This window comes from Mustela erminea, chromosome 5, assembly GCF_009829155.1.
Source record: "Mustela erminea isolate mMusErm1 chromosome 5, mMusErm1.Pri, whole genome shotgun sequence".
Classification (NCBI taxonomy): Eukaryota; Metazoa; Chordata; class Mammalia; order Carnivora; family Mustelidae; genus Mustela; species Mustela erminea.
The window spans coordinates 97,937,148-98,225,505 of NC_045618.1; positions in this window are offsets into that span (position 1 = coordinate 97,937,148).

Here is a 288,358-nt window from a genome sequence, read left to right on the forward strand (position 1 = left end):
GGACAAGTATGATGATAGGAAAAAAATGTTCCTGGTAAATATGGATATCTGTGGGTACAACTGACCCTTGAACAATGCAGTCTTAGGGGCACAGTCAAAAATCCACATGAAACTTTTTAACCACCCCCCAAACTTAATTACTAATAGTCTACTATTGACTAGAAGATTTACTGACATAAACAATTGGTTAACATATGTTTTGTATGTTATATGTATCATATACTGCCAAGTAAAGAAAATGTTATTCTATCAAAACCATAAAGAAAATGCCTTTACAGTGCTATATTGTACTGATGCAAGTAATACAGTAATACAATAAAGTAAGTTTGTCATTTGTTCACAAGATGAATCATCTGTCAGTACCTGCACCAGTATTGTCTTATGTGATACAAAACATTGTAGCTGTTATGTATGACTAACACTAAACCTCAAAAATGGAAAGATTATGTCAAAAAGAAACTGGTACAATGATTCATGCATTGATAACAAAGAAGCAGCAATATTAATGCTTTATGATTGCTTAATGTAATTTATGTGATTGCTTCATGGTGACCTACCATGTACCATAAATGAATTATTATAAAAATTTTATGGCATACAGTATTACAGCTATATTCATACTATAGTACAGGAAACAATGTTAATTTGTTTTTTGCAAAACTACTTACCTGTCATGGTAGGCTTATACCATTTCTTTAATTGGGGGAGAGACAGAGGCATACCATATGGCACTATAACTCTTCAAACAAAGCCATAAAGTCATAAGATAACACATTATTAATCTTATATTAAATATCACTCACCTTATGCCTTTGTAAGGATAGGTAAGCCACTTCCACTCAAGTCTTACACTGGATGTTCTACATGATAAATACCCAGGCCATGAAGATGATAACACAAAAACGTCTCCTACGGTTCTTGCCATACACTTATTAGATTTTTTTATAAAGATTTTATTTATTTATTTGACAGAGAGAGATCACAGGTAGGTAGAAAGGCTGGCAGAGAGAGAGAGGGAAGCAGGCTCCCTCCTGAGCAGAGAGCCCGATGCGGGACTCGATCCCAGGACCCTGAGATCATGACCCGAGCCGAAGGCAGCGGCTTAACCCACTGAGCCACCCAGGCGCCCCCACTTATTAGATTTTTAATTGAAGACACACATACTTCTACAAAATATAAGGTTATGAACTGTAATGCACATTGTTGTTCACTAAGTGGAAGTGATCATCATAAGTCTTCATCCTCATCAACTTCACATGAAATAGACTGAGGAGGGGGTGTTCTTGCTGGCTTGAGATGGAAGAGGTCGGAGGGGAGGGAGAAGAGGCTGACATACCCAGCTTAATTTCATGGAAATAGCTCATAAAAATTTTGTCTAACTTTTTAGCCTTTTCATTTCTCTGAAAAAGTTTCTCTATGGTATCAAGCCTTCTTCCACTGTTTGCTTTAGTTTCAGTGCTCATAACCTAGAAGTGTCCATGTCATAAGGAAGTCAAAAGCAGCCTTGACTAAGTGGCACCCGCCCGATTGACCTGTCAATTTGTTGTCTGACACTGCTGCTTCTACGTCTTCCTCCTCCTTATCAGGCACTGGGCTCAGGAGTACTCCCCTCCATCAAGTCATCTTCTGGTAAGTAGCTCTTGAATTTCTTCAAGCCCATATATGAAACTCTTCACCCCCCACTCTTTTTCTTTTTTTTAACAATATTTACAAACTCTTTTATGATTTCCTTGGTTGGCTCTGTCATAAATCCCGTGAAGTTATGTACAACATCTGGAAACTGTTTTCTCTAGTAGGTATTGGCTTCAGGCTCTATGGTTTTCATGGCCTTTTCTATAGCCGCAGTGAATCTTTGATGGTATAATCCTTCCATATTTTCATGATGCTGTATCAGGGTTCTCTTCCATAGCATTTTCGATCCTTTCCATAGAGTATGGTGTGTACTGAGCTTCAAAGGTCCTTATGACCCCCTGGTCCAGAGACTGAATTAGAGGTTGAACTGGGGGCAAGTAAACCACTTCATTAACTTCCTATTCAGAAAAAAAAAAAAAAAAAAAAAAAAAAAAAAAAAAAAAAGAGGACACAGATTAGTAAGGAAAAGTAGCGAGTGCTGGGATTTAAGGCAGGAATGGATAAGCTAACTGCTTTGTGCAAATGTAGTTGGGTTTATGATCAGGACTGCCCTTATCTCTAAAGATGCTAACCCCTGAGCTTTAAAGGAAAAAGATAAATACCAGCTGCCAGTCTTTTAGTTGTACAGCAAGAAGGCCTGGACAACAAGAACCCCTTTTCTGGATTGGTCTTTGTCCCTGAAGGCAAGAAGTACCTTGCAGTAAGGGATGGCCTTTTAAAGGCCAATATCTTTTGATATTGGACCATGCTCCTGGCTACCCAGGACCCCATGAGTCCAATGTGACTTTTCATCTGCAATAAAAACATGCTCAAGCACATATCCTTTCTCCTCAGTGATTTTCTTAATGGTGTCTAGAAACTTGTCTACTATCTCTCTTGGTTGACAGAATCTGCTTCTCCTATTATCTTGACATTCTTTTAAGTCAAACGTTTTTCTGAAATTAAACCACTCTTAGCTGGTTTTAAATTCTCCAGCTTTAGATCCTTCACTTTCCTGTTGCTTTTAATTGTCATATGAGGACTTCCCTTTTTCTTGAATTATGTTTGTGTCTATAGGCATGCCTTCCTTATAGCAATCCTGCTCCCACATAAAATCTATATTTTTGAAACAAGATAAAAAGGTATTTTGTAAAAAGTGCAAAGTTTTTGCTCCTGCTGGCATAGCTGCAGCAATGACTTTATGATTTCCTTTTTTTTTTTAAATTTTTCTAATAATGGTCCTTACCTTGAATTCATTTTATCTTGAGATGGTGGGCAACAGCAGCTGCAGACCTCAATCTATGGTACATAGCAAGCAATTTGGCTTTTCCTTGTAATGTCATGACTTCTCTGTGCTTCCTGGGAGCACTCCCAGCATCACTAGTGGCACTTTGTATGGCTCCACTGGTGTTATTCAAGGTTTATGGTACTGCACTAAACACAATGAGAAATACCCAAGAACCATGAGAGATTGCTTTTCACTGCCATTTATTGAAGAGACAAACTGCTCATGCAGTGATAATTAGTGTCACATAGCATTTTAAGTGGATCCCTGCAATACTTGAGCTCACCACAATAGCACCAGGAGGAGGCTGGGAAATTAGTCCAAGAGTACAATATATACTACATTTAATTTTGTGCAGTTATGATTTAATCCTCATCTTTAACATTTGTTTCCATTTCTCTTGACTGTGAATGGCACCATGTTAGGGTAAGTGTGTATCTGCCTAAGTTTTGAGACATTTTAAAAGTTAATAAAATATTTATGTATATTTTATGGCAGCAAATAACGTAGACCAGTATCAACATGTATTTTATGTATACCTCATATATCCTTTTCTTAGTTTTGGTATTTCTAGGCTATTGGCTTATCTGCAAGCTTTTTCTCTTCCACTGAATCTCTGTAGTTGTTTTTAATATCCAAAGTTTAAACTATTAAGAACTTCTCTAATTTTAATTCACTGTTGATATCTTCTGGACATATTATAATTTTCCTTATTATATTAAGGGTGAGTTACAAATATTTTTGCCTTTAGAAATAACAGATTTGCTGACTTTGCTAGATATTGCATAGTGTATTTCTAAATAAAATATCATAACGTCTCATTTTTGGAAGTTTAATTGCATCTTGATTTGTCATGGATTGAGTAAAATGTTTCCTATTACAGTGATAGGAGCCAACAGTTCTATAGTCCTGAAAAGTTCTATTGATTGTTCCTAAGATGACAAGGTTGATAAATTTATTATAGACCAAGCTTGAGCTCTCTTTCATAGGGACGAGTGGAACAAAACTCTAAAAGAAGTGCCAAGACCCTAGATTTCCTGAATAATACTAACCTGAGGCTGGTGCGTTCCATGCTAAGCCCTTTTCCTATACCCCTGCAGTATTTACTCCATTTTATTCTTTTTTATCTTCTTATTTTGACATAATTTCAGACTTAATGAAGAGGTGAAAAGAACAGTGTAGAGATTTCCCTATAATCTTTGTCTAAATTCCTCAGATGTTAACATGTTACCACATTTGCTTTTGCTTCTCTCCTCTCCCCATTTCTCTGCTATTGAAGAAATAAATTTACAAACAAAATCTCTCAACCCAGAAAACCTCTCCACAAAGGTACAAGAGAAAGTTTTATTGAATAAGCATTAATCTAGAATGTGATGCTCTTCATAGGCAATCTGCTAAGAAATTACCTAGGCAAAAAGAAATATCACCCTTTTATATGGCCCAGCAGGGACAGTGCCTTTGCAATTGGGAGTAAGGGACCCACTCAAGTTAGACTCCTACCCTTCCACAGAAAATGGGAGATCTCTTTACCTAGATGATTCCATTTCAGAGGTGGTTCCCAGGTCTTTAAGAAAGAACATTGCTGGGTCTTAAAGCTGACAAGAGGCTTCCTTATCTTCTAAAAAATTTAACATACCTTTCAAAGATACTGAGAATACAGAGAAGTTGTCTAAAGTTCATACTCACTGACTTTCAGTGGGGAGAATATTTGTATTTGCCCTTCCAACACACACGGACAGTTTTTACTCAGCACATTTGGAGAGTAAATTCAGACATTTGTATTTTCTAATTTGCTTAATCCTTGAGTACACAGAAAATAGCTCTTAAGAACTGCTAGCCTATACCACTAGAAGTGTACCTACAAACCAGAGTTCTATATTTGTTTGAGCCCAAAACTATTATTTACAAAAGTTAATTTCTTTTTCTTCCCCCTTCAATGACAATTCATGTGAAACCTAGTTCATTTCTTTTTGTGTTTCTACGGATTTGACCCACTCAAGTGCAGGAAACATGAACAGAAACAAAGTCAGAACTGCACCAAAGGTAGCTTTAGAGAAGTGTCTTCACCAAACCCCCACACATTTCTTCTTTTCACTTTGTTCTCTCCCTGGAAGGTACTGATTTTTCTAGTCCCCAGTTTTTTCCTCATGCATTTATTGGCACAAAAATGTGCAGGTATCTATATATTTTCCTATTTCCTCTTATTTCTTACAAAAAGCATGCTAAAGACACTCTTACTTAATTTGCTTTTTCACCTGACAGTTTATCCTAGACATCATTCTTTATTTGCTTCATAGAATCTTTGGGGGTTTTGGGGTTTCCTTTTTTTTTTTTTTTTTTTTTTTTTTTACAAAATGTAGTACTGCATTGTGTGAATGTATGTTTTTTCTCAGCCATTACCCAAATAAAGTCATTTAGGAAATCACAATTTCAAAACAATGCTCTAATGAATAATTATGCTTATATATTTTTGTATTACTTGGCTTTTTTTTTTTCCTAAAGGAAAGCTCTGATTGCATGTGTGTTTGTATGTAACCTCTATGCCCCATGTGGAGCTTGAACTCATGACCCTGACATCAAGGGTCACATGCTCTATGGACTGAGCAGCCAGCCACCCTTTGTTGGGCATATCTAGAAAAGGGTTGCTGGATAAAAAATATATTGTACAAATTTGATTTCTCACCAGTAGGGTATGGGAGTGCTTGCTCCCTTACAGCTTTGTCTTGCCAATGTGATTAGTAAAAGGAAAACTTTAGTTAGGATAATTTCAATGTTTACTTCTCGAGTACATTACCAAAATTCAGATATTTTCAGACATTAAATGTGTAAAATATAATATTTAAGCAATGACTTACTTAAAAAAACTTTACCAATATTTATGTATTATTTTCTACTTTTAAAAATCAAACCACATGCCCACTGTTCTGTCCTCCTAGGTTCCACCTGGAGAGCATCTCATTTCCTGTATATGGCAATGTCTTTGGGTTTGCTAACGATTTCTGTTTGTCACCTATATACTTGTCTAAATGTCTTCAATCTAGAAAAAAATAATCATTAAATTTTCATACTTCATTGCTAGGTATTTGGCTAAATTCTTGATGTTCACGATCTCATTTAAATCCTCACCATAATTCTATAGTTTATTTTTAAACATGTGAAGTATGTTTCTCTAAGATCAGAAAAAATTAAAATACACCCCTTGGGTCACACAGCTGTTAAGAATCAGATCTGAGATTCCAGCAAAACTCTTCTCACCTGAGAATGAGGGATTAATAACTGACTATCCCATTACGCAGTCTTATAAACCCACAGCTGTTGGTTGGGTATAAACCCCGAGGTTAGACGAAGATGAACCTTTGTTTAAAAATCACATTGTCAATGATAGTAACCTCTTGAGGGATGAAAAAGTCAGTAAACCCCAGTCTCCCGTTTTTGAGTGATGGGATAAACCAAATTATAGGAAATGAAAGCCCAACTAAGAAAAACTCAAAAAATTCTCTGGTATAACATTGGGTGGGACAGAACTCTTCTCTCCATGCTATCCACATGTTAACCAATTGTAAGATGTATCTAAATTAGGCTTCATATTTACAGACAGATGATAAAAAATTCATAAAGCAAGTATTACAAGCGTGAAATTATAAACCTTAGGAATAATTTTATTAGCAAATAAATGGCTCCTGTGTGACAATAATATCACAGTGAAATAAATATGCCTCTGAATCATCCTCCGTGACTGATTCTGCTACTCTTCAATGGAGCTGAAATCAGAGTGGGCTATTTTAATCTTTCACATGGCTGCCTTCCCAGGCATGTCAAGTGCTCTCAAATTTTAGATTCATCAGTCCAAATCTCTTTGCAGTAGTTATTCATTTTAGGCCTTATAAGCTAACAGAGATGTGCCTGTCACAAAATATGAATGGAAGCTCCTTTTCCTTTCTACCTACCATTTTTTTTTTCTCCTATTGCAGCTGTTATTTCTAGAACCTTGATGCATTCAGGATATCAATTGCACTGATTTGCCTCCTACATAAGCTGGTTTCATGCATGAAAAACCAAAAGGTTAAAATATTGTAAGTGGAATGAACTTACAGTAAGTATTAAATGCTTTCATTATAGATAAGGTATATATACCAGTCTTGAATCTTAAAAAAAAAAAAAAAAAAGCTCTAATCTTCTGTTCTTATCTTTAAATAATACAAATTGCTCATGAAACACAACAGGCAAGAGAAGAATACAATCTCAGTTCTACAGAATAAATTGAATAGCAAATATTTATAGAGTGGATTTTACATCCACAGTAGGTGACTAGCCACCTCTTGGGAGTTTAAGTTTTCATTCTCATTGTTTTTAAGCTTCTTTATGTAGAAAATGATAACCTTGAAAATCCTGCAAAAAGACAGATTACTGACGCCTATGTAAGAAAATTCAGACTACTCACTCTCAAGTATAGTTGGAATTCTGTGTTATCTAAATGTTAAATACCATTAAATTTACATGACTGAGAATCAAGTAACTTTGAATTCAAATTTCCTTAATATCTCTTATTAAAAATTTACTTAGTATAAGGAATGGTTGCATAATGATTTTATACAGACTGTACACAGACTTATTTTATATAAGCATTATTTTATCTATTTTTAATTTAAATTCAATTAGCCAGCATATAGAACTTCATGAATTTCAGATGTAGTGTTCAGTGTTATTTTAGAAACATGCAAACTCTTCTTTAAAGCCATACCTCCCATGTCTTGTCGTAGGTAAGCAAAACATACAGATTTCTGGTTTCTCCCCCATAAGTGAAAAACTGTTGGGCAGATTTCTATGAGGTATGACTTAGTGATTAAAACATTGATATGGGAAATAAAAAGAAGAAAATACAAATTAATTAGAAGTAGTTATTTTTGGTTTTCAATGGAATACCAAAGGGAAAATTAGGTGTTCAACTCATTTTATCAACTCATGTCTCTTATTACTTTTAGACATCTGTTCCCTTTGAATTCCTATAGTTGTATGTGATAGTTATTGTTAAATTCTAAAGAAATATACTCCCATTTTAGTTTCTTCCCTGACTTATTTTGCCAACCTCCTACAATGTCAAATGCTGACAAGAAAAATGTGATTATTTCCAACTCCCCATGCCAGAGGCCCCAGATCACCACCAAATATTAGGCATTGTGAAATGCACCTTCATTTCCTTTTCAAAAGCAATTTTACTTAGTCCATTCTTTGAAGCAAATGAAATTTTAATAAATATCTATGACATTGTTGAGTTCAGTTCTCTGGAACTCATATATATAGTATATATAAAGTCTTGATATATATTTTTATAGAGATTTTTATAAATGCTTATTAAGAGGTTAGAAATTCTCTCTAATAGGCAATAAAAACATAATTGCTTGATTTTCTGTTGCTTCTAAATTATTGTATTAGCCTCCAACCTTTAGGGTTGGGACAGAAAGGATAAAGATGTCCTAAAAAGCAATATTAATTGGGTTTCTTTGGTAGAAACCTTTTACATTTCTGAATCCATTCCTTTTACTTCTCCAAGACTGACCTTCATATTTGGAGTAGAACTTTGTTTTATGGAGTCTCATTGCCTAAGAAAGGGATCCCTGGATCCATTTAGTGCCTTTTGCGTTTTCTCTCATCTCTATTTTGAATTAATAGTTGGACTGGTGGGTGCTGATGTGCTTGGTTCACCTGAGTGTTGGGGATAACTTCAAATTCTAAAATGCAACTGGTTCTACCTGAGTGTTAGCTATAGATGGGCTAGTTTTCATCACTGAAGTCCATGCCTCCCGCCATTTCTTACAAGCTCAAAGTTCCTGACCCACCTCTATCTAAGCTACCAATCCTCTCACATAGATATTCAGGGTCTCCACAATGGGGCATGTTGGGACCTGTTGTTTCCTTACCTATGGTGCAGAGTAACCAAAGACAAATAGCCAACACCTACCCAAAGGAAACTGAATTACTATCATTTCATGCCATTCTGGCAAGGCCCAATGAATAAAGCCCCAAACTAAAGTGTACCATAAGTAGAATGTTGTCACCCTCTACTTCCACACTAATATGGATAATCGGGATAGTTCTTTGGTATCCCCAAAAACTTAAGGCTTGGATCCTAGAGAGAGTGGCATCCTATCCATTGGCTGTCCTTTCTCTTTTTTACCAGTTCACTTCTCCCTACAACCCACTAGAAACTAGTAGATCAAGCATTAGGTTTTTATACCCTCTGCATGATTTCCTTCTTTAGTCTAATGCAGAAAATTTAGTTTTCTGAACAAAGAGATATCGTTTCAACACTTCGAGGAATTCAAATCAGAGTTTTTTAGTCTTAATGATCTATTAAATGAAAACGAAGAGAATTTAGGAAATCCTTTCTCCATTAATTTCAGTTTCAAGATGAGTTTCTTACTGCAAAATTCTGTTTTAAATGTCAAAACTGAATATTTACACCTTTTTTTAAAAATTTTCTCATATCTATTTTCCACTTCAACCTCTAATATTCAACCAACCCCAAGGCAGAAAATTTAATTACATAAAATGTCAAAGGAAAACACGTTGGCATAGTTAGATGTGGAAGGGACCAACATTCATTTTTCAGAATTATAACAATCATGCATCATAGCTTCATAGAGAAGTCTCTTGTCAAATCCAGAAATGGGATTTTACAAAAATCATAGAATCAATAATAGTCATAATTAATATTTAAAATCTTTATCCCAGTAAAAGACAACACAATTATCAACTAACTGCCCATGCTTTGGAAGTTTGCAGAAGAAATTTAATGTTTCCTCTGGATATGACTATTAACCAATTCCAATGAAAACAGAGTCTAGCACCATACGTAGAACACAGTAACTACTCAAAAATATTTATTTTATGAATGAACTAAAACATTTCTTTACCCCTGAAAGAACTATTGTTTGACAAGCTTGAGTATCTGATGGAACCACATGTCCTTGTTACACAGGATTCTTCCATGTGGGCTACAATAATTATTCTAATGGTAAGTGCCCCTCAGAGCAATACTAAAATATTGTTTTCAGTAATTTAATTTTTTCTATTTCTTTATGGATATAAGATTTTCACAAAATTTGAACTTGAACAATTTCATCACAGCCAATAAATAATGATATTTCTGTAGATAATAGTCAAGTCATCTCTCATCTAGGGGAATCAAAGAAAAACTTTATTTGGAGTGTTTAAGACATCTTACTCTTGATTTTGGCTCAGGTCATGATCCCAGGGTCATGAGATCAAGTCCCGTGTCTGGCTCTTTACTCAGTGGGGGAGTCTGCTTGAGATTATCTTTATCCTTCTGTCAAGAATTAACTATTCACTGGAAAAGATTAGCTAAAACTACATCTGATTGTATAGACTTATGATATACAAAATAACAAACTTTATTTAGAAATTATTAACATATTTATCATGGCCTATTAAAGTCATCAACTTTCTCAAAGAATATGAATTTAAAAACCTTATAAAAGTTGGTAGGGAATTTGTAAGACTATTTTAACATATGGTTATGATAGGCTAATGGTTTAAGGGGCTTCTAGTTCAATCTAATTCAAAGTTTCAAGTAAAGGGTTGATGTACATAACTCAGCTCATTATAAAGAAATTTTCAATATACTTGAGCGAGCATTTATAGTGAAAATTTTCAGCAGATCACCAAAGATATCTTGAAGCCGAATACCAGAGAAGAATGACCCATAAGGCTTTTGAGTTTGCTTATTGTTCAACATGTCACACTGTAGTCAACACAAATAGTAATGTTGAATTAAGAAAGGAGGGTCTGCTGGACCAGATGGACTTCAGATATGTTCAGAGAATTTCATGCTAAAGCAACAGAATACAAATTCTTCTACAGTCCACATGAAACATTTTCCAGAATAGATCACATACTGGGTCACAAATCAGATCTAAATGGGTACCAAAAGACTGGGATTATTCCTTGCATAGTCTCAGACCACAGTGATTTAAAATTTGAACTAAATAACAAGGGAAATTTTAGAAGGAACACGGATACATGTAAGGTAAAGAGCATCCTACTAAAAGAAGAATTACAGGGGGAGGAGTCAAGATGGTGGAGAAGTAGCAGGCTGAGACTACTTCAGCTAGCCGGAGATCAGCTAGATAGCTTATCTAAAGATTGCAAATACCTGAAAATCCATCGGCAGATCGAAGAGAAGAAGAACAGCAATTCTGGAAATAGAAAAACAACAACTTTCTGAAAGGTAGGACCCGCGGAGAAGTGAATCCAAAGCGACGGGAAGATAGACCCCGGGGGGAGGGGCCGGCTCCAGGCAAGTGGCAGAGCAACGGAGCACAAAATCAGGACTTTTAAAAGTCTGTTCCGCTGAGGGACATCGCTCCAGAGGCTAAACCGGGGCGAAGTCCACGCGGGATCAGCGTGGCCTCAGGTCCTGCAGGGTCACAGAAGGATCGGGGGTGTCTGAGTGTTGCGGAGCTTGTGGGTATTGGAACGGGAAAGCCGGCTACAGAGACAGAGCTGACAGTAAGCTCACAGCTCGGTGTTACCTCGAACTGGTCGCAGGCTCGGTAAGCTCGGAGTGCGGCCAGAGGTCAGGCAGACGGGAGTAACTGGGCACTGTTCTCTGAGGGCGCACTGAGGAGTGGGGCCCTGGGCTCTCGGCTCCTCTGGGCCGGAGACCAGGAGGCCGCCATTTGTATTCCCTGTCCTCCGGAACTCTACAGAAAGGGCTCAGGGAACAAAAGCTCCTGAAAGCAAACCTGAGCGGATTACTCACCCCGGCCCCTGATAAGGGCGTTGCAATTCCGCCTGGGGCAAAGACACTTGAGATTCACTACAACAGGCCCCTCCCCCAGAAGATCAACAAGAAATCCAGCCAAGACCAAGTTCACCTACCAAGGAGTGCGGTTTCAATACCAAGCAGAGCAGCAGAATTCCAGAGGAGGAGAAAGCAAAGCACGGAACTCATGGCTTTTTCCCTGTGATTTTTTTTTAGTCTTGCAGTTAATTTAATTTTCTATTTCATTTTTTGTTTTTTTTCTCGCCTTCTAGAAAAAATTTTTTTTAACTTTTACCTTTTTCTTTTTTAACGTTTTTTAACTAGTTTATCTAATATATATATTTTTTCTCTTTTATATTTTTCTTATTTTTCTTTTTTTTAAATTCTTTTTTTTTTCTTTTTTCTTTTTTTTTTTTTTTTCCTTCCTTTTTGAAACTCGTTTTATCCCCTTTCTCCCCCCCTCACGATTTGGGATCTCTTCTAATTTGGTTAAAGCATATTTTCCTGGCGTTGTTGCCACCCTTTTAGTATTTTACTTGCTCCTTCATATACTCTTATCTGGACAAAATGATAGGACGGAAAAATTCAACACAAAAAAAAGAACAAGAGGCAGTACCGAAGGCTAGGGACCTAATCAGTATATACATTGGTAATATGTCAGATATAGAGTTCAGAATGACAATTCTCAAGGTTCTAGCCGGGCTCGAAAAAGGCATGGAAGATATTAGAGAAACCCTCTCGAGAGATATAAAAGCCCTTTCTGGAGAAATAAAAGAACTAAAATCTAACCAAGTTGAAATCAAAAAAGCTATTAATGAGGTGCAATCAAAAATGGAGGTTCTCACTGCTAGGATAAATGAGGCAGAAGAAAGAATTAGTGATATAGAAGACCAAATGACAGAGAATAAAGAAGCTGAGCAAAAGAGGGACAAACAGCTACTGGACCACGAGGGGAGAATTCGAGAGATAAGTGACACCATAAGACGAAACAACAATAGGATAATTGGGATTCCAGAAGACGAAGAAAGAGAGAGGGGAGCAGAAGGTATACTGGAGAGAATTATTGGGGAGAATTTCCCCAATATGGCAAAGGGAACGAGCATCAAATTCAGGAGGTTCAGAGAACGCCCCTCAAAATCAATAAGCATAGGCCCACACTCCGTCACCTAATAGTAAAATTTACAAGTCTCAGTGACAAAGAGAAAATCCTGAAAGCAGCCCGGGAAAAGAAGTCTGTAACATACAATAGTAAAAATATTAGATTGGCAGCTGACTTATCTACAGAGACCTGGCAGGCCAGAAAGAGCTGGCATGATATTTTCAGAGCACTAAACGAGAAAAACATGCAGCCAAGAATACTATATCCAGCTAGGCTATCATTGAAAATAGAAGGAGAGATTAAAAGCTTCCAGGACAAACAAAAACTGAAAGAATTTGCAAACACCAAACCAGCTCTACGGGAAATATTGAAAGGGGTCCTCTAAGCAAAGAGAGAGCCTACAACTGGTAGATCAGAAAGGAACAGAGACCATATACAGTAATGGTCACCTTACAGGCAATACAAGGGCACTAAATTCATATCTCTCAATAGTTACCCTGAATGTTAATGGACTAAATGCCCCTGTCAAAAGACACAGGGTATCAGAATGGATAAAAAAACAAAACCCATCTATATGTTGCCTCCAAGAAACTCATTTTAAGCCCGAAGACACCTCCAGATTTAAAGTGAGGGGGTGGAAAAGAATTTACCATGCTAATGGACATCAAAAGAAAGCAGGAGTGGCAATCCTTATATCAGATCAATTAGATTTTAAGCCAAAGACTATATAAGAGATGAGGAAGGACACTATATCATACTCAAAGGGTCTGTCCGACAAGAAGATTTAACAATTTTAAATATCTATGCCTCCAACGTGGGAGCAGCCAACTATATAAACCAATTAATAACAAAATCAAAGAAACACATCAACAATAATACAATAATAGTAGGGGACTTTAACACTCCCCTCACTGAAATGGACAGATCATCCAAGCAAAAGATCAGCAAGGAAATAAAGGCCTTAAACGACACACTGGACCAGATGGACATCACAGATATATTCAGAACATTTCATCCCAAAGCAACAGAATACACATTCTTCTCTAGTGCACATGGAACATTCTCCAGAATAGATCACATCCTCGGTCCTAAATCAGGACTCAACCGGTATCAAAAGATTGGGATCATTCCCTGCATATTTTCAGACCACAATGCTCTAAAGCTAGAACTCAACCACAAAAGGAAGTTTGGAAAGAACCCAAATACATGGAGACTAAACAGCATCCTTCTAAAGAATGAATGGGTCAACCGGGAAATTAAAGAAGAATTGAAAAAAATCATGGAAACAAATGATAATGAAAATACAACGGTTCAAAATCTGTGGGACACAACAAAGGCAGTCCTGAGAGGAAAATATATAGCGGTACAAGCCTTTCTCAAGAAACAAGAAAGGTCTCAGGTACACAACCTAACCCTACACCTAAAGGAGCTGGAGAAAGAACAAGAAAGAAACCCTAAGCCCAGCAGGAGAAGAGAAATCATAAAGATCAGAGCAGAAATCAATGAAATAGAAACCAAAAATACAATAGAACAAATCAACGAAACTAGGATCTGGTTCTTTGAAAGAATTAATAAAATTGATAAACCCCTGGCCCGACCTATCAAAAAGAAAAGAGAAAGGACCCAAATAAATAAAATCATGAACGAAAGAGGAGAGATCACAACTAACACCAAAGAAATACAAACTATTATAAGAACATACTATGAGCAACTCTACGCCAATAAATTTGACAATCTGGAAGAAATGGATGCATTCCTAGAAACATATAAACTACCACAACTGAACCAGGAAGAAATAGAAAGCCTGAACAGACCCATAACCAGTAAGGAGATTGAAACAGTCATTAAAAATCTCCAAACAAATAAAAGACCAGGGCCAAACGGCTTCCCAGGGGAATTCCCAAACATTTAAAGAAGAACTAATTCCTATTCTCCTGAAGCTGTTCCAAAAAATAGAAATGGAAGGAAAACTTCCAAACTCATTTTATGAGGCCAGCATCACCTTGATCCCAAAACCAGACAAGGATCCCATCAAAAAAGAGAGCTATAGACCAATATCCTTGATGAACACAGATGCGAAAATACTCACCAAAATACTAGCCAATAGGATACAACAGTACATTAAAAGGATTATTCACCACGACCAAGTGGGATTTATTCCAGGGCTGCAAGGTTGGTTCAACATCCGCAAATCAGTCAATGTGATACAACACATCAATAAAAGAAAGAACAAGAGCCATATGATACTCTCAATAGATGCTGAAAAAGCATTTGACAAAGTACAGCATCCCTTCCTGATCAAAACTCATCAAAGTGTAGGGATAGAGGGCACATACCTCAATATCATCAAAGCCATCTATGAAAAACCCACTGCAAATATCATTCTCAATGGAGAAAAACTGAACGCTTTTCCGCTAAGGTCAGGAACACGGCAGGGATGTCCATTATCACCACTGCTATTCAACATAGTACTAGAGGTCCTAGCCTCAGCAATCAGACAACAAAAGGAAATTAAAGGCATCCAAATTGGCAAAGAAGAAGTCAAATTATCACTCTTCGCAGATGATATGATACTATATGTGGAAAACCCAAAAGACTCCACTCCAAAACTGCTAGAACTTATACAGGAATTCAGTAAAGTGTCAGGATATAAAATCAATGCACAGAAATCAGTTGCATTTCTCTACCAACAGCAAGACAGAAGAAAGAGAAATTAAGGAGTCCATCCCATTTACAATTGCACCCAAAACCATAAGATACCTAGGAATAAACCTAACCAAAGAGGCACAGAATCTATACTCAGAAAACTATAAAGTACTCATGAAAGAAATTGAGGCAGACACAAAGAAATGGAAAAATATTCCATGCTCCTGGATTAGAAGAATAAATATTGTGAAAATGTCTATGCTACCTAAAGCAATCTACACATTTAATGCAATTCCTATCAAAGTACCATCCATCTTTTTCAAAGAAATGGAACAAATAATTCTAAAATTTATATGGAACCAGAAAAGACCTCGAATAGCCAAAGGGATATTGAAAAAGAAAGCCAACGTTGGTGGCATCACAATTCCGGACTTCAAGCTCTATTACAAAGCTGTCATAATCAAGACAGCATGGTACTGGCACAAAAACAGACACATAGATCAATGGAACAGAATAGAGAGCCCAGAAATAGACCCTCAACTCTACGGTCAACTAATCTTCGACAAAGCAGGAAAGAATGTCCAATGGAAAAAAGACAGCCTCTTCAATAAATGGTGCTGGGAAAATTGGACAGCCACATGCAGAAAAATGAAATTGGACCATTTCCTTACACCACACACAAAAATAGACTCAAAATGGATGAAGGACCTCAATGTGCGAAAGGAATCCATCAAAATCCTTGAGGAGAACACAGGCAGCAACCTCTTCGACCTCAGCCGCAGCAACATCTTCCTAGGAACAACGCCAAAGCCAAGGGAAGCAAGGGCAAAAATGAACTATTGGGATTTCATCAAGATCAGAAGCTTTTGCACAGCAAAGGAAACAGTTAACAAAATCAAAAGACAACTGACAGAATGGGAGAAGATATTTGCAAACGACATATCAGATAAAGGACTAGTGTCCAGAATCTATAAAGAACTTAGCAAACTCAACACCCAAAGAACAAATAATCCAATCAAGAAATGGGCAGAGGACATGAACAGACATTTCTGCAAAGAAAACATCCAGATGGCCAACAGACACATGAAAAAGTGCTCCATATCACTCGGCATCAGGGAAATACAAATCAAAACCACAATGAGATATCACCTCACACCAGTCAGAATGGCTAAAATCAACAAGTCAGGAAATGACAGATGCTGGTGAGGATGCGGAGAAAGGGGAACCCTCCTACACTGTTGGTGGGAATGCAAGCTGGTGCAGCCACTCTGGAAAACAGCATGGAGGTTCCTCAAAATGTTGAAAATAGAACTGCCCTATGACCCAGCAATTGCACTATTGGGTATTTACCCTAAAGATACAAACGTAGTGATCCAAAGGGGCACGTGCACCCGAATGTTTATAGCAGCAATGTCCACAATAGCCAAACTATGGAAAGAACCTAGATGTCCATCAAGATGAAAGGATCAAGAAGATGTGGTATATATACACAATGGAATACTATGCAGCCATCAAAAGAAATGAAATCTTGCCATTTGCGACAACGTGGATGGAACTAGAGCATATCATGCTTAGCGAAATAAGTCAAGCAGAGAAAGACAACTATCATATGATCTCCCTGATATGAGGAAGTGGTGATGCAACATGGGGGCTTAAGTGGGTAGGAGAAGAATCAATGAAACAAGATGGGATTGGGAGGGAGACAAACCATAAGTGACTCTTAATCTCACAAAACAAACTGAGGGTTGCTGGGGGGAGGGGGTTTGGGAGAAGGGGGTGGGATTATGGACATTGGGGAGGGTATGTGCTTTGGTGAGTGCTGTGAAGTGTGTAAACCTGGTGATTCACAGACCTGTACCCCTGGGGATAAAAATATATGTTTATAAAAAATAAAAAAATTATTAAAAATAAATAAATAAATAAATAAATAAAAAGAAGAAGAATTACAAATAATTCATGGAAACAAATGAAAATCAAACAACAGTTCAGAACCCTGGGATACAGAAAAAGAAAGTCGTAAGAGGGAAGTATATAGCAAAATGGGCCTTTCTCAAGAAAAAAGAAAGTTCTCAAATACACAAGGTAAGCTTACACCTGAAGGAGCAGGAGAAAAAACAACATATAAAGCCTAAACCCAGCAGGAAAAGAGAATAATGAAGATTTAAGCAGAAATCAATGAAACAGAATCCAAAAGAACAGCATATATCAATAAAACTATAAGTTCTTTCTTTGAAAAGAAATAATAAAATTGATAAAGCCCTGCCCATGCTTACCAAAAAGAAAAAAGGACCCAAAGAAATAAATCATGAATGAAAGAGAAGAAATTACAATGAACACTGAAGAAATACAAACAAATCTAAGAACATACTATAAGCAACTATATGCCAACAAATTAGGCAAGCTGGTAGAAATGAACGCATTCCTAGAAACATAGAAACTACCAAAACTGAAACAGGAAGAAATAGAAAGCATGAACAGACCCATCACCAGTGAGGAGATTGAAGCAGCCAACAAAAATCTCCCAACAAACAGCCCAGGGCCAGATGGCTTCTTAGGGGAATGCTACCAAATGTTTAAAGAATTAATACTATTCTCCTGAAACTGTTCCAAAAACTAGAAATGGAAGGCAAACTTCCAAACTCATTTTATGAGGCGAGTATTACCTTGATCCCAAACCCAAAAACACCACCAAAAAAAGAGAACTAGAGACCAATATCCCTGGTGAACATGGATGCAAAATTCTCATCAAAATACTAGCCAATAAGATCCAAGAGTATATTAAAGGAAATGATTATTCATCACGACCAAATGGAATTTATTCCTGGACTGCAAGTGTGGTTCAACATCTACAAATCAATCAATGTGATACATCACATTAATAAAAGAAAGGGCAAGAACCATATGATCCCCTCAATTGATACAGAAAAAGTATTTGCAAAATATAGCATCCTTTCTTGATTCAAAGTGTCCACAGTGTGAGGACAAAGGGAGCATACCTCAATATCATAAAAGAAATATACAGAAAGCCCACAGCAAATATCATTCACAACAGGGAAAAACTGAGAGCTTTACCTCTAAGATCAGAAACACAGCAAGGATGTCCACTATCACCATTGTTGTTCAACATACCACTAGAGAGTCTTAGCCTCAGCAATCAGACAACAACAACAAAAAAGGCATCTGAATTGTTGAAGAAGAACTCAAACTTTCCCTCTTTGCAGATGACATGATAGTCTATATGGAAAATTCAGAAGACTCTACTAGAATTCATACAGGAATTCAGCAATGTGGCAGGATATAAAATCAGTGGACAGAAGTCTGTTGCATTTCTGTACACCAACAATGAGAGAAATTAAGGAGTGGACCCCATTTATAATTGCAACCAAAACTATAAGATGCCTAGAAATAACCCTAAACAAAAAGGTAAAGGATCTATATTCAGAAACTATATAATACTCATGAAAGAAATTGAGGAAGACATAAAGAAATGGAAAAATGTTCCATGCTCATGGATTGGAAGAACAAATATTGTGAAAATCTCTATGCTACCCAGAGAAATCTATACATTCAAGGCAGTACCTATCAAAATGCCATTATCACTTTTCACAGAGCTGGAACAAATAATCCCAAAATTTGTATGGAACCATAAAAGACCCCAAATAGCCAGAGGAATGTTGCAAAAGAAAAACAAAGCTGGTGGCATCACAATGCTAGACTTCAAGCTCTATTACAAAGCGGTCATCATCAAGACAGTATGGTACTGACACAAAAACAGACACATAGATCAATGGAGCAGAATAGAGAACCCAGAAATGGACCCTCAACTCTGTGGTCAACTGATCTTCAACAAAGCAGGAAAGGGTATCCAATGGAAAAAAGTCCTTCAACAAATGGTGCTGGGAAAATTGGACAGCCACATGTAGAAAAATGAAACTGGAGCATTTTCTTACACCATACACAAAGACAAACTCAAATGGATGAAATACCTAAATGTGAGACAGGAATCCATCAAAATCCTAGAGGAGAACACAGGCAGCAATCTTTTCAACCCCAGCCATGGCAACTTCTTGCTAGATATCTCTCCAAAGGCAAAGGAAACAAAAGCAAAAATGAACTCTTGGGACTTCATTAAGATAAAAAGTTTTTGCACAGCAACGGAAACAGAAAACCTACAGAATGGAAGATATTTGCAAATGCCTTATCACATAAGGGGCTAATATCTAAGATCTATTAAGAACTTATCAAACTCAACACCCAAAAAACAAACAATCCAGTCACAAAATGGGCATAAGACATGAACAGTCCTTTCTCCAAGAAAGACATACAAACGGCCAACAGACACATGATAAAATGCTCAACATCACTTGGCATCAGGGAAAAAACATATTAAAACCACAATGAGATACCACCTCACACCTGTCAGAATGGCTAAAATTAACAAGTTGGGAAACAACAAATGTTGGCAAAGATATAAAGAAAGGGGAACCTTCTTATACTCTTGTTGGGAATGCAACCTAGTACAGCCACTCTGGAAAGCAGTATGGAGGTTCCTTAAAAAGTTAACAACATACCCTACAGCCAAGCAGTTGCACTACTTGGTATTCACTCAAAGGATACAAATGTAGTGATCCAAAGGGTACCTGCACCCCAGTAATTCTAGCAGCAATGTCCACAATAGCCAAACTATGGAAAGAGCTCCAGATGTCCATTGACAGATGAATGGATAAAGAAGATTATGTGTAATATATATATATATATATATATAACATATATATGTATGTATATACATACACACACATATACACACACACATACACACACAATGGAATATTACTCAGCCCTCAAAAAATGAAATCTTACCTTTTACAACAAGATGGATGGAACTAGAAGGTCTTATGCTAAGTGAAACAAGTCAATCAGAGGAAGACAACCATCATATGATTTTACTCATGTGTGGAATTTAAGAAACAAAACAGAGGATCATAGGGGAAGGGAGGGAAAATAAGATTAAATCAGGGAGGTAGATAAATGATAAGAGACTCTAAATCATAAGAAACAAACTCATGGAGGGGAGGTAACTGGGTGATGGGCTTTAAGAAGAGCAGATGATGTAATGAGCACTGGGTATTATATGCAACTGATGAATCACTGAACTCTACCTCTGAAACTAATGATATGATACATATTAATTGAATTTAAATAAAATTTTTAAAAAACTGTCTATTCAAACAACTGCAAACTTAAATATACAAATAAGAATATGTTATAGGTGATGTTCCATTTCACATCTTCATGTTACTTTCCTCTAAAATGTTCAGTATTTCCTGAGTTTCATGAAACAACAGAAAATATTTTACCTTTAATTAATATGAAAGTTTTTAGATTATTAAAGTACAAAACAATCCATAGAAAAATAAGGTGGTATGTATTGCTATCTTTGAGACTATTTCTTTGGAAACATGTATCAAATTAACAGATTTTTTTTTTATCTTTACTTTTTGAAAACCAGAATCGTAATTAGGTATGTGGTAAAGACATAGCTGACCTTTTTATATCTGTTAATAAAAAGAGACCTTGTGAGGCTGGCTGCATTTTTATGTAAGATCATACAAGTCGGGGTAGCTGATCTAGAAAGACCTGAACCTAGAATTTTTGGCTCCAAAGTCTCTATAAACTATCACATCCATCTCACTAGGTCACCTTCAATTCTGTTGTTTCCATCTCCACTACCAGGAAATAAACACAAATCTCATGCAATTGTGTCAGGTCTTTCCTAATAAATACTAACATGTTTTATGTTATTATGTTATATAGATTTTAATAGCTACTGGTACATGAGAATCTCTCTTAGCAAACAACAATACTGTATATAAAGCCTGTGCCTGTTCCTTCTTTGTGTCGTCCATAATACCTGGTATGTGCCTTGTGAATAAGACACACAAACACATTTGCTGAATGAATTGATCATTTACTGAATATCCTAACAAACTTGTTTTTTAAATGTGTCAAATGGGACCATGTTTTTTTCTGAGACAAGCTACTCTTCCATATGCAAGTATTTCCTTAGTAAAACTTGGACACAGGAGGGTTGACCACATATTAAGCCTCTATGGTGGTGAGGCTTATTTACTTTCATGAAAGGATATCAGCACTTTTCTCTGTTTCGTTGCACACCGAACACATGGATGCCCTTCCCTGGCAACACAGCATAACTGTACTTCATATTTCTGACATAAAATATAGCCTTGATCTTTCTGATGGCCATTTTTTCTTAAACCTTGATTGCAAGAAATGATATATATGACAGACACAGCTGGTTGCCAACAAATACCTTTTTTCCCCTTATTAAGAGAATTCTACTTTTTCTATGGTGCAGCCATGTGCTTTGTTTAAAAAGCCCACCATCTCAGATTTTCTACCTTCTAACAGTAGCCATGTGACTTAGTTTAAATGACTGAAATGTAACACAAATTATAAGATATAACAAGGTGGGACTCTTGGAATTTTTTTTTTCCCAAAGAACAGAATAGGACTGTATCTTGCTTCATTTCTTTGTGTTTCCCTTTTCTTCCTGCTTAAATAGAATACATTGAAGGTACAGGAAAATTTTGTGACTGAATGGATGAAAGCCACATGCTAAAGACTGGACAACAAGAAGATAGGAAGCCTGGGTCCTTGGTGATGCTGAGGAACTTCCCTTTCTTGCTTCCTTCACACTTTATGACATGAGTGGTACCCCTTGTCTAAGCCTATGATGCTAGGTGTTTCACACTTCCAGCTGATTATAATCCTCATTCATACAATATTCATGAAAGACTGCTTAATGCCATGTTTAAGGTGATGTGTGGTCCATGGAATACCTTTAAATAAAGTACTGGGATCTGCAAGTTATCAAAGACCTTATATGACTGATACAGAAAATCTAGAGCTAAGAGATAGACATTTTTGTGGGATTTTATCCTTAAATCAAACTAGATAATCATAAAGCTGCCTACATAGGTAACACTGTTTTCATACCTTGTAGAATTTTACTCACTGATTTGTTTCATATTTGGCTCACATTCTGCATCCATACAAGAATTACTCAGTTGAAACTTAATACCAGGTTTTTCATAGGGATGTTGGTGACATCATTTATTGACTGTTTTCTCTCAGTTTTCAATTCTAACAGTAGTTATGTCTATTCTTATGAACTGTGTGATTTTATTTCTTGGACACTATAATTCACTCTCCTTTGTTTTTGCCATCAGGAAGAATGATACCAATCTGTTGCTCACTTCTAATGACTATGGACTCTAGGACTTGATAAGGCATGTTTTATATACTAATCTTAAAATAAAACTAAAATGACTGTAGAAAGTTAATTTTGGTCATATTTTCTCAGCTTTTATGTCAGTCTGTTGTTAGGCTGTTTATATAGAACAAAGCATCCTCTATACCACAGGTGAAGTGACCAAAATTCTTTATTACTTCCAGAAGAGGGCTGGTATTTAGATAGGAAAACAATTCTCTTGAAATAGTCCCACAAATTGCACAAATAATAGCATTCTTTTTCTTTCTGTTCTATCACTCGTCTCCTTGAGTCGGTTTCCTACTGATAAAAAGGATAGTGAAGTACACACTTCCTACTAATTCGCTAAATAAATGGTCTTTGTGGACACTCCCTCTTCATGTTAAAGACCTCAACAATATCTCAGAAAAAGTGTTCATTTTTTCCCGTATACAGCATCCTAATAATTGTATTTACAACTTAGGAAATCCAAACTAACAATTCTTTTTGCCTTTAAGCCAGCTTATTGAATTGCCTAGACAATAGTCTCCAAATGTTTCAGGCATTTCTCCATGACTAAGCTAAAAATAATCAAGTTATCAATCCATGTTATTGCAAGGGATCTCCCTCTAGGCCACAGGTAATCAAAATAATCCATAATTTACTTGAAAGCAACAATAGCATTTCTTAACACCCTTGAATTAATTCACCAGACTTTTCCAGAATATACCAGATTATGGTCAAAACTTGAAATAAGTTTTGTGCAAAATTGATGGTAATCTACCTTTTTATTCAAGAAAGTTCTATAATTATTAAAACCTTCCGTTAAATTTATTATAAGAAGTTGACATTTTATGGGTGCCTGGGTGGCTCAGTGGGTTCAAGCCTCTGCCTTCAGCTCAGGTCATGATCCCAGCATCCTGGGATCGAGCCCAGCTCAAGGCCCTCTGCTTGGCAGGAAGCCTGCTTTCCTTCCTCTCTCTCTGACTGCCTCTCTGCCTACTTGTGATCTCTATCTGTCAAATAAATAAATAAAATCTTAGAAAAAGAGAGAGAGAAGTTGATATTTTATTTTTTAACAATTATTTTTTAGATTTTATTTATTTATTTGACACAGACAGAGATCACAAGTAGGCAGAGAGACAGGCAGAGAGAGAGAGGAGGAAGCAGGCTCCCTGCCGAGCAGAGAGCCTGATGTGGGGCTCGATCCTAGAACCCTGGAATCATGACCTGAACCAAAGGCAGAGGCTTTAACCTACTGAGCCACCCAGGCACCCCAGAAGTTGACATTTTAAAGCTAAGCCACAAATATATCAATTTTTCAAAAACTCACTAATACACAAAAACAAATATATCAGCTATTACCATTTTAAAAAGCAATATTAAAAAACAATATTTTAAAATAAAATCAAAGTGCCTGAATAATTATGAATAGGGAAATGGTGAATATCATGTGCCTTTTAACTCTGTACCAGTTTCCAGAATATTTCTTCATTGAAAAATGACAAAATTCAGGAAAACACAAATATATAGATAAAATATCCCATAAAAATGGCAGTGGCAAATTTGAAACTTAATAATTCTTTAATTTCAAGCATATTATTTTTTTCATTCACCAATTATGTAATTTCAGTACTATTTTTACAAGTTTTCTTTTTTAAAGACCCTCAATCCCTCTTAACTTGTCTATGTTCAGCAAAATGTTAGGTTCAAAATAGCGTATTTTGTTTTTTTCCTCAAATCAATTCAGAACTTGGAGCAAAGAGGTAAATCCATAGATGTATTAATAAAAGACATCAGTTTCAACTACAGAAGTTCACTAAATACTCTTAGAATAATTGTTAAGTTTATCCATTTGGTAAACACGGTGCTATATTGATGTGGTACTGCTTGCCAGGGTAGGGCACCCTGCTCTCACCACTCTTAATTCAATATAGTACTGGAAGTTCTAGACAGAACAATTAGGCAAGACAAAGATATAAAAGACATATAAATCAAAAAGGAAGAACTAAAATTTTGCTTTTTGCAGATTATATGATTTTGTATACAAAAAAATCACAACGACTCAACCAAAAAACTATTGGAACTAATCAACAAGTTCAGTAAAGTTGTAAGACATAAAATCAATATACAGAAATCAGCTGCATTTCTATATACTAATAATGAAACATCTGAAAAAGAAATAATGACAACTATCCCATTCACAATATCATCAAAAATAATATCTAGACTTAAATTTAAGGAAGTGAAAGATCTGTACAAAAAAAAGAAATGCAAGCTTTGCTAAAAGAAATCAAAGAACACACGAATGAAAAGATATCTTGTGTTTATGGATCGGAAGATTATTGTTAATATGCCCATACTTCTCACAGCCAGCTATAGATTCAGTACAATTCCTGTAAAAATACCAATGGCATTCTTCACACAAAAACAAAAACAAAACAAAAAACAAAACAGGAAAAAACTCCTGAAATTTAAATGGAAATACCAAAGACCTCAAATAGCAAAACTAAACCAGAAGTAGCATATGTCCTGATTTTAAAATATACTACAAAGCTGTATTAATAAAAAGAGTACGGTATTGGCATAAAAAATAGATAGACCAATGGAACAGAATAGAGAGATCAGAATTCAACACTATATATACAGCCAACTAATATTTGACCAGAGAGCTAAGAACACCCAATGGGAAAATGATAGTCTCTTCAACAAATGGTGTTGAAAAAATTGGATAAACATGCAGAACAATTAAGTTGGAGCTTTATATTACACTATCCATGAAAACTAATTCAAAATGTAATACTTATCAGGTAATACCCGATACCAAGTTTTTAACTATAAAACTTGCAGAAGAAAATGTAGAGAAGAGACTTCTTGACTTTGGTATTGACAGTGTGTTTCTGGATGGAACATCAAAATCACAAACAACAAAGGAAAAATAAAAGTTTTGGCACAGCAAAGGAAATAAGTAACAAAATGAAAAGGCAACTTGGGAGAAAAGTTGTGCAAACCATATATCAGATAAGAATTAATACCCAAATCTGTAAAGAACTCCTTCATACATCTTACTAGAAAAGACACAATCTAATCTTAAAAAATGGACAGGGGAACTACGTAGACATTATTCCAAAGAAGACATCCAAATGGCCAACAAGTACATGAAAAGTTGTTCAGCATCACTAATCAGGAAAATGCAAATCAAAACCACAATGAGCTATCACTGCAATTGTTAGAATATCTATAATCAAGAAGACAGGAAATAAGTGTTGGCAAGGATGTGGACAAAGGGGAACACTTATATGTTGTTGGTGGGAATGTAAACTGGTTTAACTGCTATGAAAAACAATATGGAGATTCCTAAATATTAAAAATCATCTGCCACATGATCCAGCAATTCCACTTCTGGATATGCAAACAAAGGGAATGAAAAAGAATATTGAAGAGAGAGATGCTCCCACTTTATTGCAATGTTATTCATAATAGCAAGATCTAGAAACAATGTAAATTCCATATATGAATGAATGGATAAAGAAGATGGTGTGTGTGTGTGTATGTGTATAATATTCAGTCAGGAGAGAGGAAGATAGGAAGACAGACTTCCATTTGTGTCAACATTAATGGACCTTGAGCATTATTATGCTCAGTGAGATAAGATCGTAAAAGACAAGTACTAGATGATATCACTTAAATGTAGAATCTAAAAGAAAGCCAAACTATAAAAATAGAAGGTAAAATGGTTATAATAGGGGATAGGACACATGTTGTTTAAGGGTACAAACTTGTAAAAATAGTAAATAAGTCCTAGAAATCTAAGGTACATTGTAGTGAATATAGACAATATTGTATTATAATCATTAAACTTGAGAAGAGACTGGATCTTAATGATCTCACCACTAAAATTAAAGAACAATTATGTAATTTGATAGAGGTGCTAATTATCTCTACAATAGCAATCATAACAATCTATAAATATATCAAATTAACATGTACACTTTAAATTTATACACTGTTATATGTCAACATATTTCAGTAGTAAAGTTATTTGTCTTATCTGAATTTTTTAAAAACATTGAGTTCTGAATTTCTGTGTGTAAATTTCATTTTTTAAAAGAGTTTATTTATTTATTTTATGGAAAGCACAAGCAGGGGGAACATCAGGGAGAGGGAGAAGCAGACCCACTGCAGAGCAGGGAGCCCAATGTGGAGCTCTATCCCAGACCCCTGGGCTCATGACCTGAGCCAGAGATGGATCTTTAACTGACTGAGCCACCCAAGCACTCCTTAACTTTTAATTTTTAACAAGTATGAAGGAGCAGAGTTATTCAAACATTATCATCCCGCAGATTCTGTAATGTACAGAATTTTAGATCATTTTTTCTTTAACATTTAGCATGAGTAGTCACAGAGAACTAATATTTTTAATGTTGCATAATCTTTCTTCATGTTGTTTCTTATTTAACTACATGGCCTCAGATTTTTTAATATTTAGAAGTAGAACTATTTCAGGCTAATCTTTTATTTTACAATAAGAATTTTGAGAATAGTAATTCCTAATGATATATCAAGTGCTTTTTTTACTCCTTTAGGTAAGACTGAGAATATTGGAATACCTCAGTACTACCCTGGACAAACACATCATAACTTTTGATTTGAGACAATTAATTAAATTTGATAAAAATTAGTTTTGGGATTTGTGTGGATTAAAAGGTTGCTGACAATTGATTACTTCTCTAAGTAATAACTGATATAGTTTGGTTTAAGTTGGCCATTTTGCTATTTGTTTTCTATTTGTTCCATATTTTTTACTTTTTTTTTCATTTATCCTACCTTCTTCTAGTATTATTATTCTTTTCATTTTTTCTGCTGGACTGTATCTTTTATATTGGCCTTAAGTATTTTTAATTATACCACTTAACAAAGAGAAAAGTTTCTTGCAATAGTATATTCATATTGTTTTTTACTCATTGCCCTTTGAGCTTTTATTTTCATAGTTTTTAGTTTTCCCAATCAAAGCAGAAAGAAAAAAAAAAGGTGAAGATAGTTTAAGGGACTAATGGGACATCATCAAGCACACCATCATTGACATTATAGGTGTCATAGAAGGAGAACAGTGTCAGAAAGGGACAGAAAACTTATTTAAATAGTTAAAAATTCCTCTAATTTGAAGAAGGAAACAGACATCAAAATCCAGATAGTCCACAGAGTTCCAAAAAAAGATGAAACAAAGAGACCCGTACCATCAAAACACATTATAGTCTAAAGTTAAAGAGAGAATCTTAAATACGACAAGAGAATAACAAAGTTTGTTTTTTTGTGTTTTTTTTTTTTTTCAGCAGGAAATTTGTAGGCAGGGAGGAATGGCATGATTTATTCAAAATGCTGAAAGAAAAGCACTGCCAACCAAGAATAGTCTACTTGGCAAAGCTGTCCTTCAGAATTGAAGGAGAGATAAAGAGATTTCTAGGTAAGCAAAAATTAAAAGAAGTCATTAGTAGAATGGGTTTAAAATAAATGTTAAAGAGAATTCTTTAAGTAGATACTAAAGGGCACTTATTAGTAACAGGAAAATATATGAAAATATAAATCTTATGGGTAAAGGGAAAGATATACTAAAATTTGAAATAATGTAATGTTTTAAAGGTAGTAGTCCCTTATAAAGATAATATAAGGTTAGATGACCAAAGTAGTAAAAATAAGTAAAACCACAGTAATTTGTTAAGGGATACACAAGATGATGTAAATTGTGACATAGATGACAAAAATCTTGGGATTAGGTGGTTAAAAAAGGAAGAACTTTTGAATGCATTCAAACTTAAGTTGTTATGAACTTAAAATAGTTTATTATAATTATGTTCTTTTATGTCAGCCTTATGGTAACCACACAAAAGAATTTAAGGATAACACTAAAGAAATTAATCAAATCACAAGAGAAGGTATGAGGAAGAAATGCCCAGAACTACAAAACAGCCAGAACATCATGAACAAAATGACAACAAATATATACCTACCAAAAATCATTTTACATGCAAATGGACTAAATTATCCAATAAAAATGGTTGAATGGATTTAAAAAAAAAAAAAACAAAAAAGACATACACTGCCTAAACTAGATTCAGTTTAGATGTAAGGAATTCTACAGACTGAATGTGAAGGGGTAGAAAGAGATACTCCATACAAATGTAAACCAATAGAAAGCTGGGTAGCTATTCTTATATCAGAAAAAATAGAATGAAATGAGAGACAAAGGCAATTATGTAATTAAAAGAGAGACCAATTATCCTAATTACATGTACATCAAAAAGAATGATACCTCAGAATAAATTTAATCAAGTATCTCTTTGATAAAGGATCTGTACTCGAGGAACTACAAAACATTCATGAAAGAAATTAAAGAAGACACAAAAAGAAGGAAGACCATTCCATGCTCTTGGATTGGAAGAATAAGCATTGTTAAAATGTCTATACTGCCTAGAGCAATCTATACTTTTAATACCATTCCGATCAAAATTCCACTGGTATTTTTCAAAGAGCTGGAGCAAATAATCCTAAAATTTGTATGGAATCAGAAGAGACCCCAAATTGCTAAGGAAATGTTGAAAAAGAAAAACAAAACTGGCAGCATCATGTTATCTGATTTCAAGCTTTACTACAAAGCTGTGATCACCAAGACAGCATGGTACTGGCATAAAAGCAGACACATAGACCAGTGGAACAGATTAGAGAGCCCAGATATGGACCCTCAACTCTATGGTCAAATACTCTTCAACAAAGGACGAAAAAATATACAGCGGAAAAAACAGTCTCTTCAATAAATGGTGCTGGGAAAATTGGACAGCTATGTGTAGAAGAATGAAACTCAACCATTCTCTTATAGCGTACACAAAGATAAACTCAAAATGGATAAAAGATCTCAACATGAGACAGGAATCCATCAGAATCCTAGAGGAAAACATAAGCAGTAGCCTCTTCGATTCAGCCACAGCAACTTTTTTCAAGTTATGTCTCCAAAGGCAAAGAAAACAAAAGTGAAAACGAACTTTTGGGACTTCGTCAAGATCAAAAGCTTCTGCACAGCAAAGGAAACAGTCAACAAAACAATGAGGCAACCCACAGAATGAGGGAAGATATTTGCAAATGACAGTACAGATCAAAGGCTGATATCCAGGATCTATAAAGAACTTCTCAAACTTAAAACACACAAAACAGATAATCATGTCAAAAAATGGGCAGAAGACATGAACAGACACTTCTCCAATGAAGACATACAAATGGCTATCAGACACATGAAAAAATGTTCATTGTCACTAGCCATCAGGGAGTTTCAAATTAAACCCACATTGAGATACCACCTTACACCAGTTAGAATGGCCAAAATTAGCAAGACAGGAAACAACATGTGTTGGAGAAGATGTAGAGAAAGGGGAACCCTCTTCCACTGTTGGTGGGAATGCAAGTTGGTGCAGCCACTTTGGAAAACAGTGTGGAGATTCCTCAAGAAATTAAAAATAGAGCTTCGCTATGATCCTGCAATTACACTACTGGGTATTTACCCCAAAGATACAGATGTAGTGAAAAGAAGGGCCATCTGTACCCCAATGTTCATAGCAGCAATAGCCATGATCGTCAAACTGTGGATAGAACCAAGATGTCCTTCGATGGACGAATGGATAAGGAAGATGTGGTTGATATACACAATGAAGTATCATGCCTCCATCAGAAAGCATGAATACCCAGCTTTTGTAGCAACATGGACTGGACTAGAAGAGATTATGCTGAGTGAAATAAACCAAGCAGAGAGAGTCAATTATCATATGGTTCACTTATTTGTAGAGCATAACAAATAACACGGAGGACATGGGGAGATGGAGAGGAGAAGGGAGTTGAGGGAAATTGGAGGGGGAGATGAACCATGAGAGACTATGGACTCTGAAAAACAATCTGAGGGTTTTGAAAGGGCAGGGGGTGGGAGGGTTTGGGAGCCCAGTGGTGGGTATTATGGAGGGTACATATTGCATGGAGCACTGGGTGTGGTGCATAAACAATTAATTCTGTTACACTGAAAAGAAATTTTAAAACAATTAATCAAGTAGGTGAATGACCTGTACATGGAAAACTATAAGAAACATGATAAAAATTGAAGATACAAATAAGTAGAAAGATTTTCCATGCTTATATATGGTAAGAATTAGAATTGCTTTGGGTAGGATGGACATTTTATCAAGCTATAGATTTAATGCAACTCTTATCAAAATGCCAATGGCATTTTTCACAGAAATAGAAAAATCAAGGAAGGAAAACAGTATAACACGCAAAGACCACAAAGAACTTTGCATGTTTACGTAAAAGAAAGCAAGCCCTGGTAACTGGAACTCAGAAAAAGAAAAGATGACCTATATAATGGAGCAGGGAGAAATCAGAATATGTAGTCTTACAAGCCAAGATCAAAAGTTTGGCTTTGATCCTAAATATAATAATAAGTCATTACAGGATATTTTGTTTATGTTTTTGTTTTGTTTAACAGAGAGTTACAATCTGATTTCAGTTTTTAAAAGATAAAGTCAGTTGCAGTGTGCAAACAAGGTCTTGTAAGGAAATAAGTGTGGGAATGGAGATAACAATTAGCTCAGTTTAAGATGATATGGATTTGGACTAGCATATGACAGTGGAGATGGAGAGAGGTGAGCCAATTTAAGAAATTTTAGAGATAGAAAAAACATGATCTATTGGAAAATTAAATATGGACATGCAGTCAGGAAAAATAAAGAAAAATCCAGGGTCTTTGACTTGGGAAATAAGTCCTAGAATATTATGGTACACTGCAATATAGTTGTCAAGATGCTAAATTTCTTTCCACTAATTATATCATACAGATATTTTCCTGACAGTACAGAGACAATAAGATACAATGTAAGGAGCAATTAATTATGAAACAGAAGACTTCGGTAACTTACTTTCTGTACAAGGCTTTCTCTCAAACCAAAAGCTATAAAAATAACTACCAAATGATTGGGAGAATTAAATGAGGTAACACAGACAAAAGTAATCAGTGTAATACCTAGCACATAGTATCTATTCAGTGTGTGCTGGTTAAATCTGAATACAGATACATTCTAAAAAACTTAATGAATGATGGAAGGTATGCTGGTGCCCTTGGATTAACTTTTTAACCTTTCTTTTTTTTTTTTTTAACGTCAGAAATAGAGACTGAGAAACACCTATTCTGAGAAGTCATACATTTACCTTATTTATTTATTTATTTATTTTGTTTGCTTGTTTTTGATTAGTTCTTTTTTAAAAAAAAATTTTTAATTTATTTTTTATTTATTTGCAGCATAACAGTATTCATTATTTTTGCACCACACCCAGTGCTCCATGCAATCTGTGCCCTAAATAATACCCACCACCTGGTACCCCGACCTCTCACCCCCAGCCCCTTCAAAACCCTCAGATTGTTTTTCAGTGTCCATAGTCTCTCATGGTTTTCACCTCCCCTTTGAATTTCCGCAAACTCCCTTCTCCTCTCTATCTCCCCATGTCCTCCATGCTATTTGTTATGCTCCACAAATAAGTGAAACCATATGATAATTGACTCTCTCTACTTGACTTATTTCACTCAGCATAATCTCTTCAGTCCCGTCCATGTTGCTACAAAAGTTGGGTATTCGTCCTTTTTTGATGGAGGCATAAAAAGTAGGAGGAGGCACCCTTTCAACCTTTTTTATTTTTTCAAAAGCATTCTTCAGTAAGAAATTCATTGAATAATTTGACATTATATTTTTAGGGGTAAACTCCATCTCAACTCTTGCTTATGATTTATGTAAAACAATTAAATCTCTCCACACTGAGGTTTTCATAATGGTAGCAGATGAGCAGAAAATACTACATTCCTTGCTGATATTAGTCAATCAGATAATAAGTTTATAGTCAAAAAAAATTCTTTTTCAATTCTAAAGCATTAATTCCTTCTGCAAATGTTTATTGAACATGTGTTATATCCCTAACTAAGCACGTACATTCTTAGAGCTAATAGTCTAGTTGTAGGTAAACAGGAAATAACTGAATTAATCAATCAATCAATAACACAAGTAATAAATGAATTAATGAATGACTCAATAAAAACACAAAACAATTATTAAGAGCCAAAGGGGAAATAAAAACAGGAAGATGTAAGAAATGGATAGTAACTTGGACTAAGTGGGTTACTTTAGTCCATGCAGACCCTACTAAGTAAGAAAATATCATTGCAACTGAAATGTGAAAGATTAAAGTAATTTAACATTGCTATGATATGAGAAGGAGGAGTTCTAGAGCTACATAACAGCAAATACAAATGTCTAAACAAAGAATATAGTTTGACTGTTGGAGGAAAAGAAAAAAACTAAAATGGACAGAGAAAAGGAAACAGGGTAGAGAGTAATGTAAGAAGAGGTTAAAGAGTAGGCAGAGGCCAGATTACTTAAGACTGGATAGGATATGGAAAGCAGTTTGAATTTTCTTAAAGCATGACAGAACATGATTAGAGTATTTTAAACAATAAAGCTACATATTTCAAAGTAACCATTCGGTCAAAGACAAGACTAGAGACAAAGAGATCATTTGCAAGGTTGGTAATCATGGCTAGAGCAATCATAGAGAAGATGAAAAATAATAAAGTTTGGGATATACATTGCAAGTAGGGTTGACAGAAATTGATGACAGATTAGATGTACAGAAAAGGGAAGTCAATAGTGATGCCTGTGTGTGTGTGTATGTATATACATACACACACACGTAAGGAACTGGATCAACATTGACATCATTTACTGAGATGTAGAAGAAAGCTGGGACAGGAGCAAGATGAGAAGAGGTGGCACCATAACAGGGTTCTATTTGAGACAAATGAAGTTTAGAATGCCTACTACACATTTGTAGGGAGATGTTGAAAAAGTAAGACAGTCGAGTATGTTATTTTAAGACCCACAACACGAAATGTCAAATAAATTACTGTTATCAGTGCTAATAGTATGGAATTGTTATCTTACTATATCCAGTATTCTAGATTGCCACTTGGATGTCTAGATTTCTACCCACCCAGCACCTCGAGAACCACATGTGTACAATTAAATATGTAAGATCCTAAACTTGTTAAGGCCAAGCCATAAGAGTATTCCTGAAGCAGATCCTAGGTTATGGTTGAATGTATTCCCTTTTTCTTTTCTATTGTCTTTAAATTTCATCAGCAGTAATAAATGTTATACTTCTAAATTGTATTTTAAAATTTGAGATATATTTTTTAAAATTATTTAAGTTAAATGTGTTGTGAAAATACAAAGCAATAATCAAGTGAGAAAACAATAAGCAATTGAGAAAAACTTTTTCCCATCTATATTCATATCAAACATCCTAATTATCTTCCAAACACACTTTCAGTTTTATCAAAAGTAGGTTTATGTTTCATGTTTTGGCACCAAAGTCATCTTCTAAATGATAAACCTACATTAAAATCAGTCAATTTTGAATTATTCTAATTGATTGTATTGGAAATTATTTTTCAATATTTAGTAGGAAATGTTCTAAGTTTTCTCTTAGCTTTCAGAACATAAATTGATTTTTAATTTCCTCCTCTTCAATGAAATATAATTAAAATAGTAATATTCCCAACTGAGGGAGGAAAACATTCAATTAAAAAACAATCCACTTTAGTAAGTTAGAATTTAATTTCAGGTGTCATTACATGCAGATGCATTAAAACACACTTCAGCATTTATATCTATTTTCAAGATATGTGCAGAAATACTTCAGTTTGTCAAGGATGTCACATTGTTTTAGGAAAGGCATGAGTAGTATTAGGAAATGAAATGTTACCACCAAAATTGTGAAATATAATAATCCCTGTAATGACCTGTAACCAAAATGTACATATAAAAGAATCAAACCTTATAATGAAATACTCTTTAGGGAGAATATTAGAAAAATGTACTTAGAGGATATTAAAGTCAGTATTTAATTGGGTAGTTACTGTTCCATATAAATTTGTATCTCTTTTTAAAAACTGCCTGCTGGAAAAGTAGCTTCCCTGTATTTGTCTTTTAATAAAAAAAGCAGGTAGAATCAAGTGGTTTATATACAGTAAGCATACCAAACAATGCATTCCACAGAATCCTAAAACAACGTTTTTGCACATTTAAATTACTGAGTATCATACTGAGTCTTGGAAATAGTGTCTCAAATATATTTAGTCCATATATTTCTTATATTGGCAACACTAGAGGGTAGAAAAGTGTATTTTCTTTCCTTATCATTGACACTAACCCCTTTTTATTTGATAAGCTTTTGAGGAAACCAAGTAAAAACAATTTTAAAATACTTTTAAATCTAAGGATATTACACCCATGTTGTCTAACAGCCTTTGTACTCTCCATCAAGAAGGACCATGTCTTTGACAAAAAAAGAAAAGAAAATAGAAACAAATATTTATATTAGGTTGAGCTATATGAAATTCCCAATAATCTGATCATTTCTTATTTGCAAAACTATTTTTCTGATTCAACATAATATATGATAAGAGAACAGTAAAGATATTAATCAGTCTTATCTGTTTCAGACACCTACAAGGAGTTACTTTTCCAGTTGTGGTGAAGAGTATATATAAGTTTTGTAAATAACTCAAACTTTTAAATAACTAAAAGCTCCATATGCATCAAACTTTTAACTTTATTAATTAACTTTTATGTCATGTGCAAAAAAGAGTAAAGAATTTTTTATTAAGATGAACTTGAGCATTCAATTTTAGTCTCACTAAAGAAACCATGTAAGAAACAATAGTTTATTACTACTTAAATTTTGTGTCTATGTTAAAGGGCACTTATTTTTTTCTCCACTTTCACCTAATCATATCCTCAGAACTTTCCAAAATCCATGTGCCACCTTAGCAGCTTCTCATCAAATGTCAGATCATCTACTGCCTACCACATTGGCTTTTTAATACAAGCTTGATATTATCTAATTAGTGAGAACTTTATCTTATGGGAAATGAAATGGTGTGAAAGCTCAGTTATTATAAAACTGCTGCCTCAGTCTCAAGGAACTTGTTAAGGAAGCCACCACTCTAGTGTTTCATTTTATCTTGTAACTTTTCCCAGTTCCCATCCATGGTCGTGGGAAATCAAAGGAAACTCTGTACAGTGAGACCAGCAATTGTGCTTTAACAAGAATCCATGAAAGATCAGCTGCTTCAGTCTGATCTTTTAGACTTGAATACATTAAATACAAAATCCAGTAGTCTGCAGATTCAATACTCAAGCCTTAGCAGCAGAAAGAAGAGAGTTGGAGAGTATTTAACAATGCTACTCCACAAATTCCTTATATATACTTAAATAGCTCTGGTGACAGTTCTTACCTGTTCTTTACTTACCACACACACAGAAAAATCCTTGACCCCAGCTTCATAAAAAACGTGCCAACCACGAATGGAAGGGGTAGTTTTTGTTCACTAAAATTAAGTCAGAAAAATCTGAGAATAATTCTACAATTAATATATACCTGAAATGAAGACTCCATTATCATCTCAAAAGCAAAGCGGGGCCTCTTCACAAGTAGATAATGTTTTCTGTTTATAAAATGTTTTTTTTTTTTTTAAGATTTTATTTATTTATTTGAGAGCGAGACAGTGAGAGAGAGCATGAGCGAGGAGAAGGTCAGAGAGCGAGCAGACTCCCCATGGAGCTGGGAGCCCTAGGCGGGACTCAATCCCGGGACTCCGGGATCATGACCTGAGCCGAAGGCAGTCATCCAACCAACTGAGCCACCCAGGCGTCCCATCTGTTTATAAAAATGCTTTTACCTGTGATTTTATTTTGCCATTAGTAACATCTAAGGTATAAGAAAATCCCACTTTACTGTTGAGGAAAAGTAAGCCTAAGTGAATTAGATTTGCTCAAGATGACACAGCAAGTAGCAGAAATAAAACTAAAATAAAATAAAAACTAAAATAAAACTAAAATTCTTACTAGACGTGTAGTCATACACGTCTCTCTTTTTAATCATGGAAATTCCTTTCTATACAATGCTCTATTAGTCTGAGATGGGCAGCACAGTGATTGACAGTTCTAGACCTCACTCACGGCTCATGACGGGTGTAGTCACCATCTGTCACCATACAACCTTATTACAATATTACTGACTATATTTCCTGTGCCATACTTTTCATCTCCATGATTTACTGATAACTAGAAGTTTGTACCTCTTAATCCTTTTCACCTATTTCACTATTATATTGTGGAATATTTGCTAAATATATTATGGGATATACGAATAATGCTAAACATATTATGGGATATACAAAGACAGCCTCACTAAAGCTTAAATATTTGTATTTTGCTGTCTTTTATTCCCTGATCTGGAGACCTGGCCACAGCCAATTCCTGTCATTACATGATGTTTTATTGCTTATAATCATTGTCACTAAAGAATCAATGATAACCCTGAATTCGATATTGGTCCAGTAGTTGTTAACTATATTTAAGTCCTAAGAAAGAATCTAGGAGAGGACTCTGAGTGGAACAAAAAAACAAAATCAACAAAACAATAAATCAAAATAAGACAAAAAATTAACAATTTATAACAAAACACAAATAATCAAAAGAAAAAACAAATTGTTCAAGAAATTCAGGTTTTGCACAGCTATTTTAATCTCTAGTAAAAAATATATGTATTTTTTTTCTTCATTCTTTTGTGCTATTCCAATTAATGAATTTGGAGAAAGGAAAGATAACACAGCATATTTAGTTTTTTCGTTACATGGTTCTCTTCTACCAGTTTAAGCATGAATAAATCTTTACCTCTAAAAGTTTTTTAAAAAAGACTAAAAATCTTGGATGTTTGTGTCTTCTTCATATACTTCTGCACTGCCTTCTTATATTTGATACTTAGAAAACTAAGCCACAGAAACACTAATTTTTTTTATGATTTCTTTAAAGCATTACCAGTATTTACTATTCTGTATAAGCATGTGGGTTTTTTTAGTCTTTTTGTTTGTTTGTTTGTTTGTTTGTTTTATTTATTCGACACAGAGAGTGAGAGCACAACCAGGGAGAATAGTAGGAGGAGAGAGAAAAGCAGACTCCCTGCTGAGCAGAGAGCCTGATACGGGCCTTGATCCCAGGACCTTGGGATCATGACCTGAGTTGAAGGCAGACACTTAACTATCTGAGATGCCCAGACACCCTACATAAGCATGTTTTAAAAAAAACGATTACTATTGATGACTTAGCTGATTTTGCTAAACTTGTTTTGGTTTTCTATAGCAATATAGTGGTTAACATTAGGAATTCAATGCACTTTTACAACATCTTTGGGTAGGAAAAAGATGAGATTGCCATCAAATTGTTGTTGGGATGTGTGTGCATAATGGCATTACCAAATTAAGATATGTCCATGCATGGAATAAATAAAAGGATGAAATTGGCCAGGTATAATGTGTAAGGTCAATTAATTTGGTCTTTCTAACTCATAAGACACTTGTAGACAATACCAATAATATTAAAACTTTAGGTCTCAGAAAAATATGCAGTGCTAAAAATGTAAACATTGATACTCCTGAAGCAATGTACAATTTAGCCTTCATTGGAAAGACAAGAATATAGTTGTGCAGTGGACTGGAGGGAACTTGAATTAGCTCAGTCAATTAAGTCATGATTAATTTATGTTAGATCCTGCTCTCCTGAGTCTATAAAAGCCAAGACTTTAACCGGCAGTATTTAGTTTAATAAAAGTAAAGTCTTTAAAAATGAATTCTAGAGAGAAGGAGAGAGAAAAATCTACTACTGACACAATCAATAGACAGCAAGATTCCCATTTTAATTTGTGTCAATGGAAGTTAAAATAAATTTAGAAACTAAGAAGAACAGGGTTGCTCCCTTCACATGGATAACCAGATTTCCCAGATAGTTATTAGCATGGCCTATACGACAGCTCTGCCCGGACGTGTGACAAACCTTAAGTATGTGCACGAGAGCAAAGGCTTTCTTTGCAGCAACTGCCGCCACTAGTGAGAGCTCATGTTCTCTCTGGGTCTAACAAGAAACATTCAATTGTTAGTACCTTTGGTCAAAAATGATTCTACAGGGGCTGTGAGTAGATTTGGATTACTCTAATTATCCATCTGAACTTACTGCATGAGCCTAATGGGCCTTTGTGCATTTAGGGTATATTGAGAGAGGGTATATGTGGTTACAGACCTAGCTGGGTTCTTAAGCCGCAGAGAAAATTACAGAGACTCGTTCAATCTGTTCAAGGAAAAAAGCGAAACTGAGCCTTAAGGAAAATGTCTAAGCTCCATTCACACAGTGGCTCAGAGAGTCTAAATATTGTGCAAAACATGTGATTGAAGACAGGATTAGTAAATGGGACAGGTCTTTCTTTGCAAGAATCCTGTGATGGAGGTATACACCTTTAGGAATATCTCCTTGGCTCATGAAGAAAAATGATGTATTTGACTCACTGCATTTTTCTGAAACATTTGAGTAAATGTGACCTATGTAATCTGAGTTCTAGAAAAGTCATGAATAATGTCATCATATGGGATTGACAATGATAAATAAATTATTGTGTGCGATGCAGTGAATGCATTCTACAAGTTCATATATTATGTTCCCATACATGAACCTTGTATGGCTATGGCTAGACCAAATAGCAAAGCAGTTGGGAACTCAAGATCTGGAGTCAGACTGCTGGGGTTTCACATCCAGTCCTGTCATCTACTAGTTGTGCAGTTTGAACGACTTAATTTCTCTGACCTCAATTTTTTGATATAATAGAGATAACAAAGGACTCCACTCTATAAGTTATCGTGAGAATGAAATAAAATATGTATTTAAGGGCGCCTGGGTGGCTCAGTGGGTTAAGCCGCTGCCTTCGGCTCAGGTCATGATCTCAGGGTCCTGGGATTGAGTCCCGCATCGGGCTCTCTGCTCAGCAGGGAGCCTGCTTCCTCCTCTCTCTCTGCCTGCCTCTCTGCCTACTTGTGATCTCTCTCTGTCAAATAAATAAATAAAATCTTTAAAAAAATATGTATTTAACATCCTTAGCACATTATCTGACATGTAGTAGAAGCTCAGGAAACATAAGGTTTAATTTTTATTTGTTGTTTTCATGTCACTTACCACCTTACTTACAGAATATATGAGGTGGTGTTGGTGGGGAGCATTATCAGTTTCTGGCTAGAACATACCGTTGCATGGTTCTAAGCCATTTGTTTTGTGCTCAGAAAGAAAAAAAGAGCAGAATAGGGTGAATTAGAACCATCTGTTTACTTAATAGTTATTTTCTGTCCTTATTTTTAATATGTCAACACAACACGGTTGTATGCATTATAGTATAAATCTTAAAAATCACAACGTGTCATACAAAATGTTGAAATCACATTTATTTTTTTACATTAAAATGCATTACATTTTTTAAATTTTTTTTAATTTATTTTTTATTTTCAGTATAACAGTATTCATTATTTTTGCACCACACCCAGTGCTCCATGCAATCCGTGCACTCTATAATACCCACCACCTGGTACCCTGACCTCCCACCCCCTGCCCCTTCAAAACCTTCAGATCACATTTAATTTGCTTTTCACTTATTTATACTTCTATTTATGTTTATTTATACTTATACTATTGATTTTTAACATAGATTTACAAGGGAGAGAACCATACCTCAGATTTTCATTTCAAAAATGTTAAGTTTGAGATGAAAATCTGAGGTATGATTTAACATTTTTTTATGTCCCTAGGAATTCTGGCTAAAGGAACCATGTCAGATATGAAGTAGCTGCTCAAAAAAAATGACAATGAGAAAGACACCCTTGCCATGATTGTAAATGCCTAAGTGCTCACATTATCCTTCATGAACCACGTTTCAAGTAGTGATCAAGCACAGCCATCCGTCCTTCTCACAGGCAATGTGGCATAAACTAAGGAGTCCCATCTTTGTGACGTGCCATGTTTCACTGCTGCCAGCACGAGAGTTTTTTGGCTTTTTTTTCTGCAAAAGTCAGTGAGTAGATAATGATATAGTAGCTCAAATGTGTCATTTTTCCAGCAGTAACTATCATGGTTTCTATTGGTCTAGAAAAATCAACAATGTCTTGTTCACACTGAAGCACGAAAACTGTCAATGAAAAGAAGGTGTTTTTGACAACAATGACACTTGTTGTAGTAGGGTCTTGAAAACAAAACCAGAAGAGAAAGATGTGCTGTTCTCTGCAGCAAGTAGGACAATGCCCTTGTGTAATGATAGACTGATGTCTCCATAGGGGAAAATAACAAAAATGAACTGCTTTCTAGGTCTGACAAAAGATGTATCACTAGAAATAAATTTTAAAAATTGGTTAGAAAACACACACACACACACACACACACACACACACACAGACATACACACAGAGAAAGAGAGAGAGAGAGAGAGAGAGAGAGAGAGAGAAACATGGAGACCTTGTATGCCCGTACCAAAGTCAGGGACCCTTTTGGAAAGTGAGGAAAATGGTAAGAATTATTACCCCATGTGCCTATTACCTAAAACCTTCATTTGCAAAATTAACAAGTTAATTTTCTTATACAGGAATACCTACCTGTCTATTGCTAGCAACTTGGGAAATACAGATGGACAAAAAGAGGATCATTTAAATAATTCATTATCCCATTACCTACTTTTGCACCAGCACAACACATTTTATACAGAGAAACTACTGTGATCTTTCCAAATTGTTCATCTACGCAGAGCCCCCAAATGGCTTCTTGCATACCTAAAATTAAGTATACATTTCCATGCCTACACTGTCCAAAATGACCTGATCTTGGATACTCTCACTTTCTTTCAAATTTCCCACCATTCTTCCACAGTTCCTTTTGCTCCAGCCAAGAATTTGAACTGAGATTTATCAAACAAGCCAAGCACATTCCTAGCCCAGGACATTCTCTCTGCTGCTTCTTGATTGGAATATTCCTCACCCAGATCCTCAGGCTATGTTGTGCACTGCATTCACATCTCTGCTCAGACATCATCCCTTCAGTGGCCCACCTAAAGCAACCCCCCCTCCCATGACACCCTCTCCTTTACCTCGCCATTTCTTTACCTCTGTACTGCTGATCACTGCTTTAGTTTATATTGCTATGCATTCGTTGATCTCCATGTGGTGCAAATCCACTAACATGTAAGCTGCTTAAGGATGGGAACTTGGTCTGTTTTGTTCATCAGAGCACCCACAGTGCTGGTAAAGTTCTTGACCCATAGTGTGCTCTCAACAAATAGTTGTTGAATAGGGGTGGGCTGGGTGGGTGGGTGACTGTCTGATTCTTGGTTTTGGCTCAGGTCATGATCTCAGAGGCATGCCTTGGGCTCCATACTCAGCATGGAGGCTGCTTCTCACTCTCTCTCTGCCCCTCTCCCTACTCTCTCTCTCTAATAAATAAATAAATCTTTAAAAATAAATAGTAGCAACATGGACAGTATTGGAAGAGATTATGCTGAGTGAAACAAGTCAAGCAGAGAGAGTCAATTATTATATGGTTTCACTTATTTGTGGAGCATAACAAATAGCATGGAGGACAAGGGGAGATGGAGAAGAGAAGGGAGTTGAGGGAAATTGGAAGCGGAGGTGAACCATGAGAGACTATGGACTCTGAAAAACAATCTGAGGGTTTTGAAGGGGCGGGGGGTGGGAGGTTGGGGGAACCAGATGGTGGGTATTGGAGAGGGCACAGATTGCATGGAGCACTGGGTATGGTGCAAAAACAATGAATACTGTTACGCTGAAAATAAATTAAAAATTTTTTTAAAAAATAAAATAAATAGCTGTTGAATAAATTAATACTCGAGGTTAATATTTTGGTTATTAAAGTTAAAAAAATGATGTTTGAGGGTGTTTGTTTGTACCAGTCATTCTTCTAAATGCTTTACATCTGTGAACTTATGAATGAGGAAATTGAGGCACAGGGATGTTAAATAACTTGCCCAAGATGGAGTTAGGAAATGATGGGACTAGACTATGAACACAAACAGTCTGGCCACAGAGCCAAACTCTCAATCTCTAGTTCTTCCTCTCCTTCCTCTCTCTCACACACATATACTCACATGCATGGTATACACACACAGTCATACCAGACAGAGTGCTTGGTCCCACATAATTAATTATCCTTTGGCAGTATCATTTTATGCCTGTGCCATATTCCACCTGTGAGTTTGCCAGAAGGGATTTTTTTCGGGGGGGGGGGTGCGTAATTCAATTTGATTTTTTTACTTGGATTCAATTAGCCTATGTGTAGTACATCATCGCTTTTTATATAATGTTCAACGTTTCATTAGTTGCGTATAACACTTTATGCTCATCATGTGCCCTCCTTATTGCCCATCACCCAATTACCCCATGGCCCCACTCACCTCCCTTTTCACAACCCTCAGCATGTTTCCCAGAGTCAAGAGTCTCTTATGGTTTGTCTCTCTCTCTGATGTCTTCCCAGTTTTCCCTCTCTTCCCCCTGTGGTCCTCTGCACTATTCCTTATGTTCCACATATGAATGAAAACTGTCTTTCTCTGATTGATTTATTTCATTAAACATAATACCCTCCAGTTCCATCCACGTAAATAGTAGGTATTCATCCTTTTTGATGGCTGAGTAATGGTCCATTACATATATGAACCACATCATCTTTATCTATTCTTCTGTTGAAGGACATCTTGGTTCTTTCCATAGTTTGGCTATTGTGGACATAGCTGCTATGAACATTGAGGAGCACATGCCCTTTCTTTTCGCTACACCGATATCTTTGGGGTAAATACCGAAGCCATTATCATATCATGGACACTGAGAACTGTTTTTCCTTCACCACTGTTATGATTAATGTTATTTTCTATAAATCAAATTACCAGAATAAAATTATGTATGTCTCCAGGATTTAAAAAATTATATTAACAAGTTGTTCTCTAAAAAATTAATGTAATATCTATTTTTTATGTCCTTGCAAATCTAAGTGCATATATATATATATTCAATTTTAATCATTTTAATAAAAATTTTATATTTGAATTTTAATTATTCCTTAATCATTGCTTTTTAATGGGGTTGAACTTCTTTTATGACTTCATTTCTTCATTTTGGACTTCCCATTTTCATTGAGTAAAATTTTAAAATTTAGTCTTATACTTGGTATTATATTTTGATATCCTTTTTTGTTTATAATCTCCTTGAAATTTTTCTTATGTCAAAAAGAAATTTCAGTTATATAATTATGTGTGTGAACATGTGTATCTTTTATTCTGTGGTTACCAATTAGTTTTCCATATTAATAAACAAATGTCCTAATACCTACCATATTCAAAGTCCTTGGTTTTATTTACATGCTTTTATTCTAGAATGGAAACCAGGTTTGCAAGCACAGTGTTTTTTGGTAAATTACTATCTTTGATCCTAAACCATTGGACACACCTTGTATTTCCTCTAAAAGTGAAGAATTACTCAAAAGAAAGCAAATAAAAAGAAACTAACATTTTGTTCTACATTTCACCCATCTATTAACTTGGCCTCCTGTCTGTCTGAGACTATCAAAGAGAAGCAAGGATGTAGATAATGGTATGTGTACAAAAGAGGTAAAGTGCCAGAGTCATTTTATGATTTTACATTTTATCTTCACCTAGGTGGTTACTGAGTAATTTACTGCAAAACTGTGCCAGGCCAAAAAAGAAACATTTACTTTTTGACAGTGGGATGGTGAGCTCAGAATGAACTTTGAGCTAGGTGCTAAGTGGTTCCTTGCACACACATATTTATATATATATATATTACATATAATATATATTTCACAGTATCTATATGTCAATTACAAATATATTAATGGATAGCTGTAACAAAACTATTCTTTCTCATCTCATTCCATGGAAGTTTTTTTTTTTTTTTAAGACTTTATTTATTTATTTGCCAGAGAGTGAGAGAGCAAGTGAGCCCAAGCAGGGAGAGCATCAGGTAGAGGGAGAAGAGGTTTCTTACCAAGCAAGGAGCCCAATGCGGGGATCAATTCCAGGACCTTGGGATCATGACCCGAGCCCAAGGCAGATGTTTAATGCACTGAGCCACCCAGGTGCCCCCATGGGGGTTTTCTATATAAATGCTGGTACTTCTGGGGGACATTTTGATAAAAGGCCTCACAAACATTTTTTTTTTTTTTTTAGTGCATTTCATCAGTGTCCAATAGTAAATAAGAGAAATAATTTAGGAGAAGAAATTCAATGGAAATATTCCAAGGACTGAGCTTTGAGCACTTGTAAGAGTTTCAGAATCCTTTGTACCACAGAGATATAAAGAAGTCAGCAAGGTGTCAATCAATACAACATTGACTGTCATAGGTCACTGGAGTAGCCTCAAGAGACAGAATTGGATGACAAAAGAAAAGGACATCTAAAAGAGAACAAGAACAGAATCTTTTGAGAACCTCTCTTGAAGAAGGGTATCCCCAGTTTCTAGAAAAAAGAGATAAAGCCAAACTAGAATAACAAAAATAGGGGTGTATACTACACTGTGGGTAAACACTTTTCAAATAAACTTTTGGTAAAATGTGGGCAATTTGTCCCAAAGAGTAATTTAACACTTCTCAATAAATAATGATACTGTATTAAGTCTCATGTTAAAAGAACCCCTTTAGATGCTGAAACTACTATTTCCAAATGACACTAGAATAAATCACATTGCTTCCAGGCCTTTTAAAGTGTCACTTTACCCTACCCCAAGCCACCATCATCTCTGACCCCGAACACTGCAATGGCTTCCTAATGGGTTTCCCTGAGTCCGCATTTAGTGGCCTCTACACTTTAATTTCCATATAACAGCCAAAGTGTAAGTAGGATTGCCTTCTATCAAGCAGTGCCATGCTACTATTTATACTAATGCCTTTGTACTGAATGATTCAGGCAACTTAAGAGGAAAGTGAAGAAACAAACACCATCCCTCTCCATCTGCTCATGAACCCTGGACACAAAGTTTAGGCATACAAAAATATTAGGTACCTTCTGCTTCTGTGAGTAAAGCATCTTTTCCAATGACTTAGTGCGACATTACTCCAGGAAGAGATTATTACACCAACCAGTAATAATCACATGATTTCAGGTTAAAATTCTGAAACTTAGTGTTTCAGATCTCCCTGGCCAATCCTAAATAACTATTGATGATTTCCTCTTCATAAATTTTTGGATTAGCTGTGTCCATTCTCTCCTCTTCTATTCTGAAATTATTGTATGGCTGAACTCATAGCATGGGTGCACTAACAAACCGGAAATAGGTATGTGGCCTTGATCTCTTCCTTCAGTGAGTATTTCATAAATGCAGCCACATTCAACATCTCTTCTTGAATATCCAATGGACAGTTCAAATTTAACAAGTGCAAAACAGAACTCTTAAAAATTATTTTTCTGATTCTTGACGTATCTGCATTTCAGAAAGTAGGCAGCAAAATCCACTCTGTTGTGCTGCTCTAAAACTGCAGTCATTCTTAACTCTTGCCTTTCCCTTTACCTATTCACCCACTACCGTCTCTATCAGCAAACTTTATCTCCACAATCAAAATACAAAAAAATAAAATTCAGAACCCAAATCAAGTTCAGTCATCTCTAGTGAGTGCTACCACACTGGCTCCCACACCAGCTTCACTTTTGTGGACTACAGCAACAATCTCCTAGGTGGTTTTGCTGTTTCCACCCTCACTCCAAATACTCTGTTTTTCACACTGCACCTAGACTGGCGTGTTTAAAATGCAAATCTGATCATTTCACTCTCTGGCTCAAAGTTACCCCAACTATATTTAGAATGAAATCAATTTTTCTTACTATTTTCTTCTTGCCCTGGCCCCATGCTCTGATCTCTGTATGACTCTTATAACCTTCAATTCTTCTGCTCTAGTATTGTCATCTTTGTGGTTTCTCCAAGCCAGGAACAATCTCAACTCCTAGCCTTTCCCATGACTCAAAATCTTTTTCCAAATCCCACCACCTTGCCCCGGCCGACACACACACACAAACCTTCACAGGATGAACTTTTAGTACATTTAGTTTCTGCTCAAACATCATCCTCTCAGAGAGGTAGTCACTGTTCATACCACTGTTCATACACATTTCTCATTGTTGTAGATCTTTTTGTGTTGCTTCATTCATCATCTTAGTCTCTTATATTGGCAGCTGTTCATATTGTCTATCCTCCTTACTAGAATGTAAACTCCATGAGGTCAGGGATATCACTGGTTTAGTTCCTCTACATCCCAAGTGTCTATACCCCCAGTATCTAGAATTACACCCAGCACATAACAAATGCCCTACATGTTTTTTAGATAAATTATTATATCAGCTAGCAGTCAAAATTGTCACCTAACATTGCATTGTTTTGCAATAGACTTGAACTATTAAAACACATGGCAAAACTAATGCAAAAATTATCAACATGAATTTAAAAAGAAATTGGCAGATAAAAACATATAGAAATGCTACCAATTTCTGGGTATTGATTTTGTATCCTGTCACTTTACTAAATTTATTACTTCTAGCAGTTTTTTAGTAGAGCTTTTAGGATTTTCTATGCATAGTATTATGTAGTCTACAAATAGTGACAGTTTAACTTCTTTCTCTGACATTGACCATAGCAACATTTTTCTAGATATGTCTCCCAAGTCAAGCAAAACAAAAGCAAAAATTTAACTACTGGAACTCCATCAAAATAAAAGCTTTTGCACAGCAAAGGAAACCATCAATGAAACGAAAAGACAACCTACTGAATGGAAGAAGATAATTGCAAATGAAATATCCAATAAGGGGTTAATATACAAAATAGATTAAAGAACTTATACAACTCAACACCAAAAAAAAATCTGATTTAAAAATGGGCAGAAGGCCTGAATAGACTTCTTTTCCAAAGAAGCCATACAGATGGCCAACAGACATGTGAAAAGATGCTCAACATTACTAATCATCATAGAAATGAAAATCAAAACCACAATGACATATCACCTTATACGCGTTAGAATAGCTAAAATCAAAATGCCAGGAAATAACAAGTTTTATTTTTTTTTCCTTTTATGGAGAAAAGGAACTTTCATGCACTATTGGGTGGGAAGGTAAATTGGTATAGCCACTGTGGAAAATAGTATGGAAGTTCCTTAAAAAATTAAAAATAGAAATCCCATAGGAGTCCACTACTGGGTATTTACCCCAAGAAAATGAAAACACTAATTTGAAAAGATGTATGCACCCCTGTGCTTATTGCAGCATTATTTACAAAATTCAAGATATAGAAACAATCTAAATGCCCATCAGTAGATGAACTGGGTAAAGAAAATGTAGTGTAAATACACGGTGGAATATTATAGATCTGTTAAAAAAAAAAAAAGATTCCATTTGAGAGAGCATAGATGGACCCTAGAGGGTATTATGCTAAGTAAATAAGTTAAACTGAGAAAGACAACTACTATATATTTCCACGCATAAGTAGCATCTTAAAAATAAGTAAGCAAACTAAAAGCAGAATCAGACTTGTAATAGATATAACAAACTGATGGTTGCCAGAAGGGAGAGGATAAGTTTTGGACAAAAATTGGTGAAGGGAAAAGAGATACAGACTTCTAATTGTGGAAAAAGTCATTGGTATAAAAGGCATGACATAAGGAAGATAGTCAATGATATTATAATAGCAATGTAATGGGACAGATGGTAGCTACACTTGTGAAGAACATCGCATGATGTATAAACTTGTCAAATCACGCAGTTGTACCCTGAAACTAATGTAACATCATATATCAACTATCATAAATAAAAATTTTAAAAATGTAAAAATTTGGTTGAATGCAAAAAGAGAGATCTTATATTTGTATTTACCTTAAATAAATCATCGGTAGAAGGGGGGAGGAAGTCATTACACCAAATTTTTAAACATATAATGCAACTTGTTAATCCCCTATCACCGCTCCAACCTAAAATATTTCTGTCTCTAAGAAAGTATTATTTCCTCTGTAGATTACTAAAGACTACTTACTCTCAATATGTGATTGCTTAAATTATATTCTAAATTCTTTTTTTTTTCTTTTTTTCTTTTTTTTTTTTTTTATTTCCAGCATAACAGTATTCATTATTTTTGCACCACACCCCGTGCTCCATGCAATCCGTGCCCTCTATAATACCCACCACCTGGTACCCCAACCTCCCACCCCCCGTCCCTTCAAAACCCTCAGATTGTTTTTCAGAGTCCATAGTCTCTCATGGTTCACCTCCCCTTCCAATTTCCCCCAACTCCCTTCTCCACTCTAAGTCCCCATGTCCTCCATGCTATTTGTTATGCTCCACAAATAAGTGAAACCATATGATAATTGACTCTCTCTGCTTGACTTATTTCACTCAGCATACTCTCTTCCAGTCCCGTCCATGTTGCTACAAAAGTTGGGTATTCATCCTTTCTGATGGAGGCATAATACTCTATCCCCAGGGGTACAGGTCTGTGAATCACCAGGTTTACACACTTCACAGCACTCACCAAAGCACGTACCCTCCCCAATGTCCATAATCCCACCCCCTTCTCCCAAACCCCCTCCCCCCAGCAACCCTCGTCTAAATTCTTTTTTTTCCTGTATTTTTTTGTCTACCCTTTTTTACTATATAGTACATTGATTAATGACAAACCTATATTTGGGCATATGCCTAAAAATCTCTATTTCTATATTAGCTTATGATAAAGAATTGATAGTGAGAACTCTCCTTCACCTAGATTAACTCTAAAACAGAGGAAAGAAAATTACTTATATATAATAAAAAAGATTTTTTAATACAAATGACTTGCTTAAAAAATGTCTAAAATTCCATTTAAACTCAATATTTATTGATAATAAAAATGTTCTTTTAAATTAGGCTTTTATTAAGGTTTAAGAATACTCAGGGATTTAAAAAGTAATTAAAATGTCCAAAATTAAAAGTTCAAATTGTTTTTCCAGACTCATATGTACTTACTGTCTTTTTTTGTTTTATTATCCATTAAGGCAAAATCTCCAGTTTCAAAGGTCATAATGTTTGTAACTGATCATATATATTTTTTAGAATTCTTTATTCCAGTTTCAAGTTGCCTGTATGTTTTAGGTAGATAACTTGTTTTCTTTATGCATGAGTTATCAGAAATATACTATTTTTAATTTAAATATTTTCTGATGATTACTTTTTGGTGTATCTCTAAAATTTAACTGAGTTTGCTTTTTCTGTGAATTTCTGAGATACATTACGTATATAGCTAGATACCAAAGATGTGGCAAATGCCCTCCTTCTTCCCAAGCTGGAGCCTTTATCATAACACAGAGCCAATCTAAATGAGATTTAAAAGTTTATGCCCAAGGGAAGTGTTCCCTATTAACTATCAATGTATACAATTAAATCTAAAGCATAGTCACAGTGTTTTAATCAGGAAAGCTAAGAGTCATTTCTGTCCTGTGGGGTAATAAATGAAGGCAAAAGCAATTGAACATGCTTTTGGATGTGCTAAGTGATATATGGGCTCTCTTGAGTCACCAAATTGGAAGGGCCACATGCTTAGTTAATCAACACTGCACAGTCATATTGGGGGAGAGGTGATAAATTTCACAGATGTTACATTCACAGGGGTCGGGGTAAAATAGACTTGATCAACCACCTCAGTAATTAAAAGGATGTCTTTAAATGCCTATTATCAAAAGCTTTACTATAAAAGAGAATGAATTTTTATTCTCAGTCATTCACTGTAAATGAATTTAGTAATACTATCAACCACAATGGCCAAATCTGGCTACTGACTAATATGTATTGACTAATATGTTGACGGGTAAGGTAGAAAATCAGATCCTGGGAGACCAGTTAATGCACTTCTTTCCAGAATTTTCAGGGCTGATTAGAACAAAACCACATCCAGAGACCGATTAAGACTACACTCAGGAGATAAATTGCTATTCCTATAGGCTTTTCTCCTTCAAGGATAAGCCATGTACTCTCTGTCTAGAACACTGTGTCTCTTGCACACAATCTAAGTGCAAAAGAACAAAAGGGATTCTTAGCCAAAACTTAGTCACCTTCCATTTCAATTATGTATGTCACAACTTATGTTTGTATATGTGTTAGAATGGGCAAGTAATATTTCTGAGTTAAAAGACTGATGCCTATTTTCTGATAAACTCTTTTCCTTTTTTTTTTTTTTTTAAGATTTTGTATTTGTTTGGGAGAGAGTGAGGGAGAAAGAGAGAGAAATAGAGAGAGCATAAGTGGGGTGGGGGTGGGGGGGAGAAGCAGAGGGAGAGGGAGAAGCCAACTCCTTGCTGAGCAGAGAAACTGATGTGGGGCTGGATCCCAGATCCCAGGACTCCGGACTCTGGGATCAGGACCTGAGCTATAGGCAGACACTTAACCATCTGAGGCACCCAGGCATCCCTGATAAAATCTTTTCTGTTCTGAAATTCCAGTAGCATGGACATGGAATTAAATAGCATATATGAATTTTTCCTATCAGGGAAAGAACAGGGTTTCCCAAGTCTTTATAAGTCAACCAATTTAAGTTTTTCCTCTAATTCCGTCATCTCTATTCACTGCCCTCATACCTTACCCTTGTAATGTTGCTATTGGTTTGGTTGGTTGTAGTTTAGGCAGAAAAGAATGGGGTCTTGGAAAATGGCCATTTCCCTTCTTTCCATAACTCTTTAAGAATAGAGAAAGGGCACCTGGGTGGCTCAGTTGGTTAACCAACCGCCTTTGGCTCAGGTCATGATCCCAGAATTCCTGAATTAAGTTCTGCATCAGGCTCCTGGCTCTACAGGGAGTCTGCTTCTCCCTCTGACCTTCTCCCATCTCATGTTCTCTCTCTCAAATAAACAAAATCTTAAAAAAAAAAATAGAGAAGAAATCCATCTTTCTTTCTCCCCTTCTGCATGCTCAGTTTGGCCCAAAATATCCACTCAGAAATAAGCCTAAGTAAAGGAAAGAAAGAGGCATCTCCCTTTTCATCCCATGGCACGCCACAGGCAGCCTATTCAATTCTAAAGTTGTGCTTGATCAACCACTACTTAGTTTGAACTTCAAGTCTAAGAGTGATTAGAATTAAAAACCAGGGCTACATTTTATTGATGATAGTGTTCACAAAGTAAATTATTCCTGCAACAAATTAGTTTGAAGAGGTTATTTTAAACATTCCCATCCGCTCATCTTACCTGGCCTCTTTCCTATCGCTGTCTCACACAAGTAAGCCTAAACCCTCTGAGCCTCAGTTGGCTCAATAGTGAAATGAAAATGAGAACTATCTCCATTCCATCTCCTTTCACATGCTATTCTTATTATGATGATTACCAATAAATTAATGAATGTTCCATGTAAAAAATATATATGGGTAGATGCAGAGTATTAAAAACCTCCATTCCACCTGGAACATTCTCTCTTGAAAATTCACCTGCACCGTTTCCTTCTTTTAAATATCATCTATTCTAAAATAAAACAAAACAAAACAAACAAACAAAAAAGCCATGCTTGAGTCAAAACTGAGTCAGAGACAATGGAAAAATATGTAACATAGGCAATCTTAGAGTAATATTCTAGGGTGGTGAAAATGGAAAGAAATATATGTAGTATGATTTCACATGCACTGTTCGAAGCTTGGTCTCTGCTTTTTTATTTAGTTTTACACTTTATGATATATAGTCATCCTATTTCAATATCTCAATATGGGACGCAGCCACATAATACTTCATTGTATGAAAGCGCCAAAATGTATTTAACCACCTGTTAGATGGTCGTCAGGATAGTTTAAATGTTGTTAGATACTAAGGCTTCCATAAAGATGTTAATCTATGCTTTTACTCAAGACTCCCTTAGGGCTGGGTGACAATGACCCCATCCTAAGCCATACTTTAGGAGTTCCTCTGGTCCTTTCCAACCATGGCCTTATGAAGAATGGGGGAAAACCCTAGAATTAGGGAATGTCCACTCAGGACTTACGTGCTTTACTTTAGATCATAATCAGAATGTCTGACCTGGGAAAATGATCTTTCCAAAAAGCCCCAAGCCTGCTTCCAGAGACTAGAATGGTATCTTCACTGGACATGTTCTTCTCAGAGTAGGTTGCAAGTGCACACTCTGAGGTTTAAGAGGTGGACAACCAGGGTGGTGAGAAGATGGGTGTGGGTGAATAGAACTTGAGTGTACAGATTAAACTGTCCACACACATGTTGTGAGGCCCCAAGTGGTAAATAATGACACTGGTACATAAACAAGGGCAGACTACAAGCTGGAAAGCTTCTATTTGTACTCTTGTCTTGGGCCATGTAAATTAAAAGTTCATCTACTTGCACTAACAGGATCTAACAGTTTTGCTTACTGAACCCTTGCCATCTCTTAGTATTTTATTTTTTCTTTTTTGGCCAGTCTAAGAACTTAAAAAATCATGTTTTCTTCTTATTTAAATTTATATTTATTCAATAGTTTATATTTTCATACACTGATTCACAATTTCAATTTTTTTCCAGTATCCTGCCTGTTGTATTATCTATTTCAAAAATCAAAATACAGTTAATAGGTTCCAAATCAAGATGGTGTCATATGAGGATCCTGATCTCCATTCCTTCCACAGACATACTGAATCTAAAGCCATCTATGGAAATATTTCCTCTGAAAACAAAACAAAAGCTAGCTGAGCAACTTCTATACATTGGGCAAATAAACAAACATACCAAAGTGGGTAGGAGGGGCTGAGAGAGGAGTTCCAAGTCATCTGGCTTTGGGATTCAATGAGGCTGGCATCCATGAGTTCCACAAGGCTGTAACAAACTGAGAAATGACTCCTAGAGGACTCATACTTGTGGACTCACCTACCACAGAGCCCACCACAGAAGAAGCTGGCTTGCAAAGTGCCCAGAATTTCAGAGAAAGAAGCTTATTTGATTGTCTGAGACATATGCCCTGAGTAGCAGGCATCTAATTTAACACTGAATACTCTCCTAGAGGTCCTGAAGTACTCTCTAAAGATAGGGGCCAGCAGGTTCCATCTTTACAGCCTCCTATACCTTCCTTCAGTTCAAAGGTATCCCCTTAAAAAGGACTTGTACCTTTATCACTCTCCCTGATTTTTGTGACTACCACCCAAGGGACACTTCTACATCACCTGGCTCTGGTGGCCAGGAGGAGTTATTCTTAGAGGTCCTATAGGACTGTAATGAAGATACTTGTTTGTTTGTTTGCTTGTTTTTAATTTTTTTAACATATTTATTTTTTTGGAGAGAGAGAAAGTGTACACAGTGCAAGGGACAGAGGGAGAGGGACAGAATTTCATGTAGACTCTCCACACTGAGTGTGGGGCTCAATTCCAGGACCCTGAGATCATGACCCAACCCAAATTCAAGAGTCAGATCGTAAACCAACTGAGCCAGCCAGGCACCCTCAGCAGAGATTTAGCCAGCTACTATCTTAAGGGCAGAGCAGAGAAGCAATAATTACGAACCCCAGTCTTTCTGTGAAATAGGCCTATTCTCTTCAGAAGGACCGCTTGAGGGACAGGCTTCTAATTATACATAGATCTAAGGGCTAACTGTTATCATCTCCAAAGTCCTTGAAGTGTAGGCAATATCTGCTTATTCTCCCTCTGCCAATACATTCTGAAAGGGAACTCATATACACATTTGCTTCCCTGGTTTTATAGCTGCTTCCAGGGTATCCCCATTGATTACCTCGCTGTAGTGGACAAAGACACTTGAGTTCCTGGGTCCCATGGGACTATAACAAATGGGGAGGCAGTATTTGGCTGACTGCCACACCTAGAGCACAGTGGACTGAAACATACCCCCAGTCTTTCTGTGAAACAGGCCTGTTTGGTTATCCTGGGGCTTTGCCCGGAAGGGCAGGCTTCTAGTTTGGCACACATTTAGGAGCTTACCGAGTTGCTCTCTGGGAATATAAAGGCCAGTGAATACCCTCTGTGCCTTTGCTTCATTCCAGGTTGCTGGTAGCTCCCATAGAGAAGCTTGAATACTCATCTGGCTCTCTGATTTTGGCAACTGCTGTCCAAGGAAACATTTCAAGTCCACCTCATTCTGGGGGTCATAAGGGTTACACTCATGGTCCCATGAGATGGTATATATTTGCATTCTTTAAAAACTGCCTAAGCATTTGGTTTTCAGTCAGCCTGAATCTAGGTGCTGACTGAGATCCTTCCCTTTGGAACACTGAAAGGTGTTAGCATACCCTCAATTACTGGGAGTTGTTGAAAATAAAGTAGGCTGCTTGGACAACCACAGAGGTTTGAAAGATAACCAAGACCTAGGACAAGGTTGAATGAGAAGTTTTATCTTCTACACAAGAACACTCCTTTAATACTGAAATCATATCAAGCATCTTTTTCAATCACAGTGGCATAAAACTAGAAATCAGGGTGCCTGGGTGGCTCAGTCAGTTAAATGTCTGCCTTCTACTCATGTCATGATCTCAGGGTCCTGGAATCGAACCAGGTATTGGGTTCCTTGCTCAGTGGGGAGCCTGCTTCTCCCTTTCCCTTTGTTGTTCCCCATACTTGTGCTTACTCTTTCTCTGTCTGTCAAATAAATAAATAAATAAAATCTAAAAAAAAAAAAAACTAGAAATCAATTATAAGAAGAAAACTGGAAAATTCATAACTACATGCAGACTTAACAACATTCTATTAAACAAACAGTGGGTCAAAGAATAACTCAAAAGAGAAATCAAAAGATACCTTGAGAGAAATTAATATGGAATTACAACATACCAAATTTACAAGATTGAGCAAAAGCAGTTCTATGAGGAAATTTTATGGTGATAAATGCCTACAACAAGAAACAGAAATATCTCAAATAAACAACCTAACTTTACACATCAGAGAACTAGAGATAATAGAACAAACAAAGTCTGAAGTTGGAAAAAAGTAACAAAGATCAGAGTGGAAACTAAAATAAAGACTAAAAAAATAGTAAAAAAAAAGATCAAGGAAAAAAATAGTAAAAAAAAAGATCAAGGAAAAGATCAAGAGGTAGTTATTTTGAAAAGAAAGTAGACTATATTTTAGTTAGATTCACTGAAGTGAGAGGACCCAAAATCAGAAATGAAAGTAGAGTTACAACTGATACCACAGAAATATAAAAAAAAAAATCATAAGACATGAATATGACTGCTTTTTGCCTTTTTCACTAAAGTCAAGTGAAGACACTACTATGAACAAGTATATACCAGCAAATTGGACTACCTTGAAAAAAAATGGATAAATTCCTAGAAACCTACTTGAATCCACTAAGATTAAATCATGAATAAAGAGAAAATCTGAACACACTGAATACTAATGAAGTGATTTGAATCAGTACTCAAACCCTCCCAACAAACAAAAGTCCCAAACCAGATGGTTTCACTGGTGAATTCTACCAAACATTTAAAGAAGAACTAATACCAATTTTTCTCAAATTCTTCAAAAAAAAAAAAAAAGAAGTAAAAGAAGAAGAAAAGGAGAAAATAATTCCAAACTTATGTATGGGGCCCCATTGCCCTTATATCAACAATTTCCAAGAATGCCCCAAGAGAAGAAAATTACAGGCCAATATTTCTGATGGACATAGATGCAAAAATCTTCAACAATATACTAGCAAACTGAATTCGGCAACATAACAAAAGCATCATATACTATGATAAGGTAGGATTTATTCAGGGATACAAGGGTTGTTCAACATCCACAAGTCAATCAACATGATACACCATGGTAAGCAAATGAGGAAAAAATCATATGATCATCTGAATAGATGTATAAAAAACATTTGACAAAATTCAACATCCATTTATGATAAAATCTCTGAACATTTGGATATAGAGGGAACATACCTAAACAAATTAAAGGTAAAATATGACAAATCCACAGTTAACATGATAGTCAACGATGAAAAGCTGAAAGCTCTCTTCTAAAATCATTAACAAGACAAATATTCCCACTTTTGCCACTTTAACGCAGCATAGTACTGGAAGTCACTAGTAAGAAAGTATCAAAAAGAAAAAAGTTAAGAAAACAATCTCATTTACAATTTAATCAAAAAAAAAAGTATCGAGGAATAAATTTAACTAAAGAGGTGAAAGACCTGTACACTGAAAATTGTAAGACAACGATGAAAGAAACTGAAAAGACACATAGAAATGGAAAGCTATTCCATGATCATGAACTGGAAGAATATAGTGTGAATGCCCATATGACCTGAAGTCATCTATAGACTTACTGTCACCCCTATTAAAATGCAAATGGTGCTTCTCAGAGAAAGATAAGAAATAATCTTAATATTTGTATGGAACCTCAGAAAAAAAAAAGAGCCAAAGCCATCTTGAGAAGAAAAGAACAAAAGAAGCATCACACTTTCTAATTTCAAACTATATTACAAAGCAGTAATGACCCAAACAGTATCAGCAACATGCAGAAGATTGAAACTGGACCACTTTCTTACACCACACACAAAAATCAACTCAAAATGGATTAAAGACTTGAATGTAAGGCCTGAAACCATAAAACTTGTAGAAGAAAACATAGGCAGTAAGCTCCTTGACTTTGGCCCAGGTGATATTTTTGACACCAAAAATAAAAATAACAAAAGCAAAAACAAACAAGTGAGACTACTTAAAATATGTGCAAATCCTATATCTGATAAAGGACTAATATCTTAAAATATATAAAGAACTCAAGAGAAAAAAAAAAAGACAACCACTAAAAAATGGGTAGGAGATCTAACAGACATTTTTCTTTTCCTGTACTTAATGACCTCACTTATGTGTGGAATCTATAACAAAACAAAAGACAGATCTCACAGACACAGAAAACAGATTGGTTGTCAGGGGCAGGGGAGTGGAGGGTAAGCAAAATGGGTAAATGGGTCAAACTTATAAAATAAGTAATAAAAGGGACGTAATGTATAGCATGGTAACTATAGTTAATAATAACATATTTTATATTTGAAATTTGCTCAGAGAGTAAATATTAAAAATTCTTATCATGAGAAAAAATAAATTTATACCCATGTGGTGATGGATGTTAATTAGGCTTATTATGGTGATTATTTCACTAAAGATACAAATTTTGAATCATTATGTTGTATACCTGAAACTAATATGCTATATGTCAGTTCTCCCTCATTTAAAAAAATCTACGTCATTAATCTGTTCTCCTATACAATTTATGTTGAGAATGTTATATAAATATTTGATTCTACTATATAGACCATAGCACAGTATTCATTATTTTTATTAAATCCCATAGCCTTTTACCTTTTTATTGGTATGTTTGTTTCATTTATATGTATGTGATAATATATCTGATCTTCAGTCTACATACTGTTTGTTTTTTTTTTAAGGGAAAGCAGTCCATTTTTTTTAAAGATTTTATTTATTCATTTGACAGATCACAAGTAGGCAGAGAGGCAGGCAGAGAGAGAGAAAGGGAAGCAGGCTCCCTGCTGAGCAGAGAACCCGATATAGGGCTCAATCCCAGGACCCTGAGATCATGACCTGAGCCAAAGGCAGAGGCTTTAACCCACTAAGCCACCCAGGCGCCCCTACATACTATGTTTTATTGTCAGCTTTAATTACTCATGTTCTTGTTACCTATTCTTTGTGATGTAGTCTGTATCTTTTTTTTTCTCCTTCTGATACTTGTGAACATTTAAAATCTATTCTTAATTTTCAACTAACTTACCTTCATAATTTTAAGTAATGTGCTTAAAATGTAATTTTCCAAGTCATAAAGTTTAGAAAGTATCTATTGTTTCCACACAATATGAAAGATTAGATATACTTCTACTTACTTTATCAACTCTTCTCCCTAGCTTATTATGTTAATATTTTGATCTTTGAGCTTATCTTCTTATTTCTAAACATAATAAACCTACACATTTTTACTCTTTATTGTGTATGTGAATTCAAATGTGCACAGGCAGTTCTTGATGTTATCCTTGTTTCATAGTGTTGCTATTTTGTTTTAATTTTAACTCCTCAGTTGTGTGACAGATGGCAAAATGGTCCCCGCACTTTTTAACATCTCCCATAAGAGATGAATCTATGCCCTTATCCCTTAGGACATGCTTTGATCAGTGGGATGCTGCAGCATGATGCCATGTGGATCCTGAGCCCAAACCTCAGGGGGCCTTGCAATTTCAGCTATTATGGTACTTTTGCTTTCGGGATATTGTCACCTCCACCTGCCAAAAATTCTGATATATTCTTGCAGCTAATGAAAGATACGCGATCCAGTTTAATTTTATTGCCCTAGCCAACAGCCTGCCAACCGTCAGACACTGGAATGAGGCCATGCTGGATTATGCAACTGCACTTCATATAAAAAAGATGTAGGAGAATCCAGAGAGATGGATCAAGTTGTCCAGATCAGAAAAACTTCTCAGCCCACTCACAGAATCATGAGCTAAATAAAGGGTTTTGGCTTTAAGCCACTAAATTTGGGGGTCATTTGTTTCATAGCAAAAGCTAACTGATACAGCTTGGTTGACAGAATTCATAACTAAGATTCTTCCCCCCCAGTCTCTTATGGGTAGTATATTCTGAGTCCTTTCTTATTTAAGAATTATTTCCTTTTGGGGCACCTGGGTGGCTGAGTGGGTTAAAGCCGCTGCCTTCAGCTCAGGTCATGAACCCAGGGTCCTGGGATTGAGCCCCACATTGGGCTCTCTGCTCAGCAGGGAGCCTGCTTCCTCCTCTCTCTCTGCCTGCCTCTCTGCCTACTTGTGATCTCTGCCTGTCAAATAAATAAATAAAATCTTAAAAAAAAAAGAATTATTTCCTTTTGCCTTTATTCATGGTTAAAGAGCTGGTTATTAAATTTTTGCATCACAATTTTTTAAACTCAAAATTCTGCAGACATGCTCCACCATGTCTTGACATTGCATACTGTTATGAAGAATGTGAGTTTAACCTGATTTTCCCTTCTGAAGGTAACTGCTTTTTCTAGTGGATGACTGTAATACTCCAGTTAATCTTGAATATTAATATTTATACCATAGTGCTCCTCGGGGTTGATAGTTCTCCTTTTGCTTGGAACATGGTATTCAGCTTACATTTGTAAACTCAGTTCTTTTATATAAAGTTTTATTGCTTTTTTGTATTTATTTCAGGCTCTAATACAAAAACAATTATGCCAATGTATCTCCACCTCTCTAGGCTTTAAATTGTTTTCATGGCTTTGTCTGTGTAATTTCCTCAAACACATCCTTGCTTCCACATTGTCTAGCACTGAGAGTAAAGAGCTGAAAAGATTTTACATGTATGTAATTTAATTTTATACAATCTGGACTCATAAGAAAGAGATATAGCTAGAGCATGCGGAGTCTCAATTTCTCCAACTATAGAACATACATAATAGTAGCACTAACTAATGGAAGTCTTCTGAATATTCAATGAGTACATAAAAGTAAGGTCCTCAGAAGAGTTCCTGTGTTAAATCAATATTAGTTTTAATTAGCATTATAAGTTATCACTGGCAATTTTTTCATCATGTATTTTACCTACTGCTTTTAATATGCTTCTAATTTTTGTAATGACTTCCTTACTATCTTAAATTCTTTCCTTAGCCCACTTTTTAAATTTCTCCTATTTTTACGTTCTCTGTAAACTCTTTCATTTTGTTACTTTTTTCTTGTTTTCTTAGAGTGCCTGTTCTCTTTTATTTCTATATACTATTTAGAGTCAAACTCTACTTTTCTAATGTAATCTAAATTATCCCATGGGCATTAATCACTACAGACCATTCCAGCTAGCACTCTGGTGATCCCCTTGCTATGAAGAGAGAAATTCTAAAACACAAAGTGAGACAGCCACTCAGTGATTTAGAATTTATGTATTGCTCAAAACTTACAAACCTAGTTTCTGTTTCCCTTCTCTTCTCCCTTCTACCCCATCCTCAACTCTATTACACTTTATTGTGTTAGAACTACAGGTCTCATGAGGTAATACTCTCGTTTTGGACCAGGCTGGTGACTCATACCTCTCTACTTCTGATTTTGACTGTAGCCATAGTGGACAGTTCTGTGTGGGCTCAGTTTCATCTCATACCACCAGCACCAATCTGAAGTGAGAAATGTGTATTGTTCTGCTTTCAGTCTCAGCTCCTTCAGGGGCCTGCTGATGTCTCACAAGTGCTGCTTGGAAGCACTGGGTGATTAGGACCCCTCAGGCAACCTTCAACCAGCAAGAGATAGGATCCTATAGAGCAAATATTCTGGTTATGGCCCCTCAAGCAGAAAATTCTGAGAGCTATTCTGTATGCCCTTCAGAGGTCCCAGTGGGAGCTAGTGCTCATTACTCACCACAGCTACTTTGATAACCCACGTGCACATGGCTTTCCTTGTATCCTCATCTCTCCCCCATCACTGTCCCTCCCTCTCTTATTTCCAACTCCTGCTTCTGGAGTCACTGTCCAGTCTCTGCACCAGAATCTTTGTTTCAGTCTCTGCTCTGAAGAAATCCAAATTAAGGGGCACCTGGGTGGCTCGGTGGGTTAAGCCTCTGCCTTCGGCTCAGGTCATGATCTCAGGGTCCTGGAATCAAGCCCTGCATCGGGCTCTCTGCTCAGCAGGAAGCCTGCTTTCCCCTCTCTCTGCTGCCTCTCTGCCTACTTGTGCTTGTGCACTCTCTCTCTCTCTCTCTCTGCATGTCAAATAAATAAAATCTTTAAAAAAAAATAAATCCAAATTAAAACACATATTCATATAGTCTCTCTATAAGCCCTTTACCCCTCCTCCATTTCTCTACAATGTGCAACTTAACCTCAAGAAATATCCCCAAACTTTCTGAAAGCCTATTTCTGTCCCAAGTCCTTGTGATTTGGATCAAAGTACTGTTCCTTTGGCAACTCAGAATCAAATAAATTCAAATGTTCAAATAAATATGCATCCTGATTGAGATTTAGAGTTAGATATGATCTTGCCTCATGCAAACAGGGGATTTTCTCCTTTTTCCTTTATTGTTTTCATTCACCTAAGAGGATTTTGTTGAGAGGATTTAAGTGAATTGTAAAACCCTAAAGATAAGAAATCATTTCGCCTGTTATCATAGAACTTTCAAAATAATATGTGATTTTGGCCCTAAGTTTCCTTCTGCTAAATAAAAAGGCTTCAGTTAACACTAAATTCTCTTTGAAATTTATAATTCTGTGCTTGGCACTAAACCATAGTTCTATAGTTTATCAGTTAGAAAAGGCAAAAGAAAGCTTCCATTGTCTGGAAAGTTTAGAAACCTTTATATCTGAAGCAGAAGTACATGGTTTAAATTAGGTAAACAAAGAAAAAGAGAATATACCCTTTGTTACTCATTATCTGGAACTCTATGATCGGGGAAAGGTTGTATGAATAGCAGTATCTACAAACATGAACAAACCACATTTAATAATCAGTTTTAAACTTCATTTTTATTTAATTTTAACTTGAATTATAAATAAATATACCTCACTGTAAATTTATCCACTTTACTTTGAAAATGCATTATTGATATTTGCATATTGTTTAAAAAGTTCAATAGAAAGAAACGCTACAATAATAATTTTGCAATTCACTAACTATAGATAGTAGAGAAAGTTTTGCTTTTCTAAGTCACTGATATATTCTGCTGTGAGTGTTAGCAGCATACCATGCTGAAAATATTTTAAAATCTTAATTTTTAAAAAAAAGGTAATTCTACTTGGTTTACCCAATAATACTAAAATTTACTTATGTGATGTTTAAATATATAAAAGTCACTATAATTCTAAATAACTTAGTAATTTGACACATCGCAGAATCTAGTTATTTAAAACTAGATTAGAAACAGCATGTTTTCAAGCTAAATTTAGTTGTTCAGTAATAGCATTTTTTGAAGATCTCTGTCTTCCACACATTGCTAGGCAGCAGGAAGATGAGATGAGAACCCTGACCATATAGAACTGACTCCTGGCAATCCTAAAACAGAATGAGCATTGCTGTGGTAAGAGAAAAACAGAGAGCTGTGTGAACACCCAGAAAGGCTCTCTAATCCAGACTTATAGGTTAAGAATGATTTCTCAAAAGAAAGCCTTATCTAATTACCTAATAATTGAAATAAAAAGCTTTTCCTTACAAAGCTGCTTCCCTAAAGGAGATCACAAGAAACTACCTGAAAAATTCCATGCAATTTAGAAGTCGTTATTTTGCATTTTCACATCTTTAAATAGAGAGAGAGAATGTTTTAAGTATAAATCTTTGAACAGATTCCTTCCGAAAGTGATTTACTGGCTGTGACTAGTTCTCTGTAAACATCCTAGAAGAAGAGAGTTTGAATACTTGAAATTACTCAGGAGAAAATAATCAACCAAATACCTTCATTAAATGTACTTTGATAAAGGCAAAATACTGTTGCTAATCCTAATTAAAGTTCTTTGTAATGGTCCAGGGGACAAAGAACAGAAAATAGTGATCTAAAAGAGAGACACTGTGATTGCCTCAAGGCATTATTCTGTTTTTTAGGAAGATAAGCATTATATGAAGGTAAATCAATATGGGGGGGGAGTTTTAACCCACTTAACTGTTCTAATATTTAATATTTATTGAACATTAATAATAGGTAGGAAACAGTTGAAAATTTCAAGTTAGTCATGGTGTCTGGCAAAAGATAGTTATTTTATTCCTAATTGCTTTTGGATCCCAGCCATAACTCTTCCAACACCATGTATCCTCTGTTAGAGATCCAAATGTTAATTGTTATAGAACTACTAAACCCTTCACAGATGACCTTAGACAAAGCAATTGTTAAGTGTTCATGGACCCTACACATGAACTATCTATCACAAGTATAGTGATAGATAAAACTATTAGGATAAAATTATTTAAACATATAGAAAACTTAATGTAATCTATTAAACTAAGAGCAAGATTACAGGATGTAAGTCAATATGTGAAATTCAATTTCATTTCTACATGGCAGGCAGCTGAAAACTGAAATATTTAAAAACAATACCACTACAGCAATCACAAATATATGACATACTCATTTGTCAGTATGTATCTGACAAAATGTCTTAAGATCGAAGTACTACAAAATCGCGCTGAAATTTAAAAAGCAAAATAAATGGAGAAAAAAATGAATGGAGCCATATACCAAGTTCATGAGTCAGAGGACTTGATATTTTTAAGATGATTATTCTCTCAAATTAATCTATACATTTAATACAGTCTCAGTCCAGATCCCAGTGGGATTTTTTTTTTGTTTTTATGATTTTTTAACATTTATTTTCAGCATAACAGTATTCATTATTTTTGCACCACACCCAGTGTTCCATGCAATCCGTGCCCTCTCTAATACCCACCACCTGGTTCTCCCAACCTCCCACCCTCCGCCCCTTCAAAACCCTCAGGTTGTTTTTCAGAGTCCATAGTCTCTCATGGTTCACCTCCCCTTCCAATCTCCCCCAACTCCCTTTTCCTCTCTAACTCCCCAGTGGGACTTTTTTTTTAAAAAAGATTTTATTTATTTATTTGACAAAGAGAGATCACAAGTAGACAGAGAGGCAGGCAGAGAGAGAGAGAGGGAAGCAGGCTCCCCGCTGAGCAGAGAGCCCGATGCGGGACTCAATCCCAGGACCCCGAGATCATGACCTGAGCCGAAGGCAGCTAACCCCCCAGTGGGATTTTTAATAGAAACTGACTAATTCTAAAATCTTCAGGAAATAACCAAAAGAACTTAGAAAATAGCAAAGTTGTAGAAGTAACACCACTTGATTTCAAGTCTTCTTATAAATCTAAAATAACTGGGACAATGCAGTATTGTTATAAAGATAGACAAATAACTCCATGAAACAGAACGGAGAGTCCAGAAATATACCCACAAGTATATGAACAATGGAATTTTGATTAATTTGAGAAAACAATTCAATAAAGGACAGTCTTTTCAATAAGAAAAATTGGATGTCCATATACCAAAAATAAACTTCCACTTATACCTCACTTTTTTTTCAAAATTAACTTAAAATGGATCATGAACAAAAATGGAAAGGCCAAAACTATAAAGAAAAATTAGAAGAAAATATAGGAGAAAAATACCTGTGACCTTGGGATAGGCAAAGTTTTCTTAGCTACAGCACTAAAAGTACAATCTGTAAAAGGAAAACTGATGAATTGGACTTCATTAAAATTAAAATTAAAGTACAACCTCTTTGAAAGATATGGTTAAGGAAAAAAAGAGACAAACTGCCAATGTGAGAAAACATTTTCAAAATGATATACATGATAAGGAATTGTCTCTAGATAGAGAAGATCTTTAAAATTGTACCCTTTAAATATGCACAGTCTATCATGTGTCAGTTATACCCCCAATAAAGCTATTTTAACACAGCAATATATTTCTACTTCATTAGATAAACTTCATTCTGTAATGTCACCTTCTGCTTTTCGAGTATGGACTGTTCCCATTATTTCCTAGAATAAAATGAAAAGCAGCTTGCAAAATTCATTCTAAGCAGTTTTTAGGCGGTCTTCTGGAGTGGGAGAAACTTTTGCAAACAGGAATGAAAATGTGTATTGCCTTTTCATGAGTCCCTATAGAGGAGCACTTATCCTTAAATGAACATTAACCTGGGAAGATTATTATAATTAGACCAAGTTTTTAACTAAGTTCCAGAATAGTTTCCCTTAACTCATTTTCCCCACTCAGTTTTACCCATCCTGTTCTTAAATAGAGATAACTTCTACATATCAGCCTTTCTCTTATCGATACTAGATTTTAAAGATCCATTTTTCCTCGACTATTTGGGCAATGAACAGAGATTTTCACTGTTAATGTGTAAACTTCCCTTGTTTTAGCAAGGACATTATCAATATCAAATAAAGGCTATAGACTTCTAATCCATCACCTCATCTGAACTCCTGCACCAGCAAAGATGAATCAACATAATTGTGTGCTGGAAACTCGCCTGTGGACAAACATGTGAAATAGTAGAGTGTTGGGGCACCTGGATGGCTCAGTGGGTTAAAGCCTCTGCCTTGGCTCAGGTCATGATCCCAGGGTTCTGGGATTGAGCCGTGCTCTCTGCTTGCCTCTCTGCCTACTTGTGATCTCTCTCTCTCTCTGTCAAATAAATTAATAAAAATAATTTAAAAAAAATAGTGTGTCAACTGAGCACCAGGGAATCCCAGAGCAAATATAATTTTGTCTAAATCATGGATACATTTATAAATCTAATAAACCAAGCTACAAAGCATGCAACAAAATTGTGAGTCAAACTAAGTGGGAATTGGCTTTAAGTATCCATGAATAGAAAGATTTATTGAAAGAAGAAGTTCTAATGTGAATATAAGGTATGGTGACCTGAGAACAAGTATTTATTATGTCTATACTTATATATAACTTAATGGGAATGCAAAATGGTATGGCCACTGTGGAAAAGAGTATGGAGGTTCCTCAAAGCTAAAAAATGGAACTACTCTTTGATCCAGGATTAGCACTACTAGGGATCTACTCCCCAAAATATAAGAACACTAGTTCAAATGGATACCTGCTCCCTTATGTTTACAACAGCATTAGTGACAATAGCCAAACTATGGAGGCAGCCCATGTGTCCACGGACAGATAAATGGATAAAGAAGATGAAGAGTGTATATACAGTGGAATACTATTCAGCCATAAAGGAGAATGAAATCTTGCCCTTTGCAAAGACATGGGTAGAGCTTGAGGCATATAATGTTAAGTGAAATAAGCCAGTCGTAGAAAAACAAATACCATATTGTTTCACTCATATGTGGAGTTTAAGAAATAAAACAAATGAGCAAAGGGGAAAAAAAAAAGAAATAGAGAGACAAACCAAGAATAAACTGATGGTTACCAGAGGAGGAGAGGTGGGTGGGTGAATGGGGGATGGGTGAAACTGGTGATGGGGATTGAGGAGCGACACCTGTGGGGAGCACCAGGTGTTGCATGGAAGTGTTGAATCACTATATGGCATACCTCTAACTAACATAACACTGCATGTTAACTATACTGAAATTAAAAATTTAGTTTAAAAAAAAAACAACTATTCTTAGATATATGTATGTAGGAAGAAAACACATGTGTTTGCCAAGAGGAATGTGATGAGTCATTCCACATGCCGAAGGTGACAAAGTCTTAACATGTTTGCCCAGCATGACTTGTAATACATTTGCAATATCAGTATTGTCACCCAGCTTCTGTATATAGAAATGAGAGCCAAGGAAAAAGGATCAAGAAAGGCAAGTTTGATAAGTTTTATTATCTAAATGTAATTATACTTTCATTTAAAATAAAAATACCAATAAAATCTACACCTCCAATCATGAAACATAGATAAAAATATATTTGTGTTATACTTTTAATTTTTCAGAACTTATAAGGTTTTATTTTCCCACAATTTTAGGACCCTATAGGACTGCTCTTTATTAAATGTATGAAGACATGGTCTAATCTATTTAAAGTGTCAAGGGATTTTCAGCACCAGGCCAGAGGGTTAATGTCATCTCAAGAAAAGCCATAATAACTCAAGTATAATTTTTATGTGATACACTCAAAGAAATTATTATAATGAATGAGACATCACCATAAGTACTAGGGGGCATTTTCAAATGAGTAATGGTTTAACATGAATGAACAATTAAATCCCAGGCAAAGTGAGTCAAAAATAATTTAACAGCATTGTTAACATGTAGTTAGTTGATTTGCTCATTCCATTTATCACCGTCCACACTGTAAAAATAAATAAGTCAAACACAGTGGTAGTCTTAAGATAAGTACAACTATTCTGATCACCCTTAGCTTATCTTTTTCCATGGAGACAATGACCCCAAGACATTTAAATCATTCTATCTATTGGTTAATACAGAAGCAAGTTACTTTGCATGAAAAAAGGCATTGAATTGAAAAGCCCTGTTGTAGATATAAGTACAGACAAGTCTGAGCTTTCTGAATCTCAGTTTTTCTTTATGTAAAATGAGAATGCCCATAGAGATCAGGTTAAAAATGTAAAATCTAAAATTCTGCATTCATATGGTGCTCAAGAAATACCAACCATGAAGAGTACTAGTATGAGGGTGAAAAAGACAGAATATGTTAACACTTACATGGAAGACATTATGGAAAGCAAAACCTAAAAATTATAAATAACAAATCTTAACAATATTTGCTCTGTACACTATTCCAAGGCTTGTTCTAAAATACCTAATAAGATTTACTAGATTACAAATTATTTGGATAGAAAAGACCACCAATGATATTCTTTTTTTTTTTAATATTTTACTTATTTATTTATTTGACAGAGAGAGATCACAAGTAGGCAGAGAGGTAGGCAGAGAAAGGGGGAAAGCAGGCTCCCCGCTGAGCAGGGAGCCTGATGCGGGGCTTGATCACAGGACACTGAGACTATGACCTGAGCTGAAGGCAGAGACTTAACCCACTGAGCCACCCAGGTGCCCCACCAATGATATTCTTAAATCAAGATGTGATTCTTTAAAGTTCTGTATTAACTCTTCATAGTATCTCTGCTGCATACAAGTAAAGACTAAATGTCCTTTGACCAAAGTCCTTACCACCTTTCTAATCCTGCTCTTCTAGCTGTGTTTCTGTTTTCCCCAGCACTCTTAACTCTATAGAACATTTTTTTACTGTTCCCCCAGATAAACCACACATTTTCATGTTTTTTTCTCTTCTCCATTTGACAAGTCCTTGTCTTTTCACTCAGTTGTAATGTCACCTCTGCTGTGAAGGATTCCCTGATTCCTGCCCAGTTAGTTGTTCCCTCTTTGCTTAGGTATAGTGAAAAGAACAGAGAATCCAGAGTCCAGCATAATTAAAAATTTCCAGCTTCTACCACTGATCATCTGATCCTGAGTAATTTACCAAATCCCTCTAATCTTGGTTTCCCTTTCATTTAAATACTTTAGCTCAGTGATTACCTTATCATGTAACATGAGGACCGAATTCCAAAAGGCACATAAATCACACAGATCAGAACCTAGCACACAATGGCTATCACTCCTTAAGAATCTAGTAAGAGTAGTCTTCCATACCGCTCTGAGACTACCCTCTCATTATTTAACTGATGTCTATCCCCCATAGTAGACATTTAGGTAGAGGGATCATATTTAATCCTCTTTAAATTCTTATTAAGTTGGATAGTGCCTAGCAGAGAGTATTCACTAACTGAAGAATGCTTAGCTGGAAAGATGTCAGTAAATTAAATTGAAGAACACAACACTTTATTTTATAGTTGGAGAAACTGAGGCTTAGATTAAGTGACTTGCTGGAAGCAACACTGTAGTTAAGGAAAGAAAGAACGTGATAGAACACAAGTAAAGAGGATTATTTATCAGGATCTTTCCTATTTGGGAACTGAATTTCTTCCACTCGGTGCTTTCTGGACGAGGATGCCACTTAGGTACGCCCGCAATTAGGTACATCCACAAGTCATGTGACCCAGGCTGACCAATCAGAGTGTTCCACTTCACCTCTGGGTTATTGCAATTTGTTCAGGGGTGTAATTGTAGCTCTGGCAGGCCCTGAGAGAGAGCTCTTTAAAAGTCACTATTCTTAGATTAACGCTGCCCTAAAACGAAAACTCAGCTAAAAGATGGAGTGGAGAAAGAAAGGAAAAGAGAATTAATGCTGACATCATTGGAAACTGTCTCAGGCTGCTGCTGAAGCTCCTTGTACTTCCATTGTCTGTTTAACCTGTACAAGTTGAGTTTCTAGCATTTGCAATGGTAAGGATTCTAACACAATGTGTCCTAATTTCTAGACCCATGTTCTTCCTATACACACTGATGCCTGCTAAATAACTGCCCAGTGATGTCAAGTGCCCAAAGACAAGCTGCAGTACACTAAGCCAGTTGCTTCATTTCTAATGTCAAACCTGATGCATTTAACCGCAGTATCCACCAGTCAATAGTGTCCCAAATTTGAATACGTTTGAATAAGATGATATTGCTGAGAGATGCCTGGGGGGCTCAGGAGGTTAAGCATCAGCCTTCCGCTGGGGCACAATCACAGATTTCCCTATTGGGCTCTTGCTCAGCAGGGAGCCTGCTTCTCCCTCTGCTGCGGCTCCCCTGCTTGTGCTCTCTCTTGCTCTGACAAATAAATAAATTCTTAAAAAAAAAAAAAGATATTGCTGAAACTTGATATTCACAAATTTTACCCCTTACCATTTGTAGATATCATACTATTTTTTTTTTAAGATTATTTACTTGAGAGAGAGAGAGAGAGAACGCTCCAGTTAGGCAAGGGAGAGAGGGAGAGAATCATCATGCAGACTTCTGGATGAGAACAAAGCCTGATGTGGGGGCTCAATCCCACAACCCGTGAGATCAGGACCTGAGGCCAAACCAAGTCACCTACTCAACCCACAGAACCACCCACACACCCCTAGATATCATACTTTTAATTGTAAGATTTTCCAGTCAGTTCTACTTCATGTACAATGCTTACACAAAAGCATTTAACTCTCTGCTAGCAATAATTTTGTTATATTAAGAAACATATAATAAGTATACATACTTATTACAATTGTATACAACTATGTATATAATATAACAATTGCGTATATATACAATTACATATAATGAGTAATTTACCAAATCCCTCTAATATACAATTATATATATTAGATATATATATTAGATATATAATATATATACATATATTATATATACAATTATATATTAATTATATATCTAATTAATTATATATCTATATATATAATATAATAATTATATATCTATATATAGATATAATATCTATATCTATATTAATTATATATCTAATATACATATTAGATATATAATATATATATTATATATACAATTATATATATTAATTATATATCTAATTAGATATATATATCTAATATATATAATTGTATATTAGAGGGATTTGGTAAATTACTCATTAGATATATATAGATATATATGTCTAATTAGATATACAATTATAATATATATAATTGTATATATGTATATAATTACATACAATTGTATACATAGTCAATTGTTATATTGAGAAACATATAATAAGTAATAATGGTAAATTACTGTGTCTTTCATACAGGGCTATCCACACAGTTCTCTCCCCATCACTTGTCTTTGTAGAAACAAGTCATTAAAACAGAGTGAATTTTCAAATTAGAAATGTAAAATGGGTTTTCCATCAGCAGAATACATTAAACTATTTTATTTCCTTAAAGACAAATTTTTAAAAGCCCAAATCTAGAACATTCAGTTTTATGAATTTTTCACACATGGATCAATTATTTTTTTCTTCAAATTTGTCAGGACTGAAATAATAGAGCAATTTTAAATTTTTGACATAAATATAGTTTAAACTCCTACTAATTTACAGCACAGGCTGGAATTTAATACATGTCCTTTATAAACAATAGTTAGGTATACACACTATGGCACTAATGGTTGAAATTTAAAACAGATTATCACTAAGTCCTTTATAGTCTTAATACTTTATTGTCCTACAGAGATCTTATTTTGTTAAACTACCTTCAAATTTTAATAAAAATATCCTTCAGGTGAAAAAAAAAATAGAATCCAGTGTGTTAAAGTAACATATCAAAGATCAGAACACTTAGAGGCTAATTTCCAAGGAAAAACTTTCCAAAGTTTCTTCATGTTTACCAATTACCCTTTCAAAAACTCAATGTTGGGTTAAGATTTGAAAAATCTTAATAAAATATTTATTTTAATAAATATTTGAAAAATATTATGTAACACCATGCTAATTAAACTAATTCTTTATACGGGTGCCTGGGTGACTCAGGAGATTAAGAGTCTGCCTTCAGCTGAGGTCATGATCACAGAAGTCTGGGATTGAGCCTGGAATGGAGCTCCCTGCTCAGCAGAGAGTCTACTTCTCCCTTTCTCACTCCCCTGGCTCGTACTCACTCTCTCTCAAATAAATAAAATCTTTTAAAAAAGTAATTAATTCTTTATCTTTCTAAAACAGCTTTTTTAAAAAAATATATTTATTATTTATTTTAGAGAGAACGTGTGTACAAGTGGAAGGGAGGCAAGGAAGAGGGAGACAATCCTCAAGGCTCTTGGCTGAGCACAGAGCTCGGTGCAGGGCTCAATCTCACGACACTGAGATCATGACTGATCCAAAATCAAGAGTCAGATGTTTAACCTACTGAGGCACCCAAGTACACCTAAAACAACTGTGTTTTAGATATCCTGTCCTAGAGAGAATACTTTTACTTCCTCATAATCATTATTCTAGAGTAATTTTAATTAAGAACTAGACACTCATGTTCTTTTTAAATAGCTCCAAATTTACACTAAAAAATGCATGGTAAAGGAATATTTAAAGCATTAAAATATAATTGTAGGGGTGCCTGGGTGGCTCAGTGGGTTAAAGCCTCTGCCTTCGGCTCAGGTCATGATCTCAGGGTCCTGGGATTGAGCCCCCCATCACATCGGGCTCTCTGCTCAGCAGGGAGCCTCCTTCCTCCCTCTCTCTCTGCCTCTCTGTTTATTTGTGATCTCTGTCAAAAAAATAAATACAACCTTAAAAATAAAATAAAAAAATAAAATATAATTGTAAAATATATTTTAAACTGTTCAGAGCATTAATTTGTTAGTTTCTTCCTTATAGTCCCTTCTACTCCATCATCTTTATTTAGCACTTACTGCCTTATGATGGAGTTCTCACAGCAAAAGACAAAATAATCAAATTATTGGCTTTCAATTTAATATACCAAATCCAGGTATGAGACAAATAAGACAAAGAATGCTTGCTGTGAAAAGGATATGGATTTTTCCTGGAAAGTGTTGAAAAGGAAAGCTATAGAGCCAGATGTTAAGATGATCTCTAAAAGAGAAAATTTATATCCTGAGCCTCTCTTGAATCAATCATCTGGTGTGGGGGTTGGAGAAATGGAAAACTGAAAATGATAGAAGAGCCTCAAATAAATATGGAAATATGAGAGCACAGTAGACAATTTCTATTTTCTCTAATAAGGCTCCAGCTCCAAGAATTTTTCCCAGGCTTGAAGAAAATCCCATGTACAGAGGCTAGAGAACAATGGATTATAAATACCTACAGAAGGATTTGAGGAACCTCATCCCGAGGGCAACCCCAGAGACCTCAAGGGCTCAACGCAGAGAGACAGGTTATGTGGACAGAGGGATACAGCTTCCCATAGTAGCATGGACTAGAGAACAGAAAGATCTGAGAATATACAACAAAGGCTAGTGTGGAAGGCCTGCTGACTGCAGGTGGGAACAGGGAGTAGATGGTGGTGCCGCAGCGGGTCTCTAACTGGGACTGATTGCAACTGAGTACCTGGCATTATTTCCTGATCTCTCTTACCTCCAGGACATTGGCATTATGTTGGCCTATTAGAATTTTCACACAATCTTAAAGGAAAGAGGATGTTTTAGTTAGCTATTGCTGTATAGCAAATTATCACAAATTCAGAGACTTCACACCTATTAGTTCACAGTTCTGTGGGTCAAAGTCTCGAGTGGCCACACTGATTCTGTGCTCAGGGTAACACAAGGCTGAAATTAAGGTGTCTGGCAGGCTGAATTCTTGTCTAGAGGCTCAGGAAAAAATCTGCTTCCTAGCTCAGGAAGGCTGTTGACAAAATCAGTTCTTTGTGCCTGTAGGACTAAGGACCCTGTCCCTGGCCAACTATCATCCAGGGGCTGCTCTCAGCTCCCAGAGACTGCCTTCTTTTCTTTCCATGTGACCCTTCCCATTTTCAATGCAATCCAACTCCCTCACATTAAATCCTTCCCAAGCTTCCAGTCTCTCTGACTTCTCAGTCTCTGATCTCTAAACCCAAATGTAATGGGCCCATGCTATTAGGTCAGACTCACCCAGATAATCTCCCTTTCTCAAATTTGGGACCTTAATTATTTCTTCAAAATTAATTCACAGCAGCACCTAGATTAGTACTTGATTGAGTTAACTGAAAGCATATGAACTCCAGAGTGCAGGAGGCATGGAATCTCTCCTAGAATTCTGCCTACCATAGTTGAGATGAGAGAATTGGCTTAGAGTATCTGGAACTGCTTAGAAAACCCTAACTGAGAGTATCTATATGGAACTAAGATGACATTTCTATTACCAAGTGAAATAAAAGTCAGCATAGAAATTAAACAATATTGAAAGTTTTCTTTAAAAAATGGTTTTATATTACAGGTGCCAGAGTTTGTAACCTATGGGATCCATGCCTATTCAAATAGAATAGAGCATCACTATCAAATAATACTTCAGATCACATGTAAACTTTGTATCATGGCAGGAAACCATGTGTCGAAACTCATTCAAAATTTTATGCACATTCACATGTTAGCAGAGAAACAGTAGGTACTTGAAATTATACTACTTGGCCATCAGTCTTCAGCCTTTCCTATCTTTAGCTATTTCTATTCCTGACCCTTGCTGGCATTATTTGCACCTTAAAATTCCCTTCACCCTAACTCTGAAGCTATCCAATTTTATCCATTTTCTTTAGATCATGCCCAAGACTATTGAGTAGCAGGCTGGGACATCAGGAAATAGCTTAGCACATAAATCAGAGTTAGAACAGGACTAGAATATTAGTTTTCTCTCCCTAACTAACTTCTTTACCATCTGGGTGATCAAACCTAGGTGAGACCCAACTCTTGGGGTCAGAAGGACACCCGGAAAAAATTCAAAGCAGCAGCAGGGTCCTTAACATTCTTCAAAAGCTAAGGAGGGATAAGAAAGACTGGAAGGTGCTTTGAAGAGTACTCTTGAATTCCACTTCCTGTAAGAGTACTCTGATCCTTATAGACCAAAAGGGTTTCACGGTGAAGTTGCTGCTTGAAAGAATCCTCCATTTTGACAGACAGCTGAGAGACACACTTTCCCCAAGAATGACAATCCCCACCCTGCCCTGTGAAAATAAAGCAGAAAAACATCGAAGACCTCTACACTGAGACTTCTTTCCTTATAACCCAAACACACACTTAATTTACACTAGAGGAGGATTTAAACATGAAACTGTTAGTTAGAAATAGAATCTATCTGGTGTAGAGCTATTGCTTTTACCTTACAAAATAGTGAATCAGATTTTCAGTAATGTCTTTACTTGGCTACAGTTATGCTCAACTATTCCTCGTAATTATTTTGGCTCCATCTATAAGGCCAAGAGCTCTTCCTATGAACCAAAAATAAATAACCAGTCTCCTTTAGGAATAAGGAGGGACTGAATAAATTGAAGACACTCTTCGATCAGCAACAGGAGCACCAAGCAACTTCTGAATTTATTCAATTCACGCTTTGTTTTTTAAAGGAGACTGAGCTATTTATTTCTGTCCTATGGGCAAACTCAGAATATAATGGACAAAATGTCAGAGAAAATGAAGAAAAATGATGATATTCCCCAACAGAATAAATACATCTTTGCAAAAATCAGGTTACCAGAGTTCCACTACGCCCCAAGTGATCAGCTGCTATGAGACATAAAACTGAGCTGAAAGCATTGGGCAAAGAATTTGGGTAAATGAGGACTTACATTTATAATGAAGTAGCACCAGTAAAGATGGATCATCCTTCAAGAGTGGAAGCTCTAAGTCTCAAATCCCTAGACATTACCTCAATTTTCCTAAAGGTGTTTGTATCTTTGGAGCACATTCTCCACAGGGATCTCAGAGACTCACTGATAGTGCATGTTTTGAGCTCCTCTATAGAGAGACAAACAGCCTTCTCCATATGCATATGAAGGAACATTTGGAATTTCTGAACCACTACTCTGACAGCTGCCAGGAAATGGGATATTAGAAGATATCGCCTCATATTTAATAATTCATGCACAGCCAGTTTTTTTTAAACATTTTACATTGATCACTTAACAATGGATAAATATTGACTGTCCTGAGTAATATTTACCAGATCCCTCTGGAACAGACCTCTTTGTTGGCCCTATACTTATCTTAGACCTTCCTAGCTCAAGGTCTCTGCTGACCATTTCTCCACAAAAACTTTTACAGTCCAGGGCACCTGGGTGTCTATGCCTTTGGCTCAGGTCATGAAATCACGGCCCATACTGGCTCTCTGCTCAGTGGGGAGTCTGTACTCTCCCTCTGTTTGCTGTCTTTCTCTCTCTCAAGTAAATAAATAAAATCCCAAAATAAAATCTTTTATAGCCCTCCCACTGCACCTCAAAATCTAGCTTTCTCTCAAAACCTAAAACCAAATGATTTCCTGCTTTTATCAATTATTTTAGCAGTCTTTGCACCATTCTGATGGATGTGCTCCTGCATCCCCACCAACTCTTCCCTCTCCTACTCCTTCTCCCTCTCAGGAAGTCCTGGCAGTAGGTTGAACAATGGCCACTCAAAGATATCAAGTCCTAATCCCTAGAATTTGTAAATATTATCTTATTTAGATAAAGGGTCTTTGCAGATGTAATAAAGTAAAGAATTTTGAGATGAGAGTGCCCCGGATTATCCAGGAGTGCTCTAAATACCTTCACAAGCATCTTCCCAAAAGAGAAACAAAGGGAGATAGCACGTAGAGGAAAGAAGGAAACCTGAAGACAAAGAGGAAATTGGAGTTAGGTGGCTACAAAGGAATGCCAATGGCTGCTGGACCCCAGAAGAGACAAGGAATCAATTCTTCCCTAGAGTCTTTGGAAGGATCACAGCCCTGCTGAATATGATTTTAGATTTCTGACCTCCAGAACTGTGAGAAAACATATTTCCATTGCTTTAAGCCCCTAGTTTTGATTTGTTATAGAAGCCACAGAAAACTAATACAGTCCACCAAATAATTTTGATAATGGACCCATTGCTCCTCACTGAGAGAATATAATGCAGCACATGGCTGATCTTTGCCCTTCTTAGTCAGACACTTTAGCTTTTATAGTTCCATATTTACAGCTGGCCAGACAAATTAAAATTTGATAGCCCCCAGTTTTAAGAAAGATGTCATCCTCTCTTCACAAGATTTTTTGGGTTCTGTTATTCCCAGGTAAAATAGTGGTTTAGTTCATGAATTTTTGAAATAAGACACATGAGTTCCAATCTTGGCCCTGACACTTCCTAGCTTTGTTAGATGAGGCAATTCATTTAACCTCTTTAGGCCTTCATTTTCTTATTTATAAAAATTTGATACCTTATAGGATTTCTGAGTGGGTGAAATAATTCATGTAAAGCACAGTGACCGGCACATTCTAAATGCTTAGTAAATGTCAGGTATTTTCATTTTGGGTTTCTCACAGTTTCCTTTTCAACAAATATTTACCAATATTTGCTGCCTACTAGAAGCTAAGATTATAAATCTAAAAAAAATTAATTCTCTCAAAAATTTAAAGTAGGATTATCATATGATCCAGCAATTATATCTCTGAGAATATATCCAAAGGATATGAACTCAAAAAGCTATCTCCATGTTCATGTACCTCCATGTTCATTGCAGTAGTACTTACAAAGCCCAAGATGAGTGTGCATTCATTGATCACTGGGTAAATCACTAATGATACACACACACCCACAAATGGGGTATTATCTAGCTATTAAAAAAATCAGGGAAGTCTTTGATTTGTGACAATATAGATGGATCTTGAAAACATTTTACCAAGGGAAATAAGTCAGAGAAAAACAAATATATGATCTCACATGTGAAATCTAAACAAACAAATGAAAACAGAAAAAAAAAAAAAAAGATGAGATTTGGTAGGAACCGGAGGAAGGTTGTTATAAATTAGTAGAACATCAGGGTGACTGTAACTAACACTGCCCTATAATATGTAGGACACTTGTTATGAATGTAGCTCCTAAGGGATCTCATCACAAGACAAGCTTTTTCTTCTTTTTCTTATCATATCCATATGAGGTGATGGATGCCAGCTAAAATCACTGTAGTAATCATTTCACAATATATATGTTAAACCATTATGTTATACACCTTAAACTTATGTATATCAATTGTATCTCAACAAAACTGGGGAAATAAAGAAATAGGCTTAGTCCCTATGGTCATGGAATTTATAGAAAATGATTAGAATTCCCAACCAGTGCATTTTTTAACTCCTAAGGTGTATACTTGATTTCTGTATTTCTCTTTTTTTAATGAGAAGACTTTTAAGACTGTGGAGTATCCCTTACATTTAGCTTTTTCTACATTCCATACATATAAAGTGTTTTCCTTTACATTACTTACACGGCTCATAATTTCTTTAATTTCTTCATTGATACAAGAGTTACTTCAGATAAGGTGTTTTCTAATTTGAAGTAGTGAAAACATTTTCAATTTCTAATTATTTAAATTGTATTGTCTTATGAGCAAAGAGTAATATAAAAAAATTGCCTATTTTTTAAAATTGCAAGTTTTTTTTGCTACATTTTATAGTCTTATTACAAATGTATCTTCTTTAAAAATATGTCTCTTATATTATGCATTGGCCTTTTATTATCTTGTTTAGTGCTCTTAATTTTAAATATGACCTTGCCACCAATGTTGACCTCTTTTCTTTCTTTAGCTTTGCATTTGCTGAGTACTGCATTTCTTTGCCAAGGTTGCTTTATTGTCAATATTTCTTCATCATTTTCATAGTTTATTTCTTGTAAGTAGCACACTGGTAGGTTTTTTTCCTACTTCTAGCAGTCTGCCTTTTAGTAGCATTGGTTCATCCAAATTTGGAATATATTTTATTTTTTCTACCTGCTTTATATTACTTTATGATGAATTTTTAACATCACTGCTTGGCCTATATATTTCTTAACATGTTCATTACTTTTTAAAGTATTTTTTGAGAGAGGGAGAGAGAGCCCTCTCTCCCTGCAATGAACATGGAGCAGGGGGAAGGGGCAGAGAGGGAGAAGCAGGCTCCCCGCTGAGCAGGGGACTGGATCCCAGGACTCTGGGATCATGACCTGAGCTGAAGGCAAATGCTTAACCAACTGAGACAACCAGGCATCCACATTCAAAACTTTTTAATCTACTTTTACATTCTTCCCCTCTTCACTTTTAAATTCAACTATACTTTTTTGTGCTACTAATTGTTACCTTCTATATTAATTATGGAAATGCTAGCTGCTGTAATACATAAATCCCAACATTTCAGTAGTTTAATATATAAGAGTTGTTCCTAACTCACATTAACATTTTCACATTGTATTTACATATAGCAGGGTTCTCTTCTACACTATTATTTTGCAACTTGTGATGACAGAAACTCTGTACCTAACTCTGCACCTTCCACTGGATGTCAACGTCAAGCTAAAAGGGGAAGAATATGGAGGATCATGCCTGGCAATGGGACATATTTCTGTTCAAAGTATAGTCACATGCAGAGGAAGCTGGGAAATGCACTCTAGCCATGTACAAGCCTTAAACAGACACAAATGACGGCCCTATAATTTAACAAGACATCAACAACATACGCCCATCAGGTTTCCCATATTTCTAACATGAAGATACCAATCAACCATATTTACATCACTTATATTCAAAAGTATTTGCCGAAAGAAAAATAAAATGGGGGTGCCTGGGTGTCTCAGTTAAGCATCCAACCCTTGGTCTCAGCTCAGGTCATGCTCTCAGGGTGGCAAGATTGAATCCCACCTCCAACTCTGCACTCAGTGTAGTCTGCTTGGGATTCTTTTTCTCCCTCTCCTTCTGCTCTATCCCTCACTCCCATGCACCCTCTCTAAAATAATTTTTTTTTAAAAGTTGTCATGCCTGTTTTTAAAATATGTGTAATTCTGTTCTCTAGAAGTAACCTAAGTGTAATTCCAAATGTTTGCCAGATTAACTCTCCAAAATGGCCGTGTTTCCCAAAAACTAGGGGCTTCCTCTGATTAGGACCTAATCTTCACACACTTTGCACACCAGGAAAGTAGAGGCAAGGCCAAGAAGGTTGAACTGGTTCCCATGCTTGTACTGAGCATTCACACAACACTGTCCTCCCGAAATGCCCCCCCCCAAAAACTCTATTTGATCCTTTTTGAAAGGATTTTCCATTAAAATAATAGTAAATTTACAGAGTTTTCTGGTAGATATTTACAAACAATGTGCATCATTTTATCTGGGGAAGGGAAATTATTCAGGGAGAGATATAAAAACTAAAATGTGCAACAGCGCAGGATCACCCAATTTCTTCATGGTTCATTTTGCTCCTTAGTCCCAGAATGGAGAAAAGTTCTGGGGTAGAAACCTTGCATCCGTCAATTTGGTGACCCCTTGCTGAACAGGATCGTAATTCTGTAGCAGCTCAAGCTATGGTTGAGGATTGGGACTGAGGACTGGGTTACAAAGGTTAATTAAAACACCCAAGAAGAATGCAGAAGACAATTAGAATGCAGCACAAAGCACTAGCACTACCTTGGGCTTTATGAGATATTTTTTACAACTAGGCTTTGCTAAATGGGGAACTATTTTTATGTCACTATAAATTACATTTAATTGCAGGTTTTGTTGCATAATTTACTGCATCTTTGTCTTCTTAGAATTTCTAACTTAGCTCCATTTTTAAAAACATGTCTTTCTTTGTACTTTATCCTTACACTAGCTCTGTATGTCCATCCGTTTCCCAGTGCAGTCCCAGATTGTCTAAGTAGTGGAAGTTGTATTTTTTATGTTCAGAGTTCCGTGGTCTTCACTAAAAGTCAACTTCAACTTGCACCTGTCTTGCTTCCAGACCTAGGTTGATCCATGGGATAGTCAGTATATCCCGTTTTAGGGAAACCCACACAATTTTAGGATCAGTTCTAAGTTTTGAAAAACCTGCTATTGTATCTTGAAATACTCTATGGTCTTCAATATAGCTCCCTTTTCTGCAAAATAGAATAAGTGTAAGGCAGGTTTGTCCTGAACCCCATTAATAAAGTTAATTATTAAAAGTGCTAGAAGAAACTCCCAATAACAGCTTCATCTTGAGAGTTTCATGGCATGAATCAAAGCTGTTAGCTTTGCTAGCACCAGAAGATATTAAATCTTACAAGAATGCTATGAAAATAAAAATATCTGGTGTTAAAAAGGTACTATCCTAAGTATGTTCTAAGATTTATCTTAAATCCTTGAATGAGATAAAAATAATATAGCCCATAGGGAAATCAAAACACACAAACACGTTTAAGTTACTTCCCCAGATAAGTGAATCTAAATCAGGTCAAATATCTCTTAAACATGTTCATATTTATCAGCAGTGTTAGTGGGGGAACAAAATGCCAGTTTGATCTTTATTGCATCTCCTGACCTAAAGGGAAAATGCATCCCATATTAGAAATTTCAGCAAAAGGATAAACTAAAATGTTTTCATTCCATTGAAGATTATGGCATGCTTTAAAAAATAGAACATATAAATCGATAAAGAAAGGACTGACAACAGAATAGAGTCAAAGGCAAACTTTTCATGTTGAAATATTTTGACTTACAGGAAGTTACAAAAATAGTCAAAGAATTCTCATATACCTCACCAAAGTCCCCAGATATGAATATTTTAACACATTGAGGACTTCTTTCTCTCCCTATTTTCCTACCTTCTGTCTCTCTGTATTATGTTTACATGGGTTTACTTTTTTTTTCTGAGTCATTGGAAAGGAAGTTGATACCATGTGCCTTATCCTTGAATGATTCAGTGTTTATTTCTTTAAAAATAAGGACATTCACTTATAAATCACAGTTGCAATTATCGATCAGAAAATGAACTACAATCTAATTTAGAAACTGTATTTGAATTTGGCCAATATATCATAGGAGAAGAAATTCTTATTTTCCCCCTTGATTCAGGATATAATTCAGGATCAAATGTCACATGTGGTGCTCGCTTCGGCAGCACATATACAAATGTCACATGTGACTGTCTTGTTTCTCTAGGTGAAGTCCAGTAAGTTCCTCAGTCTTTGCAGGTCTTTCAAAGAGTACATTTTTTCAAGAGTACAGGTCAGTTATTTTGTATAATGTCTCTCAGTTGGAATTTCTATGATGTTTCCATACGATCAGATACAGATAGTGCCCTAGGGGAAGGATTATCAGCAAGTGTGTGTGTGCTTCTCCATACATCCTATCAGGAGATATGTGAATATATTCATCTTACTACTAGTAATATTAACCTCAGGTATTTGGTGAAGATAGAGTCTTGGTTTCTCTACTTGAAAATTATTCACTTTCCTGTCATAATTATAAGTGCCTTGTAGAAGATATTTTGAGGCTACATAAGCACCCTTTTCTCATCACACATTCACCTGCTAGTTTTACCATCCATTAATGATTCTGCGTAAAACAGCCATTACTGGCAATCGCCCAGTGGGGATTTTTCCTTCATTCTTTCTGGGTCAGAAAGTAAAAATGTGCTTTTTTAAAAAAAGTGATTAATATCAATAGAACATAAGAACCTGCATAAAATGTCTCTCCCTAGTCAATCTAGGACAATTTAATGATAGCAAATGATAATAACTCATAGGAAAAATGTAAAAGACTCCATGAGCACAGACTGATATAGACAGATAGATAAGAAAAACCTCTTCCTTAAAGTAGAAGGCAATGTACTTTTCTAGACATTTAATTAAATGAAATGTAAAAATCTTGAACGAATACAATAAAAAAAATACTTCATTTGTAACTAAAGGAATACAAATTGAAATAATCACATGCTACCCTATCAATTTTTATCAAGCAGCTTTCAACATTTAACAAGATTGGTTATCCCAAGAGCTGATAAGAGAGTGGGAAATGTGAGGCCTCAGATACAGTATTGATTTGCATGTACATTGGTAAAAAGCTTTCTGGACAGGAGTTTCACAGTATGTGTCAATATTTAAATGAATGCAGCTCTCTGACCCAGCAATTTCACTTAAAATAATAGAACAGTCAACTGAATAAGTAAAATGTGTGTATTTTTTATTCTATCATGTTAATAGGAAAAACTTCTAGCAATCTGATAATCTGCCAAGAGAATTAGAGTGTTAGGTAACTGCAAAGGAGATGATTTAGCACAACTGATTTGGAAAGATTTAACATTCTGCTATGTGAATAATTCAGATTTTAAAATATATGTGTGGTTATTCCATTGTATGTATGCATATATATGTACATCTATATACATATGTTCATAAATTCACATGTGGTATCCTAGTCTGATCATCTGTAAAAGTGGGACCTTATTAGGAACTATCCCACAGCTCAAGGAGTTTATAAGAGGATAAATGATTATTTCAACCTAAGCATAGTGTCTGACACATGCACTCAGTAAAAAATGATTTTAACCATATTGGCTATCATTGTTCTTTGAACAATTTATGATGATTGTTATTTTGCTAAGCTAAAACATAGCTTTGGTCATCCTATTGTGATTTGTCTCCTCCTGTTAACAAAGAAACCCTATTACGCATCTTATATGAAATATAAAATTGAACTTTAAATTCTTTGATGAACAAATTGAAAGACAGAAATTGAATTCTCATCTTTGATTTGGAAAATATCCTCAATATTGACATCTGTCCTTTCTAAGGAATAAACAGGACAGAAATGGAATGAAATGGCACAGAGTTACAGAAAAGAGTAATTAATTAAAAAGTTCTTACTGACCAGCTTGGTCATCTGGTCTGAGAAATGTTAATATTTAATATTTGCACATATCAAAATTTCTAAAAGGAACTACTTATGTATACTTTTATTAATAACACATGCCCTTAAAGGTTACATCAAAATACACTAATTATACTGTAATTATTCTTTTGTTTATATTACTTGTTTTAACACTGATGGCCATAAATCAATTGCAGTCATATCAGCAAAATTCTGTAGACATAGCCCATATCAAAGAATGTATTTGATTCATCCTAAAATTTAATTAGAAAAGTGTATCTTGTGACCTTTCTGCTGGTGAGTGTTGAATATTTTCTTAACAAATGTCCCCAGGCAAGAAATAATTACCATAAAATGTGAGAAAGATACATTAAGGTACATAGCAATGAGGTTATTTATCAACTAATAGGGAATCTCGCTGTTTGATATCATGCAAATTTTTATCATTATGGAAATTTAATTTGCACCTTTGATTTCTTTCTGCCTTCCTTTAACCCAGTTCAGCTGTTAGGAGTTACCTTTTATCACAATAATTGTAGCTCTGATTTATTTCTCTTTTTTAGTCAGATAAAATAGTCCTGAAGATATCTGCCATCAAATGACACAGGAGTTGAAGGTTTCCTTAGTACTCAAAGGCAATTTAATTGAGCTTACAACTGCAGTCACAGGAATTTGTAGGCACTTGGCTTGGTACTCAGCATGGGTGCATTCTAAGAAGTAGTAGCAACTGTTCTAAGATTCTAATTCTTCATTCTAATCATCTGACCATTCTTCCAGTTTAATAGCACTTGTAAATTATCACCTTATTCTTTAACCAAATCATAAAACCAAGAACCTGTAGATTTGTTATCAGAGTTTAATTTAGGATCTGAGCCAGACATTCATTAGGGTGATTCCCCGAACTGACCTATGGTTTCAGTGACAAATTTCATTTTCATTCATTTTCTCACAGGAACTATTGAACAACATTGCTTTTACACCTTCTCGTACCTCCCTACTGAGATGCTGGAGTTCTTAAATTAAATTGAAATCATCCTACCAGTAAGGTGCCAAAACTTGATGACCTAGTAAAAGAATATAAAAAGTTTGGGATAGTGTCTTATAATTTAGGGAAAAAAAAAAAAGTACAGCTGGATAAGACGAGCTTTGAAAATCCATGCTGTTGGCAAGCCTCACGGCCACAGTCTATGTTACCCTTCCATCAACACTGGGTGTTACACATAAACAATGAATCTTGGAACACTGCATCAAAAACTCATCGTGTATTTGATGGTGCCTAGCATTACACAATAGAAATTCAAAAAACAAAAACAAAAACAAAAATCCTGGATTGGAGGTTAGTCTTAGAGCATTCTGGCCATCCCAGTCCCCTGTGTCTGAACACACACTCTACCTCAAATGTCATTCTGAATCTTTTTTGACCACACAGATCAGGAAACCTCACACACATGTCCAAAATTTGTGAATCTAATCTTTGGGGGACATATAAATAAAAGCAGATGAATTCAATTCAATAAATATTTACTAAATGACTATATGCTAATCCAGTTTTCAGGACTATAGAAAATCTAATCAAAGCATAGTTTGCAATCCCAAGAAATCTTCAATCTAACTGGTAGTAGCGCATACAAAAAACACATATGTTATTTGCTAAAAGTGAGCATAAAACTATAATGTTTTTCTGGCTTTGATGATTTAAATTTTTTCTTAATATTTTATTTATTTATTTGACAGAGATCACAAGTAGGCAGAGAGGCAGGCAGAGAAAGAGGAGGAAGCAGGTTCCCTGATGAGCAGAGAGCCCGACGTGGGGCTCGATCCCAGGACCCTGGGATCATGACCCGAGCAGAAGGCAGAGGCTTTCACCCACTGAGCCACCCAGGCGCCCCTGATGATTTAAAAATTTTTACTTATTTAAATATATATATATGTATGTATATATGTGTGTGTGTGTATATATATATGTATGTATGTGTATGTGTGTGTGTGTGTATGTGTGTGGGTGTGTGTGTGTATGTGTGTGTGTGTGTGTGTGTGTGTGTGATACAAGGCCAAAGTGGGTAAATTCTGTAAGAGGGGTACAAAATAGAATGGGAAGCCAGAGAAGGAAAGTGACTCTATTAAGGACATCATCAGGGGCAGAGGTCTTGATCAGATTCTCAGTTTAGTTCAGTGTAAAAGAGGAGTGGCCTCCTACAGGCCTGGTCAAAGGATTCTGTAGAAGTGACACTTGGCAAAGTCTATAAAGCCACTGGGTGGCTCAGTGGGTTAAGCAGCTGCCTTTGGCTTGGGTCATGATCCAGTGCCCTGGAATCAAACCTCAGGTCTAGTAGAGTCAGGCTCCCTGCTCAGTGGGGAGCTGTCTTCTCGCCCTCCCTCTGCCTGCTGCTCACCCTGCTTGTACTTGCTCTCTGTGTCAAAAAAATAAATAAAATCTTTAAAAAAAGAAAAAGACAGAGATCTCATTCTCTTTCGTGTGCACACTGTGCTTCCTGTCTCACTGAATTTTTTCATGAGAAAATATTAAAAATCATGAATCGATAGCCTATTAGATTTACAGAAGCTTAGTTTTACAGGCTTCATGTAGTAAGAGTAAACAGTTAATACCTATATAATCATTTCATTACTTTTTTTGTTATCCACAGAAACACACACTATTTAAAAGACCCCAGGTGTTTGATGATTGTAAGTGAAAGATATGTTTGGGATTATTGGTATAGGCCTCCTAACTTACAAAGAGGAAGACAGTTACTGAAAGAGTTTAAGTGACTCTTCCAATGTCACAAGTAGCTAAAATGGGCAGTACTAACAACTGATTTTTTTTTAATGCATCTATATACAAAGACTTTTATATTTTGTTGGTTACTGTCTCAGATAATTCAGTGCCCATTTGTCTCAAATCAAGTCCAGCCAGTAATTATTCAAGAATACATTGTTATGCACTTGAACATTTTAAATATTTTAGTTTAAAGCTCTTTTAAAGATTTGTGGTTCTTGCTAAAAGGACTTTATTGCCCAGGAGCACTCTGTATAATTAGCTTCCAGAGACACAGGGATATAAACAGTGACTGTTCTACTCTCTCTCAATTTCAAAGTGGAAACATTTCAAGAACATTCTGAAGCTCTTCAGAATGTGGTTCTATTGTATAACTGATCATTAGATCTCAATTTTATCATCTTCCACAACCCAGGCAACACTGAATAGATAACCATGTCTACAAATGGCCTCGCTCCAGAAGGCATTCTTCATGAGAATAATCCTAGAAATGAGAAACATCTATAAAAGGTTTTAAGGCAAAGCAAATTGTCAAAAAGAAAGAATTGTTAGACTTCTCCAAATTCAGAATAATGGATAATAAGCATATAGTTAATATAAAACAACAGAGAACCATCTGTGTTGCTTTGTGATAGTGCATTGAGAAAAAAAATAATGTGATGGCAGGCTTTTCCCAATATTTTTCTTTGTAATATATTTATAACAACAATAGGCAAAAAGACCACATAATGTATATGGAGTTCTGGAGAGGCTGGAAAAGACTTTCATAGGGTGGTTGTTTGATTCCTTAGAAAATATAGAAAATTTAAATAAGCAGGAGCACAAATTAAAGAATATCTCAGACAGATAGCATAAGCAAAGGTCTGTAAGTGTTTTGCATTACCATTTTTATGATTTTTATCACTTGTTTCTTTTTAAAACGTGCCCAAAAGATAACTTATGGATCCCAGTAGATTATTAATATTTTACACTGGAATTTATTCTTTATGTCCTTTGTCACATAATGATACCCTGTTGCCAGATATATAATAAGTATGACATCCCAGGACAACTTTACCTTTTATTTGCACATAAACTTTCTGACCATCTCCTGGGCATATTACCCCCAAAATTCCTACATTACATAGAGAAATGAGTAAATTTAGCAGTAGTATGAAAGAAAACAATCTTGGAAAAAAGCCCACTCTGCTGGACAAAATTCTAATTACTTTTGAGATATGCCTCAACCCAAGGGTTTCAGATTTCATACAAAGTATGGTACAATATGGTCTAATACAATAAGGTTGAAAAAGAGACTCAATATCTAAAGCATATGATAAAATATTAAGCTATGAAGTCATATTCTCAATTTGTTTCCAGTGTGCATTGTGAGAATCAACCTCTTTAAAAAAAAAAAAAAAACTGGGATGGCATTTGACATAGTTATGTTGTATTATATTGAACTGGACTTTGTTCAATTCCATAATATAGCAAGAAATCATCTCTAGGGAGATTTTGACGGTATGAACAATCAGCAGCAAAGTGGGGAGAATGTTTTCTTGGGGGGAAGAAGTCTCTAAACAACAAATTGAAAAAGAAAGGCTAAGATTATTTCTAATCTAAAATATCACAACAAATACTAATTTATATTTCTAAGTACTGTCACCAGAGGTTACATGCTACCTATAATAAACAGAATTAGAAAAGCCAAGAATTGAATTTTACAATGTTTCTCACTCCCAAGTTTACACTACATTTCCTAGAAGAAACCTAGCCTAAATATAATACCATTTAAAATATGAAGACTGCATAATGGAAAAGTGAATTCTAAACATCATTTGGTTCTTATTTTAAGGGTGTATTTTCACACTGGAAGCCAAACCCCAACAATAACCCCTCCCTAGGGTTGAGAAAACTGAATGTATGATAGCTCTTTTTGAAATGCTGAGTCAAACAAAATGTGTAGAAAATCTCATTCATTACTTACCTATCAGAGAAAAACAAACATAGGTCATTTCCCAACTAGTTCTTTCATAGTCATTAAGAGATCTGAGTAGTCAATTTATATTTAATAAAGATCTACATTTAATAAAAACTAATTCTGTAAATTAAGTAATGTGCTATTATCTTTATTTATGGGGAAAATATTGACACTGTGAATCACTTAAAAAAAAAAGTGCACTTATCTTCTTCATAACATTTGAAGAGCATCTGAAAACCTGGCTTTATAAAGTAGCATTAACTGTACATGTATTTTTCAAGCTTTAGAAGAGAAGTGGAAAAATGTATAGAAATGATGGAATGTTGAAAAAATGTTTTTATATCAGCAAAAGCATTTTTTAAAGACTTCATTTATTTCACAAAGAGACAGCGAGAGCAGGAACACAAGCAAGGGGAGTGAGAGAAGGAGAAGCAGGCTTCCCGCCAAGCAGAGAGCCCGATGTGGGGCTGGATCCCAGGACCCCGTGATCATGACCTGAGCTGAAGGCAGACACTTAACGACTGAGCCACCCAGATGCCCCAACAAAAGCATTTTAAATCGTAATCCTTTTTTCTGTTTTCATTCATAAAACCACAGACACTGAAGCATAATTCATAGCTCAATAAAAACAAACCAAAACATTCTGAAAATGTAGAAATATGTTTGAAATAATAGACCTTAATTTGCATGATAAATAAGGAAAGTAATTACTCTTTGCCACAGAAATGCATTGTAATTCACTGGTCTTGTGAATTTGAAATTTCTAAAAGGCATATTGAGTTGATGCTGTTACATGATACCAATTATATTAACTCTTTTTGGACTTAACTGTTTTTGGCATCACTTTTGCTTTGCTGAAACTAAAGTCATCTTTAATTTTATTTGTAAATAAATTATTATGTAAGATCTTTATGACAGTGATTTTATCTGTTTTTCTTGTTTTGTTTTGTTTTGTTTTTAAGTAGCATCTCCCTGGACCCTCACACGGGTCTAGTATATAAAAGCCACTCATTAAATATTTGCTAAATTAATGAATTCATTTAAAAGCCAGATCATGATTTAAAAAAAAGTATGTAACAACCAACAAAGATTAACTACATACAGTAGAAGAAAAAAGAGAATCTAAGTTATGTAGAACAAACCACTATGTTCTCTGGGCAGACATACTGTATGCCAAATATTAAGGAAATCAAAAGGAGCCGTCACAGTCTTCAATAATGACCTTGTATTCCATGTAAACGTTGACGAAACCTTGGTTTTTGTGTATGAAAGCAAAATTTGCTTGGCATTTGCGATGATATTGCATAACCATTAAAGATAACGTAGATTGTGGGGCGCCTGGGTGGCTCAGTGGGTTAAAGCCTCTGCCTTCAGCTCAGGTCATGATCCCAGGGTCCTGGGATTGAGTCCCGCATCGGGCTCTCTGCTCAGCAAAGCCTGCTTCCTCCTCTCTCTCTCTCAGCCTTTCTGCCTACTTGTGATCTCTGCCTGTCAAATAAATAAATTTAAAAAAAAAAGATAACATAGATTGTGCTAATGTAGAACTTTCTGTGATAACACAGTAAGATGCAATGACCAACACACTGCAGAACACCTACTTTGGAAAACAGCACAGTCTCTTGCTTCAGAGAAATAGTTCAGTACCTCTTTCTTCAGCATACATCACAGTAAGTCCAAAAAGTAAAAATTTCAAAACACATCTTCATGAAGAGTTTTCCATCATTTACACACCTGACCAAAAACATATGGACAAAAATGTACATACTCATCACCAGCAATCCTATAGCTGCTGGGCAGAGGCCCTGACCATAGAATTGTCAAAACAGCTTTAATGTTGCTACAGTGTCTTAATAAGAAATATCATGTTTCTTTTTTTTTTAATTTTTAATTTTTTATAAACATATATTTTTATCCCCAGGGGTACAAGTCTGTGAATTGTCAGGTTTACACACTTCACAGCACTCACCAAAGCACATACCCTCCCCAATGTCTATAACCCCACCCCACTTCTCCCAACCCCCCCTCCCCCCATGTTTCTCCTTACAGTGCAGATCTGTATACATCTTGAGAATATAAGAGAAAGCTATCTGAAACATAGCATCTGCCAGGATTCCACAAAATCTCGATCTAACTCTCCTTACGTGAACAAAAGGTATCTTCATATATTTATTAAATATAGGTTTTAATTTAATGCCAAGTGGCCAGCATTGTACCAAATGGCTATAGAGAGTTCAAAAGAAGTTTAAAACTTGGTTGTTGCCTCTAAAAATCTCAAATTCTAACCAGAGAAATAAGATTTACATACATATAATGGTCATTTGTCAAATGTACAGAAATAACAAAAGCCTCACAACATACTGATTCTTTACTATGAGACACTCACTTTACCAAGAATTTTTATTGCCTTTTCTGATTTCATTTTCAAAAAATACAATGAGGTTGATTCTATTATTATTACCTTCACTTTACAGATGAGGAAAACCTAAGTTCCTTTAAACTAAATATACTAGCCAAGATCATTGGCAGAATTCAATCACCATCCAGGTCTTGAAAGATGGCTCTACAAAACGCTACAACAACATCCTAAGACTGTGGCTTAAAGCAGGCAGCAGAAGGAGCATTCTGAGAAGAGTCAACATGTGATTTATGCATCTGGAGGGGGCATTAAGAAAAGACTAAACAATGGCCCAAGGAATTACGTTGACTAGCACGGGAAGTGGAGGACTAACATACAAGTCCTAGAAGAGTAACAGGGTATAAAAATGTGTTTAAAATACTACCCTGGTAACTATGTTAAGGTAGATGATCATTTTGAAAGGTTGAAAGAGATATATGGAAGTCAGAGAATGTTGAAAGAACTGAGTGAATTAGACCCAAGTAATCACTGCAGAAATGGAGGGAAAAAAAGATTAAAAATCCAAGGAATATTTGATATAAGAAGGCTTTTGCTGCCTGGCTAAATGTAAATACTTTACAGACTGGGTAAATTTCCTGGAAGACAGATAACTACATCATAATTAACAGGGTCTTCATGCAGGAAAGGCATTATGTCAATCTGGTCAACTCCAAAGGTAGAAGAAGATAAAACTGTCTTCAAGAAATTACTAAGCAAATAATAATAATAATAATAATAATAATAATAATAATAATATAAAATAAATAAATTCTAGTGGAGCTTTCAAATGGGAAATGGAGAGTTTAATATGTATAGAATTGCAGTCATGAAGGCTTTTTGGAAGTTGGTTTCACACAATCTGGGTATACTTACCCCTACTTAACTGTACACTTAAAATGGTTAAGATAATAAATTTTACATTGTATGTATTAATCACACTTAAATAACAGATAAGAAAAAAAAAACCCTTCAAAGTGGACTGTATCACCGTGTGTTAGTTAGTAACACTTGTTTTTCTAAGTACTTTGGTAAGGAACATGATATAGCTTATGTTATGGAGGAAGCATGGCATTAAGCAGAAAATGGAATCTGAAACTTTGGAACGTTCTTTCCAAATTCAAAAGTTGAGCATTTTATCACTGAATTTTTCTTCTGAAGGTTTACATGTCATATCAAATTCTTGTAGGAGTAAGCGAACAAAGGAGATTGACAACTTTAGAAAAACCATTTCTCCAAAAAGAGACAATAATTTAATCCCATAAAAATATACAACCCCTCTTGCATCAGTTTCCTGGACTGTCATAACAAAGTACCACAAACTGGGTGGCTTAAACAGTGGAAATTTATTGTCTCACAATTCTGGGAGCTACAGGTCTGAAATTAAGGTGTTGGTGGGCCATGGTCCCTCTGAAACTTGCAGAGTCCTTCTAGCTTCTGGTGGTTTTGGATTCCCTGGCTTGGAGCTGCACAGCTTCATCCTCTGCCATTGTCATCACATGGCATTCTCCCTATGTCTCTGTGTCTTCACACAGGTCTTCTTACAAGGACATTGTAACCCTATTTCCAAATATGGTCACATTCTGAGGTGTTGGGGGTTAAAACTATAACATATTGGGGAGGGGATATAATTAAACTCATATGCACAAGATACTGTCCTGAGTAAAATTTTTACTGGATGATGACCTTATAATAGATGGTATTTCTGTCTTATTTTCCACTGTAGTAGCTCTAGCACCTGACCCCAAAAAGTAATTAAGAAATATTTATTAGATAAATGAATAATTCAATGTTGTCTATGAGCACAGATTGAAATCATAAAGCTGGTAGATACTTTTGGAAGTCTAATGCCATAGGCCCAACAACAAGCTTCAGAACTTAGTAATTTAGTATGTGAATCACTAGCATTCCTCACCTTTTTATCTAGCTGTGATACCTAGACTTATCACAGAAAACATTTGTAGGGTGATGAGCACTCTCTAGATACCACTTTCTATAAAAAGATGAGCTATAATAAGTTTCTAGGAAAAAAGTCTATTCCAGTAGTGAGGAGTTCAGATCCCACCATAGAGCTATCCCAAAATGTGACAGGAAATTTCAAAGAAAAATGACAGGGTAGCCCATTAGCTATGGTGTAAGTGAACCAAAGTGAGGTCATCACAAACAAGTGGTTGAAGAAAGGCTATGAGCCACTGATTAACATTTTCAAGCAACTTGCCACAATTGTAGAAAACAGACTGATCAAAATGACATCCAGCTATAAAGAAAATTCTTTAGGCATGGCTCAGAATAAACTGTAACAACATACTCAAATTGCAGCCAGCAGAACAAAACAAATGACAAATGTCAGGTTACACACAATGTAGGGGTGACAGGTAGTTCTGTACTGTCTTTCCAGGCTCATCCACACACAGAAATACTATTGTCACCATTAGTAGACTGTCCGGAAAAGAATAATAACATGCTCAGAAAAGCATTTCTCAGACACTTCTACAACGTACAAACCTTAGAGGTATTTATTTCCACATATGCTTAACAAATTGTGGGCGTTTACTCAGTCTAAAGAAGCTGATAGCTCAGTATCTCGAAATAAGATCCACACGCTCTGTAAGTTTTATGTCAGCATTTGATCCAAAAAAATTCATATGGCAGAAGAAAAATCAACATTGTCCTCAACCATCAGGGTGGAGTAGCTTAGAAGAACCTAAGTTGGTGTCTTCACAATAGTCAAGAGATGCTCATTCTCACAACCTAGCTGCCTGACCTGGCACAAAGGACTTAGACTTTTGATCCTTTTCTTCTTTACCTCAGAAATGAGGGACAGTAGACCGGTCAGTGCCTCATCCTGGTGGTGTGCAGAACTGAAGAGACTGTCCTAGATTTGTTGGCTTATAAATCACCCCTCATGAGAAATATTCTATTATCTTAGGGATAATGTGAACAGACAACAAATATTTTTCAGACTTGCCAAGCAGTGGCCTGGAGATATTTTGCCCCCTCCCACATGGTGTACACTCACTAAGCACAAGAGTATTCTAGACAAACATGCATGATGTGCATGTGTGCAAACACTTGTCTAGGACATGTTCACTTTTAAAACCTGTTTGATTTTCAAAATAAATGTTAAATTACAATAGCAATGAGACACCTAAAAGAGAAGCATGTCCTCATATCATGTTATTCATTAGATCAGATTGCCAGCTAAGTCTTTAAAATTGCTTGTTTTAGAGATATTTTAGTTTAGTGTCACTGGTTAGAAAAGGATTTAAGCTAAAATGATGAGATAGTACCTTCTACAATTGGACTCAGCACAAGGTCACAAACAAACAAATGATAATTACTGACCAGTAACTAAAACCAATCCTCAGGGAAAATCCTCAAGAAGAATGTAATTTTTTTAGCATTTTGTACTGAAGTATATTTGACATGTTGACAAAAATGGACACATAAAGTACATTATCTGAAAGATTTTGACATATTTATGTATCCACAAAACCATCACCATATATACCACATATATATGTATGTATGTATATGCTTATATACCAGGAAAAGTGGCATATTTTTATTGCTGAGTAGTATTCCAAGGCATAGATATACCACAATCAGTTCATCCATTCCAAAGCTGGTAGACAATTTACTTATTTCCAGTTTGGGCTACTACAAATAAACCCACTATGGATATTTGTGTACATTTATATAAAGTGTGGTTTCTTGGTTTCTGTTCTACTGGGTAAAACCTGAGTAGAATGATTGAATCACATATAGGTATACTTTTAAACTCTTGAGATTTAACTCTTAAGACAAACTGTTTTCCAAATTTTACATTCCTGGTGGCTGTATTTGTAAGTTTCTCTACATGTTCACCAATATTTAACATGATGAGTCTTCTCCATTTCAGCCATTGTAGGTATGTAATGGTGTCTCATTGTGGTTCAATTTGTATTTACCTAGTGACTAAACATTGAGCATATTTTCATGTGCCTAACATCCACTGTAAAGCTTTATTATATAAAGGGTATGTTCAATCTTTGATCATTTTACGTTGATTTTTTTGTTCGTGAGTTTTGAGAGCTTTTTCCTTTATCATTTGCATGGGTATGTGCAAATTTTTCCCAGCCCATGCTTGCTTTTTCATTCCTTTAATAATACAGTTCAAAGAACCGAAGTTTTAAATCTTCATGAAATGCAGCTTATCAATTTGTTTTTTTATGGATCATGATTTTGGTGCCATACCTGAGAAATGTTTACCTAATCCAAGGTGACAAAGGTTTATGCATATGATTTCTTTTAGGAGTTTCATAGTTTCAGGTTTACAGTTACCATCATGATTTTTTTTTTAATTTTGTTTATTTGACAGAGAGAGATCACAAGTAGGCAGAGAGGCTAGCAGAGAGAGAGGAGGAAGCAGGCTCCCTGCTGAGCAGAGAGTCCTATGCGGGACTCAATCCCAGGACCCTGGGATCATGACCTGAGCCAAAGGCAGAGGCTTAACCCACTGAGCCACCCAGGTGCCCCATGATTTTTTTTTTTTTAACACTCAGACTTGCAATTTTCCAAAGCCATTTGTTGAAAATACTAACCCTTTCTCCACTGCTTTCTCTTTGCATCACTATTAACTGAATACCAATGACATTAACAAACAGCCTACACATGATTTTATTTAAAATATGTGTAGTAGTGAAGGTTCGGAAATACATACAATAAAAGAAATAAGTGTACTAACATGTTAAATGTATTTATTTTGATATTGGATTTGTGGATGCTTTTCACTTTGTTGTGAATATATACATATTTATAAATATAAAATATTTATAAATAAATATAAATATCTATATATAAGTATATAAATATATATTTATAAATATAAATAAATATAAAATATTTATAAATATATATATATTTACTTTCAAAATTCTATACAATGAATATGTACTTTTTTTTTTTTAAAGATTTTCTTTATTTATTTGACAGACAGAGATCACAAGTAGGCAGAGCGGCAGGCAGAGAGAGAGAGAGAGAGAGAAGCAGGCTCCCTGCTGAGCAGAGAGCCCGATGCGGGACTCGATCCCAGGACCCTGAGATCATGACCTGAGCCGAAGGCAGCAGCTTAATCCACTGAGCCACCCAGGCGCCCGAATATGTACTTTTATAACAGATAAAAATTATTATCACTATTTATAAAAGAAATCCAAAACTTTCATTTTAACTGACCAAACATTTATTGGGAAATGACTTGATGAGCATCATGAGTAATGCTGGTGTTAAAAGGAAAAAGAAAAAACTCCCACAATCCTACTTTCAAGATAGTATAAGAAATCAGACCTGATGTACTATGGCTCAGAAAAAACAAGCATTTTAAACAAAGATAAAAAATAGTAAAAACTGAACTCAAACTCCCTTTGTGGTTAGTCCACATAAGACTGCACTCATTCAGAAATATCCAAAGTAGTTCACATATCAGGTGCTAATTCAAACAGCAAAACGTGTAGTTTTCCTCAAATTATGCCTGTTACAATTTTGTAATCTCTTACTAGGTTTTTGCCAAGTAATACATTAAACGTGATTATTGCAATAGCTGTCACCCAACCTGATTTTCCCATATGCAGTGCACTGAAATGTTACAGCTGTATGATCTTAAAGTCTGAAAAGCACCAGTTTAAACACATATATGTATATGAATGTGTGTGTTTGTGTGTGTGTATACATATACATACATATGTATATATAAGTATACATACATATAGAGAGAGGGAGAAGAAAAAGAGGAGGAAGAAGAGAAAAAGTGATGGAGGGAGAGAGGCAGAATGGGAATTTTAACTTGTGTTGGCTGAAGAATTGTGTGAATGTTTGCTGGCTGTTGTTGGGATTATAAATATGAGTCAGACAATGACTATAACACCAATGAATTTGAAATCTTGGGAAGATAACATTTTACATAATACAAATTAGAAGTCACATAATACAGACAAGCATACAGCACTAAGTTTTGAGTTCCCAAACTTTAGACTGAGAAACAGTATTCCTGGAAGCAATAACTATTTCTGACTTGGCTGATCTGGTTAGGTTTTCTGGTTGAATTATCATCTGAGCTGCAGTTGTCATGATCATTTACTCCCTATGAAGTCAGCAGAAATCCTCCATAACAAAAGAATATTAAATAATACAAACACATTTTCCTATGGAGGAACCATACAGCACAGAAGGCCATCTATACAAATAAAATTTTTTTTCCACACTTGACCTTTAAAATCTGACAAAGACTCTCCCTTGACCAAACTTGAGTATCCTCTGAACTTTCTTCTCAACGAGGCCTCAGTCTCAATGAGCCCATCCTGTCTTGAACTGCCTACCCTCATCTTAGTAAGAATCTTGCTAAGTCAATTTAGTGAGAATCCCCCCCCCCCCACACTTGAGATCTGATCAAATTCTTATCCATTACTCTTTATGTCTAAGCCCTGGGCTTGTCTTCAGCAAGAAACTATCAAATTAGTTTAGCAAGAATGTTCCCATATTTGCTGTTTCAACTTAGTCATTTTTCATCCCCTGACCTCCTCCACATTGTTCATTGGCTATAAATCCTCAGCTGTCTTTGCTGTGTTTGGAGTTGCGCCCAATCGCTTTCCCTGTTGCAACATCACCACTGCAAAAGTCTTGGATAAATTTTTCCTTACCATTTTAACAAATTTCAGAATTCTTTTTCTTGCTTTTCAGTTCTGAGGGACGATCCATAAAAAAAAAAAAAACAGTCAGTAAGGATATGTCTTGCTTTACACCCAGTGTATAAATTTTTTTTACCCTGTAATTTAACTTTGTAAATCAAGTTCTATTTTTATTTTACAGGAAAAACTGTGTAGTTACTCAACCAGTGTTTATTGAAACCTATCTATAATCCCTAAAGGGTCTGAGCTCACCATATTCCCAAACCAACAAGTTAACTTGCCATTTCCATTGATGCTGGCAGAAGATATGAGACTCCTGGGTCAGAAACAAAGGACTTTTATTATTTATGGCACATCATGTAGCAGGAACATCATCATATTTGTAGCAGTTTCCCTTTTCTCCAAGTCCTATGGAGGTGATACAGATGGATTCAAATGCCTACATATACAGGGAGCTGCTGTAGAAGACAGAAACTGAGAACTTAGAGAACCCTGAATCCTTCACAGTATACAGTAATCATGCCTGCCCCTTCCTCTGGGGGGAGACCATGTCTTTTCAAAGGTGTTCACTATTCAGACCTCCTTTAAAAGATAGTCTAGAATAAAGACCCATTAGTTCTTCACTTACAAAACATACATAAATGTGACAGATCTTGGAGAACTGTCTCCCAGTACCACATTGAGTCTACCATTACTGGAATCCTGTTAAGCATATAAGACTAAATAATTTATAAAAATGTTCATTTTCACACATGATTTTTACAAAGTCTGAGATACACTTACACAAAACACTAATTTTGTTAACCAAAGAAAGTCAGAATAAATCCCTTTTTGATATAAATTCTTGATAGCAGAAGAAGAACTGGTTTGTTGGATGGAAAAAAATAAGAGGAAGCATATTTAATTTCTTAAGTCAGTTTCAATTCTGCTCTCCATCCTATGTTGCTTCTCCATAACTTTCCCTCTATTCTTATTACCTAAAAGGTAAAAGGAAAGCACTTACTGGGTGTCAGCTTCTGTGCCAGGCATCATAATCAATGCTCTTTCTGCTCCTAATGGTTTAACCATTCTCTCTAGCTTCAAACCCCATATTCTACATATAAACCTACATATAATGCAGAACCTTAGACTTAGCAAAAACAAAATATCATTCCTCCATCCCATGACACGAAGCCTCTGACTCAAGCAGATTTGAATTTTACTGATTAGACATTAGAGAACAGTCAAAGGTTAGCCAGGTATTATCTTTATGGTTTGCAAACATTCTCACAAAGAAGAGCCAAAAGGAAAAGAAGGAAGGAATCCATATGCATTCATTCATTCTCTCTCTCTCTCTCATCTTTATATTGTGATAAATAATACCTTAATGGGAACTCTCAAATCTGCTCTCATTTTCTTGAGATACAGATTACAAACTACACCTTTAAAGCTTAAATTTTACATTTTAAATCTGAATAAATTTAGAGAAGCATCCTACTACATTGACAAGAACATAAACTCTACAGATTGGGGCAGGATCTAATAGGTTTAAGACTACTAGCGGTGCCTGGGTGGCTCAGGTGGTTAAGCATATGACTCTTGATTTCAGCTCAGGTCATGATCTCAGGGTCATGAAATTGAGCCCTGCCCTGATCATGAAGCCTGTTTACAATTCTCCCTGTCCCCCTGCCCTTCTTCCAACCCCACACTTGTGCTAGCTCTTGCTCTTTAAAAACAAAACAAAACAGGGACACCTGGGTGGCTCAGTTGGTTAAGCAGCTGCCTTCGGCTCAGGTCATGATCCCAGTGTCCTGGGATTGAGTCTCACATCGGGGTCCTTGCTTGGCAGGGAGCCTGCCTCTCCCTCTGCCTCTGCCTGCCTCTCTGTCTGCCTGTGCTCGCTCACTCTCTCTCCCTCTATCCCTGACAAATAAATAAATAAAATCTTAAAAAAAAAATTTAAAAACAAAACAAAACAAAAAACAAAGAACAACAACAACAAAAAAAACTACTACAAACCTTTGTACTTTTTTCCTTTTCATCTATTTTCCCAGTCCAGGTTAAAATATATTTTTCAGTAACTGAATTTAAATCTAATAATATGGAAAAAATTACTTGAAAAGAAGACTAAGTATTCAAATTCTCCACTTACTTTTTTAATCAAATTGAACAACTTCATTTGTGGTTTTAGCATTGCTTTTACTTATCCATCTCTCCTACCATTTCTTTTTTTTTTTTAAGATTTTTATTTATTTATTTGACTGACAGAGATCATAAATAGGCAGAGAGGCAGCCAGAGGGATAAGAGGGGGACAGGGGAGGAGGGGTGGGGAAGCAGGCTCCCTGCTGAGCAGAGAGCCCCATGCAGGGCTCAATTCCAGGACCCTGGGATCATGACCTGAATGGAAGGCAGAGGCTTTAACCCACTGAGCCACCCAGGTGCCCCTCTCATACCATTTCTTAAACATTCAAAATATTACATAAATTTTTTAAATGTATTTTTTTGCTTTGCTGTTAGTCAATGTACAGGGATTATTTCTGTAAAATATGTATGAGTTTAAATATTTCCCTTTGACATTGCCCTCTTTGAATTATAACAAAGTTGGATGTCAATGTCAAGTTTACAAGATTTTAATAGTGACCTATATTCTCATACTAAGGCAAAAATGAAAACCTGTATTCAGTAGTCAAGATACCATCAATAATGTTTTTGTTTGTTTGTTTTAAAGATTTTATTTATTCGATAGATAGAGCACAAGCAGGGGGAGAAGAGGAGAGAAGCAGGTGCCCAACTGAGCAGGGAGCCTAATGCCTGGCTTGATCCCAGGACCCCAGGATCATGACCTGAGCCAAAGGCAGACGTTTAACCAACTGAGCTACCCAGGCACCCCAATAATGTTTTAAAATACATTTTAATTACATAATTTCTAGATTAATCCTTAGGGTATAAGAAATTGAAAGTGTGCAGGGATGCCTGGGTGGTTCAGTTGGCCCTGCATTGGGCCCCCTGCTCAGCAGGGTCTGTCTCTCTCTCCCTCTGCTGCTCCCCCTGCTTGTGCTGGTGCCCCTGGGGAGCACCTGCATGCTCCATCTCTCTCTCTCTCTCCTGCCCTCTCTTGGTCAAATAAATAAAATCAAGGAAGGAAGGGAGGCAGAGAGGAAGGAAAGGAGGGGAGAGAAAGGGTGCAGAACACATTGGCTTTGCCAGGAAGCACCCAGAGCAAGGCAAGGTTTGCCCTGGTCTACCCTTCTCAAATGCATAGACTTTCAAATGCTCTGAAACAAACTACCAGAGCTCAGCTATTTAACAAAATCTAGCACTATCCTAAAAATAGAAACAGTTTTGATGTGGGATAAATATGAACAAAAGTGTAAGAGATCCATAATTATAAATTATAATTGATTAAAGCTATAAATAAGTTTGAGAATCCTGGGAATCCCTGAAATTTTGGAGAGGTCTTAGGACATAATAGATGAGAGCCTGTGCTCTAAAGTCAGACAGCTCTGGGCTTGACTTTCGATGTGTACGCTATTTACTATGGGATGTTAGAAAGTTAGTAAAAAGACTAAAATAATACAAAAAAACACCTATTGCAGTATTTCAAGAATGTTAGCTATTATAGTAATGATGATGGCAATGATGAGAGAATGGTGTTTTATGGCTAGTTTGGGGTCCAGGTAAGTAAAGACTCTGTATACAGAACACTAGAACAGATCCTGATTTTCATTTTTATGTCACAAGTCTATGTCTATTTAACTACCACTTCATTTTTCACTGAATTTAGTCAAAATTGACTCTTTGTGAAATGCATCCCAAGTCAGATTTCTTGGGGTTTTATTTACAGATCAGTCACCTCAAAGTAAGTTTCATGTGATTTATAAATAATTTAGGAATTTACTCTAAGGAAATAATCAGAGACAGTCATAAAGAATTATGTTCAATAATACTCACATCAATGATTTTTAATGCTTTAGAACAATGTACATGAATAAAATATGGGACTGGTTACTAAATTATGGAATATATAAATATATGAGAAAGTGGTCTCATTCTTGAAAAATTATACTCATGCACAGAATATAAAAGTTTTTTTTTTTAAAAAAGAGAAAAGTTGCAAAACAATTAGGATAGACTGAGAATATTTATTCATTTTTATACATACATATACATGTATGTGTGTTATATGTATATATATGTTATATGTATATATAACACACATACATGTATATGGATATACATCTGGAAGTTAGTGGGTTTTTTACTTAGAGCTACTGTAGTAAAGAACAATTTTTAGTTTCTTCTTTATATTTTCTAAATTCCTAACATAAGAAAGGATTACCTTTATTATCAAAAAATAACATTCTTAAGTTGACTGCTGTCCTACTACATTAGTTTGCATATATTAAGTAAAATGTCCTGGGACACAAAGAAAAAATTTTGTGAGTACATCTTTCTAGGCTGAAAAGTTTGACTCGTTAAACCTGTTTCTTCAGGATGAGTCAGTGTTGCAGTATGTTATAGAAAAACTATTTATTTAAAAGTTAAATCACGTTACTTAAAAAACTATAAATTCTACCCACCAGCAAATTGCCCTTTGAGGCTCATAATGATACCTCCATAATTCTCTTCTAACCATCAAACCAAGCAAGTTTCAAGGCTCTTACATCTAGTAAAATGTTGGGGGATAGAAATAATAGAACTAGTTTTCCTCTCTTTCTGTAGCAGAATCTTTAAAGGCTTAACACTAATAAGAAGATAATAATAATAGATATGAGAGTTTTCATTTATTGAATACTTCCATAGTACATAGCGGTGCTTTAAGATGTTTTGTTTTCAGATATTACCTTTTTTCATCTCCTCAACTCCATGAGGTAAACATTTACTATCATTACCACTCAACAGATAAGAACACTGGTCTACATTAATGTTGTGGGAGGTGACCCAGAAAATAAACGGCAGAGTCGGATTTTGGAACGAGGTCTTTCTACTGCTGAAGCCCATTTTCCTTAAATAATATTGTTTCCCTTAACTATTAGCTTACTTCCCAATTATCACTCCACTTCCAAAATATTTCTGGGAAACCAAACCTTAATATATGTTACTTTAATGCAAGAATAATCCAAAAGCTGAATCAAGAATTTTAGAAAAGATTATTTTCCTCCCGCACTATATTAGTTTGTTAGGATTGCCATAACTAAGTATCACAATCTGAGTGACTAAAACAACAGAAATTGTCTCAATATTCTGGAAACTGGAAGTCCAAGATCAAGCTATCTGCAGAGCCATGCTCTCTCCAAAGATCTGTTGCAGGCTTTTGTAGGAAATTCCTTAGCTTGTGGCAGCATTAAACTCCAAACGTCACACCATGTTCCTCTGTATATGAGTCCCTTTTTATAAGGACTCCAGTTCATGTTGGATAAAGGTCCACTCTACTTCAGTATGACCTCATCTTAACTAATGACATCTAAAGCAGACCTATTTACAAATAACGTCACATTCCTAGGTAATAGAAGTTGGCATTTCAGAATATGAATTTTGAATGAACATAATTCAACTCATAACACTCACCATATCATATCCCATTTCTGCTCTAAATATTTTAGGAGCATGTATCTATAAAAGGTTACAGTAAACTGCCAAAGGAATGGGTACCCCCGCACAAAAAATTAAAAATAATGTTGTATAATGTGACACATAACAACAAAAAAAGTTCAAGACTAAGGTCTCCATGGTTCTTAAATTTAGTGAGCCTAAAAATCACCTGGGAAGCTGTACTCAGCTCTAGTAAATACTTCACAGAGGCATGATTACTTCACGCTATATCTTTTAAGACTTGATATCTATGTTATCAATACCATTACCCCAATCTTAAAGCAAAATTTCAGTAATACCTTGAATGTTATGTTTGTTCATACTTAAAATGCCTTTTTTTAAATAGGGACTAAGGGAAAGGGATCATATTCTTTTTTTTTTTTTTTTGTATTTTTCACAGTGCTTAGTAATAGCACTTACAAGTACTATGTGATAGTACTTGATATAGATGAATATTTTATTAAATGGATTGATGGATGTATGGACATGTATTTCAAGATGTTCTACTTGATTCCATCTCTAATGTCTACTAGCCTTATGTGTAGGTAACCGCCTTGAAAGTGTGGGCCTTCTTCACCACCCTATGGAATCGCTGATTGTTCAAACTCCGTTTTCTGTATTTACATTACAGATTAGTTGACATAATCAGATGATTTGTTCTACTTCTAAGTGAAAAACTCATTAGTCTACTAATAGAAATATTTATATTTAACCTCCTAACACTAAGAGAAGAATGGTCGAGTTCTCCGACTCTGAAGCCAGTCGCCTGGGCACAAATTCCAGATCTATTAATTATTAGCTATGTGAATACTTGATAAATTATATAATCCCCTAGGATTTATTTTCCTTACTTGTAAAATAGGTATAACAATATGCTTACTTCATAGGATTGTTGTGAAAAACTGAATTAATAGAACACACATACATCAACATCTTTTAGCACATGGTAAGACGTTATAAGATTTACAGTTCTTCATAGTTAAAGAAAATACTGGTAGTGAGAATATATTTACCATATGAAAGCAGTCCTAAATACTGATGTCTCTTATCCAAATGACTTAGAAAATACTAACTCAATTTGTAAGAGTACTATTTAAAATTACATATTTTAAAGATATTATGGCTCCAAAATTTTAAAGTCCAATTCTTCTTTTTAAAATTAATATATGAAGAAACTTTGTAATACTTGTTAGAATTAGTTCCCCATAGAATAAGACATGGTTGGATATATATGCTAACATATATGCTTCAGAATTGTAACATCCATTTTACCCATAAAAAGGGCCCTTTTCTAATAACAAATGTATAGCTGTACTGACAACCATCTGCCCATTTTAGGGGTAGAACAAAAGTCTAATACGCAAGGAATTAAGACCTTGTTTTTAAAAAATTACCTCTTATAAATTCCTTAATATCAAGTATTCTTATAGCAATTCAATAATATTGCCAAATTGTGCTTTGCCCATCCCCAGATGTCTGAGCAATCATAGTTCAGGGTGAAAGAAGGAAGCTAGACTTGACAAATCCCAGAAGCTTCTATGATTATTCAATGCAGAATTATGGATTATAACTCAAATTTATTTTTGTTTTAATCTGACTAGTTATTTGTGTAAACCCAGGAAATCTTAACATTACAGCATCTTTAATTCAACAAACCCATTCAATACATAGTCATTTTAAGGGCTTTTAGGCTAAGCCCAAGACTACACACTGAATATACAACATGCCCTATCTCTGTGGGATGTTCAGTTAAACTAGGCATACAGTAAACAGAAAATTAAAAGACACTGAGGTGAGAGTCATGATTTCAGTGACTGCAAAGCACTATAGAAGCACTTAGAAGGGATGGCCCCTGAGCCAGGGATTAGTGGTCTAGGAACTCCTTTCTGGAGGAAGTTATATCTGAACTGAGGTGAGGAGGAAAACCAGGAGGTCATAAAGTGAAATGGAGGGTGGGAAACGTGGCCTGAAAGACACAAGAGAGAGTGTTGGTTTAAAAAAAAAAAAAAATCCAAGAAGTTTAGTTTGACAGGGGAGTTACGATCAAGAAAAGAAATATAAAGAGGGGATCCTCAGGAAATAAGCAGGCTCCAGGTTATGAATGGCCTTGAAATCCAGAGTGTACATTTTGAACTTTGGGGGTATATATGAAGCCAATGAGGGATTTTATTAAAAGAAGTTCCATATGATAAGACTAGAAAATTCTGTCTCTGAGTTCCTGCCTTTAGATATTGAGGCAATAGAAAAAAAGGTGAATATCTCCTTCATAGCCATGTTCATCTACTGGAAAATAGCTAGGACACAGGATAACCGTGTAATTTGCCACTCACAAATAGTTGTGATGGAACAAATATACACTGGGATATAGGGTCACCTTAAATTTAAAGCTCTTCTCTAAACCTTCATCCAGCCCACTAGTTGTTTTTTAATCTTATATAAAACACAGGAATCAAATTCCTAAGTATTTTTATATTAAAAAGTCTTTACTTAGGGGTACCTGGGTGGCACTGTCAATTAAAGGTCCAACTCTTGATTTTGGTTCAGGTCATTTTCTCAGCATCCTGAGATGGAGCCCAACAATGGGCTCATGTTCAGCAGGGAGTCTGCTTGAAGATTCTCTCAATCTGCCCCTCCCTAAAATCTGCCCACTCTCCAAAATCTGCCCACTCTCTGAAATAAATCAATCTTTTTTTTTAAAGTACTTACTTTGTTGTTGTCTATCTCAGAATTTTTCCTAACACAATGTGTCTTGGTTTTAATGGATCATTTCTCTAATATATAGAGATCACTTTCAATTATTTCCATCTCTGAGGTGTTAGTCACAGAATTATTAGTCAGTTGGTCATAAAAGACAGGAACTATGCCATTCTAGATGGAATAACGTACATGTCTGAGTACTCTCTAGGTGAAGAAGCCAAATTATGTTATTTTTATTGTTGTTTCTCTCAATTCTCTAACATATATAGTTAGTTATCACCATATTTCACAAGAAGAAAATGAGAAATTGGACAATGGTAGAAGGACTGAAATTTGTATTTGTTTCTAAATTGTTCTTGATTATTTATTATTAGCTACCAAATGAAGTTGTTTCTTAGAAATGATTACTTTTTCTTAATAAAATATTATAACAAAATATGGACATTCATTATAAACACCTCATTTAAAGTGGTAAGGTCTCTTTTAGTTGTTAAAAATTTCTGAGGACAAATAGTGGTTTATTTATGAATTAAAATGTTACATTGACCTTGTAATGGAAGTTAGGTCAGCAGATAGGAGCTTTTTTGTTGTAAAGTATATTTTCAGGATACAAACAGTAAAAATCACTGAGACTAAAACACCATTTCTAAAATTACCTTCCTTTCCAAATACAGAACTATTATTTAAGTCAAAAAGGATAGCTGACATATTTTATATTTATCAGTGCTCAAATAAAATCCTTTTAAAGCTTTTTTTCTTCCTCCTCCATTTGGATTCTGGCTATTATTAATTTTATTCCCCTTAAATTTTTCTTAAGATTGATACACTAGAATATCCTTCATCTGGGTTTAAGAACATATACAAATAACTAGTTATATATAATTAAGTTTGGTTTATATTCTAAATGTTCTTACATTTAAAGCCACTACTGTGAGCCTCTCCAGTTCCTTGAAAACTTCAATGACTTCTATCCCACTCTGTTTCAGCCATATGGGTCTATGCTCACACTCTAGTATTTGGCATCCCTTGATACTGAAGTAATAATTTTAAGTTTTTTAACAATTCTTTAAGCATTTTTTCTAAATTTAATGTCTTCTTCCAGCTCCTTCACTCCATTACTTATGCTTTGCTCAATATTCAACCTCATAGAGATCTCTGAATCTTGTTCTCAGATTGCTTTATCACCTGACAATGTTTTTGTTTTTTTCTTTCCCATTCGTTATGTAGGCAAAGTGAAAGGAGCAGTGTCACTGGCACGTTATGTATAATTATACACTCAGCCAGCCCAGCTGGAGACTCACAGTGTCATAGACTGAAGTCTGCAGTACAGATGCATCATGGATGATAACTGGAGCTCAGGAGTCAATGATGGAATGTCACCAATCCTGAGCCCTTAGACCCCTTTATGTCCAATGTGAGATTGAGTTACCCCAAGTCAGTGTGTCAGCACCACTCAGACATGATCCCATAAAATATATACAGCACAGACTAGTAGGAGTGCATTGTTCATCTCCCTTGGAAACTGGACCCAGCCACAGAGCTTCAGGATAACTCCATAAGCAAGAATCCTCTGGTTTTCTGGTCAACCCTATGTATGGAGTAGGAGAGTTGAGAAACAAATATGAGGGACCACAAAGCATTCACTCTAGCCTGAGGTATCTTGTCCAGATAGCAGTGCCATCCCAACCAGTCCAAGGTGCCAGATGGGTCTTAGAAAATTCCAAAAAAGGTATTCCAAAATGTAACAACACCCTAAGACACAAGACTTGAAGCAGCCACACTTACCCAGGTCAAATGGAAGTACAGGATGCTGGTTTCAGAGAGGCAACAATCTAAGAGGACCTGGAAAGCAAGCTTCCAAGAATCTAAGGAAGTTGTCACACTTCCAACCTGGCCTCAGAAATCCTACAGCATTACTTCTATCTCATTTTATTGGACACAAGAGTGTCACTGTGAGCAGACCAGAACCAAGGGAAGGAGAATTAGATTCCATCTCTTGATGGGAGGGGTCAAGACCACATTGCAGAAGAGCCTGTAGGATGGATGATACCATTGTTACCACCTTTGGAAAATACACCATAACTTTAATTTTTCTCCATAGCACTTATAGTGTTTACTATAATTGCCTATCCACTTTTTTGTATTCTCCACCAGACTGTCAAATAATTGAATGACTAAGCACCAAACTTGCCCTTCACTCACTTTGATCCTATTGGTGGAGGTAGTTAGTATGAGAAAATGAACACAAATGTCTGAAAATTAAGGGGAAACAATAAACAAATTCTACTGACTGGTATGCAATTAATCACATTTTTAAATGACTAAAAAGTACATGGTAAAATTGCTTATGTTTATGAGAAAAATCAACTTCTGTGGAGAACTGTCAAATTCAGTCCTTTACCATAAAACTCTTGTATAATACACAAACCTCTTCTATGCTTAGTTCAATATAACACAACAAGGAGAACACAGATGATAAACCTTTAAGCAGGGCAGTACGTGTGCCAAGGATGGTATTACTTCCCAAAGCCCAGGGAAGGAATGCAAAGACATCCTGAGAATAAGGAATTGAGCTGCTTTAATAACAAAAATGAAATTAATAGCTCTAACCTGTTTATCTATTCTCATTTCAGTCTGCTCCAGCTTACAATGTCTGGAAGTTTTCAGCCTCAAAAAAAGTATAGTACTTTATGAGTCTGTCATTTTTTTGCTTATCTTCAGTTGCTGAAAATCATTTTAAACCCATTCTTGTCATTTTGGATTTGCATAAGTGTCTTGAAAGAAAAGCCTAAAAAGGCAAAGGCTGATTTAGTGTGAATGAACATGCCATAAACCATTTCAAATCTTCTATCATTCATGTAAATCTTTCATGATTTAAAATTTTTCAACTTGCCAATAACAAGAATTCCAGTGTCTGACTGCATGTGGTAGCAAAGGCTGAGAAGGCACTTTCAGTAAAATCTTCCCTCCTGAGACACTTACAAGTTTGGGCGAGGGTGCTAAAAAAGGAACCTTCACTTCAGCCAGGAATTTGCAAGCTTAGTCTAAATATACGATATATACTCTAGTTGAGGGAGGAAGAAAACTCTACAGGGCTTCATTAACATACCAAGGGCAAATGCATTATTTGCCAGACAATGAGATGTTTTTGCTATTTAAATTCTGTCTATATCCAAATCAGTTTGCTAAAAATATGTTTGTTTAATTTAGTCAGGTCATTGATTGAAAAGATGGCTTATATAATTTAGTTTTCCTAAATCAGCCTTATTGTTTTTCAAAGACAGCATTTTTGTAGACCATCACTCACATAGTAGCTTTCCAACATGAAAGAGAGATTGACAAATCTCTAACTGGGTTGTCAACACATGGCACACAAAGAAAGCATCTGGGCTCCTAAGTATCAATTTTTATCAAACACAGTCATCTATTCACAAATTAACCTAATTCACTCCATACCAAATTCTTCACTTTAATTTGTGCCATAAAAAACCACCATTACAATTTCAATTAAATGTTTTAAAATCCCAACTTTTAGTACCTTAAAGGCATCACTCGGACTCTCCCACTATATTGACCTGACCCAAGTGTTGTTCCAATTTTTTAAAATAAGAGAAATTCCATAAAAGGAATTAACTAAAAGGAAACCCTGCAGAAATTTGGCAGAAAATAAGAAGCAAATAACCTCTAAATAATAAGATAGTTGGATATCAGATAATAAGAAGCCTATCTCCAAAATATATATGTAAATTATATTCTTAAAGTTCAACTAAAAAATATAAACTATGTATGTAAATTATATTCTTAAAGTTCGAGTAAAAAATATAAATTCATTGATGGTGGAAGGTAACAATTTCATTTTTTTTTAATTTCTTTCTTTTCTGTGTAACAGAATTCATTGTTTATACACCACACCCAGTGTTCCATGTAATACGAACAATTTCATTTTTAATGCTTATGACTTAGAACAGCATTGTGCTATGCTTTTAGAGTTCTTACTGATGGAAGTTCTTTAGTTCCATTTTGAGAAGAGGCCATACAACTGCCTACAGAGACCATGGTGGGCACTGGAGACACTGGGTTTAATAAAGCTGATTTTCACTTCTGATGATAGAGAGAGCAGTCTCCTACACAGTTTGTATTAAGGATCGCAAGAAGGAAAGCGCCCAAAGCAGCTCTTTCCCCTGAGAGCCACAGAGACTACCATTAGCAGTGTACTGTTTGGGTTGGATTGTTCCTTTTACATTTTCCAATGTAAATACCACACACATACACAAACCACACACATACACTCCAGTGACTGATGACTCATCTTGTAAACTCAGAACAATCATTATCCTCTGTCCCCACTCCCAGAGCTATGTATTATTTCCCCCAGAGAGATCCTGAATGCTACTATCTAAATTGACAAAGCCATGCAATATCTAAGTTAAGAGCCTAACATTTAGCAACATACCTAATCCTTTTAGTTCTTCTCTTACGGACTCTCCCACATAACTGAATTGCCCATAGCACTTGCTTCAAACCATCCAGATAATGGTGATGACTATACAACCTCATAAATATACTAAAAACCACTGAACTGTATACTCTTTAAAATGGTGAATTTCATAGTATATGAATTATACTTTAATTTTAAAAGAATATGTAGGGCCCCAGGATAAATACAAGGGCCATCAACAAATAGGCCAATGATTCTTAGGAAGCCTAAAATATATTTCAGTGCTTATTCTACAATCTTACCGCTAGAGTCGCTGATACAGCAAGACTGGCAGGGACCCTAGTGGTTTAAATTTTGGCTAGTACTAGAAGTGATCTTGGTGGAGGTAGTCTGCAGGACACCCTTGGAAAATACTAATACTTTTGCAGGAGTGGAAAAGAATGCTCAAGAGTAAGAATTGGTGTGCAAACAGGGAAGGACCAAGGATGGAATTTGAGGGTGTGTCACTTTCATTTATAAACTATTCAGTGCTTATGAGTTCACTGATGCTTAAGGATTTCACTATCAGAGGTTGAATGTTTATATTAAAACTGTCATTAGGAAACATTCTTTCAATTTAAAATAAGTGATATTAATGAGAAATGGTAGGCATCGGCTTAGCTTAGTGGGAAGACATGTTGGCAGAAAAACCTTTTTTTTTCCTCTCAAAACATACGACATAGGTGGCTTCCTATTTTCCCATGCCTAGGGCCAACTCTGCAATCACATTAGCCTTTGAGGTCTCAAAGACACAAATCTGACATTCAGAGTTCTGTAAAATATTGATTCTAAAACCTTTCATCAAGTAACTAAGAGTGTCCTTAAATCCTCACTAGACATTGGTGTAGTCTTCTCTCCCAGAAGAGAGAATAAAACAATCTATACAGATTAATGTGTACCAGGCCTGGAAAATTTGGAGTCAGTAACTAGACTTTCACTGAAGACTTGGTATGACTAAGTGGGGTTATTTGAATTATATGTTATGTAAATTGGTCTTAAGAGACATTTAAATAAGTAATAGAACTGCTTTCTTCTTCTTCTGCCATGTAGATGAATTTTAATTTACCCTTCTAATATCATTACAAAAGCAATGAAGAATAATACATATTCTTGTTAATACTAATGTTAGGGACATTAAGTTATTAATTGCATATCTAGAGTATATTTAAAATGTTGCTAGCTTACTTATATACAGTAAAGATATATACTTCTATCTAAAATATCTAACAGTGCTTAATATGAAAACAGAGCATAATTTATAATCACCCTTAACATATTACCTTTATAAAACACAGTCTATCATAGTTGTTTGAGGTTTCAATTGCAAAAGAAAAAAAAGGAGGAACAAGTTTCAAGAAGACAAACCTTACACTTTCTAAGAGCTACTGAAATCTAACTCTGAACCAGACAGACCAATATTTTAACACAAAACTGTTTAAATCATAAATTAGTTTTGTTCCACGATTTTAAAAGAACCATATATAGTTATTAAAAGTCATTTGGGATGGAAATTTTAAATGTTATTATTTCCCTACTCTTCTTCTTCCTTGCTGTTCATTTACCCGCTGAATATTAATCCCACAGTTTGGAATCACGTAACTAACACAACCTATTTCCTTTGCTCTCCTTAACTGTGCTGTACATAGCATTGAGATGTGTCAATTTTTGCCCTCTCAGATTAAGTGCTACTCCACTTAAATTCTACCATCAGCATTGTGAGCCTGGACTTGAAGTTTTGGCAATCACAATAAAGATATAAATCCCTAGAATGGACAGGATATGTGATACTTTTCAAAGTCATTCAACGGCAACAATTGAGTGGCCTCTAAGAAGTCAGCATTGTACTTGCCATTATACATACACAGATAGATATAATACAAACCCTCTCCACAGGGACATGACCTAGTAAAAATTATTAATGCTTTAGCACCAAGATGTACTCGAGTCCTGGGCTATGATGGATGTGTGTAATAAAGACGGAAACAACGAAAAGAGTAGTTCTTTCCATCTGGATTAAAGAGAAGGACTCCTGAAAAGTTATACCTGAAAAAACAGTGTTGAATCTTAAAAATAATAAGTTATCTCTTATCAAATGAAGAAAGAGAATGTATCAAGCAGGATTCCACAAAGGAGATGGAATATTTCAAGGAGGTAAAGTATGAAGAGTTGATTTACAAATATCATTCATTTCTGAACAATTTCTATAGTTAAATAACCACTTGGCAACTTTCAAGATACAATCACACTTGAATAGTTTATAAGAATGAATGCCATCTTTTAAATATCAACCCTGGGTTAAGCACTTCACTTACAACACTCTTGTAAAAATAGATATTCATTCATTCATTCATTCATTCATTCAGTATAAATTCAATGAGCCCCTACTGTTTGCTAGATATTGTTTGAGCCTTAAAGACACAGCTGTGAAGAAAGCAGTCAAGGTCCTTTCCTTCATGGGAATTTTATGGGAGGAGGCAGACATAAACAAGTAAATAAGATAATTTTGGCTAGTGACAGGCATAAAGAAAAAAATAACAGACTTAATGTGACCCTGTAATGGTGTGAAGGGACTACTTCAGGAAAGGCCTCTCTTAGAGAATACATTTGAGATAACCATGAGTGATGAAAAAGAACCCAACTTGCAGGACCAGGAGAGAAACATTCTGGACAGAGGGAGAGTCATAACTGCAGAATGAGTCAGTATGTTTCAAAAAATAAGCAGAAGGCTTCATCAAGGGATGTGGGATGGGCAGCGAAGCAAGTTTAGGGTAGTAGGGATGCCATTGGATGATGTCCAAGAGGCTAGCAAAAGCCTGTCTCATTGGGCCTATGGGCCATGGTTTCTTTATCTCCTTTTGAGTAAAGTAAGATTGTCACTTGCTCTAGCCATATGGGTGGTAAATGGCAAAGTCCATATTCCAACTGTGTTTGTTGGACTCAACCTATTTCACTAAATTAGGAGAAAAAGATTCTATCACTTCATTAAGTTTCACCCCTACCAAGTAGGTTAGAAAGTGTAAATTGAATTTTTTTTTAAGATTATTATTTTTTTTTTCATTTTAGAGGGAGTGTGAGTGAGCGGGGTATGGGACAGAGGGAGAGGGTGAGGGAGACTCTCCAGCAGACTCCCCACTAAACACAAAGCCCAACACAGGGCTCCGTCCCAGGACCCCAAACTCATCACTTGAGCCAAAATCAAGAATCAGATGCTTAAATGACAGAGCCATCCAGGTGCTTCTAGGCTGAAATTCTTTTAAGAAGACAGTAAAATTGATAAATCATATACACTAGTGATTTGTGCACTGTTACACATAACAGTTGTATCACATTATTGACACTCAAATTCTGCAAATGAAAAGTTATTTCACCATTTTTATGAAATAGTAAGGAATCATGACTAAGGAATTTCAAATTGTATTCCAAAATAAATAAGGAAGTTTTCAAATGTGACATTTGATCATCTAGCTCACAACAGAGCTCAATTAAATTTTCTGTGATTCAAGTTAAAAAGATATATTAAAATCCTAAGGTATCATTTATGTAATGAGAATTTCCTCTGGTTAACCTGTTGGAATCTGAAGTCTCTAAAATACACTCATCTGCTTGGTGAATTTCAACACTAGATGTGAATTAGGTGATTACATTGAGAAAAACTGTGATTGCTACATTTTCAAGCTCAGAAACATGTTGGGGGATGGATTGGAACAGGATGGAATGAAAAGATGTAAAAGGTAGGAAATTAGAGGATATTAAGCAATTGAAACTCATCTGAGTAAAAGCAAAAGCAGTTTTAGTGCAGTGTGAATCATTAAGTCAGTACTGAATGTCACTGGTTACTATAGAAACTTGGGTAATGGAAAATGAAAACAGCTGGATTTATGACATCCATAAATGTCTTAAACAGCTGCCTACTCACTGCCAATGAAGACTATTAAGAGTGGTAAATGGTGAGACTTTTACATACAAAATGTGGAAAAGAAAATGAGTAAATTGATAAACTTTTACATTTTAAGACACAAATTAAATATTTTATTAATGAATGACCAAAAATAATTTTAAGGAATCAGTTTATCATGAGTTAAAAATCATAAAGCTTCTATGTATAAATTTTTTTAATTGTTGCATTGAGTTGAATTTGGTCTCCTACAGAACAAACCTGCAAAGTTTACTGTCAGCCAACTCTCCACCAACTGCTTCAAATAACAAGAATGCAAAAGTGATGCATAGCATGACCTAGATGTTGAATCACTGTCTAAACTAACGTAGCATTGTGTGTCAACTCCACTATAAAAAAGTGATGGTGATATATAATGATAATTTTAACTTAGAAAAGCAAAGTATCCATTTCTAGACCACAATAAACTACATATATTAATGTAATTTTAAAACTAACAAATGAGTGTTTATCTCAAATTTGTTATTCTCTTGATTTATTTTCTTCTGTCCCAAGGATCATGCATTCAGGATCTCGTTTGCTTACCCGTGGACAACTGCAAAAAACCACCTCAACTGTTTTCTTCAAGCATTCTCCTCCAGTTCTTCCTCCACACTGCCATGGGGGCCATCTTTCTAAAATATCACTTCCTGCTGAAACCCAGGATCCCCAAATCTATAGGATACAAGTGAAACTTGCTCACTGAAGTAGACCTGTGTTTTTGTAACCTGGATCCAACCAAGGTTTTTGGTTTTGTCCTTTAAGAGTGAGATGACCCAATAGATGTGTGGCATACTAGGATACTTTTGATTGTGAAGGAAGGAGCTCTTCATTATTACCCTGGGACAACAAGCATAAGCAGACTGTCAAAGTAAATCAGGAAATAGGATTACTTTATTTAAGAATCTACACCGAAGACTTTTTAATAGTTTCTTTACTTTCCCAGGATAAGTCAATTTCTGTCAATTTCTCTCTCTGGAACATACTTTGATGTAGTAATTTCATATAGTATTGTGGACACCCTTACCATAGTTATTTCCCCTACTATGTACATATGTCCAAGAAATCAAAGATGCATCTTTGCATTTTGAGTACCAAAGTTAAACCACATCCTTAAAAGGTGTTTAGTAAATGTTTCTTGATATTGAATTAATACTGAAACAGAGGTCTGACTTAACCAGAAGAAGCAAATATTGAAAAATAAACAAATATTAGATAGATATCCAATCAACCAGATGAATCCATAAAATTAAGTTGCATGGGAACCCTATGAGCATTCATCCCAGAGGAAAATATGATCTATAAATAATCAATATTGTCTATCCAAAAATATTACATACTATTTGATCTTTGTATTTATTCTTTTAGATGAAAGAATAACTTTGCAATCTCCCTTTGAACAGTAGTGTGCTAAGATAAGAAATAATATACAAATTTTAAAAAATATTGATTTAAGAATGCTTTGGAACATGTTAAATAGTATTTGTTATGGTTCCAAAAGCATCTCTTCCCAGTCACAGCAGGACTTTAGCATTCCTTCTCAAATTCTAACTGAGGTATGAGCCTGCAATTATTCTGCTCAATTGATTAAGATAGTTTTCATTTTACTCATTACAATCATTCCTCTCCTGTGTGATGTTTCCTATATAGGAACATCACAGCTGATTCTGCATAATCACCACAGCAGAAAAAAGTGAACAAAAGTTGTAGCTGGAATGGAAACATCAATACCCCCAAATAGTGTATCATCAGGGATCCTGATGAAAAATGCTCAGATTTGCAAGTCTATAATCTTATTTGGCAGAAACATGTAGTTATTTTTTAAATATCTTCTATAAAAGAATATTAAATAAAATGTTTTAAATGAGAATATAAAGATGTATATATACAGGCAAGCCTATTCATTATTAGTTTTGGTAACGTTAACAATCTTCATGGGACAAATAAACTTTACTAGTAAAATATAGGGAGAGCACTCTCCTCCAAAGTCTTGCAAATCCTCACCTATGTAGAGCCCAGTCATTTTTTAGAAAACTCAAGACACCCTCATCAGCCCCCTGAGCTTCAGTCAGACATCAGCAGGGATCATCAGTCTATTGTTCACAAACAAATTTTATCAAACATACTTGAAGCCAATTATTTCTAGTTCATCATCACCTCCAACATTCTTGGTCATTTGCCTTACTGCTCTGCACTTTCCTATTTCTTCCCAGTATTTTTCTTTTGACAAAATTTTGTCATGAAAAAATACTTATTGTAGACAACTTAGAAAATATTTTAAAAGTAGAGCAAAAATCATCCATATGAATACCAATATCCATAAGGATGCTAACATCGGGTATAGTGATTATATATATATATAGAACATTCATTTTCTGACTCATCAGAATACTATCCACTAGAAACTTCCCCCACCCCTAGCCCCAGCCCCTGGGGCAGAACAGAGGTCTCACTTTACCACAAGATCCTATGCTCCTGGTCACAATTGATAGATCAGAAGATTGAAAGATGTACAGAAGCTAGAAATAAGAGAAGCCGTATGGTATTTGAAAGTCAGAGAAATCAGTACATCAACGCTAGTAAGCACTGAGTGCTTGTTTCCGTGACCTATGGCAATAATTTAATCAATCCTTGAATCTGCAAAAATGCTCTTTGTATCTTACAATAATTCCCCACCCTTTTTATTGAGTTTTTATAATAACATTGTTATTATGTTATATACATAACCTGTTATATGTATAAATGTCTTTTCTTTTAAAGATTATATTTATTTGTCAGGGAGAGAGCAAAAGAGGGAGCACAACAAAGGAGAACAGCAGGCAAAGGCAGAATCAGGCTCCCTGTTAAGCAAGGAACCCCATGAGGGACTCGATCGCAGCACCGTGGGATCATGACCTGAGCCGAAGGCAGACGCTTAACCAACTGAGCTACCCATGCATCCCTATAAATGTCTTTTGCTCGAAAATGATCGAGCAAATACCATAGTATTTTGTTTTGTCACCAACTTTTTCAGTGAATGCACCTTGAGCATGTCTATGTTATTAAATATTCTATATTTTCATGACTGCATCATTTTCTACCACGTAATATACCATAACACATATAACCAATGTCTTACTGAAGACATTTAGATTATAATCAACATTTTAGCATTGAAACTCCACTCCTTTCCTTCAGCCTTCCAGAATCCCTTTTCTCTTATAAATAACTTCCCTTATGTACTCAACCTTTACAAATAGTCCCCACTGCTATGCTTACTTCTCCAGAAGCTGTGTAACTTCCAGCGGGTTGATGGTAGATCCTTCCATTGCCACTTCCAGACCATTACTCCTTCATTCTTGTGAAGGCAGAATAGCAAAGTAACAAGAGACTGTGTAACTGGGTTCAAATCCCACCTCTACCATATATACTAGCTGTGTAATCTGAACCAAGTTACATAACCGCTCTAGGACTTGTGTTCCTCATCTGAAGAATGTAGAGAATAATGTGCCTGCTTTGTAGGGTTGTAAATGATGAGTAAAGAGAAATCAAGCACTTACACTACTCTCTGGCACACTCTAACATTAGCTATTAATATTATGAGAGTTTCCTTAACTCAGATTTACCCATCTGTTATATACAGCCTTATCCTCCTGATATACTGAGTTCTTTATATTTTTTTCAAAGTTTTCTTTTCCACCTTATATTTTCTAAATTTCCAGGACAATTTAACTTCCACAAAGCCTCATTTTTACTAAATTTAAACCAAATTTAACTTACTATAAATCTAATTTTCTACCTTAGATTTATTATAATCTTAGGAACATTTAACTTTCATGAAGCCTCTAACCTCATCTTATAATTTCTAAGCCACCTTTACTCTAATGATACTCACTTCAGTTCACTTTTTGTGTCTTCTTCTCAAGGCCACACCAAGGATCTTGTGACCACCAAAAAAATACCTAAGAAACCCATAACTTTCAAAGCCACATCTCTTGCAGCAGTCAACCTAAGAAAAGGGCACCCACAAGATCACTTTCAACCAACCTATTTACAACCATACTACCTTCTCTTATTCTATTTTCAAAAGATTAAATCATCCTTTTCCTGCTCAATGTCAAATTCCTCACCTAAACCTTATTCCTTTCTCCTCCTCCTCCAGGATTTTGCTCACTTTGTCATCATTCGGACTCATATGAAACTTCTTTTCTTCTCTCCTACATTGCTCCCTTCACCTGAAAACAAACTCAAGTCTGTCAGAAAAACTCTTCCTTGAGCCTTTCTTTCATCTCTAGACACTGCCCAGATAATTTTTATCATGTCTTATCCAACCTTTTCTGAAAAGAATCTTGCACATTGTATTCCCACTTCCTCATCTCCCATTCACTAATTCAATGGTACATTTACTCAACAGAACTGACCACATGCTCCATAAGTGTCATCCCTAATCACCCCAGAATTCTTAAGTGTCAAATTCATAAACATTTCTCAGCCTCTTTCTGGACTTTCTCTCCTATTTTAGAGTGTTGATTATTTCCACAATCTTCACTCCACATGTTAAAATCCTGGTTTTTATTTTTTTTTTTTTGAAGATTTTATTTACCTATTTGATAGAGAGAAAGGAAAGCATGAGCAGGGGGAGGGGCATAGAGAGAAGCAGGTTCCCTGATGAGCAGGGAGTCTAATGCCAGACCAGATCCTAGGACCCTGGGATCATGACCTGAACTGAAGGCAGATGCTTAACACACTGAGCCACCCAGGTGTCCCTATGTCCTGGATTTTTTCATTTTCTTTCTGCTTATTCTCAAAGAAAAATTGTACTGGATGGAGTTAAACAGGCAAGGAAGACTTTATTCAAGACTACTGCAATAGGAAAGAGAAACTAAACTCCACTGAAAAGGAAGATTGTTAAATGCTGGGGTGAGCTAATGGAAAAGTACTGGAGGAATTCAGTCAGGGGAGTTAGTCAATGTGATTAGACCAACTGTGTTTGCTAATTGGGGTTTATAGAAGCTAGGCTCCTATTCTCCCACAGAGACTGGAAAATAGGACACTATCATTCTTGATGATCACATTTCAAAGGATGCTCCAGGTTTTTGAGAAAGATAGTCCTAAGTTACAAACCTGGGAAGAGACTGAGAAAAAATTTAGATCCCCAAAAGAAAGAAAAAATATACAATGCCATGATTTTATAAATGGAAGAAATGGAAGGTCAGGAGTCTATAGTCAGAAAGAAACTAAAGTTTATCATAGCTGGGGGAAATGTTAAGTCCATACTGATCACCCTCTACTATGCTTTTCCTTCTTTCCTTCTCTTCTTCTGTTACATGCTAAATGCAGGGATCCTTGATAGTCTCCTTTTACCTACTGCTCATTTTACTCAATACCTCCTCCTAGCAAACACTGACTACCTCATGGTTTCAGTTACCACCTGGTATGTATCTTCAACAACTCTTCTTTTTCCTTCACTATCCCCAAATCAAAAGTTTTATCTCAATATTTCTCAAGTTCACTCTCTCTTGTTAATTCCTACTATAATTTCTTGCCCCAATCATTGATACAGCTTCTTAAACCAGTGTCCTCCTGAGTCCCCCTTCATTCAGCTGTCAAATATCTTTCTAAGATGTAAATGTAACACGTCACTCCATAGCTTAAAGGTCTTTAGATGCCCCACAGAGTCCAAAGACAAAACACAGTCTCCCTGACAAGGAGAGCACACAGGCCTCCATGATCAAGCCCGGGCCCACCTCTCTAGCCGACTCTCTCAAAATTGTGCCTGCGCACAATGTGTTGTCTCTCATCTCCGATTTTTGGCTTGTATTTTTTTCCTACCTATATCATTCTTATTCCCTCAACAAACCAAATCTAATGTGTTCAATCTGATTAGCTTAACTGTCACTTTTTCCCGAACTCCCTGATTCCCTCTAATTGGGCAAAGTGCCCTCTATAATGTTCCAAAGGTAACACTCAACACTTAACTATATGTATCTCTGTGTGTTTGTATATTTCCCACTAAATATGCCCTCTTTACGAGGGCTTCATCTTTTCTATTTTTATATCCCCAGCAAAAGGCACAATGGCTAGTACATAGATGTTTCATAATTATTTGTTGACTATTCATTAAATAGGTAAATAAGTGACCAAGTAAATTATTAAGTGGGAGGATGATTTAGACATTTTTTAAAATCAAGAAACATTTTAATTTTTTATTGAAGATTTATTTATTAATTTTTATTATTATGTTCAGTTAGCCTGCAGAGAGTATAAGTTTTTAGACATTTCCTTAAGATTTATTTATTTTAGAGAGAATGTGCCCCTGTGTGGGGGGGAGGGGCAGAGGGCAAGAATCTCAAGCAGATACCCCACTGAGCAGAGGATCCCCACACACGTTCTATCTCAGGACCCAAGATCATGACCTGAGCCGAAATCAAGCATCTGACACTCAACCAACTGAGCGACCCAGGTGCCCTAGAAGTATTTTTAATGCTCACATCCAGATCCTAAAGAAAGCAAATACCTCCAAACAGAGATACATGCATTTATTAGCAAGCAGGCATAAAATGTTCTTAAAGCCTGTACTGTAAATTTAATCTTAGGTTTATGATATTTTAAGTGCTTTAATCATACACTGTATAAACTTCTCCTGGATGGAGGGGGCATGTTTGAACATATTCTAAAAATGGAATTCACTAAACTTGTTGATGGGCTTTAAGCAATCAGAATCCTCCAAAGTCATGACAATACACAGGCCATTTCAGCAGTGAGCCTCCAGTGCCATTACTAAAGAAGAAGGGCAAAAAGCTCACTTCAATTTAACATCCTGTTCCAACAAGGTACAGGATGCCTCAAAAATATTTTAGTTAATCTAATATTTTTAAACTACTACTTTCACCACCATATTTCATTTACATCATCCATTATTCTAATTAATAAACCATTAATTCTGCAATGAAAACCCATTGCTGAATGTGCTAATTAGCTAATCTTTGGTGCTAGGAATAAAGAAAAGTAAAGCACTTATAATAGTGCCTATGGAGTGTGACCTTGCTAATTAAATTCTAGTTGACCACCCCTAGAGTGTGAATATTGGATTAGGGCAACTGGCTGCCCTTCCATGGAGATTAAAGCTAACTAATGCATATTTACATCACATCACACTGTTTACTGAAGTATTATAAAGTAGATTATAGGCATCATCACAGCCACCATCTAACATAGATGTAAGCTCTATGAATAAAAAAAAAAACTCCCAAACTCTGGTTTAGCTCTTCCATAGAAGAAAATTGTGATCCTAGATTTATTCTCTGATTCTACATGCACTTTACAAATGTGGTCTCTACAATCAATATTTAGGAAGAGAGAAAAGGAAAAATATTTGATGTACCTATCCAAATGTTTAGCACTACACCTCAGAGGAAAATGTTTCTTCATGTCTTTATTATGTCATAAGTTTATGACCTGAAGTATAAAGATAAATTTCTCCAAAGTGCTTCTTTTTATTAGCAAGAGAAAAAATAAATAAGAACTTTCAGCATTCCAAGATACAATGCTTTCTTTTTTAATATCATCATATTAATCTTTACCTCTGCAGTGGTGATGAAAAACATGCAACATTATTGTTGTTTAGACTTGAATAAGACATATTAGCAAAGATAATCCAGGGGAGATTGTCCTGTATCATGAATCTGAAACCTGCAGCATTAATACAGTTCTCAAACGTGGAGGATAAAGATATAATTTTCTTCTAGAAGTCAAAATATCATAGATCAACACAGGTGCAGCTTATTGAAACACATTTTGATATATTTTCCTTCCATTTATCTTAGATATGAATGCTACTCAATTTCATATCTCAAATATGGTTTTCTGTGCCCTATGCTTGAAATGGTATAAGTGACAAGGAAAGATTCCAGAATGCTACATATTAAATCTTTACTCAATTCTTGTAAAGGTAACAAATGATTTAAAAAAAAAATGGCCTCAAGAACAAGAGAAAATGTAGATATATTGAGGGAGTTTTAATTCTCCACATCGATAAAATGATGAATTGTATACACACATAGACATGTGCACAAACACAATAGGTTTTAATTATGTCTTTGCTTTATACAATATGCATTAAATATTACAAATTAATCATTTCATCTCCACTTTGTATAACTTAAACAGAGTTTGGTCAAAACCCTTGAGACTTATTTGTATGTTACCTAAAACCTTCTGTACTACAGAGTCTGTTTTCTCTGGAGTACTCTAAGCTCATCAAGCTGGTAAATAGGGTTTTTCCATTCAGAATTCTAATTAGTGGAAATGACCATCCTGGGTCTCTGTCTAAAATACAAATACCAAAAATTCAGCTAATCTATTCAGATGAAAATTGTGATGTAAGCAATTATTTTAAGTAATATTTAACCTAAGCAAACTTGTTTTTTAAAAAAACAAACTAGCTTTGTGTTTCAAGTGCTAAAACTCTTGGCACTTGCCACCTCTTTTGTTCTATTTCCCCATCATTATACTCTACAGCTTTCCATAGGGCAGTCATGGATTCTCACAGGAGAAACCTTTCCTGAGCTTAACCTTTCCCAACACACGGCAGTGTTCATTTCTCATTCCATTGAAATGTTCTGCCCTTATCTCATTTCTTCTGGTCCTAGACATCTATTAGGAAAGCAAATGAGCTAATGTCCACTACTCTGTTTGCTATATCTTGAATGGTTGTGTTCTTTCAAAATTTATATGTTAAAATCCTAACTCCCAAAGGTGATAGTAATTAAGAGATGGAGTTAGGGGGAACTGATGAGGTCATGAGGGTCACCTTTAATGTATAGCATAAATGCTTTTATAAACAGAACCCACAGAGGTCTGTGGTCCCCTCCTATTACGTGAAAGCATAGCAAAAAGGCACCATCAAGGAAGTGGTCCCTCACCAAACACAGAATCTGTTGGCACCATAATGTTGGACTACCCAGCCCAGAGAACTGTGAGAAATTTCTGTTGTTTCTAAGCCACCCAGCCTATGGCATTTTGTTATAGCAGCCTGAGCAGACTAAGAGATTGTTAATATAGCAGCTTAATAAAGAATTCTCTAGGAAATTATTTGAATATTAATATATTCATCATTCAACAAATATTCACTGAGTGTCTCCAATGCTCTTAAGCACTATTCTCGTCTAAGCCATTGGGGTATATTCAGTGAAAAATATCAGTGAAGAAAGCAGACAATGATCACAGCTCTCATGAAGTTTACATCTAGCAAGAAGAGAGAGATAATAGACAGACAAAAGTATATTCATGTATTAAAAGGCAGTTAGTGTTATGGGAAAAAAAAAAAAAGGAAATAAAACAGGGAAAGGAGACCAGCAGTGCAGGGAGAGGGCTGCAATCAGGGAGTAGTGACCTGAAGGGGAATAAGCCATTTGGGTATCTGAGGAAAGTGTATTCCTGACAAAGAGAATAGCCCCTGCAAAGGTCCTGAGGAAGGTGGATGTCTGGTAGGCTTGATGAACAATGAAAAAGACAGTATGGCTGAGCACAGTGAGCCAGGAGGAGAACAGCCAAAGAGCAGCCTCAGAAAGAAAAGAGAGAAGGAGCAGAGATGAAATACCAGATTATGTAGGGCCCATATTAATAAAAACCTCATGAACTTAACCTGTAGGAATTCCAGTTACAAACGCAATCTTTTTTTCCTTTATTCATTCAGCAGTTTTTGAGTGCCCAATGAGTGTCAAGCATTATGTGAAGTGGTGGGGATTCAAAAGTAGAAAGACTGCCTTTGGAGAGTTTATAATTTAGCAGAATGACAAAGCAGGCAATTACAGTATGAAGTGAAAAGTTCTATAATGGGAATATTTATAAGACACACTCAGAATAGAGGAGAAATCGCTCACCATGGAGTGCAGCCGATAAGACAGGAAGTGGTGAGTCAGGAAAGAGCAGGCAGTACTAGAGCTGAGATGAGCTGAGCAGAAATTAGGTGTCTTATACATGGGAAGGGCATTCTAGGCAAAAGAGATAGATAAGCAAGTTAGAAAGTAATGAAAAAGCATAATGTATCTGGGTATTAAAGAGTTCAGTAGCTTCACAGCAAGTCAATGCATTGTCTCAAACCCACGCATCAGAGTAGAACAAGCTCTTTCCTGTCATAGTGCCTTATGTTGATGGGAAAATTTGTTGGGGGTCCTTAATAGGAATAATAGGAATAGGAAGAATAGGAAGAATGGAAGAACTAGCCACCTGCAATTTTTTTTCATTCCAATTCAGGAACACAAGGTTACATGGTCCCTTGTGGCATTCTTGCAACTAGAAAGGCATCTCACCTGAATGAAGACAACTGTGCAAGATACACCTGTACCTGCCCCCGTCCTGCAATCACTGAATGTGGCAATTCATTAACACAGCATCCTCCTCCTCAAGGTACTATTACTCACATAACCTTCCATTCTAACAACAAGTCTGCTGTATAGGTATTGTCTGCTCCTATTTTATGTAACATTAGTGGGAAAATGGTTTTAAATTACTGCAACAGCTTATTTCTTTGTTTTTGGCTATCCTTCACATTCATCTCTGGAGTAGATACAATTTAGCTTAAGAAAGTTCAGTGATGGGTCATTTTTAGTGTTCATCAAAAGTAACCATCAGAGCCTAGTCGAGGATTTGAGCTGTTAAGATGAAAAGAGCCCCTAGAAGTAGCAGCAGAGTGAAGCCTCAGAAGAAGGACATCAGCAAAGAAATCCTTATGACCAAATAATCAAAGGTCCCTAAGAACTACAATATCTAATATTCAATTTTAGGCAATTTCCTTAAAATTACAGTAATCCTTTCCCTTCCCACCTCTATAATGCCCCATAACAGAAAAGAATAGCATCCATTTTATAGAACAAAGCCATGGGGAAAGAGCAAAGTTGGCAAAGAAGTTACAAAAGCAATTAGGGTTTCAAGAAAAGAGCAGAAGAAAGCATTTTTCTAATGTATATCTCCTACTCTTCCCCGTTGTTTCTATCTTCATCCAAGCAACTGTCATCTTTGGCCGAAACTACTGGCAAAACCTAAGAATAATTTGACACTCATTCCTTCTCTGGCCCCAACCTTCACTCCATCCAATCATCTTCTGAAAATGTTAACCATCCCTTTCCGATCATCTTCACAAAACCATTCCGTCGCACTGGGACTGAAATCCAAAATCCTCACCATTGCCTTTATTGCTTTTCCTGATTTGACACCTGCCTACCTCTCCTATCACATCTTACAACACTCTTAGGACACTCTACCCCTCCTGGTCTCTGAACAGAAGGCTGGGGTCTTGGCCCATGCTGTTCTTTCTCCCTGGAGTGCAAATTCCATTATTCTGCTTGGTACCTATTCACTCTTCAGGTATTAAAGTTCAACCTCTCAGGACAGGTCTCCCCAACTCCATTCCTCACTTACATCATTACATTTATATAAAATTCATCATGATTTGCAATCATGTATTTGTTATCTTGTTTGCTGTGCTCCTAACCCATGAGACTGTAAGCTCCATGAGGGCAATTATTATGCCTCTCTCTTACTGTGGTCCAAGAGTTTAGCAGAAGGCCCAGTGCACAATAAGTATTACACAATCACAAAACTGTCTATACATCAAGGTAGAAAAAGTCCATCTTAATTTTTCCCCAACTAATCTTTTCTTCACCATCCCAACTACAGAGTATACAAAAAAGTAACAACAACAACGAAATCAGAAGAACAAACAAAAGATACTAGATGTCAACTCTAATAAACTCAACATGATGAAATATCCACTTTTAGGTAAAGCAAAAAGTTTTTAGGCAAAACTGCTTAGTTTCATGTTTCTGTTCCCATTTCCTGGTTATTCTTAAGATGGCTTCAGGGTATAGCTCATAAAGATAAGCACAGTTTATGTAATCTGAAGGCTAAAGATATGTCGGGGGGGTGCTCTTGTTTCTTAGGTATCTGGGGTGATGGTTTCTGCTTCGTGGCTTGCTGTTTGGCAAGCTGATCCTCACAGCTGCTAGTTCTAAAGTTAGAAGTTGCTCTTGGTTAGGATCCTATAGTGCTCCTTGGCTTTTCTCAACTCTAGATGCCCCAGCTGGTCCCCTTGAACCTCTGCCACATTGAGCTAGCCAGTCTGCATTTTTCTCCCTACATGCTTCTTATGCCTCGTCGCAGAACAGACCCCATGGCAGATAGCCCAGCACTCAATGCAGCGTCCAAATCATGTAGGACCCTAAAGGAAGAGAGAAAAATTTTAGAAAACCTCCCCTCTCTAAAAAAATATTTTAATTTCAGCCAATTATCATGCTGCAAAATCCTCTCTGAATGTCAGAAGCTGGCAATTGACACTTATTCTCTTTTCATTTCTGTTGCCATCATCTTAGTCTTTTTTTTGGGAATATGAATGTTTCAAGCAGATTACAGAGTTAATGTACATGCCAAAATGAAAAAAAAATTGCTACATGTGTTTATACATTATCTCTCCTGCTTACTGTGACCTCACTTTTGTAGGAAAGAAATGTATAGGTTTTTAAATTGACACAGGGTAAAAAACAAAATGGCAACAAACTAACCAGAACTAACTGTGCCCACAGTTGGTAATAAAACTCTGAAAAATAACTCTATAGTCTCTCTTTTTCTTACTACAATTTTATCTTACAGAAATAACAAGATCTATAAATATAATATTAAAAAAAAACTAGTGCTATAAGAGTTCATAGTTGAGGTTTATAAGTCTTGACTTTAGGCTTAAAACAAAACAAAGCAAAAAGACCCTTATTTGGCTCACCCCCTCTCCAAGGAAAATAATCTTCAATGGATAAAGTAAAACTCACTGAAAGGTATTAAAAACTTACATGATTTAAATGAAAATTTCTGAAGCTTAGAAATACTCTATCCTAAGGTATAGAAAAGCATCACAATTGTAATTTTGAAGCTGCTGCCCATAACTGAGAAATTTTGACTAATGAGAAAGATATTAGGAAAACTTTAAGAACAATATTGCTTTGGAACTGTTCCTTGAAAGATAAGAGTAAGTGAAAGTGGCCTTCAAAGGAAAAGGAACAAAGGCTCAGAGTTAGGAAAACACAAAGTAAAATTTAGCTAAACTATTGGTATGTGTGAGGAAGCAGTTAAATAGAAGCCTGGAAAGGGTTGACATCAAATCCTGGAAAACCATGAATGTCAGACTAAGTAAGTATTGTAGTGATTCTTATTTATTTTTCAACACAAAACATGTATACTCTTCATTGTGATTTATTTTATTGAAGAAATACTGCCTACCATAAGTACACTTTTTGAGATTCCATCCATATGTAGGTAGTCAATGATGATTAAATCAGTCATTTTGACCATGTATAACTTTTTAAAATCAACTATTCTCAACAAAAGACCTTAAGTCAAGGGAAGTAGAGCCAAGTGAACATGTCCCAGGAAGGTTTCCTGAATAGAAGAGGTCTAGACACTAATTTTGAAGTGAGGTAGACAAATTTTGTCAGAGAAGGAAAAAGTTTTCAAGGATGGAAAATAGTAAGATAACTAAAAAGCAAAAGGGCCAAGAGACAGAGCTGATTTGTTAGGCTAATAAAGAGAAATATGAAGGTATATCATAGAAGAAAGAGCTATATTTTACATTACCTATTTCCACTTACTACAAAGTGCCCAAGGACAGGAAGCTTGACTTACTACCTACAAAAGAAATTATTATTTCCAAAGATTTGATAGATTTTCCTGCCATGGCCAGTCATGCCAATGTTCTCTCCTTCCTTTATGTGACTCATGATGCTTTCTATGTTTTTTCCAAGGTAAGAAATCAGAATGTGTCTGTTTAACAATATATCTTTTCCATTGCCTTCCAATTTTTACAATCATAAGTGGAAATAGATTTCTCCACAGTTTATATCCCACTTTCTAAAGATAGTAGAAATTCACACTCAGCGATTACCTCTGCTTTTTCCCCCCTAGGAGGGTAGAAATTATAGCTTTTGTATATGAAGGAAGAATGAGTAAGAAAGTAAAAATAAAAGTTTAGGATTTAAACAGAAAAGTAAATCTCAGCTTCATATTTACTTAATAAAAAGTGTCCACAATATTCTTTAGAAAACATATTATGAATAAATACTATATTGCTTAAACTCATTGGAAATTGCTCTGGGCATACTCCAGGCATTGAATAAGTATTATTAGTTTATTAAAGGATGAAGGCAGGCCCTGAAGAATAAGTAGGTAAAGACTAAACACTGCATTTCTTAGTGTTTTCAACAACAATTAAGAGACTGTTTACACTCTACAATCTACAACAAAGGTTAAACATACAATAAGAATCATTTGCTTCATGGTGTTTATAATTAAGTCAAAAACAATCTTCAGCTTCTTGTTCCAAATATGATGAAATAAAAGGGATGGGATTTACAGCAATAAAACAAGGACAGGCAGTACAAAGCTCTGAGAACTGAACAAAGGGAAAAAACAATGGGATAGCTATGATTGTACTAATGTATTGCCTAGAGTCCATTGCGAGGCCACAATGCAAGGAGCAGACCCCAACCAGAGTCCAAAGTCCTACCAAGATTTTAGAAGAAAAGATTTCAGTTTGAGGAAGCCAAGTCAGTTAAATTTGCTACCTAGGGATACTACAGAGGAGGGAACTGCACAGAGATAGTTGTAGAGTCTTTAACTAACTACCAATCTGCTCATATAGGGTAACAAATTACCCAAGACCCAGAAAATAACCGCTGACAAGTCAGAGGCAAGGTTAACACAAGGCTAGAAATTGTTCATATTTTTACCAGACGGACTGGAAATACATCATAATAGAACAGGCATTATTATAAAGTTCTGAGAAGGATATCTCCTTCATAGAGAGGCCAAATTAGCCCTAGATTAAGACTGCTCTACCAAAGTTTTTAAAAAGCTTCAAATGATTCAATTGATTTCAAATAACATAACATTATGCTAGAATGAAGCCCTTATAATGTAAAAGAATACAACAGCCAAGAACATATAATTTACAGTGATTACCATCCAATGAAAACATTAGGTATGTAGAGGAAAAGGACTTTATGACTCATGACTAAAAGAATTATCAGTCAATAGAACCAGATATAGAAATAAAGAAATATTACAATTAGCATTAAAGTAAATTTAAATGAGTATTATAAATACACTCCACAGTTGAAGAAGGTGGAGAAAAATCTGAACACGGTGAGGAGATAAATGTAAATTGTAAATAATTGTAGATAATTGTAAATAAATACAATGAATGCATATTGAACTTCTAGAGATAAAATAATCTCAACTAGTATTCTTTTCAGGAATTGATATTAGAATAAATACTTAAAATGAAAAATATGAGCAAACTTGAAGACAACAACAGAAACTATTCAAAATAAAGCACAGAGGAAAAATTGAACAGAGCATCAATAATTCATGGGATAAGATGAAATTATCTAACATATGTGTAATTGGAATCCCAGAAGGAGAATAACACCAAAACATATTTGAAGAAATAGTGGTTTAAAAGACCTCTAAATCTGATGAAAAATATAAAACCTCATATCTAAGAATATCAACAAACCTGAAGAAAAAAAATAACACACACACACAGTCATATTATAATTGCTAAATGCCAAAAACGAGAGAAAAATCTTAAAAGTAGTCTAAGAAAAAAAAGAGAAAGATTATAAGAGATAATGAGTTGCTGTCAAATGTTTAACAACTTGTTCCCTTGAGAAAACAAAACAAAACAAAACAAAATAATGACGTTGTATTTGCTGATTCCTAAAATATAAATACTCACACTTAACCTATTTTGGCCTATTAATTTGGTGTCCCTGTATGCTGAGTTTACAACTGAGGAGCACAATCAGATCTCACAACATGGTACAAGCCAGACCCAGCACACCACTGCATACAGACGATCAAATATAAGAATGGTAGCAGACTTTTTGTCAGACCAATACAAGCAAGAAGACAAAAGCACTTAGTTTAAAATAGTTATAAGGGTTCCCCAGTTGGTTAAGTGCCTGACTTTTGATCTCAGCTCAGGTCCTAATTTCAGAGTTATGACTTTAAGCCCTTAAGGAAAAAAAAGAAAAAAAAAACTAAAGTAATTATAAAAGATAGCTATAAAAAAGTCAAATTGGAAAATTTTATCAAGGAGAATATCTTTGAGTAATAAATGCAAGCTAAAGACTCTCTTATTTAAGCAAACACTGAATCTAAATAATTATCAGCAGACCTATACAAAGGTAATTATTACACTAAGGTGGAAATACAATGAAGTCACGGAAATGTGACAAATGATGAAAATAGTGAGCATACCAATAAACACAAAAGACATAGTATTTCACATTTTAAAACTCTTTAAATGATAATTGACTATTCAAATATATCAAATAATATATTTGAACATTTATTACACATATATAAGTAAAATGCATGCCAACAATGTCACAAAGGACAGGAAAAGAAATTGCGCTATGTTCACATTATACTCCAGGTAATATAGTATAATATTTGAAGGTAGAGTGTAATAAGCCAAACAGGTATACTGTAAAATTTAGAAAACAAAATAAAATGGTATAGATTTTAAGCCAAGAATATGAATGAAAGTGGAATGATAAAAAATTAATTCAAAAAGGTCAGGGGAAAAGAGAACGGAAAAAACTTGAAACAAATGAAAAACCAAATATCAAGATAGTAAAGTAAACCCACATTTATGGGTATTATATTAAATATAAATGATCTACATACTCCAATTAAAAGGTAGATTGAAAAATTGGATAAAAAACAAGACCTTGATCTATATTCTCAACAAGAAGCCTGCTTTAAACATAAAGACACAGATAAATTAAAAGTTAAAGACAGAATTGTAGTTACAGAAAGCAAATCAGAGGCTAGTATAGGCTAGTAGCAGAGTTGGGGATTGAAAACTAAGGTGCACAGAGAAACCAGTAAGGTGACAGAAAAATGTTCTAAATCATGTTGGTAATTATGTAACTATATATTTTTTTAATTTAAATTCAAGTACAGTATTGGTTTCAGGAACAGAATTTAGTAAATCATCACTTACATATAATATCCAGTACTCATTACAAGTGTCCTCTTTAATTCCCATCACCCATTTAGCCCATCCCCCCCAACCCATTCCCTGTTTATACTTCTGTTAAAACTCATTGAACATAATTTAGTTTTATTATATTTAATTCATACATCAATAAATGTGATATGGGGGGAAAAGAAAACACTTTAGTTTAACTCTCGTTAAAGACCCAAACTCAATTAAAACTTGGACTTACAACATGTGTTGGAGGGGATGTGGAGAAAGGGGAACACTCTTACACTGTTGGTGGGAATGCAAGTTGGTACAGCCTCTTTGGAGAACAGTGTGGAGATTCCTCAAGAAATTAAAAATAGAACTTCCCTATGACCCTGCAATTGCACTCCTGGGTATTTACCCCAAAGATACAGATGTAGTGAAAAGAAGGGCCATCTGTACCCCAATGTTTATAGCAGCAATGGCCACAGTCGCCAAACTGTGGAAAGAACCAAGATGCCCTTCAATGGACGAATGGATAAGGAAAATGTGGTCCATATACACTATGGAGTATTATGCCTCCATCAGAAAGGACGAATACCCAACTTTTGTAGCAACGTGGACGGGACTGGAAGAGATTATGCTGAGTGAAATAAGTCAAGCAGAGAGAGTCAATTATCATATGGTTTCACTTATTTGTGGAACATAACAAATAGCATGGAGGTTATGGGGAGTTAGAGAGGAGAAGGGAGTTGGGGGAAATTGGAAGGGGAGGTGAACCATGAGAGACTATGGACTCTGAAAAACAATCTGAGGGGATTGAAGTGGCGGGGGGTGGGAGGTTGGGGTACCAGGTGGTGGGTATTATAGAGGGCACAGACTGCATGGAGCACTGGGTATGGTGCAAAAATAAGGAATACTGTTATGTTGAAAATAATTAAAAAATAAATTTAAAAAAAAAAAAAAAACCTCCTCAGTACATGGACTATTACCAATGGAACTGGGATAAAATGTTGCTTTGTTCAGGGGATTTCATTAAACTGCCTTTGTTATTATAATGTATATCTTGAGAAAAAGCCAATAAATTATGTTTTTTATTAGGTAAGAAAAAAAAAAAAAACTTGGACTTACTGTCCCGATTTATTTCTGTCGTCCTGGTGGCATACTTATTAAGCGTACCCTCTCTTTCACATGCAAAAATGTCCTAGCTTGTATAAGAAAAGTTGTGGTTACTATGCCTATATAATTCAGCAAATTAGTGGCACACCAAAGTCTCAAACTCATGGTTCCTTACTCCCAACCACCACTCCCCCACTGAATCACAGGGCCAGCTGTCTGAAATAGGAGGCAAGGGAATGAGACCATCTTGTTAGATCTGACAGATAAGTACACACATTATCCTTTAATATGTGCAAACATACACTCTTAGACTCACGTACATGGATATTTACACATATGAATTATACACAGAAGTTTACATTCAGAACCTGTTTCCCAGAGTTGGATGAAGATCAAATATATTGTGTCCCCAAGGACACAACTACCTCTGAGCATGTTCTTGACTGTTTACTTCAATTCTGCATCTCAATTCACCCTTTGTAAAAGGTTGATTATACCCCTGTAAGTTTCAGTTATCCCAACTGAAAATATATAACCTTAAATTTAAGAACCAACTTACCATGTATTATGTGTTGAATTGTGTCCCCCAAAAAAGTATGAAATTCTGAACCCTAATACCTCAGAATGCGACCAAATATGGTTAAGATGAGATCACACTGAGTAGAGTAAACCCTTAATCCAATATAGCTGGTGTCCTTACAAAAAGAGAAGAGACAGAGACAAAAACACCCAGGGAAAAGATGGCTATGAGCTGGAGGCAGAGATTGGAGTAATGCATGTGAAGTCAAGAAATGCTACAGCTTGCCAGTACACATCAGAGGTTAGAAGAGGCACAGAAGGACTCTTCCCTACTGATACCAGAGGAAGTCTAGCCCTGCCATCTTCATTTGGAACTTTTATCCAATTTCTGTTGTTGTAAGCCACCTAGTCTGTGGTCATTTGTTACAGCAGCCCTCAAAAACTAATATAGGAAGTGATCTCCTTGGTAAATGTTCAAATACCAGGATTGCAGAATTTTACTAAAATTTATACACCTATTCCCTAATTCTGGGATGAATTTTTAGGATATTTTATTATCCTTTTATCTCTCACCAGTATTGCCATTCAGGTAATGTCTCACATCTAGCTTCCACAGAAAGTTATATAACTTAAAACCCTCCCTGCTTTACCAATACTTTCCATTATCCATACCATCACCATGACAGCCTATGCCTCTTAATTCTTCATTTACAATAGATAGGGAGACTCAACAACTTATACTCTGGGGAAGTGGAGGTCTCAGTCTGCCCTGGCTGCTATAACAAAATACCTTAAACTGGGTGATTTATAAATAACAGACATTTATATTTTAGTTCTGGAGTTTGAGAAAACCAAGATTATGATGTCAGTAGATTTGGTGTCTGGTGACAGCCCATTTCCTGATTCAGATGCTATCTTTTTTGCTGTGTCCTCACATGGTAAAAGGAAGAAGGAAGCTCTCTTGGCCTCTTTCATAAGGGCAATTATGCCCTGCTACTGCCCCTCGGAACAATTTGTTACTTAAACTGTAACCCCTGGAGGATTTTACTAGTTACCAAGCACATTTAGATATGGCCTTAAGAAATACATATACTGGCAACAGGTCTTGGGGAGAAGGATGATGTATGACCGTGAAGCTGGGCAGCTGGGGATGCCTGGCTCGCTCAGGGCGGAAGGCCGCCCCTTCATAGAAGCCGGGCAGCTGGGAACACCCGGTCAGCTCAGGGTAGAATGAAAACCACCCGCTTCCCTTTTCCGTTATTGCTCCTTTCTCTTCCCAGAAGTGCCCGTTTGTTAGTTAGATGAGTTCTTTGCTTGTTTAACTAGAAACTTGCTTGTTTGCAAGACTGGATTAACGTTTGACCTTCATCAGTCCTTCTGTTGGCTATTGTTTCTATCCAATAAAAGTGAGACTGGGGAGTTGCTCAGGGCAGCAGTCCTTTCCGACTGTTGTCCCCTGCTCCCGGTCTTTTGCAGCTGACTTGTTTGTGCCTAATTCTTCTCTCTTCGCGGGCTGGTAGTGGCAATCCCATTCACAAGAGCTCATCCTCAGGACTTCATCAGTTCCTGAATCATTGCCTCCTCAAATCATCCCCTGAGGAGTTAAGATTTCAAAAAGTGAATTTGGGGGTGACACAAACATTTAGGCCATAAGAATAGATCAGCCAAACTAAAAAGCAAGGGGATGTTATAAAAATAAATGGAAAGAGAATCTTGAGGTCTTTCCTCCTGAATGTTACATCTTTCCATGAGAAGAACTTTGAAAGTTCGATGAGGTGGCTACTCCCACACATTGCTGACATGGGCATGAAGCACCAATATTAAATATCTTTTACATGAGACAGTGAACCCTCAGCTCCAGAGTATCAATATAACTTAAAATATTTTGTTTTTCCTAAAGGCCAGGAAAAGTCCCAAAACTGGAATATGGCAATAATGTCACGTTGAGTTACGATGGTCCTTTCTCTTAGTACCTCAGAATCATTGATATGGCTCTAACAGCAAGACCCACCTTCTCCTGACTGTATGAAAACTATGACCTAAAGGAAGTGTTCTTTTAAGAGTGCCTCAAAACTGTCAAGTATTTCAGAGTTAAAAAAAAAAAAATAGAGTATAGCCATTATAGCTATCCATCTATTACATTCCTATCACATTCATTTATTGACCTTGGAATAAGTTAAAACCTGTAATTTTCTTCCGAAAAGATATGTTTCCAACTGGGATGTGTAGTATGGTCCCAGTTTTTTAGCCTTTTTATTGTGGTAAAATATACATAATATAAAATTTATTATTCTAGCCAACTTTAAGTGTTTAATTCAGTAGCATTAGGTATATTCATAATGTTGTACAATCATCACCACTATCTGTTTCCAGAATTTTTTCACCATCTCAAACATAAACTTCATAACTATTAAGTAATAATAACCCTCCTCCCTCCCCTAATATGGTCCCATTTCTGTGATAAAAGTCTAGAGACATATATAGGTATATATACCTATATATGTAGATACATATATATACGTATATATCACATATATATGTACATATGTATCTATCTATATATATGACGTATATATATCTCAATGGTCTTTAAATGCTGATTTTATTTAACCAGCAGTCACTAAATATTTGCTCAGCATCCATTTTGTGGCTACTCCCAAAAATGGGTCATTAGATTAAAGGTCTTTTTTAAACTATTTGGAACTTCATAGAATAAATGAATCTGTATATGTATAGCCCTTTGAAATAGCACCTGACACCATAGTGAGCAAATATTGGCGTTATTACTATCATAGGTTTCATTCATCTTTATTTTACTATTTTTTCCAGAGTGACTTACTTTTATAACCAAAATAAAGATTCTTACGGAATTTTAATAACTGAAAGCCCACAGAGTCACTACAAAATAGTTAAATATCTAAACCATAAAATATTTATTTAAAAAATGCAAACAGGGACGCCTGGGTGGCTCAGTTGGTTAAGCAGCTGCCTTCGGCTCAGGTCATGATCCCAGCGTCCTGGGATGGAGTCCCACATCGGGCTCCTTGCTCAGTGGGGAGCCTGCTTCTCCCTCTGCCTCTGCCTGCCATTCTGTCTGCCTGTGCTCGCTCTCTCCTCCTCTCTCTCTCTGATAAATAAATAAAATCTTTAATAAATAAATAAATAAATAAATAAATAAAAATTAAAAATGCAAACAAAAATATACGAGGATCTATAATCATGCATATAAGCAAACCTATCAGTGGAACTGTCCTAAGATACAGCACTGAAAAAGGATCCACCCAGCAAAGTAGAGCTCAGGCCAAATCAGGGAAGAAAGGTTTCACAAGGTTTCACAACTTGCAAGTCTATTCCTGAACTGTCAGGTTCCCACGGTCTACTAGGGTCTTACATACCTTATGCTCCTGCATTAGCCGTAGGCTGATTTCGCTTACGGGTGATTGATTTCATTTCAACCCTGGGGCCAGGGTTAACATGTTCAGCGATGCAAAGGAATAAAATAACACAGATCCTGATTAGGAATGCCAGAAAATGCAGGATTTCCTCTGTGCACAGATACGCAGCATCTAGTACTGTCAAGAACATAGGCCTGTATCTTGTCTTTTTTCCTCCACATATTATCTGTTTCCATACTCATCACTTACTATGTATGTTCCTCTCCTTTACTGCCCCTGTGAATGTGAGGGTTCCGTAGGCAGCAGTGCAAAGCTTACATCCTTAATAGATTCCTCTTTGCTACATGTCAATGACTCCAGCTCTTTAAAATGAAGCTCTTTACACGCAGAGGTGTTGAACACAGCCATTTGTTTCAACTGCACTAGTTAAATTATACAGTCTCAGCTTTATCACGAAATTTCCAGACTGCTCAAGAAGTCACTAAATTATGTGTTCTGCTTACCAGAGGAAAAGGATATGTCATCAGGGTCTGATGCTTTAACACTTTGGGGGCCTAATGTCTTATTCAGTCCTTTTTAGTGACTAATCCACACCACATTTGCATTAATAGCCTTCACCCTGGTCACAGGTTTAATTTGTTTAAAACTATATTTAGGCCTTTGGGAGCCTCTATAATGAATTTCATTAAACAGAAAGATTATATAATGTACTCCTTTATGATTAATTAACTCTGTATAAAGATGGTAATTATAATTAAACTCATAATTTGACTCGTGCATCATTATCATAATAATTGATCAAGTCATTTTACTCCACAAGCATTCAAAAACTGCAATGCATATGAAACAGAAACAATTCTAAATCATCAAAAAAAAACCTGCAACTTTCCCATATTTCAGAAACATTATTATAATCTTCTGTCACTCCTTTCAGCTAATGCTGCTTCCCTGACTCTGCTCTACTTGTTATTACTCAAAAGATGACAATACTTTTATCTGTAACATCTTCATTTCAGATCAGAAAGACTGTGTAGCTTAGGCACATAATGATGTTTTTGCTTTTAAAAGAGAGGATTTGCTACTTTCCTCAGGTTACTCAACTTTGCGTGTCTTTGGGAAAAACATTAAATAAATGGGCAATATCAACCAAAAACCCCATGAAACACACTTTCAGAAGTATGACCTATATAACCTGGTGAAAGCACTGGCACTAGATGGTATAGAATTTCCCCATTTCAAAAATAAGAAGGAAGCCTTGGGATTCTAGCTATTCACAGCAGCCCAGAAAACCCATACAAATGCTCACCAGGAATTATAATTAACCTCAATGAACTGCCACATTCTAGGCTTTCAAATGATTTATCCTAAAATATCACTGATCATGATGCACCCCTGTATCTGGAGAAGTTTACAATAACAGCTGCGGGCTGAGGAAATGCTGCAGGCAAAACAAACAGTAGCATCATTATGACTATTTTTAGCCTGCAGGATGGAGTCAGCCCAGGGCTGCTAGCTGGGCTCACCACCGAGGTACTCAAGCGTCAGCATTCCACAGCACATAAGAGGAGGCTCTTTTCGGCAACAAGTCAGGATCCTTCAGGAAAACCCTGACTGAGCATAGAATTCTCTCTGAAATTGTTACATTCAGATGAATAACTTAAGGAAGCAGTACAAGACACAGGGTGAATGAAGGTTCTCCTTTCCAAACTACCCTCCTTGGGCATAGGGGTATGTAATGAGTACATATAATGACATTTTGGCTTTTTTAAAAATTTTCTAATCCTACTTATCTTTCAAAATTTAGCTCAAACACTGTCTTCTCCAAGAAGCCATTCATGCTCACCTATCCCAAGCATTTATCATGCTATGCTGTAATCTCTGACTATAAATGCCTTTCAAGTAAAAACCATCTTTCATTCATCCTTGTAGCCCCAACACCTAACTTGACACCTAAAAGCAGGACCTAAAACAACTGCTTTATTGAATGAATAAATGAATGTCCTTTCTGGTTCTGACATCCAATAACACCGAGATAAGCTAGTCAGATACCCTACATAGCCTTCACAAATGAGGAAAAGGACCACTAACTCTGGTGGAGGTGATAAGGCTTAGGAATGTGTGGAGAGAAAAACCCATTTAGTTCTAAGGGACAGGCCCAGGATGAGCACCAATTAATAAAAAGAAAGGGCAAAAGAAGGTTTCACTTACTCATTTTCCCTAGGACTAACTTGAGATTTTGTAGGGCACATTAAATATAATCAAGCTTAGATTTTATGGAATAAATAAGCAGAATGACCTGTAAAATGACCTGACATCAGATTTTTAAAGTTCCCATATGTACTCTAAGAAGCAGAAGGGGCATCAAATCTTAAAAATATATTTTAAAAATACCTGGATTTACAGGTTGTCATGTTGTCAGAGAATGGTTTATTCCACTATGGAAATCAAAAAAAGTTTAGAGGATATGCTTAAATTTGTCCTTGAAAAAAGAATAGCAGGGAACAGAGTTCCAGCTCAAGATGGAGATGTAAGAAGAGTGAACTCGACTCCTCCATGGGACAAATCAAATTATACTTATTAATAGAAAAATTCCCCCTGAAGAACTAAGAGCTGAATAAACAACCAAAGACAGAGAGAATGGCAAAAGTATAGGAAGAGCGATGGAGACACAGTAACAAAGGGAATCCCCACCTCCATTGCTATGAATAGCAGTTGGGAGGGATGGTACTGAGAAACTGGGAACAGATTCTTCTGTCCTTGAGCACAGAAAACAAAACAAAACAAAAACACAAAAAAACTAAGGTTTAAATGAGCATCTAGCATATAAAAAAGACAACACTAGAAGTCTGCCAAGTGGCAGAGGAGCTACAAGAAAGTTCTCCAGGTTATTCCACTTATGTCAATGGATAGAAAGATCATCCAGATGGAAAATCAATAAGGAAACAATGTCTTTTACAAATGGCTAACAGACACATGAAAAAATGTTCATCATCATTAGCCATCAGGGAGATTCAAATCAAAACCACATTGATATACCACCTTACACCAGTTAGAATGGCCAAAATTAACAACAAGACAGTAAACAACATGTATTGGAGAGGATGTGGAGAAAGGGGAACCCTCTTACAGTTGGTGGGAAAGGAAGTTGGTGCAGCCACTTTGGAAAACAGTGTGGAGATTCCTTAAGAAATTAAAAATAGAACTTCCCTATGACCCTGAAACTATACTATTGGGTATTTACCCCAAAGATACAGATGTAGTGAAAAGAAGAGTCATCTGTACCCCAGTGTTCATAGCAGCAATGGCCACAGTTGCCAAACTGTGAAAAGAACCAAAATGCCCTTCAACGGATGAATGGATAAGGAAGATATGGTCCATATATACTATGGAGTATTATGCCTCCATCAGAAAGGAGGAATACCCAACTTTTGTATCAACGTGGATGGGACTGAAAGAGATTATGCTAGGTGAAATAAGTCAAGCAGAGAGAGTCAATTATCATATGGTTTCGCTTATTTGTGGAGCATAAGGAATAACACGGAGGACATGGGGAGATGGAGAGGAGAAGGGAGTTGGGGGAAATTGGAGGGGGAGATGAACCAAGAGACTGTGAACTCTGAGAAACGAACTGAGGGTTTTGGAGAGGAGGGGGCATGGGGGATTGGATGAGCCTGGTGGAGGGTATTAAGGAGGGCATGTATTGCATGGAGCAATAGGGTGGTGCATAAATAGTGAATTACGGAACACTGAAAAGAAATTTTTAAAAAGAGATTAAAAAATATGTCAGTCAACAACATATATTCAATAAAGGAAATAGCTTATTAAAAAAAAAAAAAAAAGGAAACAATGTCTTTGAAAAACACATTGGACCAGACAGGCATAACAGATATATACAGAACATTCCATACAAAAACAACAGAATATACATTCAAGTACCCATGGAACATTCTATAGAACAGATAATATATCAGGAATAAAAGAAAACTCAGTAAATTTAAGATTAAAATATCATGTATTTTTTTCTACCACAATGGTATCAAACCAGAAATATATCACACACACACAAAAAAAAAAATTGGCAAGGGATGCCTGAGTGGCTCAGTGGGTTAAGTAACTGCCTTAAGTTCAGGTCATGATCCCAGAGTCTTGGGACAGAGCCCCACACTGGGCTGCCCGCTCATCAGAATCTGCTTCTCCCTCTCCCTCTGCTGCTTCCCCTGTTTGTGTGTGCTCTCCATCTCTTTCTCTCACTGTCAAATAAATAAATATATTTTTTTTAACTTGGGAAAATAAAAAAAAAAAAAACCACAAACACATGAAGACTAAGCAACAGGATACTAAACAGCCAATGGGTCAATGAAGCAAGCTCATTCTCTCTCTCTTCCTCTCTTTCTCTCTCTCTCCCTCTCATAAATAAATAAAAATGTCATCAGAGAAGAAACTCAAGCAAAATTAGAAACAGGTGAAAAATAACAACTGATATCACAAATACAAAGAATTATAAGACAATACTATGAAAAATTACATGACAACAAACTAGACAACCTTGAAGAAATGGATAAATTCCTAAAAACATACAATCTTCCAAAACTAAATTAGGAAGAAATAGAAAATCTTAATAGACAAATTACAAGTAACAAGAATGAATTTTTAAAAATTTTTGAAAAAACTACTAAAAAATAAAAGTGCAGTACTGGATGGATTCACCTGTGAATTCTAACAAACATTTAAAAAAGAGTTGATACTTATTCTCCTCAAACTTTTCCAAAAAATAGAGGAAGACAAGCTTCCAAACACATTTTATGAAGCCAGCATTACCTTGATACCAAACCAAGACAAAAATACTATAAAGAGAGAAAGAGAGAAAGAGAAAAAAAGAAAGAAAAATGAAACGTAAAGAAGCAAAACTACAGCTCAATTGTCCTGATGAACATGGTTTTGAAAATCCTCAACAAAGTATTGGCAAACCACATATAGAAACATAATAAAAAGATTGCTCACTACCCTCAGGTGGGATTTATTCCTAGGATGCAAGAAAGTTTTAATATTCACAAATCAACAAATGTCACACACCACATCAACAAAACAAAACATAAAAATCATATGATTATCTCAATAAATGCTGAGAAAGCATTTGACAAGGTTCAACATCCGTTCATGATAAAAACTCTGAACAAAATGGGGTTAGAGGGGACATTCCTCAACATAAAAAAAGCCATATATGAAAAACCCACAGCTAAAGTTATCCTCAATGGATAAAACTGGAAGTATTCCCTCTAAGGTCAGAACAAAACAAGGACATACACTCTCACCACTTTTATCCAACATAGTACTAGAAGACCTAGCCACAGCAACCAGATAAGAAAAATAAATAAGAGGCATCCATATTGGTAAAGAAGTTAAACTGTCACTGTTGGCAGATGATATGATACTATACATAGAAAATCCCAAAGATTCCAGCAAAAAACTACTAGAATTGAATTCAATTCTAATGAATTCAATAAAGTAGCAAGATACAAAAATAATACCCAGAAATTGGTAGCATTTCTATATACTAACAATGAAGTTACAGAAATATAAATTTTAAAAAACAACATCATTTATCATTACACCCCCCCAAAAAAAATAAAATAAAATACACAGAAATAAATTTAACCAAAGAGGTGAAAGGCCTGCATTCTGAATATATTAAAACACTGATGAAAGCATTTGAAAATGAGACAAATGGAAAGATATTCCATGTTCATAGATTGGGAGAATTAATATGTCAAAATGTCCATATTACCCAAAGCAATCTACAGATTTAATGCAATCCCTATCAAAATACCACATTTTTTTTTTTTGCGAAACTAGAAAAAAAAAAGCTAAAATATGTATAAATCAGAGAAGACCTGAACAGCTAAGGCAATCCTGAGGAAGATGGAAGTTGGAAGTATCCCAATTCCAGATTTTAAAATATACTACAAAGATGTAATAATCAAAACAGTAGGGTACTGACAAAAAAATAGATGATCAATAGAATAGGATAGAGACCCTAAAAATAAACCCATGCATATACAAATAAATTAACAAATAGGCAAGAATATACAATGGGAAGAAGACAGTCTTTTCAACAAATGGTTCTGGGAAAACCAGACATCTACATGTAAAAGAATAAAACTGAACCACATTCTCACACCATACACAAAAATAAACTCAAAATGGATTAAGGACCTGAACGTGAGACCTGAAACCATAAAAATCCTAGAAGAGAACACAGGCAGTAAATTCTCTAACATAATAGCAATATTTTTCTAGGTTTATCTCCTAAGTCAAGCAAAACAAAAGCAAAAATAAACTATTGGGAGTCCATCAAAATAAAAGGCATTTGCACAACAAAGGAAACCAACAACAAAACAAAAATAACACTACTGAATGGTAGAAGATATTTGCAAATGATATAGCCAAGGGATTAATATTCAAAATATATAAAGAACCTATCCAACTCAAAACAAAAAAAAAAAATCTGACTTAAAAAAGGGCCAAGGACCTGAATAGACATTTTACCAAAGAGGACATGCAGATGGCCAGCAGACACATGAGAAGATGCTCATCACTAATCATCAGGGAAATACAAATCAAAACCACAAAGAGGTATCACCTCACACCTATCAGACCAGCTAAAATCAAGAAGAAAGAAATGTTAGTAAGGAAGTAGGTGCACTGTTGTACACGGTTGGTAGGAATGTAAATTGGTATAGCCACTGTGGAAAAAAATAGATTTCTCAAAAAACTAAAAATAGACATACCATATGGTCCAATAATTCCACTATTGGCTATTGACCCATGGAAAAGGAAAACACTAACTCAAAAAAATATATATGCAAGACATGGAAGCAATCTAAGAGTCCATGAATAGATGAATAGGTAAGGAAAATCTAATGTGTATGCACATGTGTGTGTGTGTGTGTACACATACACACATGCAATGCAATATTACACAGCCATAAGAGGGATGAGATTGTGCCATTTGTGACCACATGGCTGGACATAGATGGTATTATGCTAAGTGAAAAGAGTCAGACTCAGACAAATACCATATGACTCCAGAATCAGAACACTAAATACAGTGAACAAACTGATGGCTGCCAGAAGGGTGGGAGGTGGGAGTTTGTCAAAATGGGTGAAAGGGAGAGGGAGATACAGACTTCTAGTTAAGGAATATGTTATGGGAATGAAAGCCACAGTATAAAGAATATAGTCAATGATGTAACAGCAATGTAATGGGAGAGATGATAGCTATACTTGTGGTGAAAATGGCATAATGTATAAACTTGTCAAATCACTAAGGTGTATACCTGAAACTGTTGTAACACTGTATGTAAATTACACTCAAAATTACACTCAAAAAAGGATAAAAAAAAAAAGGATAGCAGGCTTAGGTTTCCCTTTCTTTCCTTTTTTGTTGCTTCCTTAAAAAATTCTTTGCAAAGAAATGATAAATCATAATCCTTTGTCTACATCACACCATTGTCACTGGCCCACATCAAAGCATCCAAAGTCCCTTGACCAAGATGTGTTGAAGCAGAATAAAATCTTATTCTAGGATTAGATAATAAAGTCAATACAGGGGAAAAAATCACATAAATCTAATTAACCTGGAAGTGTCCTTATATCAAACATAAAGTACACTGTACATGATTTTGATCAATAACCCTGAATAGTAATTATTATGCATATCAAAGTTTGAGAATCAGTTATCTAGAGTAATGGAGGGAATTAAAAAAATCATCCATGCAGACTTATTATTCAAACATTGCTGCTGCTATAACACTCAAATTCTTGGCAGCCAATGGGGATGTGTGGAGACTTTCAAAATATTCTTCTTTTCTTGTAAGATTTATTTAATTTTTTTTTGAATTTTTTAAGAGTTTTCAGGGGTTCTTATTTTTCTTAGAATAGTTTTTTGATGTACAGAAAAATTGTAACAATTGTACCACACTAATATAAGGTGTTAACAGCTGGAGAAACTGAGTTTGGGATATGTGGGAACTCACATATGTGGGATATGTATATGTATATGTGGGATATGTGAGTTCCCACATATCCCAAACTCAGTTTCTCCAGCTGTTAACACCTTATATTAGTGTGGTAACTTTGTTATAATCTATGAACCAATATAACAACCCATTATTAATTACTAAAGTTCATAATCTATACATATTTCTTTAGTCTTATCCATTTTCTGTTTCAGGAGCTCATCCAGGATCTCAAATTATATTTGTCATGTCTCCTTAGGCTCCTGTTAGGTGTAACAGTCTCTCAGATTTTCCTTGTTTTTGGTGACCTTGACAGTTTTGAGGAGTTCTGGTCAGGTATTTGGTAGAATGTTCCTCAATTGGGATTTGTCTGATGTTCTTCTTAAGATTGATTGGAGTTATGGAGTTTTAGAAAGAAAACCACATGAAGTGCCACTCTCATCACATCATATCAACATGATTTATCATTGTTGATGTTAACCTTGCTCCCTAAGCTGAGGGTTTATCACATTTCTTCAGTGTAAAGCTATTCTTCTCCTTTCTTGGCATACTGCAGGTACTCTTTGGAAGAAAATTATTCATACCACATTTAAGGAGAGCTGAATTATGATCACAATCCTCCTCCTTGAGGACACAGTATCTACATAAATTATTTGGAATTCCTCTGCACAGATTTGTCTGTTTCCTCAATTGATTTATTCAATCATTCATTTTATGTCATGAATGAGTCATGGGTACTTATTTTATACTTAGATACTGCTTTATTAATTATGTTGCTCCGATGGTTCTAGCTTTGGCCATAGCAAGAGTTTTCGGTTGGCTCCTGAGTCACTTTGGAACATTTTTTTTATTTTAGCACTTCCATGCCTTTTAGCACCACAAGACTACAAGATATTCCAGGCATATCAGATTCAAAATTTCATGAATGATTCTAGCTCTCTCCCCTTGTTTATCTGTAATCTCTCACTCAAGCAGTAAATATATATTAAACTTAAAAGAACTACAAAAATAATATATATATACATATGCATATATGTGTGTATATATATGTGTGTGTGTGTGTATATATACACACACACATACACTAGATATATATCAATATATCGATATCGTGATATCGATATATATATAGCTCCCAACATCAACCATCATTCAATTCCAGGATACTAATGTACATAGCAGGGGAATTTTTATCCATATCTAGTGGGAAAAACTGAATCAACTAGAATACAGTGCTAATGTTCATTTTCAGTTGCCATCAGTCTTTCAGTCTCCACTCACTTCCAAAGTTAGTTAGGTCAACAGTTTTTCCTCTCATTTCTATTGGTGAGGTTACTTTTTACATATTGAATACAGTTAAATTATTTAATCACACTCTACATTCCATCTTGGCATCCCCAAACTTCTTATATCATTTTTTTTGCATAAAGTAGAGTTCACTCTATACTGTTAAGTTCTATGGGTTTTGAAAATGAATAGTGTCATGTATCCACCATTACAATATTACAGGAACATTTCCTCACTCTAGAAAATTTCCTGTACTTCACCCACTTAATCCTTCTCCCCCTCCCAAATTCCTGGCAACCCTGATTTGTCTACCAACTCCAAAGTTTTACTTTTTTCAGGATGTAGTATAAACAGAATCATAAAATATCAAGCCTTTTCAGACTGGCTTCTTTCACCTAGCAACAAGTGGTTAAGCTTTACCCATGTTTTTGCATAGCTTGATGTTCTTTCCTTTTTTTTCTTGCTGAATACTTCCTACAGGATAAATGTATCAAAGTTTGTTTATTCATATATTGAAAAACATTCTGGTTGCTTCTGGGTTTGAGTGATTATGAATTAAAGCTGCTATAAATACCCACATGCAAGTCTTTATGTGGGCATAAATTTTCAAGTCACTTGAGTCTAGGAGTACAATTCCTAGATTATATGATAAGACTTTGTTTGGCTTTGTAAGAAATTGCCAAACTATATTCCAAAATGGCGATGCCATTTTTTATGTAAATTCCATTTAGTTAACATATACTATATTATTATTTTCTGGGGTAGAATTTGGTGATTCATTAGTTGCCTTTAACACCCAATGCTCATTACAAGTGCCCTCCTTAATGCCCAGAGCCCAATCATCCTACCCCCTCATCCACCTCCCCTCCAACAATTCTCAGTTTGTTCCCTGCAGTTAAGAGTCTCTTATGATTTGCCTCCCTTTCTATTCCCACCAACAATGAATAAGAGTTCTTATGGCTCTACATTTATGCCAGAAATTGGTATGTTAGCTTTTTGGATTTTAACCATTCTATGTGCAGAGGTATCTTATTGTTCTTTGCTATAAGTAATGCTAAAAGTAATTACAAGTAATGTTGAGCATTTTTTCACGTTTATTTGCCACCTGTATACCTTCTTTAGTGAGGTGTCTGTTCAGATATTTTGCCAATTTTTTAATTGACTTTTTTGATACTCTTCAATTTTAGAAGTTTTATAGGTTTTAGACGTCTTTTATCAGATAAGTGATTTGTAAATATTTGCATCTAGTCAATGACTTATTTCATTCTCTTAACAGTGTGTTTCACAGAGCAGAGTTTTACCTTTAATAATGTCTAATTTATCAAATTTTTATTTCATTAAACATTATATATTAAAACTCATTTTTCAAACCCAGGGTTATACAGACTTTTTGCCTTTATTTTCTTCTGGAAGTTTTATAGTTTTACATCTTATATATTTAGATCTGTGATCCATTGTGGTTAAATTTTGTGTGGCTAGGTTCTATGGGAGTTAAAGTTTTGTTTGTTTGTTTGCATGGGATTGCCCAATTCCATACTCCAATCTCTAATGTGCATCTTGGTGTGAAGGAGTGAAGTGGAGGAGCAATGCTGGTTGAAGTAAGAAACTAAAACAAGTGTCTGGATTAAATGAATAAATGATGTGACCATACTGTGTTCCATGAGAATGTTTTATCTTTCTCCTTTTACTGCTCCTCCAGGGAAGCAGTGTAGTAAACACACTTCAGAAAGCCTACTTTAGAGTTCTCATTTGCCTCTAAGAAAAATGCCTGCCTGAACTACTTCACAGGGCTGTTTTAGAGGAGAAAAGAGATTATGAAAAATTAAGGCACTTTGAAAAATCCAAAGGCCAGTACAAACGTAATTGAACAAGCACCACTTTAAATGAACAATCTTCCTTTAAGCTCACTTCCTACACTGTGCCTGGGAGGAAGAATCATTCCCTTACTTACTGCGAACTTTTCATTCTATAAACAATCAATCGAGAGAGCATTTCCATGTCAAACTGAGACCTGATGTACTCTGACTGGCCTTCTCTGCAGAATAATTGGATAAGAGTAAGCATGCCCCAAACCCACATCTTCCTTCCTTCCTCTTCCCCCTTTCCTTTTCTAGTAAGGGACATGTGAAACCATAGTTAAACAATATATTTTGTTAAAAAAAAAAAAAGATGAATCGAGGCATATTAAGAATTTTAAGAGTTTATTTGAGCAAAATTCAGTGGAAGTAGGGCCATGCCAAATCAAATGTGGTTGGAAATGCTCCACCTACAGGAGCTAAGTGAAATTTCATAGAAGAAGGCAGAAACAAAGCAAGGAAATTATTTGATTGGCTATAACTTAGTCCTTGTCTTTAGGTTTTGATTTCTTAACATTTAGGCATTTACAGGCTTAGGTATCGGATTGCTTACATAGTCTGCTAAAGTCTTAAAACCACCTCAGTTTAATGGCCTCCTTGTTTAATTAATTTAACAATTTGCACATCTATTTAGCAAACAGTCCAGCTGCCTGAGCTTGAGAGTGAATAAGATCCTATTTTGAGCCGTCTTCAACACACCATGTTCTACCTGGGGGAAGCTGAAATCATCCTTTGCCTCCACCTCCCGGCCATAAATTTAATGTCAGCCACAATCCCCTGCCACAGAGCTACCTACCTAGTAGACATTAGTCCTACATCATCCAAATCATCTGCCAAGACATTCATTGGGGGCTGGAAGTATGAAGCAGCATTAATCCTGAAGACTAGAGTTTGGCAACAGAAAACTAATCACTAAGTGAAAAGCTAGCCAATTCTTGAGCTTTTGTCTTCTTTATGAATTTCCCTCAGCCCCAAATTCCATTTCAATAAAAAGGGAAAATCTGAGTTCCTGGTCCACCTGTGTCCTTAACAGATTGCCAAATCATTCTAGCTTGGAAATAAACTACCCTGCCTCCAAAATGTGAACATTTTCTGTGCCTTCTCAAACTTAAATGAAAAGGAAAATACTTCAAATTGAAGATTTCAAGTGCAAGATCTGAATAATGACTCAGTTCTCTCCTCCCTTCAGCAAACTGCATATTTTCAAGTATAAAATATTTCCTAATGAGAAGAAATGATTCTTTTCTAGGAAAAAGTGCAGGTAGATAGTGATACAGTCAATACTGATATTTCCATTAGCCTGAAATCCCATTAGAGACATTTGTAATTAATTGCAAATATATTTTGAACACAGAAGATTTAACAAGAATACCATGCTCACGTTACATTCTAATTCTGTTGATCTGGGTCTTTCTACCTCTGGAAACAACTTATGTAATGAATACCTAACCTTTGCTATGTGAAATGAGGGACTAAATGAAGCTCACATTTAAATGTAACTGAAAATGTGTCAAATGAGTTGTAAGTGAATAAAGCATGTCAGAATGATTATTTTCTAAAAGTGACAGACACTTTAGCTGTATTTCCAGGTATGTGGAGAAGCTATTAAAATTCTAGCAAGGTCTATCAGGTTCAGAGAATGACACTAGAAATTTATTACAGGTGCCAAATTCAGTCGTATTCTGAAGCGTGTTAATGTTTTCCACTGCAGACTCCTATAAAATTCATTTCAAGATCTTTGGGGTGAAATGTGTTTATAAAAATCACAGAGCTTCCAAAGAGGAAATAGAAAAGGAAGTGTGTGTGTGTGTGTGTGTGTGTGTGTGTAAATTGCTGTAAACTAAAAAATCCAAAATAGCTCTATGTTCCTCACTTTCCCAATGGTCATATACCCAAAGCATTCAACAAACCTCTGTATCTTTAGTCTTTCTTACTTTTGTATAGGCTATCACCATGGCCTTACCTACTCCCAAAGCAATCAGACTTCCAAACAAGCCTCTTCTTAAACTGTATTTCAAATATTCTCTAAACATACAACCAAATCCCCTCCATTATAAAACCAAACACAGCAGAAATGAATCATGGGTAAAATGACTTTTCTTTCAGTTTCTTTAATTCTTTTCCCTCTTTCCCACCCTCTTTTGTTTATTGGTTGACTTATTTGGTTGGTTATGTGACTAGAAGGTTGCTTGCTTGCTTGCTTGCTTGCTTAGGGCAAGTCAGGGCATTTATCTTCATGACTTAAAAGTGTTAAGTTTTAAGCTGTCTTTGAAGTTAACACTATCCATAGTTAGTGTAATTTAAGAAATAATCCTCATAGTAGCACATTTGTCTCCTTAGGTATAGGTAAAAGATTCTGCATTAATTCAGCCAAAGTATGCTGGGAAGAACACATTGAAATTGAATTTATTTGTTAAAGATTCATCATAATAGGGGAGGGTAAACTCTTATGGGAATGACTCCATAGGGCAGGTCTAAAGTATGCAATATAAACTTGCAATTACAATATTCTATTACATCCCAGTGGAAAGAGAAAACCCTTCTATGGAGTGGCTGATTTGTCTAAACTATGATGCAACAATTCATTGATTGCAGCAACTTATTGATTTCACATAATTGACATAAAGAAGGGAGTGTCACTCTGTGAGATTACAAAATGTGGAAAATGTCCATCTGAAATCTAAAAATGAGAGGGGCAGAGGGATGGAGGAAGAGGGGAAGAAAAAGAAAATTATAGTTCATGCCTTCACTCAATCCCAATCTTAAGAATACTTGAGCCATTTTGCACATTCCACTTATGTAGATAAACTGGCAGAAAATTCATAGCTACAGAGAAATAGCCGTGGAACTGCTTTGTCTCCATCTCAGGAATATAGGCTGAACCATTTCTGAGCTGCATAATTATGTTCCTGGCACTTTATGGCCCTGGTTTGAGAAAACCTTGGGTAAATGTGTGGACTCACATTCTCATGGCTCTCAGAGGTTTTTCCATTGCTACTAGTGGCTGAGATTGCTAATTGACCTAAAACAAGATAAGAGAGTAAACATGAATTCTCCCATATATGTTTGAATTTCTCAAGTTAATATTTTTTTTTGCCATGTCTCATGACACATTTTTGGTTAGGACTTCTCTCATTGCCCACCTCCCCCAAATTCAAATCTTCTACCCTTCTTGGTGAACCTCATTCCTATCCCAAGGCTACTTTCTCCTCTAGGGCCCTGAAGTAAAAGTACAGAACAGATTAAAAACAATAGAATTCAGATAATCAAAGGTATGTATTTATCCAGCAAGGGAAGGTTATGTCACTGAAAACATATGTACCATCTAGAAAGCACTGAATGCACCTCAAAGAAGACACTAGAATGGGGAAAGGTGAAGAGTTCTCTCAAAACCTTAGAGATTTTTTTCCTAGGTTGCTCGGTAATTTATAATCTGAAAGGTGGTAATAACTGATGGAGATTTCCCAGTAACAGTCATGTGAAGATGCTTGTATCTGAATGGCCATATCTCCTTTCTGTCCCAAGTCTGTGACCTATGTCAGGAACATATCAATATGTCCCTCAATTAATCATTTACCTCAGGGCGTCTTTCATATCTACCCACAACAGTATTGTTTCTGTTGTTCTCTTTTAGCCTCCCTCATACAGTTCTTAGTTTGCTATCTACAAAAAGAAGTTCCTCCAAACAAACCCATCCAGAAAGAATTACACCTGCCACTTGAAGTTGATAATATATTGTTGACAGATGACAAGAATAAAATGGCACTCCCCTACTCTCATTTTGCTTTTGTACTCACTGTCAAGGGAAAAGACATCTAGACTAAAATGAGTAGAACAAATATTTCTTTCCTGGGAATTGAAGCTCAAAATGGAGAAGTTTGTTAGGGAGCATTTATAGGCCATATATAAGTTCAAATTTTTTGGCCTGAGAACTATTTATTTTATGTTACTGAACAAACCTTCACTTGAGGTTAACAAACTGCTCTAAGTAATGTTTAGAGAATGGTGAAAAAACTTAAATTTGCATAAATAATCAAGAAAGTAAATGTGTTGGGGCACCTGGCTGGCTCAGTTGGTTAAGCATCTGCCTTCAGCTCAGGTCCTGATCCCAGGGTCCTGGGATCAAGCTCCACATCAGTGTGGCATCTACTTCTCCCTCTCCTTCTGCTCCTCTCCCCACTCATGTGGTCTCTCTATCTCTCCCAAATAAATAAAATCTTTTTTTAAAAAAAAGTAAATGTGATTTTAATTTTCAAAGGGGACATTTAGTACAAACTTAAATTCCAGGCAGGATTCAATTAAGAAAGGAAAGTGTGTAAGCATCATGAGCTCAGAGGTTGGTAACCTTTCATGAATGACAGAAGATCCTTTTAGGAGTCTCACTTAAGTTATGAAGATGTTTCCCATAAAATAGGAGATGTTTACCTGAAATATAGAATGGATATCCACACTTCCAAAATATCTACATGCACATAAACTAAACGTTGCAGACAGTTTCAGAAAGTTTATAAACCCCCTTAATTTCATTTATGACTTGACTAATAAGACACTAAGAAAGATCATATCCAGTTGAAATCATTTCTTCCTTGGCAACATTGTTAACTAGTAGATCTATAAAAAGGATCAATATATGTATTGATTTAAACAAGACATTTTGATAAACTCATCATATTCTTGAGGACAGTATGACCAAAAATGTGAGCTGGCTATTAGCAAAATTAGTCTGCTATTCATCTAACAAATATTCATAAACACCTATTATATGCCATTTATTATAAGCAGTAGGAACAAAATAATGCATAAAATGGGTAAGGTCCCACTATTTGAAGACCTTGTAGCCTAGTGGAAAATTCAGGCCACAAACAAAATATTCTAGACAGTGACAGATGATACAAAGTAATCAAGCAAAATGATGAGATAAATAGTGAGGTATGTGGGAAGAGCAGGTATTTCTGACTGTCTAGGAAAGTCTTCCTCATGTCATTATCCTTGATCTACAATTTAAAGCTTGGGAATAGACAGCTACATGAAGAAAAGGAAAGAGAACATTCCAGACAGAAAGAAAAGATCTGAAGACCTATCTGAAATGGAACAAGCTTGATTTATTCAAGGAAACAAAAGAAGATGATGGAGAAAGGCAAAGCCAAAATCATATAAGAACTTAAGATGTGGTAAGGACTTTGAGTTTCATTATGAGAAGAGAATGTATTTATGAATCTTAAGCAAGACAGTGATATAATCTGATACACTGCAGTATGACCAATAGATACCCAGTGGGTAGGAAGAGGAGAGGGAGAGAGGTAGAGAGGGAGAGGTGGTGGTAGCCTAGACCAGGGCAGTGATTGTGAAGTTGGAGAGAAGTGAATCTATTCAAAATAAGTTTTGGAAAATTTGTTGATGGGTTGGATATGGAAAAGAAGAAATTAAAGAGGACTTTAAGGTGTTGTCTTGAGCATCCAAGTAGGATGCTAAATGTATTTACAGAGATAAAAGAAGACTAGCAAAGGAACAAGTTTGATGATATGTGGTGGAGATGGGAAAAATCTAGAGTTAATTACTTTGTTCTTAAAGGGCTCTTATTAGGAATTAATATGACTCTATTAGAAAGTATCTAGTGATGTGGTAATTTATAATACCTTTGGTCTTGAATTCCTCAATTTTTAAAAATAAAATTAGAGAATGGATACATGTTAAATAAATCTATAAATGAAAAAAAATTTAAGTTGGAATTTATTCTGAAAGTATGTGCCAAACACGATAAAACTAAATTTAAAAGAAAAAGTGTAAAGTTCTTCTCTTGAGTCCAAAACCTATATTTTTAAGATTGGGTTGGAAGATGTGGTTTGCAGCAGTATATGTAAAAAAAGACACTGTGTCTTGGTCAACTGTAAATCCAAATGCCAAAAGTGCTTAGGATATTGACTGGTATATAACCAATATTGAGTGCATGGTATTTTTGTTGTCATGATTATTTTCATTTTTATATGTCTCTCAAATAAACTAATGCAGTTTTAGGATAAATTAATAGATGCAGAATATCTAACAGAATAGGAAATAATTTCAATTTATTGTATACTTATGAAACCACACATAAAATATTGTATTTAATTATGTAATGGTTACAGACATGCTGCCCTTGGTGGTCAACACATCATGTGAAGAATGTTGAGGAAATGAGGATGTTTGATCAACCATAAAAAAGAACGCTATCTCGTCATTCTGGAACGCTATTCTCATCATTCTGACTGGAGTGAAGTGGTATCTCACAAGTGTATGTGGAACATCCTCCAGAATAAATCACATACGAGATCACAAAGCAGGTCTCGAAGAGCACCAAAAATTGGGATTATTCCCTGCATATTTTCAGACCACAATAATTTGAAACACGAATCACAAGAGAAAATTTGGAAAGAACTCAAATACTTGGAGGTTAATGAGAAACCTAGCAAAGAATGAATGGGTCAACCAGAAAATGAAAGAGGAATTTTTTTTTAAATCATGGAAACAAATGAAAATGAAAACACAACTGTTCAAAACCTTTGAGATGTAGCAAAGGTGGTCCTACTAAGGAAGTACATAGCAATACAAGCCTTTTTCAAGAAACTAGAAAAGTCTCAAATATACAACCTAACCTTACACCTAAAGGAGTTGGAGAAAGAACAAAGAAAGCCTAAACCAAGCAGGAGAAAAGAAATAATAAAGATTAGAGAAGAAATCAATGAAATAGAAACCAAAAAAACAGTAGAATAGCTCAATGAAACTAGAAGATAGTTCTTTGAAAGACTAACAAGATCAATAAACCTATAACCAGACTTACCAAAAAGAAAAGAGAAAGGATTCAAACTAATAAAATCAAGAGTGAAAGAGGTGAGATCATGTCCAACACCAAGGAAATACAAATAATTTGAAAAACATATTAGGAACAACTATATGCCAACAAATTAGGCAATCTAGAAGAAATGCATGCATTCCTAGAAACATATAAACTACCAAAACTGAAACAGGAAGAAATAGAAAACCTGAACAGACCCTTAACAGAAAGGAAATTGAAGCAGTAATCAAAAATCTCCCAAAAAACAACAGACTCTTAAACATAGAACTGGTGGTTAACAGAGGGAAGCTGGGTGGGGAATGGACAAAACAGATAAAGGGGATGGGGATTAAGAGTACAGTTATCTTGATGAACATGGAGAAATGTATGGGATCGTTGAATTACTATACTGTACACCTGAAACTAACACCACCATATAATAATTATACTTGAATTGGGAGGGAGGGAAGAAGGAAGGACCGAGGGAGGGAGGGAAGGAAGGAAGGAGGGAAAGGAAGGAAGAAAGAGGAGGGAGGGAAGTGGAGAGGGAGAGAGGGAGGAAGAGAGGGAGGGAGGGAGTTAATTCTAGACTTGCATATTCAATGACCTATTATCTCTTCTTGGATGTTTCCTGTATTTAGCATATCCAAAATCAGCTTTTGATTTATATCTCTAAAGAAAGAAGGAAAGAAAGAAAGGAGAACCCGAGGGTATATATGAAGGACTCTCACCTAAGAAAGTGAAATTTTGCTCCATGTCCCCAAGAGACTGAAGAAAGACAGCTGTATTAAAATAATGAGATAAATTTTGACTCACTGAAGAAACTTTCTAATAGTTTGACTTTCCAATGAAAAAACAGACTCCTGTAACTAGAGATTTATATAACACCAGGAGTATTTGAGAACTGTCTGAGTTCCCCTTGGCAAGAACACTACAGAGAATCAAGAAATGGATAGTTATGCCAGATGACTATGAAGGTCCTTGTCAGGCCAATGATTCATGCTTGATTTACAGGTGCACAAATATTATACAGCCCAGTTTGGTTTTTGCGGGGGGTGGGGAGGAGCAACGAAACAGTATCAGTGGTCAATTTTTCAGTTTGAGAATGCCAGAGACAATGTACTTGCACACAGGCTCAGTATATGCCTTGTATTTGCCAAAATGATATGTGGAAAATCTTTTGCTATGATCAGATCTGGTGCATATAAAACTTGACAACAAAATTGGTCATACCCTCAAACATCTACCAAAAAATAGCAAGTGACTTGGTCTTGCTTGTATACATGCAGAAACCCTACTCCCACATTTCTAGTTAGTAAGTCATCACTGGTAAGATATAGCTTAAAAATTTTATTTGATTCATGGAAAAATATTAAGAAATCAAAGTCTTCCCTGAACTCATTATTGTTTTTTTTCTTAAAGATTTTATTTATTTATTTGAGAGAGAGACAGTGAGAGAGAGCATGAGCAAGGAGAAGGTCAGAGGGAGAAGCAGACTTCCCATGGAGCTGGGAGCCCGATGTGGGACTCGATCCCGGGACTCCGGGATCATGACCTGAGCCGAAGGCAGTCGTCCAACCAACTGAGCCACCCAGGCATCCCTCATTATTGTTTTTTAAAGATTTATTTATTTACCTGACAGAAAGAGACACAGTGAGAGAGGGAATACAAGCAGGGGGAGTGGGAGAGGGAGACACAGGCTTCCCATGGAACAGGGAGCCCGATGCAAGATGCAGTCCCAGAACCCCAGGATCATGACCTGAACCAAAGGCAGACACTTAACCAACTGAGCTACCCACATGTCCCTCTAAACTTGCATATCGAATGACAGAGTATCTCCACTTGGATGTTTCCCATGTTTAGCATATCCAAAATCAGCTCTTGATTTATATCTCTGAAGCTTTCCATACTGACAGCCTCTCCCCATTACAAGACTGTATCTCTATCCACCCAACTGCTCAAACCAAAACCTTAGAAGTCATCCCTGAGAATAGCAGGGATTTTTCCTCTCTATAAGACTGGTTGATTCCTTCTTCACAGGCCATGTGGAACCATTTCACTTTTTGCAGTCTCCTTGGCCATTTCCCTAATCAAGGTCATCATTCTTGATCTGCTATGGCAGTCACCGACCAGTCTCCCAGCTGCCACCTTCACCCATTCCTCTCCATTCTTTTCCAAAATCACAAAATCACTCAGAGATACCAATTTAAAGTATATACCAGATATTGTCATCTCCCTGCTTAAATGTCTTCAATGACTTCTCATAGTCACTTAGAATATTACCTTCTTACTGGGATCCTCAAAGCCTCAATTGATACGATATCTATTTTTCTCTCCCTCTTAATCTTGTGCTTCTTTGTCTTCCCCTCATTATGCTTCAGATTTCTTTCAGGACTTCAAAACCACAAGGTCCTCCCCATTCTAGTTCTTTCAGATATTTTCTTCTGCTGATTATATTCTGTCCCCTGCTTCTCTCTTGACTGGCTCCCTCTCAGCCCTAAATTTTACCTTAAGATTATTCCTCTTAGGATCCCTGACAAAACTCTCTAAAGCAGATTCCCTTACCACCTCTCTTCTACCTTAGCCATTATCTCCGGCTAGCTATACATTTCCTCCTTAGCATTTACTAAAAATGTTTAATTATTTCATTTATATACATATTTTATTTCTTTTTGTTTGTTCCCATACTATAAGCTCCAAAGAGAAGTTTTGTTTACTGTACCTTGACCAGAAACATGCAACATAGAAGTTAAAGGTGTAGGCTCTGGAGCTAGACTGCCTGGATTCAAGCCACGCTTTGCTAGTCATAACTTTCTGACCTTGACTTCTCTGATTTCAATGACTTCTTATGTGAAATATGACAAGGAAACAATACTTAACCTAAAAGGTTTTTAGGAGGATTAAATAATAGATAGAAAAATGCTAACCATACAGTAAGCACACACTAAATATCAGCTATTAGTATTTTAGTGTCTAACACTAGTAAGTGCTGAATAAATATTTATTGAAAACAATGACTGCCTCAAGCAGTAGTCTTTGCAAGAGATGTCAAAACTAAACTAACTAGAATAATCCATCAGATCAAGAAATAATCGTTACCTGGAAGAGATTTATAACTTCAAGTAAATTTTCATCTCTGGGTTGACTTCCCAAAGGCTTTTCTAAATATTCATCACTTTTTTCAAGCCCTCAACAGACCACCTCACAGCCTTCGTCTTATAGCACGTCAAAACAATAAAAAAAATATTTCATTTAACTATGAACACTCAATCTTATAGCACGTCAAAATGATAAAAAATATTTTGCTTAACTATGTACACCCAATTTTCCTCTCCTTCACGTCTATATTGAACATTTATTTTAATTACCTACTTTCCTAGCAACTCAGAGAAAGAACTTCCTTTTTTCCAAGGCCAACTCTTTTCTTATACTTCTTAATTTCCTATCCCTAAATCCTCTAGGTATAATTCTATTTTGCCTGCCTTTCCACTCAACCTCTACCTGTATGCTGACTCCTTGCTTTCAGTCTACAAGGATGGCAATTTCTTCACCCCAAATTATGTATTACATTGTTCTCTCTGCATAGCAGTCTTTCTAAAACTATATTTCTTTATCAAAAATGGAAATATCTTTCAAAAAGTTTAGTGTAAATGTCCCTTCCTTTGTTTGGCATGCTTTACTTATTCCTTTTCTTCCTAGTCAAAATTAATCACTTTTTCCTTTGTCACTAATAGTGCTTCATTTATACTTCTAATCTATTTCATATTCCTTTTAGAATAATGTGGATAGATGTATGGATATAAACATAAGTAGGTATTCTTTCCACTAGCTTTTGCACTCCTTAAAGGCAATGCATTCTATCATTCATTTTTAATATTTTTTTTAATAATTGAGCACATATAGTGTTTCTTTTAACACTTAATGTTTTGGTCACTGTGCTAACACTTTACTTTTAATCCTAAAAATATCAAAAGGGAAACCACATTATTCCCATTTATAGCTGAAGAAAATGAACCTTAAAGTGGTCAGCTTACTTGCTTAATACACCGGCTATTATTCTTAACTACTGCCCACAGTTTTGAGAAGGAGAGAAAATAAGGAATGAGGTAAATTAAGAAAAACAAAATTAGTATTATGGACACAATCTCCCTAAACCTCTTCCCAACAGTTGAGCTTCTTTTATTATTTTCAGCCACTGATACATTTATTTTAACAATAGCTAAAAGCTAAAGATTATTAAGATGGGAGCAACAGGTAAGATTATATTCTGCTTATTCAAGTTTATTCAACTATAGACTTTTCTTGGTTTATTTCACTCTGTAACTCTCCCAGACCATTGTTACTAAGATTCTTTACTTTGAGAGGAAAGAGTAGAGAAAATTCAACTCACATTCTGAGTCATAGAAATGTTGAAAGGGGCTTCATAGAGGGGTTTATAAACATTAATAAATATAAATAAACCTAAAAAAATTAAAAATACAACTTTCTTTTCTTGTATTGAGTCATTCAGAATTTAGGGATGACTGACTCTTCCTAGTCTATTTAAATGAAGAGCAGCAAGTGATATTAGAAAGATAAGAAAGAAAACAGGAGCCAGAATACATAAATTAAGAAGAGAAAAAAAGGTAGGATTAGGAAGCAAAATACAAGCAGTTAATTCGGTGGAGAGAGAGCTAAAGAAAGTAACTTACTTAACTTCTCTTATCTTAGTAGCAATATTTTAATTCTCTTTCCTTCACAGCATTGACATTAAAACTATCAGACTCATATAATATGTTTATAAATTATAAAATCCCTGCCTTATAAAAGGCATGTAAAAGAGTGGAAAGAACCCAAACATGCACTCATAAACAAAGACTTAGTTTGTTGTCAATAAAAGCAAGCTATCCAATACTTATGATGTACAAAACAGACTCTACAACAAAAACTGTAACAAGAGACAAAAAAGGATACTATATGATAATAAAGGGGAAAAACTAACAGAAAGATAACAATTGTAAGTATTTATGCACCCAACATGGAAGCACCCAAATACATAAAATAGTTAATAACACACATAAAGGAATTATTCTGTAATATTACAATAACAGTAGAGGACTTTAACACCCCAATGACATCAATAGATTAGCTACATTAGCTATATCTATTCTACTGGATAGATCACATATTAGGCCACAAAACAAGCCTCAACAAATTCAAAAAGACTGAAGTCATACCATGTATCTTTTCTGACCACAACACTAGAAGCCAACCACAAGAAAGAAAGATCTGGAAAGACCAAAAATACATGGAAGTTAAACAACAGGCTATAAACCATGAATGGGTCAACCAGAAAATACAAGTTGAAATAAAAAAGTACATGGAAACAAATGAAAATGAAACCTTGGGATGCAGCAAAAGCAGTTCTAAGAGGGAAGGATACAGCAATACAGGCCTACCTCAAAGAAGCAAGAAAAATCTCAAACAACCTAACCTTGCACCTAAAGGGCCTAAAAGAGAAAACAAAACCTAAAACCAGCAGATGGAAGGGAATGATAAACATAAGAGCAAAAATAAATGAGAAATAGAAATATAAAAAACAACAGAACAGACTAATGAAACCAGGAGATGATTCTTTGGAAAAAAAAAATCAATAAAATTGATAAACCTCTAGCCAGACTTACCAAGAAAAAGAGAGAGAGAGAGAGAGAGAGAGAAAGGGAAAGACCCAAATAAATAAAATCACAAATGAGAGAGGAGCAATAACAACAAATGCCACAAAGGTGCAAAAAAATTTACAAGAATATTATGAAAAAATATATGCCCTAAAATTGGACAACTTAGAAGAAATGGATAAGTCTTTAGAAGCATTTAACCTCCAAAAACTAAATTAGGAAGAAATTTTAAAAATTGAACAGACCAATTACCAGCAAAGAAATTGAAACAGTAATCAAAAACTCCCAAAAAACAAAATTCAGGACCAAATGGCTTCACAGATGAATTATACCAAACATTTAAAGAAGAGTTAATACCTATTTTTCTCAAACTATTCCAAAAACCAGAAAGGAAGAAAAATTTTCAAATTCATTTTATGAAGACAGCATTACCATGATATCAAAACCAGATTAAGACACCACTAAAAAAAAAAAAAAAAAAGAAAAAGAAAAAGAAAGAAAGAAAGAAAGAAACCAGACAATATATCTGAGGAACATGATGCAAAAATTATCATAAAATACTAGCAAACTGAACCAATACATTTTAAAAATCATTCAGCATGATCGCATGGGATTTATTCCTGGGTTGCCAGGGTGGTTCATCAGGTTGTTAAATCAACATGATACATCACATCATTTACAGAAAGGATAAAAACCATAAGATCATTTTAACAGACATTTGAAAAAAAAAACATTTGACAAAGTAGATCCATTTATGATAAAAACCCTCAACAGAGTAAGTTTAGAGGGAACATACCTCAACATAATAGAGGTCATTTATAGAAAACTCACAGCTAACATCATCCTCAATGGGGAAAAACAGAGCCTTTTCTCTAAGATCAGGAACAAGACAAGGATATCCACTGTCACCACTTTTATTCAACATAGTATTAGAAATCCTTACCACAGCAATAAGACAAGAAAAAAAAAAAAGACATCCAGATCAGTAAGGAAGAAGTAAATCTTCCACTATTTGCAGGTAACATGGTATTATGTATAAAAAGCCCTCAAGACTCTACCCAAAAACTGATAGAACTGATAAATTCAGTAAAGTCACAGGACACAAAATCAGTGTATAGAAATGTTGTATTTCTATACACAACAATGAAACAGCAGAAAGAGAAATTAAGAAAACAATCCCATTTACAATTGCACCAAAACCCATAAGATACCTAGGAATAAACTTAACAAAAGAGGTGAAAGACCTGTATTCTGAAAACTATAGAACACTGATGAAAGAATACCACACAAAGAAATGGAAAGACATTCTCTGATCACATATTTGAGGAAAAAACTTTGTTAAAATGTCTATACTACCCAAATCAATGTACATATTTAATGGAATCCCTATCAAAATACCAGCAGCCCTTTTCACAGAACTAGAACAAACAATCCTAAAATTTGTATGGAACCACAAAAGGGTCCAAATACCTAAAGCAATCTTGAAAAAGATTAGCAAAGCTGGAGGCAACATAATTCCAGACTTCAAGTTATATTACAAAGCTATAGTAATTGGAATAGTACGGTACTGGCCCAAAACCAGACCATAGATCAATGGGACAGTCTAGAAAATCCAGAAATAAACCACAACTGAAGGGTCAACTAATCTTTGACAAAGCAGGAAAGAATATCTAATGGGAAAAAGATGAGCTCTTCAATAAATAGTGAAAACTGGATAACTACATGTGAGAAAAAAAGAAAAAGAAACTGGGTCACTTTCTTACACCATACACAAAAATAACTTCAAAATGGATTAAAGACCTAAATGTGAGACTTGAAACCATAAAAATCCTGGAATAGAGAACAGGCAATAATTTCTCTGACATTAGCCATAGCAACTTTTTTCTAGATAGATCCCTTGAGGCAAGGGAAACAAAAGCAAAAATAAACTGTTGAGACTATATCAAAATAAAAGTTTCTGCACAGTGAAGGAAACAATCAACCAAACTAATAGGCAACTTATTGAGTGGGAGAAAATATTTTCAAACTACATACCTGATAAAGGAGTAGTATTGAAAATATATAAATTTATAAAACTCAATAATCAAAAAAATGAATAATCCAGTTCAGAAATGGGCAGAAGACATGAACAGACATTTCTCCAAAGAAGACATACAGATGCCCAACAGACACATGAAAAGACGAAAAGATGCTCATCATCACTGATCATCAGAGAAATGCAAATCAGAAACCACAATGAGATATCATCTGAGACCCATCAGTGGGCTAAAATAAACAAGAAACAGCTCATGTTGGCAAGGAGGAGGAGAAAAAGGAACCCTCTTGCACTTCTGGTGAGAACACAAACTGGTACAGCCACTCTGAACAACAGTATGGAGTTTCCTCAAAAAGGTAAAAATGGACCTGCCCTTTGATCTAGCAATTGTACTATTAGATATTTACCCAAAGAATAAAAAAACACTAATTTGAGAAGATACATACACCCCAATGTTTATAGCAACATGATATATAGTAACCAAGATATGGAAGCAGCCCAAGTGTCCATCAACTGATGAATGGACAAAGAAGATGTGTATATATACATAATTAAAGTCAGCCACAAAAAAGAATGAAATCTTGCCATTGAAAACAATATGGATGGAGCTAGAGTGTATGATGTTAAGTGAAATAAGTCAATCAGAAAGACAAATACATATTATTTCACTTGTATGTGAAATTTAAGAAACAAAACAAATGAACAAAGGGAAAAATGAGAAACAAACCAAGGAACAAACTCTCTTAATTATAGAGAACTAATGGTTTACCAGGGTGGAGGGATGGGTAAAAGAGGGGATGAAGATTAAGGAGTGCACTTGTCATGACGAACACCAGGTAAATTAAAATTAAAACTTTTAAAAATTTCTTTAAAACTTTTTAAAAAGCAAACTACAAAAAGTACATAGTGCAAAACTTAGCTTTTTGTAAACAAAATGGACTACGTTGTATGTTGTATATATGCATATATGGTTATATAAATGGTCTAAATTTACCCAATATTCTCTTTGCTCATTCCTAGAAAATGGATAATAGAACAGAAGTGGAGAATTTCACTTTCTACCATAAGATTTGTATTTGAAAATTTTATTAAAAATTTCTTTTTGAATTTTTATAGTAAGCACATTATTTTGATATGTATATGTATACAGATTTATTCTAAAATAGAGTAATCTCTCAAGACAATTTCTGATTAATGATAAACACTTTTAGAACTTTTTCTTGGGAGTTAAATTAAGAGTTAACCACCAAATTATAAAATATAAAGTTAAGACTATCAGGTTCACTCTCCCTTTTAGATGACAAAATAACCATAAAGGGGACTCATAGATAAACGTCTTATAGATAAACTAGCATTAGAGCTAGAAGGAATTAATGAACTAGAAGGAATTCATGAATCAATGAAGGGGAAAAAAGTTCTCAAATAAGTTGACAAATGAGCAGCTAGAAAATGGTTGATAATAAGGCTCTTGGTTGTACAGGAACCAAGAAGACGGGAGCTCTTTCACCTGTTCCTGCAAGGAAATCACTTCTGCACTGGGACCCTCAGTTCCTGAGGGCAGGAGGAAGAGAAACCTCAATGGCTGCAGCAAACTTAAGAAAAAATGAAGTGTCTCGCTCCAATGGAGAAGTCAAAAGAACAATTCATTTCCAAAAATATTTATTGCTTTCCTACACTGTGCCAGGCTGAACACATCCAACAATGTTAATAGGAACAAGGAAAACAAACAAAAAATGGACAAGGTCACAGGAAGACTCTGGTGATACACAGACATTCAGACCAAATTATAAATAAATAGGTAACACTGTACCACTCAGCAAAAATAATCTGAGCAGATCTTTAAAAAAAAAAAAGCCAAATATTTAACTAGATGACTATTACTATATTATGAACACTATCAAAGACTATCAAAGACAATTTATCCTCTTTAGTTGAAGTAAATGTAGTCTACTAAATAAAAGGATGATATTGCACTTTCTACTACTACTCAGATCAAATCAGAGAAGACTGGCCAGCAGTCCCTTCTGAGTGATGACTGGCAGTAGACTACTCGAGGTTATCACACACACACTACCTGGGCAGTTTTTCTTACAGGACAACAAATACCAATCTCTACTTTTTGCCGTTTTAGAAAAGATTTGACTTTTAGGTTTAAAAGCTCTAGATCCAGACCATCTAAAGAATTACAATAAAATTACAAAAATTTCTAAGAAAACCTCTGTCCACAAACCAGTGAAATCAGAATAGGTTCTATGGATTGTACCAACACCAATTTCTCAGCTTTGATATCATCCTACAGTTGTGCAAGATGTTAACACATGGGTGGGGAAGCTGAAGAAAGGATGCATGGGGAAGTCCCACAGATTTAGTTGCAAACTCCTGTGAATCACAATTATTTCAAGATAAAAAGTTAAAAGAAATCTTAAGGGACATTGCTAATGGAAGTCATAAATGGGGCTTCCATTACAAATCAAGTGGCCAATCTCTTGGCTTAAGGGATATGAATTGTGTTACTTACAGGGGCTCATTTCCATACACTGCCAGTTGTACTAACTTCCTCTTAGAGGGATTTCTGTTTAACAAGCATTCAAATAGCATTCCAAGAGCTAAGAAAAATTGCCCTGTTGGCAGCTGTTAAGACACCCAGGCCATACTTCATCTTGTTAATAGAGTTTCAATGCAGATTTGTCCATGTTCTTACTTCACTGCAGTACTCAATTTCTTTCACTTGTTCTTCATAAAGTACTTTCATCATCAGAAAAGTGATTTTATAACAGGTACTAAACATTTCCTCAAATCGTATTTTCTTGATCACATTTCTTTCTCTTTCTGGTAAAATATTAATTTTCTTTTGTATCACAACAACGGATTTAATATGCTCCACTGCTGGAAAGGAAAAATGTAATCTCTTTGATTTTGCATCATATCTTCAAATTTCCTGGTAGTTTTTCTCATAAAATCATTCTTCACCCTTCTTATTGGATAGGGGCATATTAGAGTAGTGTCTGTGAATATGCTGGAGCATGATTACTAATCTAAACAATTTAAATATGCTCTGGACGTTACTATCCACCATCCTGCCGACACTGAGAACCTAAGAACTCTCCTATCTTTAGTTCGCCAATCAACATTGAAAAGATGAAAGCAACCATATGACAAGTACTATAGACTGGATGTTTGTGTTGCCCAAAATGTATATGTTAAGACCTAATTCCCCAAGTGATGGTGTTTGGAGGTGGGGCTACTAGGGAGTGATTAGGTCATAAAGGTAGGAGGTTGGTACTCTTTTTATAAAAGAGATCTCAGAGAGCTGTCTTTATCTCTTCTTCCATGTGAAGACACAGCAAAAGATGGCCTCCTATGAGACAGAAAGTAGACTCTCATCAGTCACTGAATCTATGGTCCTGTGGTCTTGACCTTTCCAGGCTCCAGAACTGTCAGAAATAAATTTCTGTTGTTTATAAGCCACCCAGTCTACAGTACATTATAACAGCCCAAATGTACTAAGACAATGGAAGAAGCAAAAGGAAAAGTAGGGAAGCGATAGGATCCTGGTGGCTGAGGCCAGAATGAGAGTATTTTAGATGTGGAAAAGCAGAGCTCAATTAAAGATAATTAATTTCTAAAAAAATTGTCATGTGATACAGAATGAAGCTCATGATCTTAAAATGCTGTTGACTGTGGCAATGTCTTTGTTTTAGTTAGAACCTCCAAGGTTAGTCAAGCCCCATTATTATCCCCTGATACTTGGGTATAAACATCATATATAGACTCATCTGGCTATCTTGTCATATAGCTGGATGGATGACCAAGCTATTGGACTTTCCTTGATCATGTGCAAGGTTAATTAGGTTTTTCTAGAAATTGTAATTCATTTTATAGGCAAATGGTGACTGACAGGAGACAGTAACCCTTGCTCTTCCTATCAATAAAATGGTGAGTGGAAAGGGCGCTGCTAAAAAGTGAGGGATAAAAGGGATAAGCAGAGGTGTTATTATGTGTGTTGCTTTCCTTGAGGCAAATGGCAGCTCCAGCTGTTACTCCCTCTCTCCTAAGAAAAATGGATGGCTGTTTTTGTAATTGCGATATATTTAAATCTGTGTGCAAGGGATTTATTTATATCCTACAGTCAATACATTTAGTAAACTGAGCAAAACCCTGCTTGCAATGACAACTTCTGAAAGTGCATTAAGCAGCTTTGTTTCCAGCTCTAGTCAATAGAGGGACAACATGCAACTCCTCTGTGATTTCTGGACTATTTGTCCTTCCTGATTAATTGACTTTGGAAGAAGTTCTTCCCTTCACTGAATTTTGTTGCTGTATATAAAAAGTAACAAGAAGCTGTTACAGCTGAGAGAAATATTGTTAGAGTCTTCTGACCCAGTCCTTCCTTAACAATGATACCCTCAGTGGGATTATAGGTCCCATCCTGATGAGTAAACAGAAGGATGACCTTCCAAGGATCCTACGGAAGAATTCACCCCTGATAAACCTTCATTAAGAAGAATTAAATACACAATGCCAAATGGTGAGAAAAATCAGGCTTTGTGGGTCTGGGAAGTTCAACATCAGTGATCTTTCTTGGTCAATGTCCAAATATTATTTTACAGTCAGTAACACCACTTTTCTACCTTATAAGAAGGAAGAAAACCATGGGCAATGAAAGTAAAAACAAACAAATGAGACCACATCAAATTTAAAAACATATGCTCAGCAAATGAAAAACCAACAGAGTGCAAAGCAACCTACAGTATGGGAAAAAATTTTTGCAAACCATGTATCTGATACAAACTTAGTATTCAGAATATACAAAGAACTCTTACAACTCAACAACAACAAAATAAACAAAAACTCAGCTACAAAGGGGATACAGGACTTAAACAGACATTACCCCAAAAAAGATATATAAATGGTCAATGAGCCTATGAAAAGATACTTAATGTCACTCATCATCAGAGAAATGCAAATCAAAACCACAATGAGATATCACCTCACACTCATTATGATGCTACTATCAAAACAAAGAAAAGAACAAGTGAAAGTGAAGAGGTGGAGAAACTGGAATACTTGTGCACTGTTGGTGTGAATGTAAAATAGTGTAACCACCTTGAAAAACAGTATAGAACATCCTCAAAAAATTAAAAACAGAATTACCAAATGATCCAACAACCCCATTTATAGATGTATAGCTAAAAGAATTAAAAGCAGGATATCAAAGAGGTATTTCTGCAGCAATGTTAATCGAAGCATTATTCACAGAAACCAAATAGAAGCAACCCAGAAGTCAACTGATAGAGGGATGAACAAAATGCATATAAAAACAATGGAATATTATTTAGTCTTAAAAAGAGGTTCTTTCATATACTATACCATGAATCAATCTTAAGGATATTATGCTAAGTGAAAAAAGCCGGTCATTTAAAAAAAAAAAAAACCTGCATAATTCCACTTCTCCAAGGTATCTAAAGTAGTTGAACTCTTAGAAAGAAGCATAGTGGTTACCAGGGGTGGGGGAAGGGAAAAATGGAAGTTGTTCAATGAGAATGGAGTTTTGGCTATGAAGATGAAAATGTTCTAGAGATCTGTTGCACAATAATATGCAATACAGTTAAACCAACACTACTGTACTAAACACTTAAAACTGGGTAAGATGGTATTTTTATGTTCTGTTTTTTACCAAAAAAAAAAAAAAAGAAAGAAAGAAAAGAAAGCACCTCACCACGCCATACTCAAAACAGAGGGTTTTTTTTTCATTGATTTGGGTAAGAATGGAACCCAAAGAATATTTGGATCACCCACTTGCCCATGCACCTGGAAGTGGAAAAGGGAGAGAGAGTACATCCACATGTACATAGCTAGTGGCTCCAAAACTCCCAAATTAGAGATCCAAATACAGAAAGGCAAGAAAGAAAGGAAGACAAACCATCCATGGATAAAACCACATGAGCATAATTTTATTTGGCCTCTGTACTAGGCAAGTTTTGTTTGTTTGTTTGCTTTTTTCCCATGTAACAGAAAATGGTCTTACACTAAGGTGAAGTTCAACATTTTACTCTGATGGTACAATCAGCACAATGAGGAAAATGCATTCAAATCCTGAAATTTGACACTTTGTTCACTTCCTTCTTGAAATGAGTATGTATCTTCTGAACAAGCTCCTTTAATAGCTTACCTCCAAATATTTGCTTGGAATTCTCCAATTCTTTTGTGGCACTGCAAGTAGTGCTCTCTTGAGCTGCAAAATCCACCTGTTTCACATGGCTGACATGCTGCCCCAAAACTTAAATTCCCCATGTACAAAATAGATGCATTTTCTACATTCTTCATTAACTCATTCCTCCTCCAGATTTCCTTGGTTCTATTAATGACAACATCCATCCAAGCATTCTTGCATAATGTCTTGGAATTTTGTCATCTCCCATCCTTACATTCAGTAAATTCAGTAAGCACTGCTGTACTATGCACTGAATCCTTACAGATTCTTCCTCTGCAATTTGTTTCACTTTTCTGACCTTTTTCTCTCTCACCAACCTAATTCAAGACTTCATAGTTTCTTGTCTCCTTGTACCTTACCTTCCCACTGGAATTCTACAGAATTTATAAGATCAACCATTCTAACCCCAGTGCCACCTCTCTTGAATCTCCAGAATCACAGTGTTAAATTCTCTTATTTGTTCCATCTTATCTTAAAATTATTTTGCCACTGAATTTTGCCCTTTGGGAGAAGAAAATACCTACCCTCTATGAAGAAACATCTAGCAGAGCTATGTCCCAAAAATTTTGTTGAAAGTTGAATTTACTTCAGAAAGCTACCTTTGAGGGCATAATGTCAGATAGTACAGTGATCTTCAAAACCATAAACATGATAGCCATACATGGTAGACACCATTAGGAAATACTGGTGAGGGGGCCCCTGGGCGCATTCAGTGGGTTGAGTGCCTAAATCTTGATTTCAGCTCAGGTCATGATCTCAGGGTAGAGGGATGGAGCCCCATGTCAGGCTCCACACTCAGCAGGAAGTCTGCTTAAGGATTCTCTCTTTCTCCCTCCCCCACTTTCCCTCCCCCATTCACACTCTGTTTCTCTTACTCTCTCTAAAACATCTTGGGTGGCTGGGTGATGGACATTGGGGAGGGTGTGTGTTATGGTAAAAAAAAAATAATTTTTAAAAATAAAATAAACATTCTAACTGGTGTAAGGTGATACCTCAATGTGGTTTTAATTTGAATCTCCCTGATGGCTAGTGATGATGAACATTTTTTCATGTGTCTGATAGACATTTGTATGTCTTCATTGGAGAAGTGTCTGTTCATATCTTCTGCCCATTTTTTGATATGATTGTCTGTTTTGTGTGTGTTGAGTTTGAGGAGTTTTTTATAGATCCTGGATATCAACCTTTTGTCTGTACTGTCATTTGCAAATATCTTCTCCCATTCCATGGGTTGCTTCTTTGTTTCCTTGACTGTTTCCTTTGCTGTGCAGAAGCTTTTGATTTTGATGAAGTCCCAAAAGTTCATTTTAGCTTTTGTTTCCTTTGCCTTTGGAGACATATCTTGAAAGAAGTTGCTGTGGCTGATATTGAAGAGATTACTGCCTATGTTCTCCTCTAGGATTCTGATGGATTCCTGTCTCACATTGAGGTCTTTTATCCATTTTGAGTTTATCTTTGATATCATTGAGATATCACCTTACACCAGTTAGAATGGCCAAAATTAGCAAGACAGGAAACATGTGTTGGAGGGGATGTGGAGAAAGGGGAACCCTCTTACACTGTTGGTGGGAATGCAAGTTGGTGCAGCCTCTTTGGAGAACAGTGTGGAGATTCCTCAAGAAATTAAAAATAAAACTTCCCTATAACCCTGCAATTGTACTCCTGGGTATTTACCCCAAAGATACAGATGTAGTGAAAAGAAGGGCCACTTGTACCCCAATATTTATAGCAGCAATGGCCACGGTCGCCAAACTGTGGAAAGAACCAAGATGCCCTTCAATGGACGAATGGATAAGGAAGATGTGGTCCATATACACTATGGAGTATTATGCCTCCATCAGAAAGGACGAATACCCAACTTTTGTAGCAACATGGACGGGACTGGAAGAGATTATACTGAGTGAAATAAGTCAAGCAGAGAGAGTCAATTATCATGTGGTTTCACTTATTTGTGGAGCATAACAAATAGCATGGAGGACATGGGGAGATAGAGAGGAGAAGGGAGTTGGGAGAAATTGGAAGGGGAGGTGAACCATGAGAGACTATGGACTCTGAAAAACAATCTGAGGTTTTTGAAGGGGCAGGGGGTGGGAGGCTGGGGCACCAGGTGATGGGTATTATAGAGGGCACAGATTGCATGGAGCACTGGGTGTGGCGCAAAAATAATGAATACTGTTATGCTTAAAATTAAATAAATAAATAAATAAATAAAAATTTAAAAAAATAAAATAAACAAATATTTTAAAATATATCAGTGAGATTACCAAACATTACAAAAAAGGATTAATGGGTATGAAAAACATGCAGTCATTTCAAACTTAGTTCAACTCTCCATTTTCCTCATTCTCTTAATATGATGGCTGATTTGTCCCATGTACGTCTCTATTTATGCTAGTACCCAAGGAATACAAAGCAAATGCACACATAGTAGATAATTTAATGGTGAGAAATGTATTTAGTTTTAGAAAAGGCAAGCAGATTCATTCTACCCCAAGAGGAAAAAATTTCTTTTGACTTGTGTCCTCACTCAACCTAAAATCTAATGGCCAATGAGGGATTAATAGAGTAAACACATATCATGGGGTTGAGGACTAACAATTTTTTAGAAATGTTATTTCTACAATTATTATTATATGGAATATCAGATAAAAATTGCCAGATAAAAATTTTATTGATAAATGTACGCATCATTTCTCAATATTTGTAGTGTTATAAATATGACCATATCATCCATATTCTATTTATCTTTGCAATCTGGTAAACTCACAGAGTTTTGTATAGAGAAAGAAGTCAGTAAGCACTTGATGAGCTGAATGTGCTCATTCTTTTCTCTGGTATGCTCTTGAGGAATATAAAGTTTCACTTGCAACTCTATTAATCTAGGCAAAGATTTTAGTAGGCTGGGTGTCAATGTGCATTCATTATCAGTTGACGAAACAAGAATTAGAACAAAGAGATCCCAAGGCAAGTGGACTCTGCCTAGACAAAGATCTCTATATACTTCTAGAGTTTATGTGGACCTTGTTACATGATCACAAGACAACTAAGGATGGAAATGTAATTTTCATCATATACTATAGATATGTACCACATAGTAGATTATATTGACTTCATAAGAAAGGTTGGGAGAAATAAAAACAGCACCCTTCCACAGACAAGGCAAGAATACTGGGGGGAAAAAAACAGATGGAACCCTTACAATCTTGTCAATCCTTCTCCCAGCATACAGCCTGCTCCCGCCTTATTACTAAAGTAGATGGGTCATCCCCATGCCCATGCCAGAGATGCAGACCCTTGAGAACTTACTCAAGACCTGATGAATCAATCAGTCTGCATTTTAACAAGATTTATAGGTGATTCACACAATGAAGTCTGAGAAACACGTTACTCCATCTTTTATAAAGTTTCACAATACATCAGTAACAAGTAATGGGTAAGAATTAGGACTGGACCATTCTTAATATTAAACAGGTCAAAGGTACCTAAACATCTGAGCACTAACAACAGGATACTCATTCTGCTTGGAGTCATATTTGACTCCACTATGAACACAGCAAAGATCTAAAAAACTTACTGATATATTGGGTGTTGGCTCATCCACAAAGCAATTCCTCAGGGAAGACTTCAATTCTCAACACACAGTAATGCAAAAAGGTCTCCATATGAGTGTCCAAAATGTGTGAAAGAATATGTGTGAGTCAGTCAGGGCAACACTATCACTTACTCATAAGCCTTAAATTCCACATTAGGAAAATATCATTGGCAATAGTCAAAGTATAAGCATAATGTCTATGAGGTACTATGTATTACTGATGCACGGATAAGGAGAAACTCAAGTCAAGAAGTTAGTTTTAATCTTTTAGGAAAAGAGAAAGTAAAGATGTGTCCATTCAGGATTAGGTTTTCAAAATCGATTAACCTTCCACCCCTGTGAAACACCAGCAGCATTGTAAGCCTCGTATGTTCATTCGCTTAGACCCCCCAACACGCCTGTTGTAGAACCCTGGTTCCAAACTTTCCTGCCACCACTGCTCTCTGCTGGGATGAGTGGAGTATGGAAAATCACAAAGACACCTGATCTGGCCCCATACACCCAATCAGAGCACAGCTGGGGAAAGGAACTCCCCTAGGTCATCCAAACCAAAACCCCATGGGAAAGGGATTTTACAGACAACTGTGCCTCAGTCACCTTGCTGTAGAATCAGAGGCCTGTGTTGGCCCAAACAGGAAGAATTCTGCCCCTGTTTTAAATTGCACGATTTGCCAAATAGCTAAGTATTGCTCCTTTGGACTCAGTAGCTTCCTCAACGTGGTCCTTACTTTGCTTGTAATGACCCGTCATGGTCACCGTGGAGCTGCACTTATCCATTATGGATTATGTGTACACATTTCAGCAGGGCAGTATCTGTCTCTGTCCTCCCTATCAGACATCACAAGGTTAATGTGCAAAATGCTACCTGAGTGCTAATCGTGTATGAAAACTGCCACCAAGCGTAAGAGGATGGAGAGGACTCGCAGTAACTAAGGAAATAAATGCATTCCCCTTGCTGGAACATACACACTTGTGGCAGGAAGAGATGGCTCCGATGCATATCTTTGAGACTCCAGATGGAGCAGGAGACAACTTGCCTCCTTTCTAGGACACAATCAGTATTCCTACTATTCCTGTCACATACATTATGGTGCATGTTTAACCACTTGTGGCCTGGAAGCTTTTCTCTTTTCTAAAAACAAATGTCTACAAGAGCAATGTACTTTGGGTTTTGTCAAAAAAAGGAGGGGCTGGCTTATTATAAAAATGCTATTGTTTGGGGCACCTGGGTGCCTCAGTGGGTTAAGGCCTCTGCCTTCGGCTCAGGTCATGATCCCAAAGTCCTGGGATTGAACCCTGAATCCAGCTCTTCGCTCAGTGGGGAGCCTGCTTCCTCCTCTCTCTGCCTGCCTCTCTGCCTACTTGTGATCTCTCTGTCCATCAAATAAATAAATAAATAATCTTTTTTTTAAAAAATGCTATTGTTCAAATAAACATGGAGAATATTTTTGTTTCAATGCCACGATGTGGAGAGAAGATGTTCCATTAAAGCGAGTCTTTATAAATGAAGTTTAGTCTCTTCTAAATGCCAAAACTTTTTTCTTCCTCTTAACCACTTCAACTGAGAAGCTCTTTAAATTCTTAGACAACATACTTACCGTGCAAAACTGATAATGTTCGTTACCTCTTTATAATTCCATTTACCTCTCCTTAGGAGCCCCTGTTTCTTCACCTTTGCTGACTCAACATAATTCAGTCCTTCCATTTTGAAATCCACTGTCTTCTGAGCAACAACTCAGTCTGCCCAGGACTCTCTCATCTCGCGTTCTTCCCTCTCTTCTCGCTCAGTGTCCATCAGGTTCAGGACAAAGAGAAGGGTACAGGGGAGAGGAACAGGCCATGTGTCACCAGTACTGAATGCCCTCTCTTGAATCCTCCTCAGTGCTCTGGCCTCAGCCTGGGGCAGCAGGGTCCACACATATGGCTTCTTGATGCCAGAAAGTGTGCAGGGTGTGCAGGCTCGCCTCAGCCACTTTAAGGAGCTTGTGAGGGGGTGGGCCATGAACTTTCTTTTTTTTTTGGGTTGCTTCCCACACTACTTTGAAGAACTCTGAAAGACTCATGTCCTGGGAATATACTACTTTGTCATCCTGGTGTCATGTTAGACACATGGCTTACCTAAGAGTCTCACAGAGCTCCTATCCTATGCCCTGAGCAAAAGACACTGCTCGCAGGCCCCCTAAGTCTATGTGAGATTTTAATCCCTCCTCCCCTCCCACAAGACTCACCAAAGCAGGAGGGTGCACAAGGCCCTTCTCAGGGACCTGGGCAGTATCTGAGCTCTCGTCACACTGCACTCCAATTCTCTTATCTTCTCTGGCCAGCAAAATCGCGTTTACTTCATCAGGCATGCTTCCCAGTCTAGGGGTGATGGTCCAAATTCTAGGCACTGAGTTTTCGATGCTTCAGGCCTTACTATTTAATGCCAAATTTTTAGAATTCGTGAAATTTATTTTCCTGCCCGAGTCTCTGGCTCTTTCAATTGAAATCTGTAGCTTTTAAGGCTTTAATCTCAGCTATAGATATCTAAAAGTACACACAACAGCTCCAGAGCCAAGAATTGGCCTCTCTCCTTCCCAGACCATCTCTACCCTGCACTGCATAACAATATGCATGACTCTCATGCTGTTTCGATAAGGAGAAGTGAAGAGGTAGAAGGAAGTGAAAAAATACACAGTTCAATATCAAATTTACACTGCTACCCAGGACTTCTTCTCCAGCAGGAGACGCAGGATATAACTATGATTTTTCGGCCTAATATAGGTTCCTTATTGGCCAGGGTAGAAATTCTGTTCTGCCTCCATCTCTCCTGCCAGACAGTGAGCCAGCACCGCTGTTTTGATGGCTGCCTCCAACAGTTTCTTCATTCCGTGGTTGCTTGTCTGCTAGGAGCAGGGAAACCAGATAACCACACTTGTTAAGAATTGTGTGTTAAAGGGAAGTCAATAAAGTCCTGACCCTAGGAGTTAAGTGCATGCCTTTGTAACCGCTATGTCAGCCTTCAAGGCTGTTTTTTCTAACTTCTAAGTTAGGGCTGAGTTCCCAAGGGTCGAGGTTGTCAAAAATTCCACCTCTGAATAAGCGGGTCATTGCTATAATTTAGAGCATAGTATGTATCATTCTCCTTCATAAAAGTGACACAATAAAAGCCTTTTAATTTATACCATGAGCAACATGTTTGAACTTAAAATGGGAGTCAAAGCCCAGTAGGTTATTTTCAGACATCTCTACAAAAGGCAAGCACACCATTAAGAAGCATCACATTTTTCTTTCTGTTTTCATTGACTAAATGTATTTCCATTTCTCTTTCCCGTGAGAACACGGACTTCAGTTATTCAGAGTTCAGATTTTTTGACCCAGCTGCCACTGTGAAGGTTTCAACCTAACATCGTAAATTGTGAAATATCAGTACACAAATTGGACTGTAAAACCAAGACATTTCCTTATAATTGCCTGAAAATATCTGGTTAGAAATGAAGTCAAAGATAAAAATATAAGGCACCCAGGTTAATCCTTAGGAAATTCTGAAACATCTCAGTAAATATATTCTCTAGCAATTATCTTCCCCCAGCATTTTGATCTTTTGAGGGGAAGAATTTTCCACCTTCAAAGCTAAGGTCTTTCAGCTTTGGGGCTGCTGAGTTTATCTCCAGTATCAATAACAAAAATGTTGCCGGTAATAAGTACCAAAGATCAACCATACAATAGCAATTTCCCGACCCTTACAAAACCCCCAGGAACACCTGAGGAGATTTGCTGTCCCTGGTTTCCACCGAAGACATTCCATGCAAGCTCACTGGAATGGGAGCCCTTGGTCTAGTTGGTTACTCTTTTGTGGTTTTTTCTCCATCTCTTAGTTACAAATAGGAGGAATGTGTTACACTAGCAAGTGAAACATCCACACTTACTCTGTTTCACAAAAGACACCTTATTATCATAAGTTTTTGTGCCCCCCAGATAATAACAGCTCTCACACATTCTCACGTGTGCCCAGCAGCAGCTTCACAGCTGGTCTCCTGTACTCCTTGGTTTAACAGGATTTCTGTCTCTTGCCTTTGCTTATGTTGGACACTCTTAATTCTTTAACTTTGTGAATATGTAACAAATACTGGGTGAATTTGCTCATTTAGGAAATTTTATTTGCACCCCATTAAATGAAGAAATGAACACAGTACTTTCCCATATTAGTTATCCGTCACTGCATACAAATATTACCATGGATTTAGCAGTGTAAAATAACACATTTATTTTTTCTCTCCATTTCTGTCAGTCATGGGTCTGAGCACTGGCCTCGAAGGCTTTATAATCTAGTGAGGGGTTCAGTCAAATAAATTGTTACATGATGCTGTGATGAGTGTTACCTACACCTTTAGACCAGGCAGAGGGGAGGATGAAATGAACCAGCTTAGATGTGTGGACTGCAGTATTCACATGCATGCCCAGGAGGCCCCTTAATGTGAAAGAAGAGGTGAGGGATGGCAAAAGATGTGGGACAGAACAAAAGCTCTCTCTCCCTCTTGCTCTCTGTGCCACAACATTCCAACTAGAAACTTGGAGAGGTAAGAGAATTCTAAATATGAATCAGGCTTATCAGATTATGAAGAACATGCCTTTGTCAGCTACTAATATGCTCTGTGGGTCATGACCTGTATTCTTACACCAGGCTTCTCAAACTATAGGGGTGGATCTGGTGACAATACCATGATAACTAGTTCGGGGGAAGGAGTTCAGAGAAGAGCTACCTACCTCTGACCAAGAATTATGGTAGGAACAGGGTGGGAGGTGTTGGGGGCTACAGCAACCATACAATGAGCCTCTTCAATTCTGAGTGCTGGGGGTATAACTGCGCAAGCACCACAGCTGCTGCTCTATGAAATCCATCACCATGTTTGCACTAGAGCCTCTTTGGCCATGGGTTCACCCAGCCCACGACTGAGTGTGGTGGGGATGCTAAAGCAGGCCTGCTCTCAGGAGACATGGGACTTCTCCAAAGGAAGACTGGCTTGATGACTCCCCAGTGGCCTTGCTAAGCTATTTCTCGGACTGTGCTATGGTCTAAAATACTTACATTCTCCCTCCCTCCCTCTTCCCCCTCTCTTTTCCCTCCTCCCTCCTACCCTACCTCTCCCCATTCATTTAGGGTCATACCTGCATTGCTCTCTGGCAGCTATCTTAATCTCGACCAGCTTGCTCTCCATTTTCTCTCATGGGGTTTTCCCTAATAAATTCATTACATATTTAATCCTGTCTTGGTATCAGATTATCAGAAGATCTGAACAAATACCCGTATAAAAGGAAGGCTTCCTAGAATAATCTCATAGGAAGCAATTTACTGAAAGAGAGCATTGTACAAGTTCTTCCAGAAAGGGAGTAGTCCTGGTCAGAATAGAGGGTTTATTGGATAAACGATCATTTAATCCACATCGACAGTTCTTTGTCTTTAATGCCCTCAGACTAACTTTTCTACATTCCAAACACTAAATATAACGATAGAAGATGTGAGAGCTTTTTTATATAGCATAGCAATAGGAAATATACCAAAAGAGAATTTCTAAAAAACAATGCCAGATTAAAATATTGGGATATGGTTACAAATTGGTATAGGTCATTAAAAAGATATAGTATATCTATTGACATAACAAGATATGTCAATATATTTAGAGTGGTAGCATTAGAGGACTTGCTAGGGGTTATGAGTTTGGCTTCGTTCTCTATTTTCAATGAGCATGTACCACATACATAATAAATAAAAAAACAGTTGCATAATTGGTCTCAATAAATGCTAAGAATAGAGCAGCTTTGTGGCCTGACTCAGGTTGGGAAGGAAAGAGATTGGTTCCTACATCCTCTGTTGAGAACCTATGAGCAGCACCAGTAACAGTAATATGGGGCAATCTACTTAGCCCACATGAGAAATAGGAGAACATAACCAGGACCTAATTTAGAATTGGGCAGGAAAGAGCCAAGGACTCCTGAAGTCATCATTCCAAGTATAAAGTGCCTGGGAATCACCTTGTCTTAGTGCTACTCACTCAGCGAGGGGCAGAGGAAAAGGATACAAACTTTTAGGCCAGAAGACTAGGTTTCAAGCACATAAAACATCCCACTTTCTTGGAGGAACTAGAATTAGGACTGGGATCCCCATGTTTCTACATGGGGCCTGTGTTAGAGAGACCATTATGTGTTCCTATAGTCTGGTCCCCAGGCAAGGCTGTGTTAGATAAACAGGACCTTGTCTTTGCAAATGCCTACCTGCTATTTCCCCACTCAAAAGATGTTCTTATTCTCTGAAACACATTTTGTATGAATGTGCAAATGTCATTGTTTGTTCGCTCACAGATATGTTCCCAGTCTTTCTCCTACTAGTTCCCCTTTCAGGGTCTCTTGTCATTGACTTTGGCTAGACTAGAAAGTGGAAGGAGGGGCGCCTGGGTGGCTCAGTGGGTTAAGCCGCTGCCTTCGGCTCAGGTCATGACCCCAGGGTCATGGGATTGAGTTCCCCATCGGGCTCCTTGCTCAGCAGGGAACCTGCTTCTCTCGCTGCCTCTGCCTGCCTCTCTGCCTGCCTCTCTGCCTGCTTGTGTGTACTCACTTGCTCTCTCTCTTTCTCTCTCTCTCTCTCTCTCTCTGGCAAATAAATAAATCTTTAAAAATAAAATAAAATAAAATAGAAAGTGGAAGGAAAGGGAACACAGAGATTTCTCTTCCTCTGTTCCTGCCTTAGAAGCATCACCGGGAATGACCACATCGCCATAACTCCTGATTATGCAGCTCTGGATTGTCAGGGCCTGCCTCAGTTTTAGCTTCCTCATGATAACTCACAGTCTTTTAAGACTATGAGGTAACTGCAGCTTCCTGCTTTGCTAATCCCGAGCTATTCCACTATTCTTTGTTATGTCTAGGCCAAGCTCCTGTTCATCACATTGCCAGTATTAAATTCCCTCTGGTTGAAACATCTGGAGTGATTTCTGCTTTTCTGAGTCAACCCAAACTAATAAGCCAATCTCCCCAAATCTATCAACACAAGAACATCCTAGCAATTCACTGATGGAACTTATTGTAATGTCAGTGTATTTATGGGTTTTACATAGTATCATGGGAGTCAGTCATCCATCTTAATGCAAATAACCATTTCTCAACAGCTAATTAAAAAAAAAAAAGAGAGAGAGAGAGAGAGAGAGAGAGAGAGAGCACCTTACGTGTAGCCAATCAGATTATTCTTTTGGTCTAATACAGGAACCAGTAGTGCTAATAGTAAGAAAAATGCAACAGTTATACTGTTTGAAGTTATCCAGAGTTTACTCACTGAATCTGTTTCAGTTCAGTTTCATATACAAAATGATATCAGACTTTAAGAAAAGTTTCAGGTTTCTTCTGTCACCTTCCAGAAATGCATGCACTCTCTATTCTTTCTGCCATTTTCCTGAGATGAAGTTTTCCCTCTTCTGTGTTCAGTAGATTCTCTTTGCTTAGTGCCAAAGCAAGGTTTTCACCTTTGACTGTATCCTCAGTATTTTCTAGATTGCTAGTATCTTATGGATTCGCTTCCTTTTATCTCCTCTTCCTTCCCCCTACACCGGCCCATTCAATTTTATGGAAGATCCAAAATAAGCAGCGGCAAATCTATTTTGGAGGGACTCCTCATACCACATGTCACTGTCATCATCCCAGCAACACATCACAGTTAGAAACAAACAGAATTATTAGTCCTCCATGGGAAGTGGCTGTGTCTATGGGGACAAAAAGTGCTCAAGTCCCAGTTCCTCATCTAAAGCTGTGTTACACTGGGCCAATTATTCAACCTCTGTACCTCTATGTTCTCAACTGTAAAATGAAGATAATAGTAGCACAACCTTATAAGGTTGTAGACAGGGTTAAATAAGGTTTTTTTCTTATAAACCTTTAAGGATAGTTCATATCTCCATAGGAAACAATAAATAGAAGGTATCCAGAAAAAGGAAAAAAAAAGAACCTCTCAAAATCATAAATCTTAATCTTAATACCCTTGGCACCTAAAACAAAGCTACACTCACTTTTAATCTTCTACAAGGAGGCTTTACAGAAATATGAACAAATAAGTATGTACTTTATATAAATACGTTATACACTAGGATTTATAAAAACCAATGTACATTTATTTCAGTGGAACCATGATTTTGACCATGACATTTGAAGATGTGACTAAAACGTGGTCACTTTAGAAAGTTGTAAGCATCTCAACTTTAAGAGATTCTTTTTTTTTGGTAGAAAAATTATCCTTGAGGCATAGGCATTTGCAGACCCCCTTCTTAAGTGTCAAAAATCTATAGCAAATACATTATTTTAAGATAGAATGGATAGTGTCAAATACACTTGCTTCTTTAAGCACTGTTTAATCCACCTCAATAATCTTTTTTAAAGATGAAGATGAAAATTGCCACCTTCATGTAAGTCTGGGTGTCAGGGCATTTAGACAATTTAGAGCTAGCATATCATTCTGTTAATGGTTACATTCCAACAAACACACACAAAAAAAGAGTTATCATTGCAGTCTAATGAACTATAATGTCCACAATCAGGCCTTTCAATTCCTAAATTTTGATTTTTGCCTCTTGAAATATAGCATTCGGGATTGTGCCTTTTCTGCAACAATATTTTCTTTTTTTTTTTAATTTTATTTATTTATTTGACACAGAGAGAGAGATCACAAGCAGGCAGAGAGAGAGAGGGGGCAAGCAGGCTCTCTGCTGAGCAGAGAGCCCAAATGTGGGACTCGATCCCAGGATGCTGGGATCATGACCTGAGCCGAAGGCAGCGGCTTAACCCACTGAGCCACCCAGGCGCCCTGCAACAATATTTTCTGATGAAGAAACATACTTATGAAGCACTATAGGCACAAATGAAATGTATCCTTATCTATAGCTACCTCATGTAATAGGAAAATCTCACTTGGAAGTTTTGGGCATTTGCTTTAGATAAGCATCCACAACTTAACTACTTTCAAAGTTGTCAGTGTCTTTGCATTTAGAAAGGGAGCCAGAACCACACAGAGCACACACTTTTTTTTTTTTTAACAGTTCTAGCAATTTTTTGTTGAACTTTTTCTGTTACAATCACTTGTGTTACCAATTATTACTATAATAATTATTTACAAATACATGTTGCATCTTTGAGATTGCTAGAAATTAGTCACTACCAAAAGTAAAATATTTAAAAATCTTTTTCTAGTTATTTTTATGGAAAGATAATGTGATATAGCATTTTAGAGCCTGAGATTTCTTGTTTCGAAACATGGGCCACCTGTTACTAGCTGTGTGACTCTGACTTAATTTCCTAATAGGAATCTCTGAGCCTCAACTTCCTCATCTGCCAAAGAGTGGTGTCAGAAGACTTATGAGAAATATAGTATGGAAAACTTCTGGAAGAGTGATTCACAGAGGCACTCATCAGATAGTAGTTCTTTTCTACCTCTCTTCATAAAAACAAAGTTAAAATGGGAAGATTTCTGATTGAGTAATAGGTTTCACCTACAAACACTACCAAATGAACATTAGCCAATCTCAAAAGCACTAATTTGTGACTTTACCTCTCCTTTACAGACATTCATTTCTCTACCATGACTGCAGCCCAACAAAAACACTCCTGTGATAATAATAATAATCTAATAAAACTTCATCTACTGTAATTATCTTCTGGCAGGATCAGACACTAAGTAATATACTTGGAGTAGTCACAGCTATAAGTACCTGCCCAAAGTTAGAAACATTCTGGTTTTTTGTGATCCAAAGGGAGATATCAATATGTAAAATAATATACTAAGTGCAAATTTGTCACAACGAACAGCAGTTTAAAGCCTTCAATCATTATATTTCAAGGATCATGAGAAGTCTTAATCACCCTACTATTTCCCTCATGGCTTAACTCTAGTTCAGGTGATTCCAAAGCTGGATATCTGCCATGATCTATGGAGGTCATGCCTAAAATTTCTGAAGATTCCAAATCCCTCTAAAAGATACCCTGAGCCTCAGGGCAACGTGCAGAGATTTCCATGTATTTTTGAACTGTCACACCTGGCTAACGAAAGAACCTTGAATTTTTATAGAAAAACTCTTTTAGACTGAAATAGAACCAAGAAATGACCAACTCTTGGTCATTAGGAACATAGAGAGGTTCTTTAAAGAGGAGCTTGAATGTTTTAATACTTCTTGTTCAGCTTTGAGGGGCTTTTTGACAATAGGATGACAATTTATAAATAGAAGTACACTCTTGAGGGCTCCTGGGTGGCTCAGTGGGTTAAGCCACTGCCTTCGGCTCAGGTCATGATCTCAGGGTTCTGGGATCGTGTCCTGCATCGGGCTCTCTGCTCAGCAGGGAGCCTGCTTCCCTCTCTCTCTCTCTCTGTCTGCCTCTCCGTCTACTTGTGATCTCTCTTTGTCAAATAAATAAATAAAATCTTTAAAAAAAAGAAGAAGAAGTACACTCTTGATAACTATAGAGATAACTATATTCACATGGACCAGGGGTCAAATCATTAGACAAATTTTTACAATAAAGTTACCTCAAAGTATGATAGGAGCACAAAAGCAAGTGTGAAAAACTACAGGAATAAGGGAAGGGAAACAAGAAGCTTCTCAAGATTACATTTCAGATAGATTCTGAGAAACGGAAATATGGTCACCAAGTCCACCGAGCTGAGAAGATGATTAGAAGGTGTATTCTAGATAAAGAAAACAATCTAGGAAATAGCACAGGGACTATCAAGTACATGGATATCCTGTTTAGTGATGGTCCCCTAAGTATGAACACCTTATTAAATGATTTGTTTTATAAAACTATTTGTCCCTGGGTTTTCTCCATTAAAATAGGAGAAGGATTGGGGCGCCTGGGTGGCTCAGTGGGTTAAGCCGCTGCCTTCGGCTCAGGTCATGATCTCAGGATCCTGAGATTGAGGCCCACATCGGGCTCTCTGCTCAGCAGGGAGCCTGCTTCCTCCTCTCTCTCTGCCTGCCTCTCTGCCTGCTTGTGATCTCTCTCTGTCAAATAAATAAATAAAATCTTTAAAAAATAAAAAATAAAAAATAAATAAAATAAAATAGGAGAAGGATATATATATATATATATATATATATATATATATACACACACACACACATACACACACATACATACATATCTATATATATAGATATGTATACACACACACACACGCACACATATATACATTTACATTCTATTGCTGTATGCATTTTCCACATTCTCAGAGTGCTCTCAACATTCTATCCCAATGAGAGCTACCCATCAAATTATGTTTTACACTCTCCGTGATGGTTGGCATCCATGATGCAACAACTCCCAGCCAAAGAGCACTCTACTGAATAATCCTGGCATGAGTGCACCTACAACATAAATAGTATACTTTTCTATGATCTCTCTTAATTAATGTTATATTCTGACAAACAGCTTTGACCCATCATGATTATCAAGAGAGGATATTCGTGGACCTACAGCTAAAACACAAAGGAAGAGGACACATATTGAAGTGCTGGAAACTGCAGCCAGGTACATCTCAAAATAAATTTCAAAGAAACAAGATAAAAATCATGAGCTAAAACAAAGTACAGAGTAAACATCACTGAGAACTGAAACAACTGACCAAGAAGTTTATGAATGTTAAGTGGCAGAAGCAACAGAGATACAGCCTAAAGGTAAAGAAATTTGAATCAAGAGTAAGAATGGAAAAGAAGTTGCCAGTGTGTGAGGCTGGAAAGGAACTAGGAAGTTGCTCTGACTTATTTTGCACAAAATTTAACTCTAAAGTAGATATGCTTACAGATCAATGTGACTGGAGCACAGAGATGTTGAGAGATGTGGAAGGAAGGAAGTTAGGAAGGTGAGCTATGGCCTGTTCATAAAAGGTCTCATGTTAGGGACCTAAGGATTTGAGCTTATTCTCTAGGGCAGGCAATAGAATGCTTTAAAATGTTTTAAATGTTTTTAACCAATGAAATGACATAAACAGCATTTGTGTTTCCAAAATAAAATTGGCAATGAGTACCATCACTTTCTTAGTACCATAGAAGCGCATTATTAAGAAAACAAACTAGGAGATTTAGTGTCATGGAATAGGTTAAGAAAGATAAAATAAAATACAAATAATACAAAAGAACCCCTAACTCTCAACCCAGCTTTGCCAAATTCTGGGACGACATCATAGAAAGTAATAGGAAGGTTCCCTGGTCTGGAACCAGCTGCCATTTGACCCATCCGCTCTCACTACATCTTTCCATCCCTGTCCATTCTCCATTTCCTTCTTTCAGATTCCACCTCTACTCTGAAAATAAGGATGGGCCCCAGAGGATAGAATAAGAGATGCTTAAAATGTCAGGTCACAGGTAAAGGTTACTCAGCAGGGACATAGCATACTCCAGCGTGCCCCACCTAGCTTGACAGAGGAATTGAAAAGGTTGTCAATGCCTGTTAGACAATCTTACTGGAAAGAAAAGGTCCTTTTATTTCTTTTAACCAAAGGATCACAGGAAACTGAAGGTCAGGCCTTTCAACAGAAGATGAAGGTCTACTTCATCTTGAGTTTCAAACACAGAAGATCATAGCATCACAACAGGAACAGGAGAATCTCAGAACAAAGCTAACCATCCTATTTCCCACAGGGAGTTTTCCAAGTATAATTGTTAGTTTTATAAGCCTTGAGGTTTTGAGATGCTCACTCATTTTCATGGGAGCATTTCTCTTTAAAAATGCAACCCCTAGTCCTTTATCACCTAAGGACAGGAGTGCTTAACACATTTATATAGTCAAAACAGTGGCATTCAGGAATATCCTGTTAGTGTTACAGATAAAATTGCTTGAACTTTCTGCAGTAATAGAGATCAGCCATCATGATTATGGCACTCTACTGTAAAGATGACACAACTTATGAGATTTTGGTACAGCGAATGCCCTCCAAAAGGGCTCCATGTCATCCATTTTCAACATCCTTGCAAGAAGAGTGACTTCAGTGGTACTCTGAATGTGACTGCTATACAAATGATACCAGGGAGAGTGCCCATTCAGAATAGCCAGTGGATTTATCAGATTTATCTGTCTCTAAGTCTTTAGTATCTACTGTCATTAGCCTAAATAATGGCTTTAGTATCTAGAAATGAATATGGTCCTTTACATGAATAATCACTTCAGAGAACAAGGAAAGGTTAGGAGGGGAAATTGAAGATTACATTTCAATGTGGAAGTAATCCATAATTTTCTACTCACTTCTCTAACTAATCCACCAGGAGAATCCTACAACTTTTGTGCCTGGCCAGAACTAGGGGCAAGATATCAAATAGGATTTATGACTGAAAAATGAGAGAATTGCCTAAATAATGTTTATGTTAAGAATGGACAATCATAAAAATATTTTGCTTTAAAATTAATGCCTCACTAGAAATCATAAGGAAAAAATTTTTAAATTTTATCTCTAATTTTTAAGAAATTTGTCCACATAAACCTTTGCATTCTAAAGTAGATTTCAGAAATTTTAAGGATGAACTAACACAAAGCAACTGAATATGAGAAGACATCATTTCCACAGAGTAAACTTAGCTCATTTCATAGCAAATAATTCTACTTGTCATGTGAGTCCTTATTAGTCTAAACACAAGTGTCAGCTACCACATGGAAATTAATTAATTAGCCACATAAATAGCATTTGTCTTAGAGTGCTCTAAGCTACACAAATGCATAATAGTTTCTGTATAGATGCTGATTTGCAACTGACACTAAATTATTTTTTAAATGTGCCCCATGGAGGAAGATATGCAAAAGACTTTTGAAAAAGCCTCATTGTAGATTGGTTTATTAGTGCCAGCAAATTCAGAATTAGCCAAGATGACTGAGCACATCCAAAGCATTCACAGAAATAAGAGCTGCAGATCAGAAAGTGCCCCTACAATCCAAAAACTACCTGCACAGGTTCACATCATCAAATGAATGCCAAGGCCTTCACAAACTAATCAAATCAATTGCCATTCCTCCCCCTGCTCTTTGTTCTGTTTTCAATTGGGTGTGATATTGAACCAGCTGAATCTTCCAATCCAAAGTATTCACTTTGTAAGTATTATGTACTCCACAAGAGAAAAACATTTTCACACATCATTAGGATACATTCTTCTCTTAGGACAAATACATACTCACTTCTTGATAAGTGTGTTTTATTCTAACTCAGGGAAGGTATGTCCTTCACTTTCCTTGGCTCTATATATGCACCCACACAAATATGATTGAATTATCTTTCTAAAAATGTTGAATTCTCCAGCCTTTTTTCTACTTACTGCTTTTAAATAATTCATGTTAAAAATTAATTTTTTTTTTAATTTGCCTTATATGATACTGCATTTCTTAGATTTAGAGATTACTTACTGGCACTAACTTCATGAAAGTATAGGCTTGTAGCTCACTCTTATGATGTTACATTAGTTTACATTTGGTACAATTTTATATAAGAATTTAGAAACTAAAGATTTATTTTATAGTTAAAATAACTATTTAACTATAGTTAAAATAACTATTTTATAGTTAAAATAACTATAAAATAACTTCTTTAGTTAAAATAACTCCTATAATAACTAAAGATTTACTAAATAAATCTTTACTATAGATACTAGATGCTATACTAGATACTAATAGATAACTAAATAATACTAGATAACTAAAGAAACTAAAGATTTATTTTATAGTTAAAATAACTTCTATAAAATAACTCCTATAGTTAAAATAACTCCAAATAAGGCAATACTGAATTCTATCCAGAGCATTTAATATCATAATCCCTGTCATCAAGAGTAGAGACGATATGGTTCCTATGCGAGAATGCTCAAAATCTGTTGCCCTTATCAAAAGTTATTTCTATGCACAATTTTTTTTTAAAGATTTTATTTATTTATTTGACAGAGAGAAATCACAAGTAGTCGGAGAGGCAGGCAGAGAGAGAGAGAGGAGGAAGCAGGCTCCCTGCTGAGCAGAGAGTCTGATGCGGGACTCGATCCCAGGACCCTGAGATCATGACCTGAGCCGAAGGCAGCGGCTTAACCCACTGAGCCACCCAGGCACCCCGTCTATGCACAATTTTGAAAAATGAATGAAAATGGTGCAAATCAGAAAATTCACTTAATTTTTTTCTCTCCTTTTTTTTAAAGATTCTATCTATTTGTCAGAGAGAGAGAGAGAGAGCATAAGCAGGAGGAGCAGGGAGTGGCAGGCAGAGGGAGAAGCAGACTCCCCACTGAGTAGGAAGCCTGATGTGGGACTCCATCTCATCCCCATGGGAGCATTCCTGGAGTGTAAGGCAGACATTTAATGGGCTGAGTCACCCAAGAGTTTCTCACTTAACTAAATTTTAATCAACCCAATGTGTTTACCAGATAATTTGTAGATAAATTACATATTACAGTAATTATTTTCAAAATACTCTTACATACCTAGAAGGCATCTAAGTTATATGTCTGCCTTTTATACAGCATACTTCAGAGTAAGGTAAATTTGTTTTTATAAAATATAATTTAAAAATTAAGGATTTGTATTTTTGTGCCCAGCCATCATGAAATAATTAGCACCAAACTTACCCTCCTGACAACTAGTGCAATTAGACCAGAATTATACTCTCAACAAGTAGAAGACTGGGTTGGACAACAAATAATAGCAAACTATGGCTCCTATGAAAAGAAAAACAAACAAGATGAACCCTATAATCATCAAGGCTTTTCTTCTAGATCTATTTATCACACTACATGTAGGAAATGGGATCCTAAGCAGACTATAGAAGCACTCCTATCATGGAAGAAAGAGAGATAAGAGCCCAGGAATGCTATGGTGACAGGAATTGGATCCATTTTAGATTGGTCAAATGTACACTACACACCCATGTCACCTGGCAAGGACATTACCAGGGAAAGAAAATAGATTATAGATATATAAGATATAAGTTCCTAAAATCTGAAAAGGGTTAAGATATCTCTGAACTGCAACAAGCCAGAGTAGAGAGGCCTCAGTGAACACCTAGGACATAATCCGTGAAAAGATCACACATGGCTAATAGGGCTAAACAAACTACTCTAGGGTATCCTTTTAAAAAAAAAACCTTAAAAAGAATCCTTGAAAAAAATGAAATTGGACTTCAAATAACTGTCAAAACACAATGCAGCACTCTTCAAAGGAGGAAAACAAAATCTATACGGTCAGCAATGGAATACTGACATTGTTCAATATCCAACTGTTTACTAGACATTCAGTTAAGGAGAAAAATAAGAATCATAACCAGAAATCATTCAGTAGGAAAAAATGATATAATTAATAAAAAGTGATAGGAATTTGAAAATAGCTATTATATTTCCAAGGATTTAAGTTAAAACATGTATATAATGAGGGAAAATTGTATATATTAAAAAAATGCCAAATAGAAACTTAAAGATGTGACAATCAGTATCTAAAGAAAAAAAAATTCACCAAATGAGTTCAACTATATATACATATATAAAAGATTAGTGAGTAGTGAAGTTGAAGACATAGCAATAAAAACTATCCAAGATGAAACACAGAGAAGGGGGGAAAAGGCAAAAAGCCAACAGAGACATGTGAGAAAATATCAGAAATCTAAAATATGGCAATTGGAGTCCAAGAAGGGACTCTTGGAAAAGTGAAAGAGTGAAAAAAATATTTTAAGAAATAACAGAAATGTTCTAAATTTTCAGAAAACTATAAAACTATATATCAGATAAACTCCATGAATCCCAAACATAATAAACACAAAGAAAACCCTACCAAACATGTAGGTGAAATACATGAAAAAAGCCATGAAAAAAAGTGAAAAATCTTTAAAGTAGCCAGAGATAAAGACAAATTACAAATAGGGGAACAAAAAATAAAATTATTACTGATTTCTCATCAAAAACAAAGCAAGCAAGAAGAAAGCAACATCTTTAATGTGCTGAAAGGAAAATTCTTTAATCTAGTAATCTATATTTAGTGAAAATATCCTTCCAAAAGAAGTACAAAATAAAATCATTTTCATTCAAAGATGGCCTGATTGATTTTGTCACCCAAAGATATACACTCAAAAAAATTTAAAGGAAGTTTTTCAGGCAGAAGGAGCTTATAACAAATGGAAACTTAGATCTAAACAAAGAAATGAAGAATGAGAGAATGGTAAATATGTTGTAAATATTCAACAAAAGTGTATTTTTTATTTTATTTAAAGACAATGGACTGATTAAAACAAAAATATTAACAACATTGGTAGAAGGATAATGGCCCCCAGAGTTGTCCATGCCTTGATTCCCATAATCTATGACTTTATTATATTGCACTACAAAGGGGGTTTTGCAAAGGTGATTAAGGTTATGAATCTTAAAATGAGATTATTCCAGATTATCCAAGTAGGTCTGATATAATCACACAAATCCTTAAAAGAAGAGATTCTTTCTCAACTCTTGTTAGAGAGAAAAATATAATGGCAGAAAAGGGTCAAAGAAACTTGGAATGAGAGGTAGATCACTCACAGCTCAGAAGACAAGAAGCTACCTTCTCTAGAAGCTTGAAATGGCCTTTAGCTCATAGCCAAGAAGAGAGTGGGAATTTGGATGCTACAACCTCAAGAAAATGAATTTGTCAACAATCCAAAAAAGCAAAAAATAGTTTCTTCCCTAGAGTGTCCAGAAAAGAATACAATCTACTAACACCTTGATTTTAGCACAATGAGACCCACACCATACTTCTGACCTAAAGAAATGCACGACAAAAAAGTTTTATTGGGAAAATCACTAAATTTGTGGTATTTTTCTATGCCAGCAATAAAAAACTAATACAAGGGGTGCCTGGGTGGCTCAGTGGGTTAAAGCCTCTGACTTCGGCCCAGCTCATGATCCCAGGGTCCTGGGATCAAGCCCTGCATTGGGCTCTCTGCTCAGCAGAGAGCCTGCTTCCTCCTCTCTCTCTCTCTTTGCCTGCCTCTCTACCTACTTGTGATCTCTGTCAATTTAAAAAAAAAAGGAAAAAAGAAAACTAATGCAAATATATTTTAGGGGTAATCATAGAAAGGCAAGGTGTACAACAATTATAGAAAAGAAGGAAAAATATAAAATTTTATATTATACATACAGTAGTATTATATAATCAGAAAGTAAAAAGTAATGTTAAAGATGCATGTCATAAATGCTGAAACAATCACTTAAAAATTAGGGAAGCTATAACTTAGAAGTCAGTAAAAAGATAAAATTGATGTAAAAATAATCAATTGATCCAAAAACAGGAAATGAGGGAAAATGTTATATGGGCATACAGAAAGAAATACAGTATACTTATATCTTACTTTATCAGTAATTACATTAAAAGTAAATGGCCTGGGGAGGGGAACAAGATGCAGAGGAGTAGGGGACCCTATTTCAACCTGTCCCCTGAATTGAGCTGGTTATCTACCAGAGCACTCTGAACACCCATTAAATCAGCTTGAGATATGAGATTATACGGGGGCAGAGGATCATTAGATGAGACATACAAAAGATGGAGGTGGGATTATGCAAAAAGATCAGAGGATAAATAGAAGGGGGAGGGAGCCACCAGAATCGAGCCATTGAAAATTAATACCCCAATGCAAAAGTTGCCCTGCACTTGGGGACCAGCAATAGCTTGGAGACCTGTGGCTGGCTGCAAGACACAAAGGGACTGATAACAGTGTTCAAAGAGAACAAAGGGGCTTAAGGGACAATTGCTGGGAATACGCAGCCTCAGGTGGGGACCTAAGCCCATGGTCCCCTGACCAGCCACAGCCGCCACCCACCACCACCTGAGAGGACCCAGCATGTACTATAGTCAGTGGTCTTTGGGGCTGGAAGTGGCAATGTACCTGAGAGGACCTGGCATAGACTAGAGCCTGCTGTCCCAGGAATGGCAGTCACCAGGGCCGGGCTCACCTGGGTCAGTATCACTCAGGGTTTTGGTGGCACGGGGGTTGAGAAACAAGCAAGGGTCTCAGAAGATGACTGAGAGGGTCACTGGGGGAGCGCACTGCCTGAGGGAGGCTGCAGTATTTAATGGAGCTTGCAGAGGGGGAGTCTGTGTTCTGGAGGATCAGAGAAGAGAAGTGTGTGGTTTCTCTCTGAGGCAGAGATCTGGGTGTAGGCAGTTTACTTTGCTCTGACTCTCCGAAAAGGTAGGAAAAGCTACCAGAGAACAAAAGCCTCCAGGGAACAGACGCCTGAAAAAACATTTTTCACCAAGCCCAGCCCCTTCATAGGAAGCAGAGCAACTCTGCTCAAGCAGGACTGACTGAAAAGCACTGCGACAGGGTCCTGCCCCAAAAGATAAGCTGAAGGAAATTGGAAGGGAAGGTGAACCATGAGAGACTATGGACTCTGAAAAACAACCTGAGGGTTTTGAAGGGGCGGAAGGTAGGAGGTTGGGGGAGCCAGGTGGTGGGTATTAAGGAGGGCACATATTACATGGAGCACTGGGTGTGGTGCAAAAACAATGAATACTGTTACGCTGAAAAGAAATTTAAAAAAAAAAAGATAATTTGAAAGAACAAGGGGACTACAACCACAGGGTCCCCATAAAACTGTAAAACCCCAACACCAAGGGAAAACAGTATATTAAGTGCCTGGTATTGCTTCACGGTCTATATATTATATATATAGACCGTGAGGCAATATATATGTATATATATATATATACACAACTTTTCTCTCTCGTTTTTTTTAAAATCCTTTCTCATGTTTTTGTCCTTTTTTTTTTACCTACTTGCCATTGCAACTGTATGATTAATACAAAATATTGCATAGTAACTTTTTAACTTGAACTTTTTTATACATAGACTTTTTCCTTTTATATTTATATAGATAGAGAGAGAGATATAGACATAAGCATTAATGTAGTACTTTTTTCCCTTCTCAATACTACCTTTATATACCAGTTTCAACTTCCTTGTGTCTCTGGAAAGTTGAGTTCTCAAAGATAATAAGAAACACCCAGGAAGAACTGATATACTCTTCCTTGCCCACACCAAGGGATTATAACCACCTTCCCATCACCCCCCTCTTTTATATTTTGCTTTTTTTTCTTTTATTGGTCTTTCTGTTTGTTTTTGTTTTTGTACATTATAAATCTTACCCCTGGGGTTCATTTGGGCTGGGTTTTTTTATTTTGTTTTGTTTTGTTTTGTTTTTCCTTTTTGGCCATGACTTCCAATTGCTTCAAAACTTCCCAGGGTACAACTTGCCTGGATAATGGTTGATATTTTTGGTTGTACATCCCCTCAAAACAACTCAACAGAATGACAGGGAAAAGGAATTCCCAAAAAGAAAAGACCCAGAGACAACGGCCTCGCCAGCATATCTAATGGATATGGATCTAAGCAAAATGTCAGAAATAGACTTCTGGGTAGCAGTTATGAAGACAATAGGCTGGGGAAAACTATTAATGTCAACATAGATTCATGAAAGGCAGAAATGAGAACAGATTTGGCAACACTTAAAAATGCTATCAATGAGATAAATCTTATCTAGATAATCTAAGAGTTAGGGTAAATGATGTAGAAGAATGAATTAGTGATCTTGAAGACAAGCTGATCGAAAAGAAGGAGCATGTGGAGGCCTGGAACAAACAGTTTAAAATCCATGAAAACAGAATTAGAGAAATAAATGATGCCACAAAACATTCCAATGTCAGAATTATAGAGATCCCTGAGGGAGTGGGGAGAGAGAGAGAGAACTAGAAGATATGTTTGACCAAACCATAGCTGAGAACTTCCCCAATCTGGGGAGTAAAAAAAGCAATCATATCCTGGAGGCAGAGAGGACATCCCCCAAGATCAATGAGGACAGATTATCGCCCCGGTATGTAATAGTAAAACTCGCAAATCTTAGAACCAAGGAAAACATTTTAAGGGCAATTAGGGGGAAGAGATTCCTTATGTACAGAGGGAGGAACATTAGAATAATGTCAGACCTGTCCACAGAGACCTGGCAATCCATAAAGGGCTGGCAAGACATATCCAGGGTATTAAATGAGAAGAATATGCAGCCAAGAATTCTTTAACCATGAAGGCTGTCTTTCAGAATAGACAGAGAGAGAAGAAGCTTTCAGGACTGGCAGAGACTGAAAGAATATGTGACCACTAAGCTGGCCCTGCAAGAAATATTGGGGGGGGGGGGTGTTCTATAAAAAGAGAAAGATTCCAAGAGTGATACAAAACAGAAATATACAGAGACAATCCATAGAAACTAGGACTTCACAGGCAACATGATAACAATAAAATCTTATCTGTCAATAATCATTCTCAATGTGAATGGCCTAAAGGCTCCCATAATACAGCATAGGGTTGCAATTTGGATTTAAAAAAAAAAAAAAAGTCTAAAAGAGACTTATTTTGAACCTAAAAATACACCCAGTCTGAATGTGAAGGGATGGAGAACTATCTTTCATGACAGTGGACTTCCAAAGAAAGCTGAGGTAGCAGTTCTCATATCAGACAAATTACATTTTAAGCTAAAGACTAGTCAGAGATACAGAAAGATACAATCATTTTTAAATGGTCTATCCAACAAGAAGATCTAACAATTGTAAAAATCTATGCCCCCAGCATGGGAGCAGCCAACTACATAAGCCAACTGTTAGCCAAAATAAAGAGAAATATTAATAATAATACATTAATTTTAGGAGACCTTAACACTCCACTCTCAGCAATAGACAGATCAATTAAGCAAAAAGTTAACAAAGAAACAAAAGCTTTGAATGACACACTGGATCAGATAGGCCTCATAAATATATACAGAACATTCCACCCTAAAACAACAGAACTCTCATTCTTCTCAAGTGAGTACGTAACCTTCTCCAGAATAGACCACATACTGGGCCATAAATCAGGTCTCAACCAATACCAAAAGATTGAAATCATTCCCTGCATATTCACAGACCATAATGCTGTGAAACTGGAACTCAACCACAACAAAAAGTTTGGAAGAAATTCAAACACTTAGAAGCTAAAGACCATTCTGCTCAAGAATGTTTGGATCAATCAGGAAATCAAAGAAGAACTCAGTTAATTCATGGAAACCAATGAGAATGAAGAAACATCAATCCAAAACCTATGAGATACAGCAAAGGTGGTCCTAAAGTGGAAATACATAGCCATCCAAGCATCACTCAAAAAAAAAAAAAAAAAAAAAAAAAAGAAAAAGAAAAGAAAAGAAAAAAATCCCAAATACACAAACTATCTTTACACCTTAAAGATCTGGAGAATCAACAACAAATTAGGCCTAACACACAAGAAGGGAAATAATTACAATTAGAACAGAGATCAATAAATTAGAAATCAGAAATATAATAGAACACATTAACAAAACTAGAAGCTGGTTCTTTGAATGAATTAATAGGATCCATAAACCACTGGCATGATTTATCCAAAAGAAAAGAGAAAGGACCCAAATTAATAAAATTATGAATGAAAGGGGAGAGATCATGGTTAACACCAAAAAATAAATACAATTATAAGAAATTATTATCAACAGCTATACGACAATAAATTAAGCAATCTGGAAGAAATGGATGCATTTCTGGAAACCAATAAATGACCAAGACTGAAACAGGAATAAACTGACAACCTGAATAGACCCAGAACCAGTAATGAGCTTGAAGCAGTGATCAAAAGCCTCTCAAGAGTCCAGGGCCTGATGGATTCCCTGGGGAATTCTACCAAACATTCAAAAAAGAAATAATACCTATTCTTCTCAGGCTGTTTCAAAAAATAGAAACAGAAAGAAAACTTCCAGAATATATGAGGCCAAGATTACCTCAATCCCAAACCCAGGCAAAGACCCCATCAAAAAGGAGAATTTAACACCAATATCTGATGAATACGGATACCAAATTCTCAACCAAGATCCTAGCTGATAGGATCCAACAGTGCATTAAATGGATTATCCATCACGACCAGGTAGGATTTATCCCTGGGATACAAGGGTGGTTCAACATTCACAAATCAATCAATGTGATAGAACATATAAATAAAAGAGACAAGAATCACATGGTCTTCTCCATTGATGCAGAAAAAGCATTTGACAAAATACAGCACCCTTTCCTGTTTAAAACTTTACAAAGTATAGGTATAGAGGGAACGTTCCTCAACTTCAAAAAAATCCATCTATGAAAATACCACAGAGAATATCATTCACAGTGGAGAAAAGCTGAACGCATTTCCACTGAGATCGGGAACATGACAAGGATGCCCACACCCCCTGCTATTATTCAATGTAGTACAAGAAGTCCTAGCAACAAAAATCAGACAGCAAAAAGAAATAAAATGTATTCAAATTGCTAAAGAAGTCAAACTCTCCCTCTTTACAGATGACATGATACTCTATGTGGAAAACCCAAAAGTCTCCATCACCAAATTATTAGAATTCATAGAGCAATTTAGTAATGTGGCAGGATGCAAAATGAATGCACAGAAATCAGTTGCTTTCTTATATAGTAACAAGAAACTGTGGAAAGAGAAATTAGAGAATTGATGCCATTTACAATAGCACCAAAACCATAAGATACCTTGGAATAAACCTAACCAAAGAGGTAAAGGATCTATGAACTACAAAACACTCATGAAAGAAACTGAAGACACAAAAAGACTGAAAAAAATTCCATGCTCATGGATCAGAAGAATCAACGTTGTTAAAATGTCTATGCTGCCCAGAGCAATCAATACTTTCAATACTCTCCCAATAAAAATACCAATGGCATTTTTCAAAATGCTGGAACAATCTCAAAATTTTTATGGAACCAGAAAAGACCTTGAATCAATCACCAAGAAAATGTTGAAAAAGAAAAGCAAAGCTGAGGAATGTTGCCTGATTTCAAGCTATATTACAAAGCTGTGACCTCCAAGACAGCATGGTATCAGCACAAAAACAGACACATAGACCAAGGTAACAGAATAGAGAGCCCAGATAGGGACTTTTAACTCTATGGTCAACTAATCTTCAACAAAGCAGGAAAAAATATAGTCTCTTCAATAAATGGTGCTGGGAATATTGGACAATCAGCCACATGCAGAAGAATGAAACTTGACCATTCTCTTACGCCATACACAAAGATAAACTCAAAACAGATTAAAGACCTCAATGTGAGATAGGAATCCATCAAAATCCTAGAGGAGAACACAAGCAGAAACCTCTTCTATATTGGCCACAGCAAATTCTTTTAAGACATGTCTCCAAAGGCAAGGAAAACAAAAAAAATGAAAATGAGCTTTGGGAACTTTATCGAGATAAAAAGCTTCTGTACAGCAAAGAAAACAGTCAACAAAATAAAGAGGAAACCCACAGAATGTGAGAAGATATTTACAAAGAACATATCAGATAAAGGGCTAATATTAAAAATCTATAAATATGGGGCATCTAGGTGGCTCAGTGGGTTAAAGCCTCTGCCTTCGGCTCAGGTCATGATCCCAGGGTCCTGGGATCAAGCCCCACATTAGGCTCTCTGCTCAGCAGGGAGTCTGCTTCCCCTCCTCTCTCTCTGCCTGTGTCTCTGCCTACTTGTGATCTCTGTCAAATAAATAAATAAAATCTTTTTGAAAAATTTTAAAAAAGCTATAGAGAACTTATATCCAACTCAACACCAAAAGAAAAAAAATCCAATTAAGAAATGGACAGAATACATGAACAGACACTTCTCCAAAGAATACACACAAATGGCTGATAAACACATGAAGAAGTGCTCATCACCATTAGCCATCAGGGAAACTCAAACCAAAACTACACTGAGATACCACCTTACACAAGTTAGAATGGCAAAAAATGACAAAGCAAGAAACAACAAATGTTGGAGAAGTGTGGAGAAAGGGAAACCCTCTTACACAGTTGTTGGGAATGCAAACTGGTACAGCTACTTTGGAAATCAGTGTAGAGGTTATTCAAAAATTAAAAATAGAGCTATCCTATGATCCAGCAATTACACTACTAGATATTTTCCCCAAAGATACAGATGTAGTGAAAAGAAGGGCCATATGCACCCCAATGTTCATAGCAGCAATGTCCACAATAGTCAAACTGTAGAAAGAGCCAAGATGTTCTTCAACAGACAAATGGATAAAGATGTGGTTCCATATACACAATGGAATATTACTCAGCCATCAGAAAGGATGAATACCCAACTTCTGCATCAACATGCATAAGACTGGGGGAGATTATGTTAAATGAAATGAGTCAAACAGAGAAAGTCAATTATCATATTGTTTCACTTATTTGTGGAACATAAGGAATAGCATGGAGGAAATTAGGAGAAGGAAAGGCAAAATGATGGGGGAGAAAATGGAGTGAGAGATGAACTATGAGAGACTATGGGTTCTGGGAAATAAACTGAGGGTTTTAGAAGGGAGGGGGATGAGGGGATGAGTGAGTCTGGTGACGACAATTAAGGAGGATACAGATTGCATGGATCACTGGGTATTATACACAAACAATAAATCATGGAAAAGTACATCAAAAACTAATGATATACAGGATGGCAACTAACATAACACAATATATTTTTTTTTAAAAGTAAATAGCCTGAACATTCTAATTAAAAGGCAGAAATTTTGAGTTGATAAAAAAAAGACAAAGACTTAACTATAGTCTTGCTGTAAAGACACAGGTTAAAAATAAAAGGATTAAAAGTGATAGATCCTGAAAATATTAAAAAAGAAAACCTGGACTGGTGATGGTAGTATCACATAAATTAGATTTTAAGACAGCAAATACAACCAGGGAAAAAGACAAACATTTTGAAATGATAAATTCAACTGATGTGCCTGCACCTAACAGCTTTAAAATAAATGAAGGAAAAACTGACAGATCTGAAAGGAAAAACAGACAATCCAAAATTATAGCTGGAGATTTCAAGATACTTCTCTCACAGGACAAGCAGATAGAAAAGCAGTAAGAAAAAAGTCAAGGATAATTTCTTTTTTAAAAAATATTTTATTTATTTATTTGACAGAGATCACAAGTAGGCAGAGAGAGAGGAGGAAGCAGGCTCCCCATGGAGCAGAGAGCCTGATGCGGGGCTCGATCCCAGGACCCTGATCATGACCCAAGCCAAAGACAGAGGCTTTAACCCACTAAGCCACCCAGGCGCCCCAAGGATATTTTCAGGACAAGATGGTGAAGAAGTAGGAGGCGCTGTTTCAACCAGTCCCCTAAAGTGAGCTGATTATCTACCAAAGAACACTGATCATCCATGAAATCAGCCTGAGATTAGAATTATACACTTCTGGATCTCTGGCAGAAGATGGTAAAGTGGATAGGTAAAGTGGAGTGGGAACATTGGATTGATATTAGAAGATAAACAAAAGAGGGAGGGAGCCACCAGAAGCAACCCATTGGAAAGTAATACCCCAATATGAGAGTGCCCTATGATTGTGGACCAGCATTAACTTGGAGTCTGGTTGAAAGCACTAAAAAAGAGCAAAAGATCTTACAGGGAAATTGGTGGAATTGGGCAGTTAGGGACAGGCACTTAAACCCACGGACCCAGGACAGCCACTGCTGGCACTGAGCCAGAGAGAGTGCAGCAAAGAAGCCAAGCCTTGGTCCCTGAGCTGCTGGCATGCATGAGAGCATCTGGGTGGTGATGCACGTGAGAGAGTCTGGTGCGGACACCAGCCAGTGTTCTCTAGAACCACAGCCTGTTGCCTCTGCATGAGTGCTGCATGACCAGTGTCTGAGTTGCACTCCACACCCTCCCCTGAGAGAGGTCTGTGCAGGTGCTAGCTGGTGTTCTCTAGGACCCAGAGAGTCTGAACACTCCCAGCCCAGGCCACCATGAAAACTGCATTGTGCTATCTCTGTTTAGCACCTCTTCTGTGGTCTGGACCTGCCCAGACAGCCATGGTGGAGGCAGCTGCTGGAAGCCAGCTCTCTGGACTAGTACTTCTTGTGGTATTGGGAACAAACAGGAGTTCCTGAGACCATGACTGGGGACATGCTCTGCCAGTGGCAGAGGGGAAATTTATGTGCTCTGCAGCACCCAGAGGGGAACAGACTGAGGTTTCTCTCTGAGACGGAGGTCTGGGTACAGTCTGCTTTCCTCTAAACCTCCAAAAAACCACCAAAAGCTAACAAGGGGAGGAAAAAAAACAAAAACAAAAAACCTCCAGAGAACAAAAGCCTGAAAAACTAGTTTCTTCACAGCCCAGCCCCTTGATGGGGGCAGGAGGACTCAACTCTAGCAAGACTGCCTGAAAAAACACCAAGTATGCCCCTCCCCCAGAAAGCCAGCCCCCCCCCAAAAAAAAGAGGACAACCACCGCTACTTTATAGATACAACTTCTATTTTTAATCTGTTCTCACTATTCTCTTTTTTCAATTTTTTTAATAATTTTTAACCAATTTAGCATCACAATGAGATGTTCAGTACAACAAATTCCATAATAACCTTTTAACTTGAACTTTTTTGACACATATACCTGTGTTTTTCTTTTGCTTTTCTATTTTTTATTTTTTTATATTTATATAGAGATAAGCTTCAAGGTAATCCCCTTCCCCAAATCAATGCTACCCCTATATATAAACCAGTTTTAATCCCCCTTTATCTCAGGAAATTTGAGTCCTTTAACAAAGATATCAAGATACATCCAGGAAGAATCAAAATAACTTCCCTCGCCCATACTGACTTATCATAAATTGTTATAAATTAAACACCCTCCCATCTTTTTCTTCTGTCAGTGGTTCTGTGTATGTTTTCGTTCTGGTAGTATATAAATCTCATACTGGGGTTCATTCTGGCAGTGTTCTTTTCTTTTTTTCTTGTCATTTACTTTTGTTGGTCTTTTTGTTTGTCTGTTTTTGTTTGTATACCTTATAAATCTTACCTTTGGGTAAGCCCATTCGGGCTGGGTCTTTTTTATTTTTTCTTTTCCTTTTTTTTTTTTTTCCCTGTCTGTCTGGATCTCTCTCCCTCTTTCCTTTTTTCTTTCTTTTTGGTGGGGACTCCCAATTGCTCAGAAGCATTCCAGAGTGCACCTTGCCTGCACCATGGTTGATACATTCAACTACACAGCCCTTCAGCCATCTCTCACCAAATGACTAGGGAGAGGAATGCCCAGCAGAGGAAGAATTCAGATACTGTGCCCTCTCCATCAGTGCTATTGGATATGGACAGAAACAGTATGTCAGAAAGGTAATTTAACAATTACCCAGGCAATGGCTAGGTTGGAGAAAGCCTCTAATGACAAAATGGAATTGATTAGGGCAGAAGTGAAAGCCACCAGGGAAGATGTTAACAATGCTCTCAATGAGTTCCAATCTAATCTAAATTCTCTAGCAGCAACGGTAACTGAGGCAGAAGACAGAATTAGTGATCTAGAGGACAAACTGATAGAGAAAAAGGATCAAGAGGAAGCCTGGAACAAACAGCTTAGAGGCCATGAAAACAGAATTAGGGAAATAAATGATGCTATGAAATGTTCCAATGTCAGAGTTCTTGGAATCCCTGAGGGGGAGGAGAAAGAAAGAAGACTAAAGGATATAGTTGAACAAATTCTCCATGAAAATTTTCCCAGTCTGGCGAATGGAACCAGCGTTCATGTCCTAGAGGCAGAAAGGTATCCCCCAAAGATCATAGAATCTAGAATGTCCTCAAGACACCCTACTGTGAAAATGATGAATCATAATTTTAGACAGGAGCTCTTGAAAGCAGCTGGGGGAAGAGATCGCTTCTGTACAGAGGAAGGCCCATCAGAATAATGTCAGACCAGTCCACAGAGACCTGGCAAGCCAGAAAGGGTTGGCAAGATGTATTCAGGGCACTAAATCAGAAGAAGAACATGCAGCCAAGAATACCTTATCCAGCAAGATTGACATTCAAAATGGATGGCGAGATAAAGAGCCTCCAAGACTGGCAAGGTTCAAAAGATTATATGACCACCAAGCCAGCACCACAGGAAATATTAAGGAGGGTTCTATAAAAGAGGGGGGAAAAAAACAAGAATATCATTGAACAGAAATTTTTGGAGACAATGTATAGAAACAAAGACTTCACAGGTAACATGATGTCAATAAAAACACATCTCTCAATAATCACTTTCAACATGAATGGCCTAAATGCACCCATAAAATGGCACAGGGTTGCAGACTGCATAAAACGACAGGACCCACCCATATGTTGTCTACAAGAGACCCATTTTGAACCTAAGGATACATCCAGACTGAAAGTGAAGGGATGGAGAAGCATCTTTCACATCACTGGGCCTCAAAAGTAGGCTGGGGTAGCAATTCTCATATCAGATAAATTAGATTTTAAACTAAAGACTGTACAGAGACACATAAAGACACTACATTATTCTTAAAGGGTCTATCCACCAAGAAGATCTAACAATTGTAAATATTTATGTCCCCAATATGGAAACAGCGAACTACATAAGACATCTGTTAATCAAGATAGTCATATTGACATGAATACATTAATAGTAGGGGATCTTAACACACCACTCTCAGTAATAGACAGATCATCCAAGCAGAAAATCAATAAAGAAAAAAGAGCATTGAATGACACAATGGACCAGATGGACCTCATAGATATATACAGAACATTCCACCCTAAAACAACAGAATACTCTCTTCTTGAGTGAATGGAACCTTCTCCAGAATAGACCACATACTGGGTCACAAATCAGGGCTCAACCAATACCAAAAGACTAAGATTATTCCCTGCATATTCTCAGATCATAATGTTTTGAAACTGGAGCTCAACCACAAGAAAAAGTTCAGAAGCAATTCAAACACCTGGAAGCTAAAGACCACCTTGCTTAAGAACGTTTGGATCAACAGGAAATCAAAGAAGAACTTAATTCATGGTAACCAATGAGAATGAAGACACTTCAGTCCAAAACCTATGGGATACAGCAAAGGCAGTCCTAAAGGGGAAATACATAGCCATCCAAGCCTCCCTCAAAAAAACTGAAAAATCCAGAATACACCAGCTGTTCCTACACCTTAAAGAACTGGAGAATCAACAACAAATTAAGCCAACTCCACACACAAGAAGGGAAATAATCAAGATTAGAGCAGAGATCAATGAGATAGAAACTAGAGATACAGCAGAACACATCAATGAAACTGGTTTTTTGAAAGAATCAATAAGTTCGATAAACCATTGGCCAAACTAATCCAAAAGAAAAGAAAGAAGACCCAAATTAATAAAATTATGAATGAAAAGAGAGAGATCACAATTAACACCAAAGAAATAGAAACAATCATCAGAAATTATTATCAACAGTTATATGCCAATAAGTTAAGTAACCTAGATGAAATGGATGCATTCCTGGATAACTATAAACTTCCAAAACTGAATCAGGAAGAAACTGATCACCTGAATAGCCTAATATCTAGTAACAAGATTGAAGCAGTGATCAAAAACCTTCCAAAAAACAAAAGCCCAGACCTGATGGATTCCCTGGGGAATTCTACCAGACTTTCAAAGAAGAAATAATACCTATTCTCCTGAAGCTGTTTCAAAAAATTGAAGCAGAAGGAAAACTTCCTGACTCTTTTTATGAAGCGAGCATGACTCTGATCCCCAAACCAGGCAAAGACCCCACCAAAAATAACTTCAGACCAATAACCCTGATGAATATGGACAGCAAGATTCTCAATAAGATCATAGCTAATAGGATCCAATAGTACATTAAAAAGATTATCCATCATGACCAGGTGGGATTTATCCATGGGTTGCCAGGGTGGATCAACATCCACAAATCAATCAGTGTGATAAAACAAATCAATAAAGAAGAGAAAAGAACCACATGGTCCTCTCAATTGATGCAGAAAAAGCATTTGACAAAATCCAGCATCTGTTCCTGATTAAAATGCTTCAGAGTATAGGGATAGGGGGAACATTCCTCAACTTCATAAAATCTATCTATGAAAATCCCACAGCAAATATCATCCTCAATGGGAAAAAGCTGACAGCCTTCCCTTTGTGATCAGGAACATGGCAAGGATGCCCACTCATACCACTCTTGTTCAACATAGTACTAGAAGTCCTAGCAACAGCAATCAGACAATAAGAAGAAATAAAATTTATTCAGATGGGCAAAGAAGAATTCAAGCTCTCTATCTTCACAGAAGAAATGATACTTTATATGGAAAACCCAAAAGACTCCACCCCTGCACTACTAGAACTCATTCAGCAATTCAGTAATGTGGCAGGATACAAAATCAATATACAGAAATCAGTTGCTTTCTTAAACACTAACAATGAAAATACAGAAAGGGGCATTAGAGAATTCATTCCATTTACTATAGCACCAAGAACCATAAGATACCTGGGAATAAACCTAACCAAAGAGGTAAAGGATTTGTACTCGAGGAACTACAGAACACTCATGAAAGAAATTAAAGAAGACACGAAAAGATAGAAAACAATTCCATGCTCATGGATCAGAAGAATAAACATTGTTAAAATGTCTATACTGCCTAGAGCAATCTATACATTCAATGCCATTCCCATCAAAATTCCACCTGCATTTTTCAAAGAGCTGGAACAAACAATCCTAAAATTTGTGTGGAATCAGAAGAGATCCGGAATTTTTAAGGAAATGTTGAAAAAGAAAAACAAAACTGGCAGCATCACGTTACCTTATTTCAAGCTTTACTACAAAGCTGTGATCACCAAGACAGCATGGTACTGGCACAAAAACAGATACATAGACTAGTGGAACAGAGTAGAGAGCCCAGATATGGCCCCTCAACACGGTGGTCAAATAATCTTAAACAAATTAGGAAAAAATATACAGAGGAAAAAAGTCTCTTCAGTAAATGGTTCTGGGAAAATTGGACAGCTATGTGTAGAAGAATGAAACTCAACCATTCTCTTACACCATACACAAAGATAAACTCGAAATAAATAAATGACCTCAACGTGAGGTGGAATCCATCAGAATCCAGGGGAGAACATAGGCAGTAACCTCTTCAACATCAGCCACAGCAACTTCTTTCAAGACATGTCCCCAAAGGCAAAGGACACAAAAGCGAAAATGAACTTTGGGGACTTCGTCAAGATCAAAAGTTTCTGCACAGCAAAGTAAACAGTCAATAAAACAAAAAGGCAACCCACGGAATGGAAGAAGATATTTGCAAATGACACTACAGACAAAAGGCTGATATCCAAGATCTATAAAGAACTCCTCAAACTCAACACAAACAAAACAGATAATCACATCAAAAAATGGGCAGAAGACATGAACAGGCACTTCTTCAAAGAAGTCATACAAATAGCTAACAGGCACATGAAAAATGTTCATCATCATTAGCCATTAGGGATATTTAAATCAAAACCACATTGAGATACCCCATTACATCAGTTAGAATGACCGAAATCAACAAGACATTAAACAACAAGTGTTGGAGAGGATGTGGAGAAAGGGGAACCCTCTTACACTGTTGGTGGGAATGCAAGTTGGTGCAGCCACTTTGGAAAACAGTGTGGAGATTCCTTAAAAAGTTAAAAGTAGAGCTTACCTATGATCTCACAATCCACTCCTGGGTATTTACCCCAAAGATACAGATGTAGTGAAAAGAAGGGCCATCTGTACCCCAGTGTTCATAGCAGCAATGGCCATAGTCGCCAAACTAGGGAAAGAACCAAGATGCCCCTCAACATATGAACGGATAAAGAAAATATGGTCCATATACACAATGGAGTGTTATGCCTCCATTAGAAAGGATGAATACCCAACTTTTGTGTCAACATGGATGGGACTGGAAGAGCTTATGCTGAGTGAAACAAGTCAAGCAGACAGAGTCAATTATCATATGGTTTCACCTATTTGTTGAGCATAAGGAATAATATGGAGGACATGGGGAGAGGAGAAGGGAGTTGGGGGAAATTGGAGGGAGAGATGAACCATGAGAGACTGTGGACTCTGAAAAACAACCTGAAGGTTTCGGAGGGGCAGGGTGTGGGAGGTTGGGTGAGCCTGATGGTGGGTATTGTGGAGGGCCTGTATTGCATGGAGCACTGGGTGTGGTGCATAAACAATGAATTCTGGAACACTGAAAAGAAATTTTAAAAAATAAATAAAAATTAAAAAAAAAAAAAGCAAAGTCAAAAAACACTTGACCAGCTGGACCTAACTGATATTTACAGAACTGCTATAATGGTCAAATATAAAGTTTAAGTGTACAAATGCATTAGCTCTCTATTGCTGTGAGGTAAATGAACACAAATGTATATTTTATTACCTCCCAGTTTCTGTGGGTTAAGAGCAAAGCAAAGCATAGCTGGGTCCTGAACCTGGGTCCTGAGTCAAGTTTTTACAAGGCTGCAATCTAGAGGTCAGCTGAGCTCTGCTCCTTTCTGGATCTCAGAATTTCCTTCCACGGTTCACACAGCTGTAGACAACTGCGCAGTTGCTTAAATAAAAAACCAGGAGTCATTCTTATTTTCTCTTTTACAATCACTCCTCACATCTAATTCTTCTTCATGTCCAGACAACCCTACCTCCATAACTGACCAATATGCATCATTTAAAATGTTAGAGCTTTTATCCATTATACCAACATCTCTCACATGAATTATTTTAAAATCTGATTTTCCTCTTCCTTTATTGTTCCCTTCCTCTTTTATCCACTCAATACACAGAAACCCAGGTGTTGTTTTTTTTTTTTTCTAGTACTAAGACATACCTTATTACTCCTCCACATATTGTGTATCAAGTTTAGTGGCCTAGTATAAATTAAAGTTTTCATTTATAATTTTCTTCTGCATGATATTAAGGAACATTTCATATATTTGAGAGTTATTTCCACTTTCTTTCCTGTGAGACACTTTTCATATGTTTTTCTAATTTTTCTATTGAGCTGTGGACCCTGCTTCCTGGTAAAAGTTCTTAAATATAAAAAAAATTAACTGTTTGTTATAATATGAATTGTAAGTGTTTTCCCACTTGTTTTTCTTTTCTGATATCTATATTTAGAAACAAACTTAAAAAGGACTTTTCTGCCTATAGATAAAAATATTATGCTTTAATTTTTTTCTAATATTTTCATAACTTCAAAAAATTCAGTACTTTGATAAATTTTCAGTTTATGAATTTGGAGGAGGGGTAAAGGGAAGTGGTAAGGGATAATCTTAAGCAGGCTCCACACCCAGCATGGAGCCCACTGCAGGGCTTGATCTCATGACCTAAGATGCTTAACCAACAGAGCCACCTAGGTCCCTGACTATCTTTAATTATTGTAAACTTAACACATGCTTTAATAGGTAAAACAGTGCGCGCGCATGTGCGTGCGCGCACACACACACACACACACACACTTCTAACTTTTCTTATTTTTTCATATAAACTTTAGAATTCATTTTTTCTAGCTTATAAAATATCCTATCACCACTTGAATTATTATCTTTTAAATGTACAGATTAACTCATCCAAGAGGATCTATCAATTTATGAAATAAATTCTTTTCTCCAAAGATACTAGATCTCCATTTCTTGGAGCTTCTATGTATATATAATTTTACGGTGAGAAGTGGAAGTGGTCATCTACAAAATAACTAGTAAAGAAAGTATTTACTGGGTGCCTACTCTATGCTAGGCACTGTGGTATGTACTGGCCCACATGTTACTTTGTTTAATGTCAAGCAACAAAGGACTTAATCATGAAAAGCAGTTGTAATTATTAGCAAAAAAAAAAAAAAAAAAAAACTAATTTTAATAAATAAAGACCTAAATTCCCCTTGCTGCCAAAACACATCTGGATACTGGATAAATTTAAAAAAAAAAATTAAATGCATTTCTACGTTCAACTGAAAGTACAGAAAATCTCTAAGAGACAGATAAAAGCAAAACTAAGATAAAATCGAAGGCACAGAATACTGCTGACTTTGTGACCAAGCAATACTCAGAACCCTCAGTTTCGGGAATTTGCTCCAGGAACAAAAGATTAGGCTTTGGCATCGGCAAAGTGAATTGTAGCCCGAAACCACTGCCTGAAGAAGCCCAGGCACTTAACCAGGCTTTACCTTCTGAGAAATGTTTAATGGTTAAAATTTCTCCTGACTACAAAGAGAACTACATAGCAACTTATTTATTTCTGCTATTATTCTTGAAGTGGATGTATGCAAGGCAACAGCACTTAAGAATGACATTCCAGTGAGTTTCTGGTAGACACCATTCATTAGATTTATTCTTGGTTTGATAAGAGATTTTATCATTAATAATATTGATTTTTTCAAATGCTTTTTCTTTATCTATTATTTCTTTATCTATTTAGATCATATGGATGGTCTCCTTTGAACTATTAATAGGTTTGTTAATTAGCCTTGCATTCTTCAAATTCTCCAACCTGATAGCGATGTATTAGTATTTAATATCTGCTGAAAATGAATTGCCAAATGTTCAGTTCAGGAATTTTGCATTTATATTAGTAAGTAATGTTTTGCTCATAAATTGCTTTCTCATATTATCCTGTTCTACTTCTGTTATCATCATGAGAAAAAAACACTTTTACATGTTATTTTTTAAAATGAGAATTCTAAACCTATTCATCTGTTAGCTTACATTTATATTCAGGGGGAGAAGAGACAGACAAAAAATTCCTGAACATATATGTAGAGAATGGAGTTAGGCACCACAGATTGGATATCATCTTCCAGGAAAAACAACTGGTTTGCAAAGATTTCAGATTAAAGATTACATTCTTCAAAAGATAACATTATACTTCCTAAAACAGAATGTTTCACAAAGGACTTTCTACAGATAAGAATATAAGGACATTTAAATGACTGTAAGATAAAACAGCAGGACAACAAATAAAAATTTTTACATATGGTTCTATTCTGAACAGGTAGTAAATACATATATTTTTGTGGTCTTGCCTTTCACTTTTATCTAATAGTCTCATTGAAAATATACCTGAAATAAAAATTCTTTCTCCTTATACTTTCTAAATAGCCCTTATTTGTCCAGAAATTGTTTTTCTACCAATTCATAATAAGAACGCCTGGAAGTTTCAAGGTTCCATACAGAATTTCAGAGCCTAAATTGTCTAAAATTAAATAGTAAAGCATATGCACTATGATATACATTTTTTTAGAAGCTGAGATTAACAATGACCTTCTTCCAAGGTCATCTATTGCATTAGATGAATAGCATCTGTGTGAGTGCTTGCCAGAACTCACCAGTAAGACCATTTAGGCCTAGCATTTGGGGCTTGGGTTTAGAGAGGGTAAATTTTTATTTTTAACAAATTTAGGTAAGTTTTCCATCTCTTCCTGAGACAGTTAGAGGGAATAAACTTTCTTAGAAAAACACCAAAGTTTTCAAATTTATTAGCATAATATTTTTCATAAAATTCTAACTTTGCTTCTCTATTATGTCTACAGTTTTTTTTAATTAAATTTATTTATTTTCAGAAAAACAGTATTATTTTTTCTCCACACCCAGTGCTCCATGCAATCCGTGCCCTCTATAATACCCACCACCTGGTACCCCAACCTCCCAAACCCCCGCCACTTCAAACCCCTCAGATTGATGCCTACAGTTTTGATGTCATTATTTCTAATAGTATTTGTGTCTTCTTTATTCTTGATCAAGCATACCAATAATTTGACTATTTTTAAAAGAACAGCTTTTAGTTTTGTCATCTTCTCCACTATTTCTCTAATTTCTGTTCTAATATTTTTTGCTGTTTGAATTGTCTACTAGTTCACCATTTCCAGGTTCAGATGCTTTGCTGACTAACTTTTAGCCTTGTTTAAGAATTTAAAGCTGTCTAGGATGCCTGGGTGGCTCAGTGGTTTAAGCTGCTGCCTTCGGCTCAGGTCCTGATCTCAGGGTCCTGGAATCGAGTCCCGCGTCAGGCTCTCTGCTCAGCAGGGAGCCTGCTTCCCTTCCTCTCTCTCTGCCTGCCTCTCCATCTACTTGTGATTTCTCTCTGTCAAATAAATAAATAAAAATCTTAAAAAAAAAAAAAAGAATTTAAAGCTGTCCATGCCCACTAATCTTATTTTTGCTATATTCCTCAAATTTGATTTGCAGTATTTCCACTATCTGATCTCAACTAATTATAAAATAGTTTCTAATGTCTATTTTCTAATATTTGTTTAAAATAAATATCACCCCCTGAGTTATTTAGAATGTGTTAATTTACAGATATCTGGAGGCTTTTGAGTTACTCCTTTTATGGCTATTGGTTGTATTATAATCAAAGAATATGGCCAGCTTTTTGGTATTTTTGAGACTTGGCTTATAGGGTAAAATGTAATTTCTATAAATTTTATGTTTTGACATGAATTCTTATTCTTTTAATACAACATTCTATGCATGACAAAAGATTCATTTTATTAACTGTGCTATATAAATTCTTTATAACCTAACCAAATATTTTTCCTGCTTCATCTACTAATTATTAAGAGAAGTTTATTAAGTTCTCTCTCCATGACTGACTTTTTAGATCTGTACATATTTTCATCAATTTCTCTATGTATTTTGGTATTATGATATTAAGAGCATGAGATATCCCTTTATCTTCCTGAGAATATTATTTATATGTCAACCCTTTATTATCCTTAAAGTGTATTTATTTTAAATAACACAACTTCACCAATCTCTTTTAGTTCATATTGACCTGGTATGATTTTCTCATACTTTTCCTTTCCCTCTTTATGTAGCTTGTATGTAAGAAATTTAAGGATTTAAAGCAATTTTATTTTTTTCAAACTGACAAGCTCTATCTACTGTGAGTTGAGTCCATTTGCATCTATTTTGATATTAATACATTTAGAGTTGTTATTGTCGTGCTCTGTGCTTTTCATTTACCTTCCTTTTCCATGACTATTTTTTAGTTTTCCTCTCCTGTATTCCATTAAACTCTTTAAATTTCTTTTCCCCTTAACTTCATTAGAAGTTATAGATTCTGTTACATTGAACTCTTTGAAACTGCTAGTATTTGACCATCGTTTCCTGACAAAAATGGTAACATATGGTTTCATAGTTTGACTTAATGGGTTTAACATATACATTTGATTTCATATCTAAAATCAGTCAATCTCTCTACCTCCTCTGAAACATAGGAGGACCCTAGGACACTTCTCATCCACCATTGCTTGCCTGGATTACTGAAATAATGTCCTAAGTCTTCTTTCTATATTTTTTTTCCTATTCTCAACAGTTAATTGCCAACATAGGATCCAGGCTAATCTTTGTAACACATGATTCTTTTTTTTTTAAAGATTTATTTTATTTATTTGACAGAGAGAGATCACCAGTAGGCAGAGAGGCAGGCAGAGAGAGAGAGGAGGAAGCAGGCTCCCTGCTGAGCAGAGAGCCCAATGCAGGGCTCGATCCCAGGACCCTGAGATCATGACCCGAGCTGAAGACAGCGGCTTAACCTACTGAACCACCTAGGCGCCCCCACATGATTCTTTTCCTAGCATTCTTCTGTTCCAAAACCTCCCCCAGTACTCTTCAGCTTCGCTTCCCATTACTCTTATTTTATTTGGATTGAGCTCCTTCTCAAGCAGGCCAGACAAGTTTTTTCCGTGGGGCTTTTGCATCTCTTCCCTCAGCCAGAAGTTTTTCTCTCATTCCTCCTCCAAACTATTGCTCAAATATTATTCCCTCAGTGAAGCCCCATTCTGATCTCCTTTGAAATTATAACCTCAACCAATTAAGGATTCTTTATCTCTGCTTCGGTTTTAATTTTAATATGCATCATCGTCTGAGGCAGTATATAAGTTTACTTTGATGGTGGCCTGTCTCTCCCCTCTACAATGAAATAGCCATGAGGGCAGTGACTTTTGCTATTTTGCTCTCTGCTGTAGCTCTTGCACACAAGTGTTTGCCTGACCCACAGATACTTGTTAAATGAATAAACTAGTGGCCTCTCTTAGAATGTTAACATTACAGTGAGGAGGCCTATTTCCATCTTGATTTTACCCCCCTCTCCAATAAGCAATTATCATTGTTTCATATAACCAAAATGTGCATTTCAGTTGACTATTTGCATAATAATTTCCTTGCTCACTATTCCATATTTCTTCTCATGCTTCCTTTCTGGGTATGACTTCTTTTTTACTTCCTATAGTACATCCTTTAATTTTTTTTTAATGTCTATTAGTAATAAACTCTCTCACTCTTTATCTGAATGGATGTTATCCTGCCTCACCCTTAAGTTATAGTTTACGTGGATATAGAATTACAGATTAATAACCTTAAAGAACACTCTACTATTCTATGGTTTCTGTTATTGGTATTGATAAATTACATGTAGAGTGATGGGTGGTCGGCTAATCAGCCTTTATTCTCTGGTGCTTTTAAAATCTTCTCATTGGAAGATGGCAGAGGAGTAAGAGACCTACATTTTGTCTAGTCCCAGGAATTCAGCTGATAGATAGGTATCAACCATTCTCAACACCTACCATCGCAAAGGAAATTGAACAAAAGAATAGCAGCAATTATATGAACAGAAAAAAAGACCACTTTCTGGAACATAGGAACAAAGAAGTGAATCTGAGGTGATATTTGGGAAGATAGACTGCCATGGGAGGCTGGGGGGTGGGGGTACATGGAGCCTCCATCAGCTGGCTCCTGGCAAATGATAGAGCCATGGAGCATGAAATCAGAACTTTAAAAGTCTGCTCTATAGAGGGACATCACTTCAGTGTCTAAGCAGGAAGTGCAACCCTCCCTGGGACAGTGTGGTCTCAGGACCCTCAGTGTCACAGAAAAACTTGAGGTGTCTGAGTGTGGCAGAGCTCCCAGGTATTGGAGCATGGAAGCCACTTACAAAGATGGAGCTGAGGAGTAGGCTCTTAGCTCAGGGTTGCCATAAACCATGATCTGAGGCACAGTCGGGCCACTACTCTTCAAGCAGGGGCCCAAATGAAGCAGATCTAGGGAGACATTCCTTTCTACCCCAGGAGGAATAGCACAGGAGCACACCGCAGGAATCTGCTGGGTTTGGAGACTTCAAAAAGGGTTGTGTGCCAGAGACAGAAATGCTCTGTCACAGGCTGGGTGAGCACGGAAGGTGGTGGGAGACCAAGGAGACAGGAGTAATTGATTGCTTTTCTCTGAGGGCTCATGGAGGAGTGGGACCCCATCTCTAGGCTCCTCCATGGCCAGAGACTGCAAGGCCACCACTTTCATTCTCATCCTCCAAAGCTTTCTGGGAACAAAAGCTACCAAGAGTAAACCTGAGTAGATTGCTTAGCTTGCGCCTGGCAAGGGCAGTGCAATTCTGCCTCAGACAAAGACATTTGAGAATCACCATAACCAGCCCCTCTCCCAGAAGATCAGCAAGTATATCAATCAAGACTAAGTGTACCCATCAATGAGAACAAATTACCAATCAAAAATGGACAGAAGACATGAACAGACATTTCTTCAAAGACATCCAAATGGCCAGACACAATAAAAAGTGTTCAACATCATTCAGCATCAGGGAAATACAAATCAAAACCATAGTGAGATACCACCTCAAACCAGTCAGAATAGTAGCTAAAATTGACAAGTCAGAAAATGACAGGTGTTGTCAAGGATGTAGAGAAAGGGGAACCCTCCCACACTGTTGGTGGGAATGCACGCTGGGGCAGCCACTCTGGAAAACACTCCGGAGGTTCCTCAAAAAGTTGAAAATAGAGCTTCCTATAACCCAGCAATTGCACTACTGGGTATTTACCCTAAAGATACTAATGTAGTGATTCAAAGGGGCACCTGCACCCTAATGTTTATAGCAGCAATGTCCACAATAGCCAAACAATGGAAAGAGGTTAGATGTTCATCAACAAATGAATGGATAAAGCAGATGTGGTATAAAGACACTATGGAATATTATGCAGCCATCAAAAAACCCACAAAATCTTTCCATCTGCAATTATGTGAATGGAATTACAAAATATTAATAAAAGAAAGAAGAGCTATGATACTCTCAAAAGATTCAGTGTTATGCTAACAGTATTATGCTAAGCAAAATAAGTCAATCAGAAAAAGACAATTATCATATGACCTCATTGATATGAAGAATGTGAGAAACAAGACAGAGAAACATAGGGGAAGGGAGAGAAAAATGAAACAAGATGAAACCATAGAGGGAGACAAACCATAAAATACTCAATCTCAGGAAACAAACTGAGGGTTGCTGGAGTGGAGGGGGTGGGGAAATATGGGGCTGGGTGATGGACATTGGGGGTATGTACTCTGACGAGCATGTGAATTGTGTAAGACTGACAAATCACAGACATGTACCCCTGAAACAAATAATATATGTAAATCAGTCAATCAATCAATCAATCAATCTTCTCACTGTCGTTTGGGATCTTCAACTTCATTTTAATCTTCCGAATGGGAATTTAGTTTAATTGATCTTATGTTGGGATTCATTGTAATTCTTGAATATGAGAAGTCATGTCTGAAAAATCTGGAAGATTCTGGAAAATTCTGGTTTTTTCTATTTCAATAATGAATAGAAATTTCCCAATTTCTCTGTCCAGAACCCTTTTAGATATATAATGTTCAATTTTAACATTCAGTGATCCATGTTTCTTAGCCATATTTTCTACCTCTTTATCTCTCAGGGCTGCATTCTGGATAATTATCCCAGATATGCCTTCTAAATCATGAATTCTTCTTAAGGTATCTCTAATTTTATCTTTAAGTCCATCCACTGGAAAATATTTTTAATTTCTAGCAACCAATTATGCCATTTAATAAATTTTGCCTGGTAATTTTTTATCCTGTCTTTACACATCTAATTTTTTCCTTTATTACTCTGATAATTTTAAATGTTTATAATTTATGAATGATACTTCTAAATGTTTATAGGTCATACCCTGTATTTGCTAGGTCTTCTAAATCATTCTTGTTGTTTTATTCCTTGCAAGTTTGGTAATTTGGGTCTTTAGCTTATACTGAGTAGGGCATTATTCATCTGTTTCCATAAAAACATTTGGCATCTCCTTTCAGTTATCCCAGGAAAATTTTTATGTTAATTTCCCAAAGTTACAATATATTCATAAATATAAAGCCAATACATATGAAGGTATATAGTGTGACTATAAATTCTGACTATAAGTTCTCTGGAACAGTTATTTCTTTATGTTTTACCCAGTATAAAAACCAAGTTTGGTCAACTTGCTTTGTCACATTTCCTAGATAATAGGCTTTTTTTTTTCCTCTTTTGCACCATTTCATGAGGGTATGTCTCTTTTATGGTATTGACTTTTCTTAGGAAACTTAATTCCAACTGCCATTCTTTATCCAAAGCCCTATCTCACTCACTACCTAAATCTTAAAATTATAGGTTTCTCATTTACTGCTATTTCAGAACTATGCTTCCTGAACTGGTTCCTCCCTTCATTTTGGGGAGCTGGAAGTGTCCTCTACTTTTTAGGTTCTGAGCTCTCAAATTTAAGACATTTTTATATTTCATATATTTATAAATATTTTATAGTGGAAGTATTTTTAGCTTGTCTACTAACACATTCCTGGAAACCAAAGTCCTTTTGAAGGGTTTCAAACACAGAGTGTACCTCAAGGAAATCTACATCAAAGAAGTTTGGCTTAAATATGGTACAGGCAGGGGATCTACATCAAAGAAGTTTGGCTTAAATATGGTACAGGCAGCAGGGCCAAGGATTTCACAGCATATGGGTGATCCTAACGAGATCTAGCCCTTGAACACTTCATTATCATGTGCTGCAGTGTGAAGGTGCCTTGAACTGGTCAAAAAAAAGCTACTCATTTATAAATCTCATTAGAATTCTATGCAGTCCGTGTCCATACTCCTTAAGCAGAAGACACTGTCCTTGAGAAGCATTTTCTTGCACCTCCAATTCACTATGTCACTTACCAAGCCTCTCAGGTATATGTCCCATCATCATCTCTTTCTTTAAACAAGTTCTTAAATTTTAAGTATTCATAAGGGAATACTGTGAGAGTTGGATACATAATTACACATGGTCATGGTGACATTGTTCTGAAGCTATGTCAAGTTCTGAACATACTTTTCACTATTAATTAAAATAGACACTAATAATACTCTCACTCTCAGATTGGATATATCCAATTATCGTTGGTAAATATATTGTGTTATAAATTGCATCCTTTCTAGGAGTGTTTTCATTTTGCAGAGTATATTTTCCTTGTAACTGTGAAAATTGGTTGTAACTGCTCATTAACTGGGACACTTATTTATATAGTCTGGCATAACTTGGAACATTAATTAAGACAGTACGTGTTTCAAATATACATGCCCTTTCCAATAATTACTGAATTGGTTGGGAGTGGGGTTCCTATCTGTTTGGCATAACAAAATTTTTATACTCTGTTGCTCTTTTGGAGATATGATATGACTTCATAGATAGGAGGCATTAGGTTTAGTAAAGGGATATAAATAGGCCCATAGTACTTCATCTACAACTTTAAAATTCACAAAAGCTCTGAAAACCAGGAGCCTTGTTTTATAATTCACTTGTCAACAAAATCTGACCTGAATTCTTTTAGTTGATAAAATATGATCTGAACTGATCTGATCTCATTTAACCCACTTAGTGTGACTATTTACACATTTTATTGTATAAATATCAGGTAAAATGCACTGTCCCAACCACAATATGGTTTAATCTAACATATAAATTATGTAAAGTTGGCACTGCACTACTGGACTAAAATCCAAAAAGATTCTGAAACACATTTTGTTTAATATTTTCAAATAATTGATTGTGAACCTATAATAAGCTAGAATAAAAAAAACTATCAGCAGTATTTTTTAAATGATTAACATACCTATGAAATTGGGAACCAAACAACTGGACTCAAGAACACTCATGAATCACAATTATATTTCCTTGTAGAAAGCTTAACAAGAAAGTGAATGTATGTGGTAATATATTAACAAAATATAATGCAAGTAAGTTATAATCCTGTAGTGAAAACCATTTTTAAGCATATTTTAAATTAAAGCATAAATTAAGTGATAAATATAGCATTTATAGCCACTAAAGAATAGTTGAAAAACTCGAACAGTAAGCCCCTTAGAGTTATGTAAATGTTTGAGGTTTTAAAACTTTAATCCAAGGTTTCTCAATAGCAGTGCTATTGATCTTTGGGTCCAGGGAATTCTTTGTTGTAGGAGACTGTCCTGTGCACTATAGGATGTTTAGTAGTTAGCATCCCAGGCCCCTACACACTAGACACTAGTAGCACACCCTCTGCCCCAAGTTCTAACTTGCAAAAATGCCTTCTGACATTACCAAGTGATTTCTAGGGGTCAGACTGGTTGAGAAACACAGTCTTAACCCAACTCACATAGGACTTTGTCATTTGTAAAAGTATTTTCACATATTTTATCATATATATATATATATATATATATATATATATATATAATCATGCCCAATTTGCTGATAACCAAAGTAAGTTCCAGGGAACTTAAGCAACTTGCCCAAACCACAGAGCTAGTAAGTGATCAGCTAGGACTCACCCAATGGCTCAAGAGCTGTTCAACCAGGTTCTTCCTTCAACATCACCCTGGAAAGATTACTGAGTCAATGAGACATGATGCAGATCCAGTTTTGTGTTTTGTTTTGTTTTGTTTTGTTTTTTAAGTAGAACAATGCATCTTGGGACATGCATTAAGTTATTTTAACACACATAGCAGATGATTGCTTATGAAAACCACTCATCTCTGGGTCTAAGCTATAAACTGATCAAAGGCATGGCAAATGGAAGCAGGTATTTTCATATTTGTAAGTCTTGCTAGGCAATGACTCTTAGAGGTAGAAAAACCAGCAACATAAGCTGGTTTTAATAAGCTCATGCCATAGAAATCACTTTGCAGCTTCTTACTAATAATCCCAACTATAAAGTAACTTGAAATAATTCCAAATTTATATTTTAAAATGGAATATCACAATGAAGTATAATAAGAATGATCCAGGAAAATTAGCGTTTAACCCAGGAAATTAGTTCCCAATAGCTCTAGCTCTTTAAAATTCAGTTTAGAGAACAGGTAGTATCACATTGCCTTAAGTGTATAATAGGAATGCATTTTCAATTGCATGCTTATCTCTAAGGCTTTAAATCTTCATGAAGTTTATTTGACGCTGCACCTGATAAGGAGCAGCACAGTTACTGAAGCGAGTGCTCAGCCAGTCCAAGCTCCCTTCCAAATCACTATCGACAATTCCAGTGAAACTGAGAGGAGTCACCCCATTATTGATGCCATTTCATTTTCAAATGTCACATCTGTGTCAAACTGTTTGCTCCCAAGTGATTTTGTAATTCAGTTCAGAGGCATATTTTTCTTATCCAAAATAAAATGATTAAGCAGTATCTTGTTTGACAGCTATATGCTACATTGTTATTCTTATATAAGCTATACATAAGCACAGGCATCCAGTATTCTGTAATAGTCATCAAAATTATAGCATTTTATTTAAAAGTCAAAGGTCATAATCTCACAAAACAAACTGAGGGTTGCTGGGGGGAGGGGGATTGGGAGAAGGGGGGTGGGGTTATGGACATTGGGGAGGGTATGTTCTTTGGTGAGTGCTGTGAAGTGTGTAAACCTGGCGATTCACAGACCTGTACCCCTGGGGATAAAAATATATGTTTATAAAAAATAAAAAATTCGGCGCCTGGGTGGCTCAGTGGGTTAAGCCGCTGCCTTCGGCTCAGGTCATGATCTCAGGGTCGTGGGATCAAGTCCCGCATCGGGCTCTCTGCTCAGCAGGGAGCCTGCTTCCTCCTCTCTCTCTCTCTCTGCCTGCCTCTCTGCCTACTTGTGATCTCTCTCTGTCAAATAAATAAAAATAAAAAAAATAAATCTTTAAAAAAAATTTAAAAAAAAATAAAAAATTTAAAAAAAAAGTCAAAGGTCAGTTGATTGGATCCTCTATCTTCTGAGAAATAAGTCCTTTCACTTATTTAAACTTTGAATAAACAATATCAATATAAAAATACAAGTAGATTACTTAAAAGTTTTTTAGTCACCCTGGACATTTCCTATATTTCAGGGTTTTTTTGTTTTTTTATTAAGGCTTTATTTTTAGGGCACATTCAGGTTTATAGCAAAATTGAAAAGAGGTTACAGAGATTTTTCATTTATCCCTGACCCCACCCAGGCAAGGCTTTCTTCCCTACCAAAGTGATACATTTGTTATAACTGATAAAACTATACTGACACATCATAATCATTCAAAGTTCATATTTTGCATTGCATTTCACTCTTGTGTTGTATATTCTAAGAGGCTGGAGAAACGAATAATGGCATATATCCATCATTATGGTATCATACATTATTTTAAGCCACCCCCAGAAAAGTTGGATCTCTGGACATTCCATCCAATTCTTTCCCTCCTGCATAAAGAAACCAGGAGCTAGAATTTTTCATCCATTTGCTCTTGCTGAACCAGGGAGATGGGGCAATGCCATTTACCAGCCCAAATTTCCTAGCTCTGTTATCACCTGTCCCCAGACAACTAGAGCTTGCAGGTCCGATCAGCACTTTGGGACAAACAAGGCAGAAGGCAATCCATTGGTTCCTGCCAAGAAGAGATGGTGACATTAGATGCCTGGAAAAACTCTTTTTCTCCCCCAGGGAGAAGAAGGAAGCCATGGGTTTTGACTACTCATTCTGTACTGAGCTAAGGGGAGGTGCTATGTCTTCTATAAGCCCAAGCTGTCATCTCTATTCTCCCCCAGGCAGCTAAACTGTGCGAGACCCTTTAGATCTCTAAGACTAGCAAGGCAGCAACCAGTCCCCTGGGGAGCACTCTCAGAAGAGTCAGGATACTGGATATGTCAACCAATTTTTCCTTCCCCTTAATGAAGCTAGGTAGCAGGGCTCCCTTTGCGATTGTATGGCACTGTGTCAGGGATTCTGGTAAGAGGGTGTCCTAAAATCCCAGCTGGATCCAGGGAGTCTGATCTTGTATGTGTCAGGGTCTAAGAGCCATTCAGTTACTTGGTGGATTTCTCATAAAGGAAATTTGTTCATTAATTGTGGTTCAATTAATATGCTTGTGGGGAAGAAGGGTCTAGGACCTCCCACCCTGACATCTAGCTGCTATCACTCCTTCCTATATCACTTTTATGACATTTTATTGTATTTCAAGGAGTGAACAATGTCAGTATATATGCTTGTTTTCAAGCTTAAGGGCAAACTAATAACTATGAGATGGCCTATGATTTCTTATTTTACTGTTCCTTCACTATCACTGCAACCCCACTCACAGTTTTTGAGTTTATAAACTCCTAATAGAAGATCTAAGATAGCCAATGTATTACTGCTCTAGTAAGATTATCAAAATTCATTATTATAGATCTTCTTGAAATAATTTTCCCACCCCATAGTTCATCCACTCAGAATAGTGCAAACAGAAATGAACTGGGTATACAGAACAGACTCACTCATCTTGACTCCACCATGAAGGAGTTACAGGAGGTGACTCTGAGCCACAGTGTCCTAAGCTGAGAAATGAACTTAACAAAATTTGGGTCACCCTACTTTCCTCACCCAGTTGTCATAAAAAAGATTTCATTAAAAACTAGTTTCTAAACACATTTTGAAACAATAAATATGCATCATACATTTGTATACATACATATATTTGTATACATACATATGTATACAATACATATACACATACATATATATGTATATATAGCTTATACACTCATATGCTCAAGTTTATACAAACATAGGATTTTTTTACTTAATTTCATCACATTCCAAAATGAATGGTTTTTAATCTCTTCCAACCATTGATTTTGAATCAGCCCCCCAAAACAATTTCCAAAACATATTAGAAGAGTTGCATCCTCACAATAACCTAATTTTAATAAAATAGTAGAAACTTCATTAATACATTTTTGACATTGACAATCTGAATATAGATATCTGTTAGAAATCAGGATTTAGAGGAAACATACCTAAAAAAATAACAAAGATCATATACAAAAAACCCACAGCTAAACAAACCAACCACACAGCTAACGCCTTGCTTAGTGGTACGAAAGTGAGAGGTTTTCCTCTAAGAATAGAAATAGGACAAGGATGTTCACTCTTACCACTTGTATTCAACATAGTACTAGATGTTCTAGCTGCAGAAGTCAGACTAGAAATAAAAGATATTCAATTAAAGTATCACTATTTGCGGATGACATTATCCATAGAATAAACTCTAAAGATCCAATAAAAAAAATGAAGTAATAAGTGAATATAGGCTACAAATGGTTGTATTTCTATACATTAATAACAAGGTAGCAGAAAGAGAAATTAAGAAAACAATCCGTTTGTAACTGCACCAGAAAGAAAATACCCAGGAATAAATTTAACCAAAGAGATGAAAGACCTGTACTCTTAAAACTGAAACATTGATGAAATTGAACACAAACAGAAAGACATTACATGCTTATGGATTGGAAGAATTAATTAAACTCTCTGTATTACTCAAAGTAATCCCTATCAAAATACAGGTAGTATTCTTCTCAGAAAAACAAATAATCCTGAAATGTTTACCAACCCACAAAAGACTCCAAATAGCCAAAGAAATCTTGAAAAAGAATAAAGCTGAAGGTATCACAATTCAAGATTTCAAGATACACTACAAAGCTGTAATAATCAAAGGAGTATGGTACTAGACCAAAAGTAGACACATAGATCAGTAGAATAGAATAGAGAGCCCAAAAACAAACCCATGCTTATATGGTCAATTAATCTATGACAAAGGAGGCAAGAATATACAATACAGGAAAGACAGTCTTTTCAGTTAATGGTGTTGGGAAAGCTGACACCTACATGTAAAAGATGAACCTAAACCACTTACACCATACACAAAAATAAATCTCAAAGTGCATTAAAGACATAAACATGAGACCTGAAATCATAAAACTTCTAGAAGAAAACATAGCCAGTAATCTCTGTGAGTCCTCAGCATTAGCAACATTTTTTTTCTGGGCAGACGGAAACAAAAGCAAAAATAAACTATTGCGACTACACCAAAACAAAAAGCTTTGGCACAGTAAAGGAAACCATCAACAAAATGAAAAGTCAGCCTACCAACTGAAAGAAGATATTTGCAAATGATATATGAGAAAAGATGCTAATAGTCAAACCATATAAAGAACTTACACAACTCAACAACAGAACACAATCCAATTTTAAAATGGGCAGAGGACATCAACAGACATTTTTCCAGAGACTATATACAGATGGCCAACAGACACACGAAAAGGTGCTCCAACATCAGTAATCACCAGGGAAATGCAAATCAAAACCACAATGAGGTATCACCTCATTACATCTGTCAGAAAGGCTAGTATCAAAAAGAAATAGCAAGTACTGGTGAGGGTGTAGAGAAAAGGACCCCCAGACACTGTTGGTGGGAATGTAAACTGGTACAGCCACTGTGGAAAACAGTAGGAATGTTCCTCAAAAAATAAAAAATAGAAATCCCATGTGATCCAGTAATTCCATTACTGGGTATTTACCTAAAAAAAAAAAAAAAAAAAGGCAAACACTATTTCGAAAAGATATGCACCCCTATGTTTATTGCAACGCCATTTATAGTAGCCAAGATATGGAAGCAACCCGTCTCAACAGAAAAAAAAAAAAAAATGGATACACATACAGTAGCATATTACTCTTCCATTAAAAAAAAAAATGAGATCTTGCCATTTGAGACAATACGATGGACCTGGAAGGCATTATGCTAAATGAAATAAGTGATACTGACTAAGACAAATACCATGTAATTTTACCTATATGTGGAATCTAAAAAAACAAATGAACAAGAAAACAACCACAAACACACTAATAAGTACAGAGAATGAACTGAACAAACTGGTGGTTGCCAGAGGGGAGGTGGTAAGGGATTAAGAGGTAAAAAGTTCCAGTTAAAAAAACAAATAATAAGTCATGGAGATGAAAAATACAGCATAGGTAATATAGGTAATAATACTGTAGTAATGTTGTATTGTGACAGATGGTGACTACACTTGTTGAAGCAAGCCCTGAATAACATACAGAACTGTCAAATCACTATGTTGTACAACTAACATTATATGCCAACTATATAATAACAAAAATTTTTAAAAATAAAACTATGCTTAAAATTTTAACAACTCTTCATCTGTTTACTCACTGAGTAAGAAGGGTCAGGCGAAGCAATGAATAAAGGAAAAGAGGAAATGATGAAAATAACTGATTTTTTTTTCCAGTACCATACTCTATTAGATCTATAGGCATATACCTTGACTTACAAGCTCTATTATGAATCATATTGCAAATATTGACCAAAGTGTTGCCAGTTTGTTTTGAATAATGCCATATAAGCTTCTTGAAGGTAATATTTGTATTTAATCTCAGTGACCATCACAGTACATGTAGGTTAGGGAATGTTTGACAGCCTTATTACAATGACTGGTGGGTACTGAAAATGTAGCATGTCCAAAACTGAATTTGTGCTATTCCTATCCAATCTATATCTGCTTCATCATTGCAGTGGTGTTTATAATTGTAAACATTTTCAACAATTACCCAACTATGTAAATTAAATTCCCATTAACATTAGATTCCTCTTCCTAAATCCCTCTTGGATTTACCCTCTTTGATCCATCACTCGAGCCATATATAGAGGTCTTACTGATTCTTTGAAAGACTTGACCTTCCATCAACATGGATACATTTAGATCAGTGGGAAATAAAGCTTATTGGAAACAGAATCCCACTTTGCTTGACACTGTCACTTAAATTCACAAACTATTATTCTGGATTCTCTGTATGAAAGGTTTCTAAGATATACTGCCTTTAAATTTTAAGAATTCACCTAGGAAAATAGAGTATATAGAAATACCTGGTGATCTCTCAACTTATCCCATTTAAAATATTAAAATTCTTTTATACAATAGGGCAATCCGATTCTATTTCTAAAGATACTCAAATTCTAGTTTTGGCTAATACCTTTAGCATTCCTTCTTTTTTCCAGTTAACTAAAAAGACAGAGCTTAATATAGTGAAACTTAATACTGTAATGCATTTTTTCCCCTGTCATTTTAGCCAATAAAACTGTCCGATCAGTTTCACCAGCACATATTACCTGTAACTGGTAAGAGTTTGGAAAGGAAAATAGAAAAATCTATAAAATCTAATGTTTCAAATAAATATTTTCAAGAAGCCAATAAAATTATGTTAAAGATGCCAGTTCTCAAGTTTCAAAATCTATAGGTTTGTTTAATAAGTTTATATAAGCTTAATTTTTTTTTCTAGTTTCCCAACAATGGCTGCATACACCTGATCTCTTTAAGGATCATTTCCTGTAATAAACCATACTGATATTACATAGGGTACTTCTCTTTTTCATTCCATACTTAGGAATTATGTTTCAGTACACCACCTTCCTCTGTAGGCTGTGTTTAGGTCCAATCAGGCTGTCACTGGAACTACACACGGGGACTTCCAGTTTCACTTATTTGTGGAGCATAACAAATAGCATGGAGGACAAGGGGAGTTAGAGAGGAGAAGGGAGTTGGGGGAAATTGGAAGGGGAGGTGAATCATGAGAGACTATGGACTCTGAAAAACAATCTGAGGGGTTTGAAGTGGCGGGGGGGTGGGAGGTTGGGGTACCAGGTGGTGGGTATTATAGAGGGTACGGATTGCATGGAGCACTGGGTGTGGTGAAAAAATAATGAATACTGTTATGCTGAAAATAAATAAATTTAATTAAAAAAAAGAGTAGATTCACTCCCTTCCAAGTTATTCCTTCTCCTGCCCTCTTCCCCAACAAAAAGAAAAAGAGCTTTCAATACTTAATTCTGCTGCAGTACATTTCCAACTATTGTCTATATTGTGCTCTGTCTCTGGATCAGATTAACTTATTTCAGTTCTAGGGTCAATTAGATATTTTTCTGTTGTAGTTCAAACTTGTTTCAATCAAATATTATAAACTTCAGTTCCTAAATGAGAAGTTTGCCTAGGCTGTTTTAATTCATTGTGAATGGATCACATTTAATAATATAAATAAAAAGAATACTCTTTTCTTCATTTCTCAGAATTTTCCTCTTTGATAAGAAGTGCACACCTGGAATACCTTCATAAATGTATTCTTGTAAGCATAAAGAATAAAATTTCCATTAAATTTACATAATAACATTTCCAGACCTATACTTATTACCAAGAATGTTTTCATTATTCACTGATGTTTTCACTAAACATGAGTTTTCTGCAATGCCTACACCCAAAAATCTATTTGGGAGTAAGCAGGCTAAATTTGAAAAACTTTATGTGAACAGGGAGTCTTACCACATAGAAATTCATAAACACCTTATATAGGTTACTTAAAAAAGAAATGTGATAGAGTCAAAATAAAAAATGAACTTTCCCTCCTTCCCTGAATTTAAATTAAAAAAAAAAGTAGTTAAAAAAAAAAGTGAATCATCCTTTAGCACTCCAGCTTTCCTCAGATTAACCCAGCAATTCAAACACTAATAATTCTACCCCAAAACTAATAATACACTATATGTTAATTAACTTGAATTAAAAAAATAAAAATAAAATAAATGCTGATAACAGACTAATATACAAAGAATATTTTCAAACGAAGAACTTACCAAAGTGAGGTAAATTTTCTTGGAACATGCCTATATCCCCAGAGGTTGTAGGATGTCGAGATCTGGAAGCTTTAGATCCTTGAACTTAGGTTCAGACTCCTACTCTATTACTTAGAATCTCATGACCTTTGGCTAATCACTGAACTTCCCCAAGGTTCAGTTCCCAAGCTATGAAATGGGAATAATAATGCCTACCTTCACTGTAGACATAAAAAATTAAATTTATGTAACAATCCAGGCATGGTATACCTAAAGAGGTAAGTGTTAGCACTTTTAGAGTATGAAAAGAATTTCCCAAGTTGTACCCTGAAGGTACAAATATACTTTTTTGGGGTTTACATATTACTTGGAAAAGGTCGTTTCTCTTGAATTAATCAGACTGAGTATATTAACTTGCTAAGTCTTATTCTAATCAAAATATTCAATACTTTTTAAGTCAAAAATGTCAACATTCCTAATAAGTTAAAAAAAAAAAACCATTCAAGTACTCAATGAATACTTAGTATGCACTTTTACGTTACCGTTCATGGCTTCTCATTCTCCCCATCCTTTGAGAAGTTCTCTCTCTTGCTAAAATAGGCCTTTGGACTTTTAGGATACAACAATGAGCAAAGGAAAAAGGATCAGAATCAGTCAGTCTCAAGTTAGGGGAAAAATATAGGAGAAGAAAAACGTGTGAGCAGGCTAAGGAATGTGAGAGAAGTGGATTGGTGAGAAATGATGCATTATTAAATAACTTCACAGTTATATGTTCCCTAGCATGGCATTCAAGAAAACAGAGCAAAACCCACTAACTGGTATTACTTCTGGATTTAGGACTGTGTTGGTTCCACAAAATGGCTTCATTTAAAGGCCACCACCAGTGTGGTGAAGTATTGAGTACTCAGGAAAAGAGCAGGGAAATACACACAGGACTTCCTGGGAAGAGGAGAAAAGTTAAGGGTCTGAAAAGTAAAGGTTCACATCTGGAAGAGATGGAAAGTTAAAGTGAAAAGTTTTAAGGATTAAAAAAAAAAAAATGTTAGACAACAAACATTTTCGTGGTTAGCAAGAGCAAGCCCATACCTAAAGCTTACTTTGTACCAGGCTCTGCTCTAAGCAGTTGTTCGGGTAATGACTTAGTTTTCCTAACAACCCTATGAGATAGCTACGATTGTTTTTTGCTTTTTACAAATGAGGAAACTGAGGCACAAGGTGATTGAGTAACTCAAACAAGACCATGAGCCAAAAAGTGACAGCACCGAAATTCAGATCCAGGTAGTATGGCTCCTTATTTTTTAGTGTTTCATTAACTGAAGTTGAACAAATTTAAACTTCCTAAGCAATCTGCCCTTAATTGAACTTAAATTCCTTTCAAGATTTTAAACTGGATTTACACATTTGATATATCGGATTTGTAATCACTCCATCTACCTGATAATGCCTTCTTAAGCACTTAGTCCACATAAATCAAGTCAAGCACTACGTATGCACTTAGATATTATATTTCCTTAAATATTATCAACATTTTTAAAGAAAACAATTGACCCGAATAGAGCACAAAGATACTCACATCGTGGGTTTTCTTTGTTTTTGTTTTTTTATTTTCCTCAGATTGTATATAGTCCAACTATAGGGGGGTTGCAAGGGGATTGAGGTGCAAATTACCATGTTAGGCAGGGTAAGATTTGGGGGACAAAGATTCGATCAAACTGTTAATTTTTCTACAGTTAAAGATTTAAGATTGGACAAATTTCTAAGATACAGTAGCTTCCAACATGATTCTACTTAATCCCTTGGTATACTCGCTATGTTAATAGGTGTCTCAGAATTATGTTTACTAGAGGAGATTCATTTGATTCTCTACATCCCCTAAATTAAACAGTTCTATCCATACACAATTTTAACTTCTTTCAATTTTTATCATCTAATTCATGGAAACAGAATTTTTACTCCCACAAAGGTTATTTCTAATTTCCTTTACATCTACATTTTGACCAAAGGACCTAGGTACAGCCCCAGGTCACAGCCTTTCTTCTGTAGGAAACCCCAGGAAAAAAATATATTTACAAAATAATGACAAGGAAATTGAGGGCACTTCTTGCCCAAAGGCTTAGTAGACCTTGGGAAATGTGTAAATGATGTCCACATATGCCATTCCTTGAAAGGCTCTGAAAGTTCCTCCTCCAGAAATAGAGCAAAATCAGTGAAATGAATGAGGATAACAACTCATCACTGTTTCTTATTTTATAAAAGAGTCAAAGAGGTGAAGATGCCCACAAAAAGACCTTGGACTAATTCTCCTTGAGGTCTCTACTGTCCTTATTTTTTGTATTCTTCTTAAAGTTCAAGACTTAAAACAATAAAAGGAGCATCATGTCTCATTTCATAAACATTCTCTCCAGAATCAATTACATATCATTCAGAAAAGGCATTGACACACTTTAGAGACCAATAGACTAGCATTTGAATCCCTCTTTTAGCTAGTTCCTAGCTTTCTGATCTTGGGCAAATTACTTAAGTTTTCTGAGCTTCAAGTTCTCTCACTTTAAAATAAACTCAATTTTACCTACCTCCCAAAGCTATGATGATGATAAAATGAGATCATAGATTTAATGCATTAGACATATAACACCAAAAAAGATTACTTTCTACATTTAGAAAATGCCTCATCTCTTCAACTTAAAAGCATTATTCTCCTTTTCCATTGTTCTCCTAACCTGAAGAATATTGGTTTGATGTAATTTGGCTTACCCAGTTTATAACATGAAACCATGTGACTGCCTGTAAGGAGTCACGAATCTCCAGCTATTCTGTCTATAATGATGACTAGGTCTCTATGACTTGGTTCCCAAATTTCAAACTTATATTACCTAAGACTAATCCATTACTCTAATTTAAAAATAAATAAAGCCATCTATGACTGAAGAGAACTGATAAAAGCCATTCTTTATTTTATGAATTTTATTTTTATTTATAATTTTTTTATTTTTTATAAACATATAATGTATTATTAGCCCCAGGGGTACAGGTCTGTGAATCGCCACACTTCACAGGTTTACACACTTCACAGCACTCACCATAGCACATACCCTCCCAATGTCCATAATCCCACCACTGTCTCCCTACCCCCCCACCCCCAAAAACCCTCAGTTTGTTTTTGTGAGATTAAGTCTCTTATGTTTTGTCTCCCTCCCAAACCCATCTTGTTTCATTTATTCTTTTCCTACCCCCCAAAACCGCCACATTGCATCTCCACTTCCTCATATCAGGGAGATCATATGATAGTTGTCTTTCTCTGACTGAATAAGCCATTCTTATCAGGATTTGAGGTATAATTAATGTTATCTATGGTATATGCTAATAGCTGAGTGATTGATACTGTACATCTTTGTCAAATATGATTCTATATGGACAAATCACAATTCATGGAATGGTTTCATGTCCTTCTGTAGCCATGTGCAGACCTACTTGTAAATATCATCTTTCTTAAGTTCTTTTCTTGTCCCTAATCAAAGTTAGACAAAGGTTTCACTCTAACAAGAAAATATTTATAGTCATCAGTTTTATGTTAAAAAAATTATATCAGACCAAAAGAGGACTAATTTATGATAAAATCATTGGAAATAAGGCATGAATCGCTCATAATTTTGAAATACAGGCCCATCTTAATTCACTTCTGTATCTTGCCACAGGAATACTCAATTATCATTGAATAGCACAAATTTCTCACTGTTTAAGCTGCAATTTGCTATAAGCAGGCACTCCCATGGCTTCCCTTCCTGGCTGGATGCCTTCAGGAAGGAAAAAAACTCCTAACATTGCCCTCATCTTTTAAACCAAAAGACAAATGCTGGAGGAGAAAAAAGACATCAATGCAGATAAAAAGAAAAGTTTCTCTTTTATTTTGAGAACTCTTAAATTCACAGTCCCTCTCTCCATATGTAGTTAGTAATTATTCTTAACTGCAGATTTCCATAAGTACAGAATGGTCAGTCCATATTTCTTGATACCTTACTTTTGTTGTTAAAAAGGTTGAACATGGGTACAACTTCTCCTTGGAAAGAAAAAAGCAAGCACACAATTATCTATAGAAGAGCACGTTACCATAGCGACGAAGCAAGGATAAAATGATCTTTCAAACTTTTTCAGCACCATGTGTCAAAGGAAAGTTTGAACTCTTTCATCCTTCTTCCTGGGATGGAAAGGCACACTTGTTTTCATCCAAAAGGAGCACCTGCTTCTGTATACCCTTTCCAAGTGACTTTAGCTGCTGAAATCAAGCTACATAGAGTAAGGACTAAAATGTATGGAATATTCTGGGTACCACAAGTATCAAGCTCACCTCTTAAACAGCCTATCCTGACCAAGCCTCAACCAGACTAACTTTCCTGTCCTCATAGGCCTCAAAATCCTGTCATGATACACCACAATTATAAACCAAAATTGGAACTGAACATTTCAGTATTTTATGAATTTTTCCAGAGCATGGAACACATATTTATGAAACTAGAATAAGCATGATATTAAACATTAAAAAATAACTCAAGGAAAAAAAATAACTCTTCCTCAATGAATACACATATAACAGACTAGCTAACGTGCTGGAGGTTAAAAAAATAACACAATCCAGGAAAATCAATACTTGATTAATATGATTTAGTGGAGATCACAAATATGGCTCAAGTGAGAAATAATTGGAAATTTGGGCTTACAGTCTATAATTATTCAAATTGAAAAACAAATCATCTCCATAGGTCATGAAAAATTATCTTAAAATTTAGAACCATGTCTATATACAAAAGTCACTCTCTGAAACCTAGAAGAGGAGAGCTACTTCCTAAACATAGTGTTAAGTAGAACTTTGTGCCATTTCATAGCTATTGTTGAAGCCCAAACATAGAAATAAAGAATGTAGTGTGCACACATTCTCAAGAGGGGTGCCAGGATATCCCCCCCTCCTACATACTCTCCAAACACAAGCCAGAGAAGTGTTAGGAGAGCTTCAGAAAGAATTTATCAGAAGAAAAGATTAACCTTTCATACTAAGATGGTTGCTTTCTGAACTTCTCCTTCCCCCAGTAACTTTGTTAAAGACTCAGATAAAGAATTGAACAAAATGCAGACCTCTGCCTTATGCTCCTCAAAAAAGAGCCAGAATGTGAATATTTGCCTCATCAAGATTTAAAAACCAGATCATAATTGAACCAAGCAAGGGAGAACTCTCTTGTCCTTAACTTTGTCCTCTCCCCCATCTCCAACAGACATCAAGATGGGGAGAAAAGGTAGAAGAATGAGGAATTGGTGAAGAAATGGCCACATCAAAGTTCTTTGGTTTTTGTTGTTATTGTTGTTGTTGTTGTTGTTTTAACCTAGACTTATTATTATTTTGGTCTTTGGGAACTCCCACTCCTATCCAGATGGATATCAAAATTGGGTATCTCTTAACATTGCAAGAGGATGCTCTTCTGCAGGGTCTGACTCAGTAGATCTAGAGTGGGAATCAGAAAACTGAACTTTTAATCCCACTCTACTACCAAAGTATGAGAAATGATATACTGGGACAGAGAAAGAATAATGAGTTACAGAATATTAACAGTTATTTCGGAGTACCAAGTGGGGAAATGCAGGCTGAAGGATGTAACAACGACCACCCATAAAGAATATCAAAACCCGGGGCACCTGGGTGGCTCAGTGGATTAAAGCCTCTGCCTTCAGCTCAGGTTGTGATCCCAGGGTCCTGGGACAGAGCCCCGCATTGGTCTCTCTGATCAGCAGGGAGCCTGCTTCCTCCTCTCTCTGTCTCTGCCTGTCTCTCTGCCTACTTGTGATCTCTGTCTGTCAAATAAATAAAATCTTTAAAAAAAAAAAAAAAAGAATATCAAAACCCGAATGCTTTGGTCAGGAGCCCAGCGTACTCCCCCAAGTCCAGTGCCTACCAGTAGTGGGAAAAAAAAAAACAACACAAAACTATCAGTCACACAAATTCTGCCACTGTATTAGATAACCCTGTGAACAGCAAGTTATATTAGAATTGTTCTTGGAAACAAAAGCTATGGGCATCATCTCAAATCAAAATCAGCTTGGAAATCTCACCCGTAGCCAAATTTTAAAACAAATTCTGATAAGGAATCCTTATATTCTTACCCACCCAACCCAATTTTGAGCTTGTTCCAGGTCACATATCCAGATATGATTAAATAGCAAGAACGGGTTGAAATATGTTTGCACTTGTAAAGTTACTTGTGAAGTACATGAATTCCTGGGTAAAACCCTGGATTTACTGCTTTAATTCTGAAAGAAGTTCAACCTGGTAAAAATGTCTAAAATTTCAGCTAGCAGAACAAAAGGCAAAGAACCAATTTCCCTTTTACCCATGAATTTTCTGCATTTTCATCCAAAAATATTATCACCCTTCCAGATGTGGTCATCACCACTTTCCAACCAGGCTATCCTTGTGTAGGTGGCTCCATATGCCCTACATTTCTAAAAAGCTATGGTCTTCAGATTGCTTTTTACAAATTGAAAATAAAAGTGGGGATAAAATTAAAACCCTTTCTCATCTTCTATTCTATTATCCATCTTTTGAAAAAGGGGGAAGAGTGGTTTAAAAGAATAAATCCATCTTCATCTTCCCATTAAGGAAATATAATGGGGTGTGCTATTTGAGACCACAATTTCTGATAGTTCTTTTCCAAGGAAGTCTTTTGTCCTGAACATCTTAATGAATTTTATGATGAGGAGCGGAGAAAAGGTACATTGCTTTACAGAGAGGACTAAGAAGAGTTTGGAGTTACCAGTGCTCTCCAGGGACAGGAGGAGCTGGAGAGCAAAGACGGAAAGTATGAAAGGAGAAGAAATCAAGATGGTATGTGGCCAGAATCTTTAATAGAGGAGCCCACTGATGAAGAATCTCAGATTTCAAAGGATCAAGAAAGAGAAAGATTTTCCAATATAATTTAAAATTATGTTGCCTGATGAATTTATCCATATCCCTTCCCTACGTTACCAGTATAATTTTACTTACACCTGCCCTATGAGAATAGGGTTTTATGGAAATCAGTTAAGGGCTCAAGATTCATCTTTCGGACTCCACATAATAGCTTAAAGGCAGCAAACAAGGGATTCAATCCCTGAATTCAATAAATTCTGAGGAAATAAGAACTTGAAGTCAGACATGAGCACCAAAATAGAACCCCACCTCCACTCCAAGAAAATCTTTGGAAAAACCACACTGTGCAGAATCAGACACCCTAAGCGATCTTATCTACATTTTAGCAAAAGGAAGACTCATGCTAACATCTCAGTTTCAAAGAAACAAAATGTGATAAGTAGAAAGAAAAAAGATAATTACTCAGCCAGAAGGCCACACCCAGAGAAACAACTACACACATTTGTGTATCCATCCTTTGAGTGGTATTTTTTCCTTTTCTCTTATCTCTACACACATACACACACATACACATACACACACACACACACACACACACACTTTAAATAAACTCATAAATTTTGTGATTATAAATATTGTAATTCCCAGTCCCCACATCAGCCTTTACCAGTTTTTCTCCAAATGCCACATACTTTTACAAAAAAAAAAAAAAAAAATCACTACTATGTCCAAAACAAACTAACATTGTCAAATCACAATCTGGGAAACACAGTGACTTGGAATCTTATGGAGCTGGATTTAATCTAATTATTTAGTTCTCAACACAGGATACATACTGAGTTTGCTCTGTGAATCAAGGATTACCTAAAAGGGATGGAATGATGCTTTCTTCCTTCACCAACTGCCTTAACACTGAAAATAAAGAGCCCAGAACAATCAAAGATCTAGGAAGCCAACCGTCTAACACCTTGACTTCCATTTATTTTTTAACATACCTCCCTTTCTTTACTGAGGTATAATTGATAAATAAAACTATATTTAAAGTATGTAAGTATATATATACTTATTTTTGGTGGGTGTGGTGAGATTGCTTGAGATATCTTAGCAAATTTCAATCACACAATACAGTGTTATCAACTACAATCGCCATGCTATACATTAGATCCTCAGAATTTGTACATCTTATAACTGAAAGTTTGTACCCTTTTACCAACCTCTCCCTATTTATCCCATTATCCAGCTCCTAACAACTACAACTTTACTGTTTTTAGAGTTCAATTTTCTCCTAAGATTCCACATATAAATGATACCCTGTACTATTCAGCTTTTCATGCATAATTTATTTCACTTAGCATAATGCTCTCAAGGACTATCCATATTGTCTCAAATGGCAAGATGTCCTTTTGCTCATGGCTGACTAACAGTTAATAGACATATTATATATATATATATATATACACACACATATCTATGTATACATATATACCACATCTTTATCCATGTATGGATATTTGGGTTGTTTCTACATCATGGCTATTGTGTTTAATTCTGCAATAAACATGAGTGTACAGATTATCTTTTTAATATGCTTTCATTTCCTTTGGATATGTATACAGAAGTAGCATTACTAGATTATGATGGTCCTAATTTCTTAAAAAGCCTTTATACTTCTTTCCATAGAAGCTGTACCTGTTTACATTCCCACCAACAGTGCACAAGAAATCCCTTTTCTCCACATCCTTATCACCACTTTTATCTTTTTTTTTTTTTAATAGTAGACATCTTGGCAGGTATGAGGCAATATCTCATTGTAGTTTTGATTTGCATTTCCTTGATGATCAGGGATGTTCAACACCTTTTCATGTACCCATTGACCTTATGTAGGTCTTTCTTAATTTGAATTCCAGTTAATTAACATACAGTGTAGTATTAGTTTCAGGTGTATGATACAGTGATTCCACATTTCCATAAATCACCCGGTGCTCATTGCAAGTACTCCTTAATCCCCATCATCTATTTAGGTCTTTTGGGGAAAAAAATTTCTATTCAGATCCTTGACCCATTTTTTAAAATTGGATTTTGTTGTTGTTACCTTGCTGTTGAGTAGTATGCATTTCTTTTTTTTTCATCTCTACCAATTTTATTTTAAAAAAATTTTTAAATTAAATTTTAAATTAATTTTTATTAATTTATAAATTTTGTCTTATAAATTTATAAATAATAAATTTATTAATTTATTAATTTTAAATTAAATTTTTATTTTTTATTTTTTATAAACATAAAATATATATTTTATCCCCAGGGGTACAGGTCTGTGAATCGCCAGGTTTACACACTTCAGAGTTGTATGCATTTCTTATGTGTTTTGGATATTAATTCTTGTCACTTAAGTGGTTTCCAAATATCCCATTATATAGGTTGTCTTTTCATTTTGTTGGTTTCTTTTGCTATGTAGAACTTCCTAGTTTGATGTAGTCCCAGTTACCTTTGTTCTTTCTTTCTTTCTTTTTTTTTTTTTTTGCTTATGTTGTTTTTGTTTTTGTGGTCCTATCCAAAACATCATTGCCAAGACCCACGTCAAACAGTTTTTCCTCTATTTTCTTCTTAGAAGTTTTATAGTCTCAGGTCTCACTTTCAAGTCATTAATCTACTTTGTGTTGTTTGCTTTGTATGTGGTAGAAGATAGGGGTCCAATTTTATTTTTTTATGTGGCTATCCAGTTTTCCCAAAACCATTTATTGAAGAGACTACTCTTTCTCCATTAGGCATTCTTGGTATCTTTCACAAAAATTAAACAAAAATACTTGGTCTCTTTATTCTATTGATCTACCTGTTTTTATACCAATATCATATGGTTTGACCCTGTCATTTTGAACCAGCACTTGATTATTTTCTCACTTCCTAGCATGGTCTCCTGAGGACACTCTTGACTTCTGCCCCAAGCTTCTTAAGGATATATGTTCTCAGAGACAACACTCTCCTTAAGAGAAATATGGGTATCAAACTGGTATATTGGTATAAGGACAATAAATTTCCCATTATATTACCAAAACCTAAGAGTAAGAACTTCCTTCTAAGAAAATAAGGGAGAAGAATTCTGAGATGTAAAGGTGATAAAATATCTTCTGTAGTGTGTTCTTCTAAATACTCTACTGGGCAAAGGGGAGTATATAATGAAGTCTCTTGACTTTTCAAGTGGAAGGTTCAACTAGTATTTGAAAATGTGTCTAACCTATTAATTTTGAGTAGCACAAATATCTAAATACTTTTAAAAACAAGTACTCTACAAAGAGATTTATAGCTTGCCTTTTTGGACAAGAAAAAAGAGAACCAGAAATCACAAAGGTTCACTGACTATATATTGAGCAGCTTCTATAAGACTGTCTAAGAAATTATAATAGGCAGAGAAACACACCTTTCTTCTGATTCAGAATTTTGTTTCCTAAAGGGACATAATAGAAATACTGTTAAATTAATTTGTACTTATGGGGTGCCCGGGTGGCTCAGTCATTAGGCATCTCCCTTCAGCTCAGGTCATGATCCCAGGGTCCTGGGATTAAGCCCTGCATCAGGCTCCCAGCTCCATGGGGAGACTGCTTCTCCTTCTCCCACACCCCCTGCTTGTGTTGCCTCTTTCTCTGTGTCTCTGTCAAATAAATAAAATATCAAAAAAATTAATTTGTTAATTTGAAGTCAAAATCATACATAAATAAAAATAGTAAGTAAGAAAAAGCAAGTGGATGTTAAGGGAGTAGAGTAAAGGTCAATAACAATCACAATCAGGTAACTGAACTAAATAACACTACCAAACCAAACCCTTCATCATCCAATTCCCATTTCCCTAAGAGGAGCAAGTAATACAAGATTTTATTAACCGTGAATCAAATACAGAGTGTCATACTTGAGGGTTATCCTGAACTCATCCCTTGTTCTTCCTTTTCTCTTCACTCATATGGGTTTAAGTGGATTCAAAGACCAAGTGCAAAAATAAGACACAAAATCAGCTCTCTGCATTAATATGGAGAATCAGAAGCTAAACATCTCATTGCAGCTTTGTGAAATATCTTAATGCAAATTACACCTCAAGGACATAAGTTTAACTGAAACAAATCTTCATCCACTATATTTGCACTGTGTGCTTGTATTAGATTTTTAAATTTTTAATTTTTTATTTTTTATAAACATATAATATATTTTTATCCCCAGGGGTATTAGATTTTTTTAAAGATATTTCTTCCAGAGGCAGAAGGCTTTCAAATAAGAATAAACTGATATCACAGTTTTTGTTTTTAACACTCACATATGTTTCACAGCATTTTCTTCTCTAAGTTGTTTTGTTAATTACACACACTTAGTCATTATGATTATAAAATCATAATTATATCTAAGTGATTTGACAGTGGCATATCCCCATTATGAGAGTGTGAATTCTGAGCTTGTTTTCTGAACTATTAACCATCATTAGATAGGAGAAACTTCAGTCAATTTTCACTATGTTATCCAATGCGTCACTCAAGGATTTAACAAATGCTTAGAAATGTGCTTAGATCATAATCTCAACACCAATTTCTTCATGAAATTTCATTATATCAAAACAAATAGAAGCACAAGTATTTTATGTGCAGGCTTCTAAGTACTTAAGGTTTTGATGCTACAATTAAAGTCTCTTTCATCACATATTTAACACACAATTTGTGTTCATGAAAAAGTTAAGGTCTTGCAAAGAATTGCTGGTTTATTCACTAAGAAAAAGAAATGTTCCAAGTAACCTGGAAAATCTGATTATTTTGTTCATATCTTGGTAATTGCCAAAGCCAGAAAAAGAGATAAGACTTTAGTAAACTTTAGTTTATTTATATGTGCAGGTTTGATGAAACTATCAAAAAGTTTACATCATATACACTTCTAGATTCTTTAAGAAATATACAAAAATTTACCAAAAAAATTAAGTATGGCAACTAGCACTGTAAGAGAGACCGTGCTTTTCTAACAGACTGTACTGTGATATTAATTTAGAAAGGCAAGTAACAGACTAGTAGAGAGCACAACGTGAGCTCTTGGTAATTTTTGATAGAAGAATTCCTCAGGTCAATGCTAAAGTGTAATAACGCTTTGTTCAAATGAAACCTCTTATAGATGTTGCACATTTCAAGGATTTAGAAGGTAAGTTGGATGGTTAAGTAAATGGTGGCCACAATAATGCACTTGGCATTTCTCCTCCCTACTTTCTTTTCTGAATTCAGCCCAAGGTTTCCAAGACCATATTTAGAAAACTTCTAGTGAAGAGTACTTAGTATTTTAAATCAGTGTTGAGGTGAGGGTGTCATAGTCTTTCAATAGCACACTTGTTGACCAAAAAAAAGGAACATGTTTCTTCTGCTGAAAACACAGCAGGAATCTCAGGAATTGAACATGAGGTGCCATTTCTTCATTGTCTAAGTGGATAATAGTGCCATCCCAAGACTGTGCCGTAGTATTTTACATTATCTCCAGTGAAGCTCTGAATTGTTGGGTTGGCAATAAAGAGCAACTAAGAAATTATCTGTTGCTCACCCCCCCACCCCCGAGAGCATGTAAAAACAAAAGCAGCTCACCAGTTTATTTATTGGGAATAGCTTCATTTTTATTTTTTTCTATGCTTAATGTCACATTTAGAAAAAATTGAATCAGTGCTTTTTCATTATTCTTAAAAGTAAGTTGGTTGCAAATTCAATAAAACCACTTTATTGCTCTCTGACACTGCATGTAAAGTCAGTAGGAAGAAGGAACACAATGCTACTGCTCATTATGGGATATGTAATAAAAAGAATCCTAAATCCAATCTAAGCCTGAGCAATTTGTGGACTCAAATAAAGTTCCTTTAGTGGGTAAAAACAAAATCAATCAAACTACTTGTTTTCTGAGTGGACCAGATGTTTGTATGATAGTCCTAGAAATAGATCTCCTCCTGCGGGCATACAAAGGTATCAATACCTTCCTCAAACAGAGTAAGCTAGCAAATACAAGAATTCACCTAACTTATAGGACATAACCAAATATCCATAGCTAGTAGGAAAAATAATGAATTGTCATTCATTTAATATGTGTTGACACCCTAATATAGTGTCAACATTATTCTAGACATGTGGGACCCAGCAACGACCCAGACAGAATTTTTTTCCCCAGTAGAGCTTATATTCTGTCTGAGATAAGAGAACAACGGACATAGAATAAAAAAATTCTATGATTTTTGATGTTAAAAAACCATGGGAACAAAAAACAAAATAGGTTGTGAATTGAGAGTGTTGAGGGGGCTAAGATTTGTAATTTTAAGTAGGAGGGTCAAGGTAGTTCTCCCTGAGAAGATGGCATTGGGGAAAGACTTGGAAGGAGAATGGGAGTGAGCCAGACAAAAATCCAGAGGATGAACCCTCCAAGCAAAAGGAGCAAACAAGTGGTCCCTGGGTGGCTCAGTTTTTTAAGCATCTGCCTTCGGCTCAGGTAACGATCAAAGGATCCTAGGGTCAAGCTCCATATTGGGCCCCTGCTCAGCAGGGAACCTGCTTCTCCCTCTGCTTCTCCCCCCACCCACCAGCTTGTGCGTTCTCTTTCTTAAATATTTTTTCTTAAGAAAAGAACAGCCAATGCAAAGACGCTAAGGTAAGAACCTCACTTGCCTGTTCATAGAGCGACAAAGACACCCATATGCCAGGACAAATAGGAGTGACAGGAAGTGGTATGAAATAAGATCTGAGTGAGGTCTGGCTGTATATGAGGTGGCCTCCCAACCTGCTTTCCACTCCATGCCGAACCAAGTCTTGATCCACTGTTTCTCCACCTCACCCTTACCTGGCACCAGTCAGGACACCCTCAGAATATACAGCAGTTTGAAGACTACTTTATTTTGAAAACGCAAATTCTCACTTAACTTTATTTTGCTTTCTTTTAAAGTATTTCCTCTAGTACATAAGATATTTTGTAACCAGAAAATTTGGGGAACTCCAGTCTGCCATCTAGTCAAAAATATTAAGCTAAATCATATGAAATTGATTTTGTTTACAGGTTAAAAATCAAATATTGACACCTTCAAATGGTCTGACCTAATAGAAGCATTTTTTTTTTTTTAATATTTTGTTTATTTAGCAAAGAGAGACAGAGAAAGAGGGAATACAGGCAGGGGGAGTAGGAAAGGGAGAAGCAGGCTTCCCACTGAGCAAGGAGCCCAGTGTGGCTGGATCCCAGGTCCCTGGAATCATGACCTGAGCCGAAAGCTGATGCTTAACTGACTGAGCCACCCAGCACCCCTAATAGAAGGATTTTTTAATAACTTCCATTACTTTAGTAACCAGAAACATATATGGCATATATTTCATAATAAACATGGCAAAGGCTGCTGGTTGCCTATGCAGTGGCTACTTCTTCCTTTTTTGGTAACAGAATCCTTATTTTTTTTAAGATTTTTTTAATTTTTATTTATTTGACAGAGATCACAAGTAGGTGGGGACCTGGGAACATGACCTGAGCCGAAGGCAGAGGCTTTAACCCACTGAGCTATCCAGGCGCCCCGGAATTCTAATTTTTTCTAGATAAAACTGAACTCAACATTACAAGAACCTATTTCTGCCCTCCTTGCCGCTAGGTGTGGTCTTTGACTAAGATCTAAGACATATAATTGGAAGTATTGTAACGGACTTCAGGAAAATTTCTTAAGGAGGAAACTACTTGACTGGAAGATTCATGGTTGTTGTTTGGGGCTTTTTGTTGTTTGTTTTTCTGTGTGTGTGTTTTTTTTCTTTTGTCCTTTTTCCCTCCCTTTTCCTCCTTGCTACTTCTAGAATGTTCCAGTAATGACAGGAGCCAAGGCTGCTATTTAAACCATGAGCAATCATTGAAGATAGAAACCACAAGTAAAGATGACACAAGAAAAAGAAATAGAGTGCCTGTATAGTTTTATCAGAGTTCCTGATGACCTGTGGAGTTCCACAAGTAGCCTTGGACTAACAATATCCAGATATCACCATGGAATAAATTAAAACCATTATGTTTAGGCCACCGGTATTTCTGGGTCTGCTTTGGTTTTTTTCTTCTTCAGTTATGTGAAACCAAATCTAATTTTGAAGAACAGAAATCACTTTTTAAAATTTATCTGTAAGTAGTGAAAAATAAATCACTTTGGATCCCTACCCCCGTTTGTTCTAACAATTAGTTATTTATATAAGAAAAAACCATCTAGCCATCTGGAAATGTATAAACCCAGTTAAGCTTTTAAAATTTTCGCTTTCCTTTGGAAAATATTTTTAAGTCATGGTATTTAAGTTTGTGATTTCACGGTTGGTCCTCCTCTTGATGTTAAAGGTGTGACATAAGTTATGAATTACATAGATAAAAAGCTTTAATATTTCAACTTACTCTACATGAAAATATGTAAGTTTTTTTTCTGAAAAAAAAGTTTATTTGCTTTACAAAATTTAATTTTAATTAAGGTTATATAGCACTACAATTTAATAAATGTTTCTGAGTAACATGTGGCTACTAAGATTAGGAACATTACAAAAAATTCAAACATTTTTGAGAATTGTTTACTATAACATTCTAATTTTTAAACTATTCTTATGTATAAGCCACAGTGGAGAAATTTAATGTACATTTTAGTGCTCTAATGAATATTTTAAAAGACAGTAAAGGAGTAATAAAAATACAGATTTGAGAACATGTATCAACATTTATACCTCAATAAGCCAAAGAATAATTATAAAATTTGAAATAACTCTGAAATATTTAACATGCTTGCAAGTTTTAAGGTATAAGAGTAAAATGGCTCTCATGAATTAAAATAATGAGATTTAAAAACTCACATTAAGAGAGTCATTGTCTAACTATTTGAATCAGTAGCTCTCAATTCCATTCTGGGAAATGATGCCATCTATTATCCTTTTCACTGGTCAGTAGTGAAATAAGAATAAAGACAATGTAGTGAGTTTTTACTAAAGCTGACCTAATTCCATTTTAAAGAATGTCCCTTCTTCTGAAAAAATGCCCTCTATTTCTATACTCTATTGAACACAGATGACATTTTGTTGTTGCCTCTACTTTTGGTAAATCTAAAACAAATTTTGGAACCAGTTCTTAAATCAAAAAGTGAGAGAATCCATAATTTAAGCAATTTTCATTTTTATTTTTTTCATTTATTACTTACATTTTCCTTTTTTGTATTTTCCTTAGAGATTATATCACAACTATAACTTCTATTTTCCTTGTAATTATAACTAAATTTTTAAGGTAGTCATTACTTGGAAACTAACTCCAAAATAAATAGCATAGTCTTCATTAATTTCCTATAACAGCCATGTTTATTATTATTCATAGGCATTATAAAGGAGAATCTATTGTCCATTAATGACCAGATTTTTTTAACTGATCTAGTCAGAAATGCAAATTAGAAAGTCTCAACAGAAGAATAAATGAAACAAGATGGGATTGGGAGGGAGACAAACCATAAGTGACTTTTAATCTCACAAAACAAACTGAGGGTTGCTGGGGGGAGGGGGTTTGGGAGAAGGGGGTGGGATTATGGACATTGGGGAGGGTATGTGCTTTGGTGAGTGCTGTGAAGTGTGTAAACCTGGTGATTCACAGACCTGTACCCCTGGGGATAGAGTATTATGCCTCCATCAGAAAGGATGAATACCCAACTTTTGTAGCAACATGGACGGGACTGGAAGAGATTATGCTGAGTGAAATAAGTCAAGCAGAGAGAGTCAATTATCATATGGTTTCACTTATTTGTGGAGCATAACAAATAGCATGGAGGACATGGGGACTTAGAGTGGAGAAGGGAGTTGGGGGAAATTGGAAGGGGAGGTGAACCATGAGAGACTATGGACTCTGAAAAACAATCTGAGGGTTTTGAAGGGACGGGGGGTGGGAGGTTGGGGTACCAGGTGGTGGGTATTATAGAGGGCACGGATTGCATGGAGCACGGGGTGTGGTGCAAAAATAATGAATACTGTTATGCTGGAAATAAAAAAAAAAAAGAAAGAAAGTCTCAACAAATGACATTTCTAAATATTTTTTGCACAAACAAATGTAAAAGTAAGGAAGAAACCTGACAATACCATTTCTCCTTACTAATGTATGTTACTCCTTGAAATATCAGACTACCAACTATAGATAAAACATGGATTTCCCTTTATCTACATAAATAGTAATTCACACAATAAGCACTTTATTACCGCAGAGACCAGGTATAATAAGTGTGAGAACACATTTTCCTTGTCTACAGAGATGGAAAATTTGTTCTTTGTTCTGTAAAATGAGAAGCTTAAAGCAGAGCTGTCCAACAAAAAATATTATGAGCCACAAGCATTCTTAAGTTTTCTAGTTGCCACAGTAAAAAAAAAAAAAAAAGAATAAAAAAGAAAGAAAGAATGTTATTAGAATTTCAATATTTATTTTTAATTTAACCTACCATATCCAAATCTTCTTTCAACATGTAATCCATATAAAAATTTTAACATTTTACCATTTTTTGATATCAAATCCTCAAAATTCCACTGTACATTTAACACATCAAATGTATCTCAGTTCAGACCAGGCACATTTCAGTTGCTCTTCAGCCACATTTGGCTGGTAACTACCATATTGTACAGCATAGGCCTGAAGGTGTATTATTCTTAATCCTGACCCAACTAGGATACAGTCAAGTTTGTGACTTCATAAATCTAAGATAATGTAAAATATAAAACTAAAACTAAAATATAAAACTAAACTGGAACACAGTATTTCCACCCACATGGGCTCTTCAGAAGCCTGTAAAACAGGATTAATCCAATGAAGAGGAATGATCCATTTCCTTCTCATTAAAGTAAAAACCAGTTTAAAAATAATGAAAACCCCATTTATTTATTATTCCTAACATAAATAGAGGGAGACAAACTGGGTAAGACAAATAAATCCAGTGTGGATTTGAGGACTGGTAAGAATGAAGTTCTCATCTTGGTCTAATTCCAGCCAGCAAATGATCAGACGAAAGACACACATGAAATCAAGGGTATGGTGAGTGGGCAGACTCTAGCTCCTCAGGGAGACATACTCAAGTGGGAATTACACAGCCAAGCTTGATCATTCATATCATTTCACATGGACTGGGGCCATAGGAATGAATAAGGACCAATCCTTTTACAACATAAGGAAATCCTTGATAATATATAGACATGTTTATTACTATGTCTTTGGGGTGACTCAAGGCTCAGTGCTGTAGGCCTAACAATAACTCCCATAGGAGAGCTTGCTCTTAAGCCAGCAACTCTAAAAAACAAGACACGATTTCCTCAATGACTGCTTGTTAATTGGAATGGGAAAAGAAATAACAATGCCATGAAGAACCCAGACAAACTTTGGCAGATAATAAAATTAGCATCCCCCATGAGGGGCAGGAGGACACCAGTGCCTCCAAATGTGATGCCCTGATAAAAACCCATCATCACTTCCATGGTATTCTGGGCAAGAATGCATAACTTCAATCTAATCATGAGGAGACATTAGACAAACAAATTAAGGCACCAACTACAAAGTAGAGCATATTCTTCAACAAAGTCCATGTAATGAAAGACAAAAGGCAGCTGAGAAACTATTCTAGATGAAAGGACACTGGATGCAGTGTGTGACTTTGGGTGGGATCTGGTACTGGAGGGAAAAGCTTTGATGAAGGACCTCAGGATAAATGACAGAATTGGAATGTGCATAGTAGATTAAAGTATTATATAACGTTGAACTTCTTGATCTTTATAACTAGAAAAGTTGCGTAAGAAAATATTCTTGTTTTTAGGAAATACCCACTGGAGCATTAAAAACAAGAAGTGTTGAGTACAGAGTAAGGTATAGGATTGTAGAATCACTATATAATACACCTGGAACTAATATAACACTGTACACTAATTATACTGGGACTTTTTTTTAAAGAATAAAGAAGTATGGTGTATGTGACATACTTTTCTGAAGAAAATATGTGTGTGCATGTATGTAAACACATGGAGGGGAGAAGAAAGAAAATAATAAATACAGCAAACTCTTCACACTTGGTAAGTTGGGTAAATGGCATTAGGAATTCTGTCAGCTCTGTTTCTCTGGTGAACCCTAAGTAACAGAGCCCCCAGATTATCAGATGGTTGCATGACCATACACCTACAGGCTATATATTCTACCATCTCTTACAGTGAAGTGTGGGGGTGTGACTAAACCTAAAAACAGTAAGATATGAAAGGAAGTGGTTGACATAACTTCCAGTCATTTCCTTAATTCTTTCTGCCTAGACTTCCTTTTCCTCCTTCCTACTGGCTGGGAAATGCCCCTAGAGGAGCTACCTCAAGTTTTACCTCGGGATGGCGCAGCTATCTCTCCAGCCCTGGATCACCTAGCTCTGGGCTGTTAGTGAAACAGAAATAAACTACTTCTTTTTAGTCTCTTTGTTTTAATACCTTAGCCTACATTAGCCTTTGGATGTTTCATCCAGCTTTGGAGAAGCCTATTAGAAAATAGTATTTGCCATCCTAAGAACAGCAATAGGAAAAAAATGCCTATTTTGGAAGAATATGAACATTCTGCATACTCATTGCTTCTGTAAGAAAGAGAAGTTGTAATCTTCCCCAAAAGCATTCCTGCTCACTAGTTTTTCATTCACAAGAAAGTAAATTTGCCTTGTTAAGCTGATGTTACATTTAAGCCAAAATACATGGGCATTACTTTGAATGTCTATCTGACCAAAGAACAAGGATGCTTAAAATGAGTGAACTTGTTAATAACTAACACAGAAAGTCAGAATACAAGAATTTCACTGTGTAATATAAATACAGAATTACAGCTACACTTCTCTTTCCCAAATATGATGGTATGCCACCTGAAGTTGTGATTTTGCATGTGGCAGATCATTAGGATATAGTTTAACTCTGTTCAACATATCACCCTAAAATAATGATAAATGCAGTAAATAATGATGCATTTGAAGAATAAAAGTTAATTTTCTCCAGTAACTATAGTGAGAAGTAAAGTTATAATCAGCATTTTAAAGATATCATATCCTAAATTCCTGGAGATAAAAAAATTATTCTGAAAGTATCTCTATACCTCAATAGTACTTTCTTCAAGAAAAGTACTAGAAAATATTTTGACAAATTAATTTTTCATATTTTGCTCTTAATGTGTCACACAAATCTCCAGTCTTATTAAAGAACATGCTATGTTTTTCTTTGACCATCCTGCATAAAACAAAGAAATCCAACAATACATTTAAGGCTATATAAACACTTGTGTGTGTGTGTGTGTGTGTGTGTGTGTGTGTGTGTATTCTGTAACAAGACAAAATAGGCTGATGAGGTCTGAGGCTTTTGCCGCAGACAACCCAAGGATATATAGGAACACTCTGAAGGGAAGATGACAAGGTTATTTTTTACAGAAATGTCAATAGATTAAATTTGGAGTCACTCTGCCCTTAATAAAATAGTTGTCATAAACAAGGAGGCATGAGTTATCAGCTGTTCACATAAGCAGCTTTAGAGAATCATGGAAAAAAGATTAAATGGCTATAATTTATAATCCAAGCTCTCCATAATCCTAGGGCTTTCAGTACCAGACCTCCACAGAGCCTCTGGCTGGGCTTCACTGTTGACCTTCACCACAACACTGACTTTATGTAGTCTTTGTGCTCACCTGTTATTCCGCAGCAGTGTAATATAATACACACTATTGCAAACACAAATTCATGGTATTTCCAACCCATTTTTATAAAGCTTTCACTTTAAGAATCAATAAAAAAAAGAAGAAATAGCATCTCATTGCCTACTTAACTCTGTAGGAGCAGGAAAGTCAAATTTATCATACTTAGATGTTGTATTTAATATTTTTCATATTCAGTACCCAATTTCTGTTGTGTATGTACACTGTATATAAGTATATACAAAAATGTAAGAACATTTATTTATATCAGTTTCTTTTTCCTGCCTACTCCATGATATAACAAACCAAGATTAATAATTAATTCAATGGAAAACACTAATGTATTTTACTATATTTAGAAAATGAATTGAGATAATTTTTAGATAATTCCTTAAATCAAATTACAAACTATGAGCTGTGTATCATAGGCATCTCTTCCAGAATATAGTGTATTATTTTGTTCCTAAGAGTGAATCTTTGTACTTACTTTATGAAGTAGTTATATATGTGAATAGTACCTGAACAGAGAGACTACATTAATCCAAATATAAATTCCTTTTCCTTGAAACAGCTAGTTTAGAGTATAAAGTAGAATAAAGACAGTAGTCTTACAGTCAAGCTTCCTAGATGTGAGCCCCAACCTTCCCATCTATTAGTTGGGTAACTCTAGGCAAGTTCTTAACTGCCTCCCTCAATTTCATTTTTCTCATCTGAACAAAAGTCATATTAATAAAGTCTACTTCTGTTTTGAGGATCAAATTGAAATGAGTTATCTCAATTAGCTCGAGAGTTTGTAAATTCTCAAGAAGGGTTAGCTATTATTATTTGTACATTTACCTTATTATTTCCACACCTAAAAAATGAAGGTCTATTGTTACATTCAATCAAAAAGAGTTATGTGCCCAGTCTGCAGTGGATTGAATGTCTGTGTCCCCCCAAAGTACACACATTGAAACCCTAAACCCAATATGATTAGATTAGGAGGTAGAGCCTTCCAGAGGCAATTTGGTCCTCAAGGTGGAAAACTCATGAATGGGATTAGTGCTTTTACAGGAAGAGTCCAGAAAACTAGTTAGTTCTCTGCTCTCTGCCATGTGAGGACACAGGAAAAGAAAACCAGGCTCAAGTCAGGAATTCGGCCTCCCCAGATGCCAGATCTGCCAGCAACTCGATCTTGGACTCCCAGCCTTCAGAACAGGGAGAAATAAATGTTTGTTGTTTAAGCCAGTTTACAGTAATTTGTTACAGCGGCCCAAACAGACTAAGACACCATCCTACCAACTGACAAAAAAAGAGGAATTTCTCCTTCTTTATCACCACTGAGCAGAAGCCAAGAGAGCCAATTATTATATATGTACAAATATATAATTGCTGTGTGAGATAAAATATATTTTAAGACATCCAATTTGTCTTTAAGGTGCTATGCAGTTGAAAAATTGTGCATATACATGTCTGCTTTTACTCTGGGGACATTTTAAGCATAACCCTGATTCAGTGCTCTGCAGGAAACAAAGTAAACCTCTGTGGGAATGTGCTCATGCCCACCCTGTCCTAAGAGCCTTTGCATATGGGACAGTCTTTGTCCTATCTTTCTTTCCTTAATATCCTACTTTAAAATCAGACCCTAAAATACTCTTTCCAGAATAATTCCTTCGAATCTCATCACTGTGCAAACCTTATCCCCCCCCACCCCCACAGTCTCTCTTCTGATATCCCTTCCCACAGGATCATGACCCTCACTCACCTAAACTGGAGAAAACTGAGTCATTACCCCAAGTTCAAGCCAGTCCATTGCCAAAAACTTTAATATGAGCCCTACCTCTTTAACACCCGCCCTCAAGGAAACTGTTATTATTGAAATATTGCAAGGGTTTGTTCTTTCTTGAAACAATGAAGTATGTTCTAATTTTCCTACCTTTCAATACAGGTCTCCTTTCTTGTATGTCTTTTGTTTTGGGGTATTTGGTATTAAATATATACATCCCAGTAGCAGTTGTATGATTGAGTTTAGATACTTAAAATTTGTGTTTCCATCATATCACTAAAATGCTGCAAGAAAATGATTAAAATTATTTAATAACAAAGTTGCCTCTGATGCTTAAGCCTTTTTATAAACAGGAGCTATTATGGCTCAATTCTCAAATGTACTTTAGAAAGGAATCAGCCTGTCCTCAAGCACATTACAGTATGCCCTTTCTTATTAAGTTGGTAGAGATCTTGCATATAGAACTGCTTAGGAGTCAACTTTCCATTTGGATTTGGATTTTTAAAAGAGATGGACTATCCCTAGCCATTATAACACACTATATTTATATTTGGTGAAATTTTGCCTTGAAGTGTTCAACTCTCGGATACAAAATATTAACTTTTCTGAATTTCTGCAACTGAAAAGAGGAGCCATCGTGGCGGTTTACTGCAGGTTGATAATTTTAGAGCTGTTCTGAACAGAGTCCATCTCCTTCTGCATTAGCATCATTTACAGCATCCAAAATGCATTTGAATTCAGAGGTTTCCTGGAACCCCAGAAGAGATTCATTATACGTCTTTTTCCAAAGTTAATGTCTCTCAATCTGCATAAAAACATAATTCCATCACAGCTTCCAATCAGAGGCAATAGGAGAGTATTGTGGATGTCTAGTCTAAAGATTTTCATATCTGAATAGATCCTGAGGATGAAGCTTTACATTCATTGTTGACCTTTCACCTCTTATCACAGATGCACACTACGAAAGAATTCACACGCTTAGAAAAATCATCTCTCACAAAGATGCAGGAGCTTATCTTTAAGAGGACAGATCTGGTGATGTGTTTTGTAACACAATACTATCAGCCTTTTCTTCAAAGTCAAAGAGAAACCTCTACCCAGATTCCAATGATGAAAAGTACTCTAAAACAGGACTATTACATTTCTGCTCTACATAATTACTACAGCTCCCCCTTTGAAGGGATTGAGTAAGGTTGGCAGTCACAACACTTTGATCTTGCCATTGTTCCATACTTGTAAGAAGATGCAAAGTGTTTAAACTGATGAATTCCTAGGATGAGTCATCCAGCCTCAGGCCCCAGAGCAGGACTTACTTGGGTTTCCTAAACTTCAGTCACATAACATTAACAGGGACTGAAGGACATTATGATCATTTATTCATTTGGTTATCTTTTATTGATAGAGTGACCGTATACCCTAGTTTGCCTAAGATAGTCCCTGTTTATGCCTATAGTCTTGATATAATTATCAAGAGCATCTCCTCAAAGTGTTCCTTTTGGATAATAAATTATGTGGGAACCAAGAGTCACACACACACACACACACTCTCTCTCTCTCTTTCTCTCTCTCTCTCTCTCTCTCTATATATATATATATATATTCTATATATAGACTGTATGTAGATGGTATGTATGTATGTGTGTGTATGCTAGGTCTATTTTAGGTTTCATGTAATGGATAAAAATCTGGTCAAGGAAGAGAGTCTTTTTCCTATGTAAAATCACAGAAGCAGTAGTCTGTCACATAGGAGTATAATCCCAGGTACACTGTAAGGTAGTGCCTGATGTGCCCAGGCCTTGACAGCAAAGAGAGTCAACCAACACCAATATGGAAAAAACAACCAGGCTAATGTGTGTTAAGAAACCAAAGCAGCTAGAGGCTGACTGGAATGACTGATTAAGCCTAGTAGAAAATTACTTACCTAGTTACTTCGAGATATAAGTTTTTGTCTTGTCAATACCCTAAAGATGATGGGTTCATATTTAAGAAAAGAATCACACTGTAATTATATCTACATGTTCAGTATCTCATTTAGTGTATATGTGCTGCCATGAAATATTACCCAAAGTGCCCCTCATCTCATTCATCTGTGGTGTTTAATTAGTTCATTCCAAAGATCTTTCCTGCTGCTTGTTTTCCCATTAAAGTTATTAAACTCCTAAATCCTTAAAGGTAGGTCCATGTTTAAGTTCAAATTAGTAAAGCAATCTTCTCAGATACCAAAACATGCCAAGTGTGCAGCCCTCTAAAGGCAAAAAGGATACTGACATTTGAGGGCATGTCAGGTCCAGAACCATGAGAACCCAGGCTGTTCTTTGAGGAGGTCTAGAAGGATAGCTTTACTCCCTAGACAATTCCAGTAGGAGCAGCTGTGTCAAGCAGAAAACACAGAGAGGTTGCAATCAGAAGATATGAACTTGAGTCATACATACAAACGAAATGAGCTTAATTCAATTTTTTACCTCTCTGAATATCATGTTCTCTTGGATAAAATGCAGATGATAATCATACTGATTTCACAGGGATTATTTTCAGGATCAAATAAATTAAAGTGTAATCATGGAATGGAAGGTGCTGGCAATGACTCTAGGACTGCTAATACACCCTCATTTTCTTCATTCCATTCTCCCCTCAAATGGGTCAGAATTCAAATGTTTCAAAACTCTTCCTTTGCTCATTTACTTTATCAATACTGGCATACAGGCAAAAGGAAAAGTGGGAATGTCAGTACACACAAATTTTGTTAACCACATCCTGTTCTATTTGTTGAATCCAGTTAATTCTACCCTTGGGTTTATTAATAATATAATTAATGACACTGGTCTAAACACTTCACGTCCCACCTATTTGTTTTATTGCCATGAGGAAAGAACCATAGTTTATTTTTATCTCCTTCCTAAGAGAAAAGATTTTTCAAATAATCAAACCAAGCTAGTAGGGCTCTGTAGTCTAAGGAAATCACAGGTCTTTCCTGGGAAGCACTGTATAATTAGTGACTACTCCCAGAAAAACAGAGAGTGAGTGCATGGATTCATAGTGTTCATGATTATCAGGTCCGTATTTCTTAAAAATGACATCTATAAGGTGGGAGGTCGGGGTACCAGGTGGTGGGTATTATGGAAGGCACGTATTGCATGGAACACTGGGTGTGGTGCAAAAATAATGAATACTGTTATGCTGAAAATAAATAAAAAATAATTTTTTTTAAAAATGACATCTATACCTCCTAATAAATAGTCCTAGCATCTTTTTATGCTCTATTCTAGAAAACATCTTTTTCCCCCCAATATTTGAAAACATTCACAGAGAATGAATTTTTAAATAAAAAAATCAGAAGTTAGAATTAAAATTTATAATTCAGCTCAATCTCTGAAAAGGAAAAGAATTCTAAGCCACTCCTCTTTGGAAGACAAAACAGTCCATTTCACAAGCTTCTTTTCTGACCTATTATCTAACCAACCATTAGTACTCAATGCCCGAATTTCTGAAATGGTTGAAATCTGTACTCAGCTACTCTGATGCCAATCTCTCAGAATTCATTTCTGATTATTTTTCTGAAAAGGCTCAAGGTTTTAATACTTAGTGTCTGGTTTCTCCTTAGCATTTCTGTAGGAAACTGATGACCAAGGTCAACACTAACATTTCACAAATGTTATAAAATCATTAGGACAATGACATAATTACATGATCACTAGTAATTGGATCCCAGCCAGACCCTGGGAATTTCCCCATGTTGCTGTATGCGTCAGCCACCATTATAAGTTTACAGCTTATAATTATTAATTATATTATTCAAAAGGACCTAGAAAGTGATATTAAGCTACTAGGACATAACTAGCAATAAACACTTTGAGATAACTTTGAAACTATAGTTAACAAAGGTACAGGCATACTATAAACTTTGGTTTTATTCATTTATATGTTCAGTCGCCCATTTATTCAACAAATATTAAAACACCAACTCTGGGGGCGCCTGGGTGGCTCAGTGGATTAAGCCGCTGCCTTCGGCTCAGGTCATGATCTCGGGGTCCTGGGATCGAGTCCCACATCGGGCTTTCTGCTCAGCAGGGAGCCTGCTTCCCTCTATCTCTCTCTCTGCCTGCTTCTCCATCTGCTTGTGATCTCTCTCTGTTAAATAAATAAGTAAAATCTTTAAAAAAAAAAATACCAACTCTGTGCCAAGCAACATTTTAGTTTACAAATCTGTTAGGATAGTTTGGTTAGCAAAATTTCTGTCTTCAATGAGCTCATATTCTAATAGATAGAGACTAACAATATACATAGTTAACCAAAAAAAAGTATTTAATACCCGGGAAATTTATAAGGGCAATGTAAGTAAAAATGAAGGGAAACAAGATTGTGGGATGGTGGGGGAAGGAATGTCTATAATTTTTTCACTCAATATTTTCCCGTGAGAAAACAGCTAATGCTTAAAAATCACTAATACAGAAGCATTTGCTTCTCAAGTATTTAGGAGCCCTTATAGCAGAAAATTGTCCTTTTTTCTTGCTATCCTGTAAATTTGTTCATCATTGAAGTTAATAAAATATGCAGCTAAAACAGAAGAAAGAGAAACGTATCATCTTAAATCTAAAATCTGATTTTATCTATTTAGCTCTAAAGGTGAGGTCACATCAATCATATCAGTAAAATTGTGTTCTGACCCGGTACACTAAAAACAGTATCTGTAATTACCCCAGGAAAAACAGCTGCTGCCTGAGAACAGCTGTCCATCTAGTATAGAAGCAATTTATTTCAGTTGGTATCATAACTGTGATAGGCTCAATAATGTTTCCACATAGCTGTACAATGTTTATTTTGTAGGTCACTGTTGCTTTTATTGAAGAATTACATTTTGTTTTATGTCACTAATGACTCTACTGTTACCAAAAAATGGGTGTTAGCAACATCAAGAAGATGTTAGCCACTAATGCAGTCATCAAAGTAACATGCATTTTCTCAATCTCTCTGCAACACTGCATTTGTTTCTCATTTAGAACTCAATTGAAGAAACGTTAATTGAATGCTACCAAATGCCAGGATTCTTGTGAGGTACTGTAAGGGATATGTTGAACAAACTCAAGTACCTCATCCTTCAGGAGGCACCCTTTTGAAGACTTTGCAAAGTATTTAGCTATTAAAAGAGGTCTCTGTGTTTGAATATACGTGCTAGGTATTTTGAACCGTATTCTGATTTGGCCTTTGTTAATTAGCATTTCCTAGATCTCAGATTCTATCATTCCAACTTCTAGGGTCTGTGTTTTCGGGGTTTGTTTTTTTTTTTTTAAAGATTTTATTTATTTATTTGACACAGAGAGAGAGATCACAACTAGGCAGAGCAGCAGGCAGAGAGAGAGGGGGAAGCAGGCTCCCTGCTAAGGGAGAGCCCGATGTGGGGCTTGATCCCAGGACCCTAGGACCATGACCTGAGCTGAGGGCAGAGGCTTAACTCACTGAGCCACCCAGGTGCCCTGGGCTTGTGTTTTTATTTCTTATTTTTCCCATTTGAAATCACATGTACAAATGTGAAATTTGCAACTATGAACCAGGACTGTTCAAGAGAGGTGTTCACATGCAGAAAAGGCAGGAAGGTCACATCTTTGAAAAGAATGGCCCTGACAGTTCTAAAGAGCCAGGATTTAGAAAAAGGAACCCGATCATGATCTGGCAAGAACCAAGGCATCTACCAAAACAGAGGATCTGAACTTTTTTGTGTGCCAGAAATTTAAGGTTTTCAATACATGACAAAAAATAAATAGCATTACCAAAGAAATCAGTGAACTACAAGTAAAAACTTTTATTGTCATACAGTATGTGTCTTTTATTAATGCAGTACATTAGAAGAGGTAGCGGCATATAATGCCTGTAATTTCACAGCAGTACTGAGGGCAAATAATATTTTTAATTATCTGCAACAGCTATGATGGGATATAAAAAACATCTGTGATTTCTATTGATGAAAAATTCCCAGGTGCTAGTCGAGTGGTCTGTTGCCTTCTTATATAATTGAAGGACATGAAAAATTTTATAGGTAATACTTTACCGATTAACAAAGTATACTGCCACTCCCCCCACCCTCCATCAGTGGCTTGTGGTAGAGACAGAATTCCTAACAATGCTTAGTGTCATTCAGCAGTTTAATTGCCCAGTGCCTCACAAAAGCAGCATCTTATCACTCTCACACATTTCCCACTGACACATCAACCTCATTATGCCCCTCAAACTTCCCTGTCAACAGTACCACTGTGCTCATAAGAATGTGCACTTGGATAAATAGTTCTATTTACCAGTCTTGGGTCTGATAAATGCAACACCATTAACAGTCATTTTCAAAACCACAGAAAGCATATAATACTAAACATTACTGCAGCCTGCCAAAAATACACAAAATACAGGATATAGCATCAAGACAACTCTATTAAGACCTAAGCTCAAGTTTAGATGGTTTGTAAAGTCAAGACATTGTCACCCAATCAATTCGTTATTGATGGACAATAGCAACAGAAACAAGGAAGCTCCCTGAGTTCTGCTATTCCAGGAGTTGGTGGTCAGAGTTGGTGCTATAAGAAAAAGAATCATAAAAACAGTACGCTGGGAGGCAGACAGAGAGCCTGACTTTGGAGCTCAGAAAGCAAGACATGCTGTTTGATCCATGTGTTGGTATGGAATCACGTGCCCTTTAGTCTCTGGAGTAGTTTCTTCAGTGACACCTACAAGGAATATTTATTGAATAAGGTAGAGTCACTCACTCACTCCTGAAAAGAAAAGAACCAGACATATAGTGTACATTTGAGACATTCTAGATCTACTCGGGAATGTTAGCAACAGACCCCATGAACATAGTAACGTCAATGAACGTAGTAACGTCAATGCCAACTGCTTTGTTGTTATGCAGAAGAAGTGCTCTTGAAGACAAACAATGGCAGGAGTGCCTTTTAAGCACCTACCAAGGACAAAAATTTCCAAAGAAAAGAGGTGGGAGAAGAGTAGGAGAGGTGGACCCATGGTGCTTAAGGAAAAGATTCTCACAGAGGGATCAAAGTATTGCCGTGTAGGGTCCTTGGCCATGGGACTCCAGGTACTTCAGTGCTGTCTGTACCCTAGGTGTTGGTCACAAACAAAAAGCTATAAAGCTTCCAAACCCCACTATGAGCTTGGAAAATGTGAACATCTCCCATTTTTTACTCAACAGTAAGAGTCCCAGATTCTGGGACCTCATAAGGAAGGAAACTAAATTTTCTATTTAAAGGAAATAAATCTATTGAAGATTTCTTGCTCATCTATTCTTAAAAATATTTTTGCTAGGAATTTTTGACATTGTAACACACCTATTTCTGCCTTCTAAAACTGAACAATTTAGGCAGTCATTTCAATGAAAACAAATGTTAGAAGTCCTAAAATGTGAGTGAGGACACTTGAATATTAGAAAATCCAGACTATGTAGAGAACCTGAATAAACCTAAAATAACACCTTCAAACTTATTAGCCAATACTTTTTGATATATAAACAAAGTTCTTCCAGCACTATAGTTCTACTATTAGCTCATTTTTAATTTGAGATCCATATATTTTTGTGGGCTTTTTTTTATATTCATTCCCTAGTGTCCTTGAGCTGAAATGATTCCCTTTGGAGCCAAAACTTCCCTTCAGATATCTGTGAAGTTATTGTTTTATCTCAAGATTTGAGTTGAAATTTTTTTAAGGTTTTATTTATTTGAGAGAGAGAGGTGAAGGGGGAGAGGGAGATAGATTCTCTGCTGAGCAGGGAGCCTGATGCAGGACTTGACCCCAGGACCCTGAACCAAAGGAAGACACTTAACAGACTGAGCCACCCATATACTCCTTGGGTTGAAATTTTTAATATGTAAGGATGTGAACTATTAAGATTGCACAGGTATTGTAAACAAAGTAAAGCCAAAAGAATGAGATCATTAAGCCAGACAGGCACTGATGAACTCTGTCTTCTTTCCCAGACTGACTCTCAGAGCCAACCGTCCTGCTAATGACAGAGCCAACCGTCCTGCTAGAGACACACACGAGCCAGGGCCTCTAGCCATTGCAGTGGCTGAATCCGCACCAGCTTCCTGACCTAGATTAGGATATGATCAGGATAAATGATCTCTTCCAGGAAAATGGAGTATCCAAGAATGTTCATAGAGGAACTGGCAGAAACCAGAAATCCTTTATTTAGAAGGTCTTCAAAATCCACCTCACCAGTAATAAATAAATAAATAAAATAAAATAAACAAAACAAAACAAAAAACTCAAACTTCTAAAACTTAAATGTGACATCATAAATTATCAAAAAACTGGAGAAGATGGAAAATGAGAGATAATGTTTTCCATTCACAACAGCAAAATCACTCCACAGACTTAGATTTTTTTAAAACAATCTGTGGATTTGGGGACGATAGAGAGGGGAACTTATGGTGAATACTGTTTTTTTTCCAAAATAATTATTATTTTTCCTGTGATAAGATTATATATCTCCACCTCATTAACACCAGCCTTAGTTATGGGTTTTATGTGGCTAGTAAAACTGAAACAAGGAGATGAAGCCCTCGTGAAAAGAAACATCAAGTGTCATGTTCTCTTGTGACTGTCACAAGCTCAGCATGGCCAGATAAATGCTGCTTCTTCAGTCTGGATCCCACAATGAAGTAGACACCAAGGAGGATCACTGTTGATTCAGGGTAAGTGGAAAGCAGGAATAAGCAATAAACTTGCTTTTTATAAGGAACCAAGATCTAAGGTTAGTTGATTACTGTAACATAATTTAGCCTAAGCTATTATGGGACTGATAAAATTCCAAAAACAGAACCAATGAGTATATTCTAGTAAAAACAAATGTACTGCAGCTACTTGTTATCTCCAGCCCAGAATCCCAATGTAGACGTGCTGTTCCATCTCTGAACCAAGAGAGCACCCGCAGGAGACAACACATCAGTACAACAGGATACAGCCCGAAGTCAATGGCTTCTGCATTGTTTAACCTTTCTGGAGCACACACCTGTTAACTTTTTATTTCATTAGCTTTTAGAGCTCTTGTGATTTAACCATCTACAACTTCCATCCTGCTGAAAGCAGTAATCTTCCAGTGTTTGTAAATGAGAAGATATCCCCCCCTTTTCTGTGTTACCAAGGAGTAGAAGGTAAGAAGAAAAAGGGAAGGTAGTGAAAAAGAGTCAAGGTCCACCTACTCAGACACACACAAAGTGGAACTTCATTTTCTGAAACAATTTGATCTGTAGTTAACCTGTACTCTGGGGGGGGGGGGGGTCCTATCACTGGATCAAGCCATAGTTCTGAAATCTGATATAGGGGTTTGCTAAGGAAAGCCTGGGAAGAAGTCCTATGTCATCTTAGAGTCCCCACAATTTGTCCCTGAAATATTTACAATCCTGGTCCTTAAGGCTCTTTGCCGTTGGTGACTGGAAGATGCTTCTGCGGCACATATTCAATAAGTTTTCATGATGTAGAGTCTACCCCTCTTTGCCTAGATAAACTTTACAGCAGTTCCAGCTCAAGAAATTTGCTGACTCCCTAAATGATCTCTGTTACCCTAAATGTCTCTGCTCTCCTCACACTTGCCTCATCCTCAACCAGGAAGCTCTAGCATGAGAGAATATCCTGCTTCTTTTGTGCTTGGGAATATATATATATATATATATATATATATATATATATATATATATCCAGGCAAATTCTACATACTCTCTCAGGCTCAAATGCTCTCGAAACAAATGCCAAGAAGAACTGCAGTCAATTTCTGTTTTCTATCCAGCCATCGTCTACTGAGGCAATAAGAAGGCGGCAGATAATTTGGTTGTCGAGGAAGAGAAGCAAGGACCAGAAGGTAAACTTTTTAATTAATCTTCTGATATTACATCCTCAAAACTACAAAACTACTTTGGGAGGCAGAATTTCTAAAAATAGCCCCTACATTTCTATAACCTTATCACTGGGACTTGTGAATTTAATGAGATATCATTCCTATGGTGTGTTATAGGACGTGGCACAGTTTACCTTGTAAAAAGGGAGATTTTCCAGTGGTCCTTTGATATCACCTCAACCTTTAAAGGTAAAGAGACTTCTCTTGCCTTGGTAGAGAAAAAGTCGGGAGATACTTAAAGTAAGAGAAGGACTTGATGCACAGTTGCTGCTTTGCAGATGGAGGGTCCTCAAGAAGGTGAAGGTGTGCCTCATTGATAGCAGGAAGGAAATGAGGACCTCAGATCTATATAGCTCCAAGTAACTGGGTGCTGCCAACAACTTGAATACACCTGAATGCAGACTCCTTCCTAGAAGTCTGCATAAGAGACCAGCTAGCCATTACCTTGAATTTTGACCTTGTAAGCAGAGAATCCAGTGAGCCCCGCTGGACTTCTGATCTATAGAATTGTGAACTAATAAATCTGTGTTGCTTTAGTTAGCTACCTGGGTGGCAATTTGTTACACAGCAATAAAAATTATCGCCATATTCCCTGTACCCAACTTCACTCCTACAAAATAAGGATCACAAATTCCCTAAGCACTACTAATGATTCTTCAAGGACCATTTTCCCTCTTACTCAGATTGTTTAACTAATGGTGGCTGCTTACCTTATCCTTCTTAGAGCATTAAAATGGTGTTTATTAAACCCATATAGTGATTGTGTTTTCTTTTTTAAGCTCTCCATATGTGCGCACATTCATTTTATATCCTTGCTTAGGCTGAAACAAAAATGGTAATTTCATATGGCAAACCTAATAAAATACTTTGTCAAAGATGTTGGATTTTCTCCAATGTTGGAAAATATTCTAACTCTTCTAACTCTGTGCTTAGAAATCTGAGGATGTGGTTCCCCTTAAGAGTTATAGAGTTGAGATTACAAAAAATTCTTAATCAGTTTTCACCAATGGTACTCCTCTACAAGATGTATTGTGATCTGAATTGCCTTTTGAGAACTCAATTCAGAAAATTCATTATTTCCTTAGTTTAACTCTATAAATCAAAAATTTCAAGAGGTAGAGGATATAATTCAACTTGGAATATAAGTCTGTTCATCTCATTTTATAGTGCATTTTGTTCTTTTTAAATACACCTGAAAATGTAACCTTTTTTTACAATTTCAAAATACTTGAAAAAGTAAAAGCTGATCGGTACAATTTCTGATTTTTAGCCAACAATAAAGTATAAAGGTCAAAATAGCTATTTCCATCCTAAGTCACTATTACATACTTAGAGTTCTTAAGCGCCCCTTCGGACAGGATTTTTAGTTTTCATCTCCTAAAAAGGGCCAGCGTTTGGAGGGAAGTACCTCATTCAAGGAAGTTTAAAGGTTCCAAAAGCTGTATACTACAATTCAAGGACCTATCAAAACTCTAATATGCTGTAAAAAAAAAAAAAAATGCTTTTTGATTCTTGAAATGTTGCTTCTATGTAATTCTAGCTCCCTCCTGTCAATTTGTCAGCAATAAAAGCATCACTAAGTTGTGTTCCCGGAAGTTTTGATCTTTATAAAAAATGTCTTCAAGACACAAAGCTCAGGCAGTATTCCGTTATATTCTTAATGATTTCTCTGGGCACCAGCTAACATCCTGCAAAGACAATTGCAACTGTCCTTGCTGGATGGCTGGAAATGGATTGGTAAATATACAACAAAACATAGTGAACTAGGTATTTGACTATGTGACTTATGGTAAATAAGGCCGACCCTTTTCTCTTATCAGATTACCAAAGATCCTAAAGCATCACTGCCTTGGCCCCTTTTCTATAAAAGTGTTCATAGCCAATATTTAGTGGCTGAAATCTACAAGTTAATACTCTTTAAGGGATTTCAATTCCTGGGAAACAGGAATAGGGAAAAGAAAAGGAGGGAAGAAAGGAAGGAGAGAAAATGGTGGGGAGTGTTTTTAAGTTACTCCCAGTTTTCCACCAAATGCGATTAAAGACTCGGTCTCATGAGAGGTCTTCACAAAGGAAGTAGGAACCACTGTTACGTTAACAGTCCACAGAGACATGGAAGGAAGAGGATTTATCACAGGCTCATTTGCCCCAGGAACACAAAGTCCCTGACACTTCCAGGTTGCACCACACCAGCCAAGCTGATGGTCCCCAGAAAAACCCCAAGACATCAATAGCAGCACCTGTAATGCTTATGGGACACGTGCCAGAAGAGGCAAGTCAGCAGGCTAGTGCAGATTCAGGCCTTCTCCACCTTCCCACCAGAAGGCGGTTGGGCTCAGCCTATTAGTACATGAAAACTCAGCAGGTCCCATGTCACCTGGGCCTTACCGGCAATAACAAAGTCCAGGAAAAGAGGTGAGACGCTCTTAGTAGGACACCTGAGGGAAAATAATGCCAGGTCATCACGAGGATGACCTAAGAATATGAAGACCTGAGAACAGCTGCCCCCAAAATAAGGTAACTGTGGAGTTCGAGGAGCCTCCCTCTGATGAATACGGAAACTGCCGCTTTAGGGTCTAGAAAGATACAGTTTGTTCCAGGCAATATTCCTGGAGATTCATCCACAGCATCAAGCACAAAATCTTGGCCAAGCAAACCCAGGGATCTGATTAAACTGAACAACACTTTACCTCATATTCTTGCTCATCTTCTTCAAAGAAAAAAATATATATATATCTCATTTCTCCCCTGAGAGAGGAACCACTTATTTCAAAAAGTGGCTAATTTCAGTCACCAAGAATGATAAAAATGGTTTGCACAATGAGTCCTAGTCCTTACTACTACAACTGGTACAAAATGCTATAATTAAAGCTTATTACTAGCCATCCTATGGCTTCTTTGCCTTCAGCTAGACCTAGGCTGTTTATCTGGTGACGTGATCCAGACCTTTATCACCAAAGTGTCTGACCCCTCAGTTGCTTTGTCCTTATCAGACCATGATTGTTGCAATTGTCCGTTTATAGTTACCACTGACCACAGGAGCACAAACCTCTTCCCCCTTACCCCTTATTACGTATCAGGAGGGAGATTTATGTAGATCTATATATAAGAGATCTACTTAGCATATTGCTTAACTCCCACCGACATCACCACCAGTGGCAATAACAAAATTGCACTGTTAAAGTTAAGAAAGCCTAAGATACCCAACCCAGTGGTTCCTTGAAGTACAAAAATCAAACACATACAATTGCTTAACCATTAGCAAGTTTGTTCTAAGAATTAGTATAGCCTGCTTACAGAAGGAAAGGTATTATTGGAGATATTAACAGCTTTTATGCCCTGCTTGTTAGATTTATAAATACTACACTAGAGCATCATCATGATAGCATTTCTGGAATTCTTACTGTAGTATTAGGATCCAAATGAAACAATGTCATGATAGTATCTTCATATTTCTTCCCCTGCCCCCCCCAAAAAAATCTTTTGGATGAAATATAAGACTCTAAACAGATATCTGCTGTTTCAGTTCCATTGTAAGGTGAAAATTCATCTTTGCACACTGCAATACAAGAAATAAGGACTATAGTTTTGTAGAAATCCAGATTATTTCCATGTAAACCATTATGGACAATAAGAATGTGTTTTACTGTTTGGACTTTTTCTTAATTTCATCAAATAGATTATTATAATTACAGCCTTGATAATAAATTTTAGGAACAACAAAGAACTCCTTGGGAAATGGCAGAAATGGACTTTGATGACTTGACTGGCACAGACGGTATAAAAGGAAAAGATACCCGGAGGGTAAAAGAAGAAATAAAAGCATGTTCAGCGAACTAAGATAAATTTTTCAGAAATAGTTAAGAATCGTCATACTGCAGCCTGAGCCTTTAATTAGAATTCTAATTCAAAACCAAACACATCTGCTTTTCTTAACACTGAGATGTGAATGCTTCAATCTTTTGTTCAAGCAAACTTCCACCCAATAATTCAATGTTTTATGTGGAACAATTTTCTAATCCACTGTGTTGTCATTTTGTTTATTTGTTTGACCACTTTATCAACTTCAAGTACACAAAACATCTAGAAAATCCAAAATTATTTAAGAAAAATAATCTCAAAGGCAACCATTACCAAATACAACATGCAGTTTTTCCCAGATGCACAAATTTTATTTGTGAGGAGAGTGCATGATCGGCCATTAGAGAAGAAGAAAAAAATAACTTGTACAGCTAAAACAATTCTACAGTGTAATGGTTTCATCATCGTCATTTCACCAATTCACATCTGTGACTATATTGAATCTGGTACTAATTAAATAGGGACATCACAGGAAATAAAACATCTGGACCAGAATCACGGCTGAGGTACTCATCAGAAACATTATCAATCCCTCACACTTTCTTCTCACTTGAAAAGGCTTTGTGTAGGAATATTTTTCTGCCCTAACACAATTCTGAAACAAAGAGTTTATTCCCATAAATATTTATGTTATCCATCTCCTTCCTTAATAGGATATAATAATATTTTAAATTAGTTCTGTTAAAACATTTTTTCCTCTGGTAATTTAGAAAATGAATATCTTTTCACACCTACCTCTAGAGACAACATAGAGCTTTTTTTCATATTTATAATTCCTTTAGTTCTAATCACTATAATTTTCAAGAAGGTTCTTCCTAGGTCAATTCTTTGGCAGCCTGATAACAAATATCATTGAGTATCTTCCTTAAGAGTTTTGAAATCATCCTTATCCAGGACCAATAATAAAAAAGGTCACTAAGGTCTATATCAGTGTCCAAAAATAACATGTACACACACACATGAGACCTATTCAGTGTTTAAAACACACACACACACTGTGAGAAGATTCAAAAATAGAGAAGAGCTTGAGACATTTCATGGTGGTGGGGAAAGGTGCCACAGGACTCCTACCTCTCAAACCAATCATTCAATTATGAAATGTCAAAGTCCTCAACGAAACAACGAAAACAAAAACAAAACAAACAAACCAAAAAATCAGCCTGCTTCTTCCCCTCCCTCCCACATTCATTCAAAGACAGGACTGTAACTTCTGCTATCAGACTTCTCAAGGAAGAAGTGTCATCAGAATTATTTTAGCTAAAGGTCAGGTTTTACCTCTTCACTGAAAATACATGGGACCCTGAAGTCCTGACATCACTCTGGATGTACCCCTCAACATAAGTCTGCCCTAGCACAGTTAGATAAACAAAGAACCAAAGGGGTCTAGGGTTTCTTTTGGTGTGCCTTCCTACTTGAGACTAAAAGAGTTCAAGAGTGAATGTAAAAAGACTAAGCTTAGGGAGTTTACATTCTACCTGAGAACAGACTCCTAATCACAATGTGATCCAGTGAGAAAGGAATTTTGTGTTATTGTTCAGAGATCTATGGTTAACACTGAATTTCAATAATCACAATCATTTATATTTGTATATAGCACTAAATATATGAGCCTATAGAAGGAAGGGGCAGAAAGTAGGTCTGTTTCCCTTTGAGATGTTACCTTTGGTTTTCACCCATAGTTTTAGGATGTATTATTTTCCATGGAACTATAAAATTTAAATACCTGATTTGGGTATACCATATATAAGACTGGACAAAATCCTATTTTCAAGAGGACAGCAAAGTACCAATGTACTAGTGGACAAACATATAAATTAATACTGTACAAAAGAAATATAAAAACTGCAGTAGAACTTGAGCCTTTTCTGGGGGTACATATTTACTTCAGTTTCTATTGGAGTTTTTTTTCTTTTTTACACATATACGTTACAATAAAAATCCTTAATAGTGAACCATGAAAAGATGATCCCAAATAAAAGGGGGAAATGGGTCTATAGATGTATAACTAGAGAAAACCCAGATATTGACATTGGCAGACAAGAATTTTTTAAAGTAAGCATGACAAACATGTTAAATATGCTTATGTGGAAAAAATAACCACCATGTGTGAACATATGAGGAATTTCAGCAGAAAAAAAATGGAAACTAAGGGTGACCAAATAGAAGGAAAAATGTGGTATGAGAAATAAGTCATCAGATAACCTTAAGAGAAGAAAGTTACAGAGAACTCAAAAATAGATTACAAGAAAATATTCAAATAATAGAAGGAAAGAAATGGGGGAAATGAAAAATGCTTCTGATATTGGTGGGAAATATCAAATAGCATAACATATATGTAATTGAAGTCTCAGAATGAGAGAGAATACCAATCTTCACAAACTTCCATAAAATAGAGTGAAGACTTTCTGCTTTACAAACCCAATATAACTTCTGACAATAAAAACCTGATAAAGCTATCACAAGAAAATAAAATAGAGCAGTACTCCTTAGGATCAAAGATAGGAAAATCCTTAAAAATATTAGCAAATGAAACAAAACAATGTGTGGAAGGGACTTGGAAATGATAAAAAAGAAAAATCATGTGATTGTCATAACAGTTACAGAGAAATGTTTGACGAAGTTTAACACCCGTTTGATAATTTCTTAAGAAGAATGAACACTCTCAGCAAACTAGGAGTTGCAGAAACCTCTTTAATCTGATAAAAGACACGAAGAGATAACCTCATACTTAATGCTGGAATACTAAATGTTTCTCTCCTGAGATCAGGAACAAGGTGAAAATATCCACTCTAGTCATTCCTATTTAACATTGCACTACATGTTCTGGCCAATCAAAAATGCAAGGAAACCAAAAACAGGTATGAGAAAAGGAAAAAGTAAGATTTATATTCACAGATGACACAATTGTATACATAGAAAATCATAAAGAATCTTTTAAAAACTTAGTAGAGTTAATAAATAACTTAGTACATTCTCAAAAATCAGTTTTATTTCTATATATTAGCAATAAACACTAGAAGCAGTCAAAATACAATTGTTTTTCATACAATTGAACTATACCTTACCAGAAAATATCAAATATTTAGGGGAAGAGATATTAAAGACTTCAGGGCAAAAACTAATTTGAGATGGATCATAAACATTAAAGCCATACTTTTTTCTCCCCAAGCTTTTATTTGAATTCTAGCTAGTTAACGTATAGTGTAATATTGGTTTCAGTAGTAGGATTTAGTGATTCTTCGCTTACATACTACATCTGGTGCTCATCTCAACTGCCCTCCTCAATACCCATCCCCCATTTAATCATCCCCCACCCATTTCCCCTCCAGCAACCCTGTTTGTTCTCTGGTTAAGAGTCTCTTACCCAACTTTTGTGGCAACATGGATGGGACTGGAAGAGATTATGCTGAAATAAGTCAAGCAGAGAGAGTCAATTATCATATGGTTTCACTTATTTGTGGAGCATAACAAATAGCATGGAGGACATGGGGAGATGGAGAAGAGAAGGGAGTTGAGGGAAACCGGAAGGGGAGGTGAACCATGAGAGACTACAGACTCTGAAAAACAATCTGAGGGGTTTGAAGTGGTGTGGGGTGGGAGGTTGGGGGAACCAGGCGGTGGGTATTAGAGAGGGCACAGATTGCATGGAGCACTGGGTGTGGTGCAAAAACAATGAATACTGTCACACTGAAAATAAATTTAAAAAAAAAAAAAAAAGAGTCTCTTACGGTTTGCTCCCCTCTCTTTTCCCAGCCATCTCCCTCCTTCCCCTATGTTCATCTATTTTGTTTAATTCCACATACTTTTTCTAAAAGAAGAAAGAATATCTTTGTGACCTTGGTGAAAGCAAAGATGGAGATAATATAAAAATCACAAAATTAAAAATAGAATAATCAGACTTCATAAAACTAGAAAATTCTGCTTACAAAGAAACTTTAACTACAGACTGGAGGAAATATTTTTATATATAGGACAAAAAAGTAACCTCCAAAAATATTTTTTTAAAAAACCCTGTGATTCGATAAGACCAACAACCAATTTCAAATGAATAAAATATCTGCATATACTTCACAAGATACAATAGCTAATAAACATATAAAAAACTGCCAGCAGCATTAGTTATCAAGAAAACACAATTTAGGGCCACAATGAGATAGCAGTTTTACTTGTTAAAATGGCTAAACTGCTAGATAATACTCATTGCTGGCAAGCAATTGAACGCTTACACATTGCTAATGAGAGCGTAAAATAGTACAACCACTTTGGAAATACCACATGACCCTGCAATATTATTTCTGAATATTTACCCAAAAAATATAAGTATGCTCACAAAAACAAAAAACATACAAGAACGATCATAGAAGTCATTCATAATAGCAACAAACCAGAAACACCTCAAAGGTTTACCAACCCTCGCATAGATTGTGATCTAGTCCTACAATGGACTAGATCCCTTAAAAAAAAAAAAAAAAAAAAAAAAAAGGAATGAGTCATTAATACATGCAACAACATAATTTAACATTAAAACACTATGTTAGACAAAATAAGCTGGACCCAAATGAGCACATATCAAATTATTTCATTTATATTTAGGCAAGGCCAGACAGAACTAACCTGTGGCAATGGAAATCAGACACTAGTTTATTCTGGGGACCCAGGAATTGACTAAAAGGGTTGCAAATAAATGAGTTGTTCCAGATCTTGATTTGAGTGGGAGTTACATAGCTGTAGAGAATGGTCAAAGCCCACCAGACTCTACAGTTAAGATCTGTGAATGCCATTAATGTAAACGATAGCTCCCTAAAAGAAAGGAAGATAAGAAATGTAGAAGACAAGTGTGTTAGGAAAGACCAATTTATCTGAGAGTATGCCAGATACAGAGCTCTAAGAGTCATTACTCGAGGTTTAATAAATGGCTACCATATGCAAAACATTCACAGAGAGGTAAAAAGTAGAACGTTTGCGGAGATTAAGAAATTTAAAATATAATGGGTGTTCACATTTAGCGCCATGGTATATTTATATTCATGAAAGGGTCTCTTCAATTAGAATTATCACCGGTGGAGCACGAAAGTAGTAAGAACAATGTTCATTAAGTGGAATCAGTAAAGACAAGGCGAAAGCCGGGCAAGCAATTAGTCACATACCTCACGAAAAGAAAGAGACAGTCCTGGAAAAGATCTTGAGCTTACCTTGCTGGGTGAAGGAGGCAGATTCCTCACCAGGGTGGGGAGAGAAATCCAAGGACTGCGAAGAGTACAAGACCGGAGAAGCGCCAAGCGCCTAGAAGGGTTTGTTTTTTGGTTTTTTTTTAATTATTTATTTGACAGACAGAGATCACAAGGAGGCAGAGAGGCAGGCAGAGGGAGAGGAGGAAGCAGGCTCCCCGCCGAAGCAGAGAGCCCAATGCGGGGCTCGATCCCAGAACCCTGGGATCATGACCCGAGCAGAGGGCAGAGGCTTTAACCCACTGAGCCACCCAGGCGCCTCAACACCTAGAAGGGTTTTTATCAAGAAGCTGGTACACATGGTGAGCTGGGGCCTGTTTTCACAGAGCCAATGTGCACACCTGATTCCATTCAACTTCCTTCATACCCAGAGGGGCAAGACCCCCAGCTGCACCTGAAAATTTACCCGCATAGACTTAACATTCAGAATTTCAAGGCCTGTCTGATCATAGCCTTTATTTTCTTCCTTAATTCCTGGCTCAAGTTGGCTGTTTTCTCAGTGTTTTTCCTGACTCCCAACTTTCATTACAGCTTTCTGGATTCTCCTAGAATTCTCTGGCCTTGCCGGTAACCGTGTATATGACAGTTCTCCCACAAACAGGGCTTCTCCACACAGGTTTCGCTGTCTACCTGTCTAGGCCAGTCCTGGGCCATCCCCACCTGGAGATCGTCTGCATTAGTCTGCCCTCAGCTAGGCCTGCATCTCTTAATGTTCAAAGCTCCCTTCAAGATAAGGAACTCCATGTTTTCCAGACATTCTTAAAATCACAATGTGGAGCCTTAACTGAGTTTACCATAACAATTTACCAGAAAAGTCTACTCCTGAATTTATCATTCACTAGTATTGAAAAATTCAACAGTCACAGTCTTGTGCTAATTTTACCCCTCCTTCCCCTCAACTTCTGTCTTCAAGCTTATTTACCACTTTCAGCTAGAGTCAGAATGGCAATTGGTGGGATCGAGGCCGTGAATCTCCCGAGAGACCCTGAAAGCCTAGCAGGTGCAAGTCTTCGAGTGCGAGAGGCCATGGCATTATCAGAAGCTTCCTGAGAACAGGCTGTCACCTACTCAGTCCTCACCCTGGACCTCAGAGGAGCCCAGCACCACACCTAAGGGGTCCTAACTGGGACAGGAGCAGAGGTTATCATTCTCTAGGCTCAGGAACTGTTCTTGGCTATGTGCATAAAAAATTTAATCTTGCCCCTAGTAAGTCGAGGCCTTCCCCCATGTTCGTAAATGGATTAAAAGGCTCCAGGTCTTTTTCAGAGTCGTTCACATTGGCAGGTAAAAAGGACTGGCCGCTGTGGCTTTAGTCCATTTCTCACCAGCAATACAGAATTTTCCGGGTTCCAGCAGTCACCAGTGTGCTTCTTTGTCCTATTTCCATAAAAGGGCATTCTGGGGGTATAGCTCAGTGGTAGAGCATTTGACTGCATAAACGAGGCATTCTGATTGCCGGCTTTATTTCAGAGTTCATTACCCTCTCCATTTAAAAAGGTGTACCAAGGGGCATCTGGGTGGCTCAGAAGGTTAAGCATCTGCCTTTGGCTCAGGTCATGATCCCAAGGGTCCTGGGATTGAGTCCTACATCAGGCTCTCTGCTCAGTGGCGAGTCTTCTACTCCCTCTCAATCTCCGTCTGTCACTCCCCCTTCTTGTGCCGTCTCTCTCTCTCTGCCAAATAAAATCTAAAATAAAGTAGGGGAAGTACCAAGTTTTCTAATAATACCACTAAAGGAAAAAGATTGAGAGAACTAAATGGAAGCAAGAGAGGCAGAGAGAAAAGGAAAGTCTTTTTTTAAAGACTTATAATACAAGTGGCTTCATGAGAAGAAGGCCGATCAACCCTCAGGACATACTCTTTTCAGCCTATTAGAAGGCAGGTTGAGTCTAAGTCTACAAACTCATGTACAAGAGTGAGAACTCTACTTTTAAATAATTTAAGGTCATTTCTCTTCCTATCAGGAAGGCAGAAAGTTAGTCTGTATCCATTTGGGGTCCCACACTCCCCTCCAGGTGTATGTCAAGGTTTCCAGAGGTATTCAAGATATCCAGACACTGAGGATGGCCCATCTCTCGGTTCCAGAACCAGGCTGTTTCTGGGCCAGGGTATTGCCCATCAGGTCTTGCCCATCGTTCTGTGGATCTTCCCTGAATCCGGTCTAAAAGGCACTTCCCATCCTGTGACTTCCTCTATTAAATCTATGTCAGTCTTGGGGAAGAGACTAATTCTGTTGCTTCCCTGCCGGGCGGGAGCACAGGCCTCTGGGTGAGATGGTTTTCTAGAGCCAAGGAGATTCTCTCTACCTGGGACCTTTTCCTCCCCCGAATCCCACCTCAGACAAAATACACACAGCATCTCTTCCCCCGCCAACCCACCACTCCTTCTCTACTCACCCCCTAAAGTGCAGTGTTGTTCAAGGCAGACACTGACAGAGAGGAGGAGAGAAAATGAAGTTGAAGGAGGAAAACCTGAACAGTTGCCACTTCCTACTGCCACACTGGGTCAGACTTCAGAAGGCGTGCCAACATGAAAATTGCCTAATTTACAAACTGCATTGCCTTGGGAAGATTTAGGAAAACTGCACTTGTACCGTAAGTAAAATTTTACGTGAGTCAATTGGCTTTATAATTATGTGCTCAAGACTCGCTTTCAAGCAACATGTGTGGGTCCGAAGGTTGGTAATAATGAATAGGAGAAGTAGGACTTCATTAAGGACAGTGCTGTTATGGAAAGAAAGTAAAAGAAAGGTGGAGAGAAAAAGGGGCAGGGCCCCCAAGAATCCCAGAGGGGGAAAAGAAAGTCCCACTCCCCAGCAAGGGAAAGTGGCTCAAATCCTGCACAGAGCGTTGGCCCTTCTGCCTGGCTTCCGTCTGATCTCCTAAGCCCCAGGGATCTGTATGGGCTTCTCTCCCCTCTACTCTTGCCTTGAGTAGAAGCGAAAGAGGGAGCCATAGGATTAACCATATCGGAGTGATTTGCTAAATGATATAATGTTTTGGGAAACAGACAGGGGAGGGAGGCAGTTTTGTTAGAATAAGCAGTTAGGTTTTAATAGGATGCTTGGCGGCCATTTTCCAGCAAAGGGGGAGGTCAGTATCAGCTAACAGGAGAGTCAGAGGCCTATCCTGAGAGCACTCCAAAACAAAGTCATAAGAAACCAAACCAGACAGGGCGGAGACAAAGAAGGCCAGAAACTCTGTCTACAAGGGAGAAAAGCTCAAAACCTGCTCGTGAAGAAATCTCCTCCCCAAGTAATAAACATTCCACCCCCTGGGTAACACCGTCAATAAAGGCTAGAAGCCCAAACCCTGGGACATGAAGCCCTCCCTTGGGCTTGCCTGCTGTCCTATTCCAAGAGGAGACTTTCGCTGTCATCAACTTTCCTACTATATGGGCTCCCTCCCTGAATTTTTGCTTGCAAGGAAACTGAGCCCCCAGGGACATCTCAGGGACAGGCTGGGCCAAGGTCTCAGGGCCTGGGGTCTCCCCAGTGCACATGGCAACAGTTTCCCTAGATTATTTCTGGTGATTTTCACTCACTAAAGAATATGAAGGGGAATTAAATAGAGTAACGCATACATTATACTTAGCAGATTTTTACAACAAGAACACACACACACAACCTAAACTTGGTCCAAACGTGGACCACCAAACGTGGTCCTTTAGCCACGTTCTCCCTGCAGAGGGTAAAAACTGGCCAGAGCTTGGCTCTGCCAACTGTTTGCCACAACCTGTGACGGCCAGAGCCAGGTTTTAAAACACAGCTGAGCACACACAGTTCCAGATAGCCCTGCGACAAGACCACCGGAGGCTGCTGGGAAGCTCTTGCTTGCTCCTGGTTAAATAATTACTTCTTTTTGTTCATTGATCATTTCAGAGTTTGAGCCAATTACTGCACCATTGCTGCTCTCATTCAGAAAATGTACAATGCCCATGTAATCTCAAACTGACAGGGCAGAGGGCTACTGTGCTCTGCAAAGGCCTACTAGGCCTTTAATTCTTTTCAAGCAGACCATTTTCTGATTAAAAACTTTTGAATTTCTGTTTAAATACTCAGGAAATATCTTTAGAGAAAGACTCTGTAATGTATCCGGTGCCATTATGGTGGCTTGGGATCAGTTCATTGTTGGTAGAGCTCCTTGGGGCTCTGTTAGAAGACTTTTTTTATTTTCTATACAAATGCTCAAGGCTTATGTTTGCACACAGTTAATTTGCATTTTTATGGGGATGAACCCATTTTGTATGCCAGGGAGTCGTCTGTGGATTTTGCACAGGCTACTTTTTTTTTTTTAAATGCATTTAACATAATGAAGGATAGATTGCTTGATATTAAAGCATAGAGGTTAGTATAAAATATTTGAAAATGTGTTTCATCTAGACATATTAAACTGAGAAATACTATATCTGTCTCCTTGAGAACTGAAATCTATGTAATTCGGACAGAGTATATATTTATATGTGTGTGTGTGTATGTGTGTGCATGTAGGACTCACATACTTGATTAGTTCTTTTATAGAAGAGTAACTTTTTGTAAAATTCAATAAAAAATAACAAAGTTATACAGAGTATGCAATAAGAAATGTTAAAATTGTCAGAATTCTACAACTGCTGTAGAAACCCCATAACTGAAGCTATTTAAAATTAACAAGAAAACATCATAAGCAGAGATAACACAGAGGAAATTAGCATGGATCTTTTTCCAAAAGAAATGGAGGGAACAAACTGGGAAATAGGACCATGGCTCCTAGGAGGGAGCTGGAATTTTTTTAAGTAGTATTACAGTATTAATCATAAGGAATAATTCATTCATTTAGTAAACATACACTGAGTTCCCATCCATACAAAGCACTGTCAAGTCACTGCACAAATACAAGGATAAATAAGACACAGTCCCTATTCTAAGCTTATAAAAAATGGAAAATAACCAAGAAGAATTGCCAACATTTTCTCAGCTTGTGAGTTTTGTTTCTCAGCTCCAGTTTTCCATGTAAAAGAAAACAAACAAACAAACGAACAAACAAAAAAACCCTCTCTGAGCAGCGGTGCTTCGCTACTCAAAATGGGGTCCATGGCTAAGCAGTGTCACCTGGATGCTTGTTAGAAATGCAGTCTCGGCCCCCACCCCAGACCTACTGAATAAAAACGTACATTTTAACAAGATCCCCAGGTGATTTACATGCACGGCAAAGTCTGAGAAGCACCGGTCTAGTGGTCTGCTTGCCAACATGTCTAATTGTGCCAAAGCTCTATTTCAAAGCAATTAATTTCCAAATTACAAATTATATCTCTTTTTAAAAAAAAAAACACTTTGATTATGCCCTTCTGTGTTCAAAATCCTTCAGCAGTTTCCTAGCATTGTCACCTTGGCCTTCCTGGCATCCTAGTCAGACCCATACTTACCTATTCTTTTAAAAGACAGCACACCTATGTATACACACACACACACACACACACACACACACACACACACACACCGCCCCCCCACCTCAGGAATCTGATATCACCATCCCCAGATACTCTTTGCATTCATTTTTACCTGGCTTCTTTGTTCATTAGACCACCTCTGACTCAAAAGATGTTTCTTAATGTTGGTTGCCCGTTAGAAGCCCTTGGGAAAGATTTAAAAATACTGATACTCAGGCTTCACACCAGACCAAGTTAATCAAAATCTCTAGAGGGGCCGCCCCACAGCACACACATTACTCTTCTTACAGCTCCCCAGGGTGACTCCAATATGCCACCACGGCTATGAACCACTGGCCCAGAAAATCTTCCCTCCTCCCCATTTGTGTTCTGAAATCCTACCTGTTTTTCAAGATGGAGATCAAAGGCCCCATGTTCAGCCTCCTGATCTTCCCAGACCACTGGGATCTTTTCCCTACGACCCACAGTGCTTTCTCTTGACAAACTACGACACAGCAAGTACCATGCAGGTGCCTACACATAGTACAGCCTCAGTATTATTTTTTAATGAAAAATTTATTCAGTCTACATTTTCCACTGAATACCTGGAGAAATACTGGGAGCAAAATGTGATTCCTATCCCCCACTATTGATAAACATGCATGACAGCACAGAGCATAGCAGGGGTGGGGCACCTGACACAGAGGAATAGGACAATTGAGAAGAGAGAAGGGGAAAACATAGGGAAAGAGGGGGTGTCCTTCCAGATTCTTATCTCCCTCCTACATAGTTAGGTAATGGCAGGTCACCACACAACCTAATTGCCCAAGTCCGGAGACCCTTCTTCATTCTTATTTTCTTTATTCTTTGTCTCTCTCCAGTATGTAAAGGCAAGGACGGCAGGGAATTTTACCTGTTTTATTCTTTCCTATTGTGTGGAGAAGTGTGTGGCACAGAGAAAGTGTGATGGTTAATTTTATGTGCCAACTTGGCTGTGCTATGGGTAACCAGATATTTCCTTAAATATTATGTTGGGTGGGGGCGCCTGGGTGGCTCAGTGGGTTAAAGCCTCTGCCTTCGGTTCAGGTCATGGTCCCAGGGTCCTGGGATCGAGCCCCACATCGGGCTCTCTGCTCAGCAGGGAGCCCGCTTCCTCCTCTCTCTCTCTCTCTGCCTGCCTCTCTACCTACTTGTGATCTCTGTCTGTCAAATAAATAAATAAATAAATAAATAAATAAAAATATTATGTTGGGTGTATCTGTAAGTGTTTCTGGATGAGAGTAACATGTGAATCAGACAACTCAATAAAGCACATTGCCCTCCCCAGTGTGAGTGGCCTTCATCCAACCTGCTGAGGCCTAAACAGAACAAAAAGACTGAGTAAATGATAAGTTGTTTTATCTGCCTGTCTTCAAAGTGGGCATTCATCTTCTGCCTATAGACTCTGACTTGAACCAGAACTCATATCATCAGCAATCCTGGTTCTCAGGCCTCCAGACTCTGACTGGAATGACACCATTAGCTGTCCTGGGTCTCCAACTTGCCAACTTCAGATCTGGGGATGTGAGCCAATTCCTTATAATAAATCATGTGTCTTGTTGCCTATGTTTTTCTGAAAAATCCTAATACAGATTTTGGTACCAAGAGTGATTTTAGGGGAACAGAATGATAAAGATGAGTTTTCTGAATTGGTTCTGGGGTTCCTGGAATTGACTCTCTAATATGATTAGACTTAAAGACACTAATGAATGTATTTTCAGTAATAAAGCACTCACTCCATGCATCAAGTATTTAGAGAGATATGCAAAATATGTACATTGGATACTCTTAATCAATCACTTATAAGAAGCAAGGAGCTGGGTGGCTCTGTGTATGGTACTTTTGAACATTCTTGGGAAACTAATAAATGTAATGTTGGTCGGTTGCTCCTAATGTCATTGGACAAACAGTGAAAGAAAAGGATAAGGTCAGAGATTCCAATTCCCTGCTCCTGTGCCCCATAAATGGCCTCAGAGTTTCTGTGTGTGTCCTGGAAGAGATATGTATCTCCTGTAGCCATAGGGCTGAAACTGCTGCTAATCAGATGCAGAACTTCATCCTGTGCAGCGACTGAATCGTAATGCCAGTCGAACCAGCCCCACAAGGTGCCTACTGTTGAAGTGAGGTCATTGGCTGGGAAAGAGTGGGATCCCATGAGCTGGGCTGGACACATTTGGAAAGTCCTTGATGAAGCTGGAGACACTAAGCCCCCAAATTCTGATGAATCTTTGCCAGAATTGGCGCCCTCATCCCAGTAGAAGCAACTTCCACATACCCAGTAGTGGCAGCTCCTTCAACTCACAGTAATGTCTACCCATCTTTCCATGCCACTCTGAGGAGATTAGCCTTGCATGGACTCGGGAAATTACCATGTGAGACAATGCTGATTCTCCCCAGGACCCCCCCACCCCAGCCAAGCATCTTTGCTTCTAGACCTCCAACTACATACAAATCCCAGCAGGTCTTAACAATGAGGTACATCTTTAGGAAGTGTGTTACACTCCAGGAGAACTACTTGAGTTTTCTACTTTATATAGACAGAAATCTGGAGAACTTGTGAGGAAACAAATACAAAGGTTGTGAGAAAATGATGGGAGGAACATAAAATTGGGTCATGCCAAATTTAGGGATATGGGTTCACTAAGCAAAGATTCTGTATTTAATGTGGAAAGACGTTTGAGGTGTTAGGAAAGGCTCTAACATTTTATTTGGTTGGTTGACTGAAATACAGACCATTAATGAGCAAGTCAGAAACACCAGACCTGTCTTGATTGAATGTAGAAGAAGGTATTCAAAGGCTTTCAGTGGATTTGTCATTTAAGACCTACTCACCCCACTAGGAGGGGGCAGAAATATCTTTCACCACTACTATGAGAAATAAATTTGTAATTGGAGCCATGGCATCCTTGAAGAGTTCTATGATTACTTTTCACTGTTGGCCAGATCTTACAGTGAGAATTACAGTCACTAAACTGGGAAACATAAATGCAATGGGAGTAATAGGATTCTGGGGTGACAGGGGCTAAGAGACAGCCTTCAATCTTCAAAGACAAGGTGAATATGGTTACTGTGCTAGACAAGAGAATCAAAGCAGCAATCAGAATAGTATGACTTGTACACATCTATGGCACTCACTGGTTGATTAGGGTGTCCCTAGAAATGAAATAGAAGCTTACCTACTAAATTCTTACTTGATCTATATGAACAAAAAGACTAGACCAACTGAACAAAAGTCTTACCTGAATCATAAAAACAGAAATTCACAGTCCCTCAATCCATCCCCACAATGTGGGTCAGTTTATGGATCCAGTACCCCTTCAATAAAAGGGAGGCTGGTATACAAGTATGCAGCTATTAATCTGGCAAAACATTTTCCTTTATACCTCTTAATAAGAACCGCCAATAGCTATTTGGTTTAGCTAAGAAAAACAATTCTCCTATGTCAAAGACATATCAACTATCCAACCCCATGTTATAATCCACTTGTAGGGATCTCAATTGCTTTTTTCTTCCACGTGATTTCCCACAGGTCCATTATATTGATGATATTTTACTGACTTGACCTAGAAAGCCAAAGGCAGCAACTACTCTAGACTTTCTGGTAAGACCAGAAAATTCAATGAAAATTCAATGGTTTCTACCTCAGCAAAACTTCTAGAGGCACAGTAGTGTGAGGCATATTGAGATACCCCTTTGAAGGTGAAGGATAAGTTGTTGCACCTGACCATTCCTACCACCAAGAAAGAGGCACAGTGTCAATTGGAACTTTTTGGATTTAGGAGACAACACCTTCCTCCTTCAGTTGTGTTACTCTTACCCATTTACCAAGTCACAAAAAGCTGCCAGTTTGAAGCAAGGCTTCAAATAAGAGAAGACATTGCAACAGGTATAGGCTAGCATGTTGGCTGCTCAGCCATTTGAGCCCTATGACCCAACAAATCCGACAGTGCTTAAAGTGGCAGTGACAGTCAGGGGCACTGGTTTTGAGCTTTTGGCAGTCCCCTGTATATGAATCATAGAGCAGCCCCTTTGGATTTTCTGCTATCCTCTGCAAATAACTATTCTCTTATTGAGAAAGAGCTATTGGCCAGCTACTCAGTATAGAAACCAAACCCTTAATCAGGTTACCATGCAACCTGTGCATCATGAACTGGGTGGTATCTGACCCAACAAGCTATGAGCTTAGGCATTCTAGCAAGTGGAATTGATATATATTAGCTCAGACATGAGCTAGCTGTAAAGACACAAAGAAGTGACTCCCACCACACCGCTACCCCTCCTCTCTCCCAGCCTACATGGAAGGCTTCATGAGGAGTTCCCTACAGTCACTCGACAAAAGAGAAGACTTGGGCCTGGTTTACAGGTGGGTCTGCACACTATGCAGGCATCATCTAAGTTGGACCCTGCAGCACGACAGCTCCTTTCTGGGACACTGCTGGAGGATAGTGGTGAAGGGAAACTGTCCTCCCCTGCACCCTCTCCCCACTGCAAGTTGGTAGAACTTCAAGCAGTGTACTTAGTTCTTTACTTTTCTTGGCAAAAGAAATGGCCAGGTGTGCAATATATAATAATTCATGGGTTGGGACCAATAGTTTGGCTGGATGGGCACAGGGTTAGAAATAACATGATTAGGGCGCCTGGGTGGCTCAGTGGGTTAAGCCGCTGCCTTCGGCTCAGGTCATGATCTCAGGGTCCTGGGATCGAGTCCCGCATCGGGCTCTCTGCTCAGCAGGGAGTCTGCTTCCTTCTCTCTCTCTCTCTGCCTGCCTCTCTGCCTACTTGTGATCTCTCTCTGTCAAATAAATAAATAAAATCTTTAAAAAAAAATTTAAAAAAAAAAAAAAGAAAGAACATGATTAGAAAATGGGTGAGAAGGGGCACCTGGGTGGCTCAGTGGGTTAAACTGCTGCCTTCGGCTCAGGTCATGATCTCAGGGTCCTGGAATCGAGTCCCGCATCGGGCTCTCTGCTCAGCAGGGAGCCTGCTTCCCTCTCTCTCTCTGCCTGCCTCTCCATCTACTTGTGATTTCTCTCTGTGAAATGAATACATAAAATAAAAAAAGAAAAAAAAATGGGTGAGGAAATTTAGAAAGAGGTATGTGGAAACCTTTCTAAATGGGCAAAATACAAAAGACATGAAGATATGCCTGTCCTGTGTGAATGTTCACCAAAGGGTTACCTCTTTAGAGGAGGATTTTAAAAAACAAGTAGATAGAAAGACCTGTTCTATGGGTATCAGTCAGCCTCTTTCCCTAGCCACCCTTGTCATGGCTCAATGGACTCATGAACAAAGTGACCATGATGGCAGGGATGGAAGTTATGCATGGGCTCAGCAACACAGACTTCCACTCACCAAAGCCAACCTCTGCCCAATCTTCAGCAGCAAAGTCCAACACTGAGTCCCCAGTATGGCACCATTCCACAGGGCGATGAGCCAATATGTTGGCAGGTTGATGACATTGGACCACTTCTTTCATGGAAGTATATTTCTTACTGGAACAGACACTTACTTTGGATATACATTTGCTTTCTCTGTGTATGATCCTTTTCCCAAAACTACTGTCTGTGGACTTCACAGAATGTCTTATCCACCATTATGGCATTCCACACAGCACTACTTCTGAACAAGGAACTCATCTCATAGCAAAATAAGTGTAGTAAAATAAGTGCTCATGGACTTTTCTGGTCTTACCACGTTCTTCAGCACTCTGTAAAGTAACTGGTTTGAAGGAATTGTGGAATAGCCTTTTAAAAGCTGTTTCAGGGCGCCTGGGTGGCTCAGTGGGTTAAGCCGCTGCCTTCGGCTCAGGTCATGATCTCAGGGTCCTGGGATCGAGTCCCGCATAGGGTTCTCTGCTCCGCGGGGAGCCTGCTTCCTCCTCTCTCTCTCTCTGCCTGCCTCTCTGCCTACTTGTGATCTCTCTGTGTCAAATGAATAAATAAAATCTTTAAAAAAATAAAAAATAAAAAAATAAAAAAATAAAAGCTGTTTCAGCTCCAGCTGGGTGGCAATACCTTACAAACCAGGGGCAAGGCTCTTCAGAAAGCTGTAGATGCCTGGAATCATCATATAATATATTGTGCTGTTTCTCCCACAGCCAGGATTTACACATCCAGAAATCAAGGGGCAGAGATGGGAGTAGCATCATTCTTCATTACCTCTAGTAATTCACTAGCAAAATTTTTGCTTCCTATTCCTACAAACTTAAGAGATGCTGCCCTAGAGTTCTTAATTCCAAATGGAAGAATGCTTCCACCAGAGACATAACAATGATTCTATAAAATTAGAAATTAAGACCACTGCCTGGTTATTTTGGATTCCTCATTCCTCTGAATTAATAGGCAAAAAAAAAAAAAAAAAAAAAAAAAAAAACGAGTTTCTGTGCTGGCTGAGATGACTGATCCCCACTACCAGGAGGGTATTGGACTACTGATTCAGAGTGGAAGTAAGGAAGAATATGTCTGGAATATAGGATAACACTTACAGCAACTCCTAGTATCACCACGTCCCTTTGATTAAAGTCAATAGAAAACTACAACAATGCCATCCAGGCAGCACCACTAAGGGCTCAGAACAAGAATGAAGGTTTGACTCTCTCCAACAAGTAAAGAACCACAATTAGCAGAAGTGCTTCCTGAAGGCAAAGGGAATACCGAATGGTAGCAGAAGAACATAGTTATAAATTATAGCACCAACAAACTGCTTCACAGTTAGTTTTTCTAATGTCCAAAAGCCTCACTCCTTCCTGCCCTTCCATAAATTGTCCTGACTCCTCAGAATGACTCCCTTACCTTCATTGACCAGGAAAACTCTTTCCATTGTTCAAAATCAAGTTCAGTGACAACTCCTCCCAAGCCTTTGTTTGTCTTCCAAAAGAGGGTTACCCACATCTTCTTAATTATTAACCCTGTAGATTTAGCTTACTTCTGCAATCTCTTTAATTCTCCTTTTTATACTTTTGTTAGTTATTTGAGTTAGGATGCTCTAGGTTGCAAAAACCAGATTGCCATTACTGTCTTCAGCCAATCACAATTCATCATCTAGGGCTTGACAAACTGCCACATGAATAAAATTAGGATTCTCTAAACTAAAGAAAGGAGAATGACTATAGAATAAGTAACCAACAGTGGTAGCACGTTGGTCTATATCTCTTCCTCTCCATTGAAATGTGGGTAGTTTGAAGGCAAAGTCTACTTCATTTCATCTTCCAGAAAAGGCCAGAGAACAATGCCTCCCACAAAATGTACACAATTGAACCCTGAAGCTTATCTAGGAAAAACTCTAGTTAAAATAATTTTATAATGGCCTCATTATAGCTTGATTACTTCTGTTAACACTCTCCCCAAAAAGGTCACATTCTGTGCTACTGAAGTTTAGAACTTAAAATACAACACTTAAAGAAGGATACAATTCAACCCATAATACGTGCATCATTTTATCCTCACAATAATCCTCTGATGTAAATACTATTATTTTCCTAATTTCATAAAGAAAGACACTATGACTTGATGAAATCAAGTGGGTTCCCCAAGGACACAAGGACTGGTAAAGCAGACTCATTTTGTTTTGTTCATGAGCAGGATTTCATTTATTCATGGCAGGATTATTCATGAAGTGCATGCACTAGTTCTAAAATATTTTGTAACAGCATCTAAAATGTCCATTTTTGTTATATTTTGGAGACAAATTGTATTATACTCAGGAATTATAAATTAGACTTTGCAGTTCCCCTAGCATTCATTGAGTTCAATTCATTTACTTCATACATGTGAAAACCATGGATATGTAAATTTACTTACCTAAAGTCACATAGAATGTTGTAGCAAGACTTAACCAGAATGCAGGTGTCTCAGCCTAAACTACTTTATACTGTGTCTTTGACTCATGAAGCATAAAGCCAACCAGTCTTAAAGAAGCTTCCCTAGATTTGTGTGAACTTTGCTACTAACAAATATATCACCCTGATTAATTATACTGTTGTTGAAATATCCAGCATATATTTCTGACAACCTACCACCCACATAGGAGACAATACACATCATGGTTAAAAGCATGAGCCTTGGGACCATATCACTCAGATCCTGGTATTGTTAATTACTGAGGAACCTTGGGAAAAGAACCAAACTTCTGATCATTTTGACTCCTCCTCTGTGCAATGGGTATTGTGATAGCTCTTAATTCACAGAGTAATAACAAGAATTAATAAGTTAACACATGCAAAGGACTTAGTAAGTTACCTGGCATATAGTGATATTCAGCAAGCACTTGCTATTAGATCTTACTCTGTCGCAAGACCTGTGCTAGGCACTGGAGACACAAATGTTAAAGACAAATGCAGGGACAGACAAACCAGTACATAGAAATTGCACTGGAGATCAGTAAGCATAATATTATAGGCTTGTAGAAGAAGCTACAGAAGTCTTTTGACTGGCCTGGATAAAAACTATCATATCACATCACATTCCAGGCTAACATGGTGGGACATTAGAAAGCATCTCTGGCTAAAATTTTGCATTTCTCAATTAATTCTACCAGGCCAGTCAGGGAAGGTTCCCCAAAAGAGTTCTTACTTGAGCTGTGTCTATAGCTCAAGTAGATAAATTTAAAAAGAGGAACACTCCAGGCAGAGAAAAGAGACATCCTCAAGAACATGCAAGCACTTCACTAAGGCTAGATTTTGAGGAGGGAGGGGGGAGGTAGGTAAGGCGATGGTAGGAGATGAGGGTGGAAAAAGAAACCAGATTCAGACAATGGAAGGCTGTGCTAAGATGTTGGGAATTGAGCCTGACAAAAATGGAAAGCCTAGAAATGATTTTTTTTTTAAGATTTTATTTATTTGACAGACAGAGATCACAAGTAGGCAGAGAGACAGGCAGAGAGAGAGGAAGGGAAGCAGGCTCCCTGCTGAGCAGAGAGCCCTATGTGGGGCTTGATCCCCGGACCCTGAGATCATGACCAGAGCCAAAGGCAGAGGCTTTAACCCACTAAGCCACCCAGGCACCTCTAGAAAAGATTTTTAAGCAAGAAAGCAAAGTGGTTTAATATCTGTTGACCTCACCTTCTACTGTCTATTGGTCTCACTTACCATTCCCTGTAAGATGACCAGGTTAGGCAAGATATTTTGGACATTAGATATTGAACAGATGTGTCCTTTCTAGTTCCAAAATTTCCTTTACTCTGCAGCAAATCTCTATATATCTCAATGCAAAGAATTAGATTTGTATGGAGATAATGGAAGTAGAATGGTTGATGGTACCAGGGCAGCTTAATGTAGTAAAGAAAACCCATTTTAATACGAGACACCCAAACTGAAAATTCCTGTCCTCATCATAAAACATGTCCTGAGCAATATACAATGAGGTTACAGATCAGCTGCAAAAGCTACAGCCATGCTGTGCTGCTCTTGAAAATGAAATAGTACTGATGAAGCCTGTAAAAAACAGTAATGAGAAACGGGATGTTACATAATTAATAAAATACTCTTTCACAACAGGATTTGCAAAAAGGCAAGATCAGCTTGTTGGGATATGAGAAGTCAGGGACCGATGACTAGTATCCCTTAAGCCTTCAACTAGTTGCCCCACCCTATGACCTATGGTCCTTCTATTAGTGCTTGTGCAACTGCAAATTTTTGAAACAGAGACTTGTCTGAATAGGAAACATGCCCCAGTCAGGGGGAGAAATTGGCAACAGCTGCTATTACTGTGATAGTAAGCTGACAGTTTGATTCTTCGAGGGTTTTGTTGTTGTTGTTTTTTAATATTTTATTTATTTATTTGACAGACAGAGATCACGAGTAGGCAGAGAGGCAGGCAGAGAGAGAGGAGGAAGCAGAAAGCCCGATGTGGGGCCCGATCCCAGGACCCTGAGATCATGACCTGAGCCGAAAGCAGAGGCTTTAACCCACTGAGCCACCCAGGCATCCTCTTCGAGGGTTTTTTAAAAAAATATTTTTAATACATATTCTGAAACATCGATCTAGCAGCAACTTCTCTCATCCTCTTCAGCCCCGCTTGACCAGCATCCACCTTACCTATTTTTCTTCACATAACTTAATTTCAATTAAATTTGTAGGTCATAAGTTTTCACAGTTGGAACTGCATTTAAATTGAGACCAGCCTTGCTTTCTAAATTGCTCCCTTAATAAACATTTTGCTGATGACAACTAGTGTACCCAGTACACAAAATTACACTCTGTGGAATTTAATTTTGTGGAATAGTAGAAAAGCAAGATTGTCTATTCTTAAATCAAAAACCCGTAAAAGAATGGAATGAGTTTTGTCCAAGGCAAAACTTTAGAGAAAGCTAAAATGAGTTAAAATGTAATATAATGGCAAAGAGGGATGGACATATTTCCGGCCCTACTAGTGATTCTCTTGATAACCAATATACGCCAATTATGTAAAAGTTGTGCCCAAACAGCCAAAATGGAAACTCCTTGAGGGCAGATAAAATACTTTGTCTTTATACCCACATCTCAACACAGGGCCTACTACAGCACAGATGCTCAGAGAATGTGTGCCAAATTGTGAACATTAGGATGGCTACAGAACTCAACCAATCATTTCTACTTCTGAATGCACTCTCTTCTCATGGAAAACAACACCTTGTGGAACCACTGGTATATTTTTTTAAAATCAGGTATCCCTTTCCTCCCTCTCTGTGGAGCTTCTGATGTGGTTAGTGGATTTATCACCCACCACAATAAAATCTTATAATTTCAGGCCGGAAGATCCAACTCTACCATATTTTATGTGTCTCTCAATGGTATTTTTTATTTTCCTGGATTATATTGCCCTGAATAGCAGGGGCCACATTTTTATCTCCCTCATTTTTAATGACCCCCCATAGCATCTAACACAGTGACTTAAGCATAAAAGTCAAGGAAATATTGAGAAAATGAGTTAAAACAAATCTATCAAACAAACTTACTCATCCCTTCTTCCTCTCCCCACACTTTAAGCTCATCATTTTACACGTAAGAAGATTGAGGCTTTGAGAAAGTAACTTAATTGTTCAGGGAGACATAGCCAATTACTGGCAAGGTTTCCAAACTATGCTGCCTTCCTTGTACTGCTATTTCTGGGAGAGAAAATTGTAAAAGAAATACACTAGGAGAGAAAAGCTTATTGATACTGAAAGTTGTAAGTAATGTACTACAAGCCATTACAAATGTAGCAACAACATTGTAATTTGATCAAGGCATGGAAACAGACAATCTCCTAGAGCCCCCCTAATGTCAGTTCCCAGTTTCCATTTCTTACGGAGTTAACATTTGCTGACTGCTTATTATATGCCAGGCCTGTGGTGCCAAATAAACACTTTACAGAGATTATTTCATTTGCTTTTCAAAGCATTACTCCAAAACTGACATCATTATCCACATTTTTGTGGATTAAAAAAAAAAAAAAACCCACAAAGGCTCCAAGTGCAGAATGACTTACTTAAGATCACAGAGCTCAGTGTGGTAGACTTAGCATCCAAACTCAGATCTGTCAACTCCAAAGACCATCCTCTTTCCATTAGACATTTTTCGTTCTTGCCAATAAAAATTAATGAAACTATTTTAAAGATTTTCCAATACCATTTGCAATGTTCTGCTAAATATAAAGGTTTTCTACTTCTATTGCAGAGGGTATGTTGCCCTTCTAACATCAGGGTACCCTCCGTCTATAGCCTCCTCTGCACTGGAGAGGGGAAGCCAGGCACAGCCTTCCTGGAATCCCCTTCCTCACCCAGTTCTGCCTGAGAATTGGCTGTGTGGACCCCGAATGTGGGAGACAGAAGGCAGGAGGTGAGGAAAAACTCTTATTCTCGGGCAACTTCAGGCAGACACATGTAAGGTCCTTAGCAGCTTCCAGACTATGAAAGGGGGCCCAGAGAGTGGGCTGTAGACAGCTGAGATGGTGGCAAGAGCTTTCTAGAGTCCTTGAGATTCACAGAAGGTGCTGGGAGAACCCTGGGAAACAACCAATGGTGACACCATCATTGGTGGCTTCCTGAATCTTTGCCTCTCTAGCCTTTTCAACTTCTGTAAACCTGCAATCCATGAAGAAAAGCTTCCATACTTGGAATACATTATTAGTTCTGCTCTCCTGGCTGAACCCCTGGCTCGTTATGGATACCTAAGTCAATTTCAAAATTCCATGTCAAAACAAAATCAAACATACTAAATTTTTGACTTACCAATACCCTAACCTTTCCCCTTCATACCCCACGCCCCAGCAAAGCCTGGACAATTCTATATGTAAGACTTTTCTCTCTCTGTAGAAATTCCAGTCACTTTTTGTGGACCCTAATATAAGTTGGTAAAGGAAATTGTAGACTTTCTCCTTCTGACTGTTTTGACTGTTTTAGATTAAGGTAACCATTCATTTTGATATTTTAGGATATTGGTTTTTTTTTTCTTTTTTTTTTCTGGAATCAGGGTCTGTTCAAGGAACAATTGTTAAAAGGTCTTCTGATATTACCATTTTGTAATTCCCTCTGGCTAGTGGCATAAAAACAACAACGTTGCAGAATACCGGATGTGTGTGAGCATGTGTGTGTGTGGGTATGTATAATGTATCTATATAGCTTAATTGCTAAGAGTGTTCCCTGGGGAAGACATCTGTTATGTCAATATAAAAAAAGTAAAGGAACACAATCTAGCTGTTTTAATTCCAAAATTAAAACTGCCAAATTTGTAATTTGATGGCAAACTGCCTCTGAATTCTTAATTATTCCTATTTTCTTCCAAAGCCACTAGAGGGGCTCTGGTATGGAAACCCTCATTGTCATGAAAACTTCCTCCATCTCTATTACAGCATTACTGGAGCATACACTGTGAAGGGAAAATCTATTTCTAAAAGAAATGAAGACATAGTAAAAAGAGCCAAGGAAAAGCTAGAGAGAATAGGTTACCAGGGAACTTCTATTGCTTTCACTGACATACGCCTTCAGGATCTTGGGCTAATGGACGTATCAACTCCCCACTTTAGCCCAATCCCTCTGGGTGTGTGGAACAAAACAAAACAAAACAAAAAAACAAAAATCACACGGAGTGGCTTTTCTAGTAAAGTATGAAGCCGAGTCCCTCTCAGACATTTGGTAAGTCCCTACGTGCTGGAGTTGAAGGAGATAGAATAAAAATTCTACTCTGGCTACTGGGCTTTGAAAGATTAATAGTGTCATTAAGCAAGATAGAAAACAAAGGAAGAGAATCTTGGGAGAGGAAAATACTGAGCCACGTATATGACATGGTATATCTAAGGGGCCACTGGGACTCACTCAGGGGTTGGCAGGAGATGATGTCAGAGAAAGGTAAGTAAAAGCCAAAACATGAAGGAATTACATTGCACACTAAGAAGTTTAAATTTATTCTGTGGATACCAGAGAACCATTGAAGGGTTTTAGGGAGAATAACCTGATCAGATCATGTTTACACAGTTCATGTTGGTGCCACAACAAAAAAATATAATGAAGAGAAAAAAGAGAGAAGGAAGACTCATAATCTACTTCACTTTTTCTTCAAACCTTAGTTGAGAGGCTACATGGGGCTCTAGTCTCTGAGCTCTCTCCTTGCACAAAACTTTCAGTGCTCCTTATATCTGTATCACTGAGATCACAATTGTTAATATGAAAAATATCTAAGGTAGTTGAGGAAGGATAGGAAATGGTTTTATGCCTGCTTCTGTAAGGCAAATTTGCTCTGCATCACCCAGGGACCCAGAGGAAACAGACGGCACATTCAGAGTAGTTTAACCGAAGAGATATCAAACGAAGGGAGTATCGACAGAGATGTGGGCCTGATTAAGGAACCAAGAAGGAGAAGGGTGAAGCAACCAGGGTCTAGCAATGGTAATCAGGACAAACCATGGTATTTTAGCCCACTGAAAATGGCGGCCATGCAAGAGCACCACCTAGCAAAAGCTATGACTACATCGGACTATAGCCATGGCCAGAAAATCCCCCCCAGGCAGGGAAGGAGTAAGGGTAATGGATGCATGACCTCTCTTCTCCTGCCCTCTGTGCTCTAGCCAGTGCCTCTGCCTGGCCAAAGATTAAGGAACCCCGGGTGATATAGGCCATAGAACTCAGCTTTCCAGAGCACAGAGCAGGGCAAAAACGAATATGGCTCTACAGAAACAAATGGACAAGAACCAGCACAAGTGCATAAGGAGGGCTGGAGGAAAGGAATCCATTATGAAGAGTTGAGAGAAACAGAGATCAAGTGATCCAAAGCCAAAGAAGAAAAGGGTTTTAAAGGCAAATTAAGCAATATGGATATAGCCTCTGGCATATGTAACTGAGTTGCAGTTATTAACCAAATCCAAGCTCCATGACAAGTAACAGTTTGAAATCTTAGTGAGGACTCAAACCTGAGTTCTCAGCTGGTGTGGAGAGCACATCACTTAGCAGGGAGCACCCACCTCTCTAAGTAGCTTCCCTTGCTTCCCCTTGCTCTCAAGGACGCATCACCCCTCGTTAGGAACCTGAATCAGCAGAATCCTTAAGCTGCCATCTATTGCAAGTTACCATGGCATGGTGGGCTACAGTGATAACTCAAGGATCTAGGGCGCATCATGTTCTGGGACATATTTCACCTAAGCATCAAGGGTCTACTATGCCACAGAAGTGGCAAGTACAACGAATATTAAAATTTTATCTACCATATTTGTCAATTAGAAATCACTAGAGGTTTTGATATGGAAGGTTCCTGAATTATTGAGGTGGAGGCCCATGGAAGGTGGGTTGGGAGAGGAGGAGCAGAAGCCAGAATGCAGATGATTGGGAAATGACTGGGAGGTGAGGAAGTCAGTGGAGAGGGTAATGCGTCCTTTCAAATAGGATATGAAGAGGAGTAACTTGGCTGTCACTTCTGGGTACAGACGGCTTCCTCAGAGTTTGATTAATGAGGAAAGAAAATGTGTAGGACGGAAGCATCATACTAGAGATATCTCCCTCATAAATCTTGGAGACCTGGATAATTAGAGGACTGGAAAGCTAATATGGGATGTAGAGTATGCCATGAGGTGTCCCTGTGATGTCGTGTCCCTGTGAGTACGAACCCTTTTTCTGTTAACTGGTAAATCACCAGAGGTAAGCTCAGCACCTATAGAAAAGGTACTTATTCGTTTGTTCCATGTGAGGGAGGAAAGTGGGATGATCTGAGGAAGTGCCCAGCACGTCCCCTTAGCATCTCGGGCATCAAGTGGATGGACCCATGGTGGAGATACAGGCGACCACAGCTAGTGGTCAGCTTTGGTCATCCTTATGATCCAGTCACCTTGAATGACAGCAACAGAAAGGCTTTGCACAGCTGGGGTCCTCTGAATGGGTTCATTTAGGTCAGGGAAGAATACTAAACCAGAAGAGAGCAAACCTGTGTCTTCGCCCCAGTTTTTCAGTAACTGGGTGTGTGGCCTCAGATAATTCATTCACTACACATCTATTGAGTATCTAGTGCAAGTCTGGTACTGCATCAGGCTCTGGGTGTGGGATGGGCAACAAGAAAGGCAGTGTGGGACTTGTGAAAAAGACAAACAGGTAAACAGCCACAATACAATGTCCTAACAACTGACTGGTATGTGTAGTGAGTGGAGTGGAACCTTTCAAACCTTTCAAACACAGGTGCTATAATACTCCTGTGGCATCAGGGGAGGCTTCACAGAGGAAGTGGTAATTAATCTGAGCAGTTAGAGACAGGTCAGATGGAGACAGTCCCTTCCCCCTCTCTGAACCACGGCTTCTATAAAAAGAAAATGGGGGTGGTTGCTAAAAGATCCCTCGGATCCCTTTTGGCTGTTACAGTGTGTGATCCAATTTTTCTATGATAGAACAGAGCTGTAGGGGAAAAAAAAAAAAAAAACCTTGAAATACCGTCCATAAAAAAGATAAATGCTTTGCTTAAATTGCAGGGGGGGAAATGAGAAAAAGAAGTGGTAGTGCTCAAACATGAGAGAGAGAGAGAGCAAGTGAGAGCACATTTTCTAGGGCCTAAAGGATTTTTGTTTATTTTTTTAACATAATACACCAAAAAATAAATACAATTATCCCAATTTCTGCCCACAGTTTTCAGCATTGTGCAGCCTTTATTTAATGATACATCAAAACACATTCTCTGCCAATCCCTCTGTTGCTTAGGAACCGGCAGTCAAGAGCCTAAGCTCAGAGACTCCAAAGTCATCATTAAAAAGCTTTGTGCACTGCTATCAGGAAAATGCTAATTCCGTAAGCCTGACTGATACCCTCCTGTTAGCAAGTTCCAGGAATGAGAACCCAGATTCCACTAATTTGGCAAGTTCCCCTTTATTTGGCTCAGTGGGGTTTGCGTAAATAAATAAATAAATAAATAGCTGTCAGCCAATGACTAGGAGTATTTTATTCTGAAGAACCAGTTCTTGCTCAACACACTCCATGTTCTTGTCAAACTAGGATAGGAAAATTATTTACCTGCTGCCTGTATTCACTGAGCGTTTTCTGCTCTGCAAGTCAGACTATTTCCAACTGCATCATTGCACTATATCCTTTTCAGGCACCTTTCAGTTTCATCAACCTTGACTTGTGCTTGAACAGAAAAGCAAAAGGAAACCCTTCTTTTGTTGGCACTGTGACAGGTGCCTCTTCATAGTGTTAGGAATGCCAGCAGCCTCTGAGAGACTCCCCAGCTGTGGGACTGTTTGAACCCTGAGCTCCCAAGCCACTCTCCTTGCTGGTTCACACCCAGCCCCTGCCATCATCACTCTCCTTGACCTGACCTTGGATCAGTGTTCCTGCTCCATATTTTTGGTCACTGCAGGACTGCAATATTGCACTGTCACCACAGAAGTCACCTCTTCCATGAGTGGTCTGTAGTTTCTCGAGTACAGATCTTTTACCTCTTTGGTTAGGTTTATTCCCAGGTATCTTATGGTTCTTGGTGCTATAGTAAATGGAATCAACCCTTTCTATATTTTCACTGTTAGTGTATAAGAAAGCAACTGATTTCTGTACATTGATTTTGTATGTTGCCACATTACTGAATTGCTGTGTGAGTTCTAGTAGTTTGGGGATGGAGTCTTGGGTTTTCCATATAAAGTATCACGACATCTGCAAAGAGAGTTTGACTTCCCCTTTGCCAATCTGAATACCTTTTATTTCTTTTTGTCTGATTGCTGTTGCTAGGACTTCTAGCACTATGTTGAACAACAGTGGCGAGAGTGGACATCCTTGTCATGCTCCTGATCTTGAAGGGAAAGCTATCAGCTTTTCCCCCATTGAGAATGATATTCTCTGTGGGTTATTCATAGACAGATTTTATGAAGTTGAGGAATGTTCCCATTATCCCTATACTTTGAAGCGTTTAATCAGGAACGGATGCTGTATCTTGTCAAATGCTTTTTCTGCATCGAGAGGACCTTGAAGGTTCTTCTCTCTTCTCTTATTGATTTGTTCTAGCACATTGATTGATTTGCAAATGTTGAACCACCCTTGCATCCCATGAATAAATCCCACCTGGTCATGGTGGAGGAACTTTTTAATGTACTGTTGGATCCCATTAGCTAGGATCTTGAGAATCTTGGTATCCATATTCATCAGGGATATTGGTCTGAAATTCTCTTTTTTTCTGGGGTCTTTGCCTGATTTGGGGATCTGGGTAATGTTTTCTTCATAGAAAGAGTCTGGATTTTTCCTTCTGTTTCTATTTTTTGAAACAGCTTCAGGAAAATAGATATTATTTCTTGTTTGAATGTTTGGTAGAATTCTCCAAGGAATCCATCAGGTCCTGGGGTCTTGTTTTTTGGGAGGTTTTTGATCACTGCTTCAAT